Source organism: Artibeus jamaicensis, unplaced genomic scaffold, assembly GCF_021234435.1.
Source record: "Artibeus jamaicensis isolate MK-2021 breed Jamaican fruit bat unplaced genomic scaffold, CSHL_Jam_final contig_956, whole genome shotgun sequence".
Taxonomy (NCBI): domain Eukaryota; kingdom Metazoa; phylum Chordata; class Mammalia; order Chiroptera; family Phyllostomidae; genus Artibeus; species Artibeus jamaicensis.
The window spans coordinates 1,481,961-1,701,547 of NW_026522021.1; the positions used below are offsets into that span (position 1 = coordinate 1,481,961).

At 48.1% G+C, this 219,587-nt stretch overlaps 12 protein-coding genes and 1 long non-coding RNA gene across 21 annotated transcripts; 8 read left to right on the top strand and 5 right to left on the bottom strand.

Moving 5' to 3' along the window:
• The first annotated feature begins 19,809 nt into the window (after positions 1 to 19,809).
• Positions 19,810 to 23,538, top strand: FIS1 (fission, mitochondrial 1). The gene is made up of 5 exons (XM_037139206.2): positions 19,810 to 19,961; positions 20,844 to 20,976; positions 22,287 to 22,363; positions 22,787 to 22,892; positions 23,230 to 23,538. The coding sequence occupies exons 1-5, from the start codon at positions 19,917 to 19,919 to the stop codon at positions 23,325 to 23,327; spliced, it is 459 nt and encodes a 152-aa protein (XP_036995101.1). The 5' UTR covers positions 19,810 to 19,916; the 3' UTR covers positions 23,328 to 23,538.
• A 778-nt stretch (positions 23,539 to 24,316) lies between these two features.
• Positions 24,317 to 33,791, top strand: CLDN15 (claudin 15). 2 transcript variants are annotated; one of them, XM_037139204.2, is made up of 6 exons: positions 25,540 to 25,750; positions 26,519 to 26,657; positions 28,434 to 28,598; positions 29,660 to 29,741; positions 29,832 to 29,948; positions 30,035 to 33,791. In XM_037139204.2, exons 1-6 carry the CDS (start codon positions 25,643 to 25,645, stop codon positions 30,159 to 30,161), a joined length of 738 nt encoding a protein of 245 aa, XP_036995099.2. In that variant the 5' UTR covers positions 25,540 to 25,642; the 3' UTR covers positions 30,162 to 33,791. The 2 variants fall into 2 exon arrangements, with proteins under 2 accessions (XP_036995100.2, XP_036995099.2); XM_037139205.2 differs by lacking the exon at positions 26,519 to 26,657 and having other exon boundaries at positions 24,317 to 25,750.
• Positions 33,778 to 44,806, bottom strand: ZNHIT1 (zinc finger HIT-type containing 1). Of its 2 annotated transcripts, XM_037139209.2 has the most exons (6): positions 44,268 to 44,806; positions 40,618 to 40,695; positions 35,387 to 35,557; positions 34,859 to 34,938; positions 34,561 to 34,730; positions 33,778 to 34,464 (listed from the first exon to the last, which is right to left on the bottom strand). In XM_037139209.2, exons 1-6 carry the CDS (start codon positions 44,287 to 44,289, stop codon positions 34,443 to 34,445), a joined length of 543 nt encoding a protein of 180 aa, XP_036995104.2. In that variant the 5' UTR covers positions 44,290 to 44,806; the 3' UTR covers positions 33,778 to 34,442. The 2 variants fall into 2 exon arrangements, with proteins under 2 accessions (XP_036995104.2, XP_036995105.2); XM_037139210.2 differs by lacking the exon at positions 40,618 to 40,695 and having other exon boundaries at positions 44,268 to 44,792.
• Positions 44,807 to 44,883: 77 nt separating this feature from the next.
• On the top strand, positions 44,884 to 52,702 carry PLOD3 (procollagen-lysine,2-oxoglutarate 5-dioxygenase 3). The gene is made up of 19 exons (XM_037139207.2): positions 44,884 to 45,407; positions 45,782 to 45,873; positions 46,017 to 46,153; positions 46,261 to 46,424; positions 46,566 to 46,678; positions 46,850 to 46,913; positions 47,391 to 47,488; positions 47,777 to 47,878; positions 48,052 to 48,177; positions 48,364 to 48,485; positions 48,767 to 48,871; positions 48,985 to 49,110; positions 49,374 to 49,515; positions 49,595 to 49,708; positions 49,898 to 49,966; positions 50,658 to 50,762; positions 51,366 to 51,512; positions 51,773 to 51,898; positions 52,259 to 52,702. Exons 1-19 carry the CDS (start codon positions 45,281 to 45,283, stop codon positions 52,412 to 52,414), a joined length of 2,235 nt encoding a protein of 744 aa, XP_036995102.2. The 5' UTR covers positions 44,884 to 45,280; the 3' UTR covers positions 52,415 to 52,702.
• A 3,262-nt stretch (positions 52,703 to 55,964) lies between these two features.
• Positions 55,965 to 57,880, top strand: LOC119044720 (2-acylglycerol O-acyltransferase 2-B-like). Its single transcript, XM_053655320.1, is given in 7 exon segments — positions 55,965 to 56,115; positions 56,310 to 56,488; positions 56,615 to 56,819; positions 57,009 to 57,183; positions 57,290 to 57,399; positions 57,402 to 57,482; positions 57,713 to 57,880. Coding segments are annotated over 7 exon segments (987 nt in total). The 5' UTR covers positions 55,965 to 56,033; the 3' UTR covers positions 57,868 to 57,880.
• Positions 57,881 to 58,175: 295 nt separating this feature from the next.
• Positions 58,176 to 61,440, top strand: MOGAT3 (monoacylglycerol O-acyltransferase 3). Its single transcript, XM_053655318.1, has 7 exons — positions 58,176 to 58,577; positions 58,812 to 58,919; positions 59,007 to 59,077; positions 59,354 to 59,558; positions 59,868 to 60,042; positions 60,823 to 61,025; positions 61,110 to 61,440. The coding sequence occupies exons 1-7, from the start codon at positions 58,187 to 58,189 to the stop codon at positions 61,262 to 61,264; spliced, it is 1,308 nt and encodes a 435-aa protein (XP_053511293.1). The 5' UTR covers positions 58,176 to 58,186; the 3' UTR covers positions 61,265 to 61,440.
• Positions 61,441 to 79,310: 17,870 nt separating this feature from the next.
• On the top strand, positions 79,311 to 87,028 carry NAT16 (N-acetyltransferase 16 (putative)). Its single transcript, XM_037139214.2, is given in 12 exon segments — positions 79,311 to 79,496; positions 80,931 to 81,744; positions 83,070 to 83,430; positions 83,432 to 83,464; positions 84,233 to 84,260; positions 84,263 to 84,345; positions 84,348 to 84,369; positions 84,372 to 84,457; positions 85,057 to 85,214; positions 85,216 to 85,254; positions 85,256 to 85,542; positions 85,545 to 87,028. Coding segments are annotated over 10 exon segments (1,158 nt in total). The 5' UTR covers positions 79,311 to 79,496; positions 80,931 to 81,744; positions 83,070 to 83,073; the 3' UTR covers positions 85,610 to 87,028.
• Positions 87,029 to 92,017: 4,989 nt separating this feature from the next.
• On the top strand, positions 92,018 to 94,927 carry VGF (VGF nerve growth factor inducible). The gene is made up of 2 exons (XM_037139215.2): positions 92,018 to 92,196; positions 92,692 to 94,927. Exon 2 carries the CDS (start codon positions 92,711 to 92,713, stop codon positions 94,553 to 94,555), a length of 1,845 nt encoding a protein of 614 aa, XP_036995110.2. The 5' UTR covers positions 92,018 to 92,196; positions 92,692 to 92,710; the 3' UTR covers positions 94,556 to 94,927.
• Positions 94,928 to 95,794: 867 nt separating this feature from the next.
• On the bottom strand, positions 95,795 to 101,910 carry AP1S1 (adaptor related protein complex 1 subunit sigma 1). 2 transcript variants are annotated; one of them, XM_037139216.2, is made up of 5 exons: positions 101,811 to 101,910; positions 99,768 to 99,946; positions 98,581 to 98,689; positions 97,818 to 97,955; positions 95,795 to 96,569 (listed from the first exon to the last, which is right to left on the bottom strand). In XM_037139216.2, the coding sequence occupies exons 1-5, from the start codon at positions 101,811 to 101,813 to the stop codon at positions 96,522 to 96,524; spliced, it is 477 nt and encodes a 158-aa protein (XP_036995111.1). In that variant the 5' UTR covers positions 101,814 to 101,910; the 3' UTR covers positions 95,795 to 96,521. The 2 variants fall into 2 exon arrangements, with proteins under 2 accessions (XP_036995111.1, XP_053511296.1); XM_053655321.1 differs by lacking the exon at positions 101,811 to 101,910 and adding an exon at positions 101,312 to 101,401.
• A 12,637-nt stretch (positions 101,911 to 114,547) lies between these two features.
• Positions 114,548 to 120,705, bottom strand: SERPINE1 (serpin family E member 1). The gene is made up of 9 exons (XM_037139217.2): positions 120,560 to 120,705; positions 119,961 to 120,232; positions 118,869 to 119,102; positions 118,130 to 118,324; positions 117,351 to 117,549; positions 116,187 to 116,287; positions 115,985 to 116,071; positions 115,354 to 115,437; positions 114,548 to 115,050 (listed from the first exon to the last, which is right to left on the bottom strand). The coding sequence occupies exons 2-9, from the start codon at positions 120,229 to 120,231 to the stop codon at positions 115,013 to 115,015; spliced, it is 1,209 nt and encodes a 402-aa protein (XP_036995112.2). The 5' UTR covers position 120,232; positions 120,560 to 120,705; the 3' UTR covers positions 114,548 to 115,012.
• Positions 120,706 to 128,453: 7,748 nt separating this feature from the next.
• Positions 128,454 to 136,647, top strand: LOC128625851 (uncharacterized). The gene is made up of 3 exons (XR_008389686.1): positions 128,454 to 128,538; positions 133,159 to 133,245; positions 136,480 to 136,647. It is a non-coding gene; the product is annotated as an uncharacterized LOC128625851 (long non-coding RNA).
• Positions 136,648 to 138,581: 1,934 nt separating this feature from the next.
• Positions 138,582 to 146,895, bottom strand: TRIM56 (tripartite motif containing 56). Of its 6 annotated transcripts, none has more exons than XM_037139219.2 (4): positions 146,826 to 146,895; positions 146,639 to 146,713; positions 145,690 to 146,404; positions 138,582 to 145,579 (listed from the first exon to the last, which is right to left on the bottom strand). In XM_037139219.2, the coding sequence occupies exon 4, from the start codon at positions 145,576 to 145,578 to the stop codon at positions 143,341 to 143,343; it is 2,238 nt and encodes a 745-aa protein (XP_036995114.2). In that variant the 5' UTR covers position 145,579; positions 145,690 to 146,404; positions 146,639 to 146,713; positions 146,826 to 146,895; the 3' UTR covers positions 138,582 to 143,340. The 6 variants fall into 6 exon arrangements, with proteins under 6 accessions (XP_036995114.2, XP_036995116.2, XP_036995117.2 ...); XM_037139221.2 differs by having other exon boundaries at positions 145,690 to 145,801; positions 146,826 to 146,888; XM_037139222.2 differs by lacking the exon at positions 145,690 to 146,404 and having other exon boundaries at positions 146,826 to 146,888.
• A 45,789-nt stretch (positions 146,896 to 192,684) lies between these two features.
• MUC17 (mucin 17, cell surface associated) lies at positions 192,685 to 211,690 on the bottom strand. The gene is made up of 11 exons (XM_037139127.2): positions 211,582 to 211,690; positions 210,837 to 211,025; positions 210,209 to 210,336; positions 209,781 to 209,839; positions 207,527 to 207,678; positions 206,969 to 207,037; positions 206,721 to 206,883; positions 205,692 to 205,853; positions 205,430 to 205,527; positions 194,542 to 194,621; positions 192,685 to 193,146 (listed from the first exon to the last, which is right to left on the bottom strand). Exons 1-11 carry the CDS (start codon positions 211,688 to 211,690, stop codon positions 193,105 to 193,107), a joined length of 1,251 nt encoding a protein of 416 aa, XP_036995022.2. The 3' UTR covers positions 192,685 to 193,104.
• Between the last annotated feature and the right edge of the window lie 7,897 nt (positions 211,691 to 219,587).

Here is a 219,587-nt window from a genome sequence, read left to right on the forward strand (position 1 = left end):
GGGAGGGGGAAGGGCCATGTCCATCGACTCCAGAGCTGTCCTCGCAGTTCGAGGCCTCCACATGCCTGCTCGGCTGTTAGGGAAAAAAGAGGATGGTGTGTTCAGTGACCCACCTTGCTTTACTCTTCAGAAAACAAACAAATAACCTGGCTGGTGTAGCTCAGTGGATTGAGCAGGGGCCGGCGAACCAAAAGATCTCGGTTCTATTCCCCGACAGGGCACATGCCTGGGTTGCAGGCCAGTTCCCAGCAGGGGATGCAACAGAAGCAGCCATACACTGATGTTTCTCTCCTTCTCTCCTTCCCTTCCCTTCTAAAGATAAATAAATAAAATTAAAAAAAAATAAAACAAACAAAATGAGCTCAATTAAAAACAGATAACAAATTATTTCAACAATTAGAAGCATGATTATTTTTTTGTCAAGCAGTTTACAGATTTAAAAATATATTTTGGGCACTGGCTGGTATGGCTCAGGGGACTGAGTGCCAGTCTGTGAACCAAAGGGTCACTGGTTCGATTCCCAGTCAGGGCACATGCCTGGGTTGTGGGCCAAGTCCCCAGTAGGGGGGTGTGTGAGAGGCAACCACACATTGATGTTTCTTTACCTCTCTTTCTCATTTCTTTCCCCTCTCTCTAGAAATAAATGAATGAAATCTTAAAAAATAAAATAAAGTATATTTTGGTTTATAAACTATTGTACTTGTGTTATTTTAAAGGTTTTTAATACTTTGAATAAGGTCTATAGAACAATGTGTAAATATATGTAATGTTAACAGATTTACATTAAAAATATACTTTGCATTATGTTTTGTTTTAATCATTACCTTCAAGTACATGTGACCTACTTGACCTCCTTCCTACCAAGTTGGGTAATCAGATATTGATGGTACATTCCCACTATACTGCTGATTTCAAAGAAAGAATTAAATTCCTTAACTGAAATGACGATCTCCAAGCATCTTCTTTATATTGATTTATCTGCAAATAGAGAGTATTCCTTTTATGGAATAAATCTCAAGGGCTTTTATTAATTAATACTAATTTAGGCCAATATATTGTACTCAAAAGTGATTAAACTGCACCCTCTTTAAACAAACTCAAAAAGAGTCTGGAGACTTTGCTAGAAAAAGAATAGTAGAGACTTATTCAAGGGTCTTAGAATTTGCAAACTGTAAACACGGCCTGGCAAAATCCCAGAAGTGTTCCAAAGAAGAGAGAAAAGTTCAAAGTTCCTGTAATAAGAAGTACATTCTTGAGAATTATCAGTTTCATGGTCTTAGCCCTATAACAGGTCCAGGGCGGTAATCAGTCTGATGCCGGGCAGGCAGGGGTATGGATGCCAGGGGTCCAAAAGCTGGTGCCAGGAGGCCTGGTCACATCCAGCAGTGAGGTCAGACTGATGTCGGGTGGTTTGGATATGTGAGTCCTTCAGGGAATGGTCAGGTGGCCTGGGTACATCAGCCCTTCCCAGGGCAATCCGAGGGTTATCTGGAGGCTGGGTATATGCCCAGATGTATATAACCAGGCATGAGTAGGACTGGATTTAAGTTCCCAGGCTGTTTAGAACAAGCCTCAATTTTCATAATGTTAAAAATTGTTACAGCTTAATTAAAGTTACCCCATTTTACATATTCCCTATCTTCACTCCTCTGAACACTAGGAAGGAAGGAAGGAAGGAAGGAAGGAAGGAAGGAAGGAAGGAAGGAAGGAAGGAAGGAAGGAAGGAAGGAAGGAAGGAAGGAAGGAAGGAAGGAAGGAAGGAAGGAAGAAAAATCCACCACTTTTAGTGCAAGATCTATAAGGGCCTAACCTAATACTAATTTTGCTGTGATTCAAAATTATTCTCCTCACACACTAATTAGTCTGAATTGGTGTGTAAAATTAAAGTGTAGTGCCCTGGCTGGTGTGGCTCAGTGAATTGAGTGCCAGCCTGTGAACTGAAAAGTTGCTACTTCAATTCCCAGTCAGGGCACATGCCTGGGTTGTGAGCCAGGTCCCCAGTTCAGGGCAGAGAGAGGTGACTGACTGATATTTCTCTCCCTCTCTTTCTCCCTCCCTTCCTCTCTCTCTAAAAAATAAATATTTTGTTTAAAAAAATGTAGCAACCAGGAAAATAAAGCAATGTAAATGAGAAGTTGGAATACTAATTTAGAATATTAAACATTCTGAGTTATTTTTAATATCATGCTAGTTCTGCTTAGAAAAGTGTGAAATAATAGAAAATACATGTATTGGTCTTTGCCCGCAGTTCCTGGCACAGAGCTCCTGAAAACCTGGTAATTTCCCGAGTGAGAGGAGCACTGGCACGTCTCTTGCTCTACCGCAGCTCCGGGTGGGCTCCTGGATGGGGACTGGTCACCAGAAAGACCAACCCATGATTAGAAGTTTAGAATTATCAGCACCAGCCCCCATTCTCCAGAGAGGGGAGAGGGGCTGGTAATGGAGTTAATGATTGGCTGTACCTACATAAGGCGGCCTCCATAAAATCCCAAGAATATGGGGTTCAGAGAGCTTTCAGGTGGATGAACACAGTCACACCCAGAGGGTGATGTACCTCGACTCCACTGGTACAGAACTTCCCAAGTGCCAGACACATCTGGGCCTCCCCCTGTGAATCTCTTCATCTGGCTGTTCATCTGTATCCTTTATTATCCTATATAATAAACTGGTAAAAATAAGCAAATGCTTCCCTGAGTTCTGTGAGCTGTTCTAGCAAATAATCTAATTGGAAGGTGGGGTTGGAGGGTTTGGGGACCTTTAATCTGTATCCTACTGGAACAGAAGTCAAGGATTACCTGGGGGCCTGTTACTTGCAGTTGGCATCTGAGTAGAGAGGCAGCCTTGTGGGATTAAACCCTTAATCTGTGGGGTTCATTAGCCCCAGTTATTGTCAGAATTGAACTGTATTGTAGGACGCCCAGCTAGGTCACAGAGGACTGCTTGGCGTGGGGATCATGAGTACTGCGAGTGTGGAAGTGAAGAAAGAGTAGAAGAGAAACTCAGGAGGAAACGTGAGTTTAACACCAGTGGTGAGGCTGGGACCGGGTTTATAGAAGGAATAGACAGCATAATATACTAGGAAGTTATACGATATCTCTTGGTAGATGGAGGGTGATGTAAAAGTTCGCTGAAAATATTATTTTTCAACCACTTTTATGAAAGCATTATTATTTTAAGATGAACTTCACGCTAACCAGATAGGTCTTCTGGAAACTGACTCGTTTCTCAGAAAACAAATGCCCCGTGTCCAGGCCGAGGTTCCCGGCCTCAGAAGAGGCCCTGTAAAGCCAGGGGCACGTCGCTGGTCAGGTCTGGGAGAACACAGATAGAGGTTTAATGATTACAACGTTTAATTATTGAAATGTTTAAAACGTTTTCGGCCCCGTAATGTGCTTCAATCTGTGGCACTCCCCGACGTTAGATAATGCCTACGAACTACTATATAGGAAAAGGTGCTTCCGCAGCCTGGAGCTTGGAAATAGACCAAGCAAAGCCTTAGGATGACCGTTAAGAGTACTGCTGAGATCATGTGGACGACTGCGTCTTAACAAGGTGATTCACCTGGTGTAGATTATTTCCACGCCAATACTCTGCAAAAATAGAAAGGGCTTATTTGCAGAAGACGTGAAAGTTCAGCAATTATCACAATTATCTGCTATAAATTGGCATTCTAGAGTAACAGTCTTCTTCAGATTAAATTAGTGTACATTGGTAGTGTCCACTGGGAACGTGGAACAGCCTTGAGTTCCATGGAGATGCCCTAGAATCTTGGAAACCAGCAGTGGTCCCAGATGCAACAGCGTCATATGGAACTTGTTGGAAACAGATTCTTGGTCCCTACCGGAAGCTACTGGTACAGAAACTCTGGGGCTGTGATTCACCCAACTCCCTGTGTCTAATAAGCTCTTCACGGGATTCCAAGGCATCTAACGTTTGAAAACCACTGCTCTAGAGCCCAAGCAAAGACCTGAGGCTCAGTGTCAACTCAGACCAAGTGGAAACAGGGGAGCAAACAGTAGTATCCGGGTGAAGTTGTGGTGCAGGGTTAGGGCAGGGTGCTGACGAAGGAGCCCTTTGCAACCTGGAGGACTCCAGCGACCAAGACCTGGTTGCCAGAACAGCCCCAGTTTACCCCTGTTGTCTTTGTATAAATATTGATGTCACCACTGCTTCACTCTCAAAAAATGTCCTTATTTGGATAATAAATTGTGGCCACCAATATGATGCTTTTACTAGACGTGGTGGGAAGAAGAACATCGCTGAAAAGAACCTTCTATCCCTTGCATGCATGACAAACAGGTTTTTAGGACTTTTGCTATTTATTCTCTCCCATCTGCCTTATTCTGTTTCCCTCCCTTACAAGTCAGGGACCCTCTCATGTCCACTATGTCCTTTCGCTCTTGCTGTAGCTGGGAAATCAGAGCAGGTTTGTTAACTGGAAGTCCTGATGATGGCAGAAGAAATGGGAAGACATGTATTATGAGGGAAAAATGAATCTGAGGCTGCCTGAGGTCACTCTTAGCTCTTGAAATCTTTGGAGCAGAAAATAGAAATGACCAGAGAAGAATGTGTGTGAGTTGGCTGAAGAGGACTCACAGATAAAACTTCTGAAGAAGTTCCTTTAAGGTACATAAAATAACCTGAACGAAGAAGAAAAATTAACTCATTGATATTTCCTCTTCTCTCTCTCTCTCAAGTATTTCAAATGAAAACACTGGGAAAAAGAAAAGCATTTTCCATAGAGATTTTTAAAGCTTAAAACGAAATATACAATTTAAGGAAGCTTCCTATTGTTGCTATAGCCAGGACAGATGTATTTTAGTATTAATTTATGTTGTTGGTCAGCTAAATTTATAGAATAAGTCTCACTATTTTAAGTAAGACAGTTGAAAGCAAAGAAAAGATGTTAAACAAAATTTTGGGTATATGGTATTTCAGTATAAAAATAGAGCTCTTCTGACTATTATTATTTTTAATCTTCGCCAGAGGATATGTTTATTGACTTTAAAGAGAGAGAAAGAGAGAGAGATTGATGTGTGAGAATCATCAGTTGGTTGCCTCCCATACATGCCTGAACTGGGGGTTGAACCCACAACCTAGGTATGTGCCCGGACTGGGAATCAAACTGGCAACCTTTTGTGTGTGGGATGATACTCCAACCAACTGAGCAACCTTGCCAGGGTGAGCTCGTCCAGTTGTTTAACATGATTAACTTGTAAACAAAATCTGACTAACAACATAAATGTTCCAGTGATCACTAAGATAGATATACTTCTTAGAAATAACATGGCCCTGGCTGGTATAGCTCAGTTGATTGAGCGTGGGCCTGCAAACCACACGATCAAGGTTCGATTCCCAGTCAGGGCACATGCCTGGGTTGCAGGCCAGTTCCCAGCAGGGGACTCACGAGAGGCAACCACACATTGATGTTTCTCTCCTTCTCTCCTTCCCTTCCTCTCTAAAGATAAATAAATAAAATCTAAAAAAAATTTTTAATAAAAATAAATTTAAAAATAACATGAATAACAATCACTAATAAAATAAAATTAGTTTTTTAACAGATATGACTTTACCTTTAGCCATGATTTCAATTTAATCTGAAACCCTGATAAAACTATGTGATAACTTCTGCTTATGATAATGATAGATTAGGTCATTCAGCCCATCTGTCCTACTAAGGAGACTAAAAATCTGAGTCAGGGTACAAAAAGCATCCACTCGAAGGCATCGGGTAGCCAACAAAACGGTGATCCGTGTTTCTCTTGCACATTGATGTTTCTCTACCTCTCTTTCTCCCTCACTTCCCTTCTCTTTAAAATTAAAATAAATAAAATCTGTTTTTTAAAAAAATTGAAGAATTGCCAGCCCAGCCCCGATGGTATGGCTCGGTTGGTTGGGTGTTGTGCCACAAAGTGAATGGTTATGGTTTGATTCCCGGATTGCAAGTTCAGTCCCTGGTTGGGACCAAAGAGGCAGCAGATTGATGGATGTTTCTCTCTCACATAGAAGTTTCTCTCCTTCTCTTTCTCCCTTCTTTCCCCTCTCTCTAAAAATAAATAAATAAAATCTAAAAAAAAATTACCAACCCAGGATCCAGGAAAAGACAGAGAGGCTCTGTGATATGAACCTGGCCTGGAGGTCTAGAAGGCCAATCAGCTTTTCTTTTCCTTTAAATTTTTAAGTATATTTTATGGATTATGCTATTGTCCCATTTTTTTCTTCCTTTTATTCCCCTCCACCCTGCACCTACCCTCTTAGCAGCATTTTCCCCCTTAGTTGTCCATGGGTCCTGCATACAAGTGTTTTGGCTTCTCCATTTCCCATACTATTCTTAACCTCCCCCTGTCTATTTTGTGCCTACCAATTATGCTTCTTATCCCCTGTACCTTTTCCCCCAATGTCCCCTAACCCCTTCCCCACTGATAATCCTCCATGTGATCTCCATTTCTGTAATTCTGTTCCTGTTCTAGCCATTTGCTTAGTTTGTTTTTGTTTTTGATATTTTTAGGTTCAGTTGTTGATAGTTGTAAGTTTGTTGTCATTTTATTATTCATAGTTTTGATCATTTTGTTTTTCTTAGATAAGTCCCTTTAACATTTCAGATAATAGAGGCTTGGTGATGATGAACTCCTCTAACTTCGCATTATCTGGGAAGCACTTTATCTGCCCTCTCATTTTAAATGATAGCTTTGCTGAGTAGAGTAATCTTGGATGTAGGTCCTTGCCTTTCGTGACTTTGAAAATTTTCCAGACCTTTCTTGCCTGCAAGGTCTCTTTTGAGAAATCAGCTGACAGTCTGATGGGAACTCCTTTGTAGGTAACTGTCTCCTTTTCTCTTCCTGCTTTAAGATTCTCTCCTTATCTTTCATCTTGGGTAATGTAATTAGGATGTGCCTTAGTGTGTTCCTCCTTGAGTCCAACTTTTTTGGGACTGTCTGGGCTTCCTGGAATTCCTGGACTTCCTGGAAGTCTATTTCCTTTGCCAGATCGGGGAAGTTTTCTTTCATTTTTTTTTTCAAATAAGTTTTCCATTTCTTTCTCTTCCTTTTCTTTTTCTGGCACCCCTATATCGTTTTGGATGTTGGAACATTTAAAGTTGTCCTGGAGGTTCCTAAGTCTGTCGTCACATTTTTGAATTCTTGTTTCTTTATTCTGTTCCAGTTGAATGTTTATTTCTTCCTTCTGCTCCAAATCATTGATTTGGGGCCCAGTTTCCTTCCCTTCACTGTTGGTTCCCTGTATATTTTTCTTTATTGCACTTTGCATAGCCTTCACTTCTTCCTCTATTTTGTGACCATTCTTAACCACTTCTGTGAGCATCCTGATTACCAGTGTTTTGAACACTGATAGATTGGCTACTTCTTCATTGCTTAGTTCTTTTTTTGAAGCTTTGATCTGTTCTTTCATTTGGGCCACATTTCATTTTCTCAGCACAGCTGTTGGGTTGTAAAGGGCTGAGCCTTAGGCATTCACCAGTGTGGGGCAACCCACATTGCTGCACTGTGGTGCAGTCTGGATGAATGTTTCTTCCTTAACTCCTTGGTTGTCAGACTTCCATACAGTTTGGTTTTCTGGCAGTTTTGGTCATTTTTTGTTTTTAAGTTGGTTGTTGTACTTTTGGCTGTGCAAGGAGACCTTCTTTTCTTTCTTTTTTTTTTTTTGCATCATAACAAAGTAAATGATATATACTGAAAGATGCACAAAACATAAATTTACAGCTCAATTAATTTTTACAATGTGAACATTAGCACCCAGACCAAAAAAAGGAACAACATCCCAAAAGTCTCCCCAAAGAATAACCACTAACACAATTTCTAAAATATAGATGACTTAAGTCTGGCTGTATGCTCTGTCTAACTGTAATCATGCAAAGCACAGTTGTTCTGATACAGTCATATGGAGTGGAATATGATTCAGCAATGAAAAATGAACAAACGGGAGTTACAGCAACATGGATGGATTTCATAAACACGACATTCAGTGAGAGAAGCCAGACATAATACAAGTAAGTTTTTTTAAAAACTGACAAAACTAAACTATAGTATTTAGTGATGCATGCTTATGTGGTAAAACGATTAAAGAAAAGCAAAAAAAAAGAAATTGTGACCCTAAAATTCAAGATATGGGTCACTACTGGAGAGGCAGCAAGCAGGGTGTAATATCGGTGGTGAGTCCAAGTTGTGGGAGGAAATCCTTCCAGAAGACTGATGGTGTTCTCGTTCTTGGCTGGGTGGTGGTGAAGTGGCTGTGCATTCTGTAAAAATCACTGAGCTGCACATTTTTGTTTTGTGTACTTTTTTGTATGAATGTTATACTTCAAAATAAAAAGGTTTTAAAAACTGCTTGACTAAATGACATGATTATAACTCACGATATAAGTTATTTTCTTGCCTTGGGAATTTATATAATGGCCTGGAAATGTAAGACCTATGACCAGTCCCAGGGAGGTCTGCATCCAGGGTCTGTCCGTCCAAGTTCTTTGGCAGGCTGGGCACTGATGCTTTATTTTGTAATTTTCAACCACTGGGATCAGAAAGAAACCCCACTAACTCCCAACATTATACATCTATAGCAAATAATAGAAACCAACTTAAGTTAGCTTAAGGTTAAAAAAAAAAAAAAGACTATAGACGCTTTCTCAGAATCTAACCAGAGGACTGTAGTCACCTTCAGGAGGAACTGAAACCAGGACTGAAGCTATCAGCTCTTGATATGAGGCACAAAGTTACACCTGTTAACACACCCTCTCATATAACTGCACAACTGACCCAACACCTATCCAGGTGTATGGAGGCATTTCTCCAAGAAAAGACAGAATAAATAACTGGGCAAGTGTCCAAAAAAATGGCCTGTTACAGAAATTGTTCTCTGAATGGTGATAGAGCAATAATGAATTGCACAAACCACATACTCAGATGTTTTAAAAAAGTCATTTTTGTTATATTTCAGAGAATTAAGAAAGAAAATGTTTGGCTTCTATCCCAAGGGTTTCTTCTGCCCCTTTACCACCATCTAATCTAGCCACCACCAAAAAGGTTTCTTATTCAAAATAAATAACAGCTTGCCCTGACCCATGTAGCTCAGTTGGTTGGGCTTCATCCTGCAAAACAAAAGGTCACGGATTCAATTCCTGGTCAGGGCACATTCCTGGGTGTGGGTTCGGTCTCCAGTCGGGGCACAGGAAGTAATTGATTAATGTTTCTCACATTGATGTTTCATTCCCCCTCTTTCTCTCTCCCTTCCCCTCTCTCTAAAAATAAATAAACAAAATCTCTTTAAAGAAAATAAAATAAGTACCTGCTCAATTTTTTTTAATTAATTGCTCTCATAATAGATAAATCCACAAAGATAAAGTGGGCATCACAGTGCAGTAAACTAGTTATAATGAGCATGCTTAAAGCTAGTTCACAAAAAGAGAAGGTCAAATGCCGGAATCCAATGGGCTGATCTGGCCTTCCAATTGTTCTGTTGGGCCACCACAATGTTATCCTAAAATCTAAATTTCGATGTGCTCTCCAGAACCCCACAAGCTTTCAGTCCCCTCTTGTTACCCTCAACCCTATGAATATACAATCTTATTACCTATAGATTCTGAAAGCATTGGTGTTTATGATTTTTGATCAACTTACATAATTAAGTGGTCAATCATTCAATCTTTCTTAATCTACCATTTAAGTAATTATATATGAAATGTAATTAAATATTAAATGCAACATGTTAAAAGTAATTCTAGGCCAATTTGTTTAAAATCAACTGTCTAGACATAATTCACTTAAAGCCATTTTTAGCCAATGGTTTAATTGATCATAAATAAATTTATAATCAATCACCTAAAGCCTTATAATATTTCTCCTTTTTTCCAGCGCCGTTAAAAAGAATTTACATGTAATATTGTATAACTTCAATGTGTGCAACACAGTGACTTGATACATTGTGGAATAATCACTGTGATCAGATTATTTCATACATTCATCACCTCATATAATAACTTTTTGATGTGATAAAATCATTTCAGATTTACCCTTACCAACTTTCAAGTATATAATATGTTATTGCTAACCACAGTCACCCTGCTATGCACTAGCTCTCCGCAATTCATTCATCTTAGAACTGCACATCTGAGCCCTTTGACCCACACCTCCCTATCTCCCCCACCCCTCAGACCATGGCAACCACCTTTCCACTCCGTTTCTGAGTTTGGCTTTTACAGATTCCACATTTAAGTGAGAACACACACTATCTTTCTCTGACTTATTTCACGTAGCATAACGCCCTCAAGGTCATTCCATACTGTCTTGTTGTCACCAATGGCAGGATTTCCTTCTTTATATGGCTGAATAATATTCCACTGTGTGTGTGCCACATCTTCTTTATTCATTCATCCATCAGTGGACACTTACATTGTTTCCACATCTTGGCTATTGTAAATAGCACTGTGGTAAAAATGCGATAACGGAATGATTATAACTAATTTTTATAGAATGCTTATTATGTGTGCCAATGTATATCTCACGTTTCCTCCTCATAGTAGATTCATTAGGAAGGCATTAGTATTTTTATCCTGATTTCTCAACTGAAGAAACTGAAGCTTAGCCAGATAAACCACAAGTCTGTGGAGGGGTGGGATTCAATTTGACTTTCCCCTGTCCAGAGGTTCTCCCATTCTAGTGTGCATCAGAATCACCTACAGGCTCCTAAAACACCGACTGCTGGGCCCCTCTCCCAGACTGTATGATCAGCAGCTGTGGCGTGGGACCTAATAATTTGCATTTCTAATAATTCCTAGGCGATGATGCCCTGATCTTGCTGTTCAAAGTGTATCAGAGAATTCTTAGCATTGGCACCCCCCTGGGCGCTTGTTAAAATGCAGGCTCGCCCTCGACCTACTGAATCAAACTCGGCATTTTTAACAGGATTTCAGGTGACTCCAGTGCACGTTCTTTGTGTACACTCATCACACAGTTTTGGAAGAGATAAGACTGTAAATGAGGCAACAGGTAAACTCGAATTTACAGAGAGCGTCTCTGGGGCAAGGTTTAGCAGGGAGGACTTCGGTCACGACTGGTCCACTTGGCGAAGAGAGGGAACTGCAAGGCCGAAGGTGAAGGTCGGGATTTCCAGGCCCTGGGCACCGCCCCCTCCACCCGAGCCCCGCCCCGTGGAATATGACTACTGCGCAGATGCTAACGCGGGGCTTTCCTCTCGTCACCGCGGGTCTTCCCGACCACCGAGCCCTCCTCCTAGAGCAGCCCCGGAGGAGGCACGCACGTCTCCCGCGCTCGGGCGCTAACCGAGCCGCCCCCCGGAAGTGCATACGTCTCAGAGGTTCCCAGCGGTTTCAGAATGCCTGTCGTTACTCTTCCATTTGCCCCACAAACCAGTCTCGGATGCCTCCCCTTTAGCAGACAGATGAACGAGGCACAGCCCCTGTCCACATTGTAGGATTAGGCGATAATGCTGCGCCTCCTAGGAGCTGGAGGCGCGGGGCCGGATAGAAGAAAGCCGTACCGGAGGGATAACGGCCCCGAGCCTGGCAGTTGCCTGCCATGTGGTCAGTCGGGCACTCAGGTGTTTGGAGGATGGAGATCCCCGATTGGAGAACATTCCGGGTGGAAGAAAGGTGGCATGAAAATGTGTCCGTGTGTAGGGTGCGTGGGTGCCTGGAGATGAAGCTGGAGAGGTAAGCAGGGGCGAGCTGGAAGGGCTTCGTGTACATGAGAAATTTAAACAATGTCCTGAGTAGCCTAGACGGTATTTTAATCATGAGCTCTGATTTGCACTTTAAAATACAACTGGCATTCAGGACGGGGAAAAAATCCAAAGGCTGGTGAAGTATGGTGACAGAATGGAGGCGGGGGGACCTGAAATCGTATATTTATTCGTTGTCTCTTTTTCCAAGATGTAACTTTCAGTGGAAGAACTTTGCCTGTTTAGTTATTTCTCTTAGCCAACACTTAGAAGAGTACCTAGCACCCAGTGGGCCCGGAACAAATAAATATGTGCTGGATGAATAAGTCAATCTGCCCTTGATGAGACTTCCTAACTGATGGGCTAGTAGATGACAGTGAGAAGTCGAGCGGACGGATCACTGAAGATGGGAAGAACACAAATCCTGAAATCCTGTAATCCTGTTCAGTGGGTGTTTGCTGAGCACCCACTTCTCCTGGGCTGACCCCGACGAGATGTTGTGGGGCAGAAGTCCAGTACAGACTCCAACTTCTGCTGTGGTCAGGGAAGGGGCCCAGAGCCCAGAACCTGCTAACACATACCAGTTCTAGGTTTCAGCCCCCAACAAAAAACATGTCATTTTCCTTTCTGCCTCCTTGTGTGACCAAACTGGAGAAGTACAAGCCTTTTGTTTTGTTTTGTTTTTTTGTTTTGAATGTTGCCATCCACATGCATAGAATCCATGACTAGTGGTTTACCTTTGCAGATAATGCAGAAATGAGTATCTTCATGTCTTTTTTTCTTTTGTTGAATATTTCCCCACAAGATAGTTTAAATAATGTTACATCTTGTAAGACTTACTTTATAGTGTCTCGCTGCTTTCCAAAAAGTTAATCTTGGCAACAGCAACGTCCATTTGTGCAGAAATGACAAATGGAGTATCTGCTGGCGCTAAGCCCTGGGCTGGGCTCTGGAGGTCTCCTAGACACAGCCTGACCTTATGTAGCTTCCAGTCTGGTACAGAAGGGAGCCGTCAATCACATCATCACATAAGTATTAATTACAAACTGACAAACAGTGTAAATTAAAAATACAGGCCACTAGCCAAGAGGTAGAAACCAGTTTTACAATTTCAGCAGCACTGGTCATGGTTGGGGGGTGGGGGGGAAGCTTTCACTTTAAATTTACTACTCTGTTAGCTTAAAAAAATGGTTTCTCGGGATTCCTTCTCTGTTATGGTTTTGAATTAACCAGGACTGTTTCTTCCTAGTGCACCTGCTGCTTAAGGAAAGTCCTTTGTTGTAAACCAACAAAAAATTAAAATTTATGCCTAAAATTTTAAAAGATTTTTTATTTATTTTTAGAAAGAGGGGAAGAAAGGACGAAAGAGAGGGAGAGAAACATCGATGTGAGAAACACCAATCAGTTGCCTCTCACACGCTACTCAACTAATGCCCCGACTGGGAATCAAAGCGTCGGCCTTCTGCTTTGTGGGACAGGGCCCAACCACCTGGGCCACACTGGCCAGGGCTGTGCCTAAATTTTTAAAAGATGAATAGAGTGTACTCACGAACTTTTCCTCTTCTCTCCTATTTATCCTTCAACTGACTCATCCTGTACTCTGAGTGCGCACACCTCTGTCTCTTAGCTGAAGCAGGACCTGGATTTCAATCCCAGCTCCTCCACTTCAGCACTGTGACTTTGGACAGATTACTTAATCTTTTTGAGCCGTAGTTTCCAATGGAACTAATAATAGCACCTTCGTGGTGTGATTTTTGGCCACATGTCCCCTGAGAGCATTCCTTTATGCAGGAAAAAGTAGATGAGAGCAGACCCCGAATTGGGAGGAGAGTCACCAGCTCCTGGCAGATTTATTACCGTACCATGCTTGCACAGCTCACAAAAAACACTGCTAACAAAGACAGGAATGTGCAGCTTACAGTTTTATATTCTGAAAGTGTAGGCCAGGTAATGTTCTCCCTCTCTACAGGAGACCTACAGAGAAGGTCTTCCTTAAGAAAGAGTCTTAGAGCTGAGAACTCAGGTGGATCAGATCAAAGCCTATCTGTCATCTTACTGTACTTTCACACATCTAGTACATCAGCAAATCCTGCCAACCGTGCCTTCTGACCACACATCTTAAATCCCTTCACCTCCACTACTATTGCTGTAGACCAGGTCAGCACTGTCTCTTGCCTGGGCCACCACAGCAGCCTCCTAACTGGTGTCCCATTTTCATTCTCGTCTCTACCGCCTTTTTTTCTAGCAGCAGCCAGAGGGATCCTTTCACAATGGATCATTTCACTCTGTTGCTCAAAACCCTTCCATACTCACCTATCACACATGGAATTAAACCCAGATTCCTTAGCAGAGTTTACAAGGCCCTACATGATCTTCCCCTGGCTACCTCTCTGCCCTCGTTTTGTGTTACTCCTTCCTTTGGCTTCCCTGTTCAGCCTCAAACAGCCCTTGTATGTTCCCCCCTCAACGTGTCACATTTGCTGCTTTGTCGGCCTGTAGTGTTTTACCTCATTCACCTGCATGGCTCATTCACTCCCTTAAGTGCTCTGCCCAGTTGTAAGCTTTCCAGAGGGACCCTCTCTGGGCACTCCTCCTCTCTCACAGTTCCTTTACCCCGATCTGTTTTCACAGCACTTTCAACTCCAGACATCATTGTTTCATTTACTTTTTTAATTATTTTTTCCGTTTTCCCACTAAAATGCAAGCTTTGTGACAACAGGAACTTAATTATATTTGGCACCAGTGCCTGGCACATAGTAGGTACTCAATGAGTATTTTCTGAATGAATTAAATTGTACACAAATGAATGAACCAAATAAGAAAAGAGGGAGAGGATAGATGTTCCAGGTAGAGGGGCTGCCTGTGCAGAGGGCCTGTGGCCCCTGGGAGTTTTCAGAAATTGAAGGTAGGCCTGTGAGGCTGGGGTACAGACAGGGAGAGGTAGTGAGTGTTAAAAACAAAACCACAGGCCCAAAATGTTGTCACTGGTGCTAAGGACAATGATCCCAAACCTAGATTTAACACCTGACATAATTGCAGTTTCTACCTCTCTCATAAAACTTAATCTTAATAAACCAGTCTGGAATTTTCTGATCAAGCACCATTAAGGTAACATGCCACTTGGACCCTATCCACCCTCCACAGAAAGAAGTGGCAACCCGCACGATAAAAAACCCTTGCCATTTCCTTCCCCCACCCCCAAAAGAAGATGTCTTGGTCTTAAAATAATCTTTTTTTTTTGTCAGTGCTCCCTTGCCTACCCTTTTCCCTATAAAAGTCTTCCATTTTGTATAACCCCTTGGAGTTGCTAAATGGATGCTGCCCAATTTGTGAATCACATAATAAAGTCAATTAAATAGTCAAATTTACTCAGTCGAATTTTGTTTTAATAGTAGTAATGAAGAGATGAGGCAGAGTGTTAAGCAAGGACCAGACTGTAGAGGACCTTGTAGGCTGTGTTACAATATTTTGACCTTTGTTCTAAGGGCAGTGAGATCAGCCATTAAAAGGTTTCAGGTAAACTGAGAACTGTGTCTTAATAAGACCCTCTGACTACTGGTGATGTGTAAGACCAGTGAGGTGGCTGTCGAAGTCATAGAGGTTTGCATTTAGATTCTGGCTGAAGAAGGCAGACAAACATAAATTGTATAAAATATTAACAGCATGCCCTGACTGGTGTGGCTCAGTGGGCTGGGCATCATCTTGCAAATTGAAAGTTCACCAGTTCAATTCCTGGTCACATGCCTGGGTTGTGGGCCAGGTCCCCGATTCGGGGTATGTGAGAGGCAACTGATTGATGTTTTTTCATGTCAGTGTTTCTCTCCATCTCTTTCTCCCTCCCTTCTCCACCTGCTCCTCTCTCTGTATATATATTCATTCAACAAACTCTGATAGAGCTTTTGCCAGGCTTTAGGCCTGTTCCAAGAGCTGCAGCAGATACAGAGATGATTAAGGTACAAGATGTCACCACATAGAAGTAACATCCCAATAAAAATCATACCCTCTGGCCCTGGCTGGTGTAGCTCAGTGGACTGAGTGCAGGCCTGCAAACCAAAAGATTGCGGTTCGATTCCCCGTCAGGGCACATGCCTGGGTTGCAGGCCAGTTCCCAGCAGGGGACGCCACGAGAAGCAACCATACGTTGATATTTCTCTCCCTCTCTCCTTCCCTTCCCTTCTAAAGATAAATAAAATTTTTAAAAAATCATACCCTTTGGCCTTCCTGTGATCCCTGCCTTGTCAGTACCTGCTCTGTTTTTGGTCCTGGTCTACTTCACATCATGTACATATTTTTATACCCTCTTCTCACCTCCAGGCCAAATCAAAATTAGGTGCTGGATACAACGATGCAACTTTGAACAAACAGGAATTATTCTCCTTGCTATTATGCTCACAGTAATAAAGGAGCCAGTTCTCTAAACTGGAGTTTCTGTCAAATAGAGAATAAATGTCTACCTAACTCACAGGGCTATTATGAGAATAAAAAAGAAATTGAAGGGGATTTGCAAATGTGAAAGGTGTTTGGACGATAGGTAATCCTTCCATTTGAACTGCCCTCTTTACAGTCATGCGCCACATCACATACATGAAGGCAGTCCCATAAAATGGAGCCGGAAAATCTCTCTTGCCTAGTCATGTCATAATGCCACAGCCCAACACACTACACAAACACCATTGTGTTACAGTTGCCTACAGTACATAGTACAGTAACTTGCCACGCCATACAGGTTTGTAACCTGTGCTGTAGGGGACAGAGTTTGTCACCCCCAAATATGTATATTTGGCATAAGGATTATTTTAGGCCACTTAATTTTAAGAAACAGCAGCCATGGGAGAAACTCAGAAAGCCAAGTGGAAGTTACCTTGTGCAAAAGACATTTACACTGTAAGGGAACCCACACTTGTAAGGGTGTCTGCCTTGCTATTCCAGGAAGGAGGGGATGACCTTATCTATGACACTTACAATGCTGAAGGCCAAGATTAAACCTGCGTGACAGCCTTACACTTTTTCACTGTACTTTTCCTGGTAACTTCCTGCAGCTGACTCCTCCCCTTCCCCAACAGTTTCTCTTCAGCTGAAGACAGTATTTAAGGTGGTGGCTTTAGCCATTTTGGTGAGTTAGTTGCTCAGCTTTCATGGGCCTTGCCCAAGTATACTGAAGGTATACATTTTATTAAACTTTTGTTTGTTTTTATACTACTATGTCTTTTATTATAGGGATGTCTCATTCAAGAACCCAGAAAGATAAAGGGAAAATTTCTTTTTTTCCCCTACAGAGAACAGGCTATCCCATATAGCCTAGGTGTGCAGTAGACTATACCATCTAGCTTTGTGTAAGTGCACTCTCTCATGTTTGCAAAGGAAATCGCCCGATAATGCATTTCTCAGGATGTATCCCCACCGTTAAGCAGGACATGATTGTACTAGTGTTGACTTTATTTCACATTTATTCAACAGATGTTTTTTGAACATTGAACTTGTGTTAGTGTTAGCGGTGAAATGGCACCAGAATGTTACTAGTGATTGGACCTCAGTTCAGCAACCTCAGGACCAGAGTTCTAGCTAAGGAGCCAAGACTCAAACACAAGCAAGTTTATTTAGACAGTCTCAGGGGTAGAAACACTGAACCAGCTGTTCAGTGTATAGGCTCAGGTAACAGGTTACAGAGGCAATAGAAGGGCCCTTGGAATTAGGAGAAAGAAAGCAACGATATACGCACCTGAGGGAAGGTGAAGGGGAAAACCTTGGGTTGCTTCAGAGAGAACTAGCCCTGGGGAAGGAATGGGGTGGGGCAAAGCACCCTTCTGGGTGACAGGGGGAGGGGGAGGGGGAGGTAGAGGGAGACAGGGCTGAGTCCTTTACCTTAAGAGTTTTTATCTGTTCCCAAAGGCAGGGGAGGTCTCAGGAGGATCTCATTAGAATATTTTTCAGCTTTCCTCTTGTGTCCTCTCAGAGTCATGGTCTCCACTGATTGGTTGGCACCTAGGCAAAAGATCATTAGTCATTACAGCTGGTCTTGATGTCAGCTATGGTGTCACCCCTCCTGGCCTTGCTGCTCTGAGCCTGGTGAGAAAACAACTGTGGCCTAGATATTATCTCTAGGGCTTAATGCTTAAGGGAGTACTCATGCAAGGCTATTAAGGCTATTCTCTGGCCCCCTTGTTCCTCCTGTAAGGGGGCAGCCTACAGCATGACTAGTAACATGCTGGGGGAGGAAAGGTCATCCTAGGGGCAAAGTCATCCTAGGGGGCAAAGTCCCACCCCAGTTTTGTCCGTTGCTAGGCACCAAAGGCTTTCCACCCTGGTGAACTTCTGTACCTGGTCTATCGTTCCTTCTCTGCTCATGTCTGACTGCCTACTACATTAGGAGTTGAAGGTGTAAGGATAAACAAGATTCAGTCTCTGCCTTCATGGAACTTACATTCTAATGCACACTGGAGCACCGTGGGTCAAGTTTGTTAAAAAATTCAACCCTGGCTAGTGTAGCTTAATGGATTGAGTGCGGGCCTGTGAACCAAAGGATCACAGTTTGATTCCCAGTCAGGGCACATGCCTGGGTTGCAGGCCAGTTCCCAGCAGGGGACTCACGAGAGGCAGCCATACATTGATATTTCTCTCTCTCTCTCTCTCCTTCTCTTCCCCGCTAAAGATAAATAAAATAAAATATTTTTTTAAGTTTAAATAAATAAATAAAATCTGAAAAAAAAATTCAACCATGTAACCTTGAAGATCTAATTGGCATTATTAAACGATTCATTGGGCAGCATCCTATAGCAACTGGTAGGGTGCTCCTAGAGAATTGTATGAAGTGGAACTTTTAACAGAAGAAAGTATTATTTTTAGGCCAGGACATCCCGCAGATTGTCCAACCTTTTGGCATCTCTGCACCACACTGGAAGAAGAAGAGTTGTCTTGGGCCACAGATTAAATACATTGTGACATGTGATCACACACACAAAAACAAACCTCATAATGTTTTAAGTAAATTTACAGTTTTGTGTTGGGCTGCATTGACAGCCATCCTGGGCTGCATGTGCCCTGCGGGCCTCAGGTTGGACACCCCTGTTAGGGAGAAGGAATGGCAAGGGTTTTTATCACACAGATTGCCTCTTCTATCTTTAGGGGGCTAGAGGGAATGGAAAGAGCCCACGTGATCATTGGTTCTTGGCCAGAATATTCTGGATAGATTCAGATTACATTACTGGGAGAAGTTCGAAACTGCAATTAAACTAAGTATTAAATCTATGTAGGGTATGGCTTTTACAGTGATGCTATTTTGGGCTTATGGTTTTAACAAGGTAAAAAGAATTTGAAAGTCACTACTTACCCAGTCCCATCACTGCAGGGAATAGAGGCTAGACAGAGGAGCCAGAAACATCTCCCCTTGTCATGCTTTTTTTGCTCCTCACTGCCAAGCTCTTCATTGCCCTTGACCCCACGTGGCAGGTAGGCCTTCCCCTTTAGTGGGGGGAGGGGGGATTATCTAAATAATATTTAAAAGAATGGACCCTCTCTGCAAATAATGCCAACAGCTTTTTAAATTCCCAGTAGTATTCCTGGTTATTGTCTGTGTACTGCAGTCTCTGGATGTATGCTTAACAGACCCAGTTTCTGTCCTCTTGCATTGTAAGAGTAGCAGAGGCCCTGGAAACCCTGTGGTAGTTGTTCTGACCTTGTAGGCACTGAGAAATCACATAGCCTCCAGGGTCCTAGATTTCTGAGAAGGTCCTATAGCTCACCTCAGGGCGGAGGGTGGGACGGGTAGAGTAAGACTGGTCCCTGGAATTAGGTGACCCAATACCGATTCTCCACCTTCCTCTTCCCGCTATTTTCAGTCCTAGGAGCTAACCACCGAGAGGAGAGGAAGCCTCAGATTTTATTGTGGCAGCCTCCGTGGAGGAAGAAGGCACACACAGGGGAACCCGGAAAATGAGTGTGGGGACAGGAGTGGCATTGCCCGCAGTGCGAGGACGGTGGGATTGACAGTGGGACCTGTGCCACGCGTGCGCTTTGCTAGGCCCACCAGTGAGCCCGCTGTGCCGGAGGAGGAGGCGGCACTCCACTGCGGGTGGAAGCTTGCTGTCGGCTACACGAGGCGGTTGGCTCTGGGTTTAGGGGCGGGACCCGCTTCCGTTGCTTGCCGGAAGTGGCTCTCCGCCCCTGATAGTGGGCCATGGAGTCACTGGCACAGTAACGTCTGAGGTGTAAGGATTGCGGGGCCAGCGGCTATGGAGGCCGTGCTAAACGAGCTGGTGTCTGCGGAGGACCTGCTGGTGAGGCCTGGCCCCGAGGGAGGGAAAGGAAAGATTCGGGCGAGCGGGTCCTGAAGAGAATCGAATGTGGGCCAAACTCTTTCCATCACCAGCTTTGCCTAGGAAAGCCGAACTACTGCTCCCGGCAGCCTTTGTAGCGTCCCGCTCCAAGAGAGAGATTCCACTTTACCCCAAAGGCTAGTGGGAGTTGTAGTTCCTGCGCCACCAAGCCTCAGACTCAAGGCCTGGAGTCCGGTGTGTAAAGACTGATGGGTTCTGGGTGCGTGCAACAGTTAGGTCAGGGTCCTAAGCTGTCTTTGAGTGCCCCCTCAGTGGCGGGGGACTTTAGCGACCACCATAAAGTGTCATATTTTACTCACGGTATCCATCACGGTGCCAAATGCATGGCAGGCAATATCTCAAAATCTTTGAGTTCTAAGAGGTAGGCACTATTCTTGAATTACCCTTTTGCAGATGGGAAAACGTCCAGACCCGCAGGGTGGGGCGGGAAGGGGGCAGCAGTCTCTGACGATGGACTGCGTGGGCTGTTGAGCTGTTCTGAGTGTTGTTGAACAGTATGTTTACTGTTCAGCCACTCGGGGTCAGCTGCTCTGGGAGCGGTGCCTGGAGCCGCCACCAGGTGGCATCTCCACTCGGTACCACTAGGGGGAGGGAGCGGAGGGAAAGGGGGACTGTCCAAGGAGACATCATACCTACAAGAAACGGAAAGCCGGGTCCCAGAGACGAAGATAGAACCTGTGGAGAGAGGTATCAAGACCCGCGAGGGAGATGTGGCAGAGACCGGGGAAGAATGATTGTAACTGGGAAATGGACACCTAGGTCCTGATAGAGAATGGTTTACCCCCTTCATTTCTAAACGACTCCTCTCCTCTCCTATGGCAGAAGTTTGAAAAGAAATTTCAGTCTGAGAAGGCAGCAGGCTCGGTGTCCAAGAGCACGCAGTTTGAGTATGCCTGGTGCTTGGTGCGAAGCAAGTACAACGATGACATCCGTAAAGGCATTGTACTGCTGGAGGGTGAGGTGCTAGGCTACCCGACTGTCCCCTTCCCAACTGCAGTCAGGGTCTGCCCTTCTTTACTGCCATTGGTCATGCCCTCCCTTCATAGGGTCAACATGGGACCCTATAATCCAGCCACCTCACAGTTATTTTACAGTAAACTCACTAACAAGGGGCTATGTACATTAGCCTAGCTTCTCCCAGTGTACTCTGGGCTAATTACTTACCACTTCATCATTGTTTTGCCCAACCGTCAGACCATGTCAGTGTCCACAGGACTCTGGTGATCTGGTAGTCTAACCATGAAGAAAGAGACTTGTCTGAAGTCCCACAGCTATTAATGGCTGAAGTAGGACTAGAAGCTCCTGTTTCATGTGTCCCGGTCCTGTGTTCTTTGTCCCCACCCCACCCCCCACCATGTTGCTTATTCAGCAGCTTTGCAGAAACAACAAAACTTTCGTGGCAGGAGAGACGTGCAGAAGACAGTCCCAAAAACCTGTGAGCAGATGATGCCTTTTTAATAGGAATTCTATTTCCCATTGTTTTGGGATGTGGTGCCATTTGTCAGGGGCCTCTATATTTGACCTTGAAATTTTGTTGAACTCTCTTTCTCTTGGTCAAGTAATTGGATATAAGCAAACAAGTCAGTGGACTAGCAAAGGATGCCTGTTGTAAATCTTTAAATATAAGAATCTTGCTTAATGCAAATAATCTCACCCTACATTTGTCTAGTTTGCCAATTCCGATTTTTCAGGTTTCCTCTAGCAGGGCACAGCTGTAGGAGTGGTGGTCTCTGAGAGTTGCCAGTCTGCTGAAGGAGACAGTACAGATAGTGGGGAAGATTTATAAATGTCCACACAACTATTTATCAAGAAATTCTAGTGCGTAGAGTACAATTGAACACATAAGTTTCCAGGAAGTCGCTGAATTATGAGTCAGGGTTATTCAGAAAAGGCTGATTTTTTTAAAAGTGGGATGGGGAATACAAACTTACTTTTTTTAAACACTTATTTAGGTAACTCACAACTGTAGTTGAAACACAATAGATGTCAAAACTGAGCAGAGATGCCTCTTGGCTTTTCCATTGTCTTGACTGCCTTTCAGTTCACTTGGACAAACCAGGGTTGACTGTAGGATTGGCACCAAGGGGTCTGGGCAGCCTGGAGTCATGCTTCCCGGAGCTCTGACTGGGAAGCCCAGAACTGCAGGCTCTGAGCAGTGACTTTCTCCCAGAGTTATATAGGGATTCAGAGAGTGGAAGGGGTCTCTGGGACACAAGTATTAGAAAAAGAAAAAGCGGTTTTTACTCTTTAATCTCTCCTCCCCAGAGCTATTGCCCAAAGGTAGCAAAGAAGAGCAGCGGGATTATGTCTTCTACCTGGCTGTGGGGAACTACCGGCTCAAGGTACGGTGGAAAGCTCCCTTCCCGTCCCATCCTGTTTGGGCGGGCCACAGCGCCTTCTTACCGTCCTCCAGGATGGAGCCTGAAGAGGGCAGTAGCAGGTAGAAGGTGGTATTGGGTACAGAGGTTCAAGGTGATAGCTGATCAGGATGCTGAGGGAAGATGAGAAAGAAGATTAGGGTGCCTAGGGTGTGGGGAAAAGGTGACGTCAGGATTGGGGTGCAGCCCCAGAGCCTTGGGTTGTTATCTCCCCTAGCTTATCATTCCCGCACAGTTGGGGTTGTTTGTGGACTCTACTCCATTGGGTGAGGCTAGGGTGAGGGAGGGGGTGGAGGTAGAGGGTGGAGCCCCCAGAGCAAGTGAAGGGAAGGCCCCTCTGATGGGCAGGAGGAGTGCTGAAATACTGAGAGGGGTGTGTGTGTGTAGGAATATGAAAAAGCCCTGAAGTATGTGCGAGGGCTGCTGCAGACAGAGCCCCAGAACAACCAGGCCAAGGAACTGGAACGGCTCATTGACAAGGCCATGAAGAAAGGTGAACATCTTCCTCTGTCTTCCTCCATTCCCACTCTCCTGTCTCCCTGGCCTCTGTCATCCCAGGTCCCTCTCAACTATTAGTTTAGTCCTCTTCCTCCCTCACCCCCACGGCATGCCTGGGCTCTCTGGTCCCTCTTTAAGTGACTCCCCCCTACCAGCAGTTCCTCTTCAAACTCCCAGGAGCCTTCTTTGTCTAGCCCTCGGAGTCCCTCACCCTGTGACTCCCAAGTGGAGAGGCACATCTGTTGCGGAGCAGTGGGCAGGAAGAAGATAGTAGCCAGGGTCCTGGTGGGCTGGGGGTCAACTCCTGACAATCTCCCTCTTCTTCTCCCCAGATGGACTGGTGGGCATGGCCATTGTTGGAGGCATGGCCCTGGGTGTGGCGGGGCTGGCTGGACTCATCGGATTTGCTGTATCCAAGTCCAAATCCTGAATGAGACGGCACCTCTGCCTCTGCCCAGGGATACGTGGGAGCCCATGGAGGACACTCAGGGAGGGCCATCCATCCTCGCTGTCCCTTTCTTCTCCTGCACCTTGTCATTGTCCTCTACTGCCTCAACCTCTGCCCCCCTGAGACCTGTCCGCTAGCCCCAAATCATGTGCTTTAGAATGAGTGTAAATAAAATTGGGCTTTGACTTGGGAACCTCTGTGTCCGTGTTGAAGGAGGGGCAGGTTCCCTCAGTCCCAGAAGCGGGGGTAACGCACAGCCCTTTCCTGCTCTGTGTTCTATTACCTCCACACTCGAGCGGGGTTCTCCTTTGTCTGCAGAGCTGCCCGGATCCTACACCCTTCCTCCCCTCCACCAAAGCCATGTGGCCTTTGCACAGCCCTAGGATCCTGGGAGAAAGCAGCGACTGGAGGAGGGAAGGGCAGAGCTGAAGGGAAAGGCTTGGATTTATGTCTCCTGTCTCCTCTGACCCACTCAGCTGACTCTTAAATATGTGGCGTTTTCCACACCATGGGGCCCCCCCACTCACTTTGCTCCAAAACCTCCACCCTTCCTCACCCTTTGTCTTCCTGCTTCCTCCTCTTCCTCCTCCGGTAGCCTCCTGAGGAGAGGGGGTGCCGCTGGTGGGTGGAAAGAAACAGGCATTTGGCATGGAGTTGGCAGGAGTCTTGGGAGAGGTTATGGACCCAGTACATGCCAGTGGTAGCCTCTAAGGTGGAAGGTGAGGACCCGGTCCCCACCCAGCCTGCTGTGCCCCACACCCTCTCTGTGCCAGGCTCAGCTTGGGCCTGTCTTGCTTCACTGCATACCTCTCATTCCACAGCCAAGCCAGCCCCACTGGGGGATTGGGGAGGAGGCCCCTGAGGGGAGCACAGAGCAGCCTGACACACGAAGGAGGGGAATGGGGTTTATACTTCAGCTCAGGGCTGTACTGTGTGGCTGCCTGGGTGGAGGGTGAGCTCCTTGGAGACTGAGTCCCAGCCACACTCACCAGAAGAGAATCAGGGCTGTCCTGCTGTGACCTTGGAGCAGGAAACAAGACCCTCTACACAAGGACAGGTGCTCAGCTTTGGCTAGGAGTGGCAGCCCAGAGGTTTCTAATCCATCATAATTAATATAGCTTAGTGACATTTCTGATAGTGAGCCACTTAGATTGGCCTCAGGATCACCTGGGTCTGAGATTTACCCCCCTGGGGGACCCTTGGCCACAAAAATCAATCTTGTTGCTGAGGGTCAGAAATCAAGCCACCAAAGGGGAAAGTACAAGTTCATTAACTTGGAAGTTTGGAAAGCAATTCCTAATGGCTTCACCCTGGGTCTCTGCTGCACCAAAACCTAGGATAGTTGCCAAGTACTGAGTAATTCATACTCTTGGGGAGCTTTGATCTCTGGTGGAAATTCTTGTTGTGTCCTATGAGGTGAGCAGTAGTGGTTTTAGTTCACAGAAGCAGAAATGAACCCACAGGGCTCAAACTTCATGCCCGTGACACTGGTAAATGATGGGGTTTGGTTTGCATCTAGGTTGGCTGGACTCCAGAGCCATTGGTTTCCTCCACAGATCCTTCTTTAAACTTAATCTTCCTGGAAGACCCAACGCCCCAAACCCCGGGTCTTAGAGTTTCCTGAATTGTTCTCACCAGTGTCTAGAGGTAGTAGCTCTGCTCCCTCGTTTCCTCCCCAGTGAAAGCCACAGTGGTGTTCCCGTGGTTGTTCCCTCTTTTTGTCCCTTTCTTTCCATGCTTTGGCCCCTGATGAAAGCCGAGTCAGAGACATGCTTCCCCTTGGCTCCCGATGCCTCTCGGAGGGGGGGGCGGGGGGGAGCCCTCCTTGGCTGCATCCGTTAGTCACTCCCTGGTGAGTCCCCCCCTCCCATGGGGCGGGGAGCCCAGGGCAGCCCGGAGGCAGTGGACTTTTGGCCCGTTTCGTTTATTCCCTACATCTCATCAACATCTGCCGCGGGCTCTCGCCTCATTCCTCTGACTGACCTGCAGGGAAGCAGAAACCTAGAAAGAGGCAAGGAAGGAAGAAACTTGGAGAAAGACCTGAGGCTGAGGAAGAGGCCAGGGCTGCAGCTGGTCTTCCACCCTTCCCCTCTCTCTTCCCACCTTAGCCAAAGCCCCTCAAGGTCCCCTGGGGCTCAGCCCTTCTCCTTCTGGGGCCCCTGGTGCCCCTCAGGGCCTGCATCCCACCATGTCAGTGGCTGTGGAGACCTTTGGCTTCTTCCTGGCAGCCGCGGGGCTGCTGATGTTGGGGGTGACTCTGCCACACAGCTACTGGCGAGTGTCCACTGTGCACGGGAATGTCATCACCACCAACACCATCTTCGAGAACCTCTGGCACAGCTGCGCAACTGACTCCATGGGAGTCTACAACTGCTGGGAATTCCCGTCCATGCTGGCCCTCTCCGGTACAAGGTGGAGGGTAAAGGGGGCAGAGGGCAGTGGGAGGTTGGAGAAAGCTCTGGCAAGTGCGGGTGCTGCCTGTGGTCTGCCCTTGGGTGCCATAGGGATAAGGAAGGCCTGATCAAGCTTAGAGACTGGTGCCTGCAGCATAGAATTCTGAGGGTAGACCCCTGTGGGAGCTACAGTGGTGACCTGGTCACACGTGGCCCCCTGCCCTCATGTGACACTGTCTCCGTGGTTACAAGTGCAGGCACCAGGGTTAGACTGCCAGGTCCAGTGCCTGCTGTGCCCTAGCTCTGTGCCCAGGGCAGGTGGTAAAACGAGCTTTATTTGACCCATCTGTAAAACAAGGACCATGATAGCACTCATTCAGAGTAGTCTTGGGGACTTCATGAAATAAAAGGTGCAAAATGTTAATATCTGTATGCACTCAAACAATTCCAGCATTTTAGGGTTGGGTTGGGAGTGTCGGAGTTTGTGGGGTGAAAAGGAGGCCCCATCTTGGAATCTTGAGAGTTGAGACACTCAGTAGCCTCACCAGTAGCTCACTGCCGTGGCGAATTCTAAAAAGGCTGTTTTACAGAGTCTGAATGTCTAATGTAAGCAGGTGAGGGGACGTGCACGTGTGTTTGGGGTTCTCAGGGAAGTGTATTTTTTCGATTCTTAGTGAGCTGGAGCCTACAGCTCTTTTGGCCCAGAAAGATTCTCCATGGTGTCTGTAGCATCTTCCTGCTTCCTGCTCGCCCTATAAGTAGCCCCCCACTGTTCCCTAGGGGAGTCTCCCTTCAGTCAGCCCCTGCCAGAGACCAAGAGGGGGTGACCAGGAACCCTCTGCAGTGCTGCTCCCTCGCCCCGACTGGGTCTTCGTGGAGCCCTCTCGCTCTTCTAGACCCCCTTCTTCAGGTGCCGCAGGTAGGGGCAGGGACAGATGCTAAACTGGGTTTAAAGCAGGGAATCCACGGAATCCCCCCAGGAATGTCCAAAACACTCTGCGCAGCTAGGGGGTCCACGTGGGTCTCTTGTGCCCCCACTATTCCCAGAATCTTCTGAGGCAGCTACAGAGGCTTCATGCCTTCATCTCCCTCTCTAGGACTTACAAGGCAAGTGGCCCACCAAAGCCCTATAAAAGCTGAATACAGACTGGGCCAGAAGCCCAGAATACTGGGTGGCCAGAAAGGACTTGGGTGACAGCCAGCTCCGCAACCCTGGCCACCCCAGCCTCACTTAGCCCCACTTGCACTGGCAGCACTTGGCCTGAGAGAGGACCCTGAGTGCACGGGAAAGGTGGGGCCGAGCGGGCTTGGGGCAGGGCAGAGCGCAGCTGCCCAGTGCTGAGGGGCATCTTGGGTCCGGTGTGGTGCTGCATACTTTACATACACCATTTTAGGGTGGTTTACAATAGTTCTGCTGTTGATGCATTAGTATGTCCATGTTACAGAACCTGGAAAACCACAGGGATAAGTGTTAACCTGCCCTGAATCACACAGGTAGTAGGAAAATTGGAGTCCTGCCTCGTGTTTCTGAGTCCAGAGCTGGCTAACTTGCAAGGCCCGGGTCTGGTCCTGAGAGGGGCAGGGCCACCTCCCAGCTGTGCACCCCCAGCCTCCAGCCATTTGGCCTGTGCTCTCACAGGTGGAGACTGTTAGATGGATGGTAGGGATAAGATACAGGGTAGGGAAAGAGGGCAGGAACTCCGGAGGGAATGGCTGGGAGTGAGAAAATGCTCCCGGAGAACTTTGGCCCTCCTCCCTGCCCCCCAGCTCCAAGCCACTAAACATCCTCTTGGCAGGGACCCAGCCTTTCCCCTTCAGTATTGATGGCACTGCCCCACCTGGGAAAATGGTGCAAGGTCCTTGGGTGCTTGGCAACTATCAAAGTCAGAGAAGGGGGAAGGGGCACCAGGAAGGGAGCCAGCCATTTCCTACAGCTTTGAGAAAGGGGAAACTGAGGCACTGAAAGCATATGTCCAAGGCTGACTTGGATTGGTCTTGGGTCCAGGTATCCCACCTCCCAGATCAGAAACTGCCCCGGACCCAGTGACCCATAGGCCACTGCTGTCCCCTACCGTTCACTCCAGGAAGCAGCTCAGGTCCAGATGTCTGGCACAGTACTAGGCACTAGGTGGGACCTGGAAAGAGGCAGATGTGGGGAAGGGGCGGGGGGTGCCCAGGTGCAGTTTCTGCAATACACAGCAGAGCTTAGTGGTGATCTCACAGAGCAGTGGTTCTCAACTAGGTCATTTTGCCCCGCAAGGGTCATTTGACAGTCAACACATTTTGATTGTCCTGCCTGGGGGGACTACTGACATCTAGTGGTGGAGGCTAAGAATGCTGCTAAATCTCCCACAATGCACAGGATTGCCCCCTAGAACCAAGGGTTATCCTGCCAGAGAGTCAATAGTGAAGAGGAGAAACCCTGTAACTGAGGTATAGGTGAAGTGCACCACTGCAGGTGACAGGGCAGGAGGGGCTGAGACTCCGTGGGACTGAGGTGAGCTCCTGAAAAGGAGGGGTATGTGACCCCTCAGCCTGCAGGCGGGATGGGCCCAAAGGGGAAGAAAAGGATTTGGGGGCTTCTAGGGACTGAGGCTCGAACAGGGGCAGTAAAGTCCTGGCTGTCATCGAGGAGAGAGAAGATGGAGGGGTTGGGTCTGGCTCAGGGACCCACGGCTTCAACCCACCTCCCCAGGGTACATCCAGGCCTGCCGGGCACTCATGATCATCGCCATCCTCCTGGGTATCCTGGGCTTCTTCTTGGGCATGGTGGGGCTGCGCTGCGCAAACATTGGGGGCGTCATGCTCTCCAGGAAGGCCAAGCTGGCAGCCACTGCAGGAGCCCTACATATACTGGCTGGTAATTGAGGGAAGGTAACGGGTGAGCCCTGCCTGTGGTGGGGGGTTGGGAGTGGCCCTAGGCAACAGACCCCAGGGCTCTGTCTTCACCAGCTCCCGCTCCTAATGTTTGCCTCACCTTCCTCTTTGCATTGACACCCACTCTCCCAGGCTAAGCTCTATCCTCCCTCCCTGATCACCTCAGCTTCACCCACACTCACCAAATCCCTTGGCTATGAATCAGTCCATTAGCAATGTTTCTTGAGCACCTGCAGGAGCCAGGCCACAGGAGAGGCGTGGGTGGGATTCCAAAGGTGAAAGTGAGGGTCTGTGCTCCCAAGCTTACAGCCCAGCCGGGAAGATCCGAGTCAGGGTGTGCGTGCACCCCCAGTGCACACAGGAACAACGCTGTCAGGCCCCCCTTTTCAGTCTGTGAAACATACCTACACACATCACTTCATAAGCCTGTGAGGCAGGGAGGGTCTCATCCTGCTCTCCAGATGTGCAGAAAGGCTCAGAAAGGTCAGGTGACTTACTGGAGGACAAGCCCACAGTGAGTGGCAAGGCTGGTCCTATACCTATAGTCCAGGGATCTCACTGGCTCCAGGCCTTCACTGAGTGGCAAAAGTGTGTCACAGGCTCTGAAGGCTTTGAGAGGCCAAAGGTCAGGGGTGTCAGAACAGACAGAGCTGGCAGGAGAAGGCTGATTAGGGCAGCTGGGCTTCTGAGGATGGATGGGGCACAGGCTGAGTGAGGAAGCTAAATGACTAAGGTACTAGAGGCCCTGGAAGGACAAGGCAGGTCAGGAGTAGAGAGGGAACATGGGCTGGCCGAGGGGCAGAGTGTGGGAGACTAGATGAGAAAGGTGGGCGGGGCTGGGTCCTTGGTGAGGGCTAGAGAGAGAAGTTTGCAGTTGACCCTGGGAAACGGAAGAGTCATGAACTGGGAAGGGGGAAGAAAGAGAGGGAATGAAATGTGCTCTTGGACTCGATGCCCCACACCTACTCTCGGCTGCTCCCGCCTGGCCCTCCCCCCGTTTCCCTAGGGGCCTAGGGTTCCAGTGCAGTTCTCTCCCTGCGCCAGGTTGCTGCGGGATGGTGGCCATCAGTTGGTACGCCTCCAACATCACCCGGGACTTCTTCAACCCCTCATACTCCGGAACCAAGTGAGTGTGGGAGCCTCAGCCTCTGGGACACTGGGTGGAACTCTGCCACATCCCTGTGCTAGCATCACCCTGCCTGGGTTTTGTCTCTAGATATGAGCTGGGCTCTGCGCTCTACCTGGGCTGGAGTGCCTCCCTGTTGGCCATACTGGGCGGTGCCTGTCTCTGCTCCAACTGCTGCAAGGCCCCCGACCAGGACCCTGCTACCAGGTAAGGGAGGGGGAGCAGCGCAGGGTGGAAGTAGGGGGGACAACAAGGGCGCCACCTCCTTCCAACACAGGACCCTCCCTCGCCAGCACCCGGCTCTCCTACAAGGCCCCTACAGTGCGGTCTGCTGCCCTTGCTGCCCACCTGCCCCCCACAGCCTCGGATGGAGACAGCGACAACAGCTTTGGCAAATACGGGAAAAACGCTTACGTGTAGAAGCCCTGGACTGTAGGTCCTATTCCCCTCCCACTGCCCCCAGTGGAAAGGGATCCTTCTAATCCAGGGCAGCAGGTGCAGACTGCTGCCTGCTGTTACCACCTCAGGGCCAATCCACACCTGGAGCTCCACCTTGGGCCTGGATGCCACACCCTGCTCAGGCCCTGCCTCCTCAGTCGGAGCTCCTCCCCGGCCATGCTTCCCTGCTCGGGCCTAAGAACCTGCCTCCTGAGGACTCACTTCAGACTCGTGAGACTGGACCCAAACCCTCTTTATCTTCTGAGTCTGGGGTCTGGGCGGCTAGGCAGGTGGGGACGACTCCAAGCGTTTGCATTCCATATAAAAACATGCATCAATTTGTATTGTGGACTGTTCAGGGGCTGAGAGTGTCATGAAGCAGTTGGTCAAGCAAGGGGTGACTGGGGAGGCACCCAGAGTCATCTCAGTTCTTGGACACGACTGTCACCTGTCCCCCTTCCATCGCCTTTGGACTGTCTGATCCAGCGAAACAGAGGCAGGGGTGCAAGTGATTTCAAGAGTGTGGCACTCTTATAATTACTGATAGGAGTCACCAAGGAGCAGACTGGGAAGACCCAGCTGGAGGAAACTGGCCAGCTTGAGATAACAAGTCATTCCTTTTACTCTCAACCTTTCTTCACAGCTGTACAAGGACACAGGTGGTCTAGAGCAGTTTCTTTGTCTGGACCTGAGAGTGGGTGTCGGAAATTGACCAGCCCTTTGAAATTGTGTCAAATCAAGGGTCCAGTGCAGGCATTTTTCTGGGGAAGGTTTGGTAACTTCCAGAAAAGACCCTGAAGGTTCATTCACAGAGGCTTGCCTGTTAGTGGCATGTGTATGACTTCGTGATGTCCAGCTCAGACACAGCGCTGGATCACGGGCAGGGATGGCACAGGGAACTCAGCAGACCTGGTACCCACTTAAGACTGTAAAATGAGGCCACAAGAAAGAAGCCTGGCATCTAGTGGAAGGAGGTAATAAGACCTTTTGCTGGTATCTTCCCCTGTGGCACTGGCTAGGGCCACTTAGGGGTGGCCTGGGTTCTGACCTCAGCCCCTTCTGCTTCCCCATTCATCCCATCTGCTCCTGGGATGTAAAGACACTCACACCCGCACTCTAACTGGGCCCACTCACTGGAGCTTCAGATGAGCACCTGCTGGGTCTTTTCACAGGCTGGGCAAATTCATTACTTCCCCCCACATCCACAGTTCCTGTCATTCCTATTACCTATCACCAGCCTCTCGGTCAACAGACTGACAACTTCAATCATCTCTGGCTTCTCTCTTCACTTCCCTTCTGCCACTTCCTCCCCTCAGTTGGTTGCCAAATCCTGTTCTCCCTCCAGTTTTCACATCCTACTTCTCTCCTTTTACTGCCTGATGCTGGGTCAGGCCTTCATCCTCCCTTGCCCAGACTCATCACAGGACTTCCCTAATTGAGCTTCTTGCCCATGTTTCTCTACTGGAGCATCATTCATTGTCCTGCCCTGGCAGCTCCCTGGTGGCTTAGGGGGAAAAGACAAGACCTTGTCATACTGCCTGGCACTGGCCCACCCTTCTGTCCCCACTGTCTACTATTCCTCTGTACAGCCTTGCTCTCCCAGCAAGCTGGACTGCTCCACTGGCCTTGGACACTTACATCAGGGCTTCCCACCAGGCTCTACCCAGAAACACTGGTATGTTTGAGCTGTTCCTGTATATGAAAGTTTCCATGGCCAAGAAGTCCAAAAAATTCTGTCTATCCTATGCCCTTCTGTTTGTGGACAGTTTGTGGATGTCCCACGGCCAAGCCAGCTCCCCAAGTCCAAAGCCCACATGGAAGGGACTGCGCAGAGCACAGACACTGGGAAGGTTCGTGGGGGCCCTCAGTGTAACAATCTACTATGGCAAGTACCGGGCTGCCTTACTGGCTTTGTTAGCAAACCAATAGTAGGCTTCTCTCTATGGTGTAACAGACATTATCGTACACCAAGCAGAACCTGCGAGACACAGAGCTTAAAAAGGGTCTTACAATTCCAAAAGGCTCCAAAAGCACAAGGATGCCACCTGTGCACCCCGCAGTGAAGGACAGAAGCCAGTTACGACTCCTGATGCTGCCACCCAGGCTCCTCCAACCCAGACTCTCCCCCTGCCCCACCCACGGCTTCTACCTCCTTTCCCCAACTCCACCCTGCCTCTTCTCATCTCCTCCCCTTTTCAGGAAAACTAACTTTAACCAGGTCTCACATTTGAGCATTTAAATATGTGGCTTAGAGCGGTCAACAGAGTAATTATTGATTTCTTTGTCCATTAGTCATGGTCACATGGTTCTAAAGGGCTATTGACACACCCCTCATAGCACATTCTTCTTTTCTAGAAGGTAGAGCACTGAGACATGACCCCTGCTTTCAAAAAATCACAAGCTGAAAGCAGAAAGAAATGTCAACAGCTAGTTACCATACAATGAGCAAGACGCTGAGGCTATTCCAAGGAACCCTCCAGTTTTTGAGGGAACTCGTGAAAAAGCCCCACAATGAACTGGTTTAGGTCTTGGGCAATGAGGTCAACAGCTGTCGTTCACTGAGTGAGTACTTTCCAGACACGGGCAGGTGCACTGCCTCATCTAACCCTCACAGTATCTGGCGGGTGAGAGGCACAGAATGAGAGGCACAGTGACCTATCCAAGCTACACAGTTAGCGAGTAGTAAGACCAAGATTTGTCAAAAACTGAAGACACAATTGGCCTGCTGCCCAGAATTCCTGGCTCTCCAAATTAATTCACATCAATTCAATTCAGTGCTCATGGAGGTCTTTAGCTGTGAGCCCTGCAAGTCTCTAGCCTCCCAGACCCTACCATTCACCTCTTCTGGTGCTCCATCACACAATATTGGCTCTAGCCTCTAGAAGCTTTTGGTATAGTGTAGGTTTCCCAAAGGCCCGGGTGTCTCCCAAAGTCTCCACTAGTATCCAGGAAGCTGGCAAAACTAGTTCAAGGCTTTTCTTGAGGAGCTATGGTTCTAAATGGGGGTCTGGAGATCCTTCCTAGAGAGTGTGAATGGGTGATTTATGGAGACAATCAGCATCAGAGCAAGGGAAGGCCCCTGGGGTCTGGTTCAGTCTTATTAAGGTTGGTTGGGGAAGACTGTGTCATTGAATAGACAAATCTTACCCCAAGCAGAGCCTGTGTGGTTCTTCATAACAACAAAGTGTGTCTGCTCCATGCTACTGAGGACACGGCTAGGAACTCAAATGGCTGAGGCTGATGTTGGTGCCTTAGGGCCAAGATCATCACATCTTCACTCCCATGATAGGAGTCTGGACTGGGATGGCTTAGAAGCCTGGCCAACTGCACCTATATCCGGGAGCACCTGCCCGTGGCCTCTCCCTGTGGCCTGGGCTTCCTCACAGCACGGATTTTTTACATGGCAGCTAGGGGCTCCAAAAGCAAGTGTCCCAGGGACAAGGCAGGAGCTGCACTGCCTTTGATCACCTAGCCTTGAATGTCTCATGGTTTCACTTCTGCCACTCAACTGGTTGAAGCAGTCCTAAACTAAACCTACCTGCATCCTGGAGAAAGGGGACAAAGACCTCGCCTTTAATGGAAGAATAGTCAAAAAATGTACAGCCATCTTTTAAGATTTCATTTATTTTTAGAGAGAGGGGAAGGGAGGGAAATATCAATGTGTGTTTGTCTCTTGCACGCCCACTACTGGGGACCTAGACTCCAACCCAAGCATGTGCCCTGACTGGGAATCGAACCAGCGACCCTTTAGTTTGCAGGCCAGCTCTCAATCCACCGAGCCACACTAGCTAGAGCCTTCAGCCATCTTTTAAAACCACCACACTTGAGACTGTCTGTAAGCCCCGTTCTCACCACCACTCAACACAAAGCTGTCACCAACGCCACTTTCCCAACTGTAAGTCTCCAGAGAAAGAGCAAGCAGTTCTTCAGGAAGACACCAGAACATTTGGGCCAGCCCCAAGAAAGTCCCCCCAAATGGGGAGGAGAAAGACATGACCAATCACCCTCATCCCCAAAACACCGTATGACCAGAAGGCAGGTGTCTCCCGACACGAGACAGTGGACAGTACCCTGAGGGCTGGCCCGCTTTCCTGCCACATGCCTGGGGGTAAGACTGGTCTTCCCTGGGGGATAAGACATGAGGTTTGTTGGGTGAGTGAACAGTTCTTCTCTTGGTCCAGGGGAGCACCTTTCCTTTTGATGTCCTCTCCAAGGCCAGGGTGATGATGCACGGAGGGCCTTCCTCTCCAGGGATATCCATGGTCACACGGTCCACTTCAAGCACCTGAAGGCAGAGGAAACCCAGGATGAGGAGAGGGTCTGGGAGGCTGTGGGGTACAGGAGGAAGACGGCGTGGACCCAGGGGACATTCCCAGCTCACCTGGTCTCCTGGTGAGTGCCCAGACAGCGCACGGTGCAGTACCGGGCGCCACAGCTGACACAGGTGTACGGAGAGGGGAAGCCGCATACAGCACAGAAGGGGCGCTGGGGCCGGGATGGGGGTCCCGCACAAGCTGTCAGGTAGTTGGGGCCCTCGGCCACACTCAGGTTCTGCAGATACAAGGGGACAGGCTCCGCAACTTCTCTACCCACCCACATAGCAAACACTTGCTAGGGACAAGCATCGCTCTGGGCGCAGCCCTTCCCTGGAGGTTCCTCCCTGCCAGCCCCTTTCTCACCTGCTCCTCCAACAATGCCTGGAAATTTTTCCGGAAGCGAAGTTTAAAATGATCACCTCGAGTTTTCTTCTTTTTCTTTCCTAGAGATCAAGAGCAATGAGTTACTTGGCACCTTCCAAAAAAGACACCATCTTTCTCTGCCCCATCATTCACAATGCCCTCATGTCCATTCCCTGCCCACTACTCACCTGGGCTCTAGGTAGGTCTCTACTATCCTTTTTCCTTCCCCCAACATCTCTAACCCCCACCTTCCTTCCTCTCTACACTCCCCAAATCTGACTTTATATCAGAGCTGGAAGGGATTTTAGAGCGCATCTGCTCCACCTTCTTTATTCTACATACACAAAAAGACAATGAGGCATAGAATGGGGAGAGCAACTAGCTCAGAATCACAGGAGCCAGCCCCTGGCAGAGCCAGAGGAGCCCCTGGGTCATCTTCCCCTCAGTCTGCTGTCCTTCCACAACCCTAACCTAGGCAAACGCTTTCCCCTTCCTTCAGCCTTGTCTCCCCAGCCCCACCCGCCTCACCAGTGTCTGCATCATCATCAAATTGAGGCAGTCTTTTGCCAAGCTGGGGGAGTCCGGCGTGGGGATCATCCTGGAAGTTGTCATTCTCCAAGGCCTCAAGCTGCCTGTTGATGCGGCGCTGCCGGGCAGCCCTGTCCAGGACCCGCCGCTGTCCAGGGTCCTGGGAGCGAACTAGGTGGGGCAGAGCCAGAAGAGTTATGGGGGGCATAGAGAAGACAGACGTTAAGGTGACCGTGGCTCTGGGCATGTGTGGATGATGTCCGTGGGGTATGGAGCCACAGTTCTCTGATCTCATCCTGGTCACCAAGCCCCTATATCTTCTACCAGTACAGTAGTTCCCTGCTATCTGCAGTCTTACTTACCAAAGTTTCGGTTACCTGCAGTCAACAGTGATCTGAAAACATTATATGGATATTGAAATAAAAATTTTGTAAGTTTTAAATTGTGCACTGTTCTGAGTAGGTGTGGGTATAAGAAGCTCTAGTACCACACAGGAATCACAGCTTCCAGGGCCACTCAGAACAGGAGCCTGTGATGAAATCTCAGGCCAACCCACTCCACCCTGCCCACCCGAGATGCGAATCACCCTCTGTCCAAGTATCCAGGCTGTACACACTACCTGTCTGTTAACCACCAGGTAGCTATCTCAGTTAACGAGATCAGCTGCCATGGTGTCACAGTTCTTGTGTTCAAGTAATCCTTATTTTACTTAATAATGAGTTCAAAAAACAAGAGTATTCATGCCAAAGAGAAGCCATAAAATACAGGTGTGTACAGGGAAAAAAACAATACGCACAGGGTCCAGTACTATCTGTAATTTCAAGCACTACTGGGAGCCTTAGAACTTTTTCGATGTGGGTAAGAGGGGACTGTGTATCAGCCCCTCTGGTTTGCTTCCTTCCTCGTGAAGATTGCTATTTTAGTCACTCAGCCCTGTTTTCTACCTCTTTGACCCCAGCCTTTCCTCCTGATCCCAAACCTGACCAATGAAATGCCTCCTGGAGACTTCTCACTGCAGGCAGAAATCACAGAACCACGCTGATGAGACCAGTGTACACTCAAGGCTTACAGGCTCCACTGAGACCTTAATGCACCTGGCCTTCATGCTCAGCAATCTCCTTTCCTACCTCAAAGGGAACAGGCCACTGACACAGACACCTGTCTTATAGCCCACCCTCAATCACAACTACATGGACACCCCTACACACACCAAATCCCACTGCTAACCCCAACCTTTCACCTCCAACTGAGTCCTCCCCTCCCTCTCGCATCTTTAATCTCTCCTCTTCAACGGATACTTTTCCTTCCAGGAAAAATCTACTAAACTCTCTGCCTACTCAACTTCATACCTACTCTTCTTTGACAGAGTGGCCCACATGATGTTTCATTTCCTTATCTCCTGTCCATCTCTCAACACCCAGTAAACGGGCTGATTTTTTATGGTAACCACTCACACTCAGAATGCTGGTGACCTCCTTGAGCCAGAACCAGAGTGCATTTTACTTGAATTCTCTACACTCTGAGACTGTGTTGACCATCTCACTCAGGTTGAAAGAGTCTCTTTGGCTGCTTCTTTGACATGAACTCCAGGTGTTCCTTCCCCATCTCTGGCTATGGTTCTGTTTCTAACCTTGCTTCTCTCCCTGCCTCCAAGGAGATGGCTATCCCTGTTCTCTTTCTCAGTCTATAAACTCTTCCTGAGATTTCTAATACAAATACAGGGCTCTCTCACCCACAAGCAAATGACTCCAAAAGTTTCTCCATCCAGAACCTTCTCTTGAGTTCCAAAACTGACTTTACAACTGGCTGCAGGAAATTTCCTGCTGACCCGATTGACACTGCAAGTCAGAATTAAAAATCTTGCCACTCAACCCTGGCTGGTGCAGCTCAGTGGATTGAGTGTGGGCCTGTGAAGCAAAGGGTCGCTGGCTCGAGTCCCAGTCGGGGTGCATGCCTGGGCGGGAGAGGCGACCACATATTGGTGTTTCTGTCCCACTCTTCCTCCTTCCCTTCCCCTCTCTCTAAAAATAAATCAATAAAATATTTTTTAAAAAATCTTGCCACTCAAGTCTGATTCTCCTCCTGCAGACTTTCTTTAAATAAATGGAACCATCTACATAAACATCCAAACCAGAAAAACTAGGATATTTTAAACTTCTTTCTTCATTACCATATCAACTGTTCACCAGCTTCTGATAATTCTACACAAAATATCTCTTCATTCATTAAACAAATATCTATTGCGTGCCTGTAACCATAATAATAACATTAGTGCCAGTTGCTAACCCTTACTGGGCATGTACTATGAGTCAGGCACTACACTCAGCTCTACATAAATGGAACCCTTTAGCCCTTACAACCACCCTGTGAAACAGGTTTCATTATCATCCCCAGCTTACTGGAGTTTGCAGCTAGTAAATGGCTGGGTCAGAATTCAACCTTGAACTGCCAAGCATCAAAAAACATGTTCTTGAGAGCTTCCAGTCGAGAAAGAAGTAGAAGTAAACATGGCTTTCCTCTTTGCACAACCAACATCAAAATTACAACTAAACTACAGAACAACCATCACTCAGAACCGTCAAAAATCAAGTTGAATGGAAGTCCGACAACCATGGAACTAAAGAAACCACATCCGTCTGGACTCGTGGGAGACACAGATACATAGAGTGGGCTGGCCCACATCCACATGTGGAGGATAAAAATTCGGGAGGGATATATCTGGAGCAAGGGGCTCCAGCCCCACACCAGGGCCCCCAGCCCAGGGCTGCAGTGCCAGGAAGATAAACCCCCGTACCTTCCGGCTGTAAAAACCAGTGAGGTTTGATTCAGTGAAAGGAACTGCTTAGTCCCAAGCAGCTCCTCTTAAAGAGTCTGCACACAGACTTACTCAGATTCACCCTGTCTGAGCTTCAGTGCCAGGGTGGCAGCTTGGGGGGCACCAGTGGCATGCAGGGTGCCACTGCACTGTCTGGCATCAGAGTGACAGATGGAGAACAGCTTTCTCCCAGACGGAAGGGCGGGCGGGGCCATTGTCCCTTTTCTGAGCCTTCTCCACATGGAGCCACAGAGCTGGCATGGAGGGGCCATATCAGGGACTCCATCATCCTGGCTGGCACAGATTGCTCCACCCTGGGGAATCCCTAAAGCTCCACCCCATCCAGGCTGTTAACAGTGGCTTTTCCATATGAATGTCTGGTCTTGGTTCAGGCTTCACATCTTCCTAAATCCTCTCAAACAACCAATAGCAGGACTCAGGGAGCCCTCAGCCCCCATACTTCTGGCAAAGCAGCACCAGGCCCAGCACTAGCAGCAGCCAGCTTGGATCAGTTTTGCTTCGCCTGGATCTCCAAGCCCAGCACAAGTCGAAGCCACCTGCAGATTGCTTTGTAGCTCATCTGCTCCAGGTGGAACACTGGTGGAGGCTGACCCTGGCCTGCATCACCTGGGAAACATCAGAGCACACTTATCCAGTAAACAGCTACAGACCATGTCAGAATACCACCACCCAGCCCCTGCACAGCTGATCCTCCACAAAGGGCTGAGGTTGGTAGTCAGTGGTCAGAGCCGGTCCACTGGCCTGCTGATTGGCAGCTGACTGGCCTGGGTAAATCCCTCCCACTGACCTGCCGACAGCCATCAAAGCTCAACTACAAGAGCAGAGTGTACTCAGCCCGCACAGAGGGCACACCTTGAGTACCCAGCTTGGGTGATGGGGAGGATATGCCACTGGGCCCTTCAGGACACCTACATTAGGCCATGCTACCAAGACAGAGCGCCATAGCAGCTAATATAGAAATATAGAAATAAATACAGGGAAGCTGCCAAAATGAGGAGATAAAAAAACATGGCCCCAATGAAAGAACAGATCAAAACTCCAGAAAAAGACTAAACAAAATGGACATGAGCAATTTATCAGATGCACAATTCAAAACATTGGTTATAAGGATGCTCGAGGGACTTAGTGAGTATCTATCTCAACAGCATAAAAAAGATCCAGGCAGAAATGAAGGATATAAAAGCAGAAATGATATAAATAAAAAACAACTGACAGGGAATCAACAGTCAAATGGATGAAACCAAGAATCAAAGCAATGATTTGGAACATAAGACACAAAAAAACAACCAATCAGAACGAGAAAAAAAGAACAACAAAAAAGGAGGATAGTATAAGGAGACTTGGAGTCTACGGCAACTTCAAGTGGTCCAACATTCACAGCATAGGGGTGCCAGAAGAAGAAGAGAAATAAATTGGAAATCTATTTGAAAAAATGAAAGAAAACTTTCCTAATTTAGTGAAGAGATTTAGCACAGAGATTCCCAAACAAGATGGATGCAAAAATTAAAATGCCTAAGGATAAAGATAAAGAGAGAATGCTTCAAAGCAGCAAGAAAAAAGCAGGTAATTACTGACAGGGGAATTCCCATAAGACTGTCAACTAATTTCTCAAAAGAAACTTTGTGGGCTAGAAGGGACTGGCAAGAAATATTCCAAGTCATGAAAAGCAGGTACCTACAGTGAAGACTGCTCCTGCCTGCAAAGTTATCATTTAGAATCCAAGGGCAGATAAAGTGCTTCCCGGACAAGAAAAAACTAAAGGAATTCATCATCACCAAGCCATTATTACATAAAAAGTTACAGGGACTTATTTAAAAAAAGATAAAAACTATGAACAATAAAATGGCAATAAATATGTATCTATCAACAATTTGAATCTAAAAACCAAACTAAGTAAACAAGAAGAACAGAGACAGAATCATGGATACAGGGAACATTCTGATGGTTGTCAGGTGGGAGGGGAATGTGGGGAAATGGGTGAGGAGGTGAGGAGATTAAGAAGTACAAATTGGTAATCACAAAATAGCCACAGGAATATAAAGTACAGTACAGGAAATGGAGTAGCTAAAGAAATTATATGCACGACCCATGGACAAAGGGGTGGGGATTGCGTGAGGGAGTGGGAGGTACTAGGGTGGGGGCAAAGGGGGAAAACTGGGACAACTGTATCAGCATAATCAATAAAATATAATTTAAAAGAAAAAAATCATGGTCTTGATCACTACATTATACTGCCTCCCTTCCAACTGCCAGGTTGTATGCTAGGCTCTTGGAATACAACCCAAGCCTACAGGCTATTGGGGAATAAAAATGATCAAACAAGAATGTAAAGCACAGCATATGATAATATAGGGAAGTACAAAGTGCTACAGAGCACATGACAGAAACAACTAACCTGGACTTGGGGTAGTCAGAAAGACGTTCCAGAGGAAAGTAAGTCCAAGTTGAGGCCGGACTGAGTAATAGAAGAAACCTGGTCGGAGGTAAGGAGAGGGTGGCTCAGACCTTGGTACCAGCATGAGAGGAGGCTTGGATGGGAGACTTAAGTGCCTTCAATAAATTAAAATAAGTTCTGTATGGCTGGTATATAAAGTATGTGTGTATGGGGGATGGGGGATGAAGTCGGGCAGATCATTCAAAATTATTTCTTTTAAGTATCTATAGGAATTTAGATTTGGAGATTTTATGGTGAAGGTGATAGAAATCCAGTGATGGGTTTTAAGAAAGGAGTGACATGACTGGAATTATTACGAGTCAATCCAGAGGTGTTCCAGTCCTCATCCTTTTTTTATATGGACTATTCAATAGCTTTCTAACTGGCCTTCCAGGCTCTAGACCTGCACTATATAATAAAGTAACCACTAGTCACATGTGGTTATTTAAATTTAGATATAGACTTCTGGTCAAGATGGAGGCATAGGTAAACATGCCTCCCCTTCCTCACACAACTATAGCAAAAACTACTACTGGTCTACAAAACAAATATCACCCAGAATTGTCAGAAAACTGAGTTGTGTGGAAGTCTGACAACCAAGGATTTAAAGAAGCCACATTCATCCAGATGGGTATGAAGAGGGGAGATAGGGACATGGCAGACAGGCTCAGAGACATGGAGAAGAGTGGAGAGGGCAACCAGTGGTCCCACATCCACACGTGGTAGACAGAAATTGGGAGTGATACCTTGGGAGCGAGGGATCCCAGCCCCAGACCAGACTACCCAACCAGGGTTCCAGTGCCAGGGAGATAAGGCCCCATAACTTCTGGCTATAAAAACCAGTGGGGGCTGGTGCACCAGAAGAAGCTGCAGGTTCTCAAGAGACTCCGCTTAAAGGGTCCACAATGGATGTAGGACTCACTCAGACTCATCCCCTCTGTGATTCAGCACCAAGGTAAGAGTTTGAAGGGCACCGGTGGCATACAGGGAGAGGGTGAAGTAACTGGCAACAGAGCTAGTACCAGGAGACAGCTTCCTCCCAGACAAAACTTGAGAGACCAGGCAGCAGCACTGTCTCCTCTCCAAGCTCACGCCCACACAGAGCAACAGAGCTGTGACATGGGTTGCTCTGCCCCAAACAACTTAACAGGTACACTTTTCTACAACAGGCCACACTACTAAAACAGGGAGTCAAAGCAACTCTACCTAATACACAGAAACAAACACAGGGAGGCTGCCAAAATAGGGAGATCAAGAAATATGGCCCAAATGAAAGAACAGAACAAAACTCCAGAAAAATAACTAAATGAAAAGGAGATAAGCAATCTATCAGATGCAGAGTTCAAAACACTGGTTATCAGGATGCTTCAGGAACTTACTGGGTACTTCACCAGCATAAAAAGACCCAGGCAGAAAGGAGTGCTGCATTAAGTGAAATAAAATCTACAGGGAACCAACAGTGGGGGGGATGAAGCCTAGAATCAAATCAACGATTTGGAATATAAGGAAGGAAAAAGTATTCAATCAGAACAGCAGAAAGAAAAAATTAATAAAAACAAGGACAGATTTAGGAAACTCTGGGACATCTTTAAACATACCAACATCCAATTCCTAGGGATGCCAGAAAGAGAAACAGAAGAACAAGAAATTGAAAACTTATATGAAAAAATAATGAAAGAAAATTTTCCTAATTTGGTGAAGGAAATAGACATACAAGTCCAGGAAACACAGAGTCCCAAAGAAGATGGACACAAAGAGGACCACGCCAAGACACATCACAAAGGTTAAAGATAAGAGAGAACCTTAAAAGCAGCCAGAGAAAAGCAAATGGTTACCTACAAAGGAGTTCCCATAACACTATTAGCTGATTTCTCAAAAGAAACTTTGCAGGCCAGAAGAGACTGGCAAGAATTATTCAAAGTGATGAAAAAGCAAAGATCTACAACCTAGATTATTCTATCTAGCAAAGAGACATTCAGAATTGAAAGGCAGATAAAGCACTTCCTAGACAAGGTAAAACTAAAGGAGTTCATCATCACCAAGCCATTATTATATGAAACACTAACAGGAATTATATAAGAAAAAAATCAAAACGATGAACATTAAAATGGCAATAAATTCACAACTATAATAACTAAATCCAAATAACAAACTAAGCAAACAAGCAGAACAGGAACAGAATCATAGATACAGAGATCATCTGGACGATTATCAGTTGGGAGGGGAAAGGGGGAAAATGGGGGGGAAGTACAGGGATTAAGAAGCACAAAACAGTAGATACAAAACAGACAGGCAGATGTTAAGAACAGTATAGTTAATGAACTTACAAAGAACTTACATGCATGACCCATGGACATGAATTAAGGGGGGATTGCTGGGGGGTATGGGGGTACCAGGTGGAGTAGGGCAAAGGGGGAAAAATTGGGACAACTGTAGAAGCGTAATCAATAAAATAGATTTAAAAAATAAAAACATAAACTTAGATGTAGATTAAGAATAAATAAAATTTAGCCCTGGCTGGTGTAGCTCAGTGGATTGAGCACAGTTCTGCGAACCAGAGGATCGCAGTTCAATTCCCAGTCAGGGCACAAGCCTGGGTTGCAAGCCAGTTCCCTGCAGGCCAGCAGCTCCCAGCAGGGGGCGCACTAGAGGCGCCCTACATTGATGTTTCCCTCTCCCCTTCCTCTCTAAAGATAAATAAATAAATAAATAAATAAATAAATAAATAAATAAATATTAAAAAATAAAATAAAATACTGTCAGAAAGTAACATTTTAATTATTTTAAAAAAGAATAAATAAAATTTAAAATTCAGTTCCACGATTGCACTAGCCATATTACAAGTGTTCAATAGCCACTGTAGCTAAGGGCTGCCATGAAGAACATTCCCGTCATCCCAGAAGTTCTACCAGACGGCGCTGCTCTAGACCCTCCAATTCATCCTCTTCACTGAAGCTAGAACTGCCTTTCTAAAAGATAAATTTCTTTAGGTCATTCCTCTGGCTTAAAAGCCCTTGATGGGTCTCCACTGCTCTCAAAATTCAAATTTTCCCGCAGATCATATAATGCATTTCAAGAGTGTCTTTCCCTAGCCCCCCAGCCTCTCTTATAATTCCTCCGTAAGTCTGGAACTGTGAACTTGGCTTCCTAAGCGACTTCCTTTTTCTTGCTTTCATGCCTTTTTAAGTGTAGTTCCCGCTGCCGGGAATGAGTCCCCGCGCATCCGCACAGAGCGAAACCTAGCTCGACTTGTCAAGACTTCAGTTATTTTCCCCTGCAAGCCTTCACTCACTGCCCCCTACTTTCTAGGGGCCCAAGCGCTGTGCATCCCTCTGCCATAGCGCGTATGAAACACAATGGTAGGTCTGCATGTCTGTCCCCCATCCAAACAACCACTTCCAGGAAAATAAATATCTTTTTGCTTTTTCCATTCTCAGCGCCGGCTTTGAGCAGGCATAAATAAAACGTAAATGGATGGTTTGGGAGCTGCCCGGATGCCAGGACTTGAGGGCCGGGAAAGGAATTTGAGACTAATAATTGGGTGAGAAAATCTTAGGCCAGGTTAGGATTTGAGAGGAGGCAAAGAGCCAACTCCAGAGGGGTTCACATACCCGAAGTTTTCTTCTCCACCATTTCCACAACACAGCGGAGGAAGAACCTACCGCGCACGCACGCTAAACCAGCCGCTTTGGTAGGGGCCCGGTAACTTCCGGTGGCGTGTGCTTCTGCGCGTGCGCAAAATAATTCCAAAGCTTAATTACGTGTTGTTCCCTTGGAGACGAGCAAGCTTTCTGCCATAGTTTATAGGGGCAAATGTACTTCCGGCCTCAGTGCAGTTTTGTATTTCCTGGGATCCCTGAAATGGGTCATTTTAAAGATGTGGTGCCAGTGGCCTTTCGAGAAACGTCCTTTTCCTTTGGTCCTTCTTTGATGCTATTATCAGAAAGGCATCCCCTGAAGCTTCTCTCTAGAAATGACAGGGGTGGCTCCCAAAGATTGTGGGAAAGGCTTGAGTGGGCAATCCGAGAGGTCGCTGATGACGCTCTGCAGATATTTCAACCCCTAGTTCCCCTGGAGCTTCAGACTCTTCGGCATTCTCCCTCTCTTCCGCTCGCCCCTCCTCCATTGGTTCCCGCTCCGCGCGCCCTCTCAGCCTAGCTCAGTCGTCTGCCCCCGGACTAGGCAGGGCTGTGGCAAAGGCCCGCCTCCGCGTCTCGTCGGACCCGCAAGTGGTCACTTCCCCTCTCGGGGTTTCAGTTTCCTCAAGTGTCTAGTGAGCGGTGGGCTGGGTTGTCTCTGACCAAAGTCCTCAGCTCCTGCTCACCCGCCCGAGCCCCCGCCCCTCTTTCCGCCTCGCGGCCCAGCGGCCTCTCCGCCGGCACCGCGCAGTCCGCGCGCCGGCGTCCAGAGACAATCCTTGCCCTGTCTGGGGCGCCGGCATCTAGAGTTTTCTGTAGCCTCCGGCTACGCCTTTTTTCCAGGGCGGAGCCCCGGCCCTGCTCCTCCTGGGTCTCACTGCAGCCCCAGATCACCTTTCCTGAGGCTCCCCGCTCGGTAGTTGGGATCCAGGCACGCAGCGGGATCCTGGTGCCGGCCTGTGTGCGGTCTCGGCCAGGTTCCCGCGATGGCCTCCTGGGGCCTGGGACTCCGGCTCCTGCTGCTGTTTCTGCTACTGCTGCTGCTACCGCCACCTCCTGAGGCTGCGGCCTCGGCCTCGGACCGTCCCCGGGGTGGCCACCCAGTCAACCCAGGTGAAACCCCCAGGGAGTGCCGGGTGAGCTCCGGTCTAACGTGTCTTCTGGCTGGGGCTTAGGGGAAGTTGGGGCGGCGGGGGACAGTCTCTCCCCTGCCCAGCGTGCTCCTTGGGACGGAACTACTCGCTCCTCACCCTGAACTGTTTTCATCCTCCCCCTTTTAATTGACCCCGAATCCTGGGTGTCACTCCCATAGTTCTCACTGGGGTCGAAGTTGCTCAGGGGAAAGATTTTAAGAGGGAATGGGAAAAAAGAAGCAAGGGACTTTAGCAGAGTTTGAGGGAGGGGGAGGGGGGTCTGAGGTGAGTGGAGCACGTGGGGCAGTGAGCTGGATGAGTGGGTCCCGACTGCCAATTCTCAACTGGTGACAGAGAAGTTGCTAGTGATCACCGTGGCCACAGCCGAGAACGAGGGGTACCGGCGTTTCCTACAATCAGCGGAATTCTTCAACTACACAGTGCGGGTGAGAGGAATGCCTTTGCGGCGCTAGGAGGTTGGGATGGGTGGCTTCCAGCTGGAGGAGTGGGCAGAGGGCTGGATGCCTGGGGCCCTACGGTGAGCCTGGGCAGCTGAATCCTTCCCTGGCATGGTGGATCTCCCCCACAGACCCTGGGCCTGGGAGAGGAGTGGCGAGGGGGTGATGTGGCCCGAACCGTTGGTGGAGGGCAGAAGGTCAGGTGGCTAAAGAAGGAAATGGAGAAATATGCAGACCAGGAGGATATGGTCATCATGTTTGTGGACAGGTAAAGAGGCTGGAGATGGGGAGAAATGGGTGGGGCAAACAAGAGGAAGGAGGTGAGGATACTGAGGGTCTTAGCGGCTGTCTGTTCATCCTGCCCTTCCTTGCCAGCTATGATGTGATTTTGGCTGGCAGCCCCTCAGAGCTGCTGAAGAAGTTCCTTCAGAGTGGCAGCCGCCTGCTGTTCTCTGCGGAGAGCTTCTGCTGGCCTGAGTGGGGGCTGGCAGAGCAGTACCCTGAGGTGGGCACAGGGAAGCGCTTCCTCAACTCTGGTGGTGAGTGGCAGAGTGCCTGAAGCAGAGGGGCTAAGAGTGTGGGGTCTGGAGTGTTCCAGGTGCCTAGGAGCCAGAGAGGGAGTGAGGACAGATTTATGGGACCATGGGAGTCTTTGAATCAGCACCTCCCTGCTCCCACAGGATTCATTGGCTTCGCTCCTACCATCCACCAAATTGTCCGCCAGTGGAAATACAAGGACGATGATGATGATCAGCTGTTCTATACTCGACTCTACCTGGACCCAGGACTGCGGGTAGGGACAGACAGAGGAGGGGTGACCACTTGCAGCCCTGTGGGCATGGCAGACCCCAGGCTGAATGGGAGAGAAGGGGTAAAGGGGTTCGGAGGAAGATGTAAAGAGAAAAGAGTGAGACATGATGTCTCACCCCTTCTTGAATTAACTGCCCCATCTCATTCCACCCAGGAGAAACTCAGCCTTAATCTGGATCATAAATCACGGATCTTTCAGAACCTCAATGGGGCGTTAGGTGAGCAAAAAGGCAATCAGAACGGGAAATAGAGAGGCTGCTGGGGTCCAGAATTAGGGAGGAGCTCCTGGTGGAACTGGGGTGGTCCTCCACTCACCTTTATGTTAACTTTATTAAACATCGGAATGGCTGGTAGGTAAAGTTGCACAGTGCTAACAGTAGTAAAAGCAGTGGCCATGATACTAACACCTATGAAAATACTATGTGTCAGGGCCCTGGGCCAGGGGGCTTTACTTCTGTAATTTCATTAACACAGCAATCTGACAAAGGAGGCCTGGGGTCTGTGGTTATCTACCTCTTACAGATGAGAAAACTGCCTCTCTGAGGGGCTAGTGGCTTGCCCAGGTCACACCAGTAGTAAGTGGAGGGGGTCACCAGGAGGTTATCAGAGAAGCTAGATTCCCTCCTATTTAGAAGCATCTGCTGCTCGGCAACTTCAAGAGTGAGGGAGTCTAAATCCTGACCTTTCTTCCCCAGATGAGGTGGTTTTAAAGTTTGATCGGAATCGTGTACGAATACGGAATGTGGCCTATGACACGCTTCCTGTTGTGGTGCATGGGAATGGTCCCACCAAGGTGCCCCAGTGACTCACACCCTCAGCCCCATACCTGGTCCCTGCCCCTTACCCTGTCCCAGGCTTGGTCCCACAACCTCTGTCCCTGACCCAGACCTCATCCTAGCCCCAAGGTACCTCCAACCCTTCTGAGCACTTGGTCCTCCCCAGCCCCAGCCACAGAGGTGCTATGGGAGTTCTAAGTGTCCGCTGCTCCCTCACTTCCTTGTTCCTGTTTGCCTACCTGGTCTACCTCATGTTCCGTCCTGGACTCCTCAGTCTCAGCCTCTCTTTCTGTCTCTCCCAACAGCTCCAGCTGAATTACCTGGGAAACTATGTCCCCAATGGCTGGACTCCTGGGGGAGGCTGTGGCTTCTGTGACCAGAATCAGAGGACACTCCCGGGGGGGCAGGTGAGGAGCGGTAGGGCAGGAGAACACATTGAAGCAGGGGATGCAGGGAGAGCGTACTGGATAGCAGTGGGGGGCTGAGCTCCGGAATCCCCAAACCTGGCCACGTGGGTGGAAGAAGTCAGACCAGGTAGGGGTTCTGGACTTTCCTCTGAGCCCTGTCATGTGTCTTCCAGCCTCCCCCCCGGGTGCTTCTGGCTGTGTTTGTAGAACAACCTACCCCATTCCTGCCCCGCTTCCTGCAACGGCTGATGCTCCTGGACTATCCCCCGGACAGGATCACCCTTTTCCTGCATAACAACGTAAGACACCCTGGCAGCCTCCCCATATGGCCTTCCCGAGGTACCTGCCCAGACGGACTCCTGCTCCCCCCACTCCAGATTGCTTCCTACACCCTGTTCACTCGCCTCCTCTCCTCTCCATCGCACCCCTTAGGTGCCACCTTTTCTGCCATCTCAGCACCCTCTCCCATTTCCTCCCATCTCCAGGAGGTATACCACGAGCCCCACATTGCAGACTCCTGGCCTCAGCTCCAGGACCACTTCTCAGCAGTGAAGCTGGTGGGGCCAGAAGAGGCCCTGACTCCAGGCGAGGCCAGGGACATGGCCATGTGAGTGAAACCTGGACAGGGAGGACTGGTAGGGGAGAAAGGGGTGGGAGGGGGTGAGGCTGCCACCTGCTGCACCACCCTTCCCTCGCCATCCACCCTCCAGCTTTTCCACGGCCCCCACAGTGCTGCCCGCCCAGCATTCTGCCCCTCCCTTGCCCTTCTTCCACAGACTAGATAACCTGGGGGTTCCAGAGTGGGGGAGTTTCTCCCCCTCTGCAGTCCCCTCCCTCCCCCACCTGCTTCAATTTCAGTTCCTTTGTCTGTTGGTCTGTGCCCACCAGGGATAGCTGTCGGCAGGACCCCAAGTGTGAATTCTACTTCAGCCTAGATGCTGATGCCGTCATTACCAACCAGCAGACCCTGCGCATCCTCATTGAAGAGAACAGGTTACTTTCCTGGCTTAGCCAAAGGGCCTCCAAGTAGTCCCCCAGAAGCCCCCTGCTCCTTCCCTGGGCATGGGGCTCTCCTCTGCCCACTCCTCACCTCCCCCTGTTCATAGGAAGGTCATAGCACCCATGCTGTCCCGCCACGGGAAGCTGTGGTCCAACTTCTGGGGAGCCCTGAGCGCTGATGAGTACTACGCTCGCTCTGAGGACTATGTGGAGCTGGTGCAGCGGAAGCGAGTGTGAGTCCTGCCAGGGCTGCTGCCCTCTCGTCCTCCCACCTGGTCCTGAACAGTCTCAGGGATCTGGTATGGCTCTGATCGGGGGTAGGAGCTGGCTGTGGAGCGGGACACGAGAGGGTTGCGACTAGCAGTGCTTAGCAGAGGAAGTGAGAGGGCTCCCTGGCTCAGAGAGTGGGGTGCCCTGAGGGGAGGGCCTCCAAGGCTGAACTGGGCAGAATTGTGGGGGCCACCCGCCTTGCTGACCCTAGTGTGGGTACCTCCAGGAGCGTGTGGAATGTGCCCTACATTTCCCAGGCATATGTGATCCGAGGGGAGACCCTAAGGACAGAGCTGCCCCAGAGGGAGGTGTTTTCGGGCAGCGACACTGACCCAGACATGGCCTTCTGTAAGAGCCTGCGGGAGAAGGTGAGCGGGGCAGTCGGGCCCAGTGCTGGGAGGAGCCGAGACCCTTGTGTCTCCTTCTCACGTCCTCTCTCCACTCCAGGGCATCTTCCTCCATCTCAGCAATCAGCAGGAGTTCGGCCGACTCCTGGCCACTTCCCGTTACGACACAGACCACCTGCATCCCGACCTCTGGCAGATCTTTGACAACCCCGTAGTGAGTAGTGGGCCCCTCGCTCAAAGAATGTGAGTGCCCTTCACTGTAGGAGGGTGCACGTGGGCACGCACACCCTTGCGGGACCTGCTGCTGCCCAGGGAGGGGCTGTCCAGGTGCTGGGGCTTCCTGGGTGGGACCGGATGAAGCACAGAGACACACATGGAGGTGTGCTCCCCTGCTTCTCCCCAGGACTGGAAGGAGCAGTACATTCACGAGAACTACAGCCGGGCCCTTGAAGGGGAGGGGCTCGTGGAACAGGTAAGCCCCACTCAGGATTCCCGACTGTCCCGGTGGCTGTCACCCACTTGGGCCCACTGCTCGGATTAGTGGTTCCCAGCCTGACTTCCCCCAGGTGCCTTAGGGTTTGCTGCTTGGGCAGGATGAAGGCAAAGGCTGAGCAGATGGGCTTTCAGCCCCCGTAGTAGTCAGTGAGCCTCTCTTGTCTACTGGGTACATTGGTACTACAGGCAAAATGCCATATGTTTTTTAGATTTTTTAAATTTATTTATCTTTAGAAAGGAAGGGAAGGAGAAAAATATCAATGTATGATTGCCTCCCTGCTGGGAACTGGCCTGCAACCCAGGCATGTGCCCTGACTGGGAATCAAACCGCGATCATGTAGTTCGCAGGCCTGCGCTCATCCACTGAGCTACACCAGCCAGGGCAAAAATGCCATTTTTATAAAGAAGTCTGAAAAGCACCATCCCAGAATCTGCGGCCCAGGACTCTCTTGCCGTTTATGCTGTGTTCTCGGTGCTGTTCCCTCCATGTCTGGCCCACCCTCTCCTGGCCGAGCCCTGGCCACAACCCACCCCATGCTCTGATCCGTTCCCCTAGCTTCTCTCAGCTCCCGGCTTCCCTTTCTGCTCCCCGCTTTTTCTCTCCTTCATTGGCTGCCCGTCCCCTCCCTGAGTGTCTCTCCCCGTTGTTCTTCCCTGGCTGTTCTCAGCCGTGCCCAGATGTGTACTGGTTCCCTCTGCTGTCGGACCAAATGTGTGATGAGCTGGTAGAGGAGATGGAGCACTATGGCCAGTGGTCGGGAGGCCGGCACGAGGTGAGAGGGGCTGGAGCCGGGCGGGGCGGGGCCTTCTAGGAAGAGCGAGGTGCTGGGTCTGTGTGATGGAGGGAAAGTAGTACCTGGAGAGTGGGGACAGAGGGAAGTCCCCAGTGGGGAGAGGACCCGTAAGGGTCACAACCTCATTGATTTATTCATTCAGGAAATCCTTACTGGGCCAGCGCTGGGTGCCAGCCACAGACCTAGGTTGTGCAGATGCGCTGGGTGCCAGCCACAGACCTAGGTTGTGCAGATGCGCTGGGTGCCAGCCACAGACCTAGGTTGTGCAGATGCGCTGGTGGGCTGTGCAGGTTGTACTCGCCCTCTCCGCCGCGCCGTTGTTAGCAGCAGCAGCCCAGGCTACTATGGGAGCCGGAGGAGGGGCCCCTGGCCCAGACATGATGTGGGGAAGCCAAGGGGCTTCGCAGAAGAGGTAACGTCTTAGCTCAGACTTGAAGAGACTGTAAGAGCAAGTCAAGCTAAGAAGCAGTTGAGGCTGTTGCAGACGAGGGAACACAGGCTTTAAGGCCTGGGAGCAAGAGAAGCAGGGCATGGGACAGGGGCTGGCACTACTGTCAGGGGCTCAGTTCCCACTGTGCACAGGACTCCAGACTGGCCGGAGGCTACGAGAACGTGCCCACTGTGGACATCCACATGAAGCAGGTGGGCTATGAGGACCAGTGGCTGCAGCTGCTGAGGACATACGTGGGGCCCATGACCGAGAAGCTATTCCCAGGCTACCACACCAAGGTGGGCTGCCGCTCCTGCTACCCTTGCCCCTTCAAACTTCCCACACCCCGGTGCAAACTGGGAGTTTCCACGCAGCACTCGTGTGTCCCCTATAGCATTTGGGGTCCCATGGAAAGAAATACCACAGGAGAGCCGCCCCAGAGGGAGCCTGCCCAGCCCCTACAGCCACTCCCACTCCCTGGACAGGGGCTGTCACCTCCTTAGAAGGGTCCCTCAACCTGAGGGTCATCCCTCCACCCTCATTTCTTGTGTCCCCCCAGACCCGGGCAGTGATGAACTTTGTGGTCCGCTACCGGCCAGATGAACAGCCCTCTCTACGGCCGCATCATGATTCATCCACCTTTACTCTCAATGTTGCCCTTAACCACAAGGGCCTGGATTATGAGGTGCGCCCCTAGTGTCTTCCTGTTTCAGTGTACCACCAGGGTCCCTACACACACTCTCTCTCTCTCTCTCTCATCCACTGGGACCCTGTGTCTGCCTCTTACTGGGACCCTGTGTCTGCCCCACACGCAGCCCTCAGTCACCCTCCCTGCCCTCAGCCTGCACCCTGCGCATTCCCCGGTTTCTTCACTGGTACCCTCTCTCGGATCGCTTCTAGGCTGGCGTCCTCCTCCTTCCTCCTGTGTCTCCCCAAACCCCCTGCCTCCCCCCTCCTTTATCTTTTTGATCTGCCTCATGTGTCCTTGTATCTGTCTGTTGCCAACCCCATATCTTCTCACTGTCCCCTTCTGTCCCCTTCCCAGGGAGGTGGCTGCCGCTTCCTGCGCTATGACTGTGTGATCTCAGCCCCTCGGAAGGGCTGGGGGCTCCTGCACCCTGGCCGTCTCACCCACTACCACGAGGGGCTGCCCACCACGAGGGGCACTCGCTACATCATGGTGTCCTTTGTCGACCCCTGACGTTCAGCCACTCTACCAAACCTCTCCTGCCATCGTGCCTTCTTGTGCCCTACTCCCCGAGGGCACCCGTCTGGCTCCTTGCTCACTGAGTGTGCGTCCGGTGTGTCTGGGACTGAATGTCTCACCCCCGTGTCTCCCACACCACACAGCTGTCTCAGGAAGCTCCTGGAGCCCACTTGAGCCTCCCCTCAGCCCCTGAGGGTTCGTGGAGAAAGAGTTTCTGGGGGAGGTTCCCCATGTGATAATTTATTGTTTCTTAGCCTCACTCCCAATAAAGGAGGATTTGTAATTCTTGAATCCATTTATTGTCTTTCACCTACCTGTTGACCTTGAACCCCTCCTGCCATCTGGAGTAGAAAGAGACTGGAGTTACTCCAGAGAAAAAGAACCTATTGACCAAGCTGGGGAATTACCTCAGAAGGGCCAAACCAAAAAGACCTCACTGTCAGTTTCAGTGGAAGGTCACCCCCGCCCAGCCCCCACACACTTCTCCCTGATTCTCTCATCACTTGATGGCATTTCTCCTTGACATTAAGGGTGGAGTAGCATGTCCACGAGCTGGGCTTCAGGGAAGGTGCTCAGAGAAGGAAGGCTCCTTGGAGGCACGTGTCCTAGGAGGGAAGGCAGGCTGGGGCCTTAACTGCCTCTGGGGAGACCTGAGCTTTTTGTCGTGGGGTGTCAGGAAAGGGAAAGCCCTCGTGGGTCATTCCAAGGAAAACTTCCTGGAAGAGGAATATGAAGTAGCCCTGGAAAAGAGACCTCACAACTTGCGAAGTAACAAAAGCATTTACACTTTTATTTATTATTTTTCAAAGATTTTATTTATTCTTGGAGAGAGGGGAAGGGAGGGAAAAAGGGAGAGAAACATCGATGTGAGAGAGAAACACCGATCCGCTGCCTCTCACAGGTGCCCCAAACTGGGATGACCTGGGAGCCAACCCGCGTTGCGGGCATGCACCCTGACCTGGAATTGAACGGGTGCCTTTTTGCTTTGCTGAACAGTGCCCAACCAATTGAGCCACACTGGCCAGAGTCCAAAGTGTTTACACTTTTACTTTCTTTTTTTTAAGTTTATTTATTTTAGGGAGAGGGGAAGGGAGGGAGAAAGAGGAGAGTGTGGCTGCCCCTCACGCGCCCCCCACTGGGGACCCAGCCAGCAACCCAGACATGTGCCCTGACCGGGAATTGAACCTGTGACCCCTTGATTCACAGGCTGGCGCTCAATCCACTGAGCCACATCAGCCAGGGTCGAAAGTGTTTATATTATTAAATGGTTGAAAGAAACAAAATCATATTTTGTGACAGGTGGAAATGATATGACATTCAAATTTCAATGTCCCAAATGAAATGTTGGAACCACACCTCACCACCCACAGATGAGACCTGAGAGCAAGTCTTGCCTCCAGCCTCTAGGGGGCTGTCAAGCTCTTGCCAAGACCCCTCCACCCGGGAACCCTGAGAACAGCAGGCTGTGCCTGCCCCTTCAGCTTGGTCTTTCCCAGCCTTGTACCAACCAGCCTACCTTACTGAATTTATCTCCCAACTGTTCCCTTGCAGAAAAAGCCTTTTAAAAACCAAGAAGTCCTGTTCACCTGATCCTGGACATTTCCTACCTCCTGCCTGGACCCCCCAGGAAAAGTTCCCTAAGAAGCCTTCCTTCCTGGGGGCATGTGGGGTCAGTCACCAGAGTGCATGGGTCACCTTACCATGTGGACTGAGCACTTCTCTGGCCAGACTTTTAAGTTCATCTCACCCTGGCCCCACCCCCAACCCTGCCTTCATCTCATGCCCTGTAGATGGAAGTGGGCTAAGTAGGGGCAGAAGAAAACACCTCCTGGTGAGGTCCTGGATGAGGAAGGCTGCACGAGAATGGGACAGAAAGTGTGGCTCCGCCTGAGCAGTGGGTCCTGGGCATTGGGAGCTGGCTCATCCTGTCCCCTCCAGGGGGTGCGTTTCCCCACAGAGCCTCTCCCAGCACCAGGCACCCAGCACAAGGACTGCAGTGATGAGCACATTACTCACCTCTTGTTGCTTACAGTTTAGGGGAGACCTTCATCAGGAAATCACTGTGATGGAGGGAAAATATGCTACACTAGGAGAGCAGCAACAGAGACCCCTGATGGTGTGTGCATCAGACTCTCCTGACACGGCGCACTCCCTCTGCCAGCGCATCCTGTCCCTAACAAGGCCTGACCTCAGGAGACACTATGTTACTGCAGCCTAACACATTGGAGTTTTATCAGAGCTTGACAAACCTAGAGAAAGGGCAGTGTCCAACTCGGCCCCCTCTACCTACCCTGAGCAGCCTGCAGGGAGCACACAGCCCAGGGCACAGGCTCACTCAACCACCAAGACCTTAGTCTTAGGCCTGTAGAATGCGTCCCCTTCCTCACGCCTTCCCACCACATCACTAAAGGCCTATTTTACCTAGTACATTATGTCTGGCTTTCAACAACAACAAAAAAATGTTTTTCAAATACAGGACTGGCCCTGGCTGGTGTGGCTCAGTGGATTGAGTGCTGGCCTGCAAAGCAACGGGTCACTGGTTTGATTCCCAGTCAGGGCACACGCCTTGGGTGTGGGCTTGGTCCCCAGTAGGGGGCGTGCAAGAGGCAACCAGTAGATGTATCTCCTGCACATTGACGTTTCTCTCCCTCTAAAAGTAAGTAAATAAAATCTTTAACCACAAAGTCAAAAATATATATATAGGACATACTAAAGTTTGAAGAGGCAGCGACATCACAACCAGAGTCAGGTATAGTAGTGATGTTGGCATTTAGTGCACCTGGAATTTGGAGGAAGGAAGGAAGGAAGGAAGGAAGGAAGGAAGGAAGGAAGGAAGGAAGGAAGGAAGGAAGGAAGGAAGGAAGGAGAAAGAAAAGAAAAAAGAGAAGAGAAGAGAAGCGAAGAGAAGCGAAGAGAAAAGAAAAGAAAAGAAAAGAAAAGAAAAGAAAAGAAAAGAAAAGAAAAGAAAAGAAAAGAAAAGAAAAGAAAAGAAAAGAAAAGAAAAGAAAAGAAAAGAAAAGAAAAGAAAAGAGTGACATTCCCTGACCTGGAGAAGGTGCCAGCTCCCACAGACCTCTGGTCATTGCTGCGTAGGGCCATGGTGATAGTGAGGACTGGCTCCGGCCCACTTGGAGGGCGTGCCCGCTGTGAGTGGGCCCTCTGGAGGGGCTCACTGATCCTATGATTTACCCACAAAGTCCTTCCCTCTGGAGGGGCTCTGCACCCAGTCCTAGGCTGACTAAGGGGTTTTCAAGTGGCTCTCACTTGCACTGGGAGCCCTGTTATTCACAGTACACAGCACTCTGGAAACATGCCTCCCCCTCCCCATCCTTTCCCAGTCACTGTCCCAAACCTCCACTAGCTGGCTCTTGCCAGAGAGGGGAAGGTCCTGACAGCCACAAAGTCCAAACACCTTCCTCAAACTCACTCCACCACCCCCACCCTGCTTTTTCCCAGAGCTCTGGTAGTGGGGCTCAGCAGAGCCTAGTGGGCCAGTCAGCAAAGGAGACGTAACTGGGGTGGAACCAGGGCTAGGAGTCAAGGCCAATGGGTTGGGCCAAAAGGAGTGTGTTTAAGAGCCCAAGGTGGCCCCTGTGCAGCTCCCCTCTACAAAATGCCAGCCTCTTGCAGCCACTTCCACAGGTGTCTCCAAGTGTTTGCTGTCCTGCAATGGGTCTCCTCCTTCTTGGCGCTGGGTGAGTCCTTGAACCAAACCTCCTCACACACACCTGGAGCTCTGCTTCCCCATTACAACAAGGAAGGGAGGCGGAGCAGGATCTCCAGGGTCCTTGAAGGAGTGCAAACGAATTAGGTGGGACAGGAGAGGGGTCAAAGAGGAAACCTGGGACTTAAACGCCTGGGTCCTGAAACCCCCTTTCCCATTCTCCAGCCCAGGTGTGCTTGGCCCTGCTGCTCCTTGCACTACTAGGTGGGGCCTGGACCCTAGCGTTCCTCTACCTGGTCTGGCTCTGTGGAGACAGGGACACCCCACAGGCAGGAGGTCATCGATCTGCCTGGGTCCGCAACTGGGCCACCTGGAGACACTTCCGGGACTACTTCCCCATCTCGGTGAGGGTCCCCAGGAACCGGGAGTCATGTTGGGGTCCTGTTGGAGACAGAATAGACACTTCCGACCGTCATTCCCAAAAGTCCAATCTCCTCGTCTGGGTTGGGTGTTCACCCTCTGCCCCCCAGCTGGTTAAAACCGCGGAGTTGGATCCCTCCCACAACTATCTCTTCGGCTTCCATCCTCAAGGCATCCTGGTCATTGGAGCCTTCAGCAACTTCTGCAGAGAGGCCACAAGCTTCTCACGCACCTTCCCCGGCCTCTGCCCGCACCTGCTCATGCTACCCTGTTGGTTTCATCTACCTCTCTTCCGGGACTACATCATGTGTAGTGGTGAGGAGTGGGGAGCCCCAGCTCTGGAGCCCTAATCCCTGCTGTCACCTCTTACCTCCATTCCTCCCGTGGGCGGGGCGGCACTTCTGGTCCCAGCACTATCCGCCCCTCCTCTCCCTCCTCTCCTCTGGAAGACACAGGCATCGGCCGCCCCCCAACCCCACTTCCCCAGCTTCTGCCTTTCCCCAGGTTTGGTGTCCTCCGCCAAAGCTCGCGCCGCTTATCTGCTGTCCCGGCCTGGGGGCGGCCAGGTGGCCGTCCTGGCTGTAGGAGGGCCCCTGGAGTCACTGGAGGCAAAGCCTGGAGCGTTGAGTCTCCGAATCCGGAATCAGAAGGGATTTGTCAAGTTGGCGCTGGAACACGGGTGAGGAAGCGCCGGCGGCCCGAGGGGCACACCCTGGATTACCCTGTGAAGGAGCAGAACAGCGTGCGCCCTGGGCCCAGAGTCAGGTGTGCCTCTACTCGCCCAGGGCCTCTCTGGTGCCTGTCTTCTCTTTTGGGGAGAACGAGCTCTTCCAGCAGTTCCCGAACCCACCCGGCTCCTGGGTGCGGAGGGCTCAGGAAGCGCTGCAGTGGGTGCTAGCGTGGCCCTGCTGCTGTTCCACCTGTTCCACGGCCGCCTGGGCCTCCCCCTGACCTTTCGCACACCAGTCTACACCGTAGGTGAGCCAGGGCCCTCCCACTCCTTGGCCGCTCAGCCCTTGCACGCGTCCCCCTGGATGGCCGCTGGTTGGGGCCCGTAACCCTGGCTGTGTGGGACACGCAGGCCTCGCCCCCGTGGCTGACCTTTGACAACCGCTGGGGCCGTGACCTCTATTCCCGACGGGTTGCTGCAGGCGGGAGGGAAGGGGAGAGGCAGTCCCAGCGACCGCTGTCTCCCCATCCGCTCACAGTAGGGGCCCCAATCCCGGTGCAGCGGAGCCCGCGGCCCAGCCGGGCACAGGTGGACGCGCTGCACGCGCTATACGTGGAGAGACTCACGCGGCTGTTCGTAAGAGCACAAGGGGCGCTACGGGTCCCGGCTGACCGGCACCTCGTCCTCACCTAGGCGCACCGCCGCCTCCCACTTCTTACTGGATGCCTCCGTGACTGGGGAAAGGGGTATTGGAATTAAAGGTGGGAACAGACAATGGGTGTTTGTGTGTTTGTGCACAGCGGGGGAGATTTGCGCGCACGCAGAAGCCCATCCCCATCTCCTACGGGCTCCTTCCCCTCCTGGCTGAAGCTCCGGTTGGCCTTGACACGCCCGGAGTCCTTCGAATAGATCCCCGGCAGGCATCAAGGGCCCGTTGGGCTCCACTCGAGCTCAGACTGCTTCGGGGGCCCTGTCCCCGAGCTCTCCAGCGTGTTCCCAGTCCGTTCCGCACATGGGTTGCCTCACCTCCCTCACACAGCCCCTCCCTCCCACCGGCCCAGCAGCCAGCCCAGGCTCACAGACTCTGGAAGCTCGAAGATCAGTCTCAGAACGGCTTGGAGACATCAGGGTCAAAGATTTCCTCATCCACAACTCCACCTGCCCGCGCGCAGGCCGGGTGGGAGGTCCCAAAGGCTCCGCCCCTGGACCAGAAAGCCCTCCCAGACACCTGCGGGAACTTTCCTCTTTTGTCCTCCGGGTGCTGGAGACCTGCTGGCAGAGGACAGCTACCGGGATAGGAGTCTCCACTTTCCTGCAGCCCTTCTGCACCATGAAAACCCAGCAGAAGCATTGGCTGGAAGTAGCGAGCACCTACCACTACGTGCTAGTTTACCTCTTCCTGGGTGCGAAGAGTGGGAGAGGCATGAGTGCCTGAGGTCTGCAGGGGGAGAAAGGACTAGGAGAAGAAAGGCTAGAGTTCCACTCACCTGGATGCCTGAGGGCCAAGAGAAGGGGAGAAGGTTGATTGGGGATGAGAGGTAGCAGGAGGATAAGATATGTGAGGGTGGAGGAAAGGAACCTGGATGAAATGACGGTTTCAAAAGCTTACTAGTTTTTCTTTCTCCTCTTTCACCCAGGTCTTTTCGCAACCCTTCTTTTATTCTGCCTCCTCTTCACATCTCTCTGGCCATTTTCTGTTCTCTACTTGGCATGGCTCTTCCTAGACCGGAACACACCCAGCCAAGGTGAGTTCTGGAAAGGGGATTGGTGCAGTGAGAAACAGCAGCTTGGTGTCCCTGGGGCTGCTTCCACCCCTGTCTCTCTGCCCCAAGGTGGAAGGCGGTTTGAGTGGGTAAGGAACTGGACAATTTGGAAACATCTAGGAGATTATTATCCTATCAAGGTAAAAGGTTACCCTCCAGAGAGACTCTCTGCTTCCTCCCTTTCCCTCCCCTCTCCCACCTATTCACCACTCCCTGTGCTGGAGCCTGAGCCCCAGCTGCCAAAGCTAAGGCAATGGGAGAGGTGATGGAATGGTGTTCAAGAGTGGGCCCCCTCTGCTCTTGACCCCATTCTAGGACCTTGAACTCTGAAGTCTGTTGGGGTGGGAGGAAACACTTTTCAATGGGTGAGCTGACTTCTATGCTTTCTTCCCCTCATTTTGCCCAACACCCCAAAGCTGGTGAAAACAGTAGAGCTGCCCCCTGACCGGAATTATGTGTTTGGCTCTCACCCACATGGGATCATGTGCATTGGAAGCATCTGTAATTTCGCCACGGAGGGCACCGGTTTCTCCCAGCTGTTTCCTGGGCTTCGGCCCTCAGTAGTTGCGCTGAACTTTCTCTTCCACCTCCCATTCTATCGTGACTACATCACATCCCTTGGTGAGTTGCCAGCTGAGTGGGAGGAGGTGCCCTCCAGCCAGGGTAGCCCCCACCCACTCAGCTCAGGGATCTGGCCTGAGCTGAAGTGGCCTGAACATGGGCCAGGTTCCCAGACAGCATCAGTGAACAGCTTTGGAGCGGTGTCCTTGCTGGAGCAGGTACCACAGGGCACAGAGACATGGGTACGGTGGAGAGGGGAGTTTGGAAGGAATGGGATGTAGTGCTCACCCTTCAGAGTCTAAAGGATAAGGTAAGGGGCTTGGGAGCCAAGGAGGAGGTAGTGACTGCCCCACCGCCTCATACCTGCAGGAATGTGTTCTGCAAACCGCCAGGCCCTGGACTTTATTCTGTCACAGCCCCAGCTTGGGCAGGCCGTGATCATCATGGTTGGGGGTGCCCAGGAGGCCCTGCATGCAATCCCAGGGGAGCATCGCCTTGTTCTCCAGAATCGCAAAGGCTTTGTGCACCTGGCACTGAGGCATGGGTGAGTGGGGTGCTGGTGCCCAGTCCAAGGCTGCTCTCTTTTTTTTTTTTTTTCAGATTTTATTTATTACTTTTATCTTTTTAAAAGTTTTATTTTGTTTTTTAGAGAGAGAGGAAGGGATGGAGAGAGAGGGGGAGAGAAACATCAGCGTGTGAGAGATTGACTCTCGCAGGCTGGTACTCAATCCACTGAGCCTCGCCAGCCAGGGTCAAGTCTGCTTTTAATGGTCAGAACTTCACAGTGTGTCTGGGGTTGCACACTCTCCATCCCTACATATCCAGCTCCCTGTGGGGTGGGTTGTGTGTTCCCAGAGTTCACACTGTGCCCTAAACCAGAAGGCGTTTGTGTCAGTGCTTGAGTGTTTACTCTGTACTAAGCACTACGTCCATTTTCCAGGCTTCCTCTCACTCCCAGAGAGTCAAGGTCATTGTACAAATAGACTCTTCAGATCAGAAGCATGGGGTTCAAATCCTTCTCTGACACTATTTGAAAAGCAAGACCTTAGTCATATATCTTTACCTGCGAAACAGAGTTAACCCCTGCCTTGAGTGATGCAGTTGTAATACCAGATGAAGAAATGTATACAGGAAGGTTCAGCACACAATCATTTCTCAGGAAATGGGAGTCTCCTCTTCCATATCTTTCTCTGTAGCTGTTGTCATTTGCTTTAAAGGCCTTGGAAAGTGGAATCATGAGGTGTGAAGAGGGGTATGCTATTCTCTGGGGTCCCAGGAGCTGCAGGCCTGACCACCACTCTTCTCTGTTGCCCCTCCTTCCCAGGGCCTCCCTGGTGCCTGTGTACTCCTTCGGGGAGAATGATATCTTCAGACATAAGGTTTTTGCCCAAGACTCCTGGCAGCACCTGTGCCAGAGCACCTTCAAGAAGTTCACGGGCTTTTCTCCTTGCATCTTCTGGGGCCGCAGTCTCTTCTCTGCTAACTTTTGTGGCTTTCTGCCCTTCCCTATGCCCATCACCACTGTGGGTGAGTCCTCATTTCCAGGGAAGAAAGCTGCCATCGGCTGTGTGGGCACAGGCCTCTCCTCACCTGTCTTCCCTCTCCCTGCAGTGGGCCGCCCCATCCCGGTGCCCCAGTGCCTTCACCCCACCGATGAGGAAGTTGACCACTACCACAAGCTCTACATGAAGGCTCTGCAGCAACTGTTTGAGGAACACAAGGAAAGCTGTGGTGTCCCTGCTTCTACTCACCTCACCATCGAGTAGCCCTGGCCCTGCTCCTGCCCCACCTCCACGCCTGAGCTCCTTCCTGATCTCAGTGCAATGAGACCCCCCCATCTACTGCCATGTCTGATCCTCCAATAAAAGCTAGTTCTCTCCCACCACTACTTTGTAGGGTCAGCTGCTTTCAGGGCTGACATTCTGGCTCTGGGAGTTAGCATGCCCAGGCATAATCAGCACCCATCCTAACGTGCTACAGAATTGCTGCCTTAGATTGGGTATTGGGACCCTAAATTCTTCTTCCAGTGAGAATTAATTCTGCTGTGTGAACTTTCATAAGTCTCTTCTCTTTGCTGAGCCCCTTCTCCCTCTGTAACTGTAGTCATCTGCTTAGCTAAGAGGCATTTGGACTAAGTTGGGGAGGGCGGCTGCGAGAGGGGTAGACCTTGAAGGATAAGCAGGATTTAGGTAAGTGGAAAAGATAGTGTGGATAGTGGGATACTACGAGAAAAGCTGAGCTTGGTCCAGGGTACCTGATAGTACAGAGAATGGAAGGACCCTAGTGGTAGAAAAGATAGTTAAGTGCATAGCTTGCTTCTGTACCCCCACCTCATCCTTGAAGTTTCCTTGGGGCTGGGAGATCTGATGAAGCAAGGATTTGTTTTACCAGCAGTAAGCCCTACTGCAAGCCCAGCACTAGGTCACCATTTACTCATTTGCTTAATAAGCGTAGGACTACTGTGAAGATTGAAGAATTCAGATTTAGGGGCTTAGAAAAGAGATTGGCAAAATGAGTCAATGAGAGTTTGCTAGCATCCTCATCATTATAGGTATGGCGTCAGTCAAATGAAACAATCAGATCAAATGGCCTGAGGGTCCTTATGTAGTCATAGAAACCACTGACTTTTGTCAGTCCTATTTGTTGACTGGCATTATGTCTGTATTTAAACAAGATTAACTTGTTCAAATGGAATTGGAATGCAACTTCTCCCACTTTCCTAAAATTTACTCAGTGAGAGAATTTTCTCTTGGATAAGAATCCAGACTTTCCCTGGGTAAGAATCTTGGCAGTTCCATGATTTACCTGGGTCATTCTCAAGTGATAAGTTCTATATTCATTTTAACTTAGTACCTAGAAATAACTAGTTCATAATCGACACTTGGATCTTCATCTAGGGGTGGGAACTATCCTCTAGCAAGGGCTGATTGCAAGTGAGCTGACTGCTTGCCCAGAAGTGGCAGTTGGAGAAGGCGGAGTAGAAAGAGGTGGGACTGACCTCTTTCCACCCCCTCACTTGCCAGCTGCTGTTACCAATCCTCATGGGGTTGAAGTGTGCAGCAGAAGAGGCAAAGGGGGGGGCACAGGTTCTTGACTGCATTCTCATAAAAAAATGTGTTCTCTGGACCTCCAGATCTTCAAAGTCTTTTTTCCTTGGTATTCTCATGGATTCTTTGAAGTTTGTTTTTTTGGTTTGGGTTTTTTTTTTTTTTAAGATTTTATTTCTTTTCAGAGAGAGGGGAAGGAAGGAAGGAAGGAAGGAAGGAAGGAAGGAAGGAAGGAAGGAAGAAGGAAGAGGAGGAGAGGAGAAGAGAAAGAAAAAAGAAAAAAAAGAAAGGAGAGAGGGAGAAAGGAAAAGGAAGGAAGGAAGGAAGGAAGGAAGGAAGGAAGGAAGGAAGGAAGAAAGGAAGGAAGGAAGAAAGGAAGAAAGAAAGAAAGAAAGAAAGAAAGAAAGAAAGAAAGAAAGAAAGAAAGAAAGAAAGAAAGAAAGAAAGAAAGAAAGAAAGAAAGAAAGAAAAGAAAAGAAAGAGTATTGCCTTTCACAAGCTCCAACTAGGGACCTGGCCCGCAACCCAGGCCTGTTCCCTCTTCAGAATCGAACCAGAAACTAGGTTTGCAGGATGATGCCCAACCCACTAAGTCACACCAATCAGGGAAGGATTCTTTGAAGATTTCCTTTAATGCCCCTCTGGAAGCTTTTGTACTTTCTCTGTCTTATTGTCCGTCCCTGGTTTTCTGCTCATGCACTCAACATAGGGTTCTCTCCAGTTCTTTACTCTTCTAGTTTGTGGAGTGGGAAGAGGGACAGAAAAAAAAGAGGGCCAGCCTCAGGCATCCTCAGCCCTGATACCTTTGGACTGCAGGCCAGCCTTGATGCAGCCACTTGTTCTTCCTCCTATCCTGGCTGGAAGTCCCAGTCAGCCACTATTCGGTCACTGGATTTCTCCAATGGACACATCCCCCAAACACTGGCACATACCAAACTCTTTGTGTCTTGAAGCTTTTTGTCACACACCTTGCTAAAGTAATCCTTGCGTTTTGAGGGCAGGGCTTCAAGCAATCTCAAAGTCCTCCCCAGCCCTCCTCTCTATCTCCAAACTGATTCTTGTCATGGGTGAGGGGCTCGAGAGTCACTTCTCAATCATTTGTTTAAAAAATGTGGCATGTGGTCTGGTCTTGTCACCTATGGAATGGAAGACCTACTTACTGCATCTCCGTGCCTCATGCCAAACTTCAGTGTTGGCATCATGTGCGTTTTGTTCTGGATTCTTTCCCTGAGGGGCAGAGATCCAAACTGGCCACCAAAGAGCAAGGGTTTGGGGATTAGATCACACTGGGCCTCTCACCAAGAAGACTCCTGCTTTTTTGCTTCCCTATGAGCAGTGGGTGCCCCCTCTAGGCTGGCGGGCTTGGGCTGGGTAGTAGGTGAGGAATGGGATCTTTGTGTGGCACTTAGAGGCAGGGAAGAGGGGAAAGGCCCCTGTCTGAAATCCAAGACCAATGAAATCATGGCGAGGAGAGTGAATTGGCCTGAAGCTGGAGAGGAGCAGGAACAGACAAGAGGCTCCGTTAAGAAATGGGGTTAGCCCAAGGGCCAGAGATCTAATCAAAAGGACAACGTGTTCCCAGTACCTTTGAAGACAGTAGGGCAAGTTTCTCAGGAAATATGCTAGGTCTGCTCTTGGAGAAAGGAAGAATTGGAAAGGAACATTATCCTCTATGTGGAGACATCTGGGTTGGGGAATGGACCACAAAACAAACTAGAAAGGTACAGGAAAATCAAGATCAGGATTCTATCTCTGAGAGAGCAACTTGGCATCCATATGTGAGTACTGGGGATGGACTGTGGCAAGTAGAGTAGGTTGTTACTTCAGAGGGTTGTGGAAAGATTTATGTGAAAGGTACAGAAATGACAGCCCTGGACAATGACTGGTGTGTTCCTCCAGGATCCCTTGGGCAAGATGAGTGCCACTTCCCTGTTCATCATGCCAGCTTGGCATCCCTCCTGTCCTCTGTGACCAGCCACTGCTGGCCCAGACTGGGAAGAAGCCCTAGGTATCAGAAGTTCCTGCCATGACTCATGCCCTTTCCAGAGCCTGCCCAGGTGACCTCTGCTGTCATGCTATGATCTTGGCCTCACTGAGACACAGGTCCTCTGATCCCCATTTTCTTCCTGTCATTTGGCATTCTAGACTTCCTTCATCAAGCACCTTTCTTGGATGGGACTTGGTCTAAGAGGCTGGAGCCTCATATGAAGAAGAGCCGAGAGTTCAGGTGCCAGGTCCATGTCTGTGCAAGGACATGTCTGGTCCGTGTACTCCTACCAGTCTGTGCAGATTCCAGGCCACAATGTCCAGGCAGTGGGTACAGCCTGCTAGACTGAGATACCAGGTGAGACACTCAGAATGGCCTTCAATCAACTATTTCCCAGGAGCTGCTATCATATGGGTTCTAACTAAATTTCACATTGGAACTAAATCCCCCAAACTCAATTGCCAACTTGGCCTTTGTGCTGAGCTTGGCTGAGGGGTCAGGCTCAGACCCTGACCAACCCTGGAGCCCCTGCAGGAATTGAGACTCAAAACAGGATGAGCTCGAGCCCAGGCCCCAGGATCAGGGGGCCGTCCCTTCCAGTTCCTGCCTCCAGGTCCTAGGTCCTGACTAAGATATGTGCCACAGGGCTGCTCTGGTTCTGCGACAATGGACGTTTACTGGGAACAGAAATAGGGCAGAGTTGAAAGGCACATATTTCAAGGGGAGACTTGTCATAAAACCTGGGTCTGAAGACCTAAAGTTGTCCATGTCCATATTAGCACCTGAGGGGGGCAACAGGAAGAAGGGTGCAGGGAGTGTCAGAGCGGGAGGGGAACCTATCTCTGAGTCCCACAGACCTGTCTTTGAATCTCAGCTACTGGCCCTGACCTTAGCCAAGTCATTCAATCTTCAGTTTCCCCCTGGTAACATGGGGCTCCCTGCTTCAGAGTTAAGTTGAGGGTTTGTTTTTTTTTTTAACTTTTTATTGAAATACAACACAGACAAGTACACAAATCATAAGACACAGCTTGAATTGTCACCAAACGAATATACACCTTGGGAAGTGAATAAGATGTACACAGGCTCATGGGACAGCTGTACAAATGTCTTTGTGTTCAGGTTGAGGAAAACTGTCATCCAGCAGCTTCCCACCACTCTCTACCCTTAATTTCTCTGCTGGGTGGGTACCCATCCACCCACAGTGCAGCTGAAAGGGAACATTTGGAAGCCTTTTTGTAGAACAAGGAGAAAGGCCAGCACACAGAGGGCTGGGGTGGGAAGGAGCCCTCACAACTGGTAGAGGAGACGACCCAGCAGGCCAGAGGAAGTTAAAGCAGGTCATTGCAGCTGTTTTAGAAGCTCCAGACCAGACCATGAGAACCCTGCTGGGGTCAGACTTGAGCCCTGTGACATCCCTATTCACCTACCATCTATGCAGATCCTAATGTGCCTTGGGACTTTGGCCATGACCTCTTTGAGGTGAGCTCCTCTCCAGTCCTGCTGGTCATTTCTTCCAAGTTCCACCCCTGTGGGTCCTTTGCTCCAGCTCATCCCTCTGGCTCTGAAAACTGATCCTATCTCATCTGTGTATTCAGTGTGAGCTCTGTATCCTGAACTGCCAGCTGCTACCAGAGGTTATCATTGCTCAGTCACAGGCTGGAGATGCTAGAATCACCTGCACCTTCTTCCTCTCTCCCCACCTTTCAGGATGAGACTTCCTAGCCTCTTCTGTTTTTCTTCTAAGCTATTTTTAGCTTCTCTTACTCCATGCCTCCAGCCTCCATCCTTCCCCTCTCTCATGGACTTTCTCTGGAACCACTCTTCAGAGGTCAGAGCTCTTGCCTCTCATCTTCTATCTAACACCTTCTCGTGCTCTCAAGATGCTCTTCTTAAAACAGTTTTTGTCATGTCATTCTTCCTACTCACTGTCACCAGATCCTCATTATTAGAAGGTGTAAGCTCCTCAGCAGAGCATCCCACACCCAGAGCCCAGCCCAGTTTCCCATCCACCCTTAGTGTGCTCTCCTTCCTGTCACTGGAGTTCAGCCCACCGTCCTCAGGACTCCCACCACCAAGTCACAGCTCAACTCCAGTGTTTGGCACTTAATAGCTGTCAGCTTTGTTAGACTTACTTGACTTCTCTAAGCCTTAGTCACCTACACCATGAGCTTTGCACAGTGCCTGGCAGGGTACTCAATAAATGTTAGCTATTTTCACCACTTTTCTGCCTACCTCTCCCACAGAATCTTTTCCTAACCAAGACCACATCACAAGAATCACATCGTGTGATCACATTACGTGAACCCGTTAGCGGGATTCCCCCTCCTGGGTCCTAGCCTTGCTTACAAGAGAATTCAGGAGAGAGACAGCACATATAGTAGAAAATGAGATAGCAAATTTATTTATGAAATACACTTGAGCACAAAACTACAGGCAGGCACCCAGCTAGTCTGAATGCCCCAGGTATAGAGGAAATAAAATTGTTTGTAAGTTAGTTCTATACACTTGAGCTCAGAGCTGCAAGTGGGCACCCAGCTAATCTGAGTGTCCTGACTATTGGGGCTCAGGAGTTGTATGCTTTAATCCTCTCCTCCTCTCCCTTACAGACCTTGGGACAGTTACAAAGGCTTTCTTTTCCAGCTAGTGGACACAATACACACAGAATTTCAAGGGCTCCCCTCCTCCTGCACTATCATAGTTTTGCTTGTGATGTTGGGAATGCCAGGGCTGCTGAATCAATGGGTAAGACATGTCTCCCTTTTGTTTCTAGCCTCCTGTTTTAAGTTCTTTATGAGAGTGTACTGGGTAGGGCCCTGCTTTATTTCCCCTCTGGCCACTCATTCCTGACTGCTACCTAACAAACCTTCACATTAAGCAAACCATTGTTTTACAACACCAATATATAGTTTGTTTATTATCATCTGTCTCCTATTATTAAATGGCAACATAGAGGGCAGGAAGCACACCTTGTTGTTTTTGCATTTTGACCATGTCTTGGTGATCACGATGGTTGGTGCACGGTGAGTGCTGAACAAATTAAATGAGAGCAATAAACCTGGAATAGATAGAGGCAGGGTGGTTTGCAGGCTGTGACCTACATCAGACACCCAGCTGGGGGTGGGAGTGAATGGGGGTTTCCTGCACTGAGTTGGAAGTGGGGCGGCATCCATCATAGAAAGAAAGGGTGCTAAATTTGCTTCCTAAGGCTGCCATAAAAAAATATCTCTTACTTGGAAAACTAAGGCAACAAAATGTTATTGTCTCACAGTTCTGGAGGTCAAAATCAAGGGTTTGGCAGGGCCATGTTCTCTATGAAATCTTTAGGAGAGAATTTTTTCCTTCCCTCTTCTAGCTGCTGGAGCTGGCCATCTATTCTTGGCTTACCGCTGCATCCCCCCAATCTCCATCTCTGTTGTCACATGGCAACCTAGGCTCTGTGTCTGTGTCCCAATGTCCCTCTTCTTATGGGATACCAGTCATACTGGATTAGGGCCCACACTTATTTCATGTGGCTTAATCTTAACTTGTTTATATTTGAAAGAATCTATTTGAAATAAGGTCACTTTCATAGGTGCTAGGAATTAGGTTTTCAGCATATCTTTTTGTGGGACACAATTCAATTTACAAGCACCTTTTTTTCCATTAGAGTTAACACTCATCATTTTACACTAGTTTCAGGTGCTCAGTATAGTGGTCAGACAATTGTATAGTTTACAAAAGTGATACCCCTATAATTCTGATACCTCTCTGGCATAATCAAAAGCATTTCTGGCTGCCTGCTGATACAAAAGCCACTATTCTAGGGGCAGGTGCTGATGTAAAGGAAAGTGGTTCATTCAGATGCCGGCCACCAGGAGACAGAGGATTCATGTCACAAAGCCTATCTCCTAGAAAGATGAGGGAATCATGTCCAAATGCCATCTCTACAGCTCAGTGGAGGCAGGGGTTTTTATAAGAAGGGAGAGGGGAACAGAACAACAACAACAACAAAAAGAAGGGGACTGAAAAGTTGTCTACATGCAGACTAGTGCAGTCCATTCCGATAAGGCAAGTGATGGTCCGGTGTGCGTCATCGTGGTTTAGTCATCCTGGCTCCATGTCATCTTGGCTTCATATCCTCCTGACTCCACAGTTAAAGGTCAGCAAATCTCCTGAAATTGGGATGCCTGAAGGTCACAGTCTGTGTCTTTTGAAGTTAGTTCCTAGGATTCTTATATAAACACGCTGTTCATCTGCAAGCTACATATTAGTCAGAGTCTGCACTTACAGAAACAGCTATCACAGTCTGCACTTACAGAAAAAATGTAAAAAGAATGGCAGAGTAGGTTACAATTTCCCACCGTTAACAATTATCTGCTGTTACACTGGCATCATACATAGTTATTACAGTATTAGTGACTGTGGTCCCTGTGCTGTATTTTCCATTCCTATGACTATTATGTAACTACCAATTTGGACATCTCAATCCCTTCAGCTTTTTAAAGAAAGTTTCATTTATTGATTTGAGAGAAAGAGAGAGAAACATCAATTTGTTGTTTCACTCATTTATGTACCCATTGGTCGATTCCTGTATGTGCCCTGACTGGGAAAGGAAACCTCAGCCCGACACTCTGACCAGCTAAGCTCCCCAGCCAGGGCCTTTCTTCACTTATTTCACCCAGTTCCCCAAACCTCTTCTCATCTGGCAACACTCAGTCCGTTAGCATATCTATGAGTCTGTTTTTATTTTGTTTATTTATTTTGTTCTTCAGATTTCACATGTAAGCAAAATCATATGGTATTTGTTTTTCTCTATCTGACTTATTTTACTTAGTAAAATAAGTAATTTCCTCTAGTCCATCCATGTTGTCCAAATGGTAAGATGTCATTCTTATATGACTGAGTAATATTCCTTTATTTAATCATCTATTGATAAGACTTGGCTTGCTTCTAATCTTGGCTATTGTTTACAAATGTAAACAATACATTTGTAATGTATTGTATTGTAATGCATTACATTTGTAATGTAATGTATTGTTTACATTAGCCAATACTTGCTATCTACTGTAGCAATACTTGGCTAATGCTACAGTAGACAAGGCTCACCTCCTTGCACAACCACATCAAAATTACAACTAAAATACAGAACAACCATCACAATACATTTGTAATGTATTGTATTGTAATGCATTACATTTGTAATGTAATGTATTGTTTACATTAGCCAATACTTGCTATCTACTGTAGCAATACTTGGCTAATGCTACAGTAGACAAGGCTCACCTCCTTGCACAACCACATCAAAATTACAACTAAAATATAGAGCAACCATCACTCAGAAACATCAGAAATCAAGTTGAATGGAAATCTGACAACTATGGAATTAAAGAAACCTCATCCATCCAGACTGGTAAGAGAGATATAGACATGGAATAGGCTGGTTCTTCACACATGTATGGCGGATAAAAGTTTGGGAGGGATATCTCAGGAGCGAGGAGTCCCAGCCCCACACCAGGCTCCCTAGCCCAGGAACATACATCCTCACAACTTCTGGCTGAAAAACCAGCAGGAATTGAGTCAGTGGAAGAAACTTCTGGAGCCTAAGCAATTCCTCTTAGAGAATGCACACACCAACTCACCTACTCAGACTCACTCCCTCTGGACTCTGGCACTAGATGGTGGCTCGAGGGGCACCAGTGGCATATGGGAAAAAACGGAAGTGTCTGGCATCAAGCAGAAGCCATTGTTCCTTTTCTGGGCCTTCCCCACACAGAGCTGGCAGGCTGGTGCCATATCTGAGACTCCATCAACATAGCTAACACTGTTTGACCTGCCTTGAAGATCCCCAGAGTCTCTGCCAGCACCCAACTTTCAGGACCACCCAAGCTGCTTTTCCATATGAATGGCTGGTCTTGGCTCATGCTTCAAAACTTCCTAAATCTTCTCAAACAAGCAACAGCTGGCCTCAGTGAGTCCCAAGACCAGCACAAACAGCAGCCAGTCTTGATTCGCAGCTTGGCTTCACCTGGGAATCTCCAAGTTCAGCACAAGTAGCAGCCAACTCAGATTCCTTTATAACTCAGGCATGGTGGCCCTGGGCAGAAAACGGGTGGTGTGGACCTGCACCACCTGGGAAACCTCAGGGTCATTGTACCCAGTGGATAGCTACCTACCACATCAGAACACCACCACCCTGCCCCCTACACAGCTGATCCTCCATTGAGGGTAGAGGCTGGTGGTAAGTGGTCACAACCAATCCTTGCAGCTTGACTGGCCTGGGTAAACCCCTTCCATTGATCTGCCAACAGTAACCACGACTCAACTACCAGAGGAGGGTGTACTCAGCCACACAAAGGGCATACCTCGAGTAACCATCTTGGATGATAGGGGAGGCTGTGCCCCTCCACTCTACAAGAAACCTACTACCTTAGGCCACACTACCAAGGCAAAGAGTCAAAGCAGCACTACCTAATACATAGAAACAAATATATCCAGGGAGGCTGACAAAATGAAGAGGCAAAGAAACATGGCCCAAATGAAAGAACAGATAAAAACTCCAGAAAAAGTACTAAATGAAATGGAGATGAGTAATCTATCAGATGCAGAGTTCAAAACACTGGTTATAAGGATGCTCAAAGAAATTGGTGAGGACCTCAACAGCATAAAAAAGATCCAGTCAGAAATAAAGGATACACTACTTGAAATAGAGAAAAACTTACAGGGAAACAACAGTAGAGTGGATGAAGCCAAGGATAAAATCAATGATGTGGAACATAAGGAAGCAAAAAAAAAAAAAAACCAACCAATTAGAAAAACAAGAAGAAAAAAGAATTTAAAATGAAATAAGGATAGTGGAAAGAGCCTCTGGGACAACTTCGAGAGGCCCAACATTTGCATAATAGGGGTGCCAGAAGGAGAAAGGAAAAAGCAAGAAATTGGAAATCTATTTGAAAAAATAATGAAAGAAAACTTCCCTTATTTGGTGAAGAAAGTAGACATACAAGTTCAGGAAGCACAGAGAGTCCCAAACAAGATGGACGCAAAGAGGCCCACTCATAAAATACCAAAGATTAAAGATAAAGAGAGAATCTTAAGAGCAGCAATAGAAAAGCAGTCGGTTACCTACAGGGGAATTCCCATATGACTGTCAACTGATTTCTTAAAAGAAACTTTGGGGACTAGAAGAGATTAGCAAGAAATTTTCAACATTATAAAAAGCACATACCTACAGTGAAGTTTGCTCCTGCCTGTGAAACTATCATTTAGAATTGAAGGGCAGATAAAAGTTTCCCAGAGAATAAAAAACTAAAGGAGTTTATCATCACCAACCATTATTAAATTAAATGTTAAATGGACTTTTATTTAAGAAAAAGAAGATCAAAACTATGAACAATAAAGTGGCAAAATACATATCTATCAACAACTGAATCTAAAAAAACAAACTAAGCAAACAAGGACAGAGACAGAATCATGGATTCAGAGAGCATTTTGATAATTGCCAGATGGGAGGAAAGTTTAAGGGTAGGGATGAGGAGGTGAGGGAATTAAGAAGTGCAAATAGGTAGTTACAGAATAGCCATGGGGATGTAAGGTACAGTACAGAAAATGGAGTAGCCAGAGAACTTCCATGCATGACCCATGGATATGAACAATGCTTTGGGGATTGCCTAAAGGTTTAAGGGATGCTGGGTGGAGGGAGGCAAATGGGGAAAGGTCAGGACAACTGTAACAGTATAATCAGTAAAATATAAAAAAAGAATGCTGCAGTAAACATAGGGGTGCATGGTGCATATATCTTTTCTAATCAGTGTTTTGGTTTTCTTTGGAATTGCTTGGTCATAAGGTAGTTCAATTTTAATTTTTTGAGGAACCTCCATACAGTTTTCAACAGTGGCTGCACCAGTTGGCAGTCCCACAAACAATGCAAGAGAGTTCCTTTTCCTCACATCCTCACCAATGCTTATTGTTTGTTGATTTGTTGATGATAGTCATTCTGGCAAGTGTGAGGCAACATCTCATTGCGGTTTTAGTTTGCATTTCTTTGATGATTAGTGACATTGAGCATCTTTTCATATGTCTATTGGTCATCTGTATGTCCTCTTTGGAGAAATGCCTATTTAGGTACTCTGTCCATTCTTTGACTTAATTGTGCTGTTTTGTTTTAGTGTTGAGTTGTATGAGTTCTTTATAAATTTTGGATATTAACCTTTTATCAGATGTATCATTGGTGAATATCTTCTTGCATTCAGTAGGTTGTCTGTTTTGTTGATAGTTTCCTTTGATTTATAAAAACTTTTTAATGTAATCCCATTTGTTTATTTTTACTTTTGTTTTCCTTGACCAAGAAGATACATCAGAAAAAAATATTACTAAGAGCAATGTCAGATTTTACTGCCTATGTTTTCTTCCAGGAGTTTTGTGGTTTGGGGTCTTGCATTTAAGTCTTCATTCCATTTTGAGTTTTTCCTTGGATATCATGTAAAAAGTCTAGTTTTATTTCTTTTTGCCTGTATTTGTATTTGTTCAATTTTCCCAACAGCATTTATTGAGTAGGCTGTTTTTACCCCAATGTATATTTTTGCTTCCTTTGTCATAGATTAATTGACTATATAGGCATGTGTTTATTTCTGGGTTCTGTTCTATTCCATTAATCTATGTCTCTGTTTTTATGTTACTACCATAAAATGGCTGTAAATGGCTTATGTTACAGCCATTTTCATTACTGTTGCTTTCTAGTATAGTTTGATATCAGGTAGCATGGTACCGCTAACTTTGTTCTTTTTTGTCAAGGTTGTTGTGTCTATTCAGGGTCTTTTGTGGTTCCATACAAATTTTAGAATTATTTGTCCTAGCTCTGTGAAAAATGCCATTGGTATTTTGATAGGGATTTCATTGAATTTATAGATTGCTTTGGGGAGTATGGACATTTTAACAATAGCAATTCTTCCTATCCATGAGTACAGTATAGGCTTCTACCTCTGTTTATTTTTATCTTCTTCATTTTCTTTCTTCAGTGTCTTATAATTTTTAGAGTATAGATCTTTAACTTCCTTGGCTAAATTTATTCCTAGGTATTTTATTCTTTTTGATGCAATTGTAAAAAGGGATTGTTTTCTTATTTCCTCTCTCTGTTACTTTACTATTCCTATAATGTATTTCTGTGTAAAAAATGCAACCAATTTCAAAATATTAATTTTGTATCCTGCTACTTTACTGAATTCATTTATCAGTTCTAGTAGTTTCTTGGTGGAATCTTTAGGGTTCTCTATATACAGTATGTCATCTGCAAATAATGACCAATTTATTTCTCCCTTCCTAATTTGGATGCCTTTTATTTCTTTTTCTTGTCTGGTTGTTATGACTAGAATTTCCAATAGTATGTTTAATAAAAGTGGTGGAAGTGGACATCTTTGTCTTGTTCCTGGTCTTAGGGAAAACATTTTTAGTTTTTCCCCATTGGCCGGCTGTTGATTCTTTGACAAATGGAATAAAGGAAACTGAGACAAAATAGTTAAACAAGGCCAAACAATATGAGCAATTTATAGCCAGCTAATGAATCACTAGGTTTTATCTTTCCTAACAAAGGACAATTAGGAGCAAATGGTTTACACATCTCAGACTGTCTTGGGACAGAATGGCCTTAGTCCTGATTCATTCTCAATGATATTCTTTAAAAATGAAACTAACTGAATATAACCTCTGACCCCTCTGTATGCACATTTTGATAAATCAATATATTGAAGGACACACCTGAAAAGTTAATGAATGTTCTGTTAAGACCCTCCCCTGATGCCCTGGCTGGTGTAGCTCAGTGGATTGAGCGCAGGCCTGTGAACCAAAGGCCCTCCCCTGAGACCTCCCCTATGATTCCAGCAGGCCAAGGAGAGATGAAAAGCCTCGAGACAAAGAATGACTGAGTGCTCTTGCTAGAACACCCACACCTTGTATCTCAGCTCACTTTCTCCTAAACCCTAAGGGACCCCAGAAGACTTGCAACCAGGGGAGCAGTGGGCAACAGCTTGTCCCAGGATTACCCACTGAACCTGTCTCCAAGGCTCTTTTTCTCTGACTTTCCAAAAGAAGTAACTTTTCACTTCTTTTACTGTGACTTCTATTTCTTAGAGAGCCAAAGCGGCCCACCTAGGCTGTCTGTTTCTTCTTCTTTCTTAAGCCCTTCCTTTGTTTCACTGTCCCCAGCTTTAATAAGCATACTCTCCCAATCACCCAGACTCATGTTATGGAATCTTTTCTACATGAAGTCAAGAACCCACATACCAGCTGGCCTGAGGCAGACCCACTCTGGGCCCAGTCTCAATCCCGTAACATCTCCAGCCCTTGCCTTGAAGCCACACAACTCAGTTTCTCCTTATAGGTCTCTGTCCTGCCCCCAATTTGCCCTGCCCCTGGAGGCCAGGGTGAGTGCCCACCCGCAAGTGAAAGTTTGTGCATGAGCTCTTTAAGGGAACACCTGAGTTTCCAGCAGCCTTGTGTTTCCTCTGGATGAACAATATCCCCACTGATTTTTGCAGCCAGATGTTATGTGCGCCCCTCTTCCTGGCACTGGTATTCTGGGCTGGGGAGCCTGGTATGGGGCTGAGACCCCTCATTCATCAGGGGAAACTTCTGCTGTTGATATATCCCTCTGAATTTTCAACTGCCACATGTGGGCATGGGTCCAGACTGTTTTATGTTTCCACCCCTCCTACTAGTTGTGACATGACTTCTTCTCTATATCCTTAATTATAGGACTTCCATTCCACTAGTCTTTAGATTGTTATACAGATTGATTATTCTATAATTTGGTTGTAACTGTGATGTGGTCATGGGAGGAGGTGAGTATAGTGTCCTACTCTGCTGTCTTGACCCGAACTCCACTAGCCCCAACTGAGTGACATATGATAAATATGATAAATAATGTCTGGTCTCATTCTCTCCAATTGCAGAAATAGCATGAAATCATCCATTCATTTGTTCATTCATTTATCCATAACATACTTATTAAGTATCTACTATGTGCCAAGACCTGAACTAAGTACCAGATGTATAATGATAACCGTGATACAAGCCTGTTCTATAAGGGTTTATGGTCAAGCTCAATGATTTCCCATCTTTCTGTTTTCTGATTAATGAAGTTCCTAGAGTTTGACAGTCCTGGAAGAATAATAAACAAGACAGGTTTCAGTTATGTCTGAATTCCAGTGTATAAGGTGTAATACACCCCATTTGAGAATTGCTTCTCTGGTTGGCTAGATCACAATACCTACCATTAATTGAATTTTTATGCTATGCCAGGCATTTTACAAACACTGTATTATTTAATCCTCATTGGAAATTAGGTACTATGCCCTCTTTACAGATAAGGAAACTGTAAGACACCAGAGTGCATGACATCTGTGATACCAGATGATTCTTCAGTGCTACAGTTCTGAGTAAGGCTTTTAGGCACTCACTGGCTCTGTGACTGTGGACCAATTATTTAACCTTTTGATCTTGGTCTCCTTTCTATATGCAAAATTAGCTTGTAGTGAAGGTTATGAAACTAGAAACATCAGGGTTAGTTCTGCCTGTCACTACCAGAACCAACAAGTAGAGAGAGACAAGGATTGAAACTTTATGGGTATTTTATTCAGATGCCAGCAATCTGAGAAGATAGCAGGTTACATGCCCTCAAAAACCATCTCAACATCTCATCTCAAGATGACCTTCTTATAAGGAGGAAAAAGGTTAGGTAAGGGGTTTGGGAAGAAAGATTAATAAGGATCAAGAGTTGAAATCAAGTGATTTCATCTGGTGATTTTCCTAGTATTTATTTTTCTGCTAATAAACAATTCTTTATCTATGTCACAGATGTTCCTTCCCTGGAACACAATGGTTCTGATACCATCTCATCAGCTTGCCTGCAGACCCTCCGGGGTACAAAGGTTGGATTGCTTGTCAACCTCCTCGCATCACGTCAGTCTTGTATTCCAGTTCCTGAAATAACAGCTTTCCACATACATTAATCACTGAAGCCTATCAACTATAACTATGGCTAAAATCTTTAACTCTTGAGTTCCTCTAGCAGTTGTATGACAGAAATATATGAGGTATCCAGCTCAGTCTTTCATTTCACTGGTCTCATCCAAGTGCGGATGTTTCATAAATAGCTGGGGATGCCCTGGAAAGTTAAGACTTGACTTGTAGATTGGTAATTGCTCAGATAGAGGAGGGGTCACTATATCAGGAAGAGGGCAGAATATTAAGCCTTAGGAAGAGAGGGGCCCGAGAGAACACTCAAAACTCACAAATCTGGAGGAGGAAGTCATAGTCTCTAGAAACCCAAGAGGCAGCAGACCTGGGGAAAAGATCCAAGGTTGCCCATTGTAGGAAAAGGATGAGAGAGAAAAGGGTGGATGGGGAAGGCCCTGAAGTCAAGAATTGACCCAACTGAAATGACACAGATCAAAGGTAGCACCCTGCTGACAGTAAGACATATCCATCCCAGAGGGAGGACAAGCAATAAGCTCTCCCACATAAAAGACCCAAATAAATAAGCCCAGCATGATGGTCAAAGCCAATACTCAGGACCCCAAGGTACAAGACATTTACAAAATTCAGAGTAACTGATGGAAATCTGCAGCATTCATAGTACTGACATTTGTTTTGTGCTTTATAGTTTGCCGAGTGTTTTCATACTTTCACAAGGTACATTTGTGAATGATCAGAAGGTCTGAGTTTGCAGCCAGAAGACCTGACAGCTGATAGCATTCCTTAGCAGCTATGGGACATAGCCCAACCCACGGAACTTCTCAGGACCCACTTTCTTCATTTGTAAAGTGGAAAACAAGTCCACCCATCCTACAGTGTTGTGAGGGTTAAGCCACAGTGCTTCACACACATATTAGCACCAGTAGTGGGTACAAGGTGGCTCTGCAACCCAGGCCTGAGAAGCCTTTCAACTAGCAGATCACCCTTCCATCCCCCACTGACCTTGACCTTGGTCATTTCAAAACATGTAGCACAGAGTAATGGCCCATCTCCCTGCACCCTCAGAGAATTTTAAAGTGTGGAATGACTCTGCTTCTCTCTTGCTGGGAGGGACAGCCAGGTTATCTTTCAACTTCTTACCACCACTGCCCCCTACCCTCCAGGTCAGCCAGAATGGAGAAGTCTAAACATGATGACTTTAGAACCACATGGCTTTTGACCCGCCCAGTGAGCAGCGACATCTTGCTCTGAATAACGTGAATATGAGGGGATCGGAACTCTGGGAAACTTGAGTCTGAGTGAGGGAACTGGAAGTGGGTGAATTTGGACCAATTCAAGAGTTTCTGATGGCAGAAGGTGAAACTTCTGGTGAAAGGGGCAGGATTAGAATGTGATTGCATTGCCACTCCCCCCTGCCACTAGTGACTATTTCCTTCAATACCTTTAACTTTCTGAGGTGCTTCCCACTACTCAGCATATTCCACCTTGCCTGCAGCTTTGCCAGATGCATGCCATGTTAGCAGTTTTAAAAATCGAAATTAGAAGGGGAGGTTCTATTTTTTACAAAAACAGTTGAGTGACTTATCAGTTACTTTACTGGCCAACTTGGAACTAAAATTCAAGAGATGATGCTGATTCCTTCACCCACTTGGTGGGCCGGAGTCAAGGAACATGACCCTCCATCTTACCACATTCGGCAAATGGGATCCCTTTACCAGATTATGGAATCAGCACCTTGGAAAGCACAAAAATGGAATGAGCTAGGTGACTGATCAACTTTGGTGGTCATTGGGGAGCAAGGGAGCTGGGAAGGCCATGGAAGGAGGACAAGGGAGGGGTCCCAACCTAAGCAGACCTTGACACTCTCTGCAGCTCTTTACAGTTACTAAAGGGCTTTCACATCCACCACTTTCCTGGCTCTTCACAGGGTAGAACTGCAGGTGTATTGGTATAGCTTTATGGGGGTGTGGGACGCCGTCCTCAGGAGTTAAGAGGCTGGGCCACCAGCTTATTAGAGTCAGAGACAGTGCCGCACCCTTTCGGATTCCAGTGCGCGCTTTGCTTTTCCTACCATCCTTTCTCTGCCCGCCCGGGCTGGCACGGGGTGCCAAGCCCCGTGTGCTCAGATCCCCAGTACCGCGCCCGTGTGCAGAGGTGTGTGCAGGTACTTAGTGTATCCCGTGCACCTGTTAGTCTTTCCTTCCGCAGAGACCTTGCTGCCTGACAGCCCCTGAGAAACAGGCGGCTGAGTGTGAGCTGAGCCACTTTGTGCACCCAGAGCACGACGCTGACCTGCGACGCTGGGGCTTCGTCTGGCCCGTCTCGGCCTCCTTTCAGCCTCTCTGCTCCTTCTGTCTGTCGGTGTCTCTTGGCTTCCCAGTTTTCATGGGTTTCCAATTTCCTGTCAGTTTCTCCGACCAGGTCCCCAGGGCCGTGAACTCCCCACCCTTTTCCAGCTGCTCGTACCTGCAGGCTGGCGGTCGGAGAAAGGGGGCGACGTTCGGGGGCGACCCGCGGCGGGGCCTGCGGGGCGGTGCTGACTCCCGGACGGAGCACAGGGTGCTGGGCGCAGCGTCACCCCGACCACCAAACCCGAGACGCGCCCCACCACGGGGCGGCTCCCGGGCCCGGACGAGGGGCGGAGGCTCGTCAGCAAAACACGGCCCCCCAGCCGCGCCCACCGCCGGGCGCAGCTCCCGGGGCGCCCCCCACCCCCCCGTCAGCCCCCGGCAGGACCGAGTCCGCTCCAGATCCGAGCCGGGTTTCCTCCCCGTCGCTGGGGTCCCCGCCCCTCGGAGCCGCCCGCCCGGACCAGCCGAGCGTCACCGCGGGCGCCACTGGCACCTCCCGGCCCCCCGGCGCCGGGTGTCGGAGCCCGCGGGCGGCATCTGTGCCTTCGGACTCCCGGCGCGTCACCGGAGTTCGACCCTCGGGACCCAAAGTGACGCCCTTCCCGGCGGCCTGCGCGGCCACCCGGCTCGGCGTCTCCGCGTCCCGGCCCCCGCGCCCGCCGGCGAGGTAAGGGGGCCGCGCGGCCTGAGGGGCGGCCCGGTCTCCGGCGACCAAGACGACCGAGAGCGCGGTTCCCCTCGGGCGTTCGAAGTGCTCGCCCGCGCCCCCCCAACTCCGTCGCCCCCCGGGACGCGGTGCCCGGACGCCCCTGCCCATCGGACAGCTTCCTCGAGACCCCTCTGCCGCCTGCCCCCCGCACCCGCACCCCGGCCCTCCGAGACACCCCCGTTCCCCCCTCCGCGGTCCGTCCTCCTCGTCCCTCGCCTCTGCCCCACTTCGTCTTGTCTCCCCCAGTTCTCTGTCCTCCTCCAGCCTCGCTTCTGGCTTTCTCCTCTCCTTGACCCCTTCCCCCCATCACACGGCCGGAAGAAGGGGGCGTGTCACGCTGCTTTCTATTCGCGGTCTCCCTGGTGGTGGGGGCGGGGGCGGGGGGGGGATGCGGCGCCGGGACTTTTTTGGCATCAGCTGGGCCCTGAGTCACCAGGTGTCGTGTCTGTGATTCGGTATCCACGCCTCTTTCAGCTCCCCTCTCATCCTCTCTCAACCTAATCTCCCTGCCTGCCTTTGTCTTTTTACTGCCTTGGTTATTGTCCTTTTTTGCTCTGTCTTTAGGTGCTTTGTGTAGCTGCCATCTGTCTCCGCCTCTCTGCTCTTTGCTCCCTCTCCTCCCTCTTCCAGCTCCCCAAACCTGGGACCTCAAGGGCACCAGTGCTGCGGGTGTGTGGGGTACGGTGAAGGTGGAGGGGGACTCCAGTATGCCCAGCCATGACTTCCATCATCACCGGCTCCCAAGAATGGTCATTTATATTTATGAGATTGAAAGAACAGACACAAGGATGTGGGGGTGTGGATGGCCAGGGAAATGCTGCCCCTCGTCCAGGAGCTGGTTCGGGGAGATACCTGAACAACATTCCCACAGTGCTCTGGAGGCGCAGGACTACCTCTGCCTGGACACTTCCTGGGAGTTCAGAGAGCCAGGTTGGAGGGTATCATACTGGCAGGTGGGAAGTAATCAGAGTGTGGAGCCAAGGTTGTGCAGCTGGCTAGTAACTTTGGGCTGGCCTGGAACCCCGACCTATGTTTTCCCAGCACCCACCTTTCCCAGAGCTTAAGGACTTTGCAACCTTTGTGTCCCCCCAAAAGAGAATTGAAGTAGAGGAGCGCCTTAGAGAAACAGAGGGTTGATGAACTGACAAGCTGTCCCCTCCTCCGTGTGACCCCGGGAACTGCTCCTTTCCCCTTACAAACAGCTTTCTCTGAGATGTGGAGACACCCCTGGAAATGGTCTCCCTGTCTTGGAAGCAAGGGAGGGAAACAAACGTGGAATGTTTTAGATCTGTTGGATGTGTTCCAGTTTACAAGTTGCTCACATTCTGCCCCCTTTAGGAGCAGTGGGGAGTTGCTGAAATTACCTCTAAACTACCAGTTTGTATTTTCCAGGGACCCATGAACAGCTGGTGAGGTTGCCTGGAGATGCAAATAGGAGCCACAAGTTAACCTGCTCATCTCTAGGACACAGTATCCCGAGAGCCTGATGCAAGGAGTCTGAAGCTGGAGCTTGTTGTTGGCCTGGAATCTGCTGACAGTGAGAGGAAGGCAGTTCGGGGTTCCTACCACATAATCTGGTTCTGAGTCAGCTCAGCCCTCAGCACTTGGGACCTCTGACTCCTGCCAAGGACCCAGTAATTCCTTTTTTAAAAAAAGATTTAAGATTTTATTTATTTATTTTTAGAGAGAGGAGAATGAAGGGAGAAAGAAGGGAGATACACATCCATGTGCAAAAGATACATCTATCAGTTGCCTCTCACACACCCCCAGCTGGAAACCTGGCCTGCAACCCAGGCATGTGCCTTGACTGGGAAGTGAATGGGTGCCCTTTAGGTTGGCAGGCTGGTGCTCAGTGCACCTGGCCACACTAGCCAGGGCAGGACCCAGTAATTCCTATCTTCACTCTTCAGGCCGGGTTTGGAGATTGGGATAGACAAAAAAAGCTACACAAGGGGGGGTGTTGGGGGAGAAAAAAACTACACAAAATAGTTTCATTTTCCTGGCTCCCCCACTGGCCTGGGAGCTAGGAAAACATAGTCTTGAGTCTCAGTTTCCTCACTGTGAAAGGTATGGGTTGAACTGGGTGGTCTCTAGTGGCCTTAACAGGGACTCGAAGATCCTCTGAGCCTGTGCCTTTGATGATACTGGCCTGAGCTGACTCACCTGGAAGAGCCCTAGGCAACAGCATCAGTCTGAAAAGAAAGAGGTAGATGGTGCTCATGTTTTGAAGCTTGTTTGTATAGCAAGCACTCTGTGTTTCTGTAAGCCCTGTTTATGGAATGGAAGCTAAAATCATCCCTAAACTACCCCCTTGGTAACCCTCCCAAGCCTAGGTCATGTTCTTGTTTAAAAAAAAAAATCCAACCCAGCCAATTGTAGCCTCCACAAAGTAGCCTGAATGTGTGTCCCCCAGGATGTTGGATAATGAGGCTTAATGCAGGTTATGTGAGAGTTATAACTGGCTGAAAAGAGAGGAGGGGGATTGGGTTGATGTGGTTGGTCTGGAGGAGGGAGGTCTGGAAATAAAGAACCATCAGGGCTTGGGGAGGGAGCTTCCTCTTTGGCCCTGTTTCTGGGCAGGGAAAAGAGAAAAGCTAGAGGTCAAATGGGGGCCAGATCCACAGGGGACCGACCCAAAAAGGAGACTTTGAGGAACAGAAAGGGCAGGGAAAGCTCCGTGTGGGAGACAGGGCAAAGATTACCAGGACAAATTTTAAAAGGAGGAAGCGGGGGAGGATATATAAAAAGAGGGGCTCCATCTTTTGAAGGAAGGAAAATGAGGAGGGGGCGTGGGTGATCTTGGTGGATATTTTGATTGCTGAAGCTCCAAAAGAACCCTTTTCAAAATGGTCAGCTCACCCTGGAGTGGGGCCACGTATCCCTCAGGAAGAAGGAAAGAGCGGTTTTGATTAGCCCGGAAGGGTCAGGTTGGAATTTTTTAATGGGACTGTCCATCTGTCCACTCCTTTGGTTTATGTTTGAATACATGTGTTTGGGGTGAAGGGCACGGGGGCAGTAACATGAAGGAGATCTGGGGTATATACCCCCTCCTTTCACCCTGGTAGATAAGTGACAATGGTAGGAAAGGGGGGGTGGGAGTTGAATCCTTCACTTTCCCCAGAAATCCTCCAGGAGGGGGAGTGGAGATGATGGAAATTTCTCACATTCTCACTGAGAGGTGGTAGGGCCCTGGAAGTGGTGTCCTTCCATTACTTACACCACCCCTTTTTCCTTCGAGTTCTTGGGCTAATTGGGTATGGAGGGGGTCAGAGGCTAGTCTCTGGGGAGGTCACAGGGTCCTGAGTTTGTGAATGTTCAGGAGAGTCCTGGTTGGGTGGAGCAGGATAGGACCGGGAGTTCTTGGAGCTGGTGGGAGGGGGTAGCTGGAGGCTTTCTCACTAGGGTAGGTGTGAGGAGCAGAAGAGAAGCAGTGTTTGCTTAGGGAGGGATTGTGGGGACTGTTTGTATGTAGGGAACCAGATGTGGGAACAGCAGGCTCTGACCCCATGCTGGGTTTTCTCTTTTCTGCAGGGTAATGAAGCTGGAAGCTGGCTGTGGTGTAGCCACCTCAGAGGTCCCTAAGTCCAAAAAAGAGGCTGAACCAGATGGGGAGCCACTCTCAGAAAACCTGCCACAGGAGGCCAGGCCTGGATCAGGGTTTGAGACTGAGGACAAGCCTCTGGGGGCTGAGTCAGGGCCTAAGGCCAAGGCCAAATTCTTGGGGGCCAAGCCCAGATCTGGATCTGGGCCTGAGACTGAGGTTGAATGGTTGGACTTCATGGGGGCTACAGCACAGGAGTTTGAGCAGGTGCTGGCCATCTCAGGGAGCTCCTGTGGTGGCCTCAACTATCTTCCTAACCCCTATCACAGCTGGCTCTGGGACCCCCACCTGCACCATGGTGCTGACCAAGTGGAATAGAGGAGTGGTGAGAACCTGGGCCCAAGTGAAAAGGGGTAAAGCCACATTTGGGTGCCTGGATCTCAGGAAGGAGAGGAAGCAAGCCTCTCCCTCAGCCCTTGTCTGATTGCTGAGGATATAAAGCAGGCTTTGGAACCAAAGAGTAAGGCGTTCAGCTCCAAGGGCCCAGCCAGTGAGCATGGGGTGGGAGACATGTAGAGCTCTAGGAGAGGAACCAGAGGGACTGGTGAGAGCTTCAGTATTTGAAGATTTGTTTGAGGAGTTTCAGAGTGCAGGAGCAGAAAAACGAGGGAGCAGGTAAGGGGGGGTAAGCTAGGGGTGGGAGCAGGTGGAGTGTGGGGCCAGGACCCCTGAATAGACTGACCTCTGGCACAAAGAAGGCCTGGTTGCGTTGGGTGAGCAGGACCAGTCAAAGATGGGCTCCCGGACAGAGCCTAGAGGAAAGGAGCGTGGGTAAGTAGAGGTAGGTAACTGAGGTCCTGGCCAGTTCCTGGGGGTGGGGCCAAGGAAAAGGGCGTGGCGAGTGGCCAGAAACCTGTTGCTCCGGGAGCTACAAGCATCTCAAGAGGTGAAAGCGACCCCAGCGAATGACCATTCTGCGGGCTCTGGAATCCGAGACCCAAGTGCTGAGGAGAGCGTCCTGAACTGGCTCCAGGTCTGGCCTGTCACCAAAGAGTGGTGACGAAGGAGCGCTCAGCGTGTGCGAAGAGGCGAGCCTTGTGAGCCGAAAGGGGCGGAGTCGGGGAAGGCTTCCCCTAATGGCGTTGGTCCACAGATCGCGCAGGAGTCGGTGCACTTGATTGACACGGGAAGACGGCGCTGGTGGAGGGGCTGCGAGTGGCGCCCTGGGAGTGCGGCAAGGGCGTGACCAAACTGCTGCGGCGCTTCTAAGTTTGCAGCTAGTCAAGCGACAGTACCTGGGGGTAAGGTGGCACAGCTTGCCCGGGAAGAGCCGCTGCCCCTCTGGGGGCTGAAGAAAAACCACCTAATCACCAAGCAGGTGAGAAGGACGTGGGCTCGGAGTCCTCCCCCAGGCCCAGCCAGTCACCGGCTTTCTTACTCTGCCGTCTCCACCAAGTGGGGGCGCCCATGAGCCCAGCACTGGGACTTGCAGTCCTCACCCAGGCCCTTTTGCCAAAGGGAAGTGAAATAGTTTCCAGACTCCCAGCTGTCAAACCCTCAGGCCTTACTTCCAGAGGCCGGAGAGCTCGGGAGCCTAGACTTACGTGAATCGGCCTCCCCTACATCGATCCTGCCTCCCTGCAGGGACCCAAACATCTGAGCCCCCTTCATCCTCCCTCGCCTACCAACTCAACTGATCTGCCTCATTCCCGCGTCTCTCGGAGACTCAGCCCCCTCCCCGTCCCCGTTCCCTGGATATTGGACACTGACTTCTCTTCTATTCGGAGGCTTTGCCCCTGGTTCGTCCTTGTTACCCTTAGGGACCCAGGTTTCCACATATCCCACTTCACCCTGCACCTCCGTACGGCCCAAGTGGGAGCCCGGGGGTGCGAATGTGAGAGTGAAGATGCCGAGAGGCGCTGAGCTCGCCAGTCCTCCCGTCGACCGTCGTCAGGAGCCCACTTGTACCCGCCGCAGGGCGTCCTTTTGGTCAGATTCAACGGGTTGACGCTGCTGGCAGGTCTGGGCGCGAGGCAGGCGGCGCTGCGGGTCTCAGGCACCTTCTCTCCCCTGCCCACCGAGGCCCTGTCAGAGGCAGGCGGCAACGTGGCAAACCTCCTGCTGTCGCCCACCCTCCGTGGAAGGCAGGACCTTCATCCAGGACTGGAAGCCCTACGACCGAGAGCAGCCTGCGCCTGCTGGCGGCCGAGGGCCTGGAGTGGCGCGTGGACGGCCGCAAGCGCCCGGGCGTGATCACGCTATGCACACGCCCTTTCCTCATTCTGCTTGGCAGCGAAGGCGCATGGTGCTGCCTCGGCGTAGATGCCTTTGGCTGCGACTGTGCTCAAATGCAGAGTCAATTTCCGTGGCGTCTGCAGCTCCGGACCCCGCACCTCACTGGCCTCAACGTCTCGTGTCTGCTGTTCCTGGCGCCCCAGTTGTCACAGCTGCCTTATTTCTGCCAGCCGGCTTGGGGCTCGAGCCGATCAAGGATTACGCTGAGCAGTGTCTGCTGGAGGGCAACGTCTGAGGCCTCCACTGTCTGAGGAGCGCTTTATACCCTCTCCCCTCCCCCAGCACTGGATCCCCAGAAAACCTGGCCCTCATTTGCAAGCTCCACCCCCTACCCTGCTGCCTATCGTAACCAATTCTCCATCCCTCCCTTTTGCCCCTACTCTGTCATCTTGCCTCTAACACTCCCAAACACCGTTGCCCAAAGCCTGATCTGAGTCACCTGGCTTGGGGGAGACCCTTGTGCTGCAATTGTCCACACTTTCCCCTTCCCGGCCAAAGAACTTGTTCCTTCACACGCTTCATAGCTTTTTCCTGTGCATCGTCCTATCCTGGGAGTGAACTCTGTCCTTTCTCGCTCTCCTTTCTGCCTCCTCCTGGTGGGAAGTGGGCAGAAGTGCATGCAACGTCCAGCACCTCTCCCGGAGCACAGCCTCCCGGAAAAAACTGTCTTCCTCCTGCTCCTTCCCAAGCCCTCAGAGCTTGCCCAGCGCTCCCCTCACTGCCCTCTTAGCCTCTCGTGCCTCCAGACCAGTGGCCTCTCCCTCCTCTCTGCACCCCCATCTTCCTCCTCCCTAGACCTCCCAGACACAGCTCCTCATTGCCTCTCTGTTCCCTTTCTCCGTGACGTTTATCACCCACCCTGTGTGCAATATGGAGAGGGACCCTGTAAATGAAATAGATTTATAATGCTTTCCCTCCTTTGGCCCTCTGTGCTCTGGTGTTGCACCTTTCTGTGCCTGCCCCTCTGATTCGGGTTTCCTCCAATTTTGCACGACGTTGCTATTTCACAGGGCTCCTCCCTGATGTCCCCCAACCAGCGGCAGAACCAGGAGGCTCAGGCTGGAGGGTTGTGTAGTGGAGCACAGGCCCCTCAGCCTGTGTGGGGCTGTCTCCTGATTCTAAAAGGCTCCTTCTAGTGAGACTGGAACTCCCAACTCCAGGTTTTTCCGGACAGTCCCCTCCCTCTCGTTCCTTTCTGCTTTTTGGACTTTGGCAGTCTTCTAGTTAAATACAAGTAGTGACAGCTGTATTTCCACAGTGCTGTCTTCTATACTGGATCCTCACATCTACCGCAGAGGGAGGAAATAGAGGCCCAGGAAAATCCAAGTGACTGCCCAGTCTCTCGCAGTAGCTGGGAGCTTCACAGGGACTAGAACTCAGATGTCCCATGCCTCAAGCAGGCCTCTGAGCTACCTCACGGTAGCTTGAATTCCGTGTTGCACGGTGGAGAGCTGCACTGACAGCAAGCACAGGGCTCCCCCGGATGGAATCCGAGATGTGGGCAGAGGAGGGCGCCAGAAGGTGGAAAGTGGGCAAGGAGAACCACTGCTGTTCCAGTTGCGCCTTTGCTGATGCGCTCCTCTACCTGCTGTGCCTGGCCGTGCTGCCGCCCTTCCAGTCACTTCAACCAAGGCTATGTTGCAATAAAAACGAACTCAGCCCACCATCTGTGTTTGTTTTACTTCTTCTCAGTGGGGAGGCGTGAAACGCTTTATCCTCCCCCTCCCCAAGTAGCCTGTGTTAGAGAGGATCTCTAAGCCTTGTGGCAAGGGAGCTAATGACTTTCTGGAGGGGAACTGGGAAAGGGTGCATGCCCTTGCCCACCTCAATCCCCACGCCAGACAAGCGGCAGAAAGAAGCGGTTGCACTAAACCAAGGCGGTCAGCAGTGCTCCGCCCTGACTAGTCCCTGGCCTCACTTTCCTCTGGACCTGGGAATAAGCTGCTGTCCAGATTCTGTGGGCTCTTCCTTCAAGTACCCTTTGACATCCAGGACCACCTCCCTTAGTCTTGCGATCCAGGCGTCTAACTCGTAGCTCTCTGTTCTCTCGTGGCCAGCTCGCTCGCTTTCTCCATTCCTGGGTGGGCACCGCGGAGAAGTGGAAGGAGGCGGAGGTAGCCTGGGCGCTGCTTGCCCAGGAACCAAGCTCCAGAGCAGTGAAGACTGCGATCCCGAAAAGTAACACGCGGGGGCGCTAGAACGTTCGGACGCGGGCGAGGCAGCGCAAGGTGGTTTCAGTCCGTGTGTGTCCATGGGCGTCTTTGTGTGTCTGCGTTTCTGTATATGTGTGTACGAGTAATGGGATGTCTGAGTAAGATATGTTCGGGACAACGTGGCTGGTGTACCCCAGAATCAGGTACTCCAAGTGTCTTTTCGATGAGGACGGTGCTTGATATGTTGCTATGTACGTGTGGATGGGGAGGCAGGGAACTGTGTGTGTCGTCGTGTGTGCAAGGCGTAGCCTCTGAGTCCCTGATCCGCGTATTGGATTTTTGAAGTCACATACCTTTAGGGTTTTTACCCCTCTATCCCATGTAAGAAGAATGAAGGCTCTCAAAGCCAATCTCTATTACCCTGGTCACATCTTCAGCATAGGTATGTGTGACCCTGCTAGGCTAGGTGGGACATTGTGTTTGTGCAATGGGTGTGTCTCAGAATATCAGTGTAACTCTAGTGATAGTGTGTTGTATGTGTGTGACAGGTGGGTGTTGGGAGGAGGTTGCTTCAGGTTTATGGAAGTAAACAATTTCCTTTTTCTTGTTAGTGTGTGGATATCACCTCCTTCAGGGCGTGTTTTCCTCTGTCTCTCCAGTGGTTGTCTCTCTCTGTCTCTCCTCATCTCTGTCTCTCTCTCTCTCTCTCTCCCTTTCTTGGTGACTCATCTCTGCGGCTTTGCTCTCCCCCGGGCTTCCTGGGTCTCCCCTCCCCCATTCAGGACTGTAGGGGGGTATGAAGGAATGGGATGGGGTAATGAAGATTTGGGTGAGCACCCCCTTCCTATTACTTATAATTCCCAGACATGTCAGTGGCCCCCCAACCCTCTCCCAGTCCCCTTCCCAGGACTCTTCACCCCACTAAACTGGGATGGCAGGGGATAGGGCAACAATGCATTCTAATGGGGTCATTTCCAGGGGCTGCCTCATCACCTTCTTTCTGTTCAAAGTGGAGACCCCTGTCCCTCTCCTAAAGTGCCCCCGCCCTGCCTGTCCCCCACCCCCATCGCTGACGCAATGAAAGGCTGCAGAGGTGAGTCACCATTTGGGGGGAAGGGAGGGAAGGGGGACCGTAAGCTTCACAGGAAAAGGGGTGTTGGTGGGGATGGAGGCCGGGGGACAAGCTCCTGCTCACTCGCTCTCTCTGTCTCTCCCAAACTTTCTCAGGGACAACACCCAATGCTCTGCCCCCTCCCCTGGTTTTCCAAACCTTGAGCTTGGATCATCACTCTGCTGGACCCCACCTTCTCCTCCTACTCTACTGGAGAGTGGGAGGTTCAGAAACAAAGACAGAGAGAGAGGTTTATACATGCAACTCAGAGCAAACACCACACATCCCCTCTGGGTCCGTACTTCAGCTTTGCCTTTTCCAGCTCTGTCTCTCCCTTTCTCTTTCTCTTCTGCCATCTCCCTCTCTCCCTACCCCAGGAACCTATCTTCAGTCCAGCAGGGTATGAAGAGCACAGTACATCTCCAAGAGGTAGAGAGAGTGCGTGAATAAACTGAACCAGGTAGGGAACTGGAAAGGAGAGAGGCAGAAGCGAGCCCAGAGATTCGGAGACCATGCTGATAAGAGGGATCAAGATCCAGATTGTGGAATCACCAAGCCTTATTGCCATTGGTACCTGGGGCTTCCATCTTGCTGCCCTCTCAACCACTCCATGAAGACTGGGACTCTTGGGATGCTAATTTCTGAGATGTTCCCCTGGGCTCTTGGGCTCAAGTGGAGAAAGGAGTGGGGAATTGTGGAAGAATGGCGAAATGGACGAATGCTCTGAAAACAAAGGGCAAGGACCCGAACTTGAGGGCTGCAGATGAGTGGCTCGGACACTGAGGCTTCATGGCACAGAAAAATGTCAATGTGGGGGAGGGGTGGGAAAGAGCAAAGGAACATAAAAGTCCACATAACCTCTAACATATACCATCAGGCATGAGAGAATCCAGAGAAATGGGCAAAACACATATGTACTGACACATCTTATTAACACACCAACCCAGGCACACCTTCCAGGCGCCAGCAGATGCCCAGACTGGAGACACGCAAAGAACCTTAACTACGTAGGTATACTGACACTCAGGAGGGATCGGAACCCACACACACTCACTGACACACAGACACCTGGAAACAGGCAAAAACACAGCCACACAGATTGGAAAAGACTACATATTTAAATGGGAACATTACCATGCCCATCCACTCTTGGTTTCCCCAATTTTCTTCCTTTTCACTAATCCCTGTACACACACACATGTTCATGCTCACATATGTGTGTGTCCACATGGATGAGCCCACAGTAACAGTTTCTCTAGGTGCATATCCCCTCACCTCACACTTGGTCTCTCAGCCCCATCAGCCTCTCTCAGTCTCCCCCTTGGCTCCCTCCCCTCATTCTCGATCTTGAATGGCTTCCCCTCCCCCGCTCCAGATGTCACAAGCATCTCTCTGATTCATCCTCCTCAGGAAGGTAACGTGACCCCCTCCTCATTCCAATGCTCTCAGTAACCAGGCTGAGAAAAAAAGGGGCAGATGGGGAGGAGAAGGAAGAGGGGAGCCCACAGGGGCAGCAGATCCTAGATTGTCCTGTGGGGGTGGGGGTGAAGTAGCGCAGTGGTCTGTTGTCCCCTCCTCTCCCTCCTTTCCTTGGCATCTCCAAAATCACCTTGGCTTTCAGTTTATTCCCTCCTTTAGCCTGTTCCTTCTACCTTTCCAGATTTCGTCCTTCCTTCCTCCCTCTCCTGCTGCCTTCTCTTCTCTCTTTCCTCTCTCTCTCTACTCCTCCCCACCTTTTCCCTGGCAGAGCTAATGGGCTTTCTTCTGGGAAAGTCGAGCCACTGATGGAACCGAGAATCTACTGTTGGCTATAGAGGGAAAACACGTGAGTGACTGTGTATGTGTGAGAGAAAGAGAGAGAAATGAGGGTCAGTGCTAGGAAGAGATGAGGAGGGGGTTGAGGACTGGCTCTGGCAGTCTGAGCCGGGCGTGTGCCCATGGGCACCCGTGTCCGCAGTTTTTGTGTGTCTGGTGTGTGTCATTTTAACTCCCCCCTTTCCCTGCCCACGCCCCCGCACAGCTCTTTGCCTGCACTGCAGCCCCCCTCCCTCCCCTTCATTCCTGCAGTGGCTGCTCCCTTTGGCTATCTCCCCTCTCCCCTACCCCCTCCCCATTTCCGTCCCCCTCCTCCACCCCCCGCCCACGGCTGGTCTCCCTTCACTGGACCCGGCTAGGTGATGGATTGATTCTCTTTGCGCAATCTGTGCGTCATCGTCCCCCACCCCCCGGAACCTCTAGCTGTCCAAGCCCCCAGCCCCAACCCCTCAAGCTAGAGATACGGACGAGGGGTATGGTGGCTGTAAGGGGCGATTTCTGACGTTGCACTCCCACCCCCACCTCCTGCATCGCGTTCAAACCGTCCCTTTAAGCAGTGGAGAGAGCTGGAGTTGAGTCACCCCGCCACCTGCGCAACCCCCTCCCCACCTGGTTGCTCTTGCCCTCCAAACGTCCTTTGTGGGGGAAGCCGCAGGGAAAAAAAAGAAGCCGAAGGGGGATGGGGAGTGGTGGGCTGGAAAGGGGAACAGCGGAGGGGCCAAGAGACACTACAGAGTCAGCTGGACAGAAGGACAGACACACCTTTTTCTTCAGACATGCACCGACAGTGCACAGACACGACACAGAGGCACAAACATCCTCAGACTTTTCCCTTTCCCTTCGGACTTGGACCCTTTTTGGTGGGATTACCAAAACCGTAAGGTCCACCCATCTGCCCCGGCCCAGGGCCGGCACACTGCACCGCAGATCCGCGCACAGCGCCTGCAGGCGCGCAGATCCGTCCCTCCTTTCTCAGGTTCACGCCGTCCTTGGGCGTGTTCCCCATGGATCTTGAGGCCGGGGGATGAGGAGCCGGCCCCCACACCCTACTTTGGATTTTTACCCTCCCCCTTCCCAGTAAGATATCCTGTTGGTGCCCAGTCAGACCTGGGAATGCCCCTATCCTATTCCGTTTCTCGACACGGATTCCCGCAGCTGCAAGTTGCTGGATAACCCACCTTCCTGCCTTCCAGCGCCTCTGCATCCACCTTTCCATTCATTCTCCCATTCATTCATTCATCCTTTTCCCTTCATCCCTCCTTCACTCATTCATAGCCCCCAACCCTGCCCGCTCCGGCATTTCATTCATTCATTCATTCATTCATTCATTTCCCGGGTGCTTCACTAGCGCACGCCCCTCCAGTCGAGGGCCCAGTGCGCAGGCGCAGGCCGGGAGAGCACCGCAACCTCCAATCACTGGGCATCCTCCAGCCTCTAGGCACCCGCCCGCTTCCCCATGAATGAACATTGACGTCAATGGGGCGGGACCACCCCACGTGACACCGCGCACCCCCCTTTATAAGACCGCCGCGGCGCGGGCGCTGTCCAGCGTGCTGAAGCCGGAGCGAGCAAGCTTCCCGGAGACGCGCGGACCCAGCGGAGTCCAGCCTGCTGGACGCCAGACCTTGCCCGTCGCTCGTATCCTAGCCATCTCTCCGAGCCAAGGCGAACGCGTCCAGATCTTCCCCTGTCCCCACCCTGCCTCGACCCTCCTCTTCACCACCCGCGTCGTGACACCAGCTGGTAAATACTCCACTGTCGGACCCTCAGACCCGCAGCAATGGGAGTGATGGAGGGTTCTCTCTCCTCCCGGGTGGGGGTGTTTAAACCACATCAGGGAGCCACCCGCGAGGATCCCTGGTAAATGGGGGAGTCGCTGCTGTTCTCTTGCTGCTCAAGTCGCCCACGCACCATCCAGAGTCCTGTGGGGAGGGAGCAGAGATGTTTTCCCCTTATCCTCGCTGCTTAATACGTGGGCGCTGGCAATGAGATGGCTCAGAGAAGGGGGCGAGGAGGCTCCGTGGGTGCGAGGGTTTCCGGCATTTTCCCATTTACACGACTCCAGAGATCGCCATAATATCTTCCTAATTTGAGCCTAAACGTCCTTCTTCTGGGTAAGATTATGGGGATTGGGGAAGCCCTGATTTCCTGATTAAAGGTGGGGGAAGGGAATATAGAATCAGAGAGTGAAAAATCCTTATAGAATTTTTTCCCCTTTTGCCCTCTTTTGTTTTTCAGTCTTGGAAGTCCCTTGGTCATGAAATCGCTCAGGTTATCGGCTTCCTCCCTCTTCTGCTTTCTTCTTCTGCTAAAGGGGCTGGAAGGAGCGCCCCCCGGGCGCCCTGAGGCGAAGTCACCTCCTTTCAGCTCTGAGCATAAAGAGCCGGTAGCTGGGGACACAATACCCTGGCCAAAGGATGGTCCCGTTCCAGAGGTCCGAGCCGCTCGAAATTCAGAGCCGCAGGACGAGGGAGAGCTTTTCCAGGGGGTGGATCCCCGGGCGCTGGCCGCGGTGCTGCTACAGACACTCGACCGCCCGGCCTCGCCCCCGGCGCCAGGCGGCTCCCAGCGGGGGCCAGAGGAAGAAGCAGCAGAAGCTCTGTTAACCGAGACAGTGCGAAGCCAAACCCACAGCCTCCAAGCTCCAGAGACCCGAGCACCCGCGACTCCGCCTCTCCCTCAGACTCGGAAGAATGGTCCCGACGCGGGCGACCCCTCCGAGGAGCTCGAGGCGCTAGCTTCCCTGCTCCAGGAACTGAGAGAGTTCAGTCCGAGCAGCACCAAGCGCCAGCAGGAGACAGCAGCGGCAGAGACGGAAACTCGCACCCACACGCTGACCCGAGTCAACCTGGAGAGCCCAGGGCCGGAGCGCGTGTGGCGCGCTTCCTGGGGAGAGTTCCAGGCGCGTGTCCCGGAGAGCGCACCCCTGCTGCCCCCGGCTCCTCAGCAATTCCAGGCTCACATGTCCGAGAGTCGCCCCCTTCCCGAAGCCCACCAGTTCGGGGGGAAAGTGTCCTCCCCAAAAACACACCTAGGTGAGGCATTAGCACCCCTGTCGAAGGCGTACCAAGGCCTGAGCGCCCCCTTCCCCAAGGTGCGCCGGCCGGAGAGCTCACTCCTGAGCGGCTCCGAGGCGGGGGAGCGCCTTCTACAGCAAGGGCTGGCTCAGGTAGAGGCAGGGCGGCGGCAGGCGGAGGCCACCCGACAGGCCGCTGCGCAGGAAGAGCGGCTGGCGGACCTAGCCTCGGACCTGCTGCTCCAGTATTTGCTGCAGGGCGGGGCCCGGCCACACGGCCTGGGGGGTCGGGGGCTGCAGCAAGAGAAGGAGCAGGAGAGCGAGAGGGAGGAGGCGGAGCAGGAGAGACGCGGCGGTGAGGAGAGGGTGGGGGAAGAGGACGAGGAGGCGGCGGAGGCGGAGGCGGAGGCGGAGGAGGCGGAGAGGGCGCGGCAGAACGCGTTGCTGTTCGCTGAGGAGGACGGGGAAGCCGGAGCCGAGGACAAGCGCTCCCAGGAGGAGACGCCCGGCCACCATCGGAAGGACTCTGAGGGGGCAGCAGAGGGCGGGGAGGAGGAGGACGACGACGACGAAGAGATGGACCCACAGACGATCGATAGCCTTATTGAGCTGTCCACCAAACTCCACCTGCCCGCGGACGACGTGGTCAGCATCATCGAGGAGGTGGAGGAGAAGCGGAAGCGGAAGAAGAACGCCCCTCCCGAGCCCGTGCCGCCCCCACGGGTTGCCCCCGCCCCTACCCCAGTCCGTTCCCCTCAATCCCCGCCCCCTGCCCCCGCCCCTGCCCGAGACGAGCTGCCAGATTGGAACGAGGTTCTCCCGCCTTGGGATCGGGAGGAGGTTGAGGTATTTCCCCCGGGGCCCTACCACCCTTCTCCCAACTACATCCGACCTCGGACTCTGCACCCTCCCGCTGCCTCGCGCCGCCGCCACTACCACCACGCCCTGCCGTCTTCGCGCCACTATCCTGGCGGGGAGGCCCAGGCGCTGCGAGCGCAGGAGGAGGCGGAGGCGGAGGAGCGCCGGCTGCAAGAGCAGGAGGAGTTGGAGAATTACATCGAGCACGTGCTGCTCCGAAGCCCGTGACAGGCCCCGCCCCCGAGCGCCAAAACGGCGCGCGCAGTCTCCCCCCCCTCCGTGTCGCTCCGGTCCCTGTTGGGTGTTTGCATGCGTCCCGACCCCGCCCTCAGCCCCCGCCCTCTCCCCGGGGCTGTGCTGGGGACCTGCCAGACCTCTCCCGGGGTCCGAAGCCCGAAGTCCCCAAACTCACTCTGGGGTATTCCAGGGCCAGCCCAGGCGGGCAGGTGGTTTGTGCGAGTTCTCTCCCCTCACGGGGAGCTGCCCCCATTTAGTCTTCTAGTTACAGTCGTGTCTGTCTCCTGCCCTTCCGGCTTCCCACAAGCCTCTCCACCCTCCCGATCTCTGTGAATTGACCCCTTCTTTCCCTTCTCTCTTGTAAATACCCCTCACGGAGGAAATAGTTTTGCTAAGAAATAAAAGTGACTATTTTATTAGGACTTTGTTCTCGGTTATTCACCCGTCCCCTTGGACCAGCGCGGTCCTTCCCAAGGGGCGGTGAGGGAAACGCCAGCCACATTCCCCACCTCCTGCTCAAAAGCCAGGGTGGAGTGGCACCAACCACTTCATACTGTATTTGGGAGTAGTATAGGCTCACATCCATTTGGAAACCCCATATTCCATTTCCAGCTTGGGGGTGATGGTAGTTAAGTCATGGGTTTCCAGGGCCTGGCAGAAAGATGCAAAGTAGATAAGGAGCCACAGCTATGGGCTACTTAGGAGGCTCTCCTTTCCCTGACCCTGAAGCCACATAGGCAGTGCTGGTGGCTCCCCAGAGCCCCTGTTCCACCTCCCTTAACTAATCCCTAAATACTCAGGTCCTGCAAACTTCACAAACAATACGGGGGAGGGGGTGCTCGGCAGCCACATAAACAACCTGGTTTTAGCCACTTCTCAACCCTTTTCTAAGCATAGGGGATGGGATACACCCTTGAACTCCTGAGTCTCCTCCCCAAGTATAACTAAACCATGCAAACGCAATCTTCCACAGAGAAATCATAAAACAGGACACTCAGTTAAATTTGCATTTCAGAGAAACAATGGGTACGTTTGCATAGGATACACTTAACCTTAAAAATTATTCTTATCATACAAATTGAACTGGGTCTCTATCCCTTTTTCAAAACAATTTTTGGCCCTAAATCTGGCGACCCCAGTTCCCAGGAAGTCAACTGTGCAGTGTTCCCAGGCCCTCCTGACTGATCCCAGCAACCCTGCCTTCCTTCACAGACCCTCAAACAGGCAAAGTCCAGAAATGTGTTTCCTTTTATTTCAGATGAAAGGAAATAAAGTCAGACACTTCCCCACCCTACCCCCTTAGCTCCTGCCTAATCCAGAGCCTGGTGTGAAGAGGGTCAGGGCCCAGTCTCCCGTGAAGCCTGCCCTTCCCCCAACCCTCCCTCCCTCCAAATGGCAAGGTTAGAAAAACAATTAACTGTGTTGTTCCTCCCCCAGCACTGAACAGAGGCCCTACTGCAGCCAAGAAGGAAGGGAAGGAGGCAGATGAGGGGAAAGAACAACCCATTCACTACACAGATGCCCCCTTCCCAGGCAGAAAGGCTGCCCTGGTTGGCTGCAGGGGGGATGGAGGTAGGTTATGGGGCAGGGAGAAGAGCCCTGAAAACCTTTTCCCTTTAACCTGACATATTTATATATTTACAGTTATAAGGGAGGGAAGGAAGTTTGGAGTAACAGATCTTCAAAGGCAGGGAATGAAAGCCAAATAGCACCCCCCTCTTGGGTCTTGGTCATATTTTTCTGCCTCCCAGCTCCAAAAACCTTCAGTAGGAAAAGGGAAACAGGAGGTAGGGGGTGAAGGGAGAAACTGTTTGAGGGTCCTGAGCCTACAGCTCACTCCAAAAGAAGGTGAGGCAGCAGAGGAGGGGCAGCTGAGTCCCACCCAGAAAGGGCTGCTTGCGGCTTGTGCCCTGCCTCTCCACCAGCTCCCCACATTTCCATGCGGCCAAGGCGGGGGCTATGCCAGACCCATCTCCTCCAACACACTGCGCGGCGACTCATCCTCCTAAGGCAGAGACAAACAGGGTGACGCAGAGACACCAGGAGAGGCAGACAGGGAACGAGGGAGGTGGGTGGGTAAGACAACAGCATCACAAAGACAGAGGTGGAATGGGGGAAGCACACAGAGAAACGGGGAGGGGAGAGAGAAGCCAACGTGAGCCCAAGGTGGAACAGCTGGGGAACCCTTCAGGGGAGTTCCCCAGCCTCCTAGGACTACCTCCCAGAGCCAACCATGACCAGGAGAAGGGTCCAAGTTGAGTTCACCACCACCCAGAGAACCCAAAGCCAGGTTGGTGAGTAGGGGGCTCAGCCTTAGTATCTGAAAGGGAGTGAAGCTGGGACTGGGGAATGGGAAACACCTTCTGAGGGCTGGGGTTGGCACATGGTTAGGTCCACTTTTTCAGGGGTAGAAGAAATAAAAGGTTGGCATCAGGTCCCTGAGGTATGGTGAGCCAGACTGCAGAGAGATGAGTCATTAGGGTCTGAGCAGAGCACTAGTAACAGGTGTGTGTGTGTGTGCGTGTACCAAGACACATGTGTGCTAGAGTGTGTGTGCATGCACACACATGTATGTGTATAAGGGAACCTGTCCCAGTGAGGTGACAAGTTCAGTTCTGCTTATCTCCTACTGCAGAGAAGAGGCCCCTATCTCACCCCCTCCTCAAAGCCAGCTCAGGCCAGCTTGCTTGTCACTGCAGATTCCGGTGACTCATCTTCCTGCACCAAGTCTCAGCAGTGGCACAGCAGAGAGGGGGCAAGCACTAATGCGGTGAGGGCAGGGGTGCCTGACAGCAGCGTGAACCAGTAGCTAGGTGCCTTCGGTCCCAACCCCAAATCCCTACAGCCTTTTGCTTCTGAGAAGCAGAGGCTTACTGAGCATGGATTAAAAAAGGGGGGAAGAAAATAATTATCTACTGGGTGTTCTTTCTCCAATTTGTTGAGCGACCCTAAAATGCTAAGATAAGCAAGGGACAAAGGATATTCAGCTGGGGTGAGACACTTTGGATCTTATGGGAAGGAGGAGAAAACTGACAAGGGGGCTGTCTACCACCCCCACCTTCCACCCAAGCAATCAGGGCTTGAGAACAAGCCGGCCAACTGGGCGCGGAGGCCAGACGCCACAGGGTGGGGGGTTCCTTTGGAAGCGGTGGTGGGAAGGGGGCAGCTGTGGCAGGCAGGCAGGGTGTCCAGGGGAGGGACGGCACCCTCTACCGTGATATTCTTCCTTCTCCTCACTGTTCTGGGCCCATACCTCCTGCAGCAGGTCAGCCTGCTCAATAGCCTTTAGCACACTCTTCTTGGAGGTGTCTTGGACATCACCCCCCATCAAAAACTCATCCAAGATGAAGTAGGCCTTCTCAAAATTAAAGATGATGTCCAGCTCACACACCTGAGAGGAGGGGGAAAGGCAGAACTGAGTGATGAAGTGCATTTCCACCCAACCTCTTCCAGCCCCTTTCTCAATGTGGCTCCTTGTCTCCTTCACGAAGATTCTTCCCACCTTAGGTTCTTGTCTCAGGTCTATATTTTCCCAACCCCTAAGCCTTAGACTTGGTTCAGGTTTTCCTTCTCTTTCTCTTGCCTCTTTCTCTGTGATCATAAAATATTAGCTGCCCTTGACTGTGGCTCTTGTTGCTGTCCCCCTCACCCCAAATCTGTGACATTGTTCCCACCGGCAGCCAGGCTGGCCTCCTTCCCCAGGTACTGTGGGGCGGGGAAGGAGGAGTCCAGATCAGGAACTACTGACAAAATGTGAATAGGGCCTCTGTTCTTTTGTGCAAAGTCTGAGCTGAGCTCCAAATGGATTTATTAAGTGGCAGATTCTGGTCCCCACTCTCTTTCCCCAGCTACAGGGCATGGCTAGGTTTAAGGCTTAAAGAGAGAGATTACTTACCATTCACACTGCTCCAACTTCACCTCTCCCAAGTATCCCAGGGCAGAATAGAAGGGTCCCAGAGTTTGGAGGCAACAGGGGATTGCTGAGTATGGAAACAGGGAAGGGTGGGAAGACTTACGCTGCCAAAGTATTTGTCCAGGAGCTCCACATATCGGTGGATCAGTTCCAGTGTGATGAGTTCATTGTCTTGGCCCTCGATGGCGCAGCAGAAATAGAGGCTGGCGTATCTGAGGACAGGGGCACATGACAGAGGTAGCTGGGAAGGCTATTAGGCCTGCTCCAGGACCAGGTGGTCTGGGCTCAAACCAGAGGTTTGAGCAAACCTCTCATTTCTCCTCATTCCTAGCTTAGAGTCTGTGTGGCTACTAGACATATGTGGCATGGTCCCAGGGTATACAAAGAGTAACTCGTTCAGTCAGTCTCCTAGTGCCTCTCACAAACAGGCAAACACCAAACTCCTCTTGCTCTCTGACCTGCTCACTTTGACTCAGCAAAAAACTGAGCCAAGTAATTCACCTGCTCAGAAAAGGAAGTGGAAAGTGTGTGTGTGTTGGGAAAAGTAGTACAGGACTTTTTAAAAAAGATTTTATTAATTTATTTTTAGAGAGAGGGGAAGAGAGGAAGAAAGAGGGAGAGAAACATCAATCAGTTGCTTCTTGCATGGCTCTGACCAGGAACTGAACCTGCAACCCAGGCATGTGCACCACGAATTGAACTGGTGACCTTTTGCTTTATGGGAAGATGCCTAACCAACTGAGCCACACCGGTTAGGGCAGCACAGGATTTATGACTGTTGAATGAGGCAGGAAGGGACATGTGTAATGGGCACAATAGGGCCTCTGGGACAGAGGTATGTGAATGAAGTAGGTGTGAGATTAGAGAAAAACTAAGTGGGGAATAAGAATTTCTTCAAGGTAGCCCTGGCTGGTGTGGCTCAGTGGATTGAGCGCCAGCCTGCAAACCAAAAAGTCGCTGGTTCGATTCCCAGTCCAGGGCACATGCCTGGGTTGTGGGCCAGGTCCCCAGTGGAGGGCATGTGGGAGGCAACTACACATTGATGTTTCTCTCCCTATCTTTCTCCCTCCCTTCTCCTCTGTCTAAAAATAAATAAATAAAATCTTTTAAAATTTTTCTTCAAGATAAGCTTGGAAAGGAAAGAAAGCTGAAGCTCATCACTGCCCTTCAGATGTCCTTAGCTCCCAGTTCTCCTTGACCTATGGACTGCTTATTACTCAGCCATTCAAACCCATTGCCAGGCACCAATCAAGCAGGATCCAGGCAGGTCTGAGAAAGGTGGGAAGTCACCTCTTATAGACAACTTTGAGGTCCCTCCATTCCAGGAAGCTGCACATCTTAGGCTTGCGAGCCAGAACAACCTGCATAAGCTCCCGAACCATCTTCTTTCTCTCCTTGTCTGATGTGGCCAGGTACCATTTTTGCAGCCTCAGCTTTCCCTGCCGGCTGAACAGCAGCATGAATCGCATCTGTGGGGAGAAGAGGCAGAGCACAGGGTCAGAGACTTGATTCTCTGAGATTCTTTCCTCCATAAACAAACAGCCCCAAACTCATCTCATCTAATTCTTCTCCACTCACAGCTTCTACTTTCTTCAAACAATCAGCCCTTACTCTCGACTCTGGGTATTTCCACCAGCTGGTGCCTTTCCTTCTGGGGGGTGTCAGAGCTTCTGAACCCGTCTGTCATCTGGGTTGAAATTTTGGCTTCACCAGTTGAGTAATTTGCTTTGGACAATTTATGTCTCTAGGCCTCAGTTTCCTGGTCTATAAAACAGAGATATTAAAAGTACCTACCTTACAGAGTTGTTAGGAGGGATTAAATGAGTTGATATATGCAACAGGGCCTGGCACATGGTAATCACTGTAACACTAAACTATTCTTTTTTCCCCAACCTCCTGTTTCCTAATAGTTTCCTAAATGTAAGTAAAATGCCTAGCACAGTGGCAATTAGCCCGTAGCTGATGTCAAGATGTCTGCTTCCTTCCATGCTCCTTTCCACCACCACACTGAAATCAGGTATTTTGTCCCTGGAGAAGCTACTTCAATTCTCCACCCCATCCTGGCCATTTGCATTTGAACATGTCCCTAACACACTACCTTCCTGTGCCAGTCATATGCCTAAAGGTGCTTTTCATCTTAGCATTTGGTAATGAGAACCCCCAGCCCCCAAATTCCACCCTCTTCTATCATCAGCCATCTCCCTATGCATCTCCCAATGGCATTTGGCCATTGGTATTCCTCTCTTCCTTCTTTCAAGGTGCCTCCTGCTACATGCCCACTCGTCCCCAGATACCAGGTGACCAATTTCCCTTTCAGTTCTTCAGTTAGTACACAGCCATCCAGGGTGGCTCTCCTAGGGAATGTTTGTGGAACAAGGCCAAACTGGGCAGATTAAGGAAGAATGCAGAGCCTTCCCTACCAGGTGTGCCCCCAACTACTCAGTTCTAAGAGGTCCAGGCTACATCCTGGAGTTATTGCTTTCTCCCTGCAGTTCTCCTCCCCGTGGACAGTACCAGGGCTGGAATCTTTGGGTGTGTGAGATAGTACTAGTTTAATACTGTTTAGTAGGCTAAAGATCAATTACAGGGGTGGGTTGTTTGTTTTTGGTGGTGAAGAAGAGAAAGCGCCGTTAGCACGGTGGGAAGGCAACAGAGGGGCGCAAGGGAGACTTGCACCTCTAAGATAAGGGTGGAGGGACGAGCAGGAAGACGGAAGTCCTGGGTTCCGGAAAGAGAATGGGGTGGAGAGCGGAGAGTATAGAGCACCGGAGCCGGGGTTAAAAGCCTGGGTCCTCAAGAGCAAGACCTCGGGCCCATCTGCCTTTCCACCTTACTCTGCCTATAGGCAGCCGGGCGATAAACCGAAGAAGGCAGTCTACTCCTCGGATCCGGAAACTATACCCTCCCATACAGTCCAACTCCGCGGGCCACCGCTCCTATCAGGACTGCGAGGGGGCAGAGTGTGACCCGCGCTCCTCGCTGCCTCCTTCCGCCAACAGGCCCTCACGCCTCTATTCCTCGGGCGACTTCCCTGCGGCAGTGGTCGGGACCCCTTGGATCGCGACCCGCGCGCCTCCCCTGACCCGGGACGGTCCCGCTGTCCCCCTAAATCAGCCCTCTCGCCCCACTAATACGCCCTCTCCCCGCCCCTTCTCCCTAAAGCCATTTCCAGCTGCTCTTCCTCCCAAGGCCAGCTCGCCCACCCAGGAAAGTGAGGTTCTCTCAAGACCGGAGGAGAAAGAGCGGATCCCACAGGGGGCGGCCCCCAAGGACCCCCGCAGGTACAACCCACGTCCCTCGGTTCCCCCTCCCCTCCCTTTTCTCACAGCCTACCATCCTGCAGCCTACGTCTTGGCAAGTCCCTCTCCGGCCACCGTAGGCGCCAGTTCCACTCCCTTATCCTTTCTTCTTCTCTTCCCCCTCGGCTTGAAGCCCCTCCCCCCTCCTTTACGTAGCGTACTGCGCAGGCGCCAACGCTGCGGGGCGCGTGGGCGGGGGATGAAGGCGGAGAAGCAGAAGTCATGGCAACCAGGTCCTTGACTTCAGCTTTCACCAGCTCTGTCGTCATGGTAACAAGGCTGTCCTGTGGGCTTGTTGGAGGATGGGGGAAAAAGACAATGAGGTCCTCGCGCTTTAGAACCTTGGGAGGAAAAGGCGGGAAAAAGGGTGCAGGTGGATGGGAGGATAACTGGAGTATGTGAGGAAGTAGGGAGGATTAGTGGAGGGGAGTGGGCAATTGAGAGGGAGCAGGGTAGGAATTGGAGTTGTAGTGAAGGAGGAATGACAGAGGCAGAAGATGAAGACAAAAGGTGATGGGGCAGAAACGAGGAAAGTGTAGATATCTACTGAGAACCAACAACACCCTCTTTTTTTATACTTTTAAAATCAAATTTATTGGAGTGACATTGGTTAATAAAATTATACAGTGTTCAGGTGTACAGTCCTACAATACATACATCATCTTTATACTGTATATTCATCTGTATATTGTGTGTTCATCGCCCCAAGTCAAGTATCCTTCCATCACCATTTATTCCCTCCACACCCTCTTCTACCTTCACCCACCTCCCTTTTCCTTTGGTAATCACCATACTGTTTGCATCTATGAGAATTTTTTAAAGATATTATTTATTTTTAGAGAGGGGAAGGTAGGGAGAAAGAAAGGGAGAGAAGCATCAATGTGTGGTTGCCTCTCTAGCACCTCTCATTGGGGATCTGGCCCAGGCATGTGTCCTGACTGGGAACCAAACCAGTGATCTTTTGGTTTGCAGGCTGGCCCTCAAGCCACTGAGCCACACGAGCCAGGGCTATTTTTGTTTTGTTTTGACTTAATCCCTTCACCTTTTTCACCCAGCTCTACAACACCCCTCCCCTCTGACAGCTAGTCAGTCTGTTCTCTATGAGTCTATTGCTATTTTGTTTGTCAGTTTATTTTGTTCATTAGATTTCACATATGACTGAAATCATATGGTACTTGTTCTTCTCTCACTGGCTTATTTCACCTAGTATAATGCTCTCTGGGTCCAACCATGCTATTGCCAAGGGTAAGATTTCCTTCCTTTTTTTTTAAAAGCCAAGTAGTATTCCATTGTGTATATGTGCCATAGCTTTTTTATCCACTCATCTACTGATGGACACTTAGGCTGCTTCAAAATCTTAGCTATTATGAATAACACTGCAATGAACATAAGGGTACATATATCTTAAATTTTAAGCCACTGTTTTGGGTTTCTTTGGATATATTCCCAGAAGTGGGGTCATAAGGCAATTTCCATTTCTAATTTTTTGAGGTAACTCCATACTACTTTGCACAGTGGATGCCCCAATATGCATTCCTACCAACAGTGTGTGAGAATTCTCTTTTCTCCACATCCTGACCAACATTTGTTGTTTGTTGATTTACTGATGGTAATCATTCTGATTAGTGTGAAATATCTCATTGTGGTTTTCATTTGCATTTCTCTGATGATTAGTGACATTGAGCATCTTTTCATATGTCTGTTGGCCTATATGTCTGTATATCCTTTTTGGAGAAGTGTCTGTTCATGTGCTTTGCCCATTTTTTAATTGGATTGTTTGTTTTTTTGGTATTGAGTTCTTTATAAATTTTGGATATGAACCCCTTATCAGATGTATTATTGGTGAATATGTTCTCCCATTCAGTGTGTTGTATTATCATTTTGCTCATCATTTCTTTGGCTGTGCAAAACTTTTTAGTTTGATATAGTCCAATTTGTTTCCTTTTTCTTTTGTTTCCCTTGCACAAGGATATATATCAGAAAAAATATTGCTATAAGAAATGTTTGAGATTTTACTGCCTATGTTTTCTTCTAGGATTTTTATGGTTTCAAGTCTAACATGTACGTTTTTAATCCATTTTGAGTTTATTCTTGTGTATGATGTAAGAAGGTGGTCTAGTTTCATTTTTTTGCACGTATCTATCCAATTTTCCCAACATCATTTATTGAATAGACTATTTTCATCCCATTAGGTTTTTGCCTCCTTTGTTAAGTATTAAATTGACCATAAAGGTGGGGGGTAATTTCTGGGCTGTCTGTTCTGTTTCATTGATCTATATGTGTTTTTATGCCAGTACCATGCTGTTTTGATTACTATGGCCTTGTAGGATAGTTTGGTATCAGGTAGCATGATTCTTCCAACTTCGTTCTTGTTTCTCAAGATTGCTATGGCTATTCTGGGTCTTTTGTGGTTTCATATAAATTTTTGGAATATTTGTTCTAGTTCTGTGAAATATGTCATTGGTATTTTGATGGGAATTGAATTTAACCTATAGATTACTACCTATAGGTTACCTATAGATTTACCTATAGGTTACCTATAGATTTAACCTATAGATTACTACCTATGGGTTACCTATAGTAACCTATAGATTACTTTGAGTAATATGGACATTTTAATGATGTTAATTTTTTCTATCCATGAACACAGTATATGCTTCCACTTATTTGTATCTTCAATTTCTTTCTTTAGTCTCTTATAATTTTCTGAGTATAGGTCTTTGCATTGCTTAAATTTATTTTTAGATATTTTATTTATTTATTTATTTATTTATTTATTTGTGGTGCAATTGTAAATGGGATTATTTTCTTAGTTTCCCTTTCTGATAGTTCATTACTGGTGTATAACAATGCAACTGATCTCTGGTTATTTATTTTGTATCCTGCTACTTAATTCATTTATCAGCTCTAGTAGTTTTTTTATGTAATCCTTAGGGTTCTTAATAGAGAGTATCATGTCATTGGCAAATAATGACAGTTTTACTTCTACCTTTCCAATCTGTATGCCTTTTATTTCTTCTTGTTCAATTGCTGTGGCTAGAACTTCCTGTACTGACAACACCCTATTAAAGTAATAGAAATGCGTAGGCAATGAGGGAGATCAGAATAAAAGAGAAAAAAAGGTGCTGATTAAAAGTGATTTAAGGAAAAGGGGGGAAACATGAAATAAGGTGAAAGGGGAGAAATAAAGAGAATCTTAAAGGATTAGCATGGGTCCGAACTAAAAAGGAACAGATATACCAGTAACCCAGATACAAGTGTAAAGATCAGGAGGATGCAAATTTTAATACAAGCTTTTTAGCTGAGGACGTGCATGTGTGAGTGTGTATGCCAATGTGTGTGTATCCATGTAGGAAGGTAAAGGGGTTTGTGTATAAGAGAAAATCTTAAATTTTGTCATGCTGAAAACTTAATGGCTATCTCTAGAAAATTGTTGGTAACTGATGGTGCTATAATTTTTTTAAAGATTTTATTTTTATCTTTAGAGGGGAAGGGAAGGAGAGAGGGAGAGAAACATCAATGTATGGCTGCCTCTTGTGCGTCCCCTGCTGGGAACTGGCCTGCAACCCAGGCATGTGCCCTTACTGGGAATCGAACCTCAATTATCTGGCTTGCAGGCCCGAGCTCAATCCACTGAGCTACACCAGCCAGGGTGCTATAATTTTTTTTAGTAGCACTCAGAGCAGTTGTTGGTAAGATCTGACCTGTCTCCACTTTATATTCTTCTTTTGTTACTTTTTGTAATGGAGATAATATTCTCTAGTTGCAAGGAGATGGGCTTAATTCACCTGGGATGCAGTCTGGTTTCTGACTCTTACTAGCCTCAAATGAATCATTTAACCCTCCATATCTTTGTTTTAAGTTTGAAGATAAGAGATCAGGATTGTTCTGAGGATGTATAGAAAGTATCTGGCACATTGTAAACACTTGATAATGGCAGCAATTATGATTATTTCCTTTTCCCAAATTCTACCTTCTACTTCTATTTCTTCTACCTTTCTTTTTCATTTTCCTTTCTCCTCTGCCTATACCTTAGGCTTGCCAGTGGTAAGGACAGTGGCTGAATTATCTTGGTGTTTTTTTAGGTGAAGAATAATATCAATAAAGCAAATTAGATTTAGAAATTTAGAAAGAGTAAATCAGAATGGAGTGAAAAGAAGGAATGGGAGTGTGTAAGAGGGTGGAAAACAAAACAAATGAAAAGAGATGTGTCCTCTCTCACTGGGGAGAGGAGAAGGACGTGTACAGAGGAGTAATGAGAAGTGAAATAAGTAAAGCAGACAGCAAGGCAACAGCCAGTGGAAGTTTGGAGGCTGTAGAGATGTAAACGCCTGCACTCCTCCGAAAGCGGACACTTTCTGGAATTCGTTGTCTCAGTGTGGTATTCCTACCTGCAGAAAAGATAAGATTCTTGAGAGAACTGTTAGAAATATAGATTTTGCTCATGTAGAATCATAGAGCTTACGTGGTTTAAACTATTTAGAAAACATTGGATTTGATTTATTTTCTTCTTCTTTTTTGTCTGCTTGTTGATTTTAGAGAGAGGGGAAAGGAGGGAGAGATGAGAGAATCATGGGTATGAGAGAGAAACATCAATCAGACTGAACCCCAAACCCAGGCACGTGCCCTGACCAGGAATTGAACCCATGACCTTTTGGCTATGGGACAATGCTCCAACCAACTGAGCCACACCAGCCAGGGCCAGATTGGATTTATTCATTGTTAGTGAACAATGAATGTGGAGAATCTGTGAGTTGGCACATCCAATACAGCCTGTGCCTGTGGATGAGTTCAGATTTCATGCAGCGCACAGTTGGGAGTTGTTATGGTTGTCTGAGCAAGTGAATAACTTGGTGAAAACAATTTTAAGAAAATTAATCTTAGAGTAATGTGGGGGACAACTTGAGAGGATAAGTGGAAGGCTGGAAGATCATCAAGGAAGCAGTTTGGGGAATCCAGGCACAAGGAAGAAGTACAGAGGGACAAATTGGAGAGATACCTGGAAGGGTCCAATCAGCTGAAGCTGATCACTCATCTAAGTGAAAGAGAAGAAAGAAGATGAAAGTAGTTGCATGTGTGAGTTGGTCTCGTTTTTCCAGCTGGATTGTAAGCTCCTCACTGGATGGCATCTTATTCATCTTTTGTTGTTTATTTTAAAAGGTTTTATTCATTTATATTTAGAGAGAGGAGAAAGGAGGGAGAAGGGGAGGGAGAGAAACATTGATCCATCGTTGCCTCTCACATGTCCCCAGTAGAGACATACCCACATCCCAGGCATGTGCCCTGACTGGAAATCGAACCAGTGACCTTTGGCTTTGTGACTGAGCCATACCAGTCTGGGTGAAACCTATATAATCTTGTTAACCACTGTCACCCCAATACATTTAATAAGAAATAAAATAAAATAAAATGAATTAAAAACATTTTCACCCCAAATATGCTAAATTTTAGTTTCCTTAAATGGAACCATGCCAGAGGTGAGATTCTCTTTCCTAGGTGTGGATGGAGTTTTTACTGTCACTCTGCAGACCACGCTGGTACCACTTGTACGGCCTCTCACCTGGTTGTGGAGGGGGCTCCTGCAGCAGTTGGAAGAGTGGCCCAGATGACCTCTGAAACCTTTCATCAATATAAGTCTATAATCTGAGTTTCTCCCTCTTGTGTTACTCTCTGCACCTATTTTTTGAGCATTCTTTTTTTTAAATCCTCACCTGAGGATATGTTTATTGATTTCAGAGAGAGAGGAAGGGGGATGGAGAAATAGATAGGTAGAAAGAAAGAGAGAAAGGGAAAAAAAGAAGGAAGGAAAGAGAAAGAAAAGAGGGAGGGAGGAAGGAAGGAAAGAAAGAGAGAAAGAAGAAAGAAGGAAGGAAGGAAGGAAGGAAGGAAGGAAGGAAGGAAGGAAGGAAGGAAGGAAGGAAGGAAGGAAGGAAGGAAGGAAGAAGAAAGAAATGAAGGAAGGAAGGAAGGAAGGAAGAAAGAAAGAAAAAAGAAAGAAGAAAAAAAAGATGGGTATGAGAGAGGAACATCAATCAATTGCCTGGCCCTCCCCAGTAAGCACCATCTGGAACTGCAGCCTTTTGCATATGGGATGACACTCCAATCAGCTGAGCCACCCATCCAGGGTTGTGTACTTTTTAAATAGCTTGTAGTTCCCTGATGATGTCATTTGCAGTCATCTCTGTCTTTTTATATGCCTTTAAAAAAAACTGAGCAATTGGGATCTTATCATATGATGTTCCTAGCAGTCCTGACGATTAAAATACTTTCTGTGGTAGATGCTTACCATTCTTTTTCACCTCTCAGGCTCTAACCCCCCTTGCTAGGGCTTAGGAATCTCCACCTTATGAGTCTAGGGGAGCTAGAAGAACCTCCCAGTGTTGCATTTAAAATGTCCAGATATTGGCCTTTGCAGCCTTTTTTGCCCTGTAGCATGGGCATGTCTGCTGGACTTGGCCAATCCATGTATTCACCAGGACTTCGGTCCAAGAAGGAATGAGGTGGTGATAGGGTGATGGAGGATAGGAAAGACTATAGCAGAGGGTCATAGGGTGAAATTCCTAAGGTAGCAGTGGAATGGCCCCAAGTCACACCAGTGCCCTCACTGAACACCACATTGCCATTGGTGCCACTCCTGCTACATTGTCCACTGGCTGAATGTGTGGGTTGGCCTCATCTCTCCAGCTGGACAATAAGTTCCCTGTTGGGCAATGTCTTTTTTTGCTTGTTTGTTTATGGGCTGTATCTTATTCATCTTTTGCTTCTTCATAGCACCCTGGACAGTGCTTATTGATTAGCTTCAATTCCGATCATTGTCAAACCTATATATTTAAATCTTCTCGTCCAAAATATGCTAAATTCTAATTTAATATTTAATAGTACATATTTAATACCTATTATTTCTGCTAGATGATAAACTATCTTCTTTTGCTATTTCTACTGTGCCTAGCACAGTGCCTGACAATGCAGCAGGTACCTGATACTTGTTGAATAAATGAATATTGGATTACCCATTTGAAAATTCCATTGTCGTCTCAAATTTCATTTGCCAAAAAGAGTTACTTCCTCTTGCCTTTCCCTGAAACTATCCCATCTGTAGGTTCCCCAGTGTGGTCAATGTCACTGCTTTTTCCTAGTCTTGCAGAATGTAAGTCTGAGACATTCTGAGTAACAAAAAAGCATGGCTATTCAAGGCACCTCGATCAGACTCACCTGACCAGACTCGGGAAGGCCATATAGAAGAGGGAGAGACAGCTGGCTGGGTTAGCAGAGGAGGAAGGCAGCGGTCTACAAACCAACCTGGCGACATGGGATTTCACGCTCAGGTGTGTTCCTTGAAACTGCCTTGCTATTAGTTTTTACTTTGGGATTTTGTTCACACTGTTTTCTGAAATGGCCTGCTCTTCCCTCCCCAATGGACCTAAATTCATCTTATCCATCCTTTAAGCTTCAGTCAAGCAGCCACTCCTGCGGAGCCTTTACGCTCCAATCTAGACTACAGTGATCATTTCTACAATGTTCCTTTCGATCATTTTTGCAGTGACTCACATAGCATTTCAGCTTTTTGGTGTCTATTCTCCTTAGATACTCGATAGTCAAAAACATCACTTACACTTTGTAAAAAGCGCTTCACAGCACCTAGTCTAAAGTTAAGCTTTTAAATAAACGCTTACTAAATTGAATGGAGTTCAAACTTGGCAAGATTTTGGTGGAAGCCACAGCTGCTTTGTTTCTGGAAAGGTTTACGAGGAAGACTGGAGTCAAAGCGACATCTGGTGGCTAAGGATCAAAGGCTGCCTTTAGGACGCTGGTGGTCAGGCCAGTCAGGCAAAGGTTTAAGTGCCGGATGTGCCGGTGACAGCACCTGAGGGCAGCGCCTTTGCCCCGGGCTTCAGCCGAGCTGTGCTGTGTGCTCTTGGGGACCTGTGTTCACAGACGCCATCGAGAAGGCATGCGGACAGGGTGCAGTGTCGAGGAGCGCGGTCGTGCCTCACTGCCTAGGGCTAAGTAACAATAATAGCAGCAAGTCATTCAACCTCTCTCTGTCTTAGTTTCCTTATCTCTGCATAATGTTTGCTACTATTAGTACAACAAAACTTACTAAAGCTGAGGAACCATCTTTTAAAAATGATTTCAAAACAGATGGTGTTTCCTTGACAAATTTCACTCTGATAAAATACTTTTTGCCATTGAGGGATTTACAAAGTTCATATTCATTGCGCATACTTGGGCAGGCTGATGAGTAATTCCACTGTGTGAGGTTTACAAGAAATCTGCAGTAATGATGCTGGAAGCAGAGCTAGTTGGTTCTTTATCTCTAAAGAAATACAGGAAAAGAGACTTGGAACGATGGAGGTGGGGGCCGGGGCAAAGCCTGCGAGGCTGCATCACCATCTTTGTCCTCAGAATATCTGAAAAAATAGAGGGCACTGTTAAAATGGGACACTTTCTGGAGCAAATGCCCTCTGCTGTCATGAGACCTTCTGAAGAATTCTTTTCTTCTGAGACCTCTCAGCATGTATAGACAGTTTTTGAACTGTATACTGCAGAATTAAGGCTCACTTGTTCCACTTTTTGAAGCATCTTGTAGAGGAAAAAAAAGAGGCTTTTTTGGTTTCCAAGCACATTTGTTACAGATGGGTACCTCCTCAGCCACTACCTGGAATTGGTCATATTTTTAGGGTGTAAAGAAGATGAAAGATATATCTGGGTCCTGGTGTCCCTGAATTCTTGGACTGTTGTCTTCATGACCCCAGGCACCCCTATGAGCCCAGAGGGGGATCTGTACAAGAGGAAGGAATTATTCCTGCAGGAAGAGGAATACTTGAGTACCAGCTGAAGTTCTCACCACACATCTCAGTGTAGAAGTATCTCGTGAACTGGATTAAGCCACACCAAGTTTTTGCATCTGTGGTCTAAGACAGAAGTAAACCAAATGCCCTATTTGGCCTTTTTTCCTCTACTTCTACAACCATATCCTTGTCCTACAAAGCTTGCCAGTTGCACAGGAAAAGAAAGATGAAAAACTCACTGAGGTGAAAAGAGAATTTCTCTCTAAATCTGAGAGTAACTTTAGTGAGACACCCATTCTGGGCCTTCTTTCCTCTGGGTCTTGCCCTGGATTGGATCCCACTGGCTTTCTAAGGAGAGAGGGAAACCTTCCTTCCGGGCTTGAGGGGGCTTTGGTCCCCTCTGACTATATCAGCTTTTGGCGAAGGAGAGCTTGAAGAAAGCAAACCCGAAGAGAGGAACCCATCAGGAAGAGGTGTCCTATGAACACATCTCCTTTGAATGTCTTAGTGCAGCACTTTCAACCTTTTCCATCCATGGTATATGTACACTGTCACTAAAATTCTGCAGCACACCAAAAAAAATATAACAGTTTTTGCTGATCTGAAGAAAAAGAGGCATAATTTTGATTTATTCACACCAGACAGCTATTGTTGTGTTGGCTGTTTTCATTTTTTTACTTGACAATCTAAGGGAAAAGAGGTCCGTGCCTCTGACTAAATGGGTATTGCACGTATTAAACATTCTGTGGCACACCAGTTGAAAATTGCTGTCTTAGTGCATCATGCTGAAGCACCCAAGATGCCCCTGATGAAGCCTGAGAGGGAAGCAGGAGTGCCAAGGGCAGTGAGAGGCCTTCAGTACGTGTTGGGTGACTGGGGAGTGAGTAAATGAATGAATACCATTCCTGGATTTACACTATGATCAGAATTTGCTCCAAGAAAATCTAACATCATTTTAGAGAGAATGAAAATAGGAAGGTTCTTTTTAGTTCAATGTCTAACATTTATTTTTATTTATGGTAGTGAGTTTTTCTTTTTTAGGAAAGTTGGGAAGGCTTATTTAAGCTTGAGCAAAGTTAAGATTCTGACCCAGCAAAGATCACTTTTGATCATTTTGTACCATTTGAAAATATTTACATTACCAGAATCACAGAATTGCAGGATTGGGATGTCCTTAGTTCCTCCTCTAGGGAGTTATTCTGTGGATGCACAAGCACACAGACAGAGGGATAAACATGGGAGGATGTCCATCTCGGCATTGTTGGTAACAACAGTGACGATTCTGAAAGCCATGAAATCCAAAATGTCCATCTGCCGTGGTTAAGGAGTTATAGTACATCTACATACGCAGCTGGCAAAAAGAATTAGGGACAGGTGTGTAGGATATATCATTAGGTAAATAAAGCAAGCTGCAGAAGTGTGTGTGTATATATATATAATATGATAAATGTATATAATATATAATGATCTTGTGTAAAAGTAACAAATGTTTTAAATATTCTTATAAATGCTTCTCAAAGTTCTGAGAAAACACCAAAGAACCTGGGGCCTACTAAGTTCTGACTTTTACCCTTTGAACTATCTGAATGTCTTCAACAAGCATACACTCTTTTTTTTTTTTTAAGATTTTATTTATTTATCTTTAGAGGGGAAGGGAAGGAGAGAGGGAGAGAAATATCAATGTATGGTTGCCTTTTGTGTGTCCCCTGCCGGGAACTGGCCTGCAACCCAGGCATGTGCCCTGACTGGGAATCAAACCGCAATTGTCTGGTTCGCAGGCCCGTGCTCAATCCACTGAGCTACACCAGCCAGGTCAAGCATGCATCCTTTATCACTTAAAAAAAGTCACCTCATCTTATACACTGACTACTGAAGCATCCCCACCAAGTGGTCACCCTGGCTTTCCTAGAACACTTCCAGGGACAGAGAACTCATTACCTCTTAACTATCAGTGTTTTGACCAGTACCCCTCCCCCCACAGATGGTAATTCTTTTCTATGTAGTATGACCTAGGATCCCAGAGGCGAGATCCATCAATATTGTCTTGAGGGCCCTGGAGAAGGGAGGCACACAATTTTAACAGATAATTCTTTTTTTTAACAGATAATTCTTGATAATTTTTCAGTTAAAACAATTTTTTTTGATGATATAAACAGAAACTAGTTGGAGTATATATGTCTTCTGGGAAAAGTCTTCAAGATACTAGAGGAAGAAAATGAAAGACATCTCAGGGTGCCATTTTAAGGAGGATATGAAGGGTGTGGATAACAAAAGGGCCTTGTTTTCAAGGAACCCAATATGTGGATGGGGGTGTGGGTACCACGCACACTTGAGCATACATGAATGAGAGCACTGTTAAACACCAGGGAAAGGAAAAATCAGTAAATGCCAACTGGAATGCAATGATGTCGACTGGGTCCGTGGGAGTGCTGGCTGGAGCTAATGGACTCTGTCTGGGTGAGAAATGAAGAGAGGGTAGGTGAGGGGATGGGGGCATTGGTGGTAAGAGGAAGTGGCATGAGTGGAGGTGGGAACCCACAGGGACAGTGGGTGTGAGCAGGCCTGCCTGATGGTGGAAGGCATTTGGGGAACCCTTCCTCCTATTTCAGGATGATGCCCAAAGGAAGACTCACGCCCATGCAACATGTCCCTGGGGCCTTCTTGCTGAGCCCCAGCAGCCAGTCCTGCGGATTCACCCATGGCAACGCCTGGGCCTGTGTGCGTGTCTTTCCTAAAGTCCCTTTCACCCAACAGGGCTGTGAACTGGAAGAATGTTGACTTGGTACTGTGTGAAACGTGGAAAGTCGATGCAGTGACTTAGAATATTCTTTTTATTTATTTATTTATTTAAAAAACCATTTTTACTCTTTATATATCAGAAGTGAGAAAAGCATATAACTCAACACAATTTCAAGAACATTGGACCCCACATTTGGGTAAACTTTGTGAGTACGGCGTGTGGATATCACAGTCCAGTGCATAATGAAAAAAGAAAAAAAAGAACCGAGATTTCTCACTGTGGAGTGGGATGATGGGGGTCCCATCAGACTGCATTCATTCAACATCTAGGTGCAATTCTTCAACAAACTGGTCTTCATGCCATAACCCCTAGCTTAGTTAGTTTTCAGAAAGATTATCTGACTAGGGTAGTTGAGCCGGAATTTGCTGTCTCTTTCCCTCATTCCCTCTCATTTTCTCTCTCCCTCTCTCTCTCACGTATCCACTGCTCACACACAGCAGCCGGAAATGACACATTGAAGTGAGTCACCAATGCAGCTGTGAGTCACCCTATAATTGAGGAAAGTTCTGTCCTGCTAGGTCGTGCATCCGCTTGCACTCCTGCTCCTAAATATATTGGAAAATTTTGAAACCACTCAGTCCTCAAGCTAATCTCTCTCACCCAACACATCCTTTTGGTCCCTAAAGTGGATGAAGTTGGATAATCTTGGCGGGGGTCCTAATCCATCCCGTGCAAAGGCAAGGAAAGAAGAGCGATGGGCTTCAGGCAGCCACAAGGTGGCAGTGTGAGCCCCTTGTGCTCGCTGCCCACAGGGGCGTGGCAGATAAGTGGCCAGACTCCTGAGATGCAATGACACAGACCACAAAGGAACATTCTAAGCAAGTTTAAGTAATACGCTTTTCTTAATAGTCCTCTTTCTCTCTAACAGGCATCCAAGAATGTGATAAATATTCAAGCACACCTCTGGCATCCCACCCTCCCCACTAGGAGATTGGAGCCAAGAGCCAGGCATACCTTCTTCTATTCCTGCAAAATAAAGTTTGTGAGAAGCAGAAGCCTGCTTCTATAAGTAAACAAGTCACCTACACTCTGAACATATGCTCGCTGTTTCTGGGGAGGGAGACGGCTGGGTGGATCTCTGCACCGGGTGGGCAATTGCTCTGCCGTTCCACAGCACCTCTGAGCGGAGGAGGACGAACCTTGCAGTGGAAGAGTGTCTCTTCCATTGGTTTTCTCTGGCCTGCCGCCAGCCTCCTCAGCAGTGGCAGACAGTGCAAGAGTGATGGCAGCGTGTCTGGAACACAAATAGTTGCTACCAAGCACACGAAAGCTCCTGTAAAGCCTTATGGTGCCACCCTGCCAGGCCTCAGTGGGATCCAGGTGGAAGACCCAGGCAGGCAGAGCAGCTGCACAAGTGGCTCTGAGAGTCTCACAGTCTGGTTTGGCCACCTTCAGGGAGCCATGCTTCAGAGGTCCCTCCCGGGGTCTCCACTGGGGAGTTTTACTGAGAGGTCCTCTTTCTCTTCCCTTGGGAGAGGCTGAGGTCTAGAAGGCAGATTTACCATTTAAAACAAAAAGACCAAAAAAAAAAAAAAGGCAAATGTCTTCTCTTTTTCCAGAAAGATTGATTAAAATAGAAGTTCTTTTCTTCAGAGTTTCTTCTCTGATATATCTCCAGTTCTGTCCCAGATGAGGGTTTCACGGTCAAGGTTCCATTACTTGGCCCATGAAAAGGACCGTTCCTGAGGATGGAAGAATCACAGGAGGTGAGAATTGGAAGGAATGGCATGGCTCACCAAGCTTGAAGTTTATGGATGAACTAAGATGTGAGAAGATGAATGAGATGTCTGGAGTCACAGCAGCTTTAGTGACTAAGCTAGGATGGGGGTCCTGGCACAGCCCTCTGTCTGTGATATAGCACTGCCTCTGAGGAGGGGAAGAGGAACAGAGCTATGGGTTTCTTGCCCAGAGTTCCAGGGCAAGAGTGGTGTCTACACCGGAATGGACTGGTACCCAAATGGGGGTGCATCATGGGCCCGGCTCACCTGTGGGGTTGTGCCGCACCACAAAGAGGAAGGGTCTGTCCATGATGATCTCCTCAGGGGCCATTCGGGCTGAGACAGTAATGGCTGGAAGAGAGGGGACAGTGTCTTAGAACAGAGGGATGTCGGCACTGTTTCCTGGGTTGGTCACAAGTGATCCATTGACATCAGCCTTCCGTCTGGTGGCAACACTGGGGGCTGATTTTTAGGAGGCCCTGTTGTTCTGTTGGACATGAACCCTAAAAGTTTAGGGAAGTCCTCTAAGGCCTGGTTTTCTCCAGGAGTTTGGAAGAGATCTATCAGCTGCTCTATTACAAACAGACAGTTACAACCCTTTCAGGCCATATTGATAAGCAAGTTCCTTAAGTTGATTTAGCCACTGTGAGAGCAACCCAGGACCTTTCCTTTAGGAAGCCTTTCAAATTCAGGGACCTCAGGAGCCACTGGGCCCATTTTCTAGGCCAAGAAACACTAGTGAGGAAAAGGCGATACTCCCCGCACAGGAAGTGCTGCTTTTGAGGAGAGGCTTAGTGGAATAGAGCAGAGGGGGTTCATCCTGGGTTTAGGTGCCATAGTGGCCCCTTCTGTAAGCCTCGGGCTGAGACTCGCCAGGCCTCACCGAAGCCCGACTCACCTGTAGAGGAGGATGCCACCGTGCCCTTCTCATTCACCTTGATCTTCACTTTTTGTAGCGCCTGAGATACGTAGAGAAGCTCTTGATCTGAAATGGGTGGATGCAAGAGTACATCAGCCATGGTTTTCAGGGAAAAGCTCCTTTGTCCCCTAAGGGGCCTCACAGCCCACCAGGATAAGAGAGTGAAACGAAAACCTCTTACCTGAAAAACTGGAGAAGTCCGCCTGGCTTGGACTAAACATGTTAGTCATCCCCAAATTCTCCAAGGGCCTCCTGAGGTCAACTTCACTCTCGAGGGAGAACCTATAGACAGGAGCAAGAAACAGCGTAAGCTCAGGCTGCCTCTGGCCACCTCTCCACGTCCCTACCAGGCAGCCTGACAGGACTGGGCTGATGGGACAGTAAAAGAGGGAGGCTTGTTACTTCAAATCTCTCTTCAAAGCCTCTCTGCTTGCTAGAGGTTCTAATATTAATGAACATTCTTTTGTAATCTCCCAATCCGCTTGAACTTATGACTAACTACTTTTCTTAAATAAGGCAGTAGTTATTCAGTCTGGCTTGGAGGGGGGAACAGCACGGGGGGGCATGGGCAAATTCTCCTGCAAGGCTATTTGAACAAAAATCTGCTCTGTAGATTGCATTTCTGAGAGTTAACCCTGAAGAGGACTGGAGCTGCGAGCCTTCAGGGTGCTCTCTGCTTCCCACCAGGGCACAGCTAGTCACCTCAATTTCTGAGAGAGGGTGGGAGGGAGAGAAGAAGAGAGAGAGAGAACAAACCAACTCAGTTTTTCTCTTCCCCAGAGCCTGACATTAGAGTGTACGGAAATTTGAGGTAAGCATGATGGGTGGGAGGCTTCCCTACAATTCTGGAATTACCAGCCTCAGCCTTCTCCACCCCGTTGGCTTCTGCAGAAGAATTTTAAAAACTTGCTTTGTTGGAAGCCAGCTAGAAGCTACAGTTCCAGCCATTCCATCTGCAGAAGTTATTCCTTTTGTCCCCATTGTTTGGATGTTGACTTGGGGAGATGGAGGTGGGAGTGAGGGTCGTTCATAAAAAGGTGAAGGCAGACTTAGCCTCCCACCTCCCTCATTTCTCTGGCTCTTCCTTTGGCTGGCTTTTGCTGTATATTTTGAGAGAGGTTTATGCCAGGGCACAGCCTAGAAAACTCCTTGCCCTCCAGCAGAAATGGGATGGGGAAAGACATCTTAATCAAACCCAGGCCAGAGTGTTTCCCATAACCTCCCACACATAACCCTGACCTGCAAGCATCACATTTGGGAAAATCAATGTGGGGGTGGTGCTTTTAGGAGAGAGTGGAGGCAGGAGATAGAAGGGATTAGGGTGTTAGCAGGGGGTGGGGCTTACTTGGGCAGAACCAGGAGACGGGGCAGGGAGGTCATATTCCCTTTCCAGTGGCTGATGAGCTGGGCATCCAGAATGTTGGTGAGGGCAGAGAGAGGCACCTCTTTTTCGTACGGAGCAGCAATGAACATGCTGAGGGTGTCCCCATGGTAGGGCAATTCCAGGATGTCATAGTAATGGCCATCGGGGGTGGAAAACTCGGCTGTGAAGACACCAAGATGGCACATTGAAATGGCTCCAGCCCTTGTTGATTCTGACCCAGCACTGGGTTTTCAACAGGTTCTTCTGTCCCCTCCACTCTTTCCGGAAGCCAGCTCTCCGTTCTGGCTTCTGTTGCTCCCACGCCCACCACTCCCCTGTTCAGTGTTTTCATTTCTATTGCCCTTATTTTCTGCCAATTCAGTGTCTTTTGGCTTCTGTTTCTTTCTGGCTTTCTGTATATTCACCCCCCTCCCCCATACCCAACCCCTAATTCATTCCAATCCTCCTCTCCTGCATCTCAACTTCCACACAGCCACCCCCCAGCAGGATCTGTAGTCAGTCCAGAAACACCTGAGGGTGAGAGACAGGGTTCAATGGTCAAATGTGGGCCTGAGAGAATTGCTGGATTTCAGCTTCATCTTGTATCAAATGAAGCTACTGCTGCTCCAATTAGCCTAGTGTTTCTTATTTGGGAAGTGTTTGTTAAAGCTGAGGTATATTCCAGGGTTCCTCTTCCTTTAGAGGGGGACACCCAGGGATGACTTCCAGTAGGGACTTGGGGAAGGGAGTCTCACACTTACTGTAATTGAACTTGTTGGTCTGAGCCATCATGGGCACCGAGACAGTGCTGCCATCAGACTTGTGGAAGAGGCGGTGGTGGGTGCCCCGCTCTGGGAAGGGTGTCTTCCAGTGGCCATTGAAGTACAGGGCATTCACCAGCACCAGGCGCGTCAGCTGGTCCACAGCCCCTTCACCAAGTAAGTCATTAATCATGCCTGTGGGAAAACCAGGTGATGAGAAGCTAGATATTTTTAAAACCCTCTTATATAGATCCTTTCAGCTCCCAGGCCTCAAATGGACGTGTGTCTGTTGAAGCAATCCTGTCAGAAGATAGCCTGGGAGTTGAAGTGAACCGATCCACCTGTTTTCAACACACTCCAACTTTCTAAGGGTCTCAGAAAGCCTCCTAGCTCACCACACTTTCTCGGGCCTGGGATCCTGTCCGGGATCAGACTTGGGAATTTAAGTCTCCCCTCACTCTGCTCCCTAAGCTGGAGTCTTGATGGGTTGTGTGTACTCATCATGGTTATTAACATTCCAATGAAATCCTACAACACTTGTTAGGGATGCCTTTAGAGTTGGTTCATGAGAAGGCCCAATTCTGGAAAATGTGACAGTGATGCTTAAAGCACCTGGCCTTTAGCCTAGGTGCTAGGCTAGAGATGCTGAAAGGGAGAGGTTGGGATATTTGGGATTTGTTTCCAAATCCCCCTTCTTGGCAGGCTCTTGGGGACCAGCCCCCTCTCCCTGCCTGCTCACCTTTCGTGTGTCTCTTCACCCAGTCATTGATGATGAACCTGGCTCTCTCTATCTCTGAGAAGTCCACCTGCTTGACTGTGGTCTGAAACAGCCTGAAGAAGTGAGGCATGAAGCCTTGAACCAGCTTCAGATCCCGCTGCACAAAGATGGCGTCGGCAATGCTGATCTCGTCCTTGTTCCATGGCCCCATGAGTTCCTTGTACAGTTGACGGAGGGCAGGGGCCACACCCTTCTCTGTGCCAGTGGGAGAAAGGACACATCAGGCTCCTGTTCAGCCAAGGGGTCCCAGCTGGACCAACTTCCCCCATGAGAGACCTCACCCTGCCTTCATGAATGGGGCGCTTCTGTTCTCCCAGGTGTGTCTGGAAGGAGAGTTCATTCTGAACCTTAATCTCTTCTGCATCCCCCTCTTTTTTCTCAAAAATCTCAGGTCCTAACCCTTTTGGGGGGTTAGAATATTTTTCTGATTTTAACTTACAGACCCTAATCTTTTCTTTTAATACTAATAATAGCTACACAAAGCACTTCAAACACACAATTCTTTTTAGTCCTTACAGCAGCCCTCTGTGTTAGATGCTCTCCTTTTAAAAAGTTTTATTTATTCATTTATTTCTAGAGAGAGGGGAAGGGAGGAAGAAAAAGGGGGGAAAGAAACATCAATCAGCTGCCCGCTGCAAGCCCTCAACCAGGGGGCTGGGCCCTCAGCCCAGGCATGCGCCCTGATCAGGAATTGAACCGGCAACCTTTCAGTTTGCAGGACAATGCCCAGCCCACTGAGCCACATTAGTCAGGGCTATACTACGTACTTTTATTAATCCCAATTGTAAATGAGGAAACTGAGCCTCAGAGGGGCTAAAGTTATGCAGCTAATACGTGGTGGTACAAGGCTCTTTGACACCAAATCCGCTGGCCCGTGTGCTCTTTGACTAGTCAAGGGCCAAGTGACACAGGAATGGCAGTCCCTATGCCATGGCAGTACAGGTGTTGGCTCAGCTACGCTGCAGTCAGCCTTTCCTCTGATTCTGGTGGGCTACACCCCCGTTCTGGGAAGGATGTGTGAGTGCCTGCCTCCTACTTTGCCCCATCTCTCACCTTCAATCTCGAATTGCATTGCCGCATGGATCTGCTGCCTGGTTTCTCCTCCTGTAGTTGGCTGTAGCATGGCCAGGACCGAGGCCACCCCATAGGGTGAGAAAACCACGTTGCGGTCCTTAGAGGCCTGTGCCACCTGCTGAAACACCTTCACTCCGAAGTCTGTGGCCAGTTGGGCCACCTGAGACTGGTGGTGGTACAAGGCATATCCTTCACCGAAGATGAGGGCCAGGCCCAGAGTTAGGCTGACAAAGACTGGAGACATGTGCATCCTAGAGCAAGTGCGAAAGAATCTGATGAGGGAAAGATTCTAGAAGAATGGCGAACGGGGAGGGGAGACAACATCCCAGCCGTGGGCCGGGCTTCCTGTGTTTGCTGCTGACAGGTGCCAAGAAAATACAAGGGCAAAATTCATTAAGAAACCATGACAGGTTCAGATCCTGCAATCACTGCTATGGCGGGGGCAACTTAGGGCAGCAGGTCTCGGGGTAGGGGGTGGACAGAGGCAAAGTGGGGGTCTTGGACTGGGAGATTCTGTGGAAGGGTATTCTCTATCTCAACCCAAAGGGAGAGATGGAGAGAGTTTGTTTTTCTCTTACCTGAAGTTCTCAAGTTGCCGTGTGCCTGGAGGTTTGTGCTGGTGCTGCTGATTGTGGTGATTCCGATGCTAAAGAGGGCACGTCTCTCTCTTGACAGTGTCCTAGACTCTGCAGCCAGATACAACTGTGCTGCTACGGAGGCAGCTGCCTCCCTTTATACCAGAAGTCGGCAGGAAATAGATGAACTCATGGCTCGGCCCCTCCCACTTTCTGGCTCTGGGAGGCTGACTTGCTGAGGCCTGTGTGTGCGTGGTGCTGCTGTGTGTGTATGTGTGTGAGAGGGCCCAGGAACAACTGAGCAAACCCTGACAGGCTTGGCCCAGGGGCCTCCTCGGAATTTGCTGCCTTTCACCTGCGTCCCTCTCTCTTTGGATTGCATAAGTCCGCCTGGCCGTGGGTGGGCAGGGCCAGACAGCCCGAAGCGCCCAGTGTTTGAGATTGCCTTCCCCCGTGCTCAGCTTGGGGAAAAACGGTTTACGTTTCCTCCTTTTCCTTTGGGGAAATAGGTCGCCACAGAGTTATCAGAGAAGCTAACGATCCTCTGAACTTGTGTCTGCCAGCATAGGCCACCCCATGCACATGCCCTCCCTCCTCTTGGCCACGTCCCAGCGACCACAAGGCACGGAGCGTGCCATGTGATTGTCTGGGTTTTCACTGTCTAAGACATGAGCCTGGCAGAGGACTCCCTCCTGTCTTTCCCTCTGCCCTTTCCAGTGTGGGATGATGCATGGCTGACTCTCCCACGTGTCCAGACTCTGAGGGGCCCCTGAGGGCTCTCTTTTGTGTCAATAGCCCTGTCTGGCCTGGCTTTGAGGTGTGCTGGGTGGGGTGATAGAGAGACCAGGAGTTACAGGAGTAAAGTCTTGCCAAGGAATTAGGTGCCCAACATGAAAGTTCTGTTTCTCTGAGATGCCTGCTGTGACTGGGGAAAACTAAGTCTTATCCTTTTCCTCCAGATACAGACACTTGGAGGGCCGGAGCCGCACTACTAGGGATAGAAGCGAGGGCATCGGTTCCTGGCTGGTTTGTGGGGTGTGTTCTTAAGGCATTGAGTTAGAAGTGGAAGAGTGACCCAGGAATCTACAGAATGTGGGGACTGGTTAGAAGCGAGTGTGTGGGACTGGGTGAGTGCATTTGGGGGCCTGGCAGGGTCGGGGACCCTTGGAGGTGAGGCCCAGTTGTTGTGGACAGAGAGGCTGGATGGCAAGGGGTCCTGAGGGGTGGAAATGCTTCACTTGACCTGGGGGCCACACACTGTCATGATTTGTGTAGGTGGAAGGGTTCAAGTGGGAGTATCCATGGAGACGGCCCATACAGCTCCACAGCAAGTTGAAGTGGGCGGGAGCGTCAAGATATTTGTTTTGGATTTTTTCAGTAAACAGATGCCAGAGCAACCACAGCTGGACGGCTTCCCCACGTTTGCTTTGACTCTGCCTTTGTTTTCCCTGTCGCCCCTGGGAGTCAGGTAGGGATGCAGGATGACAGGGAGAAAGGGACAACCTCCTTCGGAAAGTTAGGATCACTGACCCTTTACAGGACTGTTGCCATGTGGCTGCTTCTGGTTTGTTCCCTTTCATTTTCTTGGTGGCGGTTTGGAGTCCCTGAGAGAGTGGCTAGCTATGAGGAGGAAGTAGTCACCCTGACTTCGCTCAGGTGGGGAGAACGAGAGTCCAGCCCAGCAACCCCCCATCTCCTATCCCCAGAAATACCCCCAGCACCTTGGCCTCCATCCTTGGGGTTCCAAGGGAGACGGGCTCTTGGGAATCTGGGTTGGGTGTGCCCAGTCCCAAGTCAGAAGAGTAGTGGGTTGAGACTCCGCCGAACCTGCTCCCACCTTTGCGCCTCTCTGCCTGGCCTCTCCAGCTGCCTCAGCTGAGCCTCCTTCCTTTGCTCCATTGGCTATTCCAGCAGCCTTTGTCCATTGCCTTGCCAGGCTTCAGCTGTAAAAGCCCTTGCTATTTTCTGTGGATGGCTAGGGCCCTGCCAAGGCCGTGAAGAATTCCGTCCCCACTCCTGGACCTGATGGATGATCCTGATACCATTCCAGAAAAGACACTCCGTTCCTAGGCACAGGAGCCTGGGAGCAGCTCTGTGTCCTGTTGGAAGGAGAGGGGGCACCATACATTAGAAACAGAGAGGGCTGACTTACTAAGGGGTCTGTTCCTAAACTGGAGGGACTCGTAGGCACCTGGTGTGTGTGTATCAGAAAGTGAGGCAAAGCCTAATATAAGTCCCACGCCAGAGTTTCTGATGAGCTGGGGCCACTGGATGATCTAAACCCAGACTAGATTGTGGTCCCTGCTGCTTCTCTCTGTGAGATGGCATTGCCTCAACCCTGTCTGTCCTCTGGAGACCTCACACGTGACGATGCTGCCTGACCACCCAGTGCCCCCCAGGAGGCCTCCCTGACCCCGAGGAGAACTTCCTGCAATGCCTGTCTCAGAATCTAGCCTGACTCAAGGGGCTGTCACTTTCTCTCCTTTCCCTGAACCTGCTGAAGTAACACCCTTGACCCAATCACCTCTTTCAAGCCTTGGCTGTTTTGTAAGGGGTCAAATGGACAGAAAGAGAAAAGTCCCTGCTGTTGAAATAGCTGAATCTCTGATTTCGGGAGAGTCAGAGATAAGAGGATGAGTTACAGGGTTGTGAATTTTAGGGGAAGTTCCAGTTCCAGCCAGCTGGGAAAGATGTCTCCATCCGTCCCTCAGCAGGTGGTTCGTGAGTAGACCAGCCTCACACTTTCCATGACCGACCACCGCGCCCCCCCATCACACATCCCCATGCCCTCAGTCCGGGCCTCAGTCAACCTCCGACCCTTCACCTCCCGCCCTCCAGCTGTCCCCTTGCCTGCACTCGGCTCTTCCCCTTGGCTTCTCCGTTGCTCTCCCAATACCAGCCACCTGCCCTCTTTTTCACTTCCTCCTTCGTGATTTCTTCTACTCAACCCTCCATCTGTGGGGCTACTGCCCATTCCTTCCCCAGATCTCAAGCCTCAGCCACATAAGCTCTCTCCCCATTTTCCCACTCTTTCTTTTCCACTCTCTATGACTCAATCCCTCTTTCCCTCCCCTCTTCCAGAATCCCTTTTACAGCCAAATACTCTGATCCAAGCCTTCCGGTGAGGAGGAGAATGCTGCCTCCTATCAGTTACACAGCCTGCTTGGAATGTTGGAGCCGGCCTCCTGATTCTTGGTGATTTCACTGGGAGAGCTGGGGGTGGAAGGACAGGGTCCTGCTAACTCACACCACTATTTCTGGCCTGGTTGCTCTCCAAACAACACAACACCAAAAATAGCCCGCATTTGGGCTGGGCTAGCTCTGCTCCTCTCCTCGGAGCGAGCTCAGGGGATGGCTGTGTGTCTCATCCTCTTAAGATCACGGCCTTGGGATGGCCTGAAGAATCTTGGCCCATCCGGGGTTCTTCCCCGCACTGGTGCCACACATGCCTCCCCTCCTCTGCCTCCACAGCCCCTGTCCTTTCTGTCTTCTCCAGCTGCTACCAGCCATGTCTCCTAAAACTGTCACAGCACTGAAACCTGCGTCCCCCCATGGGGTAACCCTTGCTTTCCACAGTTGCTCTTTTCTCCATGTATATGTAGAGTTCCAGGGACGGGGAAGGCTCTCAGAACCCGTAACCCAGCCCTTTGAACTTGCAGGTGAAGGCTCTGCAGCCCAGAGAGGCTGGGCAACGTATCTGAAGTCACACAGTGACACGCCGCCATGGGAGAACAGCGCTCAGTGGCGCACAGACCCAGCCTGGACGGGGGGGCCAGCACTTAGCTGGTTACATGTCTGTAGGCAAAACGTCTGTGAGCCTTAGTTTTCTGATTTGTGGATAGGTATGTAAATAGGGGTTTGTAGACGGGTAGTTGATGATTTCCATCCTTCAGGGCTGTTGTGAGCAGTAAATAAAATATTGTCTGTCACTGTCCCCTGTATTCCAGGCCTCCTCTAAGTGGCGGCCGCTCTCGGTTGTGGCGGAGCCAGGACAGGAACCCGGACATCTTGGGCTGTCACTGTGGATGCAACCCAAGCTCCTCGTTTCTCCTGGTGTCAGGTGTCAGCAATTAGTGGAGTAGATTAAATCCCTGGGAAGTTGACTGGCTTACCTGAGAGAATGGCGGCCTGGCCATTTCAGACCAGACCCTCCGGCTTCCACCCAGGCCTTGATACGCTCCCACTGGCCACCATGAGGGTTTTAGATCCCCAGAAGATTTTTCTCTCTCACTGTGGGGCCGTTTGACACATGTCCTGGTCCGTTCAGGGTACTAGGAATTTGGGGGTTGGGGAAGTTTTTTCCTGTTTTACCAACAGGTGAGAAGAGAGCTGAACTTGGTTGGCTCACCCTTCTAGTCTCGGTCCTCTGATCCGTCCTCGGCCACTCATGTCTGCTGTCTCTTGGTGACCCCTCTACAGCACCCCGTAATCCCATAACCCTTTAACCACTTATATGCACAGCCCCTCGTCTCACAGTCATTTCTCTACCTATCCTGAAATTTACTGCGGCCGTTGCCATGGCCTGTTTATGTTCATTCCCCAGGCGGAGGTAAGCGGGCACTATCTGCCTGAGGGGCCTCTCATAATGTCGGAGTTTGATGCGCACCAGAGACCCACACAATCTCGCAGCCCCCCCTCCCCCCAGCAAGAATGAGCCTCCTGTCTTTGGGGAAAGAGACACAGGGAGCAACTGGGGCTGCATATGGCCACACGGGGAAGTTCGGGGCCGGGCCGGGTGGAATGTGCGATTTCTGGGGTAGATATGATCACAGAGCCCGGTGGTGTCGGTCAGGATGAGGCATGGAGGCCTCAGGGCTCCCCCAGCGCCTCCGGTCACATTCCGCCTCTCGCCCCACTTCTCTGTACCGATGTATCTGATGCTAACTCTGATTCACTTCTTTCTTCTTTACCAGAACTCGTTCCTCATTCTCTGCATTCCTGGTCTCCCTCCGTACCTTTCCCTGGACACCGTGTTTTATTTTACCCCAGCCGTTGTGGGAATCTTGGCTTGCTCACTAAAATGGTCAAACGTTGATTGATAATCAATGCCCAACGGCATGATTCACCATTAAATACAGACTTCTCCCTTTCCTGAATGTATACGCTTATCAAGAAAGAAGATTACGTACATCCAATAACTAGATTAAAATGTAAAGCTGTCTGAGTGCTACGCTGTAAGACGGAGGTTGTCCAGGTGGAGGGAAGGCTGCCGGGAGGAAGAGGGACGGATGATGGATTAGGAGGAGAGGCAGGGCGGCCTCAGCGGGGAGGCCGAGGACAATGCGTGTGTGCTGGGGGCGGGGAGCGGGTGGGGAGTGAGGTACAGGGTCCAGGAGAGGGAGGGAGGAAAACGCCCCCACCCCAGTTCCACCAGTCTTCATCTCCAGGGAGCGCCCTCTCTGCCTAAGGCCTCCCTTCTGCATCTCTCTTCACGGGCTTTTCTGTCACAGTTCTCTGCTCTTTCTGCACCCTCCTCCCGCCCCCTTGTAATATTCTAGTCTCAGTCCTGGCTCTGGATACAAACAGTGTACTGAGCTGGGCAGAAGCCCAGACAGATGATGACCCGGGGTCAGTGGGGAATATGTGGGTGGTGGAGGTCCCAGGGATGAAGCACCCTGGTCATACAGCCCAGATGGACTTTGCCACCGAAGAGCCAGGGAAGTCCCTGACTGTTCCTTCTCTTACTTCCTCACTGCATGGAAGCAGGATCCATTCCGCATAACTCTTCATCTGAGTCACCCTGAGCTACCCGCTGGCTTGGCTAGTAACACAGTTGGGCTGCTGGCTTGCTTGCTTGAATCAAGTGGGCCCCGGGACCCTCCCATACCCGCCGTGGTTATGTGCCGTAAGGACTGGGAAGAGTGAGTGTGACGTGTGAAGCAAAGGGAACAGGAAGGCCTTAGCCTGATCAGGGAGGTCATGGGGTCAGCTGCCTTCCCCGGATGCTCCAGCACGGCGAGTCCTGGAGCAGCTTGTTTGGATCTCTTCCGGGCTGGGTTTGAAGCCTTTCAGAGATGTGGAGCCTGGGCATGTCCTGTCTTCAAGGAGTTTACACTGTCTTGAGCAGACCCTCTTACCCCCGGGCCAGCTGGGGGCCACCTGAAGGAACTTTGCCAACTATTCTCACTCTCGCCTTCTCATTTCCTGTTTCTGTGCCCACTCCTTTCTCTGGAGCACCCAGACCCTCCACGCCTTATGTCCTCACTGCTGCTTCCTCTTGACCTTATAGAGCCACCCTGATTAGGAAAGGCAGCCCAGGGAGACCCATCACCACAGAAGGTTGCCCTCCCTTCCAGCTAAGCATTCAATCAGACCTGCTCTCTGAGCCAGGTGGGTTTGCCCTCAGCGCGGGATTCTCTGATGGTCGTCCCTGTGAGCAGACGGACCGGCTCCAGTTTCCAGGGCAATTTGAACAAATCATTTTACCTTCCTAGAGCCTCCGTCTCCTCAGACACCATGGGTCTGAGGAGGTTTTTCTGAGGAAAGAGGCAGGCGTGGCCTGAGGACTAGGAGGAAACCCTGGGAGACTTCCCTCGTACCCCTGAGGCTCACTTTTCTCCTCTGCAAAGTGAGGAGAATGATGCCAAGTTTCAAAGGACGGCATGAATGAAATGATCGGCTGTATGTATCCACAGAGGGGAAGTGGTCAGCAAGTTTCAGTTAACTCTAACAACTGTAGGGTTTCTCTTTCTTCTTTGTTTGCTGAGGGTAGGGACAGAGACTCCGGTACTAGAGAAGGGTCAGCTAATCAGGCCCTCAGGTAAGGAATGCCAGGCATGCATCGTGGGGCTAACAGGGCCTGCACCGCGGCCTGCACCAAGGCTCTGGCCCATGTCAGCCATGGGCAGAGGAGGCCAGGTCCTGTGGATGCCTGAATAAAAGAGTCATCACTGTGTTAAAACTTCGATCTAAAGCAGGTGCTCAAGGCTGGCAATGCCTGGCCCCTGCTCTTCCCAGGACCCACGATTATAACATGTCTTCCTCTTACTGGGGTGGGGGGGCTTGCTGTGCACCCACATCTGTGTCAGGAACTAACAGGATTGTATGAGTAAAGGCTGATGCAGGTGCAACTAGTATTATTCACATCACAGCTCTGCCTTGGGGGGCAAATGAGGGAGGGGGGGCTGGTGGGGGTGAAGGGCGCTGAGCTGGCAGATGTGAGGCAGTTCAGACCTGACAGAAGGGCTCCAGGGCTGACGGGGCAGGCTGACCTGGGCAGGTCTGACATCCCAGGAATCGGACTTGGGCCCTTTGCTGGAGCTGGTGTCTAGGCCAAGGTCTAGGACAGGACAAGGAGGCATGAAACACCCCCTCCACACTTGCCTCTTCTCCCACCTTGCACAGGAAGTGCCACGGGCAGGGAAATTGGCACAGACTGGGCAGTCCTGTCCCCGACCCCCTGCCCTGTGACTACATTGGAGATTGGCCTTAACCTTGGTCTGTTTGTCTGTCCGTCTGTGCTCCTTGCCTTCCTTAGTGCCAGGAGTGTCTTGCATCGAATATAGGGTGAAACTGAGTGGGGAGTATAAAGTCCAAGGTTGTAGGGCATGTCCCCATCTAAGTGGAACCTCCTCACGTGTCCACCCTGGGCTGGCTCCCCGGGGCTCACACTGCCCCACTGCATGCACCGCTGGCCCCACAAGGAGAGGCCCCGAGACTCTGACCAAGAAGGAACATCAGCTTCCTGCTTCCTGCTTCCACCCTTCGCTGCCCTCCACAAACCAGTCGAGGTCCTGGCTGGTAGCCAGCACTGTCTGGACAGGAGGAAACCGGTATATGAGGAATGGCGGGGGGAGCAGCAGCCAGAGTAACACAGAACACTGAGTTCTCAAGAGCAGAAATTCCACCGGAAAGAAAACAATGCGCAGGGGACAGAGTCACCGTCCAGGGAGTAAGGGGTCAAGGAAAGGAACAGGGCTTTCCTGCCCTAAGCAGATAAACAACCCTGGCCTGGGGAAGCCCTGCCATGAACTGTCTTCCAGGTATGCAGGCTGCAGTGGCAAGCTGGGGGTCGGGGTCCCACCTAGAACAACTAGAAGAAAGGGTTCCCTGTACCCTTTCTGGACTTCTAAGGTAGAGGAGCTCCTGGGAGGGAGAAACCGAGTGCTCCGCCTAGGCCAGGAGGATCACGGAGAAGCTAAGGGCAGAAGTGAAAGAGCATCTGGCAAAGAAGCCTCGCCTCGCTGAGGCCAGGATAGCCACAGCCCCAAGGGCCAGCTGGGTGCCAGAAGCCCAGTAAGACAGCCCTGGGTTCCAGCGGAGGCTTTGCAGAGGCTAGAGCCTGAGGGAGCTCCACTAAGGATGAAGGAGGTCAGGCCAAGTCAGAGTGGAGGCCAGCCCAGGGCTTCCCACGGTGTATGGTGCTAGAGGGAAGCTTCTTCCTCTTTCAGGGCCCAGAAGAAGTCTACATCTGGGAGGGGCAGAAAGAAATGCCCCTCCAGGCTGCAGTGCCCCTACAACCCCCTTCAGCCTCCCACGCGGGTAAGGCCGATGGAAAGAGAGATGCCGAGCATCGGAAAACTTGTGCGAGGCAGACTGGATTTGTGGTCGCCCCTGTTAATTTAGTTTATTGGGGTGGTTTCTGATCTGCAAATTCATTTATTTCTAAGATGTTGTAGTCTGCACGCCTTTGCTTCAGAGTTTCAGGCAACGCTCCCTTTCCCAGACTGCAGCAGTAACAATGGCTAATGCGTGAGAGCAGCTGCTGCCTGCCAGGCCCTGAGGTAGCCCACTCACGACCTTAGTTCACTCCCACACGGCTCAGAGACATTGAGTGGCACTGTCCCCCTTCTATAGATGAGGAAACCAACACGCAGATGACTTGGGTCTCTTGCTCAGGGTCACTCAGCTAAGGAGAGGAGCTGGCCCGGTGCCCCCAGCTCTTAATCAGCCTCCGCTGTTTTTCAGTGCCTCGGCTGTCCCTCCAGTGCCCCCCATGCCTGTCCCCTAAGCCCCCCAACCCAGGAGAGGCCCAGTTCCCTCCCTCATTGTGTGTCCCCTTTTCCCCTTCCCATCCTGACTCCTTTCAGAACTCTTCCGACCAAAGTGTCGTCCCCTCCCTTCCCCCAGATCTGCTGCTAGGCAAGGAATGGATTCCAACTCAGGCCTTAATGATTTACTGTTTTAAACCCTCCCAGGTTACGTTCACTTTAGAATTGAGACATTCTGTGGCTTGGTCCTGTGGTTCTCAACCCAAGGGCACACGAGGCTCACCCAGTAGCTTTTGAAAAGTCCTGAGACGCAGGCCCACCTCTGAGGCTGTGAACCTTGAATTAGAATTCTGGGCTACTGGTTTGGTTTGGTTTGGTTTGGTTTGGTTTGGTTTGGTTTGGTTTTTACCAGTTCTTCAAGGGCCTCCAGGGCTGAGACCACCTGAGCAAGTGACGAGGACTTTCAGGCATCTGCTGCCCTGGGGCGGCTATTGGAGGCAAGGGCTGACTTATCACACGAGGAGGAGGCTGTGCACCTGGGGCATTTGCTGACAGGAAGCCGCAGCCTGCAGAGGTGGGAAGGGGGGAGCACTTGCCTGGCTGTCCTTTGACCCATTTGCTCAGTGAGCAGTTTTTTGCCCTTATCAGGTCTGTGGGACAGTTTTCTGCTAACCTTGGACTCCAGGCCTGGCTCTGAGATGGGTGGAGAAGGTGTGGAGGAACTGTGTTCACCTTCAGGGCGGGAGGAGCCAGAACATACCTCGAATGCCTCCAAAGAGCCACAGATAGAGGGCACGGGAATGCCCCCTCGGGAGCTGACCTGTGACAGGGACCTGGAGGAATGAAGGTCACTAGGGAAATTATCTTCTGCAAGCATTCCTGGAGAGATGCTTTCCTCATGGTTTCTGCTCCAGCCCTGCAGGGTCTGAGCCCTCTGTTTCAGAGAAAGAGAAAAGCTTATAATGTTAAAGAGTTCCGGGAAGGGTTGTGCCTAATGCCTCGTGAGTGACACATGAGATCAGATACCCAACGAGTGACTCCGAGCCCTGGGGCAGGTGGGGAAAAGTCCAGGGATGTGACTGCTGCAGTGGGGCAGGAGGGTGTGGGGTGTGGGGTAAAGGAGACCTGTCAGCCTGGAGAAGCAGTCCTCTAGGGAGAGCTCATGGGGGAGATGGGCCTGGAAACGCCGAACGCCGCGGGGCAGGCCTGGGGGTGCGCTCTGTGTGTGGGAGCCTCCCCGCCCGCCTGGACCTGCTCTCTTAGTCAGTCCCTGGGGTGGTGATGAGGCCCCCGTTATTCACAGCCTGGATTGACATCTGGCTCCCTCGGGCCCACTCCCTCTTTCCTAGGGTGCAACCTGGCCTGCCAGCTCAGCACCCTGTGGGCTGGTCTCAGACACAGACAGCCTTCCTAGTGCCAGGGTTGGTGGGGGCTCAGGGCCTCAGCTGCCACAAGACTCTCCCTCCTGAGTCTTGAGCTCCACACTGGCCAGCTCTCTCAAGGGACTAGGTGTTCTCTGAAAGCGGAGGGGCAATGGTCTTATTTCTAAGATCTAGCTCCTGCAGAAGGGAGAGAATGAATTCCTGCTTTAGACTAGCATTCATGCTTTGGCTGCATCAAGTGTTTGGTTCCTGAACTAAAGTCCCAGACTGACCTGGCTAGTGTGGCTCACTGAACTGCGTGCTGTCCTGTGAACCAAAGGGTTGCCAGTTCGATTCCCAGTCAGGGCACATGCCTGGGTTTTGGGCCAGGTCCCCTGTAGGGAGTGTGTGAAAGGCAACCACACATTGATGTTTCTCTCCCTCGGTTCTCTCTCCCTTCCCCTCTGTCTAAACAATAAATAAACAAATAAAATCTTTTTTAAAATTGTTAAAAACAAACAAACAAACAAACAAACAAACAAACAAACCCCTTCCAGAATCTCAAATCTTTACTCTTTCAGAGACTGGCATGGCAAACTGCATTTTGTTCTTCTTTGCCGGTGGTGGTAAGCTTATTCAGGGAAATGGGGGCGGAGCGGGAGGCAGCGGCTGAGCCCTGATGGAAAGCCCCTGTCCCGGGAACTCCCTGTTATCAGTTTAGAGCGTGTAGAGGTGAGGGGACGAGGTCCTGTTGTGTCTAGCACACTCGGCTGGTTTCCGGGCTCAGTCAGTCACACAGGTAGACATGGAGGGCTGTCCCTCTGGGCGTGGGTGGAGGCTCCCTGCCCTCCCTCCCTCTCTGAAAGGGCTTTCCTGTCTGGCAGACCGTTAGCTCTGCTGCTGGACAGGAGTGTGTGTTTGCATGTTTGGGGAAGGAGGCGGGGAACAACGCCCTGGGCTCCCTGAGTGTCTTCGAAAGCCCAGCGCACGAGTGCGAAGTTCAGCAGGAGCAGCGTGGGTGGAAGAGTGAACCGGGAAGGCGTTCACACAGGGTTGGGATCTTGACCTGCCACATTTTTGCCCCTTTCCTCTACACCATTTGAGTTCAGTTTTTCCCTCCTATCTCCGACCCCTGGAATTGCTACCTCCCCTGCTTTTCTTATGCAAATAAGCCGTCTACAGAGCCTCCCTAGGAGGCTCAGATCCCACGCCCCCTCCCAAACCTCCCCAGACTCCTCCAAAAGCCTCTCCAGACTCCTCCAGACTCTCCTAAGCTGTCTCTCCTTTGAACATGAGCACTCACACACATTTTGTTTTCCTTATGGAGTTCTATACTATTAAGGGGTAGGAGCAATTTGGGTCTACACTTTCCTCCTGTCCGTTTATACTGCCCCACGTGGATAGGACTCGGGGTCGATAGCTGTGTACTTTGAAGTTAACATTGCCTTCTGAGAATTCAATTAGAAAGAAACCCAGTTTAGGAGAGGATGTGAGCCCTGTGTAAAAATTACCTAGGAGACTGATTATCTGTGATCATCCCAAATCTAATTAAGGAGACCCGGGTGAAACCTCCGAGGACAGAAGACTGCGATTATATTTTAGCAAAATAACTGCATTGTCTATTCCTCCTCTTTGTAAGGGGGGACCCAGGGATACCCTACTTGGTGCTGTGCAGGGAGTTGGTGCCCAGTCCTGCAAACACCAGGGGGCCAGGCCGAGGAACAGGTGTGACCTCTGAGGTGGCACAGATGCCTCAGGCTGTTGTCATCCAGCCACTTGATCATCCAAGGTCCTGGCCTTGCTCTGACTCCATGCTTCATCACTCCATTCTGAGGGCTCCAGGAAAGCTACGTCCCAGTGTCTGGGGACTGTAGCTCTGCAAATAACTACGCTGTCATTCTGGTTGCTATTGTTTGTCCAGTTCATGTTAGTAAGTCCTGAGATTGGTTTGTCTGTGGTGTGCACACAGTTGAGAATCAGGTACTGGGTTGTAACGAAGGGTCACCGCATCTGGGTGGCCAGACACCTTCCCCAGCTGGCCATGTCTGTCCTCAACCTTTTTAACACTTGCTGTTTGCATTAGTCACTCAAAAGCAGGGCCCATAAATACTTTCTGCGTGGTAGACTGATTGGGGCATAGGGTGGAAGGAGACAGCCCAGCTGGTGTGTTTGGACTCCAAAAGGCGTGGGGAGAAGGCCTGTGGTCCCAGGGGCGAGGAGAGGAATGAATGAATGGATTTTGACTGAACACCCCATGGGCCAGGCACTGGAGACTACATTTATATTCTTTATCTCCTTTTATTCATCCCAGAGGCCCTGAGATGTTCTTATTGCATCCATTTCACAGATGAAGAATGGAGGTTCAGAAAGGTTAAGTAATCTATGCAGACGTCACCTGGTGAGTGAGTGGAAGAGCGGGGATTAAATGCAGATCTTCTTGCCCTGAATCCCTATCCAGAGGGCCCGGGGGAACACCCGAGAGGGAAGGCATATATGCCTTCTGTGTTGGAAGAGGGGCTTCTGGGAGAAGAGGTAGACAGGGCACGGAGGACCTCCTGGAGGTATCTGCTCCTTGCCCGCACCCAGCATTTGCCCTTCAGGGACAAACTTGGCAGCTGGTCCTTTGCTGAGGATTAAATGGTAGGAAATGAGCTTCAGGGAAATTCCAGTCTTGATTTTTTGACGAGGTGAAGTCTGGCATGATGCCTGCCTGGAAACGCCCCAACAGCATGTCCCCCACCCCCACATGCTTACAGATCATGGGGGTGCTCCTCCCTCCCCCACCTAAACACTAGCCCAGGGGCCCAGGGGCCCAGCCCCAGCCATAGGCAGGAACCCCATGAGTGACACATGGCACTGCTTTTCCAACATCTGGACACAGGCTCCCTGACAGACCCCAGTCCAGCTACCACCTCCCCTGACCACCCACCTGTAGCCGTCACTCAGGCATCTCAGTTCCATTTCCTTCCTCTCTTGCTGCCTCCCCACGCTCGTGGGTGCAGACAATATGGTGTTGTGTGTCCTTTGCATGAATGTGAGTTGGCCTCCAGTCTCTGCCACCTTCTTCCTGCTCCTGATGTTCTTTGGTCTCCATTCTTTGTGCCAGTGATTACCTAGGAGCAAGTGGCTAGAGAAAGGTCAATGCCAGCAATTGCTGGCCTGGCCTGGGGGCCACCTCTTCACTGCTCTTGGGCAAGGCGCTCCACATGAGGCCTCCTGGGGAAGCCATACGCCACATTGTCTTCATTGGTGAATACTTTTCTTTATATCCCTTCCCTATTAATGACCGTATGGCCTCAATCCACTCCCCAAAAGATATCTCTACCTCAAAGTGCAGCTTCTTTTAAGCTGGAAAGACTTTTCCTGGCAGAAGAATCATGGAGGCCTGGGGGCAGAGAAGGGGACTGCGGAGCCTGGCCTGGCTCTCTGCTCTGGCCCTGTGGAGCCAGCCTGGGGAGGAAACAGTGTCTCAGAGCCCTGGTGCCTTGGGGTGGGCAGGGCCTCCCCATATTCTAGCTCAGCTCCAAGCATCAGAAAACCTGCAGAAAAGTGATCGGGGGAGCTCAGACACCCCCACCCCCGCTTGGGCCTGGCAGCCTCTCGAGCTGTCTGTGGGGTGGCAGAGGCGGGTGTTAGGAGTGGGCTGCAGCAACAGCCTAGCCCCACCCCAGCTCTGCAGGGCCCGGGCAGGGAGAGCCAGGCCCAGGTTTCCAAAGCTTCCCACCAGGAAATGTCTTTCCGGCTGAGGAGGAGCACTGCTTCGGGGCAGACAGAGATTCTGGAGGTGTAATGGAGCCATGTGGGAAGTTGGTGGGGAGAGAAATAAAGAAAAACATCAATCAGCAAAGACGAGGCGGGGTATGGTTTCGCTGCTGGCCTCAAGGGCAGCTCTTGCCAGGGAGCGGTGAAGAGCTGGCTCCAGGCCAGCAATGGTTGGTGCTGGCCTCTGCCCAGTCACTTGCCCAGTTCCTGGTGATCTTGTTCATGTTACATAATCTCCCTAACCTCACCTTCCTCACTTTTAAACCAGGGGTGAGAGCAGTATCTGCCTCTTAGAACTGCTGAGGGCACTATGTAAGATACTACATGCAAAGTGCATTGAGAGTAGAGGGGGCCTGGCTTAGAGTAAAATGTCCGATAGATACCATTCATTCATTCATTCACTCACTCACTCGGCATCTACCTGGTCTCAGGCTCCATTCTAAGGATGTAGGATATATCGGTGCACAGAACAGGCCAAGTGTCCTGTCCTTCCGGGGCTTGCATTCCGCCCAGAGCAGATACTGGGGGAGGAGATAAACAACGAACAAGAAGCAGGATAAATAATTAAATGAAATAGTGTGTTAGAAGGCTAGAGTGCTATAGATAAAGGAAAAGGTACAGCAGAGTGAGATGACTTCCTATCCCCCGCCCTCCCCCGTAGAATTTGGGTATCTTCACTCCTATTCATGTCTCCTTTCTAAGGAGAAGCATGAACCTCTTTTGCCTCAGGCCGTGCCCGGTGACAGAATTGCCGTCCCCTCCCAGTGTTGTATCTGATGGTGACTAGGTTTTAGTACAGATTCACTCATTTTTCCCTTCAACCGGAAGATTATTTATGGGACACCTGATTGAGGAATGCTCATCATGAATCATTCAGTTCTTGTCCTGAAGGGTCTTGCAGGTGAGGAAAGAGCTGCGTGTGAAAATCTAAGTGAGAACGTGACCAGACTTTGGAGAAGGCAGACAGGCACAGGCGCTGGTGGAGAGAGGCGCGCAGCATGTACCCACCCACGGTGCCGGCCCTTCCCTGCACTCAGGACTGTTCCACCGTGGTTTGCTTTGGCTGTTTTCTTCTGGTAAATTGGTGGACTGTCCCTAAGTTAGTGTTGAAGGGAAGGAAAATAAGCGTCGTTATATTGTTAGGTGGGAGAAATAGCCAACCAAGGCCGAGAGGAGGAGGGAGACATGTCACCCACTAACTCAGCAGTCCTGAGCCTGGGCCGGTCATACTGCCAGGTGTTCCAACAGCACAGGAAACACCATGCTGACCCGGGAGGAGAGCAGTCCTTGAGATTCTATGAATCGTCTCCACTATCTGGGAAAGAAAGCCTGTGAAACTGCTTTCATCCCAAGGCCTGAAAGCCCAGAAAGGGCCCACAGTGCCCAAAGGAAGAAGCCCATTAATACCTCTGTGTATTCCTGCCACCCCACCACCGAAAGCTGGCTCCACCTTCACCTGTCAATCAATAAGTAATTTCTTCACCCCCATCCTGCCACCTATAGAAGCCCTCAGAACAGAAGACTCTGACTTGGCACTCTTGGCTCTCTTGGCTTTCCATGCTTACCACTCCAGCTCTTGTCACTCCTGCACTTGCCACCTCGGCCTTTGGTCACCCTTACTTTCCCCGCCCTTACCCTGCTTTGCCCTGAACCTTTGCCTTTCAACATCACTCCCCCTTAACTAGGCCCGTTCTCTTTCATGAGAATGGATCAGCAATAAACCCTGCTTGCATGCTGATAGACTCACTGATCTGTAATTCTTTACTGCATTGGCAAGAAGAACTGAGTTTCTGGGAATTTCTCTTGTAACCATCTCTGAGGGGTGAAGAGTTATTTTATTTTAAAAAAATTTTTTTTTATTTAATTTTAGAGAGAAAGGAAGAGAAGGAGAAAGAGTGGAAGAGAAACATCAACGTGTGGTTGTCTCCCATGTGTCCTCTACTGGGGACCTGGCCTGCAGCCCAGGCATGTGCCCTGACCGGGAATCGAACCAGCAACCCCTTGCTTCACAGGCCCGTGCTCAATCCACTGAGCTACACCAGCCAGGGCGAGTTATTTTATTTTTTTAAAAAAATTATTTATGTATTTTTAGAGAGAGGGGAAGAGAGGAAGAAAGATAGGGAGGGAAACATCAGTGTGTGTGTGCGCCTCTTGTGTGCCCCCTACTGGGGACCTGGCCCACAACCTAGGCATGTGCCCTGACTGGGAATCAAACTGGCGAGCTTTTGGTTTGCAGGCCAGCACTCAATCCACTGAGCCACACCAGCTAGGGTGGAAGAGATATTTTCTAGGTTGGCCTTTGAAGAAAATGAAGACCTGGGGTCCCCATCTCATCCTACCCACTTAGGAGCAAGAAGGGATGCTATGACCATCTGTGCAGTCATGTGCCCAGCCTGTGACATATGTCTGCCTTCCCACCCCTGTAGTGTGGCCTCTGCTGCTCTTATTTAAAGGCTGGCCTGATCCTGGCAGAGCATTGAAAGAGAGAGAGGCTTATATTGTCTGTGGCTATGGCATCTTGCTGCAATCCTAAGGCTGTGGGGAAAGGAGGTGGTCCTAATGCCACTGGGGCTCTGCCTTCTTGAATACAAAGGAGAAGAGTCCCAAGTCTGAGGTGGGGTGGCTTGGCCACATGGCTAGGAAACCGAGGCCGCGTGTGTGTCTGACCACAGAAGCAGACGTGCTGCCTTGGGGCTCGGAACTGGGAACAGGCTGTTCTCCCCACAGTCACCACTCACATGGACCGCGGCGATGTCTCCTGCACCTGGCCCTCTCAGCTGCTGAGTCATGCTCCCTGGGGTTCGCAGAGGCGCAGCTCCAAAGCCAGGCTGAGTCATTAGATGATGAACTGTGGAATTCTCATTCTGGCTGTCACCGCAGCAGCAGTGGGCCCTGGTCCCCGCCCCGGGCCCCCCACCAAGCCTCTCAAAACATTCTCTGCTCACTTGTCATTCCTTCTTCATGTTGGAGGGCATGACAGTGATGGCAGAGGGACTCGTGGGGGTATCTATGAGCTTCCCTTCTCGAGTCTGGACTCTGGACATGTGATAGGGACAGGGGTCTGGTCTGGTAGCTCAGGAAAGAACTTCAGATCTCATTTTGCTTGGCTCTCTTGTAACAAACAAGGAAACAGAGACACGGGCTCCAGATTTAAAGCTGGTTAGAAGGGCAGTGTTGGAGTCAGGATCTAAGTCTACCTACCATAAGCAAGCCTCCCCAGGCTTCCGCGTCCTTGTCTGTCAAGCAATGCTAATGTCCCTACTTTCTAGAGGTTCCGGCTGCCGGAAGTCACGGGTGAAAAGCACAGGGAGGTGAGTGCTTAATAGCTGCTCTTTGATCCGTAGAATGAAGAGCCAGAGGCTGTGATTTAAAAATACGAACCTGAGGTCTTTCTTGTTCCTGCTCAGGACACTTGGAGGGAAGAGGCAGGAACTCCTGCCGCAGGGGGGGGGGGGGGCACTTTGTGGACAGATCAGAGGGGGTGGGTTGGGCCAGTGGGCAGATATTCCTGTAGCCAGATACCTCCCGGCCCTGCAGGGGACACTGTGAGCTTGCAAATGTGGCCTGCTAGCCCGTGCTCACAGATATCCATTTGGTTCCCCCGCAAAACAGAAAACAAGCAGAGACCAGGGGTGGGCACAGCCACCCTGACCTGGGTTCCTCACCCACATGGTCATGCCCCCCCTGAGCATCCCCACGCTGGGCCAGAGCACCTGCTGGCTCCCACCAAGGGTTAGCCCAGAGGTACACATCTCTGCCCAGAGGGCGCCTCTGTCTCCTGCAGGCAGGAGTGGCCCAGGACAAAGGTGGAACCATAGCACAGATGGCGTGCCTGTGCCCATTGCCCTGCTCCGGCAGGGTCCCGACTACTGTGTTGACATCATTGGAGCTACCACAGGTTAGCTCTTCCTTTGTCCACCTGGGCCTGGGTGCTGGCAGTGCCCCACACCCATCAACTATCCGAGACAAGGGTCAGATTTTTCAAAAGAATTTATTAAGAAACAGAAGAAAGATAGGAAGTATACAATCGAAAGAGTAAGAGTTTACAACAGATTTTTCAGCCCATTGCAACTAAGAGAAATTTACTGGGCTGACACCATGGATACCAAGACCCCAATTCCATTTTCAACCCTGTCTCTCTTGGCTCCTGAGCCAAGCAGTTCTAACTTTCTCCTGAAACAAGTCAGGCTGCCTTCTAAAACCTCCCCAAACCTACTTCCTGTTTGCCTCTTTATACACAGGCCCTTCTCTATTTGGTCCCAAAGATTCTTCACCTAAAGCTTCGAGGGAGGTCCACACCAACCCTGCTGCAAAAGGCGTCCTCTCACCAAAGGCATCTGTGGTCCCTCAAAATAATTTTTTGCTCTTGTCTTGATCCATTTAATTAAACTATATGCACGAACCAGTCGGGTAGGATGGTTCTACTACCTCTGGTCAAGTTACCAATCTTTCTAAGCCTGCGTCGGAACTAGGTCTTTCCCTTGCTAGGGACATTTTCTTGAGTGCTCTCTGGCAGCTCTCCGCCCCAGCGTCCTCCCCAAAACAGAACTCCGTGCCCCGTCCAGTCTCCCACTTAATTTATGGGATAACTCGAGTTCCCAGCTGATTCACCAAGGAGAGACGGTCAAGCACCCAACTTTGAACCCTACCCAGTTCAGGTCACCAACCTCATCATCAATTTCCTTGGAAGATTTCTGACTTCCCTCCTGGACTTCTGCCCCTGTGAAATCTTATCTCTGTAGATTAATTACGTGGCGTGGCTGTATACACATAGTAATAATAAGACTACAGTGAAAGGAGAGCTATTCCCACCCCGAATTATATTTTCTCTAAATTATCAAGAGATTTGGCCACTCTCACCATTCTGAACTTCTAAAAGTCTATGGTTATCAGTCCTTCATTAGTAAAGTCTGATTCTCAGCTGGCTTTTAGGAACAGCGTTGCATCTTAGCAAGCTGGCCATTGGTCCCTTCTCCTCCAACGGTCACGGTTGTCATAGTATATGGCATCTTCAAATAACAGCTGGAATGTAAAATAAGAGTATCCTCCAAAGGAGAAGCAGGGAACAGCTCTACCCAGATGTTCTGGAGCTTTCACCTCGCAACACGTGCGGCCCACTCGCGCACACACTGACGTCACAGTATTAGGTTAGGACAAGTCGGTTAAAATTTTTTTCCAACCAATACCTAGGACTTGAGCTTTATGGCATATAAAATACAATATCCTTTTCTCTACTTCTCACCCAGGCCACACAACAACCCTGTGAGCTGGGCATGGTGGCTATCATTATCCCCATTTCACTAATGTAGAAACTGAAGTTCAGAGAGGTTAGGGAGCTAGACCAAGAGAACATTTTACGTGAAAGAGCCAGCACTCAACCCAGGTCTCTGCTTCCTCCTTCACTTTTTTAAGTGCAGAGACTGTGAAAAAGGTTTTCTGCTCCCCTTCTCCCTACTTGAACGAACGGCATTCTCCTTTCACCAGTATGTGCACAATCTAGAAAGCTCCGAACAGGAAAGGGAATAACTGATCAAGTTAATTGTCATAGTCCAATGCAGGGTGGGGGTGAGGTGGCACGAATCTTGCCATGTTCCCGACTTCTCAAGATCTATAGTTTAACCAGGAACTCCTTCCCCGCCCCAGTGCAGAGTGGTGCTTTCTGTGGGTTTCATTAGGATTCCCGGGTCGCAGTTACGATGCTGGGGATTTTACCTCTAAATTGGCTCAGTGCTATACTTCCAACCCATTTCATATTTTGCCCATGTTCTGGGCCTTCCCACCCTGCCCCTTAATGAGGAAAATTTAGAATTTCTGTCAATCTTCCAATGCCTGGCTTTCCAGGATGCTTACAGGTTCCTGGCAAGCCTCATGGCTCCCGCAGCTTGGGAGCACCAGTGAGATTCTCTTCTTGCAGTCAGGTGACATTTCCTTTCTAAAGGTCCATACTCCTGCTTTGCCTCCTGGGTGAGGCACTGGCTGGAGCCATTTCTCCAGCCAGGCCCACGGCACATGGTCCCTGTGCAGCTCTGCAGAGCCGCTGTGTCAGCCCGAAGGTGTGTGATCCCTCAGGACCTTCCACATACGTAATAAGCAGGACAGGCCAATCTCATCTCTTTTGTGACTGGGAGCCGAGCCACGCCCTGGGAAGCACGTGGTTGACTGTGTCCACTGTGTACCCCCTGCTGACCATTTCCCATAAGCCAAGGTTTTGGACAACTTGGTTAGATGGGGTTATGGCACTTAAGGTGGCAAATCTCTGTAGTCTTACCACCGTCCCATCCCTTTTCGCAGATACTCATCTCACACACGTTTCACCAAGCACCAGCCGTGAGCCATCATTTCGTGAAACCCACGGAGAGGACTGCAAAGACAGACCCTCCCCACCAGTGCCACTCACCCTACGCCAGGTGGTTCCTTAGAACCGCCGCCTGGTTTCCAGTTGGTCTGAGTTAGTTGGCGAACTCAACTAGACCTTCCTCCGCCTTCCGAACACGACACAACGACCCCCTCACCTGAGGGGACCACCTGCCCTCTGTAAACCTTCCCAGGGTGAGCTCCTTGCTCAGTCACCAGCTAGACCCCTGCAAATCCAGTAGCTAGCTGTTCTTAAATATCATTTATAGACTTATATTTCTTAAGTAAACATTCAGGCATATATGTTACTTAATGGACAATAATAAGTAAAAATGTGCATATATCAGTAACAGCATGAAATAACGCAGAAAGGACCCAGTCTCCCAAATCACTATTTACATGTTTTGAACCTATTTCCACTCACTAACAAATCAGACACACTTTCACCTCATTGCTACCATCATGTGATTACAACCCAAATTCTCTTCTTTGTTTTGCCCATGATTGCATCACACACCATATTCTTGTAAATAGTTTTCATTGCTGTCACGCAGGGAGGCAGCAGCTCCTCTTCCTCACCGACCACAATCCACTCCGCTGCCCCCCACAGCAGAGTGGTTTCCAGTCAAGACTGTGATTTATAGGGCGGCCACCAACGTCTCTGAGCAAAGACTTTTGTCTTTTGAATTACTTTCCCAGAATGTATTCCCCAAAGTGAGATAACTGAGTATAGTTTTTTTTTTTTTTAAACTCTTGCCGAGTATACCCAAATTTCTCTCCAGGAAGCAACATTTTACAGTGCCAGGAGTCTATTTCTCCACCACATAGTTAAAAAAATGCATGTTTGACACACGAAAATGGCTGACTCGTTAAAAGCTTTTTGCTTAGTCATCCTGGCCTGCGAGTGTCTCCTGCTGGGTGCACGGCCTGCCTGGGCCTCTCACCGAGTGCGGGGTCTTCGTCGCTGCACCATCTATGGAGGCCCAGCTCTTACTCGGGTCTACATACATGGCTGTCTCATCTTATTGGTTTTTTAAATCTTCATTACCCCTTGCTGTATATACATTTCAAATTTTTACATAATTGAATCTGCCCACTTGACATTTCTCCTACTGCTTCAATAAACAAGCAATAACCTCCCCAAAGGATGCTCCTTTTCCCACCCCTAATGCCCTGGGATTTCTATCTGGCGTTGTCCAAAATTACCCTGGTTCTCATGAACATTCATTGTCCACAATGAACCCCACGTTACTATTCCCTTAAGTCTTCTCTCGTCAGCCCCGGCTAAACATGTCCGCCTAGGTTCCACCGCCGCGCTGGCCTGCGCAGAGGACCAGGGTGGTGACTCACCTCCAGCTAGATCCTTCCCTCCGGTTACTCCGTCACCTTCCCAGCCTCACTACCAACTTCTGAGGTTCCCCAGCTGTTTTGTCTTCCAACCCCACACTGGCCTCCAAGGGGAGGCTGTTTCCCCAGCAGCGACGGCCCTACCGGACGACACATTCCCTCACTCCTTAGTTCAGCCAAGTGAGCTGAAATTGCTCAAAAGGAACTCTGTTGGAAAACTAAGAGGAAACTAAAAATAGGCTCCAGGAAATGTACAGATACCAATACAGAAAAGATTTTACTGCCCACATAGGTCTTGGCTTGGAGGTGGAGGGGCTCCTGGGGGTGCCCCTTCTCTCACACTCAGAACCCTGTGCGTTAGACTCTGGCCCTGCCAGAGACCCTGAGACCTTGGCCTCAGCTGGCGTCTGTACTTGGTCCCCCACCCCATACTGCACTGGGGGTGCCATTGTCAAAGACAAGCCTGTATACTTCCTGGCCGCGGCTGGTGGAAGATGCCATTAACGGCCGTTTCGAAATCCCAGGCTTCTTCTGACCTGGCGTGTGTCCCTGTTCCAATCTGAGGAAAGCCAGCTCTCAGCTCTCCCAGAAGGCATGTGCCTGACATGCCCTGAGCCCTTCTGGGTTCGGGGACTCCTGCCCACCTACCTCCTCAAGACTCTTGCCAGGCTCCTCCACCAGGAATGGTTTTAAAGAACTCAAATTAGGACCAGCTTACAAATCTCAGAGACTTAAACTCTAACGACAGTATTAGAGGGGCTGGCAGCAATGGTGGGAGCAGTCACCCGCCAAAAAGCAAGAGGTGCGGTCAACTCCCAGCACCCTGCCAGCCGTCCTCCTTTGCCTCTGAGGGCTATGGTCACACCGTAACCCTCGGTCCTATCTCAGCCCACCCAAAAAGGGGCTGGCAGTGTGGCATGTCACACCGAAAGGCTGCCAACACGTGGCCTCTGGGAAAGTGCCCTAGTCTACCACATCGCATGGCAACCCTGCCCCACTCCCTCCCCAGTCCCACCCCAATCCCAGCCCTTTAACTGTCCGGAGAACGGACCCGAAAGATGTGGATGGTCCCATTACTGAGGGACACAACCAGGTACCTGCCATCCACCATGGTGGTCACCCGGGGCTTTTCCAGGCCGTGATAGGCTGTCAGGAAGTCACCTAGTAGTGACCCCTTTGGGTCCAGGATCACCACCTTGTTGACCTCTCGCAAGGTCAAAAAAATGTAGCCCTTCTTATCCACAGACACAGAGCCCGGCTGGCAGCCATGCAAGCCTGGCCCTGCATACTCCCCAATGACCTGACCCAGCCCATCACAGACCACCACGCTATTCTGCTGCCAATCTGACCCCACGAAATTGCCCTGGGGGCTGGCGGTCAGGAACACCAGCGCCCGAAGGCCCCGGTTGGCCTTGCCCCCAGGGATAAAGCGGGTGGCCAGGCTGCCTTCCATGTTATACACCTCCACGTGGCCCGACACGCTGACAGCCACGCGGTCCCCGCTCGGCATTGCAGCCACAGCATGGCTGGCCTGGGAGAGGCTCAGGGCTCGGCGCCACTGCACCTCCCCGTCAGGGCTGATGAGGTAGAGCCGAGCGCCGGCCGAGAAGGCCACCGCACCCTGCAAGGCCGCCACGCTGCACGGGGAGCAGCCCTCGGGGACAGGCACAGCGCCTTTGTAGTCACCATTGAGGGAGAAGCGCTTCAGAGCCCTGTTCTGCTCATCTGCCACCAGGATCTCCCGGGGGCCAAAGGGACAGAGCCCAGTGATCCGGGGAGACCGCTTGTCACCAGGCATCCGTGTAGGAAAGCTGCAGGAAAAGATGGGCTTGGGGAGGAGGCCTGAGTCCTCCAGGGCTGGCCCAGGTGCTGGGCTGGGCTCCCGGGAAATGGACTTAAGCCTGCCTTTAAACTTCCTTTTCTTGTTGGATCTGCCACCAGCCTGGGCTCCTCCGTCTTCTTGGGGCATCTGGGCTCTGCCCTCTTTCGGGGTCTGGGCTCTCTCAACATTTGGGGTCTGGCTTCCATCTTTCTGTGGCGTTGGGGCTCTGTCCTCCTTTGGGGCCCGGGATCCATCCTCTCTGCGCTTCTGGGTTTCCTCACCTTCCTGGCTTCCAGCTCCATCTTTCCCACTGTCCTTTTGGGGCTGCTGCTTCTCAAAGGAGAGCCATAGCAGGTGGCAGTTCTTATCCTGGAGCCCAGGATGAAGCTCCAGCTGGGGCAACAGACAGGGGGATGGACCAGGCATCCAGGGAAACCCCTGCAGCTGCTGGAGCCTCTGGGCAATCGCCCCCTCCAGAGAGAGTATCTCGGCCTCACGGCCCAGGCTGAGCACCCGACGGGCAAAGGCAGCTGCCGCCCTGGCCACCTGCTCCCGGCTCTCCAGCTCCCCCAGCCTCTCCCGAGCAGCCTCCTCTGCAGCTTCCATGTGAGCCCGTAGCTGCCCCAGCACCTCCTTTTTCTGGGCCAGGAGGGCTCGGAGAACCCCCTCAGCAGCCTCTTCCACTTGTGATCCCACCCTGGCCACCTGCTCCCGCAGGCTGGCTAAGGCTTCCTTTTCCACCATCCGGGCGGCCTCTAGCTCAGCCAGGTTCTTGTCCACACCTGCCAGTAGCTCCTCAAGGCCCGGTCTCCGGGCACGCACAGCTTCAGCCAGGGGCAGGCAGGGGTGGTCCAGGTGGGGGTCCAGGCGACACTCACGGCATAGCAGCTGGGAACAGGGCTGGCACAGGAATCGCAGGGCCTCCCCTGGGTGCTGGGGACACTGGGCTGCCTGGCGCTCCCGGGCCTCCTCGTCATACAGCCCTGCCCTGTAGCCCACCAGGTCTACCACTCGGTGGGTGTGCGTCTGCCGGGTGCAGCGGTGCCCGTCGGCACAGGCCTGGCACAAGTCATCAGCACAGTCTAGGCACCGGGCTGTGGCTGGACCCCCAGCACTGGCACCCCCCATCAAGGGGCACAGGGCACAGGCCGGCTTCCCTGTGCGCAGGTCTCCACCGGCCCGAGCCTTCACTAAATCCAGGAGCCCATTGACAAAGAAGTTGGTCTTGAAGGCAGCCACGCCTGCTGGCGGCACGGGCACCTTCTCACGGCACTCGGGACATCGGAGGTGGCCGCCATCAGCCAGCTGGGCTAGGCAGTCCTGGCAGTAGGTGTGCAGGCAGGGCAGGGTTTTGGGTGTCCGCAGCTGCTCCAGGCAGATTTTACATGCCAGGAAGTCACTGCTCAGGGCCTCCAGGAGAGAAGGCGAGGATCCCTGGGACACCATGCTGCAAGTGAAAGGGCAAGGTTAGAGGGCAGAGGGCACCGCCACAGGGCCTCCAGCCTGCCCTCCTGCCTATCCCTCTATCCTCAAGCCCTACCAGGTCTGGAGAATCACCTGAATGGCCAGAAATTTTCTTCTGGTCTTGTGGGTCCTCTGGCCACTTGCTCTCGAGCGGGGGAGCTGCCCTCTTCCTTGCATACATTCAGCAAATGTGAAAAAGTCGGTGCTGCTTGAATATGTCAAGAGATGTAAGAAATGACAAGACCAGAAGCCTGGCCGCAGAGAGCTGGTAGTGTAATGACTGGTGCCCTGATCGACAGGCCGTGTGGCAGGTGAGGTCTGAGCCCCTGTGTGCACAGGTCCTGGGGATCCTGCTGGGGTGGGGGGACACAGCAGAAGGTCCAGGTGGGCAGACTTTTCTTGATTTCTGGCATTTGGGGCACTATGACTGGTCCCAGTTCCCCTGGCCCACAGAGCTGTCTTCTAGAGCCTGGGAGCTGCATCATGGGTAGTGGGGACCCCGCTCCCTGCCCTGACTTTCTGAAATGGGTTCTGGAGCAGGCAGCAGAAAGCCTGAGAGGAAGGGGCTGTCCTGCCCTCTCCTTCCAGCCGATGGATCTTGGGGTCACTGCAGCCTTTGCCTCAACTCCTAGAGTCCTCTTCTTTCAGTCTTTCCTGCTGCAAGAGGCCCTCTGCTCTCCTAGAAACCTCTGAGGAGGCGGAGCTGTGCGAGGTTCATCAGTGAGTCCTCCCAGCTCCCAGCACAGCAGCTGTGAAATACTTGACAGCGAGACTTGGGGAATTTCCCCAAACTTCCGGAAAGTGGGAGCTGGCAGGAGAGTTCAGAGAGTGGGAGGGAGTCTTTTCCAGGGTAGCCTCAGACTTTTGGCCCTGTGGGGTGAGGTGGGGGTGCTCCCGCCGGGTCTCCCCTCTTCTCTTGACTTCCGGGTCCCTCTCTCCCCCTCCCCCCTCCCTTCCTCTTCCTCCCGTGGTCTCTCTCCCCTCCCCCCATTCCCTCCAGTTCAGCTCTTCCTTCAGCTGTCCTTTCCATCCCTCTCCTTACCTGGCCTGAGCTGACTCTGGGCTGCAGAACCAGGACTGGGGAGGCTGAACTCTGGAGACGGCTGTTGCAGGGTGCCTGGAAGAGAAACAAAACTGAAACTAATTGTACTTGTGCAACTTCCGTCCCAGCCTCGGGACACTGACTTGCACAGCCTCAGGCCCCGCCTTCTTCCCCTCCCCGCCTGCACCTCTTCCTGGGGGCGTGGGGGTTGCTGTGGGCGCCGACTTCAGGGCTCCGACCCCTCTCCGGGAGCCCACGGAGTCTGCCTGCCAGGGTCTGCGTGCCTAGCCTCAGGACCTGTTCAGCCAGCTAGGCACGTTTGTCGCAAATGCAGGAACTGCCTAAGGACCAGTCCTCTGAGGAAAAATCCTGTGTGATTCAGACCCCAGTTCTCAGGCCAGCTTTCCCCTGCTGCAGCTTTTCTGCAAATCCAGTCCTAGGTGAGGGCCCTGGTGCCATAACCTTCTGCTGAGCTATGGGAGAGGTTGTGAGAACCACGTAAGGGGCCTCCATCTGAGGGGGTAAGCGAAGGCTCCCTGGAGGAGGTGTCACTTGAGATAAGTCTGAAGAATGAACAGGGGGTTGGGGTCGCTGGAGAAGAACAGAGGGGAGAATGTTCTGGGCAGGAGCAGCAAGTATGTGCACACGGAGGAATGGAAAACCACCGGCTGGCTCTAACTTACCGGGGCGGTTTGTGGGAAGGGGACCTGTGAGTGGTGGCAGATGAGACTGTAGAAGCAGCCAGATCACAAAGGGCCTTATGAGCTACATGAAGGCGTTCTTGAATTTCATCCAACAAGCCAGAAGAAATCACTGAAGGATATTTTCAGCAACATCCTATGAAAATTTTGAAGCACAAAGAAGTTGAAAGAATTGCGGTGAACACTCGTATACCCACCACCTCGATTCTGCAGTGAATGCTTTACTGTAGTTGATTCATTATAAACCTATACGTGTATGTACCCTGTTACACACGATCACAGGATTTCAGCAGGAAATCCAGCCGAGGGCTCATGGTGGCAGCAGTCAGAGAATAAGGGGGGCCTGACTAGAGGATCCAGGTGAAAGGCGTGTGTAAGGGGGGGGGGGGGGTAGAGTCTGAGCTGACCCAGTGGCAACAGGGACAGAGAGGAGGGTGGAGGAGTTGCTGTTGAAGGCGAAAGAAGCCATGGCACTTGTCGTCATCCCTGGGAGGGTGGTGAAGGAAGGAGGGCAGCATGTCCCTTAGGTGTTTCAGGTCAGCAGGGGAGGCTAGGCTGGCAATACCTAGGCTGGTGACTCGTCCATACACTTCCAATGTGTATCTGTGGCTTTGATGAGGTCATTCAACAGTGTCCAAAATTAGAAGAATAGGTCTGAGACGGCACTACAGGGAACACAGACATTTAAGGGCAAGGGGGAAGGGGCTGGAAGGAATCTGAGAAGTAGTTGCCAGAGAGGTAGGTGGAAATCCACGAGAAAAGTCCCAGGAGTCACTGCTGGAGAATGCTGCACTTGCAGACGAAGGAAGTGAGCGGCGCTGTGGAATACTGCAGACTGGATGGCCAGCCAAGACGTGGACGGGAACATGTGTTGGTGTACGTGTGCCGCTAAGTGCATACATATACCTGCATGTGCATATGGCCTCTGTGTGTGCCTGTTGTGCACATTCAAGGATTTGCTGAATGCCTACCGTGGCCGGACTGGACGGTGTGCCATGCACCGCAGAATATACAAAGACAAACAAGATGTGTTCTCTGCCCACAAGGAGTTTACAGTCTACTGTGGAAGTGAAATATGTACATGGTGAGAGAGTAAGACAAATATGATATTAAGATGTCAAAATAATAGCCACAATGGCTTCTTTTCATTGAGTATTTAGCATGAGCTTGACATGGGGTATTGTAAACATAACCTGATTTAACCCTCACAGAAACCTGGTGAGATAAGTGTTATTATTGCCTTCATTTTACAGGTGAGGAAACTGAGTTAGAGAAAAAGTGATTCACATGAGGCCATATAAAGTGCTATGACCCAGTGGCCACGGGGACAGAGAGGAGGGTGGAGGGGTTGGTTTCTTCTGGAATGAATTTGGGAGAAAAGGGAGAATTTGGTTTCTCCTGGAATGGTGGTGGTAGTGTGGAAATCAGGAAGGCTTCCTGAAAGAGGAGACATTACAGTGGCTGTCCTACCCAGCTTTCCTTAATGTTGAACAATTGCTGAAAATGTCTGCAGTGTGGGGCCGGACCCCAGAATGAGTTTCTCTACCCTGAGAAAAGGCTCTTAAACCAAGTGATAGCTCAACTGCAGCCAATAGATAAGCATTGCCCTGGAGACAAGGGCAGGGGAGGAGGAACTGGGGGTAGGGCAGAGATGGCTGCTGGATGCTGAGGGCACCTCAAAGATGACTCTTGGGGAAGTTGGTTGGTCTGATAGGACTGGAAAGAGGGTGGGTGGAGGGTAGTGGCAGGAAATGGGAGTTGGGCAGGCAGAACAAACTAAAATTTCCTGTAGACCTTAGAATCCTGTAAGACCTTAAATTAATAGGAAGCCATTATAGGATTTGGAACATTTGGACTTTGTTCTGTAGGTACTAGGGGGAGGGGGTTTGGGAGTGTGAGCAAAGATTTTTAAATTTTTTTTATCTTAATTTATATAAATAATAAGGATAATTTAAAATAAATTTTCAAATAACATCACCATTGTAACAAAATATTTTTGTGTCTATTTCTTTTCACTGTCCATATGACATATATTTTACATAATTGTATTTGTAGTGTATGTGCACTTTTTCTCTATTTAATCACTTAATGTTATATCAACATTTTCTATATTTCTACATAGTCTTCATAGTTACCGTTAATGGCTGCATAATTATATCCCATGGTGTACCTAACTAGTTAGTAAAATGCTGATAAGCCAGCTTTGCCCTTACTAGTTTCCATGGTGTCAATAGGGTATAAATATTCCCACCAGAGCTGCTTTAACAACCAGCTGCAAAACTCCTGAAATTTAACAATGACCTCTCAGGAGCAAGTTCTTTGGGGAAGTTTTTAGAACCTTCTCTCTGTCTCCAAGTTCTGGACTTCACAGTGAGTGCACCACGCTGGGCGTTCAGTGGCTCTTTCACTCTGGAAATAGTTTCCTTGTGGATCTGGAGAATTTCCCTAAAGTATTTTGTTGATGATCTTCTCCCCTCTGTTTTCTGTTTCCTTTTCTAGAAGTTCCATCAAATCAGATGGTTCAGATATTGTGTCTCTCTCTTTTTAAAAGATTTTATTTATTTTTTTAGAGAGAAGAGAAAAGAGAGAGAAAGAAACATTGATGTGTGAGAGAAACATCAGGCATGTGCCCTGATCGGGAATTGAACCAGCAACCCTTCAGTTCACAGGCTGGCACTCAACCCTCCAAGCCATGTCAGCCAGGAATAGATGCTGGAGCTCTTAAATGAGTACTCTAATTGTTTCCTGTTATTTTCCATTTCTTTCTCTTTTTGTACTACTTTCAGGGAGATATTTTTCAGTGTAAACCTTCTGACCCTTCTATTGTGTTTTTTCAAATCTGTTGTCATGGTTCTACTGTATTTTTGCCATGTATAATTCATACCCACATTTTTGGCCCAAAATTTCAGGAAAAACATCTTTCATTTTAATGTTTTAATTCAACTTTTTATTTATTTATATTTAGATACTTGGTTTTTGTATTGTAAAGGAATTTTAGCATTTATTTTTCTAAAGATTTTATTTATTTATTTTTAGACAGAGGGGGAGGGAGGGAGAATGAGGGAGAGAAGCATCAATGTGTGGTTGCCTCTCACGCGCCCCCTACTGGGGACCTGACCCACAATCCAGGCGTGTGCCCTGACTGGGAAATGAATTGGCAACCCTTTGGTTTACAGGCTGGTGCTCAAACCATTGAGCCATACCAGCCAGGGCCTTAGCACTTATTTTTGAACATATTATGGTACAAGAAATTTTATGTAACAAATAATTACAAAACACAAGAACAGATACAAGGTATTTCAGGTGCTACCCATGTATAATGTGCATCTTTATTTTTCCCTCAAAAATGTGGGCAAACAAGTGTGCATTATATACGGCAAAATATGATAATTCGTGAGTTCCCTTTTTTAGCCCTTACTTTTCCTGTGGAAACAATATCTCCTATCTCTGAGGATATGAATGATTGTATTGTGTGTGTGGTTTTAGTTTTCTTTGCCTTGTATAGTTTCTGTTACCTCAAAGTGGTTTTTCCTCCCTCCCTCTCTTTCTCCCTTTTTAGGTGATGGCGGTATTTCTTATTCACATTTTAAAATTAGCTTTCTGAAGTGAAATTTACATATTATAAAAATCACTAATTTCAATCTATAGTTGAATGAGGTTTTTAAAAAATATTTATTTTAGAGAGAAGGGAAGGTAGGGAGAAAGAGAGGGAGAGAAACATCGATGTGTGAGAGATACACTGAAATCAGTTGACTCCTGCATGCCTTTCAACTGGGGACCAGCCCCACAAACCAGGCATGTGCCCTGGCTGGGAATGGAACCAGTGACCCTTCACTTTGCAGGATGACACCCAACCAACTGAGCCAGACTGACCAGGGCTATGGTTAAATTAGTTTTGACAAAGGTATATAGTCAAGTAATTACCAACACAATTATCAACACAATCATTATGGGGCTGGCAAAACTAGGCTTACAGTTGTGAGTATGTGAAACAGAGTTTATTCTTGTATTATTATTTATTCTTGTATTATATATTTTTCCATATAAACAACTGTGAACCTACTTTTTCCCACCCCTGTAAATATCACCAATTTTTTGATGAGCACTTGGGTTGCTTCCATATCATTGCTATTGTATATAATGCTGCAGTGAGCATAGAGGTGCACATACTCTTTGGAATTAATGTGTCAAGCTTTTTAAGATATATACTCATAAGTGGACATATATCCAGTTCCATTCTTAATTTTTTGAGGAAACTCCATACTGCTTCCCACAGTGGCTGCACCAATCTGCATTCCCACCAATAGTGCACTAGGGTTCCCTTTCTCCACATCCTCACCACCACTTGTTGATTTACTGATGACAGCCATTCTGACAGGTGTGAGACGATACCTCACTGTGGTTTTAAGTTGCACTTCTCTGATGATTTGTGATATTGAGCATCTTTTAAAAATGTATTTCATTGATTATGCCATTGCAGTTGTCCCATTTCCCCCCTTCATTCCCCTCCACTCTGTATACCCCTCCCCCCATTCCCCCCTTTAGTTTATGTCCATGTGTCCAAGTTCTTTAGCTTCTATATTTCCCATACTATTCTTGCCCTCCTCCCTATCTATTTTCTACCTACCATCTATGCTACTTATTTTCTGTACCTTCTCCCCCCTTCTCCTCCTCCCGCTCCCTGTTGCTAACCCTCCATGTGATCTCCATTTCTATGGTTCCGCTCCTGATCTAGCTGTCCTCTTAATTTGCTTCTGCTTTAGGTGTGGTTGTTAATAACTGAGAGTTTGCTGTCCTTTCACTGTTCATATTTTTTATCTTCTTTTTCTTAGATAAGTTCCTTTAACATTTCATATAATAAGGGCTTGGTGATGATGAACTCCTTTAACCTGACCTTATCTGAGAAGCGCTTTATCTGCGCTTCTATTCTAAATGAAAGCTTTGCTGGGTAGAGCAATCTTGGTTGTAGGTCTTTGGATTTCATGACTTGGAATACTTCTTTCCAGCCACTTCTTGCCTGTAAGGTGTCTTTTGAGAAATCCACTGACAGTCTAATGGGAACTCCTTTGTAGGTGACTGTCCCCTTAGCTCTTGCTGCTTCTAGGATTCTCTCCTTCATTTTAATCTTGGCTAATGTAATGATGATGTGCCTTGGTGTGTTCTTCCTTGGGTCCACCTTCTTTGGGACTCTCTGAGCTTCCTGAACTTCCTGGAAGTCTATTTCCTTTGCCAGAATGGGGAAGTTCTCCTCTATTATTTGTTCAAATAAGTTTTCCACTTGTTGCTCTTCCTCTTCCCCTTCTGGTACCCCTATAATTTGGATGTTGGAACGTTTAAAGATGTCCTGGAGGTTCCTAAGCCTCTCCTCATTTTTTTGAATTCTTGTTTCTTCATTCTTTTCTGTTTGGATGTTTCTTTCTTCCTTCTGATTCACTCCATTGATTTGAATCCCAGTTTTCTTTCCATCACTATTGGTTCCCTGTGCATTTTGCTTCATTTCACTTACTGTAGCCTTCATCTAATTTGTGACTAAAATCAACCAGTTCTGTGAGCATCCTGATCACCAGTGAACTGTGCATCTGATAGGTTAGCTATTTCTTTGTTGCTTAGAAGTATTGGGTCTGGGGCTGAGCTGTTCTTCTGCTTGAGCCATAATGTTTTGGTCTGTTTGCATCTGTTACATATGAGGGGCGGAGCCTTAGGTGTTCACCAGGGTGGGGCAACCCCCATGGCTGGGTTGTGATGCAGTATGTTGGGGCTGGGTCAGAAAGGGAACAATGGTGCTTGTTCCGCTCTCTCTCTCAGATTTCAGTCCCCTCTGCTGCTTCCCACAAGAAAATTGGGCCCTTCTGGTGCTGGTTCCTAGGTGGGTGGGCTTGTGTATGTTCTAGGATCCTGTGGGTCTTTCCAACGAACTCTCCTGTGAAGCTGGGAGTCTCTCCCATCACCTCAGCCCCCGAAAGTTTTTCCAATCGGTGCTTTTAGGCTTTAATTCCTGTTGCTGAGGCCCTGGTTTGTGCGGTCTGTCTCCCTGCCTGTTTTTTTGCCTGGTTTTTCTGCATGTGAATGTGTGTCTGTGGTCAGCCAGACTTCTTGGGAGCCTTACTGGGTTTGCTTGTTTCCTCCCTGCACCCGCCTGAGTCTGCTAACCACCGCCTTTTCCTGCCGGCACCCCTCTCCGCAGGCCTCTAACTCCTTCCCTGTTACCGGTCTGGATGAATGGTTCGTTGTTGTCAGAATTCTGTACAGTTCAATTTCTGTCTGTTTTGGTTGTATTTTTGTTTCCAAATCTTTGTTGTCCTTAAATTTGGTTGTGCGAGGAGGTACAGTATTTCCACTTACTTCTCCATCTTGGCTGGAACTGTATCTTTTCATATGTCTGTTGGCCATCTGTATGTCCTTTTTGGAGAAGTGTCTATTCAGGTCTTTTGCCCATTTTTTAATGAGCTTTTTTGGGGGTGGTGATGAGTTGTATGAATTCTTTGTAAATTTTGGATATTAACCTCTTATCTGACATATCATTGAAGAATATCTTCTTGCATTTAGTAGATTGTCTTTTCATTACATTGATGGTTTCCTTTGTTGTACAAAACTTTTTTAGTTTGATATAGGCTCATTTGTATATTTTTTCTTTAGTTTTCCTTGCTGGAGGAGCTATATCAGAAAGAATACTGCTAAAAGAAATGTCAGAGATCTTACTGCTGGTGTTTTCTTCTAGGAGTTTTATGGTTTTGAGTTTTATGTTTAAGTCTTTAATTCATTTTCAGCTTATTCTTGTATATGATGTAAGAAGATGGTCAAGTGTTACTTTTCTTGCATCCATCTGTCCAACTTTCTCAACACCATTTACCGAATAGATTGTCTTTACCCTATTGTATGTTTGCTCTCCTTATCATATATTTATTGACCATATAGGTGCGGGTTTGTTTCCAGACTCTCTATTCTGTTCCATTGATCTATGCATCTGTTTGTATACCATTAGATCTTTTTCCTTTCCTTTTTAAAAGAGATTTTATTTATTTATATTTAGAGCGGGGAAGGGAGGGAGAAAGAGAAGGAGAGAAATATCAACATGTGGTTGCCTCTTGAGCATCCCAGCTGAGGACCTGACCCAAAACCCAGGCATGTGCCCTGACTGGGAATTGAACCAGCAACCCTTTGGTTCACAGTCCAGCACTCAGTCCACTGAGCCACACCAGCCAGGGCTCCTTTTTTAACATAAGCATTTAAAGATACACATTTTCCTCCTAAGTATTGCTTTAGCTGCTATGAGTCAGTGGTGTTCTGCTAAAGATTTAAGGACTGAGTTTTTTTTGAGGAGAGAGCCTGATTTTATGGCATTTGCTAATTTCTGTGGTGCAATGCTTCCACCCTAATTGATTTAAATATCCACATGAGGCCACTAAACTCAAAGTAGGGGAGGGTCACGCACAATCTTCTCCCGGGAGCCAATACAAACTGGCTCCAGCCTACCACTTGCCGTATCAGTTTTAATATTTGTGTTTTATCTTCATTCGATTTCAGGCATTTTCTGATTTCCCTATTGATATCTTCCTTGACCCATGGATTATTTAGCAGTATGCTGTTTCATTTTCAAATATTTGGTAATTTCCCAAATTTCTTTCTTTTGTAGATTGCTAGTTTAATTCTGTTGTTGAAGATAACACTATATAATGTCAACATTTTGAATTTATTCAGACTTGTTCTATGCCCCAACCTATGATCTATCCTAGATGACGTTTGCTGTGTGTTTGAAAAGCACATGCACTCTGCTGCTGGGCGGGGTGTCGTGTGTGTGTCCGTTAGGTCAAGTTGATTGACAGTGTTGTTCAAGGCTCCTGTATTCTTCCTGGCTTTTTGCCTAGTGGGTCTGTTAATCACCAACACAGTACTGACATCTCCAACTGTAATGGTTACATCGTTCATTTTTTATTCAATTCTGTCAGTTTTACTTTATGAAGTTGGAGGTCTGTTGTTAAATGCCTGTAATTTCTATCTCTTCCTCTTATCATTATGAAATGTCCCTCTTTGTCTCTATTTCTTTTCTTAAATATTAGTATATATTAACATATTAATGTAGTCACTCCAGTTATCTCATGGTTACTGTTTAAATGATGTATATTGGCCCTGACTGGTGTGTCTCAGTTGGTTGGACATCCCCATGCAGAGCGAAAGGTGGCTTGTTTGATTCCAGGCCAGGGAATCGCCCGGGTTGAGGATTTGGTCCCGGGTCAGTCAAGGCACCGTTGTGGTGCCTCTCTCCCTCTTTCTCCCTCCCTTCCCCTAGCTCTAAAAATAAGTAAGTAAATAAATAAAATCTTTAAATGATATATATTTTTTCATCCTTTTCTGTCAAGGTATTCATGTCTTTGAATCTCAAATGTGTCTCTTATAGACAGCACATAGTTGGCTCTTACCTTTTATCTAGCCCAACAATTTCTGTCTTTGATTGGAGTATTTAGTCTATTTAGGTTTAATTGTAATTATTTACATGATTGAATTATTTACATGATTGTTATTTGGTATTTGCTTTCTCTCTTATATCTTTTTTGTTCTTATTTTTTCTTATATATCTTGTTTTGTTACTCTGTTCTTTATTGCCTTATTTTGTATTAAAATATTTTAATGTAATTAATTTAATTACACTTGTTATATGCTTACATTTTTTTCTTAGTGATTGCTCTAGAGATTTTAACATGCATCTTTGATTTGTAAGAATCTATTTCAGGTTAATATTGACTTAAATTCAACAAAATATAGCAACAGGGCTCTATTTTCACCCTTTGTTTTTGCTATTTTTGTCTAATATATCTATACGAGTTAAAACCCCCAAAATACAGCCTTATAATAATTACTTAAACAAATGTGTTTTTAAAGGACATTAAGGAAAGAAAACTAGACATTAGCCATCTGTATTTACCCACATGTTTAACATTTCTGGTATTCTTCATTCCTTTCTGCGACTTGGAGCCACCATCTGGTGTCCTTCCCTTTCAATGTAAGGGGCTTCCTTCTGTATTTTTTAAAAGATAGGTTGACTGTCACCATATTCTTGCAATTTATACTTATCTGAGAACATTTTTATTTTTGCTTTAATTCTTAAACATTTTTTTACATAAGAAATTTATTTGCATAACAACATGCTTGACTTGGAAAGTACATAGAATCAATTTCTTTAAAATAACCTATTACTTTTTGAAAATGTTTTATATATTTATTTTTATCGAGAGGGGAAGAGAAGGAGAAAGAGAGGGACTGAAACATCAGTGTGTGGTTGCTTCTTGTGTCACTGCCCTGTCTTGGGGACCTGGCCCACAACACAGGCATGTGCCCTGACTGGGAATCAAACCCGTGACCCTTTGGTTCACAGGCCAGCACTCAAGCCACAGAGCCACACCAGCTGTGGTTAATCTGTTATGTTTTAAAGACATATTGCCATAAATGTAACAGCTACATACAAATACAGTTATAAAATCATCCTTGATTTTACAATGACAAGTGAAAAATATTGCAAGTCTCCAAACAAGATATGCAGGAATTTTTTTATTGTTGTGTGTTATTAAACAGCAAAAGCTAGTAACTTACTGGAATGTAAAGGTGGGAATTAGATGAGCATGTCTCCAATGAAGAAACAGAGTATTTTCGTAGATGGTGAAATATGTCATTGGCCATTTAGGTTTTTTTTTTTTCTAAAACAAGATGCATGTGCACTTACTGTAGTCCCTTCATGCGCAATGAAAAAATGGAGAAGTGTGTTACAACCGTTGAAGGCCTGCCAGGTCCATGGCATTTGTGCAGACAGAAGAATATTCACGGAGCCATTGGGGTGTCTGGCCTGCCTTTATTCATGAGTGGGTGAGCCATGCATGCTGCAAGCTGCGTGTCTGTCTGTCTGAAAGCCTCAGGTCATGGCCCGTGCTCCCCAGTGTGGCACCCATCGTGGCACCTGTCCCCTTGTGTGTCTCTCATCATTATCACTCCCAGCAGGGAGTCCCTACCTATTTAAGTACCAGAAGGGAACAAAGCCAGAAAAAAAAATGCCAGAACATTACATAACATAACATAATTTTGCGCATGCGTGCCCACTTCACATTATGGGAACAGTTGATCGGACCCAGTCTCAAGGCTGTGAGAACACTGCTACTAATTAGGCCCCTCCAAGACTATGGGAATGCTGCTTCCCCTAGTTATCCAGACACCTGGGTGAGGAAGCCAGACTGCCTCCACTTACCTTGCAGGAAGGAAAACATTCAGGGTGTGGTACAGCCACATTGCAGTTTTCTAATGTGATCTTGGTTCATGGAAATAGAGTTTGGGGCTGAAGTAGCAGGTTCTCTTTCTAATAGATGCTTCCTGTCCACTCTAGGAATGTATCAGTTGTATCTTTGCCATCTACTTCCAACTATGTGGATGTGTCTGTTTTGTTAGTTGTCTGCCCATTAGACTGGAATGCGATCAGCCTCATTGGCAAACCTTGTCATTCACAATAGGCTTTCAAGTGGTACCTGCCTCTCCAGTGGCACCACAGAGCCATCCTGCCCCCCAGCTTTCACGTGAGCATCACCACTGTTCTCAGTCTGGGCTCCTTTCTTGGGTTTTTCATCACAGCGAGTGCTGGAGTCTCCTCAGTGGCTAATGCACAAGCGTACCTCATTACCTCCGATGGGCACAGGAGCAGGGCCACGAGTGGCAGAAAAAGCCATTTTCATTTTTGAAGGGTCTTTTTTCCTGTCTTTTTCTTTCTTTCTTCCCCTTCTGGGTTCCCTAATAATACATATGTTGTTCTGCTTGACACTGTTCCATTGCCTCTCAGACTCTGTTTTTCATCACTACTTTCTCCCTCTGATCTTCGGATTGGACCCTTTTTACTCATCTGTCTTTTTTTTAAAAAATATTTTATTATTTATCTTTAGAGGGGAAGGGGGGAAGGAGAGAGGGAGAGAAACATCAGTGTATGGTTGCCTTTTGTGCGTCCCCTGCTGGGAACTGGCCTGCAGGGAACCAGCCTGCAACCCAGGCATGTGCCCTGACTGGGAAGCGAACCACGATCGTGTGGTTCGCAGGCCCGCGCTCAATCCACTGAGCTACACCAGCCAGGTCATCTGTCTTTTAAGTCACTGGTGCTTTCTTCTGCCATCCCAAATGTGCTGTGGAGCCCTTCTAGTGAAATTGCCATTCCAGCTATTTTACTTTTCAGGTGTGGAATTTCCATTTGGTTCTCTCTTTAACAGTTTGTATTTCTCTGCTGAGATTTTTTATTTTCTGATCCACTGTCATCATACTTCCCTTTAATTCTTTGCAAATATTCATAGTGTCTATCTGCTAAACATGACATTGGGGCCCACTCAGCATCAGTTTCTGCTGCCTGCTCTGCTCTCCTGGGTGTGGGTCACACTCTCCTATTTCTCCGCACTGAGGGTTGTTGCTGATGTAACTGTTGTTCCACAATTTGACTAGACTTACACTGTGGGTTTCGTCTCCATAGCGGTGTGTGGTCGCTAATATCTCTACTTGGTTTTTCTGTTATTTTTAGTCTGATTTGGGGGTCTCCCTTGTATCTTCCTAACTTAGTTGTCAGTCAGTGCTTTTGGCAGAGGCTGTGCTCCAATACCTGCAGCCCTTTAGGCCTCCCCTGTCTGCCAAGGCTGGGGGAGCACATTCGGAGTTCGGCTCTCCCCAACTCTTCCTCTGGTTTCCCCAAGGAAACTGGCATGCAAGTCTCACAGGATAGTTGGCAATATGTACATCCCAGACGATTGTCATGAAAAAGAACCATTGAATTCTGAAACCAAAGAAAGGGTTTAGTCTGTGATAGAGAACGACAACAACAACCAAAAACATTTATTCGAGCAAAAGGATTGTAATCCAGGAGCAACCCCACCTGTGCTCTGAAGAGAACAAAGAAGGCAGTTTTATGGAGATGAAGTGTCAAGTGTAGTTCCCTCCATGCAAAGGAAAGAGGAGCAGGGATCAGTCAGATCCAAAGTGCAAGTGAGGGGGGCACAAATGACAAGGAGGAGGTAGGGTCCGTACTTGCCCACACAATAGTTGTTCTGGGGTGTTTACGGCTCAGCCCTGAGCTGGATTTAGCAACTTAACAGCAGCTCTGAGAACTGAGGTGCAAGTGTGCATAGGCCCCACTTCCCCAGGGGCCTCCCTGCTCTATTAATGATTTTATTTATTTATTTTTAGAGAGAGGAGAAGGGAGGGAAAGAAACATTAATATGTGGTTGCCTCTCACGTGGCCCCCACTGGGGACCTGGCCCACAACCCAGGCATGTGCCCTGACTGGGAATCAAACTGGCGACCCTTTGATTCTCAGCCTGCACCCAATCCACTGAGCTATGTCTACCAGGGCCCTACTTGATTTTTAAGTGACTCTCTTGGCAATGCTTATTCCATTTTATTTTCTCCTGTATCAACATCTTTGCAACAAAGTAGTTTAAAATGAAGTTATTGTATAATATTCATATGAATGTAAAACTATAGTGCTAGACCCAGCCTATAGCCCTGGCATTGGTGTCTGTCATCCAGCACCGCCAACCTGTGGGTGTGATGTCTGCTCAGGCCTGTGTGCCCTAAACACATCGGGCTGGAGGTGCTCACTCTCATGCTCCGAAGAAATCATTCCTACCTCCAGCTGTGCAGGTTGGACTGGCAGAGTGTCCAACTTCCTGCTTGCCTTCTAGATACAGTTGTCAAACTCAGTCCCCATATTCTTGTTGACATGAGGCTGGAATTCAATCACTCTTATGGCAACCAAAATTGCTTTGAGTCACTCAAAATTCATCTGGTCCCTGGCCAGCCAGCTTTCATAGCCCAGAACCGAAGGCCCCAGGATTGGATTTCTAGTGACAGCAAATCCTGCATTGCAGCCCAGGTGACAATAGTGTCTTTTTACCTTTTATCCTCCTTGACCTCTCTGACATTTTACTTATTTATTTTTTTAAGGTACCAGCCTCTCAGTGGTAAGGAAGTTCATTTTCTATTAGCTGGAACCTCATGACTTGCATACAGAAATTTTCTAAAGGAATCTTGGCTTGGACTTTTAAAAGCCTCTATTATTTACTCTTCTATCCTAAGACTAGGACCAAGGCCAAGGAACTCCTTTCACAAAATTTCATCTGCAATTCTTGTAAATTGGGGTGTAATCCTATCTCATAGGTATTCCCATTTTATAAGGTTGCAAAATAATTTAAAAGGTTTACGTGTGTTAATTTATATCTCTTGCTGCACCTATGTACATTAATCAAGCCAAAGTTCAATGAGGCCTCTGACCTGTGAAACTTGATCACTCCCCTCTGAAAACTTGCTCCCCTCTAGGCCTAGCCCCTCATCCTTCCCTGCCTCCTCCCCTAAACTACCCTGCACGCAACCCACCAGTCAGCATTGCGCACTTTGATCTGTCTTTGCCACCCAGGCCCACCAGAGGGAGCTCTCATCCTGCTGAAGCTGACTCCATCACAAGAAAAGAGCAACAGCCAAGCCTAACCACCCATCCTTGCCTCTGGGTTGTGGGAGGTGCCTGTCAGCCTGAGGACTGCTCTTGCCCCCTCTATTCTGATTCACTGCCAGTTCCGTTATGCTGGTAAATTTCCCACAAAGATTCTCCTCCACAGGACATTAGGTGAAAATGATAAAGGGGCACCAAGAAAACTCATTAATCAACCTAAATATTTTAATACAATATACTTTTTTAAATCAAAAGCAATGCAAACAAATCAACATTGTAAGTAAAGACAGAATCAACATCACCGATTTTTCCTTTTGCTCAGGCTTCATTACAGCTCTGCTTGGCACAGCTGGGTTTCACCCACATCACTAGCTCGATAACTTCTTTTCTGTATTTGCCTCTCTTCTGCAACATCACCTTTCCTCTCTCCCTGGATCTTTCTTTAGCATATTTCAGTCTTAAAACTATGGAAGAAAGAGGGGCCACATACTAAACCTGACAAGTTCAGGGGAGGCCTGCATGGTGGCCTTGCAAACCCAGAGACCTAAAGTGACCACATAGGATGGTCTGGTATTAAAATTTTTTCCCCTCACCCAGGGATACATTTTTATTGATTTTAGAGAGAGAGAAAGGGGGTGAAGAGAGAGAGAAACATTGATTGGTTGCCTCCTGTAGCACCCCAACTGGGGAATCAAACCGAAGCCTCTTTGTTGTACAGGAGGGTGCTCCAACCAATTGAGCCACCTGGCCAGGGCTGAAATGGACATTTCTTAACTGAAAGTGAGTCTTGGTGGGTGGTCATGTCCTAGGCCATATCATCCTTGACAAAAGTCAGTCTTTACCTTAAATGAGTCTATTGTCCTTTGGAATGTAACAGTAATCTTTTTCCAGACCCCTCAGGGCACAATCTCCCCTCGAGCACTAGACCACAGAACCCCCCATTATTATCATTTCTCCTCCCCACCATATACCATCTCCGTATAAAATTTAATTGTTAACTATCCTGTACCCACCAATATAAAAGAAGCATTTGTCTCTCTGTTTTACTCTTTATTCAATCTCAGAGATTATCCCTGCTTAGCTTTCTCCCACATCCCTAATCTTCCACCAGTGGATTTCGTGTAACCCCCTTACATCTCCTCCTTTGAGTCTAATGTATAAAATAAGATGCAAAACTGCCATTCTCTGAAGCACTTTCTCAATCTATTGCAGTTTTGCTTCCAGCAATTGTTGTCAGTTTGGCTCAAATAAACTCATAAAAATTCTCTACAGGTTTGGACATTTCTTACTTCGACAAAACAGAATACCAGTGCCCTGCTCAACCTCACATGCCAGGGCTATCAGCGACTGTCTGTTCTCCATTTTCTCTGAAACCGACTACAATTAGGCTTTTGTTCTCAACACTTCCGGGAAGCTGTTCTAGCCAACACCACCAACAACCTCCTCTTATTTGGCCATGGCATCCGACAGAGGTGATCATCCCTCCTTGAGAGTCTTTCCTTTTGGCATCTTGGTCTCCCAGCTTCTCCTGGTTCTCTTCCTACCTCCCTGCTCACATCTTCTCTAGATTCTCCCATCTTTGTGACCCTAAACAGAGTGTATTCAGCCCTCCTCTCTGTCAACACTCCCTCTCCAAGTGACCTCATCCAGTCCCATGGCACTATAACCAGTCCCATGTTATATCCTCAATAGGATGGCAATTCCCAAACCTTCCCCTCCAGAACCAGGCCTTTCCCCAGACTTCCAGGCTCATTTCTGACTTCCTAGTGGACTTTTCCACTCAAGTGTGGGTTGAACAGGCATCCCAACCTTCTTTTTTCCTTTTCTTTGAAATTTTCTACATAGACAATCATGTCATCAATGACTAGAGTCTATTTTTATTTTTTATCTGTATGCTTTTTATTTTATTTTTCCTGCCTTATTGCACTGGCCAGGACTCTCAGTACAATATTAATTAGGAGTGATGAAAGCAAACATTTTTTTTATTCTCTAGCTCAGGTAAAAAGCACTCAGACTTTTAACATGAGATCCCTTTCTACACGCCATTAGTAGGTTGAGAAAGTTTCTTTCTCTTTCTCGTTTGCTAGGGGGTTTTGTTTTGTTTTTTAAAGTTGAAAATGTAATTTTAATAGATAATTATTTATCTTATATAAGAGCACACTAAAACACACCACATTCTGAAGAAACTCCAAAAGTTACAAGATTAAGAGTGGGGGAAATTCAGCTATGGGCTACAATATTTTTTGTTTTGTTTTACCATGAATCCATGTTCAATTTTGTCACATGTTTTTTTCTGCATCTACTGAGATGATCATGCAGTGTTTAATCTTTAACCTATTAATATGATTAATTTTATTGGTTGCTTTTTGAATGTTGAATGGACCTTGTATTCCCAGGACGAACCCTCCTTGTTCTAAACAGTAGCTCCCCCTCATTCCAGCCTCTCCTCCCCTTCCCATCTTTGGGCAGCTTCATCTCTGTAACACAACTTCATCTTCCAGTTGCTGAGGCCAAGTGCTGTGCAATCATCTTCGATGCCTCTTTTTCTGCTGTATTGTGTAAACTGTCAGCTCTACCTTCAAAAAGTATTTGGAATCTGACCTCTTCTCCCTATCTCTTGCTTGAACTACTGCTGTAATCTGCTCGCTGGCCTCCTGGGTTCATTCTTGCCTACAATATTTACAAAGATGTGTTTTATGAAATACTATATCATAGGTTTTTAATATATGACATGTATTTGAGAAAAATATATGTTCTTTAAATGTCTAGAATCAAGTTTTTATATATATTTATTAATATATTCTTGACATAATATTTTTTTCTGCCTAAGATATCAATCACCACCATATGCTTTTGTAAATATCCCATGAAGACTATGAATTTGTCCATTTTTTCTCGTAATTTATAGGGAACCATTTTGTGTGGCATGGGAACGTAGCTCAGCCCCCACTCAGAAAGGCCAGTGGGGAGCAAGGCCCAGCACACAGGAGCCACACCCACGGACAGGTTCTGTGGGGAATCACGCCTGCATTTTACCTGGGCCTCTTTGAGACTTGCTTTCGCTAAAATTCCCTCACCCTGGATTGAGGCAGAAAGTGCTTACTGCAACTTTCTAAAATCTGAGCTAAATCTCCCAAGTATGGAGTGCAACCAGCTCAGCCACTTTTCCCCTTGATCTGTAACATCTTTCTCTTTGAAGTAATTAGCAACATTCTTTCCTTCATTATCTGTAAAAGGCAATCACCTACAGCAAACCTCTGCATAGTAAATGAGTATCATCCTTGATGTAATATACCCAGAAAAGCAACAAAAGCCTGTCCAGGCAGGGGGCTGGGCCCTTTCTCTCAGTTAGAAAGCTGCTGTGCCATCCCACTTTCTCCACAGGATTTCTGTAGTCCGTGTGAATTTGTTCATAGCTGCCACAGCACACAGATCCTGCCAGCCAGGATCCGCATCAGAAATTCTGCCAGTTTGTGATTTATATATTTTATTATTTATTTTTAAAAGTTTTATTTATTAATTTTTAGAGAGGGGGAAGGGAGGGAGAAAGAGAGAAAAACATCAATGTGTGGTTGTCCCTTGTGCACCCCCTACTGGGGACCTGGCCCATTACCCAGGCATGTGTCCTGACTGGGAATCGAACCGGCTACCCTTTGGTTCGAAGGCCGGAGCTCAATGCACTCAGCCACCCAGCCAGGGCTGATTTATATATTTTAACTATGTTAAATCTATATACATTAGAATTGTTATATCTTCCCAATAGGTTGAACATTTTTATCATCATGCTAATATCATATGTTAACAATCAAGTCTTTATATTATTATAGTGCTATTTCAGCTGAAAGTCTTTTCGGAGTTCAAGACCTCAATTTCCCTTCTGTATCTTTCTCCTAAGAAAATGTCTGTCTTCAGCCTAATCAGGATATGAAATATTTTAATAAACTATTAAAGAACGTGAACTAACAACAATTAGTTATGCATACTTATGTACTTGAGAGTATATTTACGCTGGAGCAGGAGAGGGTGCCCACACTGAGAACACAGGGGCCACTCACAGACACTGACCACGTGCTATGCTGCAAAGGCACCTAGTCAATTCCAAAGTCTCTGCACGATAGAGACTCTGGCTTCTGGCAGTAGTGAGTAACATTAAAAGTCAACAACAGAAGGCTAGTAAACACATTTCGTTTCATTTAGAAACCATTACACTTCGAACCACAGGTTGACATCATGAGGGCTACCTCTTCCCCTTTTTTATCTCTCCCCCTTGCTTCCAGGTCCCCTGCTGCCTCTCCTGAACTCAGTCCCCAGCTGACCACCCTACCGTCCTCAACTCTGCCACTGCTCCTGTTCTAAGAGCTTCTTTCATACACTGATCTAGATACTTGTTGGTTTATTTATATAGTTTGGTTTTTACATTTTACTCTTTTTAATTGAAGAATCGTCATGAATTGATGAGGTGACATCTCGCCAGCTGAAACAAAGAAGCCGACAGGAGGCTGGTTTCTGCCTCTGGGTCCTCACCTCGGGACAGCAGCCACAGAGTCTGTTTCTCTGTGTTCATTGATTTTAACTGATGAGGTGTGGCGTGTGTAAAGGGAGTAAGTCTGCTACTGTCGAATGCTCACATGGCTGAACTGTGTGCCCCCTAAATTCACATGTTGAAGCTTTTACCTCTAGTACCTCAGAATGTAGTGTATTTGGAGATGGGCCCTTTAACAAGGTGATGAAGTTGAAATGGAGTACTTGGGGTGGACCCTAATCCAATATGACTGGTGTCCTTAGAAGAAGAGGGAATTTGGACACACAGAAAGACACCAGGGATGCCCCACGTATGGGGACCTAGCGAGAAAGTGGCCCTCTGCAAACCAAGGAGAGAGGCCTCAGGTGAAACCAGCCTTGCTGACACCTTAATCTCAGGCTTCCAGCCCCTAGAAATGTGAGGAAAACTTTTTGTTTTTTAAGTCACCCAGTCTGGTCTATTTTGCTATGGCAGCCCCAGCAACCAGATACAAGTACACAGCTGGAGGAATTTTTACAAGTGTACATCCATGTACGTATTACAGGACAGGGGCCTGGCCCCGAGCGGGTCTGCCCAGGGCCAGTGGGAAGTGCATGGGTTCTTCACTTCACACAGGAAAGATTTCACAGCATGAGTCCAGGTGACTATGATACATTTATTGAAACTGGGGCAGTGAAACAAGGAAGGGCTCAGCATAGAAGAAGCAACAGGAGAGCCTGGGTGCGGCTTGCTGTGGCTCACTGAGAAGTCAGAGAAGAGAGAGCCTTGGGGACAGGTTCAGGGGGTTAGCTTTGAGTAAACTGCTGCCGCCCATTTCCCCCCTGATTGCCAGATTTGGGGTCCCTTATAATTTAGGAGATGCATGACTGTGGGGGAAGGGAATGGTGCAGGCTGGTCTGCACCAGGGGAAGATCAAGAAGAGTTCAGTCCTGCCATGCCTGGTGTGGCTCAGTGGATTGAGCACTGGCCTGTGAACCAAAGAGTCACCAGTTCTACTCCCAGCCAGGGCACATGCCTGGGGTGTGGGCCAGGTCCCCAGTGGTGGTGTGTGTGTGTGAGAGGCAACTGATGAATGTATCTCTCTTTCTCATTCCCTTCCCCTCTCTCTAAAAATAAATTTTAAAAATTTTTTATTATAGTTTCTTTTTTAAAATTTTATTTTAATTGTTGTTCAAGTATAGTTTTCTGTCTTTTACTCCCATCCCAGCCCACCCCCCCCACCAGTGCTCCCCACCTCCCTCCCATTTCCACCCCCCTTAGTTTTTGTCCATGTGTCCTTTATACTTGTTCTGTAAACCCTTCCCCTTTTCCCCAGAAATTCCCTTCCCTCTCCCCTCTGGTCACTGCCAGCCTGTTCTCTATTTCAGTGTTTTTGGTTATATATATATATTTTTAAAGATTTTACTTATTTATTTATCTTTAGAGGGGAAGGGAAGGAGAGAGGGAAAGAAACATCAATGTGTGGTTGCCTCTCGTGGGTCCCCTGCTGGGAACTGGCCTGCAACCAAGGCATGTGCTCTGACTGGGAATTGAACCGCAATTGTCTGGTTTGCAGGCCCGCGCTCAATCCACTGAGCTACACCAGCAGGGCTTTTGGTTATATTTTGCTTGCTCATTTATTTTGTTGTTTAGGTTCCCGTTAAAGGTGAGATCAGATGGTATTTGTCTTTCACCACCTGGCTTATTTCATTCAGCATAATGCTTTCCAGTTCCATCCATGCTGTTGCAAAGGGTAGGAGCTCCTTCTTTCTTTCTGCTGCATAGAATTCCGTTGTGTAAATGTACCATAATTTTTTGATCCATTCATTTACTTATGGGCACCTAGGTTGCTTCCAACACTTGGCTATTGTAAACTGTGCTGCTATGAACAGTGGGGTGCATAGGTTCTTTTGGATTGGTGTTTTAGGGTCCTTAGGGTATAATCCTAACAGTGGAATTGCTGGGTCAAAAGGCAGATCCATTTTTAGTTTTCTTAGAAAATTCCACACTGTTATCCATAGTGGTTGTACCAGTCTGCAATCCCACCAACAGTGAACTAGGGTCCCCTTTTCTCCACAACCTCTCCAACACTTGTTGTTTGTTGCTTTGTTTATTATGGCCATTCTGACCGGTGTAAAGTGGTATCTCATTGTGGTTTTAATTTGCATCTCTCTGATAGCTAATGATATTGAGCATCTTTTCATGTGTCTCTGGATCCTCTGTATGTCCTCCTTGGAGAAGTGTCTGTTCAAATCCTTTGCCCACTTTTTAATTGGGTTGCTTGTCTTCTTAGAGTGGAGTCATGTAAGTTCTTTATGTATTTTGAAGATTAAACCCTTGTCTGAGGTATCATTGGCAAATATGTTTTCCCATGCGGTTGGTGCTCTTTTTATTTTAATATTGTTTTCTGTAGCCATGCAGAAGTTTTCTATTTTCGATGAGATCCCATTTGTTTATTCTTTTCTTTATGTCCCTTGCTCTAGGGGACATATCAGTAAAAATGTTGCTGCATGAAATATCTGAGATTTTCCTGCCTATGTTCTCCTCTAGGACTTTAATGGTGTCACAGCTTTATATTTAAATATTTTATCCACCTTGAATTTATTTTTGTGTATGGTGTAAGTTGATGCTCGAGTTTCATTTTTTTGCACGTAGCTGTCCAGTTCTCCCAACACCATTTGTTGAAGAGGCTATCTTTACTCCATTTTATGTTACTGCCCCCTTTGTCGAATATTAATTGACTGTAGAGAGTTGGGTTTATTTCTGGGCTCTCTGTTCTGTTCCATTGGTCTATGTGCCTGTTTTCATGCCTGTTCCAGGCTGTTTTGATTACAGTGGCCTTGTAATACAGTTTGGTATCAGGTATTGTGATCCCTCCTACTTTGCTCTTCTTTCTCAAAATTGCAGCAGCTACTCAGGTCATTTATGGTCCCATATAAATTTTTGAAGTGTTTGTTCTATGTCTGTGAAATATGCCATTGGTACTTTAATAGGTATTGCATTGAATCTGTAAATTGCTTTGAGTAGTATGGACATTTTGATTATGTTAATTCTTCCAATCCATGAACACAGTATATGTCTCCATCTGTTTGTGTCTTTCTTGATTTCTTTTTTTAAAATATATTTTATTGATTATGCCATTACAGTTGTTCTATTCCCCCCTTCATTCCCCTCCACCCTGCACACCCCTCCCCCACCATTCCCCCCCTTTAGTTTATGACCACGTGTTTCAAGTTCTTTAGATTCTATATCTCCTCTACTATTCTTGCCCTCCCCCTATTTTTCTACCTACCGTCTATGCTACTTATTTTCTGTACCTTCTTCCCCCTTCTCCTCCTCCCACTCCCCTGTTGCTAACCCTCCATGTCATCTTCATTTCTATGGTTCTGCTCCTGATCTAGCTATCCTCTTAGTTTGCCTTTGTTTTAGGTGTGGTTGTTAATAACTGTGAGTTTGCTGTCCTTTCACTGTTCATCTTTTTTATCTTCTTTTTCTTAGGTAAGTCCTTTTAACATTTCATATAATAAGGGCTTGGTAATGATGAACTTCTTGAACTTGATCTTATCTGAGAAACACTTTATCTGCCTTTCCATTCTAAATGAAAGCTTTGTTGGGTAGAGCAATCTTGGCTGTAGGTCTTTGGATTTCATGACTTGGAATACTTCTTTCCAGCCCCTTCTTGCCTGTAAGGTGTCTTTTGAGAAATCCACTGACAGTCTGATGGGAACTCCTTTGTAGGTGACTGTTCCCTTATCTCTTGCTGCTTCTAGAATTCTCTCCTTCATTTTAATTTTGGCTAATGTAATGATGATGTGCCTTGGTGTGTTCCTTCTTGGGTCCAACTTCTTTGGGACTCTCTGAGCTTCCTGGACGTCCTGGAAGTCTATTTCCTTTGCCAGATTGGGGAAATTCTCCTTTATTATTTGTTCAAATAAGTTTTCCACTCATGGCTGTTCCTCTTCCCCTTCTGGCATGTTTCGGATATAATTCGGATATTGGAATGTTTAAAGATGCTGGAATGTTTAAAGATGTCCTGGAGGTTCCTAAGCCTCTCCTCATTTTTTTGAATTCTTGTTTCCTACATTCTTTTCTGTTTGGTCTTTTTTTTCCTCTTTCTGGTCCAGTCCTTTGATTCGAGTCCCAGTTTCCTTTCCATTACTATTGGTTTCCTATGCATTTCCATTCATTTCAATTAGTTTAGCCTTCATATGTTCCTCTAATTTGTGACTAAAACCAACCAGTTCTGTGAGCATCCTGATCACCAGTGTTTTGAACTGTGCATCTGAAAGTTTGGCTATTTCTTCATTGCTTAGATTTATCGGCTCTGGGGCTCTAAGTTCTTCTTGAGCCATGTTTTGATCTGTTCGTGCCTGTTAGGTATGAGGAGCGGAGACTTAGTTGTTCACCAGTGTGGGGCCACCCAGGTCCCTGGTTTGTGAGGCTGTAGGTGGGGGCGGGGTCAGAGAGGGACAATGGTGGTCCCCTCTGCTGCTTCCTGCCACTGGGGCCTGCATGGTCTGTCTCACCGCTCCCTCCTTCATCAGTTTATGTGTGCAAATGTGTGACCGTGGTCAGCCTTCAGTGAGTCCACCGCCTTGCGCTCTCAGTGGGTCCGCCCACTTCTCCACACCTGGAATCCGCCTACGGCTGCTGGCACGCCTGTGTCGCAGGCCCGGGTCAGTCCAGTGGATCTTTCCTGCCCAACCCCGCTCTGCTGCTGGCTCTGCCCCTTTTACCGGTTTGGCTGAAGGGTTCGTTGTTGTCAGGCTTCCATGAAGTTCAATTTTCTGTGGTTTTGGCTGTGTTTTTGTTGCTAAAACTTTGTTGTTTTTAAACTTGGTTGTGGGAGGAGGCGCAGTGCTTCCACCTACACCTCCATCTTGGTGGAAGTCTTTTCTTGATTTCTTTCTTCAGTGTTGTGTAGTTTTCTGCATACAGGTACCTCTTTTACCTCTCTGGTTAGGTTTATTTCTAGGTATTTTGTTTTTCTTTTTGCTATATCAAATGGGAATTTATTCTTGATTTCTACTTCTGCTATTTTATTGTTGGTATACAAAAATGCTTTTGATTTCTGGATATTGACTTTGTATCCCATTGTTTTGCCAAATTCATTTATTAGGTCGAGCAGTTTTTGGGTGGAGTCTATAGGATTTTCTATGTACACTATCATGTCATCTGCAAAAAATGACAGTTTTGTTTCCTCCTTTCTGATTTGAATGCCTTTTATTTTCTTTTCTTGTCTGATTGTTGTGGCTTAAACTTCCAATACTATGTTGGATAGAAGTGGTGAAAGTGGACAACCTTGTCTTGTTCCTGATCTTAGTGGAAAAGATTGTTTTTTTTTCCCATTGAGTGTGATGTTGGCTGTAGGTCTCTCATATATGGCCTTTATTATGTTGAGGAATGCCCCCTCTATTCCCACTTTGCTGAATATTTTCATCATAAAAAAGAGAGACAGGTGGGTCTTTTGTCTTTCAGCTTTTATATCTCTCTTGCAGTGGGAATATTAAGGGAGGTCTCAGGAGAGGGTTTCAGTAGAATGTTCATCAGTTGTCCAGGTGAACTCTTTCAGGGCTGTGATCTTCACTGATTGGCCAGGGCCAGGGCAGGGGTCATTAGTCATTGCAGAGCAGGGTGGGGGCAGGGGTTGGGGGTGGTGTCCTGGTGTCACCTTCCTGGTTTTGCTGCTTTTCTGGGCCAGGAACTGAAATACAACCGAGGCTTAGATGTTATCTCTAGGGAGGTGAGTTTCTGTATCTGACCGTAAATTGCTTGGCCAGTTTGTTCATCTATCTGTCTCATTGTCCCTATTCTGCTTGCCAAGAAATTTTCCCAGCTTCTTACAATCTTGCTTTGTAAGCACCACTCACATCAAGATGGAGACCATTTCCATCACCCAGCACACTCCTAACCAACCCCAACTCCCCAAAGGTCACAACTCTTTTGACTTCTAGCATTATAATTTATTTTTGTCTGATTTTGAAACTTTCATAAGTGAGAAAGATACCAAAATGCATGTAAAAATGTTCATAGCATCTTGATTCATAATAGTCAAATACTGGAAACAACTCAATTGTACATTTAGAGGTGAATAAACTCACAAGTTATAGTATTACATAGGGTGGAACATGACATAATAATAAAAAAGAACAAACTATTGATACCTGAAACACTATGGAAGAATCTCAGAAATGTTCTGTTGTGTGAAAGAAGCCAGACACGAAAGAATACATTTTGTATGATTCCATTTACATGACTTTCTAGAACAGACAAACTAATCTATAGTGACAGAAAGCAGACCAACGGTTGCCTGGGGCTGGGCTGGGCTGGGCTGGGATTTGACTCCAAAGGGGCATAAAGAAACTTTTTGGGGTGGTGGAAATATTCTGCGTCTTCACTGTGGTGGTGATTATACAGCTATGTAAATTTTTCAAAATTTATTTACTGAGCTATGCACTTAAAATGAAAGTATGTAAAAAGTACTCCTATGAATTATACATTGACAAAGTTTTTTGCTTTGTTTTGTTTTTAAACTAAAAAAAAAAAAAACAAAGGCCAGCTCTGCAACTTGGAAAAAAACAGCAGCATGTCATCAAACCTCCATGATCCCCACTTGCTTAATCATAAGCTCTAAAGATACTGAAAGCCAGTCCTGGTTCATTTCCCAAGTTTAGAATTGATTGAAAACATGCAGGAGCCCAGTGACAAAGCCTAGTCTGGAGGATATGGTTAAGATTTGTGCCAAAATGGGTTTGTTAATATCCCCTGTCCCCTCTCCCCAGACCCAGCCTTGACACAGCCCATTGGAGAAAGGGTGGCTTACTAGAGACACTTACTCTTGACTGTTGCCTTGCACTGCCCAGAGCAGAGAGAAAAGAAGAGACTTGAATTTCAATGTGTAAAGTCTTTTAAGAGTTGGCACAATCATTCAAGAGATTTATGCAAGTGGCTGTCACAACCACAAGTGTAGGAAGGAAGCAGGATCCCAAAATAACATCTAGTAGAGATCTTGCCACAGGGAAACACAAAAATGGGGGAATGCGAGTTTCTGTCAATGAATCTATGTGATCCCCTGTGATTCTGTGATTTATATGAAAAATATTTGTTTGGCCTCAGCCGATGTGGATCAATTTGCCAGACATCATCCCGCAAATCAGAAGGTTGCTGGTTTAATTCCTGGGTCAATTCTGGGTTGGGGCACATTCCTCAGTCTTCATAATATATACGTATTTGGTCTTCATCCAGTTTCTGTCACAGAGCTCTGAAACACTTTGGAATTTTTTTAAAGATTTTATTTATTTATCTTTAGAGGGGAATGGAAGGAGAGAGGGAGAGAAATATCAATGTACGGTTGCCTCTCGTGTATTCCCTGCTGGGAATTGGCCTGCAACCCAGGCATGTGCCCTGACTGGGAATTGAACCTCAATCCTTTGGTTCATAGGTTTGCATTCAATCCACTGAGCTATACCAGCCAGGGCTGCTTTGAAATTTCTTAAATAATGAGGTCATTAAAAGTACCTTTTGCCCTGCCTGGTGTGGCTCAGTGGATTGAGCACCAGGCTGCGAACCAAAGTGTCACCAGTTTGATTCCAGTCATGTCCGGGTCTCCAGTAGGGACTGCATGAGTGGCAACCACACATTGATGTTTCTCTCCCTCTATCTCTCCCTCCCTTCCCCTCTCTAAAAATAAATAAATAAATATTTATTTTTAAAAAAGTATCTTTTGTTTGGCTATTGAGGTGACTTTTTTAATTATCCAAGACTGGGACCTGGTTGCCAAGGGAACCAACCATGTGATTAGAGGATTGGAACTTCCAGTCCCACCCCCTACCCTCCTTGGCCAAGGAGGGACCAGAGATTCAGTCAATCACCAATGGCCAGTGATTGAATCAATCGTGCTCAGGCAACGAAGCCTCCATAAAAACAGAAAACAGGATTCAGAGAGCTTCCAGACTGGTGAATCAGAACACTCCTGTGCCAGGCCCACGCTCCACAGCAACAGAAGTTCTTTCGTTCGGAAACTGTGCCCTATGTATCTCTTCATTTGACTGTTGATTCGTGTTAATAAGCTGGTTATCTAATGAGTAAATGAGTTCCCTTAGTTCTGTGAGCTACTCTAGCAAATTAACTGAACCCAAGGGGTGGGTCATGGGAACCTTTGGTTTGTAGCCAGTTGTTCTGAAGTACAGGTAACAACTTGGATTTGGGATTGGCAGTGTGGATGAGAAAGAGGCCACATACAAAACCTGAGAAGCTTGAGGGGGAGGCCTGCCTGGCAGGCTTTACAAACTCAGAGACTTAAAGTAGCCACATCTTCCTAACTATAAGCAAATCTTGGAGGGTGGTCAGGTTGTAGATCGGTATCTTTGTTGACAAAAATTGGCCTTTACCTTAACTGAGCCTGTCTCTTGTCTTTTCGCAGCTAGGATAATGTGCATGTAGAATATCAGAGTAACCTCCTTTTTTCCAGACGCCTCAGGCAGTCACCAGAGCAGGAGGCCACAGAACCCCTCGTTGCTTTTCATTTAATTTAATTTAATTATTTTATATTATTGTTGTTCAATTACAGCTGTCTGCCTTTTCCCCCTACCACTCCCCCCACACCTCAGCCATCCGCACCTCCCTCCCCTAATGCCACCCCCCTTGGTTTTATCCATCTGTCCTTTATAGTTGTTCCTGAAAACTCTTCTCCCTTTTCCCCCCATTATCCCCTCTACCCTCCCCTCTGGTTACTGTCGGTTTGTTCTTTATTTCAATGTCTCTGGTTATATTCTGCTTGTTTGTTTTGTTGATTAGATTCCACTTAAAGGTGAGATCATATGTCTTTCACCGCCTGGCTTATTTCACTTAATCAACAGTGAATCAACTTTCCTATACCCACCTATCTAAAAGAAGTATGTGTCTATTTGTTTTACTTTTTATTCAACCCCAGAGATCTTCCTTGCTTTGCTTTCTCTGGACTTTCTAATTTTCCACCAGTGGATTTCATGTAACCCCCCTTAGGGCCTCACTTTTGGTTGTAATATATAAATCAGGGGCAGAATTGCCATTCTCTGGAACATTTTTCCATCCATTGAGATTTTGCTCCCTGGCAATTGTTGTCAGTTTGGTTCAAATGTAAACTCATGCAGATTCTCAGTTTCAGGGTTTTTCATTGACGGCATCTGAAGTAGAGAGCAGTCCTGTGGGACTGAACCCCCAGCCTGTGGAACCTGAGCTCCCTCCTCTCTCGGGTAGCGTTGGAATTCAGGTAAAGTGTTTGTCACCCAGCTGGTATCCAAGAATTGCCTGATGGTGAAGGAAAAACACACAAACACACACTGGAGATTGGTGATCAGAACTTTTACTCTCTTATAGTGAAAAAGTGTAAACTCCCTTGAAGTACTTTAAAGAGACCTGAAAAAAAAAGGAGGAGAACTATACCATTTTCATAGATGATTTAGCACTGCAAGAAGACCATGTCCTTCAAGTTAATCTATTACATTCAATTCTAAATTTATATGGCAGAATTAAAGCCCTTACATAAATAAGAAAGTGTTGAAAAGGAAGATAAAGGATGAGTCACCCTAATAGGTCAGAGATGCTTTATAAAGCCATGGTTAAAACAAAACAAAGCAAAACCAAAACACCAAAACCGCACTCACACTTGTGCTGGGACAGAGAAACAGGGCGAGTGAGGGCTCAGAGTCAGACCTGTGTGGGGAAAATGACTTGGCATTAGGAAGAGGTTACATCACAAGTCTGGGGGAAACAACCTGTTGGTGGGTCGTTGGGAAAACTGTCTTGCCATATGGAGCAAATGCCAAGCTAGATCCTGTGGGAGGCTGGACAACGGCCCCCAAAGATGTCCGTGTTCTGAAAAATGTTACTCTATATGGCAAGCGGGCTTTGTAGAGGTGATTCGTTTAGGGATTGTGAAATGGGAAAATTCTTCTGGACCCAATCAAATCACATGACTTCTAAGTGGAGAAACTTACCTGTGGTCCAAAAGAAGGTGATGTGATGACGGAAGCAGAGGGTGGAGCGACGTACTGCAAAAGCAGAGGAAGGGCCCTGACCTGTGTGCCTCAGTTGGTTGGGTATCACCCCAACCAAAGCAGAAGGTCACTGGTTGAATTCCTGGTCAGGACATCAATGTCTTTTTTCCTCCCTCCTTTCTCCTCTCTCTGAAAATAAATAAATAAAATCTTTAATAAAAAAATAAAATCTGAGGAAGGGACCACAGGCCAAGGAATGTGAACAGCCTCCAGAAGCTGGGAAATGCCTACTGCCTCCAGAAGGGAACAGCCTTGCTGACACCTCAATTTTAACCCCGTAGGACTCACTTTGAACTTCTGACCTCAAGAATTGTAAGATAATAAATTCGTATGCCTTTGAGTCACTAAGTTTGTGGTAGTTTGTTCCAGCAGCAATGGGAAATGAATATGGATCCCTAACTCACTGTATACAGAGGTGAACTCCCAATTGATCCAGACCTAAACGTGAAAAACAAAACTACAAAACGAACAGAAGATGATATAGGAGAATATCTTGGAGATTTTGTAAAGAAAAAGACTTTTTGAACTGGTTCTGCAAAAACACAAAGCATATATGGGAAGATTTTCTTTTCTGTTGAACAAAGGGCACTGCAGAGGCAATAAAGATATGGGTGTCTAGCTGGAAAAAGACACTAGCAATGTCTGAGATTGATAAGAACTAATATCTAATAAACCCCTATAAATCAACTTTAAAAAGATAACCAACTCAAAGAAAAATAGGCAAAGATTACGAAAGCAAAATGGCCAATAAGCATGTTAGACACTCACTGGTGATTGGTGAGTTTGCCGCATCCAATGGCAGGCTGTAGAGACAGGGGCAGTGGTGGGAGTGGAGATGGGCACAGGCATTCTGGAGCGTCATCTGGCAAAGCAGTGACACTAATTTCTGTGGAAGCCTGATGTCCCAGCAATGCAACTCCTAGAGAAACTCTCACATGGAAAGGTCTTAAAAACCTAAAAGAATAGAAATAGAAGATGAGGTCCACAAAACACATTCCTATACCTACATAGATAAAACAGAACAATATAATTTTCAAGGCTACTTTTTAAAAAATTCTCACCCAAAGATATGTTTATTGATTTAGAGAGAGGAAGAGAGAGAAACATCAATGTGAAAGAGAAACATTAATTGTTTGACACTCGTAGGGGCCCAGACCGGGGATCGGACCCCCAACATTTTGATGTATGGGATTGTTATGAGAGAAACTCCAAGAAACTTGGTTCTTCTTGCTGATGCAGTAAAGAATTACAGATCAACAAACCTACTGCCATGCAAGCAGTTTATTAGCGCTAAGTTCTAATGGGAGGGCAAAAGCAAGGGTGACAAGAGCAGAGTGTCCAGAGGCCCTCCCCTGGAGGGAGGCCAGCTGGCCAGGGGCCCCCCATGTGACAAGAAATGGCCAAGAGAGACGAGAGAGCGAGTCCTTCATTCTGAGGACTTACATAGTAAAGAAGTTACATATTGATTGATAGATAAAGGTGTCACAGGTGGGCACAGGTAACCAGGTTCTTGGTGATCGCAGACAAAGAATTGAACTGAACACACAGTTTACAGCAGAAAGAGAACAGATTAGGTGACAGTACACTCCACAGAACATGAGAGCAAGCCAGCTCCAAGCAGAGATTGACCTCAGGGGCTGGAGGAATTCTATTTCTATAGGGCAGATATTTCCTGGCAAGTTTGGGTGGGCTTTTATTGCACATGTACAAGTAGTTGTATTACTTTAAAGCTACTGTGCATGTGGCCTCCTAGGATTTTCCTTGATTGGCCACCAGAGAAGGGGGTTGCACAATGTAAATTTATTATAATGCTAGTATAATGAAGGGGCCACATAGCATCTTCTGCGCAGGTACATTCGTGAGTCACCGTGATACAGTGCTTTTTCTGAAAGCGGGAATAACTGGTCCTAAAACAGGATCTCTGTCCGGTATCTTAACCCTGGGGCTTCTCCGGAGTTTCCTTCTTCCTATCTCCTGCCTCAAAGCCATGCTAGCTTTCCCCCTGGGAGATATGACTTCCCAAATTAGGTATGGGTTGGGGTCTGTTAGCCCGAATCCTTATCTTACTCTAGACTCTATTTGTTCATCTTGCATATGTGACCGGAGGCTGGCAGTTAACCAAGGTTGTTTATGGGCCCTTCCTTTGGGCACTGTAGGCCCCTCCAGTTCCAGGGCTTGGGATGAATACAGTCTGAAGGTTTTCCTTTTTCTAGCAAGTGAAGATGATCTACAGACTTTCAAGGGCTGCCCCCTCATGCACTATCACAATTTTGCTTATTGTTCGGAACGCCTGGCAGTCTTATCGAACCAGGCTCAGGACTCCTGGGTCAACGGGTGAGACCTGTGTTCCTTTGCTTCCAGCCTCCTGTATTAAGTTTTTTGTTAGAGTATAATGCTGAGGGCCCTGCTTTATTTCCCCTCTGGCCACTCATTCTTAGCTGCAATGGTAACAGTCCCTGCCCCCCCTCCAGTAATAGGAACCCAAATCTTTGGGGACTTTGAGATCAGGACTGCTGGGTCCACAGGTGAGACCTGTCTCCCTCCTCCTCCTTGCCTTAGTTTACTGTCTATGCTACCTAACATTCCCCCTGAAGCATTGGGAACCCAAATCTTTAAGGGCTTGGGAGCGACGACTGCTCTTCTGCTTCCTGCTGTAAAACGGGCATTGAGCCTTCTTTTGGTTCTGTCTGCTGGCTAACTAGTCAGAGGCCCTTCCCTCGGCTCGTGATAGATGGCTGGAGCCTGAGGTCCCAGAGGTCGATAGTTGTTCATGAGGATCATCTGTAGCCTTATCACCTCTATTCTAGAAGAGATAGATTCAGTTAGTAAGTTGATTATCATGGGTCCAAACGGTAATATTACCAGTACAATTAATAACGGAGCTGTGTGGTAGATATGGGGTTTGATTCTTATCAGCTTCGGGGAAGAATGCGTTGTCAACAGGACATGATGGGACCTGTCCATTGTTCGGCCAGCTGCTATTCAGGGCCTTGAGTCTCCCAGGTCTTTAGTAAGACTTGGTCCCCTGTCCGGATTGGGTGCAGAGGCTCATCAGCTGGATAGGGAAACCTGCAACGAGCAAACTTGTGCAAAATGGTTAATTCACACAACAACTCACAAACCAGCCTCTGAGTCTGCGAGACTATCTTTTGGGGAGACATCCAGTCACAAGGACTTTGCTGGAATTGTTACTGAATGGACCCCCCTTCTCCCAGGGTCTGCCTGTACTAGGTTCGCCTTGCCTGCTACCAGGGAACTACAGCTCTCAATGGCAAAGATTAGAAAAACAAAGGAATTATTTATTCAAAACTTATGTAGACTTAAGAGTAATACCTTAATGTCTTTATTAAAATCCCAAAGTTCCTTAAAATACCCACAAACACACACATTCCTTCCCTCCCCTTTGCCTGGTCCAGCCAGTCAGGGGTACCACATCCAAGGAAAATAATAGAGGTCTGTGGCTCAGGCAGCCCCTGGTTCTTCCCAGTAATCTGTGTTTGGCTAGCAGACCCCCCATGGTTCCCAGCACCATCAGCTGTGTTGCTGGGATCTCCAGTTCTTAATCCAAACCCACCTGGCACCTTCTCCTGGCCCACCTGGAAGTCTTTTCACCCCTTTTCTTCCCGCAGCGTCTCTCCTGCATTCTTCCAAACTGCTAAGAGAGAGCTCTGCATCGCTGCTACATCTTGTTTTCTGGCTTCCTAAGCTGCGTGGCAAGGGGAGACCCATAGCCATGTAGTTCTAAACCTAGCCAGAGCGGAATGGTACCCCCTCTTTCTCTCTCCAAAGCTGCGTGATTCCCCTTGCATGGTTGCCACTCCTGGGTTTAAATCCCAGCACCACTCTTCCTCTGCATCCCCATTTCCAACTCCTCCCACAATCGGCTACACCTGCCAGCATTCCCATATTTCTCCAGCTTTTCTGGACTGCCATAGTGAGTTCAGGCAGACTTGGCCCCATGGTATGAAGCAAGTCATCTGCAAGCTCTCACGCAGGTGTGTTGTAACCAGGGGGAATTGCCTCCCAGTTACACATCTTGGGTGCAAGTTATTCCCATCTCCCTGGCTCAAAGCACAGCCACAGCTATTTAACATATCCATGAAACCGGTCAAAAGTTACAGGTACGTTAAATGACCATTCTAGAGGTGATTTGCAAAACTGTTGCTATGCAAAACAGCTCTCGAAGGCCTTGCTCCATGTGTCCCATTCCTTCCAGTTCAGAATTGTGGGGGTGGACATCCTATATTTTTAATATATCCTGGACACCCTGAGTTCTGGACACCACTACAAATCCCTCTCTCAGGGGCCCCTGGCTGTACCCTGTTACAGAATGAAATTTAACAGTGGCAATTTGACAGATTGTTCTTGCCTATAAATTGAGCATTGTATTTGATGTCACAAACCCCGTTTCAATTTCCAAATGAAAACAAACTTTGAAGACAATTAGCTGCACTAGTCTAATGTCTACCACTGAGCATTGTGATTTTCCTTGGATCATGATTTTTCTCCTTAAGGTCACCCTCATTGTCATTAAAGGAACTGCATTAAGTCTGGTTTTAATTTTGACTGTTTACATGAACACAACAAGAGCCACAATTGATCCTTAAATCTCCTTTGCTGAAACTCACACAAGAAGCCTGCAGATTGACTCTGGTCTGCCTTCCAGGGCACAGAAGCTGACATCTGGCCTTGCCTGTAGCACCTGCTTCTCTGAACTCCTCCTAGCCACCTTGCAGGAACGCAACCTTTGTTCCTTCCCTGGAAAGACTGCCATGAACCGTACAACCAACTAAGGTACGAGGCTTTTCTCCAGTGGGCTTTCACTAGCTTTAAAAGTCAATCCTAGTTCCTCAGTGCTTTTCAGTGACAACCTGAGCCCAGGTCTGCCTCCTTCGGGCATGACATTGTTCCCTCAGGCAGCCGAAGTCTTGGTTGACAAAATTACCACCAGCAATTGGTCTTATTGATTTTATGCTTATTGATTTTAACCTTATGTCTTCATTCCTTCAGAATGCCAGATTCTGGAGGGATCTGGTAGGGAGAAAAATATAAATTGTGAAGGAAAATCTTTGTCCTTAACTTAGAAAGGGGTCATATAGAATGTCATCAGTAGACCTGAAATAGATGTTTCCCTTGACCCAGAACAAAGAGATGGAGCATGAGATTATACAAAAAAAGCCTGCCTGTGAGGAAGCTCCCCACCGCTTGCCTAGCCTCTGATGGAATGGATGTACTGAGGCAAGGCCTCTTTTTCTTGAGAGTTTCAAGATCAAACTTAACCCAGTTCCTGTGAATGCTACTGGGGAAGTTGATGGCTTCGATTAAACCAGACCCGTTTTGCAGATCCTAAGGCTTTCTTTTTTTAAGTTTTGCAGCTCAGGCCACAGCCACAAGGAGCTGAAAAGAGAGGATGGCACTAGTCATTCAGTATATTTCCTGCAAGAACTGGAGGCCGATATAATTTGTTCAACCCAATAAGAGAGGCCCTTACTGTGGCAAAATATTTGAGATCTATGTGGCTCCGGGTCACTCCAGTCTCGGGGGTCTGTTGGATTAAACACAGAAGGAGTCTAAAGAGGAGAGGCAAGCCTATCTTTGTAAAACACCGGGCAGTGGGGTGGGGGCAGGGAGCTGGGAGTGTAGATTGCCCCCCTTTCCTGCTCTGAGGCTAAAGAAAGTAGGAAAAAAGCCCATTTTATTCTTGGTAATTGCTGTATTCCTTTAGTGTCAAAAAGTGAACCGTTTCATTATCTAGTGACCTTGACAACTTTTACAGAGGCTAGAGAAGAGGCCGGGGAGATGTGGCGTCTTCCTGGAACCGCAGCTCCTGGGCCTCCAGAAGAATTCAGAGTGTTTAAAAGACTCCTTTTTTTCCTTCCTGAGTTTTACTATCTACTTAATGGGCTCTGATGGAATCAAAACCCAGCTACTCTTTTTAAAAACAGAGCAAAAAATGATAAAGACAATTTCAAGGAGGGACTGGAATACTAGCCTTGGAATCTTATCTCACACCCATCAGTACCACAGGCAACCCTGACCAGGCCCAGTGATGGAGACAGAAGATTCCTGGTGTACACAAAACAGCAAAGATTAAACCAAGTCTCCAAAAGATAAGAAAGCAAGCAAAAAAATACCTGTAACCAAGACAGAGGAGAGCTCTCAAAACGAAACCGACTTGCTCCCAGAGGAACAGAGAAGCAAAACTGACAGACAGTTAAAAAGCAGTATGATTCCCATGCAAATTTCTTTGAACAATAATAATGACTGTATGTTGGGGTTTTCTGATTACCTGCCTAGGCGTTTGCAAAAGAGACTTTAGGGTCCCATATAGTGACCAAACCTCCCTAGTTGATACTGGGGCCAAGCTGTGTTACAAAGAGATCAGTTGGTCTTTCTTTAAGTTTGGAGGATCGAACTGTGACCAATTAGAAAGCATAAATCTTAAGGGGGTACCAGCAGGAATGAACTCTTGATTCCCCATCTAGAAAAGGAAAAACCATTTATTGGCATAAGCCTGGCAAGGGAATGTAGGTAGTAGACTAGACTGCCGGACCTTTTCTCTAGAGGGTTGAGAAAGAGTCTTAGTAGTGTTACAGAACAGAGGTCCCAGGGGGTGGGTGGGGGGAGGGTAATATTTTGCCCACTGAGGGCCACCAAAAACTGCTACAGAACAACAGGGGCCCCTCCCAAGGATGGTATACTAATACCTACTGGGCTCATCTGTCTGCCACCAGAGGAAAGACATCTCTCAATGCCAGAGATTTGTGAAAAGGAAAGGAAAGGTTTATTCAAAGCTATACAGACTTAAAGTAATGACCCAATGTCCCCATTAGAATATCAAAGTCCTTTACGATAACCACAGACACCCACAGCGCTTCCTTCCCCCCTGCCCTAATTCGAGGTACCGTATCTCAGGAAAAGAAGCACATGTCCATGTTTCCAGGCCGCTGGCACCGTCAGCTGTGTCGCCATCTAGCCAGGATCTGCAATTAATCCAAAGTCATGTGGCACCTTCTCATGGTCCACTGGCAAAGAGTTCTCTCACCCTTCTTCCGGGCAAAGTCTCTCCTGTTTCCCAGGCCATGCAGCCGAGGGGGGCACCCCGAAGCCGCGTGGGCCTCTTCTACCAAAGCTGCAGGGGTCAGCACTCTGACCAAAAGCATGTGGCTTTCTTCTTCACCTGGCTGCAGAGGTCCCCATTCTGGCAAAGCATGTGGTTCTTTCAACTGGGCAAGATGGGGTCCTCACTCTCCCAAAACCGCATGGCTCTCTCTTTCACCTGGGCAAGAGGGGGTCTGCACTCTGCCAAAACCGCGTAAACCGCGTGGCTCTCTCAATGGCTGCTGCATCTGCGTTTAAATCCCTGAGCCAGTCCTCCTTTGCAGCCCCATTTCCAACTCCTCCTACAATCAGTGTCACCTGCCTGGACTCCCAATCCTCCCAGCTTTACTGGGCTGCCATAATGAGTCTGGGCAGGTGTGGCCGCCAGGCGTGGAGCCAATCAATTCCAAGCTCTCACACAGGCTCTGTAACTCAGGGGACCTGCCCCCCAGTTACATCCTGGGTAGAAGCCACTCCCTTCTCCCTGGCTCAAAACTTGGCCACAGCTATTTAACATATCTATGAAACCAGTTAAAGGTATAGATGTGTTAAATGACCATTTCAGAGGTTAGCTGCGAAACTGTTGCTATGCAAAATAGCTCTTAATGACGCTGTTCCATTTGTCCCTTCCCCAATTGACAGCTGTGTGTGTGTGTGGGGGGTAAATGTCTTTCTAATATTTCTTGGACACCTTGAGTTCTAGACCCCATTCCAAATCCCTTTTTTGAGGGCCCCCTCCTGCCTGTGCCCTGTTACAGTAGTTCCTGAGTCTTTCTGGGAGCAAAACAAGCTTAGTGGGGAGTTGAGGGGTTAACCAGTGCCATATTCTCTGGCAGTGACCAGAGAAGCAGTTTGTTCCACCCTTAGAGACACTTCTCCCCCTTCTGCTCTGCTCAGGAATCAGAAAAAAACAGCTGAGGTATCAGGCTCAGTCAGACCTTAAGCAGTGACTGAAAAAGGCCTGAGTTTTAAAGTATCACTTTTTTCCTCTGCTTGGACAGACAGACCCCCCCCCCCCCCCCCGCTCTTTCTACAAGTTGTAATGAGTTTGAGCAATGAGTTAATTACCCTATTGTTCTCGGACCTGGTAAAGGTCCAGAATTTGCAGTGTTTCAAAGACTTAGATGCTTATTTTTCCTTATTTCTTTTCTGCTTCTACTTCCCTTCTTCAGTTACTCACTCCAATGCCCTTGCCACACATGAGCGTGGTATATATCCATTTCCTTTATTCCTTCTTACCCTTCTTATTCACAATCCTTCAATTTCTTAATTCCTTCTTTCTCCTTCCTTTCCTTCACCTCCTCAGTTCCTTCCTTCTCCTTCCTTCCCCCTACACAATCCTTCTTCAACTCGTACAGACCATCTACAACTTACCTGAACCTTCTATAACATACAGAATACTTCTGCAACTCACACACACAACATTCCAAAATAGGCATAATAAGTCTTTTAAAACTTAAGCCTGATTAGATTGCCAAAACATTTGACCTAAGGAGTATATTATGAAATGAAGAGGGGGAAACTTATAAATGCAGCAAATTTGAGTGAAGAAAAGGCGTAATTAGGAGAAAAGAAGCTGGAAAAGCCAGCACTTCCACTAAAGGCTAAAAATCTTGCTTTCTCCTCTCAAGAACTAAGTCTAAGTGGGGAAAGCGCCGCAGGGATGGGAGTGTGATTGCTTTTTAAGTGTGCCTCTCGTTGCCTGGACTTCTTGCAGCTGGCAGGAAACCTAGCATCTGCCCTAGTCCCCGTCTTAGCCTACGCTCTCATGGGTGTCATTCTTTTGAACGCCTTTGAGATTTTTAATGCTCAACTAGACCTATGCCCGCTGGGCGCGGCAGTTTCTCGAGAGGTGAGGCGGAGAGCCAGACATTCACCTGGAATAAGTACTGTTGTTCCTGCAAGGGGTATTTGGATGCAAATTGAAGTGCTAGAAGCCACCTGGGGGAGAGAAATGCTGCAAGTGTACAATAGGCAGATGATCTAAACTGACTTTTCTTCTGGCCAGGTTACAGGCAGAAAAGGCTAAGAAGACCATGTGATGGGTGATGGGAGTTCCCTGCGAGGCCCCTGCACATCTCAGGAATTGATCCCAGACATATCCCTGAGGCCCCTGCTCACATAGGGACACCCAAGAACTTGGGCCACAGACAGGAAGCGCCTCTTTTGTCAGGAACTCATTCTAGATTTCTTCCTTTCTACCTCCAAATACTGGCCTAGCACATTTGAATGCCCCACCCCCCAGCACAACATCTCCTTTACCCCAGCAGTGGGAGACCGAACTCACTGTGTTCCAAATGGCTGGAGACAAAGGGTGAGATCTGAGTTACTACCCAATAATATAAATGGTGCCATGACTTGGAAACTCAGTTCTTTTGCCAACTCAGAAAAGAACTACAGATCAGCAAGCCTACTAACATGCAAGCAGTTTATTAGTGCTAAGTTCTAATGGGAGAGCAAAAGCAAGGTGCCCAGGGACCAGAGGCCAGGTGCCCAGGGACCCCCATGTGGCAAGAAAGGGCCAGGAGCCAAGAGACTGAGTCTTTTGTTCTGAGGGCTTATATAGTGGACAGGATGGGGGTGAAGAAGTTACATATTGATTGGCAGGTAAAGGTAGTGCCAGCTTTCTCTGGGGAGACATGACTACCCAAACGTAGGTATCTGTGGGAGTATGTTTGTCCAAATTCTTATCTTGCTCTAGACTCTATTTGTTCATTTTGCACACGTGATAGGAGATGGGCAGTTAACTGAAGTTGTTTTCTGGGCTTTTTCTTTAAGCACTGTGGACTCCCTCCTTTCCCCTCTTCTAGGCCTTGGGGTGAATACACAGCCTCAAGGTTTTCCTTTTCCCAGTGAGCGGAGATGATACACAGACTTTCAAGGGCTCCCCACCTCCTGCACTATCATAGTTTTGCTTGTGTTGTTGGAAATACCGAGCAATATTACGGGGCCAGGCTCAGGACCGCTGAGTTAGGGAGGGAGACGTGTCTTCCTTTGCTTCCAGCCTCTTGAATTAAGTTCTTTGTTAGGTTGCAGTGGTGAGGGCACTGCCTTTATCTGCCCTCTGGCTGCCCATTCCTAGCTGCCACCGTAACAGGATGATGCTCCAACCAACTGAGCCACTGGGGCAAGGCTACCTTAATATATCAAGGTGTGTTAGAGTGGGCACTGGTGGAGGAGGGAAAAGAGTAGACACAGGAACAGAGGCTCAGATGTGATGAGGGATGAGCCTTGGCTGCAGGGTCATCTGAGATGTGCAGCCAACGCAGGCCCCTGCATCCAATTTGAAGTCCTACAGGAGAGCAGTGCGCACTGGGGCGTCAGAGTCACCAGGGCCCTATCCTGTATCAAAGAGTCTGAGCTCTTGGGTTCTTTTATCTTTTTTAAGGACTTTATTTTTTTAACTTTACAGAAAGGGAGGAAGGAAGGGAGAGAAACACCAATTGGCTGCCCTGACTGGAAATTGCATCGGCAACACTCCAGTTTGCAGGACTACGTCCAGCCCACTGGACCACGCAGGCCAGGGCTCCTCTAGGTTCTCTGATGGTGATTCTGATCCTCACCCAAGTGATAGAACCATTCTTCTGGGAGAAAAGCTGTTTTATGGGTTAAATTCTGTCCCTGACCTCCAATTCATACGCTGAAGTTCCTACTTCCAGTACCCCAGCATGTAACCTCATTTGGAAATAGGTTGCTGTGGATGTAAGTAGTTGAAATGAGGTTATACTGGAGTTACAATGATCCCCTTATCCAGCATGACTGGTGTCCTTATAAAAAGGGGAAATTTGGACACTGACACACACGCAGGGAGAATACCACCTGAAGATTAAGGCAGGACTGGGGTGATGAGTCTGCAAACCAAGGAACACCAAAGAGGACCCACAAACCACCAAAAGGCGGGGGAGAGGCATGGAACAGATTCTTCCTCATAGCCCTCAGAATGAACCAATTCTTCGGGCACCTTGCCTTCTCGCCTCCAGAACTGTTAGAGAATAAATTTCTCTTGTTTAAGTCCCTTTGTTTGGGATGCTTTACTACACCAGCCCCGGGAAACTGTTACAGGGGTTAGCCCTTCCTTTGGAGTGTCGGAGGTCTTGATTTGCTGCCTGCTGGGTCTTGTGGGGTCAGCCAGACCTGTGGGGCTATTCCTGAAAAGAGCTCACCATCAGGGTTTCCAGCTCAGCCTGCTTTCCAAGTTGAAGACTAAAGCTGCAGCAAACCCTCAGCTACTGTGGCATTGAATCAGGTGTCTCTGACTTCTTGCACCAAATCCCAGGCCTGAATATTCTTAATATGGGTCTCTGCAGTGCAAACAGCTCCATTCTGGTAAGGGAGGACGATGAGGAGAAAACAGCATAGTGCCCGAGTGTCTCCTAGGAAGGTTTTGCTTAACCAGGGACGGGAGAGGGCTCAGGGGCATCTTCTTTTTTGTTTCCATCTGGCCTACCTTGTGGCATAGAAACAGGCTCTCACTTTCCTCGGGCAGACAACCTCTGTCCTCGTGGATGTGCTGGGGGAGAGCTAGTGATTATGACCTGCTGGTGTTGGAGAGAGAGCAGCCAGCTCTCCTTAAGGCTCATTCACATAGTGGGCTTTCAAACTAAGCACATTCAGTGCAAACCTTCCCTTCCCTCACTGGGTGACCACAGGCAAGCCACTTAGCCCTTCAACTCCTAAGTTACCTCATTTATAAAAAAGGAAATAAGGGCACTTCCTCATGGGGTGTTGTAAGAATTCAATGAGATAAAGGTGTGCACTTTCAAGCATGTGAAAAATAAATGCATTGGTCCGTTCAGAGGCCATAAATTACCTGTGATGGGGTTGGGGTGGGGGTGGGGCACTGGCCTCTGGAAAGCCCTGCCTGGTGGTTGAGGGCTGGGGGCTCCCTCCAGTCACCAACGAGCATCTAATGTGCTTGTCAGCCATTTTGCTTTCATAATCTTTGCCTATTTTTTTTAGTTGTTTGTCTTTTTAAAGTTGATTTATAGGGGTTTATTAGATATTAGTTCTTATCAATCTCAGACATTGCAAGTGTCTTTTTCCAGCTAGACACCCTTGTCTTCATTGCCTCTGCAGTGCCCTTTGTTGAACAGAAAATAAAATTTTCCCATATATGCTTTGTGTTTTTGCAGATCCAGTTCAAAAAGTCTTTCCCTTTACAAAATCTCCAAGACTTGTAATCCTTTCAGGGCATACTGGGTTGAAGTGCCCAGGTTGAGAAGTTACAAATTAATGCGTGTGCATGCTCAGCCCTGGGCTAGGCTTTATCAAGGGCTCACAAATGGTTGAACTGTGACTCTGGTCTGAACAGTTTTGAAAGTCTGGAGATGCCACCTGGCAGGGGACCATTGATGTCCCATAACAGTCATGGAGAACAAAATCACTCAGTCCTCACCAGGAATAGAGGGCCCCTTTCTCCTAAAGATTTGAATTTTAATCCTATTGAAATGGGGGTGTGGGGAGCAGAAACAGGAGCTGCAGTTCAGTCCCACAGCCAGGTCCCTAGGTGTTCCTGCAGCTGCCTTACAAGAAACCCGTGGCCTACCAAGTTCAACACCAGTGAGCTCCGCTCACGCCAGCAGAGGCCCAGTCTGAGAGGCCTGAGAGGGGGCTGCTGAAGGGGCATCTTGAGCTTTTAACTTGGCCAGCACCCGCCCATCAGCCAGCACCCAGTGAGGAGGTGCTACAAGCACTCCAGCTCTGTCCACCATTCTTCCCCTGGCTCCTGACTTCTCCACCACCCGCGCCTTTGTTTCTCCCACCCCCTCCCTGACTTTAGCCTCTTCACTCTGATCCACCCTAACTCCCACGATTAGGCGACTGGGTATTGGACTTGTATTCTCTGGGTCTGCTGCTCTATTCACTTCTCAGGACCCCAGTTGTTCTTAACTGATGCTGGCTGACCTGGCCCCCCACCCCCACCACACACTGCCTCCTGACCTTGGCTGTCTCCAGGAGGCACTGCACTAATCAGGCTGATTATCGCCCAGGTCCAATTGCACTTCCCCTGGCTACAGCACACAGTAAATTTCCTTAGCCGCTGGCTCCCTGTGAGTCCTGCCTCTTGTCAAGCAGCCTGCATCAGGAAGTCAGCCCTCCCCCCTCCCCCGTCCCTGCCTGCTGTATCATCACCAATGAATCAAGCAAAACACAATTTTCCCATCTTCCCAGCTCTAGTAAAATCTCTGGGGTTCTGAATGCCAAGACCCTTATGACTTTAAGAACTGAATTTTAGAGGATGCTTTAGAAAATTATTTCTCTCATCTCTACACATTCTGAGGGTGAGCTAGTGGCATTAGTCTTAGCTAACCATCAGGGATCGGTCCTTGAACTTCCACCCTCATTTCATACTTGTCCCATCCCCAGGGCCTCTGGGTGACTGAAAGTGGCATGACAAGACCCACAGAAGTGAAAGAGGAAGACCAGGATGCTGTGTTTATTCCCAAACCCAGGGCCCCCTGGGATGGAGAAAAAGCTCTGCTGACCATTTCTTCTGTCTGGATCTCTCCCAGACAGAGTGAGGCTCTCAGCAGGGGGAGGAAAGGAGCAGAGAGGAAACCAGAATGTGTGAGCACGGCATGCACGGCCTGGGCTAGATTCTGTGGCTTGGAACATGGTGCTTTCCGTAGGATTGGAGATAAGCGTGCATGAAGCAATTAGAGAGCAAGTAAGAATTCGATTATGCTGTGTTGACAGAAGCCAAAAAGGCCAGAGAAGCATGTGATGAATTTGACAGGAAACGATTTAAAAAACATTGAGGGAATGAATCTTGATTCAACTAAATTAAACAACCATTAATAGCATCTTCTACGCACAAAGCACTGCGTTAGGAGCTGTGGGGAACAGAGGGAACAAAGCCTCATGTGCCCCGTGTGGGGATGGACGGGTAGGGAAGGTTATAAACGGGACATAAAAAATATACATAGCAGTGTTCAGGAGGGCTCTGGCCTGAATGTTCGTGCCCCCCAAATTTATACATTGAACCCCTAACTCCCAACGTGATGGCATCTGAAATGGGGCCTTTAAGAATTAGATGAGGTCATGAAGGTAGGACCCTGGTTTAACAGGAGTAGTGCCCTTATAAAAAGAGTCACAGAGGGCTTGGCCCTTCCCCCACCCCATCCGGTGTGTGTGCACACGCACACACAAAAGCAGCCACGTGATCATGCAGTGAGAATGTGGCTCTCTGCAAGCCAGGGAGAACATCTTTACCAGAACACGACCTTGCTGGCACCCTTATCTTGGACTTCCAACCTCCAGAACTGCAAGAAAATTCATGTCTGTTGTTAAAACCATATAGTATTTTGTTATGGCAGCCTGAGATGACTAAGACATAGGTGAGAGAGATTAATTGTGAAAGGTTGTATCAGATAGGGTTTCTTGGAGGAAGTGGAATGATAGTTGCAGGTTGAATCAGGTTCTAGAGAGGAAGGTGTGGGAAGGGCACTTGGGGCTGAAGAAGCAGCCGAGGGATGTGGGTGGCATTTCAGCAGAACATGCCATAGAGAGATGGAGAGATGGAGCCATGAGGGAAGGTGGGCCCCAATTCCAGGGACCTTGAAGACTGCTAGGAGGAGTTTGGATGTTGCTTTAATAAGAAGGTGGAGGCGTCAATGTTTCTGAGCAGGTGAACAGCATAACAGGGAAGGATCCTGTGGATGCTGCAGAAAGGGCAGGCCTTGGGGAGAGTAGCCATGAGGCGGACAAGGCAATATGCTGGACCAGAGGTGATGGGCCTACACAGACACCTGGCCCAGACAGGAGCAGCACCAAAGGGGAGTCACGGCACAGGGAACTGTGTGACGGGGGGTGGCACAGGTGGCCAGATGTGAGCCTGCAGGGATGGTTCTCAAATTCTTTTTTGCTTGTAAGCCCCCACCAGACTCTCCTCTCTGTGCCTGGGTGTATCATCCACCTCCAACCTTCTTTGTGCATCTCTGTGCATTTGGATTTCCCCGTTTCTGAGGAGTGGCAGGACCTCTCTCTCATACTGCTCCCAGTCAAGCCCATCAATCTGCAAGTGTTGGAAGACAGGAAGAAGAGACTTAAAAGAGAAGGGCTATGGAGAGAGAGAATTGTGAGGGAGAAAGCTGATGTAACAATAACTAATGTTTTCTCTCTTTTTAGAACTTTATGAGCCAGACTTTTTCCCCAAGGACTTTCCATGTATTAACCCAGTTAATTCCAAGAGTGGTCCCACTGGGAGAGCACATAAGTGGTGGTCGGGAACAAAGACATGACTGGTTTATAATCTCAGCTTTACACCCACTGACTGCATAATCTTGGGCAATTTACTGGATGTCTCTTTGCCTCAATTCTCTTACCCATGTAATGAGGATGATGAGAGTTCTCACTCCACAGAGTCATAAGGAATAAATGAGTGAAAATATAAACCTGGACTGGCGCTTGGCACAAGGTCACTCAGTTTTTTACAGCTGAGAGAACTGAGGTCCACAGAGAAATTACTTTCCCAAACTCACCCAGGTAGCTGGATAGATGACCCCATGTTGGACATGGGCCAGATATGCATTTAGCCATCTAGCATGTCTAGCATGGAGCAGATGTGAGGAGAGAGCAGGACAAGGCTGAGGTGGGTAATATGGTTTCAGACTGGATGTGGGGTCTGTAGACCTTCTAAATGCCCCCTCCATGGCCTCTGATGTCTGGGCCTGTGGAAGGCAGGAGGCAGTTCTGACAGTAAAGATTCCTGGGTTCAGTGCATGCTGCATACTAAATGTGTTTCCCCCACCAGAATCGTATGTTGAAACCTAATGCCCGATGTGATGGTTTTTAGGGGCCTTCAGGGAGGTGATTAGGTCATGAGGGCAGACCTCCTTCCACACCACGGGATTACTGCCCTTGTAAAAAAGGCCCAGGAGAATTATCTTGCCCTTTTCACCATGTGAGAACGCTGAACAAAGACAGATGTCTGTGGACCAGGAAACAGGTGCTCACCAGACACCAAATCTGTCCATACTGTAATCTGAAACATCTCGTCTTCCAGAACTGTGAGAAATCATCGTCTGTTTTGTATAAGCCACAAGTATATGGTGTTCTGTAACAGTAGAGTGAACGGACTAAGACAGCCCAGTTTTAGATATGGGGATGAACCAAGTGAAGCTTAAAGCTCTCTAACCAAGGAGGCCAGGACAGAATGGCAGCGAGCTGCTGAACGGTACCTGCAGATGCTCTAAGTGTCCGTGTGGGGGCAGCAGAGCCCACGCTCTTTCTTAGGTTAAGGTTTAAGTGGAAGAGACTTTCCAGAACAAAATTAATCCTGAGCTGCATGGCAGAAAGAGTAATAAGGCATTCTAAAAATGGTAAAAACTTCAATGATGGGAGCGACTTTAAAAACAACTTAGTCCTTATTCAGCAGAAGGCAAGAATGCATTCAAATGGTCAAATATGATTTTCGCAAATTTAACTGAGGGAGTTAATGAGAAAGCTGAAAATAGAACCCAAAACTCCATCTCTTCGGATCTATGGAAAGAGCCTGCTTCCAAAAGAAGAACTTGGTTCTCTCTCAGCAGGAAGTGAGTCCCTCTGTCATATGAGCGAGTGAATGTGCGTAGGATCCCCATGGCATCCTGAGTGGCCAGCAAGTGATGCCAAGGAAGGTCAGGAGATGACACACTACCTGACTGCAGATTTCCTTTTTGTCATCTTGAGGCCAAACTCATCATACCCTACATCCTAGAGGACAGAAGGGGAGCAGAAGAGAGCATGGCAGGTGAGAAACAGGAGTTTGTACTGGAGAATGGCATGGAAACCATAAAAAATTTAATAAAAATTGTGTTTATTTATTTATTTATTATAATTATATTAACAAAAGAAACAATCTGTAGATTAAAAGAAATTTTTAAATACTCATAACCTTATATACTCAAAGAAAAGCTATATTCTTTTTAAAACATATGTTTTTCATGAGGACGGAATGCAATAAATCTTAAACATCATTTTCGTGTAACAGTAAGTGCAATCCAGTGTTTGATGCATCACCATTGTAAACCGGGGGGGGGGGGGGACGCTGTCCTTGGTGCTGAAGCTTGGCACGGAGCAGGGAGAACTCCCAGAATGAGCTGAAGGGACTTCCCTGAGATCTTGACAAGCCCATTGGAGCTTGCACGGTGTTTCTACTTTTAAAAAATATTTTATTGTGTTTCTATTACAGTTGTCCCAATTTTTTCCCTTGCTTTCCACTGCCCCGCCCACCTCCCTGCTCCCACAGTCAATCCCCACCCTGTTGTTCACATCCATAGGTCATTCATACATGTTCCTTGACTAGTCATTGCCCCTTCTTTCCACCCGTATTCACTGTCAGTGAATCTTCTGATCACTGTCAGTCTGTTCTTTGTTTCCATGCCTGTGGTTCTATTTTGCTCATTTGTTTGTTTGCTTATTAGTTTCCTCTTATAGGTGAGATCATATGGTATTTGTCTTTTGTCACCTGGCTTATTTCACTTAACATAATATTCTCCGGCTCCATCCGTGCTGTTGCAAAAGGTTGGAGTTTCTTTTTTCCATCTCAGAACTGTGGTTTCTCTCCTCTTCCCCTTTATTTCTTGTTATGTTTCTGTAGAATGCTCTCAATGTGAAAAAGTTCCATCAAACTTAGCTGAACAGAGGTCTCCTCACTTCCAGACCCCACAGCTCCATGTGAAGTTGTCTGTGGCTTAAAGTGATGTTAACATCACCTGAGGCCTCTGAAATTTTATCTGGAAAGAGAGTTAGAACTATTTGAGGGCTGGGCCCATGAGAAACCTGGAATTTGGAAGCATAAGAGTCTTGGAACAGGGGAAGCACTCAGTTTAGAAGTTGTTCTATTAGAACCTAGTGCAAACTACTGTATCCCTCCACTTGACCCAACTCCAAATTATGCAGGTTAAAGGTGTCCTGGCTAAGAGTTCATTTCTGCAACAAAGTTGTCTTCAGGGAAGGGAACTAGCACCTGAAGCCAATCACACTTCTTTTGAGGTGTGAATAGTTTGAGGGTATTTCTTTTACCCTCAAATACCCATCCACTTAAAATAAAAGTGGGAATTAAGGAGTTGTCACCCCTTACCCAAGTGACCTATCTTGGCCTCAATCATAGTGAGACAACTTGACCTATGTACCTCATGAGGTGATGCAATGCCATTATCTCTGACATACGCTTAGCAAAAATGGTTAAGCTGATTGTAATCAAGCTCGCAGAACCCATTGCCAGTTTATAGAAAATACAGAAGATTGAGGGACAAGTTAAATGACACTGTAAGGAAATAATTAGACAAATTCAGAATGTGAGACATTCTTTAAGACAACCATTTAGACTCTTACAAAAACGAATACAGGTGTGGGCAAAAGTATGTTTATGGTTGTGAATACAAAACACAGAGTTTGTTCTTAAATTATTACTTACTAATTATTGTATTATTTTCCATATGAACAACTATAAACTTACTTTTGCCCCCCTGTATATTAAAAAAACACGTAGAAGCCAGTCATAGGTTAAAAGACCAAAGAGATACAACAGAAGTCAATGACTGAAATTTGTAGTATTCACATTTGAAAAAACTGATAATAAGAGATGTTCCTGGGTTAATTGAAAAAAATGGATATTCAATGATATTCTAGAATTATCATCAACTTATTGGGTGTGATAATGGCATTGTGAGGTGTATACTAATGTGTATAGCTATCAAGTGTCATACTGTTTGCAACTGACTTCCAAATGGTTCAGCAACAATTCATATATAAGTTAAACATGTTAAACATTGTTGACTTAGATGAGATACATAGGTATTTATTGCAGTACTATTTTGACTTTCATATGTGTTTGAAAATTAAAACAACTGAATAAATTGGTCATCAAAAGACCTACTTAAATGCAGATGGAAACCTCTGAGCCTAAAGCCTCAGGGTCTAAAAAAGGTAGCCCTTGCTGCTTAGCTCTCCTCCCCAACCCACTGCCATCCCAAGTTATGCCCATCTCCCAGCAGCACAGGCCGGGATGATCACCTGGACTAGCAAATCATAAACATGGCTGCTTTCCTGACGATCCTACCATGGTAGGAAGGCAGATGGGGTCTCAGAGCAGAGGGAGGCAAGCATTTCATGCAGACACATCTTACCTTTTTGTTAGAGTCTATGTGGTCCAAGGTGGGCTGGAAGTTACTATAAATGGAGTCCAGGTCAATGGAGTTCTCTTGTTCTAGACAGGGAGAAAGCCCCATTGGAGAAGAAGGTTAGGAAGACAAGCTCTCATTCCCCTCTAACACCACCCACTGCTGGGTGAGGGATGTGTCCCCACTTCTCAAGATTCTGAAAACTTTTGCAAACAAGAGAGGCTACCTAAATTACTTGACCTCAATGAATGGTTTGACTGATTCTCAAAAGATGTAAAAAAAAATCACATTTAAAAATTCAACAAATTCAAAAAGAAAAACCATAAGTGCTTTACCAGCACCTTCAAGTTGATGAAGTACAGCAAGATTTGGCTTGGATTGGGTGGCATGTGGCAGCTTTTGGACACTGGCTGCCCCAGTTCATAAGTGTGTGGGTTTTCTTTCATGTGGGTTTACTACAATGTTTTTAAATGAAGTTTTACCACTTTCCCCTGAAAAATCTTAAACATCTTTGTTAGATAGTATTTCTAGGTGCTGTATAAAGAGTGTTTTTTAATCTTTAAAAAGTTATTTATTTATTTATTTATTTATTTATTTATTTATTTATTTATCTTTGGAGGGGAAGAGAAAGAGAGAGGGAGAGAAATATCAATGTATGGTTGCCTCTCGTGTTTCTCCTGCTGGGAACTAGCTTGCAATCCAGGCGTGTGCCCTGACTGGGAATCAAACCGTGATCCTTTCATTCACAGGCTCGCACTGAATCCACTGAGCTACACCGGCCAGAGCTAAGAATGTTTTTTATATTACCATATATTATCTGTTTGTTATTGATGCATAGAAATACAATTTGGACTTCTAGCCAAGATGGAGGCATAGGTAGACACACTGTGCCTCCTCGCACAACCAAAATTAAGGACAACAAAAATTTAGAGAGAAAAAAACAACCAGAACTGACAGAAAATTGAACTGTATGGAAGTTAGACAACCATTCATCCAGATCAGTAAGAGGGGCGAAGTTGGCAACCTGCAGAGAGAGGTTGAGGCAGGAAAAAGTGGTGGCTGGTGGACCAGGGTGTGCAGGTGGTGGCTGGCAGCCCCTGGGCGCAAGGTGGCAACAGGCAGACCCAGTGAGGCGCGCAAGGCAGCTGGCTGACCACGATCACACATTCACATGCAGATAAACCAGGCAAAAAACAGGCAGCGAGACAGACCGCACAACCCAGGGCCCCAGCAATGGGAAATAAAGCCTAAAAGCACCATTCTAAAACACCTGTGGGGGTTGAGGTGCCGGGAGAGACTTCCAGCCTCTCAGGAGAGTTTGATGGAGAAACCCACAAGGTCCTAGAACGTACACAAGCCCACACACCCAGGAACCAGCACCAGAAGGGCCCAGTTTGCTTGTGGGAGGAGGCAGAAGGGACTGAAATCCAAAAGAGAGTGGAGCAAGTGCCATTGTTCCCTCTCTGTCCCCACCCCCACATACAGCATCACAACACAGCAACTGGGTTTCCCAGGCCTGGTGAACACCTAAGGCTCCGCCCCTCACTACATAACAGGCTCAACCAGACCCCTCCCCCCCGAAAAAAGGCTCAAACAGAAGAACAGATCAAAGCCCCAGAGCCAATACATCTAAGCAACCTACCAGATGCACAGTTCAAAGCACTGGTGATCAGGATACTCACAGAATTGATTGATTTTGGTCCCAAATTAAATGCAAAAATAAAGGCTAAACTCAGTGAAATGAAGAGAAATGCACAGGGAACCAATAGTCATGGGAAGAACACTGGGCCTCAAATCAATGGAGTGGACCAGAAGGAAGAAAGAAACAACCAAGCAGAAAACAATAAAGAAACAAAAATTCAAAAAAAATGAGGAGAGGCTTAGGAACCTTCAGGACATCTTTAAACGTTCCAACATCCGAATTATAGGGGTACCAGAAGGGGAACAGGAAGAGCAACAAGTGGAAAACTTATATGAACAAATAATAAAGGAGAACTTCCCCAATCTGTCAAAGAAAATAGACTTTCAAGAAGTCCAGGAAGCTCAGAGAGCCCCAAAGAAGGTGGTCCCAAGGAGGAACACACCAAGTTGCACCATAATTACATTAGCCAAGATTAAAATGAAGGAAAGAGTTTTAGAAGCAGCAAGAGATTAAGGGGACAGTCACCTACAAAGGAGTTTTCATCAGACTGTCAGCTGATTTCTCAAAAGGGACCTTACAGGCAAGAAGGGGCTAGAAAGAACTATTCCAAGTCATGAAAGACAAGGACCTACATTCAAGATTGCTCTATCCAGCAAAGCTTTCATTTAGAATGAAAGGGCAGATAAAGTGCTCCTCAGATAAGGTCAAGTTAAAGGAGTTCATCATCACCAAGCCCTTATTATATGAAATGTTAAAGGGACTTATCTAAGAAAAAGAAGATAAAAAATATGTACAGTAAAAAGACAACAAACTCACAGTTATTAACAACCACACCTAAAACAAAAGCAAACAACTAGACAGGAATAGAACCACAGAAATGGAGATCACATGGAGGGTTAGCAACAGGGGAGTGGGAGGAGGAGATGGGGGAAGAGGGTACAGAGAATAAGTAGCATAGATGGTAGGTAGAAAATAGGCAGGGAGAGGGCAAGAATAGTATGGGAAATGTAAAAGCTAAAGAACTTATGACACATGGACATGAACTAAATGGGGGGAATTGTTGGTGGGAGGGAGTGTGTAGAGTGGAGGGAATGAAGGGGGGAAATGGGACAACTGTAATAGCATAATCAATAAAATAGATTAAAAAAAGAAAATTCAATTTGCCTTGTAAAATTGATCTTACATCTGGCAGTGTTGCTAAATCTATTAATTTCAGTGATTTAACAATTTTTTAAATTTCATGTAAGACAACCACATGAGCAAATGACAGGTTTATATTTTTCTTTCCAACCTTTAAATACTTCATTTTTTTAATTATTATACTGATTAGGACACCCAGGACAATAATTTATAGAGCTGGTGATAACCTGTACCTTGCTCCTGGTTCAATACAGGGGTTGACAAGTACCTCCTTGAGCCAAATCCAGCCTGACACTTGTTTTTATATGTCCCACAAGTGAAGAATTTTTGAAAAATTTTAAGTGATCGATAAAGTTTTATTGGAACACAACCACACTTCATCCATCATTTATATATTGTCTATGTCTGTTTTCATGCTACCTCAGCAGAGCTGAGTAGCTGTGACAGAGATCATAAGCCCAGGCCCAATACATCCTTTATAGGAAAAGTTTGCCAATCTCTGGTTAAATTGAGTGACTTTTGATGTTTTCTCACAGAGAATGATTTTTGTGTGTTTGTGTGGATACCTTTACCAGGAAATGGAGATTCTATGACTATTTGGATGAGTTTTCATGATAGGCAGATAAGGACATTTACTAAATGCTTTATATTGTGTCTATTGAAGTGATCATATTTTTCTTATTCTGATAATGTGGTGAATTCATAAGTAGCTATTCTAATCTTGAACATTTGATGTTTTTTATACCTGCTAGATTTGTTGTGCTAATTTTTTGTTTTGCGTCTTTATATCTTTGTGCACAAGTAAGTTTGGTCTTTAAATTTATTTTCTTGTACTTTCTTTCTCTGGTTTTGCTATAAATGTTTATGGTAGGCCCATAATGTGAATGGAAAGAATTGTCTCTTTGTCCACTCTCTGAGTGAGTTTGTATCAGATTTTCAGTCTCCGCTCTGTCAATGCTTGGTACAATTCACTTGTAAAACCATCTGAGCCTGATTAATTAAAAAAAAAACACAACAGTTTTAGAACCATTCTAAATCTTGCCTAAAATTTATGGATTTGTTGGTTGGAAGATGTTTATAATAGTCTTTTATTAGCTTTTAAATCACTGCTGCAGTCAGCACTATCTCTTTACTCATTGCTAATGCTGTTTGTATCTTCACCCTTTTCTCTTCATTAGTCATAAGCAGAAATCAGTCAATTTTATTACTTTTAAAGTAAGAAACTTTTGACTTGTTGACTCTTTTTATTACATTTCTAGTTTCTAGTTTGTTGACTTCTGCTCTTTATTTTTACACCTTCATTCTTTGAAGTTATCTTGTTGTTGTTTTTTCCTAACTTTCTACATTGAAAAGTTGGCTCAATGATTTCCAATTGTTCTTTTTCTCCACAGTACAAGTGCTTTTAAGGCATAAGTTTACTTCTGAGTCCAGATGTGGCCGCATCCCACACATTTTGAAACCAAGTATTTTCATTATCATTCAGGTCCAAGTATTTTCTACCTTCCATTATGATTTCTTACTTGGTTCATGTGTTATCTAGAAACTTAAAAAAATTTTTTTCCAAGATACAGGATTTTCGTTTTTGTTTTCCAAAAATATTCTTGTTATTGATTTCTAGCTTGCATGTGGTCGGATGATATAGTATGATTTAATTAATTTTTTAAAAAATTATTGAGACTTTTTTCTGACTTTGTGTGTGGAGATTCTTACAAGTTTTCTATGTACGTTTACAATGAATGTGTACTCTCCAGTTGTGAAATGCAGTCTGTCTATGACAATTATATTAAGATTGTTACTTATTTCATATGGAAGTTCCACATCCTTGATGATTTTTTTTCTGCCTACTTGATCAAACAATTACTAAGAGATTTTATTTTTTTTAAAAATCTCTCACCATGTTGGTAGATTCATTAATTTTTACTTGTAGTTTTGTCATTTTTTAAAAATTTAATTTCTTTGTCTTTAGAAGGGAAGGGAAGGAGAGAAGGAGAGAAATATCAATGTATGGTTGCTTCTGGTGCATCCTCTGCTGGGAACTGGCCTCTACTGGGAACTGACCTGCAACCCAGGCATGCGCCCTGACGGGGGATTGAACTGTGATCTTTTGGTTCGCAGGCTCATGCTCAATCCACTGAGCTACACCAGCCAGGGTAGTTTTGTCAATTTTTGCTTTATTTTTTTTAAGCTGTATTAATAGGACTAACAGGTTAAACTTGTTATATCTTCTTAACAAAGTAAACCGTTTTCCCAGCAGATATTGATAATTTTTTAAAAGACTTTATTTATTTATCTTTAGAGGGGAAGGAAAGGAGAGAGGGAGAGAGATATCAATGTATGGTTGCCTCTCGTGTGTCCCCTGCTGGGAACTGGCCTGCAACCCAGGTATGTGCCCTGACTGGGAATCGAACCACGATCCTTTGGTTTGTAGGCCCATGCCCAATCCACTGAGCTACACCAGCCAGGGCTGATAATTTTTTATAATTCTTTTTGCCTTAGCGTTCATTTGTCCACAGTGAATACAGCTACATATAGAACAACAGCTATTTCAGTTACTTACCTGTTTTCCATACTTTTGTTTCATCCTTTCTTCGTGCTTCTATTTTACATGTGCCTTTCATATACAGTGAATAGATTTTTAAATTCTACTCTTAATCGAAATGTTAACTTATGTATATTTTTATAGTTATTGACATAGTTATTGGATTATTTTATCTCTCTCATTTTGTGCTATTTGTCATGCTCTTTCCTTTTTTTTTTGTTTCCCCTTTCTTGCTTTTTTGTGGATAAACTAAAATGTTTTCCTCATTCTATTTTTTTTTCTTTAGAATTTAAAGACTCAGGACTTCCAGCCAAGATGGAGGCGTAGGTAGACACACTATGCCTCCTGGAACAACCAAAATAAGGACAACAACAATTCAGAAACAAAGTAACAACCAAAACTGAAAGAAAATTGAACTACAACCAAGGAGTTAAAATAGACACATTCATCCAGACCAGTAGCTGGGGCAGAGTCTGGCAGCACAGGGTAGAGGGGTTGTGGCACAGGAAGTGGTGACACCGGGTGCACAAGGCACCCAGGCATGCAAGGCGGCACCAGGCAGACCCTGAGCACCCAGGCAGCGACTGGCAGACCCCAGACATGGGGTAGCAATGAGCAGACCCAGCAAGGTGGAGATTGAGAAGCGAGGCACCGTGTGCAAGGTAGCTGGCTGACCGGGTAGCAATTCCACATTTGTGTGCAGATAACTGGGGAGCGAGACAGATCTCGCAACCCAGGGTCCTAGCTCCGGGAAATAAATACTAATTTATTTCCCTATTGAACACTGATTGAAAACACTTGTGGGGGTTGAGGCACAGGGAGGGACTCCAGCCCTCACAGGAAAGTTTGTTGGAGAAACCCACAGGGTCCTAGATTGCACACAAGTCCACCCACATGGGAATAAGCACCAGAAAGGCCCAGGTTGCTAGGGGGAAGCAGTGGAAGAGACTGAGGTACAACAGAGCAGAGCAAAGCACCATTTTTTTCTCTCTTGGACCCTGCCCCCACATACAGCATCACAACCCAGCCATGGGGGTTAAATTGCCCTGGTGAACGCCTAAGGCTCTGCCCCTCATATGTAACAGGTGTGAACAGACCAAAACATTATGGCGCAAGCAGAAAAACAGCTCAAAGCCACAGAGCCAATACTTTTAAGCCACAAAGAGATAGCCAACCTATCAGATGCACAGTTCAAAACACTGGTGATCAGGATGCTCACAGAACTGGTTGATTTTAGTCACAAATTAGAGAAACAAATGAAGGCTAAACTAATTGAAATGATGGAAAATGCACAGGAAACCAATACTGATGGGAAGAAAACTGGGACTCAAATCAATGGAGTGGACCAGAAGGAAGAAAGAAACAACCAAACAGAAAACAATAAAGAAACAAAAATTCAAAAAAAAAATGAGGAGAGGCTTAGGAACCTTTAAACAACAGGACATCTTTAAACCTTCCAACATCCAAATTATAGGGGTGCCAGAAGGGGAACAGGAAGAGCAACAAGTGGAAAACTTATTTGAACAAATAATAAAGAAGAACTTCTCCATTCTGGCAAAGAAAGTAGACTTCCAAGAAGTCCAGGAAGCTCAGAGAGTCCCAAAGAAGGTGGTCCCAAGAAGGAACACACCAAGGTGCATTATAATTACATTAGCCAAGATTAAAATGAAGGAGAGAATCCTAGAAGCAGCAAGAGATTAAGGGGACAGTCACCTACAAAGGAGTTTTCATCAGACTGTCAGCTGATTTCTCAAAAGAGACCTTACAGGCAAGAAGGGGCTAGAAAGAACTACTCCAAGTCATGAAAGACAAGGACCTACATCCAAAATTGCTCTACCCAGGAAAGCTTTCATTTAGAATGAAAGGACAGATAAAGTGCTCCTCAGATAAGGTCAAGCTGAGGGAGTTCATCATCACCAAGCCCTTATTATATGAAATGTTAAAGGGACTTATCTAAGAAAAAGAAGACAAAAAACATATACACTAAAATGACAGCAAACTCACAATTACTAACAACCACACCTAAAATAAAAACAAACTAAGGAAACAACTAGAACAGGAACAGAACCACAGAAATGGAGATCACATGGAGGGTTAGCAACAGGGGAATGGGAGAAGGGGGGGAAAGGTACAGAGAATAAGTAGCATAGATGGCAGGCAGAAAATAGACAGGGGGAGGGCAAGAATAGTATGGGAAATGTAAAAGCTAAAGAACTTATGACACATGGACATGAACTAAAGGGGGGAATGTGGGTGGGAGGGGTGTTCAGGGTGGAGGGGAATGAAGGGGAGAAATGGGACAACTGTAATAACATAATCAATAACATATATATTTAAAAAAATTTAGCCCTGGCTGGTGTAGCTCAGTGGATTGAGCGCGGGCCTGTGAAGCAAAAGGTTGCTGGTTTGATTCCCAGTCAGGGCACATGCCTGGGTTGCAGGCCAGGTCCCAGCAGGGGACACGAGAGGCAACCACACATTGATGTTTCTCTCCCACTCTCTCCTTCCCTTCCTTTCTCTCTAAAAATAAATAAATTAATTAAATATTTTTTTAAAAGAATTTAAAGTTCCACCAAGATTGAGGCATAGGTGGAGACACCGTGCTTTCTCACACAACCAAGTTTAGAGACAACAAAATATTAGCAACAGAAAACACAGCCAAAACACAAAAAATCAAACTTTTCGGAAGTCTGATAACAACAAATTCTTCAGCCTGACCGGTAAGAGGGGCGAAGCCAGCAGCTGGAGGAGTAGGGTTGCACAGGAAAACTCGGTCAGAGGACTCAGGCCCGGAGATCCCAGGCTTGGGGTTGCAATGGGCGGACCCAGTGAGCAACCCAGTGAACGACCCAGTGAGCAACCCAGTGAGCGACAGGTGGACCGAGCAAGGGCGCAGGGCGGGGGGTTGACTGTGGTGCCGAATTCCTTCGCAGACAGAGCAGCGAGGGAGCGGGCGGTGAGATGGGACGGAGCAGGCCCCAGCAGCGAAGGCGACAGAGGGAGCCGCCATTTCCCTGCTCTGACCCCGGCCCCACATACAGCGTCACAACCCAGTGACCTGAGTAGCCCTACCCTGGTGAACATCTATGGCTCTGCTCCTCACCCAGCGGCAGGAAACAGGAGAGGGGGACACCATTTCCCCACTCTGACCCCACCCCCACATACAGCGTCACAACCCTGCAACCCCACCCTGGTGGCCCCACCCTGCTCCTAAGGCTCTGCTCCTCATACTTCACGGGCACAAACAGACCAAAAATGGCTCAGGAAGATCTCAAAGCCCCAGAGCCGATAAATCTAAGCAATGAAGAAATAGCAAAACTTTCAGATGCACAGTTCAAAACACTGGTTATCAGGATGCTCACAGAACTGGTTGATTTTAGTCACAAATTAGAGGAATATATGAAGGCTAAACTAATTGAAATGAAGGGAATTCCACAGGAAACCAATAGTGATGAAAAGGAAACTGGGACTCAAATCAAGGGAGTGGACCAGAAGGAAGGAAAAAATGACCAAACAGGAAAATATGAAGAAACAAGAAGTCAAAAAAATGAGGAGAGACTTAGGAACCTCCAGGACATCTTTAAACACTCCAACATCCGAATTATAGGGGTACCAGAAGGGGGAAAGGAACAACCACCAGTGGAAAACTTATTTGAACAAATAATGAAGGAGAACTTCCCCAATCTGGCAAAGGAAATAGACTTCCAGGAAATCCAGGAAGCTCAGAGAGTCCCAAAGAAGTTGGACCCAAGAAGGAACACACCAAGGCACATCATAATTACATTAGCCAAGATTAAAATAAAGGAGAGAATCCTAGAAGCAGCAATAGATAAGGGTACAGTCACCCACAAAGGAGTTCCCATCAGACTGTCAGCTGATTTCTCGAAAGACACCTTACAGGCAAGAAGGGGCTGGAAAGAGGCATTCCAAGTCATGAAATCCAAAGATCTACATCCAAGATTACTCTATCCAGCAAAGCTTTCATTTAGAATGGAAGGACAGATAAAGTGCTTCTCAGATAAGATCAAATTCAAGGAGTTCATCATCACCAAGCCCTTATTACATGAAATGTTAAAGGGACTTACCTAAGAAAAAGAAGATTAAAAAAATGAACAGTGAAAGGACAGCAAACTCAGTTATTAACAACCACATCTAAAACAAAAGAAAACTAAAAAGGACAGCTAGATCAGGAGCAGAAACATAGAAATGGAGATCTCATGGAGGGTTAGCAACCAGGGAGTGGGAGGAGGAGAAGGAGGGAGAAGGTACAGAAAATAAGTAGCATAGACGGTAGGTAGAAAATAGATAGGGGGAGGGCAAGATTAGTATGGGAAATATAAAATCTAAAGAACTTGAGACACGTGGTCATAAACTAAAGGGGGGGAATGGTGGGGTGGGGGTGCATGGTGGAGGGGAATGAAGGGGGGAATAGAACAACTGTAATGGCATAATCAATAAAATAAAAATTAAAAAATAACAATTAAAATGCCAAAGTTTAAGGATAAAGAGAGAATCTTAAAAGCAGCAAGAGAAAAGAAGTTAGTTACCTACAGGTGAGTTCCCATAGACTGTCTGCTAATTTCTCAAAAGAAACTTTGCAGGCTAGAAGGGATTGGCAAGAAATATTTGAAGTCATGAAAAACAGGGACCTACAGCCAAGATTGCTCTACTCAGCAAAGCTATTATTTAGAATTAAAGAGCAGATAAAGAGCTTCCCAGACAAGAAAAAACTAAAAGAGTTAATCATCATCAAACCATTATTATATGGAATGGTAAAGGAACTTATTTAAGAAAAATAAAATCAAAACTATGAGCAATAAAATGGCAAATATATATAAACAATTTAGTCTAAAAAGCAAATTAAGCAAACAAGAAGAACAGAGACAGAAGTATGGATACAGAGACCATTTTGATGATTGCCACATGGGAGAGGGCATGGGAGAATAGGTGAAGAGGTGGAGGATTAAGAAGAACAAATATGTAGTTATGGAATAGCCATGGGGATGTAAAATACAGTGTAGGAAATGGAGTAGCCAAAGAACTTATCATACACATGACCCAAGGACATGAACAATGGTGGGGGATTGCCTGAGGCAGTAGGGGGTGCTAGGTGGAGGGGGGCAAAAGGGGAAAAATCAGGACAACTGTAATATCACAATCAATAAAATATAATATTTAAAAAAGAAAAAATAAATAAAAATAAAAAGAATTTAAAGACTCAATTTCTAGACACTTGACCTAACAAAATCTATAGGTAATCACTTCACTGAGCTATAACCCACCTGTTAATGAGCTTACCCACTCCTAGGTGCTTATCTGTTTCTACAGAGGCACAGTTTTGCGGTCTGGAGAAACCTACAACCTTCCAATAACCTGCGATACCTCCTCATGGTCTAAGTATGCTCCATCCAGGGCCTTGAAGGAGCCAGCTGTGGAAATAGGGCTGCAGATGTGGAACCCAATGTTTTGGAGAAGAAAATGCTTTTCCTCTTTGCTCCCTCAGCCCCTCCCACATGCCTCAGAAGTAAGTCTCCACACTGAGATATTTTCAGTCCACTGAGAGTTTCTAATACCTTCGCAGGTGTCAAAGCCCATGTTTTGGAAGGTCCCATGGTCTTTTTCACCATCCTCTCCATGCCACTTGTTCAACTGAGTCACTTTGGATTTCTGCCTGTTGAGAGAAACATGGGAGAGATCTCATTTGGAGCAGAGAATGGGAATAAAAATCTGGGGATTGGCTCTGTCCACCCCAAGGATAACATAATTAAAAACAGGGGGGGTCAGGAAAGGAGGAGGAGATGGAGGCAAATGGAAAAGTCAGTGGCAGTGGCTCACCTTTTCACCTCTCTCCTGAAGCGGAACACGAACACCAGGATGATGACAAGGACAATCAGTATCACTGCACCCGCTGCCCCCAGGAGCCCGTACACCAGGCTCTTCTTGGTGCTAAACTCGCAGGTTTCCCCCCTGTACCAGTCAGTGTCCGTGGTCAGGCAGCTGAGATGGAGAGAAGGAGCAGGTGAGGAGAGGGAGCCATTCAGAATCGGCCAGCCAATGCCCACTGTCCCCCAGCCTCAGAACAAGCCCTGACCCCACAAGTGGATAATGAGGAAAAGGTGAAGAGATTGATGGGATGCACAGTAAGGAGCCCTGAGGGGATGAACAGAAACAAAGTCCAGCTTCCATGGGTGGGCCTTAAATAGACACAATACCCAGCTCTAGGCCTATAGGTTCTACAACCAAGACCTAACTGGCCCACCTAGGATTTCCCTGTACTGCACCCAGCAACTTGAAAACCCAGAAAAGACCATTTCACCCACACAGTAACCATCTTAGTTTTCAACCTCTCTCTCTATGAGGAAGAACAATCCCCCATGCCTGATTCAGAACAACTCCTCCTCCCTGGAGATGCCCTTTCTAAACCTTGTTTTTTTCCTCCCCAGGACAGCTTTGCCTTCCTATTCCCTTCGCTTTTACAGGCTTTCCACCCTCCCCATGTAGGTATGATCTTCTATCTCCATTTCACCAGCAGGGGATATTAATCTCTCCCTAGAAGCAAGTCCTGCCCTCCCCATCTGACTAGGGCCTTTCTGAGGCTGGGGCCTTCTCTCTGCTTCCTCAGAGCTTGACAGTCTCCTCTGCTTCACTGGACACAAAACACAGAGAAAGGAGGGCAGCTATTGAACCATTCTCAGTTCATTCTGGACCTGGCCTTGGGGCTCTGGCCATGAGTGTCCTTTGTGGCTGGCTGCATTCAGGAAAGTCCAGGACTCACTCCACAACCTTGGAGTCTTGAGGATTGGGGTTCCCAGGGGGTGCAGAGAGAAAGGCCACCAGCCTGGAGTGGGATGGTGAGACACTCACTAGCAACGCGGGCCACTGCGCTCCAGCATGCACTTCCCATAGTTGCAGTTCAGGGAGGTATTGAAGCCAGGTTCACAGCGGCTAATGCACTTTGGTTTCTGGTCCTCATACACCACGAAGAAGTAGTCAGCAAAGTTTTTCCCAGCTTTCTCCCGGCATTCCTCTGAGGGAGCATGGAGGCACATGATCAAAAGTCTGGGAGCTCTGCCTGCTTCCCCTGCCCTCCCTGAAGCCCCTGGGTCACCAACCTTCAGGGCTGTATTGGGTAATTGAAATGCTTTGCACCTTGGTGGCGTTCTCTTTGAAGCACAGCATGCCTGTGAAGGAGACACAAAGCCCCTGATGAGCTCGTTTAGCAGGGGACTCAGGTGTGTGTATGGGGGGGAGGGCATGGGGGTGAAAATCAGTCCCTACAAAGAGGAAATGGCAGTCTCATTTCCAGCTTTCCAGAGCTGTGACCCACCCCCCAAGTGTCTTTCTTCTCCTATACCCTCCTTGGCCAAGATCCCCACACTTCTCATTGCACTGAGAAACATCTAGGTTGGGCAATAAGTCAGGCTCATCCTCATTTTTGTGCAGATTTGGGATTTAGCACATCTGCCTCTGCATCCTCCTTTCAGAGCCTCTCTTGGCACCTGCCAGTCAGAGTGATAAAGGGTTGGGACTGATTTCTGGTCTCTTAGTGTTCTCCCATTCCCCCACCCCCACCCCATCTGCCTCTCTGCCCTCCCCCACCCCAGGCGTAAGAAGCTCAAAGATTCTTTGAAAGCCTCCTCATGCTCCTCCCCAGAAGCCTAGGAATTTACTTGTGCAGTTATTATCCACCATTACTTGTTCGTTGGTTATATAGTTAATTTTTTGTTCTATCTTCTCGGTGGCATTCTTTAAAACTTCCTCGTATTCCAGGGTGAAATTGGTCTTCAGGAGGACGTCATGCTTCACCACCACACTGCCACGACTGAGCAGAGAGAGAAAGATGTCCTTGGTCATCCTCCCGAGTGCTAATGGGTACTCATCTCCCCAACCCTTTCCCCAGGCAGGCTTTGCCTTCTCAGCCCACATGGAAAGGCAGAGCTGGGAGAGGATGGTTGAAAATGAAGACCCAATGTCTATTGGGTGAAGGCTCTATTGCAGGCACTGCACTTGCACATCACTGTAGGACCCATATCACCTGGAAGACTCCGGGAAGGCTTGGGAATGAAGATGGACAAAGGAATAGTACCATAGAAGTGGTCGACCTTAAGGCATTACTACATTTACTGAAGCAGGAGACTGGGCAGCTTCTGGCAAAGTATCCATAAGGGGCCATTGACCATGGGGGAGGAGGGTGCACCAGGGATTTCTACGAAATTTATGATTTTCTAGGTGATAGGCTGGCTGTGGGAGGTCTGTGAGCCTTAAGACTGTATGCAAAAATTTCAAGGTGCATATGTCCATTTTTTATACTCCTGCAGATATTTGTTAATTCTAAGAGGAGTCCCTGATACCTAAAAGGTTAAAATTCTTGTCAAAAGTTTCTCCCTACTCCCTGCTCAAGAGTTAGGAGAAGCCAGGGCCTCAGACATGCTCACAGCTTCCCTTTGCTTCCTGTCCTTTCCCCTAGCTCCCAATGCCCCACTCTCTGATCAAGAATCATTTTCCTGCAGTGTGCTTTCTCACAGACCTCGGAGCCCAGCTGTCCTCCTAGTTGCCTAAGGAGGTGAGATAGACGAAAACCCACGATGCTTTTAGGCAGGACCATAAAGGTGCTGGCTCAATGCCTGGTCCACAGAGCTCATCCTCTCTCCCTCTGTTGCCTGAGAGACTGAAGGACAGGAGGAGTACAGAGAGGAGGACTGGCACTACAGAGCCCCCTACTCCCACCCCCAACCCCAGGAGCAAAAGAGGGAGTCCGACAGGGCCAGCACATGCCAGTTTGGGAGAGGAGTTTTAGGGGCAGAAAGAAAAACACTGTTTCCTTCCAGAGCAGCTGAGCTGCCTAAAAGCTGCCCTGCCCTGCCCCAGGTTGGCCTGGCACCTGCTGTGCAGGCAGCCTGGGCAGAGACTTGGGAGCCCCACCTGGTCCTATGTGGGGTGGCCTCTCTTGTGAGAGAGATGTTTTATGTTAGAATTGGGGAAGGAAGGAAAATGAAGTCTGGTAAACAGCATTTTCTATGCTTTTTGTAAAAACATTTTTTTCTTTTGTTATAAGTTCCTTTTGAAAATTATCAATGATGGCTCTGTACCATAAGCAAGGATACCTCCCTTGTATCCCCAACGATTTAATGAAGTTGGGATCAGTAACAGGGTAAAGATTCTGTGAGGGAAGAATCCTATCCTAGGCAAATAGGAGTGAATATAGGACAATCTTTTGTCCTAGGGGTTTCCCTTTGCAAGCTAAGTTATCTTGCTTCATCAATAAAGACTAATGGGGTGTCCATCACACAAGTTGTAGCCTTCAGGTGTTCTGGTGTTTTGGTATCTTGGTACTACCACCCTGTAAATGCCTCAGTTTCTTCATCTGCATAATGGGAACAGCCCTACTGACCTCACTCACAGAGTGGTTATGAGCTTTCCTTTGGAAAATGTACATGAAACTATAATAGTTAGAGGGTTTTATGGGCTGAATTGTGTTCCCCAAAACCATACATGTTGAAGCCCTAATCTTCTGGTATCTCACAATGTGTCTTCACAGAAATTATTAAATTAAAATGAGGCTGTCGGACTGAATCCAATCTGATCAGTGTCTTTATAAGAAAAGGAAATTTGGTTACACAAAGAGAACCAGGGATGCACATGCCCAGAGGAAAGACCATGCGAGGACACAGTGGGAAGGCGATTGTCTGCAATCCAAGGAGAGAGGCCTCAGCAGAAACCAAACCTGCTGACCCCTTGATCTTGGACCTCTCACCTCCAGAACCATGAGAAATAAATACCTGTTGTGTAAGCCACCCAGTTTGGGATATTTTGTTATGACAGCTCTAGCAGACTAATTCAAGGGGCATAGTTACAATTGTCTTAATAATTATGACTACAGTTTCCACTCCATAGACCTTTTTCCTAGGAGCCTCAGATACTTACATCAATTCTGTGATGTTAATCCCTTCATACTCAGGGATTTCAGCATAAATGAAGTCCATCTGAAAGGAAAGGAGGCCACTGTTACCCCAGAGGTCCCGCCTGGGGGCCTGCTAGGCCTTTCCATAGAACCTCAGGAGGGCAGAGGACGGACTTGCAGCATCTCCCTGTCCCCACCCCCAGAGGACAGGGGCACTCTGCCCAAGCAAAGATGTCTCTTCCCAGAGACCAGCCCTGCCCCTGGGACTCCTGGGAAGCCCCAGCTGGAACCTTTCTTTGTCTTTCCCCTCCCTCCCTGGAAAGCCCTGAGGAAATGGTGAACTGAGAAACTCGCACACCTCCAACATGACGTTCATCTATGTTCTTAGCCCTTAGAGACCCCTCTCTGGGGAGATCTGAGTAGCAATGGGGACTTGCTGTCCCAGGCCCACCTGATTTGTGAATAATTTACTGAAATTCTGGAACTCCAGAGAAGACCGGTCTTGTAGCTTGTCGGTATAATTCACACTGGTCACTGTTACACTCAGTTTCATCTCCGCAGAGACAGTCTCCGGAGGTTCTGAGGGGGGTCAGACAACAGCGTCACTGAGGGCAGGACCCACTAAACTTCCTACCCAGGAGATCCATATCACTGGTGACTATGCCCTGAGTGGGGGAGTAGCCTGGTCTCCCACCCCCAACCCCCACTCAGATCTCACCAGAGTGCCCCTGGAGAGAGGAGGTACAATGTACTCCTCATGGCTCTGCAATGGAGCCCAAGGGACCTTGGGTCTAAGTGTATTAGAGAAATCTATACACTTTTTCTATTCTTCTCCATCATATACTCACTTATTTTAAGTATATTTTATGGTAAAATCTGTACCAAATTTGGATTTTGTTCCAAACTATACCTTCTTGATTTATTCATTTAAAAAATATTTCAACTTTCTTAGCACTGGGTAAAATCATTCTTGCCCCAGAAAGAGGCCATATTGCTAGCAAAGAAGGAGCAGGAATGGTTGCCTAGTGTGGAGGTGTGGCCCAGGGTTGGGGAAGAAAGAGCCCTGCAGTTTTACTCACTTATCTCGATGCTCGAGACCACCTCCTCACACCTCTGCCCCTGGTACAGGCTGGTGCACACACACTTGATTCCATCCCAGGAGCCTCCATTCTGGCAGACCACTGTCTCAGACTGGCACGTATCTCCTCTAAAGCCAGGGAGACAGTCACAGGCCTTCCCGTTCCATGTGCCTCCGTTGAGGCACTTCACTGAAAGGGACAAGACCCATCTCAACCACATGTATTTGTGCGGTACTTTATAGCTTGCAACATATTTTCACAGACCACAATGTAATTTGATGTTCTCTGAGCCCCTGGGTGGGAAAGGCAGTATTATGCTCACTTTACAAATGGGAGAAGTGAGGTGGAGTGAGGCTAAGGTTCCATGTGGAAGCAGAGTTGATCTGGTTGTGGAGTCCTATTTCCAGCATGCTTTCCTTTAGCCCCAGAAATCAAAGAAAGAAAAACCTGGTGTTGTGAGAAGTGGGGGCAACACAGTCAGGACTGAGGGTGAGAAAAAAAGATACAGAGACTGAAGAGAACTCAGAGAACTTCATCAGTGTGGAATCCACCAAGGTTGGGAATAAGCATGCCATTGTCCTGCAACGCCTGGTTCAGAGGAGCTTGTTCTGGACATCATTGCCATTGTGACTATTTCTGACCCATTTTTAATTTTCTGGGACATGGAATTTGAGGAAGGAGTGCAGACTTAGTTTAAAGATAGGAAGTGGTTATAGACAGCTCTCAAACATCTATGCCAACCAACCTGGAAAATCAAAAGTTCTGTTCTTTTTGGCTTTTCTTGAAAAGAGCTGTGCTTGTGAAGACCAGTATTTGAGGTACAGCTCCTCTGGGGAGGCACTTGAGGGGTGCATGCACTCTATGAAACCCTGCCCTACCTCTCTCTCCTGGTCTACCCCACAAGACTCAGAGAGCAGGAGCCACACCCATAACAGTCACATCGAACTGCCTCTGCTTATAACCTCTGGTCCAAGATATTCAGGAAGAATGGGAGAGATGACACAAGAGTCCTTGGCACAACGGAAACTCATGAATCCTCTCTCTCTCTCTACTGAAGAATGTCCAGACTGGACCAAAGTGCTTAAGCCCATAGTTGTGAGTAAAGCAAAAGCAGATGCTTGGGGGTGTTCACCTGTTGCCCAACGGTCTAAAGATAAAGCCAACCTCGAGGGGATAGGAGAAAGACAGAAGGGACCATCTGCCTTCAGGGAGATAACCAAAACTAGCTCCAGGCTCAGCAGTCACACAGCCAACTGGCATTCGCTGTGAAACACCTGCAGGATTTACTGGGAACACAAGGTGTACAACTCCCTTCTGATGACCCTCAGTCCACCACCTAAGAACCAGAGAGAACTCACCAAACAAAGACATATTGGAGAGAAACCAGAGAACAAAACCACATAATAGAAAGGTCAGGGAAAGCAGAACTCAACAGAGGAACAATTTACAAAGCCTTAAGAAAATGCAGCAGGCAAAAACTGAAGAACTGCCTTTCATCTTTATCAATGTAAGACAGATTGGGCAGTGTCAGACATAGGTCACATGTCTGTAAGCATATCTAGTGTTCATTTAAATCAGTAAAGCTTTCAATTATTTTAACTAGTACACCACAAGTCCTCACTTAACAATACCAATAGGACTGCAAATTAAAATAATGTGTAATAAAACCAACTTTACCATAAACTGACTGATATAAACAAGAGTTAAGTTCCTAAGTCATCTCATTAATACTATAATAAAATGAAGTTACAGGAGACATTATTTGAAGACCTACTGTACTTCCTTCAATGTATGTCAAATACCCTTTCCCAATCTCATAATAATACTGACTGGTGTAATAGTATACCATATACTATATACTGTATATAATAAAATAACACTATATTATAACAGTGGGTATGAAGTGGGTCAGTCAGTTCTCATCTAACCAGAGTGAAGACAGCTGAGTAAAATTTCTAGAATCAAAGAGAAGAGATGGAAGCATACGGATAAACATTTGAGGACATAGAGGCAGAGTTCAGAGTGGATTAAAATGAACCTTCTTTTGCCTCTATGGTGGAAGCTCAGAGGATAAACTAAAACAAAATAGAAGTAAAAGGCAGCATAGAAACTGTTGCCAAGCTATATGTAAATACTATTGGCAACATCTCCTGCAAAACAGAACAAAAACTAAACCTTTCCACTTAAACATGACCAAAAGCAATGGGGAAAACTCTAAAAAGAAGTGAAACTGAGAATGAAAGCCATGAAGTAAATGAAATTATAATATATAAAATGCAATAGAATGGGCAGTCCTAGAGTATAAATACTGGTATACGAAGTGTGTGGATACCTTAGTGGGAAATATAGGTGAGTGTCAAAGTTAGAAGAGATAAACTTTGCTGTAGAAAACAGTAACCTAGGTAACATCAAAGATGAAGAGAAATCAATAATACAGTGAAAGACTAAAGAACAAATTGTTTAATGGAAGACAGTAAGAGTAAAAGAAGTACATGACTACACACTTATAATTATAAACAACAGAAGGGAGAGATTGAATAAATATAAGTTCAACAAAAACTTAAAAAATTACTTACATGATGTGGTTGGGGGAGCACTAGATGTAGAGGCAGTGGAGCTCTTCATTGTGGAAAGAGTCAGCAGAGAGGTGATCACAGAGGTCAAAGTTGTGGATGTGGTGGTGTCCACAGTGGATGTCACTGGGGTGCTGGTTTCACTGGTCATTGTTGAAACTGTGCTACTTTCTGTGGAAGGTGGATTGAAAGTGGTGCTGTCAGTCAGAATTGTTGAGGAGGTGAAACTGCCTGTAGAAGGTGCTGAAGAAGACATAGCCTCTGTAGAGGTCGTCAACAAGGAGGTGCTCACAGAAGTAAATGCTGCAGGTGTCGTGGTGTCTGCACTGGATGTCACTGGGATGCTGGTTTCACTGGTCTTGGTTGAAACTGTGCTACCTTCTGTGAAAGGTGAACTGGGAGTGGTGCTGTCAGCTGTAGTTGAGGAAGGACCAGCTCCTGTAGACCCTGCAGTAGAGGCGGAACTGCTTGTAGAAGGTGCTGAAGATAAAGTCGATTCTGTGGAGGTCGTCAGGGGGGAGTTGCTCACAGAAGTAAATGCTGGTGTTGTGGTGTCTGTAGTGGATGTCACTGGGATGCTGGTTTCACTTGTCATTGTTGAAACTGTGCTACCTTCTGTGAAAGGTGAACTGGGAGTGGTGCTGTCAGCTGTAGTTGTTGAGGATGTACCAGCTCCCGTAGACCCTCCAGTAGAGGCGGAACTGCTTGTAGAAGGTGCTGAAGATGACATAGCCTCTGTAGAGGTCGTCAACAAGGAGGTGCTCACAGAAGTAAATGCTGCAGGTGTCGTGGTGTCTGCACTGGATGTCACTGGGATGCTGGTCTCACTGGTCATTGTTGAAACTGTGCTACCTTCTGTGAAAGGTGAACTGGGAGTGGTGCTGTCAGCTGCAGTTGAGGACGGACCAGCTCCTGTAGACCCTGCAGTAGAGACGGAACTGCCTGTAGAAGGTGCTGAAGATGACATAGCCTCTGTAGAGGTCGTCAACAAGGAGGTGCTCACAGAAGTAAATGCTGCAGGTGTCGTGGTGTCTGCACTGGATGTCACTGGGATGCTGGTCTCACTGGTCATTGTTGAAACTGTGCTACCTTCTGTGAAAGGTGAACTGGGAGTGCTGCTGTCAGCTGTAGTTGAGGAAGGACCAGCTCCTGTAGACCCTGCAGTAGAGGCGGAACTGCTTGTAGAAGGTGCTGAAGATAAAGTCGATTCTGTGGAGGTCGTCAGCGGGGAGTTGCTCACAGAAGTAAATGCTGGTGTTGTGGTGTCTGTAGTGGATGTCACTGGGATGCTGGTTTCACTTGTCATTGTTGAAACTGTGCTACCTTCTGTGATAGGTGAACTGGGAGTGGTGCTGTCAGCTGCAGTTGTTGAGGATGTACCAGCTCCCGTAGACCCTCCAGTAGAGGCGGAACTGCTTGTAGAAGGTGCTGAAGATGACATAGCCTCTGTAGAGGTCGTCAACAAGGAGGTGCTCACAGAAGTAAATGCTGCAGGTGTCGTGGTGTCTGCACTGGATGTCACTGGGATGCTGGTTTCACTGGTCATTGTTGAAACTGTGCTACCTTCTGTGAAAGGTGAACTGGGAGTGGTGCTGTCAGCTGCAGTTGAGGACGGACCAGCTCCTGTAGACCCTCCAGTAGAGACGGAAGTGCCTGTAGAAGGTGCTGAAGATGACATAGCCTCTGTAGAGGTCGTCAACAAGGAGGTGCTCACAGAAGTAAATGCTGCAGGTGTCGTGGTGTCTGCACTGGATGTCACTGGGATGCTGGTCTCACTGGTCATTGTTGAAACTGTGCTACCTTCTGTGAAAGGGGAACTGGGAGTGGTGCTGTCAGCTATAGTTGAGGATGGACCAGCTCCTGTAGACCCTGCAGTAGAGACGGAACTGCCTGTAGAAGGTGCTGAAGATGACATAGCCTCTGTAGAGGTCGTCAACAAGGAGGTGCTCACAGAAGTAAATGCTGCAGGTGTCGTGGTGTCTGCACTGGATGTCACTGGGATGCTGGTCTCACTGGTCATTGTTGAAACTGTGCTACCTTCTGTGAAAGGGGAACTGGGAGTGGTGCTGTCAGATGTAGTTGAGGAAGGACCAGCTCCTGTAGACCCTGCAGTAGAGGCGGAACTGCTTGTAGAAGGTGCTGAAGATAAAGTCGATTCTGTGGAGGTCGTGAGGGGGGAGTTGCTCACAGAAGTGAATGCTGGTGTTGTGGTGTCTGTAGTGGATGTCACTGGGATGCTGGTTTCACCTGTCATTGTTGAAACTGTGCTACCTTCTGTGAAAGGTGAACTGGGAGTGGTGCTGTCAGCTGTAGTTGAGGAAGGACCAGCTCCTGTAGACCCTGCAGTAGAGGCGGAACTGCCTGTAGAAGGTGCTGAAGATGACATAGTCATTCTGTAGAGGTCGTCAACAGGGAGGTGCTCACAGAAGTAAATGTTCCAGATGTCGTGGTGTCTGCAGTGGATGTCACTGGGATGCTGGTTTCACTGGTCATTGTTGAAACTGTGCTACCTTCTGTGAAAGGTGAACTGGGAGTGGTGCTGTCAGCTGCAGTTGAGGACGGACCAGCTCCTGTAGACCCTGCAGTAGAGGCGGAACTGCTTGTAGAAGGTGCTGAAGATAAAGTCGATTCTGTGGAGGTCGTCAGCGGGGAGTTGCTCATAGAAGTAAGTGTTCCAGATGTTGTGGTGTCTGCAGTGGATATCACTGGGGTGCTGGTTTCACTGGTCATTGTTGAAACTGTGCTACCTTCTGTGAAAGGTGAACTGGGAGTGGTGCTGTCAGCTGCAGTTGAGGACGGACCAGCTCCTGTAGACCCTGCAGTAGAGGCGGAACTGCCTGTAGAAGGTGCTGAAGATGACATAGCCTCTGTAGAGGTCGTCAACAAGGAGGTGCTCACAGAAGTAAGTGTTGCAGATGTCGTGGTGTCTGCAGTGGATGTCACTGGGGTGCTGGTCTCACTGGTCATTGTTGAAACTGTGCTACCTTCCGTGAAAGGGGAACTGGGAGTGGTGCTGTCAGCTGTAGTTGAGGAAGGACCAGCTCCTGTAGACCCTGCAGTAGAGGCGGAACTGCTTGTAGAAGGTGCTGAAGATAAAGTCGATTCTGTGGAGGTCGTCAGGGGGGAGTTGCTCACAGAAGTAAATGCTGGTGTTGTGGTGTCTGCAGTGGATGTCACTGGGATGCTGGTTTCACTTGTCATTGTTGAAACTGTGCTACCTTCTGTGAAAGGGGACCTGGGAGTGGTGCTGTCAGCTGCAGTTGTTGAGGATGGACCAGCTCCTGTAGACCCTCCAGTAGAGGCGGAACTGCTTGTAGAAGGTGCTGAAGATGACATAGCCTCTGTAGAGGTCGTCAACAAGGAGGTGCTCACAGAAGTAAATGCTGGTGTTGTGGTGTCTGTAGTGGATGTCACTGGGATGCTGGTTTCACTTGTCATTGTTGAAACTGTGCTACCTTCTGTGAAAGGGGAACTGGGAGTGCTGCTGTCAGATGTAGTTGAGGAAGTTCCAGCTCCTGTAGACCCTGCAGTAGAGGCGGAACTGCTTGTAGAAGGTGCTGAAGATAAAGTCGATTCTGTGGAGGTCGTGAGGGGGGAGTTGCTCACAGAAGTAAATGCTGGTGTTGTGGTGTCTGTAGTGGATGTCACTGGGATGCTGGTTTCACTTGTCATTGTTGAAACTGTGCTACCTTCTGTGAAAGGGGAACTGGGAGTGGTGCTGTCAGCTGCAGTTGTTGAGGATGTACCAGCTCCCGTAGACCCTCCAGTAGAGGCGGAACTGCTTGTAGAAGGTGCTGAAGATGACATAGCCTCTGTAGAGGTCGTCAACAAGGAGGTGCTCACAGAAGTAAATGCTGCAGGTGTTGTGGTGTCTGCACTGGATGTCACTGGGGTGCTGGTTTCACTGGTCATTGTTAAAACGGTGGTACTTTCTGTGAAAGGTGAACTGGGAGTTGTGCTGTCAGCTGTAGTTGAGGATGGACCAGCTCCTGTAGACCCTGCAGTAGAGGTGGAACTGCTTGTAGAAGTTGCTGAAGATAAAGTCGATTCTGTGGAGGTCGTCAGCAGGGAGGTGCTCATAGAAGTAAATGTTCCAGGTGTCGTGGTGTCTGCACTGGATGTCACTGGGGTGCTGGTCTCACTGGTCATTGTTGAAACTGTGCTACCTTCTGTGAAGGGTGAACTGTGAGTGGTGCTGTCAGCTGTAGTTGAGGATGGACCAGCTCCTGTAGACCCTGCAGTAGAGGCGGAACTGCCTGTAGAAGGTGCTGAAGATGACAGTCGGTTCTGTGGAGCGTCAGCAGGGAGGTGCTCATAGAAGTAAATGTTGCAGGTGTCGTGGTGTCTGCACTGGATGTCACTGGGGTGCTGGTCTCACTGGTCATTGTTGAAACTGTGGTACCTTCTGTGAAGGGTGAACTGTGAGTGGTGCTGTCAGCTGTAGTTGAGGAAGGACCAGCTCCTGTAGACCCTGCAGTAGAGGCGGAACTGCTTGTTGAAGTTGCTGAAGATAAAGTCGATTCTGTGGAGGTCAGTGAGGGGACGTTGCTCACAGAAGTAAATGCTCGATGTTGTGGTGTCTGCAGTGGATGTCACTGGGGTGCTGGTTTCACTTGTCATTGTTGAAACTGTGCTACCTTCTGTGAAAGGTGAACTGTGAGTGGTGCTGTCAGCTGTGGTTGAGGAAGGACCAGCTCCCGTAGACCCTACAGTAGAGGCGGAACTGCTTGTAGAAGGTGCTGAAGATAAAGTCGATTCTGTGGAGGTCAGTGGGGAGTGTGCTCATTGAAGTAAATGCTGGTGTTGTGGTGTCTGCAGTGGATGTCACTGGGGTGCTGGTTTCACTGGTCATTGTTGAAACTGTGCTACCTTCTGTGAAGGGTGAACTGTGAGTGGTGCTGTCAGCTAGTTGTTGAGGATGGACCAGCTCCTGTAGACCCTGCAGTAGAGGCGGAACTGCTTGTAGAAGGTGCTGAAGATGACAGTAGATTCTGTGGAGGTCGTCAACAGGGAGGTGCTCATAGAAGTAAATGCTGCAGATGTCGTGGTGTCTGCACTGGATGTCACTGGGATGCTGGTTTCACTTGTCATTGTTGAAACTGTGCTACCTTCTGTGAAGGGGGAACTGGGAGTGGTGCTGTCAGCTGCAGTTGTTGAGGATGGACCAGCTCCTGTAGACCCTGCAGTAGAGACGGAACTGCTTGTAGAAGGTGCTGAAGATAAAAGTCGATCTGTGGAGGTCCGTGGGGACGTGCTCATAGAAGTAAGTGTTCCAGGTGTTGTGGTGTCTGTAGTGGATGTCACTGGGATGCTGGTTTCACTGGTCATTGTTGAAACTGTGCTACCTTCTGTGAAAGGTGAACTGGGAGTGGTGCTGTCAGCTGTAGTTGAGGATGGACCAGCTCCTGTAGACCCTGCAGTAGAGGCGGAACTGCTTGTAGAAGGTGCTGAAGATAAAGTCGATTCTGTGGAGGTCGTCAGCGGGGAGTTGCTCATAGAAGTAAGTGTTCCAGATGTTGTGGTGTCTGCAGTGGATGTCACTGGGGTGCTGGTTTCACTGGTCATTGTTGAAACTGTGGTACTTTCTGTGAAAGGTGAACTGTGAGTGGTGCTGTCAGCTGTAGTTGAGGATGGACCAGCTCCTGTAGACCCTGCAGTAGAGACGGAACTGCTTGTTGAAGGTGCTGAAGATGCAAAGTCGATTCTGTGGAGGTCGTCAGCAGGGAGGTGCTCATAGAAGTAAGTGTTGCAGATGTTGTGGTGTCTGCTGTGGATATCACTGGGGTGCTGGTTTCACTGGTCATTGTTGATACTGTGGTACTTTCTGTGAAGGGTGAACTATGAGTGGTGCTGTCAGCTGTGGTTGAGGATGGACTAGCTCCCGTAGACCCTGCAGTAGAGGTGGAACTGCTTGTAGAAGGTGCTGAAGATAAAGTCGATTCTGTGGAAGTCAGTGGGGATGTGCTCATTGAAGTAAGTGTTCCAGATGTTGTGGTGTCTACAGTGGATATCACTGGGGTGCTGGTTTCACTGGTCATTGTTGAAACTGTGGTACTTTCTGTGAAGGGTGAACTATGAGTGGTGCTGTCAGCTGTAGTTGAGGATGGACCAGCTCCTGTAGACCCTGCAGTAGAGGTGGAACTGCTTGTAGAAGGTGCTGAAGATAAAGTCGATTCTG

Bases quoted from the DNA above. Each gene is read 5' to 3' on its own strand.
- FIS1 (XM_037139206.2), top strand. From the start codon at position 19,917: ATGGAGGCCGTGCTAAACGAGCTGGTGTCTGCGGAGGACCTGCTG. The intron at 20,977-22,286 runs GTGAGGTGCTAG...TCTCCTCCCCAG, and splicing joins AGGCATTGTACTGCTGGAGG to AGCTATTGCCCAAAGGTAGC. The intron at 22,893-23,229 runs GTGAACATCTTC...TCTTCTCCCCAG, and splicing joins TGACAAGGCCATGAAGAAAG to ATGGACTGGTGGGCATGGCC.
- CLDN15 (XM_037139204.2), top strand. From the start codon at position 25,643: ATGTCATCACCACCAACACCATCTTCGAGAACCTCTGGCACAGCTGCG. The intron at 26,658-28,433 runs GTAGGGGCAGGG...CCACCTCCCCAG, and splicing joins CCCTTCTTCAGGTGCCGCAG to GGTACATCCAGGCCTGCCGG. The intron at 28,599-29,659 runs GTAATTGAGGGA...TCCCTGCGCCAG, and splicing joins AGCCCTACATATACTGGCTG to GTTGCTGCGGGATGGTGGCC.
- ZNHIT1 (XM_037139209.2), bottom strand. From the start codon at position 44,289: ATGGTGGAGAAGAAAACTTCGG. The intron at 40,696-44,267 runs GTATGTGAACCC...ACCTCCGACCAG, and splicing joins GGTGGAGAAGAAAACTTCGG to GTTTCTTCTATTACTCAGTC. The intron at 34,465-34,560 runs GTGAGCTGGGAA...CTCTGCCTTCAG, and splicing joins GGCACTCACCAGGAGACCAG to GTGCTTGAAGTGGACCGTGT.
- PLOD3 (XM_037139207.2), top strand. From the start codon at position 45,281: ATGGCCTCCTGGGGCCTGGGACTCCGGCTCCTGCTGCTGTTTCTGCTA. The intron at 46,425-46,565 runs GTGAGTGGCAGA...CTGCTCCCACAG, and splicing joins GCGCTTCCTCAACTCTGGTG to GATTCATTGGCTTCGCTCCT. The intron at 48,486-48,766 runs GTGAGTGAAACC...TGTGCCCACCAG, and splicing joins GAGGCCAGGGACATGGCCAT to GGATAGCTGTCGGCAGGACC.
- MOGAT3 (XM_053655318.1), top strand. From the start codon at position 58,187: ATGGGTTGCCTCACCTCCCTCACACAGCCCCTCCCTCCCACCGGCCCA. The intron at 59,078-59,353 runs GTAAAAGGTTAC...AACACCCCAAAG, and splicing joins GAGATTATTATCCTATCAAG to CTGGTGAAAACAGTAGAGCT. The intron at 60,043-60,822 runs GTGAGTGGGGTG...CCTCCTTCCCAG, and splicing joins CACCTGGCACTGAGGCATGG to GGCCTCCCTGGTGCCTGTGT.
- VGF (XM_037139215.2), top strand. From the start codon at position 92,711: ATGAAATCGCTCAGGTTATCGGCTTCCTCCCTCTTCTGCTTTCTTCTT.
- AP1S1 (XM_053655321.1), bottom strand. From the start codon at position 101,386: ATGGGAGGGTATAGTTTCCGGATCCGAGGAGTAGACTGCCTTCTTCGG. The intron at 99,947-101,311 runs GTAAGGTGGAAA...TTCTCCCCACAG, and splicing joins CCCGGCTGCCTATAGGCAGA to ATGCGATTCATGCTGCTGTT. The intron at 98,690-99,767 runs GTGACTTCCCAC...CCCTGTCCTCAG, and splicing joins CTCAAAGTTGTCTATAAGAG to ATACGCCAGCCTCTATTTCT.
- SERPINE1 (XM_037139217.2), bottom strand. From the start codon at position 120,231: ATGCACATGTCTCCAGTCTTTGTCAGCCTAACTCTGGGCCTGGCCCTC. The intron at 116,288-117,350 runs GTAAGCCCCACC...TCCTGTCTATAG, and splicing joins CGTCTCCTGGTTCTGCCCAA to GTTCTCCCTCGAGAGTGAAG. The intron at 116,072-116,186 runs GTAAGAGGTTTT...CACCCATTTCAG, and splicing joins GGACTTCTCCAGTTTTTCAG to ATCAAGAGCTTCTCTACGTA.
- TRIM56 (XM_037139219.2), bottom strand. From the start codon at position 145,578: ATGGTGTCCCAGGGATCCTCGCCTTCTCTCCTGGAGGCCCTGAGCAGT.
- MUC17 (XM_037139127.2), bottom strand. From the start codon at position 211,690: ATGCACCCCTCAAGTGCCTCCCCAGAGGAGCTGTACCTCAAATACTGG. The intron at 207,679-209,780 runs GTAAGTATCTGA...CTCTCTGCTCAG, and splicing joins ATTAACATCACAGAATTGAT to TCGTGGCAGTGTGGTGGTGA. The intron at 207,038-207,526 runs GTAAATTCCTAG...TCTCCTTCACAG, and splicing joins GGTGGATAATAACTGCACAA to GCATGCTGTGCTTCAAAGAG.